Source organism: Bufo bufo, chromosome 6 (genome assembly GCF_905171765.1).
Source record: "Bufo bufo chromosome 6, aBufBuf1.1, whole genome shotgun sequence".
Classification (NCBI taxonomy): domain Eukaryota; kingdom Metazoa; phylum Chordata; class Amphibia; order Anura; family Bufonidae; genus Bufo; species Bufo bufo.
In genome coordinates this window covers 437,936,969-438,225,326 of record NC_053394.1, presented here as the reverse complement: position 1 = coordinate 438,225,326, position 288,358 = coordinate 437,936,969, and the positions used below count along the sequence as shown (strand labels likewise).

Below are 288,358 nucleotides of genomic sequence, written 5' to 3'. Positions count from 1 at the left end.
GCCCCCTCTGTCTGTAGTATAACATTCAATGTATCTTACTCACAGGGCTACTGATATCGTAATGCAGGCCGGCCGGGCAGACGAGCGGCAGCGTCACTGACTGACGTCACCTGCCTGCGCCTACTTCATTCATAAAGCAGGCAGCTCAGGCAGGTGACGTCAGTCAGTGACGCTGCCGCTCGTCTGCCCGGCCGGCCTGCATTACGATATCAGTAGCCGGCTGTGAGTACAAATACATTGAATGTTATACCACAGAGGGGGCAGCATGAATCATTATTAATCACAATTACACATTTTATAACTACTGGAGCGGCAATGGGGGGTCTGTGGATGACACTGTTAAGGGGTGAGGGGGTCTGTGGATGGCACTGTTATGGGGTGGGGGGGGGGGCTGTGGATGGCACTGTTATGAGGTGGGGGGGGTCTGTGGATGGCACTGTTATGAGGTGGGGGGGTCTGTGGATGGCACTGTTATGGGGTGGGGGGGTCTGTGGATGGCACTGTTATAGGATGGGGGGGGGTCTGTGGATGGCACTGTTATGGGGTGGGGGGGGTCTGTGGATGGCACTGTTATGAGGTGGGGGGGTCTGTGGATGGCACTGTTATGAGGTGGGGGGGTCTGTGGATGGCACTGTTATGGGGTGGGGGGGGGTCTGTGGATGGCACTGTTATGGGGTGGTGGGGTCTGTGGATGGCACTGTTATGGGGTGGGGGGGCCTGTGGATGGCACTGTTATGGGGTGGGGGGGTCTGTGGGTGGCACTGTTATGGGGTGGGGGGGTCTGTGGATGGCACTGTTATGAGGTGGGGGGGTCTGTGGATGCACTGTTATGGGGTGGTGGGTTCTGTGGATGGCACTGTTATAGGATGGGGGGGTCTGTGGATGGCACTGTTATGGGGTGGGGGGGTCTGTGGATGGCACTGTTATGGGGTGGGGGGGTCTGTGGATGGCACTGTTATGGGGTGGGTGGGGTCTGTGGGTGGCACTGTTATGGGGTGGGGGGGTCTGTGGATGGCACTGTTATGGGGTGGGTGGGGTCTGTGGGTGGCACTGTTATGGGGTGGGGGGGTCTGTGGATGGCACTGTTATGGGGTGGGGGGGTCTGTGGATGGCACTGTTATGGGGTGGGGGGTCTGTGGATGGCACTGTTATGGGGTGGGGGGTCTGTGGATGGCACTGTTATGGGGTGGGTGGGGGGGGGGTCTGTGGATGGCACTGTTATGGGGTGGGGGGGTCTGTGGATGGCACTGTTATAGGATGGGGGGGTCTGTGGATGGCACTGTTATGGGGTGGGGGGTCTGTGGATGGCACTGTTATGGGGTGGGGGGGCCTGTGGATGGCACTGTTATGGGGTGGGGGGGTCTGTGGGTGGCACTGTTATGGGGTGGGGGGGTCTGTGGATGGCACTGTTATGAGGTGGGGGGTCTGTGGATGCACTGTTATGGGGTGGGGGAGGTCTGTGGATGGCACTGTTATGGGATGGGGGGTCTGTGGATGGCACTGTTATGAGGTGGGGGGGGGGGTCTGTGGATGGCACTGTTATGGGGTGGGGGGGTCTGTGGATGGCACTGTTATGGGGTGGGGGGGTCTGTGGATGGCACTGTTATAGGGTGGGGGGTCTGTGGATGGCACTGTTATGAGGTGGGGGGGGGTCTGTGGATGGCACTGTTATAGGGTGGGGGGGGGGCTGTGGATGGCACTGTTATGAGGTGGGGGGGTCTGTGGATGGCACTGTTATGGGGTGGGGGTCTGTGGATGGCACTGTTATGGGGTGGGGGGGGTCTGTGGATGGCACTGTTATGAGGTGGGGGGGTCTGTGGATGGCACTGTTATGGGGTGGGGGGGGTCTGTGGATGGCACTGTTATGGGGTGGGGGGGTCTGTGGATGGCACTGTTATGGGGTGGGGGGGGTCTGTGGATGGCACTGTTATGAGGTGGGGAGGTCTGTGGATGGCACTGTTATGGGGTGGGGGGGTCTGTGGATGGCACTGTTATGGGGTGGGGGGGGGGCTGTGGATGGCACTGTTATAGGATGGGGGAAGTCTGTGGATGGCACTCTTATGGGGTGGGGGGGTCTGTGGATGGCACTGTTATGAGGTGGGGGGTCTGTGGATGGCACTGTTATGGGGTGGGGGGGTCTGTGGATGGCACTGTTATGAGGTGGGGAGGTCTGTGGATGGCACTGTTTTATGGGGTGGGGGGGTCTGTGGATGGCACTGTTATAGGATGGGGGGTCTGTGGATGGCACTGTTATGGGGTGGGGGGTCTGTGGATGGCACTGTTATGGGGTGGTGGGTCTGTGGATGGCACTGTTATGAGGTGGGGGGGTCTGTGGATGGCACTGTTATGAGGTGGGGGGGTCTGTGGATGGCACTGTTATGAGGTGGGGGGGGGGGGTCTGTGGATGGCACTGTTATGGGGTGGGGGGGGGGTCTGTGGATGGCACTGTTATGGGGTGGGGGGGTCTGTGGATGGCACTGTTATGGGGTGGGGGGTCTGTGGATGGCACTGTTATGGGGTGGGTGGGGATATCTGTGGATGGCACTGTTATGGGGTGGGGGGTTCTGTGGATGGCACTGTTATAGGATGGGGGGGTCTGTGGATGGCACTGTTATGGGGTGGGGGGTCTGTGGATGGCACTGTTATGGGGTGGTGGGTCTGTGGATGGCACTGTTATGAGGTGGGGGGGGTCTGTGGATGGCACTGTTATGAGGTGGGGGGGTCTGTGGATGGCACTGTTATGGGGTGGGGGGGTCTGTGGATGGCACTGTTATGGGGTGGGGGGGGGTCTGTGGATGGCACTGTTATGGGATGGGGGATCTGTGGATGCCAGGGGGAGAGGTGAGAGGCACTATGATACTACTGGCACATTGGGGGGAGATGGCACTATGATACTGGCACATTATGGTGGGAGGTGGCACTATGATACTGGCACATTATGGGGGAGATGGCACTATAATACTGGCACATTATGGGGGAGATGGCACTATAATACTGGCACATTCGGGGGGAGATGGCACTATGATACCGGCACATAGGGGGGAGGAGAGAGGCACTCCGCACTTGATACTGGCACATTATTAGGGGGGCATCTATGGGGACACTTACTGGCACATTATTGGGTGGCACTGTGGGGCCACTTCTTATTGGCACATTATTGGGGGGCACTATGGGGGCATTTACTGAGGCCACAAAGAAGGGGTATTTTATATGGGGGGCTCTGTGTGGTACTATTATTATCTGTTTCTGCAGTATAGTATTGGGGGGCACAGCGGCACAGTATTGGGGGTGTTAGGATGATTTGTCCAGAAGATGGGAGGATGATGGAAAAGTAGTAAACTAAGATTTTTTTTTGTCAAACTGCAGAGACGAAAAATGGCTGAAAAATGGAGGTCTGGTCTGAAGATCTGAAAGGAGAAGATGAGGAAAGAGAACATCTACATCAAAGGAGACGTCACTGAATGTAAGAGGTATGGGGCTGTATTACCCTGTATGTTCTGTAGTGATAGGAGCAGGGGTCATAGCAGGGGTCATCGCGGTCATAGAGGGTGCGACCGTGACTGGGAGGTGGAGGTTCAGACAAACTGACACGGTCTGACTTTGTTTCTTACACCGTTCACACAATTATGTACAGGATTCGTAGGATTCAAGATTCGAAAGATTCAATATATTCGAGAACCTTTTCGGATTCGGATTCGAAAAAAATTGGATTCGTCCCACCTCTAATATATATATATTTATATATATATGTAACAGTGGAATCAATTAAATAAGATAGATTACTCAAATCAAATTATTTATTGTTTATTTAAAAATCAAACAAAGGTGAACCAATGAAACATATACATGAAGTTAATTTAGATTAAAAAATAAATAAAATAAACACATTGAAATAAAAAATGTCCAATAGTGGTGTCCTGTAAAAAAATAAAGACAAAAGTTTTGTTAAAATACATTTCTTATTTCTATATTATTGTTGTGACAAATTAACAACACACTTACAAACATAACTGTTACTCTATTGGTCCCTGATACTGTTTGTTTTTATACAGTTGGGGTCGCTGTCAATCTGTATCGACTGATCTGTTGGTTTTTATGTCTTCCTTTGTTGGTGGAAAGTTTGGAGCTCTAGACTGCCATTCTGAACTTTGTGTTCCTTTGCATATTTTTAGCACATCCACCATAATGTCTTCCATAAAAGCAACAGATATTTTTTCGTAAACGTTGTGAATAATGCAAAGTGTATTCTTTTTTGGAAAAAGAATTCTAGTGCGCTTGGCACCTGTCATGGTCTTACCTGCTTGCTGCTCTCCTTCGTTTGACATGTGCTGGCGGCCATCTTGGTTTCTGGGTTTCTTGTAGCCTTCCACCCTGCGGCTCCTCCTTCCCCTGGGAGGAGCTGGATGCCTAGCTCATATATATAGGAGGTCTGTGGCTTCAGTTCCTTGCTTGGTCCTCTTGTGTTCACATGCTTCTAAGACTGCTGCTGCTTCTGGTTCCTGATCCTGGCTTCGTCTGACTACCCTGCTGGTTCCTGATCCTGGCTTCGTCTGACTACCCTGCTGGTTCCTGATCCTGGCTTCGTCTGACTACCCTGCTGGTTCCTGATCCTGGCTTCGTCTGACTACCCTTCTGGTTCCTGACCTCTGGCTTCGCAAAGACTCTGCTCGGTTTCACCATCCGTTTGGACTTTTGCTTTACAGCTTTATTTTCAATAAAGCCTTCTTATTTTCACTTATCTCTTGTTGTACGTCTGGTTCATGGTTCCGTGACATTAGGACCAAGCCATGAATTCTGACGGTACAGGGCCATCCTCGCTACCCACGCTGGTTGCCAGACTTGATCAGCAGGATCACCTGTTGGGTCGGTTCGCTGTGGCGTTGCAAACCCTGCTTGAACGCACGGCTCATTTCGCTCCCGTTGCCGATGGATCGGTTGTCGCTCCTGGGCTCGCTCCTACTGCCGCTCCGGTTGTTGCGCCAGAGTCTACCCCGACACCTGTTGTTGCGCCTGCGGTGTTTCGGGGTATGACCGGTTCTGCCCCTCTTCCACAGCGCTTTGGGGGAGAGCCAACTCAGTGCCGAGGTTTCCTTAACCAGGTGGGCATTTATTTCGAGTTGCTGCCACATGCCTTTCCTACTGAGAGATCAAAGGTGGGCTTCTTGATCTCGCTGCTCTCGGACAAGGCCTTGGCCTGGGCCAGCCCTTTATGGGAGAACAACAATCCGGTGGTTGCCGAGTTTTCCGGTTTTGTTGCTTCTCTTCGGAAGGTATTCGATGTGCCGGCTCGTGCTGCCTCTGCTGCGAAGCTCCTTATGTCCATCAGACAGGGTTCACGATCCGTAGCTGAATACGCCATTGAGTTTCGTACCCTGGCAGCAGAGGTGGGCTGGAATAATGAGGCTCTGGTCGCTGCTTTCTCTCATGGTCTCACGGATGCCTTGAAGGATGAGGTTGCAGCTAAGGACCTACCAGTTGAGCTCGAGTCTCTTATTTCTTTCCTGATTTTGATTGACACCAGACTCAGGGAGAGACCTTCCTTTAAGGAGAACCTGCGGAGGTCTTCTAACAGATTGGTGCCTACGTTTGCTGTCCCACCCGTGCCTCCCTCTCCTCCCACGCCTCCTGGGGATGACTTGTCTGGGGGTGAACCCATGCAGCTGGGGTTTGCTCGCCTGTCCGAGGGGGAGAGGGCACTCCGGAGACGTGAGGGCCGATGCATGTACTGTGGTCTCGGTGGGCATTTTCGGTTGGCATGTCCGAACCGTCCGGGAGACGCTCGTACCCTGAGATCCTGTCGGGGGCAGATCTTGGGTGGAGTCTCCTCGTCCCCGGTTTCCCGTGTTGACAAACCACTGATCACTGTTGTCCTCTCCTGGGTCGGGGGCTCGGTGACGACCCAGGCGTTGGTGGACTCTGGTGCTGGTGGTTTGTTCATTGATAGTGTGTTCGCTGCCGCCAATTCCATTCCTCTGCAGGCTCGAGGTTCCCCACTGGCTCTTGAGGCGATAGACGGCAGACCCCTTCTGCCGCCACACGTGACTCATGAGACCCTTCCAGTGGGGATAGCCATTGGTGCCGTTCACAGAGAGTCGGTCTGCCTCCAGGTTATTTCGTCTCCACACTACTCGGTGGTCTTGGGGTACCCCTGGCTCCAGAAGCATAATCCGACTTTCGATTGGAGATCGGTCGAGATCCTCTCGTGGTCACCGCAGTGTGGGGCTAGTTGCATCCATGGGTCTGTCAAGTTGCTGTGTACTTCCTCGGACTCTCTGTTGCCTCCTGAATATGAGGAGTACCGGGATGTATTCGATAAGGTGCGCGCGGTTGCCCTACCTCCGCACCGCCCATACGATTGTGCCATAGAGTTACAATCTGGTGCCGTTCCTCCTCGTGGCAAAGTCTATCCACTGTCGGTAGCGGAGAATGAGGCCATGGAGGAGTACGTGAGGGAGGCGCTTTCACGCGGACACATTCGCAAATCTTCGTCCCCGGCAGGGGCTGGATTTTTCTTTGTGAAAAAGAGGGGCGGTGAGTTGAGGCCTTGCATCGATTACAGGGGTCTCAATCGCATCACTATCAAGAACGCTTACCCGATACCCTTGATTTCCGAGCTGTTCGATCGCCTTAAAGGGGCCACGGTCTTTACCAAACTCGACCTGAGGGCGGCATATAACCTGGTAAGGATCAAGGCGGGCGATGAGTGGAAGACCGCGTTTAACACCAGGACCGGTCATTACGAATCCTTGGTTATGCCCTTTGGGTTGTGCAATGCGCCCGCAGTCTTTCAGGAATTCATCAACGATGTTTTCCGTGACCTGTTGCAGCAGTGTGTGGTAGTCTATTTGGATGACATCTTGGTATATTCTGAATCCATGGAGGCCCACATTCTGGATGTCAGACGAGTGTTGCAACGGTTACGAGAGAACAAGCTGTTCGGTAAGCTTGAGAAATGCGAATTTCACCGATCCCAGGTAACCTTCTTAGGTTACATCATTTCCGCTGAGGGGTTCTCCATGGATCCTGAGAAGGTTTCGGCTGTCTTACAGTGGCCCCAGCCCAGTGGTCTTCGTTCCCTGCAGCGCTTTTTGGGCTTCGCCAATTATTATCGGAAGTTCATCAGGGACTTTTCCATGCTGGCCAAGCCTCTCACGGATCTGACCAGGAAGGGCAGTAATTCCCAGGTCTGGCCGCTCGAGGCCATCCGAGCTTTTGAGGCCCTAAAGTCTGCCTTTGTGTCGGCTCCGATTCTGTCGCATCCCAACCCTGGGTTGCCCTTTGTCCTCGAGGTGGACGCGTCTGAGACGGGAGTAGGCGCCCTTCTGTCTCAGCGTAGAACACCAGAGGGTCCTCTGCTTCCTTGTGGGTTTTACTCCCGGAAACTGTCTTCCGCGGAGTGCAACTATCAGATTGGTGACAGGGAGTTATTGGCCATCGTGCAGGCCCTTAAAGAATGGAGGCACTTGCTCGAGGGTTCGGTGGTTCCGGTTCTCATCCTGACGGACCACAAGAATCTGACCTACCTTTCTGAGGCCAAGAGATTGACACCACGTCAGGCCAGATGGGCTCTGTTCTTGTCACGTTTTAATTACGTGGTCTCCTACCTACCCGGTTCCAAGAACATCAGGGCGGATGCCTTATCACGGCAGTACTCCGAGCTGTCCAGGGAGGAGTCGATTCCGACTTCGGTCATACCTCCGAATCAGATCCTGGCCGCCATTCGCACCAGCCTGACCTCTCCCCTGGGTGAGCAGATTTTGGTGGCTCAATCTGGTGCTCCCTCTGGGAGACCCAACGGCAGATGTTTTGTGCCTGAGGAGTTGCGCACTCGGTTGTTGCGAACCTACCATAACTCCAAGACCGCGGGGCATCCTGGAAAGAATCAGCTGTCCTGGGCTGTTTCACGTCTGTTCTGGTGGCCTTCCCTACGTTCCGACATCGCCGCATATGTAGCGGCATGCTCCGTTTGTGCCCAGAGTAAGTCCCCTCGGCACCTTCCGTTGGGCCTTCTGCAACCCATAGCCACCGGGGAGCGCCCATGGTCACACCTGGGGATGGATTTCATTGTGGACCTCCCTGCATCCCGTGGCCATACGGTCATTCTCATGATTGTGGATCGGTTTTCCAAAATGTGCCACTGTGTTCCTCTCAAGAAGTTACCCTCTGCACAAGAGTTGGCCACGATTTTTGCCAGGGAGGTCTTCCGGTTGCACGGTTTGCCTAAGGAGATTGTGTCGGATCGGGGGAGTCAGTTTGTGTCCAGGTTCTGGCGCGCCTTTTGCTCCCAGTTGGGGATTCATCTCTCCTTCTCCTCGGCCTACCACCCTCAGTCCAATGGGGCCGCAGAACGATCCAATCAGGCCTTGGAGCAATTCCTTCGTTGCTATGTCTCCGATCACCAAGACAATTGGGTTGACCTCCTGCCTTGGGCTGAGTTTGCCAGGAACACGGCGGTGAACTCTTCCTCTGGGACGTCTCCCTTCATGGCCAATTATGGGTTCCAACCTGCCGTGTTACCGGAGGTATTCTCTCCCCAGGATATTCCGGCTGTGGAGGATCACCTTTCCGTCCTACGTGCTTCTTGGGTACAGATCCAGAAGTCCCTTGAGGTCTCTGCGCAGCGCCAGAGACTCCAGGCTGATCGCAGACGAGCGCCTGCTCCTTCCTACCAGGTCGGAGACCGTGTATGGTTGTCCACCCGCAACCTCAACCTTCGAGTGCCCACTCCCAAGCTGGCGCCTCGCTTTGTTGGTCCCTTCCGAGTGCTTCGCAGGGTAAACCCGGTAGCCTATGCCCTTGCGCTTCCTCCTGGCATGCGGATCTCCAACGTGTTTCATGTCTCCCTGTTGAAGCCACTGGTGTGTAATCGTTTCACTTCCTCGGTTCCTCGGCCTCGTCCGGTCCAAGTGGGCAATCGTGAGGAATATGAGGTGAGCAATATCCTGGACTCACGCCTGGTCCGCGGTCGGTTGCAGTTTTTGGTCCATTGGCGTGGTTATGGTCCAGAGGAGCGTTCCTGGGTTCCCTCCGCAGATGTCCATGCTCCTGCCTTGCTCCGAGCCTTCCACGCACGCTTCCCTCAGAAACCGTTTTGTGCTCCGCGGAGGAGGGGCCCTTGAGGGGGAGGTACTGTCATGGTCTTACCTGCTTGCTGCTCTCCTTCGTTTGACATGTGCTGGCGGCCATCTTGGTTTCTGGGTTTCTTGTAGCCTTCCACCCTGCGGCTCCTCCTTCCCCTGGGAGGAGCTGGATGCCTAGCTCATATATATAGGAGGTCTGTGGCTTCAGTTCCTTGCTTGGTCCTCTTGTGTTCACATGCTTCTAAGACTGCTGCTGCTTCTGGTTCCTGATCCTGGCTTCGTCTGACTACCCTGCTGGTTCCTGATCCTGGCTTCGTCTGACTACCCTGCTGGTTCCTGATCCTGGCTTCGTCTGACTACCCTTCTGGTTCCTGACCTCTGGCTTCGCAAAGACTCTGCTCGGTTTCACCATCCGTTTGGACTTTTGCTTTACAGCTTTATTTTCAATAAAGCCTTCTTATTTTCACTTATCTCTTGTTGTACGTCTGGTTCATGGTTCCGTGACAGCACCCTTTTCTTCAGTATTTTTTTGGGCTACCTTGACAGTAGCTTGTGGTCTGCCAACATTGTGGTTGTGGGTTAGTGCAGCAAGTTTTGTTCTTGCCTCCATAGCATCTATACCAAAATGGATCCGTTTTGAACGAAATTTTAGTGCTAAACTATGAAATTTTTCTAATTGTCCTGTGTGGCAATTGTAAATCAAATGTGGCAAGTCTTTCTGTATTACATCACTGGTTACAATTTTCTCAATGTTTTTATAAGCGGGATTTTCTTTTGAAAGCCAAAATAATTTCTCCTCTTCATTTTCTTCTAGGGGACCGTGCCTGCGCTGAGTGTACACTGTTCCATGCCATTGGTGCTCGTCAACGATATGATGGAGCAATGAAAACCATTTTTCTTTGAGTAACTCCTGATCGTTTTGGCAGGTCTTGACACACCACCAAAAATGCAGGGCGATCTTATCCACCCACGGTGTTATTTCTTTCCAAAATTTCATTTTAGTTGCATTATAAAGTATTTTTTTTATAGATTTCGCATAGTGCCATACATCAAATTGGTGTTTAATAGTGGAATAGTCAGTACGCATTAGTTTTCGAATGCTTACATGTCGGTCAGAAGCAACAATTTTGATATTAGCACCATTGGCTAGTAACCGGTCCATTACAATTTTAAATCCAAATTTCTCCATAGCCACTGAAGACGTACACTGCGTTTTTTGTACAACCTCAAAATCGATAATTTTGTTATTGACCGTGTTCATCATAGTGTAGACACAGTACTTGGCACTATGACCTGGGCTACCGCACTGTCCATCCCCGGCAACACATAGTGGTCTTCCTCTGAAGGCAGATTGTAGACCCTTAGGTGCACCCACTCCGACCCTTAGGTGCACCCACTCCAACCCTTAGGTGCACTCTCCCTAGTCATTAGGTGCACCCACACCAACGATTAGGTGCACCCACCCCGACTCTTAGGTGCACCCACCCTGACTCTTAGGTGCACCCACCCCAACCCTTAGGTGCACCCACTCCGACCCTTAGGTGCACTCACCCTAGTCATTAGGTGCACCCACCCCGACTCTTAGGTGCACCCACCCCGACCCTTAGGTGCACCCTCTCCGACTCTTAGGTGCACCTACTCTGATCCTTAGGTGCATCCACCTCGATGGCTTTATATATATAAGAGTGCAAGAGGCCTTAACAGCAGCATGTCCCTTGCCTGTTTCTGGTGGTAATCACACTAGTTGTTTGAGTGTTTCATCTGGAAATCATTAACAAAACAGTGTTCTATAGTTAATGAATTCTTGATGATGCTGATGTACCATGACTCCCACAAGGGCTGATGTGAAAGGGCAAAAGATTGACCAATTGGCAAGCAGTTTGCTTGTTCATGTGCCAATCTGAAGGAATACGATCAATAAGGAGTCATAAGATAGCTCATTATTGATGGTGCTACATTAGATGTTTAACGTTTAGCCACCTTTAGCACTATGAATGTTTTGAAACAAAAACTACCAAGGGCATTCTAATAAATGCAGAATAGTGAGCCCATAGTAGTTTTAATGTCACAGCAGCTGGAGTTTCAAAGATTACTAATCCCCTGTATTTGACACAGAAATCACACACAGTAAATTATAATTGAAGATTTTCCTAGATTTTATGAAAGACAGGAGACAAACATTAGGCTATAAGATTTTTCTTTTTACTCCCAGAAGCAAAGAGTTAACATCATAAAACAGAAACAAAGTCTTTACAAGATATGTAAATCAATGTTTAGGAACAGCCAATCAGTATGCCCCACAGGTTATATAAGATGAATCCATCATAAAAACGTCCTTATTTCTTGATGAAATGGTGAAGGGTAACAGGAAGTATGAAACTTAAACCTCCATCATAATAAAACAGTGGTTGAAAGATGAAGTAGGGTTTGATGACTCTTTTGAAAAACTATCTTGAAAATAGTCAATGTTTTAAACTAATAGGAAAAGAGAAAAAATAAGCATAAGAGTCGGGTCAATAGGGTGCAATAATGTTCGTCTCCTATTTTTCATAGAATCTATATTTTCCTTTATTAAAATTAGGAAAATCTACACAATTTTAAATCAAGACAGGAGACTCAGTTATGCAAGTCCAAAGCTTATGTTCTTTGATATGACCATTGTGACGGTATCATCCGTGTCACCGTCTAGTATTTCCTTCTTCCCTTGAAATAGCACCGCCAAGTAATCCACAGAGCAATAAATCGCTATTATCGCTAGTATCGCTGGTATCGCCAAATAAGTCTATACATGAGCCCAAGCTGAATGCTAGAAATACTTTACTGGAAGGCCCCTACATTCAAAAATACAATTTCTTTTATCCCCTGCTCCCATGCAAGGGAGACACCCACAACAAACATACATTAACCCATAACACAAAGGTTACAACCCACATAACATCCTCCCCTCTGCCTGTGATATAATTATGGTACAATGGTTACCATAATTATCCCAGGCAGGACAATACACAATGTCCTCTGTCCTGGAGACAACCGAGGTGTAATTCCATTATCTCTCAGGACAAAGGGAAATCGCCAATACACACGGGGAGACAATAGGACAGACATCACTTACTCAAATATACAATGTCCCACCCTTTATAATACATATAGACACTTTTAACACATCCCAAAATGGCACGAATTAGACCAGGAATTCAAAAGTTAGTACAAGTCTCTTTGGCCTGGCTGTACTCATGGCTTTTCTGTCCAAAACCGGTTCTACTCAGTCTTTTCTCCTTGAGACAATTGAGAAGTGATCCACTTATCTTCCAAGGACAGGGGCAAGACTCCATTAGCCACATGGTAGCAAAAGACAGCAAAATACATGAACTTATATAACTATGCCGCTATTGCATAAAACCGGTGCATACAACATGGGACCGTAATCACATGGTAAGAGGCTGGCAAGTAGTCCTCTCCAAGTACTCGTGGCAACCTCAAAAGAGGGGAGTTTGTCACAACCATAAACAGAAAAATAACAATATTTAACTAATGGTTACTGAAATAATACCATGGCATTGTGTCATTCTGTTCAAAAATTAAAAGGTGTTAATAATTGATTCAGAGGACAAGTTGGCTGCTTTTAGAATGCCCCATAGGGATCCTCCGGCTTGTCTAAGTTTAGTGGACATAGCTCCTCTAGTGGAGTGTGCACTAAAAAGAGAAGTGTCCACCCCAGCTAAGGACATAGTTTGGGAGACCTTAGCTAGGGTTGCAGTTGACACTGGTAAGTGGGGTTTACAATATGAAATGAGGAGTTGAGATAATGATGGATTTCTGAGATATAAGGTTCTACGTTTGTACGATTGTCGTTATCTAACTACAAAAAGTTTTTCTTGTAGAGGGAAAGTAGGGTAGAAGCACTATACATATATAGCGGCTTTTAGGTTGCTGCGGATCCACTTGGGGCCTGAAACATCAAGTTGTATTCTGTCTTGAAGCAGTCCCAGAAAGACAGCCACCCAGTGGTAAAAATAAAGATAAAATTAGAATGATGTTAGATTAACAACACTATGAATGTGTTAAAAATACATATTGCTGTACTTACCACATTAGCTTTGAGCAGCCGCACTGAGATACCCTCAGGTGCTGAATAATTCTTCACTCATCTCCCTCCAGAGCCGCTGGGTGAAGTGATGGTCAGCATGGTGATGTCAGTGTGGTCCCATAGAGTGGGGCATGTCTCCACCTACACTAAAAGGAAGAGATAATCAAATGATTTTTGTATTCCTTAAAAAAAAAAAAATACCTTCTAAGCACCAGCGTCCGTCTTAGAATGCCCAAAGCTGTACTATACATTTATGTTGACTTTCAGGTTGCTGCAGATCCATTTGGGGCCTGAACCTCTAAGTTGTAGTCCCTTTTAAAGTGGTCCCGGATAGATCGCCATCGAGTGGTAACCTGTTTATCTGTGAAAAAAATATAAAATGTAAATGATATTAGGCTAACAACACTATGAATGTGTTAAAAATACATATTGCTCTACTTACCACATTGGCTCTGAGCTGGCACATGTAAGGGTCTGTCTGCGACAGAGGAGCTTTTGTCTCCCCTGTTTCGGGCAGGCCTCTTTGGTCAGAGGGACAACTTTTCTCTTCCTCAGACCATAGGGGGCTGCCCAAAACAGGGGAAAAAAACGCTCCTCTGTCTCAGACATCTCCTTATACTCAGAGGGAAAGAACTGTTGTCCCTTTGACCATAGGGGCTGCACAAAACAAGGGAAGCCAAACCCTCTTCTGTGTCAGACAGCCCCTTACACTCAGAGGGAAAGAACTGTTGTCCCTCGGAATGTAGTGGGCTGCCGAAAACAGGGGGGCTAAACCCTCCTCTGTCTCAGACAGCCCCTTACACTAAGAGGGAGAGAATAGTTGTGCCTCCGACCATAGGGGGATGCCCGAAACAGGGGAGCAAAACGCTCCTCTGTCTTAGACAGCCCCTTACATTAAGAGGGAGACGAAAGTACATGATTTTTCCATTCTTTAAAAAAAAATTACCTTCTTAGCGCCAGCATTCGTCTTAGGAACCCCAAAGCCACAATATATATATAGCAGCTCTAAGGTTGCTGCGGATCCACTCGGGGCCTGAACCACCAAGTTATAGTCCGTCACGAAGCAGTCCCAGAAAGACAGCCACTCAGTGGTAACCTTTGAAAAATAAAAATAAAATTAGAATGATGTTAGATTAACAACACTATGAATGTGTTAAAAATACATATTGCTCTCAGGTGCTGAAAAATTCTTCACTGATCTTCCTCCAGAGCCGCTGGGTGAAGTGATGCTCAGTGTGGTCCCATAGAGTGGGGCATGTCTCCACCTACACTAAAAGGAAGAGATAATCAAATGATTTTTCTATTCCTTAAAAAAAAAATTACCTTCTAAGCGCCAGCGTCCGTCTTAGAATGCCCAAAGCTGCAGTATACATTTATGGTGACTTTTAGGCTGCTGCAGATCCATTTGGGGCTTAAACCTCCAAGTTGTAGTCCCTTTTAAAGTGGTCCCAGATAGATCGCCATCGAGTGGTAACCTGTTTATCTGTGAAAACTATAGCAACTATAGGCCAGTAAGCCTGACATCAATAGTGGGGAAATTAATGGAAACCATACTTAAGGAGAGGATTGTGGACCATCTAAAATCCCATGGATTGAAAGATGAAAAACAGCATGGGTTTACTTCAGGGAGATCATGTCAAACTAATCTTATTGATTTTTTTGATTGAGTGACTAAAATAATAGATGGCGGAGGTGCAGTAGACATCGCTTATCTGGACTTTAGTAAGGCTTTTTATACTGTCCCACATAGAAGGCTTATCAATAAATTGCAGTCTTTGGGCTTGGACTCCCATATTGTTGAATGGATTAGGCAGTGGCTGAGGGACAGACAACAGAGGGTTGTAGTCAATGGAGTATATTCAGACCATGGTCTTGTTACCAGTGGGGTACCTCAGGGGTCTGTTCTGGGACCCATATTGTTTAATATCTTTATCAGCGAAGTTGCAGAAGGCCTCGATGGTAAGGTGTGTCTTTTTGCTGATGACACAAAGATTTGTAACAGGGTTGATGTTCCTGGAGGGAAACACAAAATGGAAAAGGATTTAGGAAAACTAGAGGAATGGTCAAAAATCTGGCAACTAAAATGTAATGTTGATAAGTGCAAGATAATGCACCTTGGGCGTAAAAACCCAAGAGCAGAATATACAATCAGTGATACAGTCCTAACCTCAGTATCTGAGGAAAGGGATTTAGGGGTCATTATTCCAGAAGACTTAAAGGTAGGCAGACCATGTCATAGAGCAGCAGGAGATGCTAGCAGAATGCTTGGGTGTATAGGGAGAGGCATTACCAGTAGACAGAGGGAGGTGCTCATGCCGCTCTACAGAGCACTAGTGAGACCTCATCTGGAGTATTGTGCTCAGTACTGGAGACCATATCTCCAGAAGGATATAGATACTCTAGAGAGAGTTCAGAGAAGAGCTACTAAACTGGTCCATGGATTGCAGGATAAAACTTACCAGGAAAGATTAAAGGACCTTAACATGTATAGCTTGGAAGAAAGACGAGACAGAGGGGATATGAGAGAAACTGCTAAATACATAAAGGGAATCAACAAGGTAAAAGAGGAGAGAAGATTTAAAAGAAGAAAAACTGCTACAAGAGGACATAGTTTTAAATTAGAGGGGCAAAGGTTTAAAGGTAATATCAGGAAGTATTACTTTACTGAGAGAGTAGTGGATGCCTGGAATAGCCTTCCTGCAGAAGTGGTAGCTGCAAATACAGTGGAGGAGTTTAAGCATGCATGGGATAGGCATAAGGCCATCCTTCATATAAGATAGGGCCGGGGGCTATCCATAGTATTCAGTATATTGGGCAGACTAGATGGGCCAAATGGTTCTTATCTGCCCACACATTCTATGTTTCTATGACACACATTCTATGTTTCTGTGACACACATTCTATGAAAAAAATAAAAAATTTGAATGATATTAGGCCAACAACACTATGAATGTGTTAAAATACTTATTGCTCTACTTACCACATTGTCTGTGAGCTGGCACATGTAAGGGCCTGTGTGCGACAGAGGAGCTTTTGTCTCTCCTGTTTTGGGCAGTCCTCTTTGGTCAGAGGGACAACTTTTCTCTCCTTCTGACCATAGGGGGCTGCCAAAAACAGGGGGGCTAAACCCTCCTCTGTCTCAGACATCTCCTTATACTCAGAGGGAAAGAACTGTTGTCCCTTTGACCGTAGGGGCTGCCAAAAACAGGGGGACTAAACGCTCCTCTGTCTCTAAAAGCCCCTTACACTAAGAGGGGGAGAATAGTTGTGCCTCTGACTGTAGGGGGATGCCCGAAACAGGGGAGCAAAATGCTCCTCTGTCTTAGATAGACCTTTACACTAAGAGGGAGAGAACTGTTGTCCCTCCTAATGTAGTGGGCTGCCCAAAACAGAGGAACCAAATGTTACTTTGTCTCAGACAGCCCCTTACACTTAGAGGGAGAGGAAAGCAAATAAGTTTAAGTTAACAAAACTATGAATGGGGAGTCAAATGCTTCTCTGTCTCAAACAGCTCCTTAAACACAAAAGGGAGAGGACAGTTGTCCCTCTGACTGTAGGGGGCTGGCCAAAGCAAGGGATCCAAAAGCTCCTCTGTCTCAGACAGCCCCTTAGGCCTGGTTTACACCTGAGTGTTTTACAGCGCGTTCGTACGCGCTGTAAAATGCTCAACAGGTGAAGTACCATGCTTCCCTACGGGCATGGTTCACACCTGAGCGTTTTACATTTAACGTACGCGCTGTAAAATGCTCTACGCCCCAAAGAAGTACAGGAGCTTCTTTGGGGCGTAGCGTCGTGCGTCCCCCATAAGGATATATAATGCAAACGCGCGCATGACGCGCTATTTTTACTTTCATTTTCGCAATGCGAAAATAAAAGTAAAGATAGAGCGTCGTACGCGCAAAGCGGGACGCGCAGGTGTGAACCCTGCCTTACACTTAGAGGGAGAGAACTGTTTTCCCTTAAACCATAGGGGACTGCCCAAAACAGGGGAGCCAAACGTTCCTCTGTGTCAGACAGCCCCTTAAACTAAGAGGGAAAGGAAATCAAATTATTTTTCTATTCCTTAAAAAAGAAAATACCTTCTTAGCGCCAGCGTCCGTCTTAGGAACCCCACAGCCGCACTATACATAAATGATGGCTTTGAAGTTGCTGTGAATCCACTCGGAGCCTGAACCTCCAAGTTGTAGTCCCTTTTAAAGTGGTCCCGGATAGATCGTCAATGAGTGGTAACCTGTTTAAGTGTGAAAAAATATTTGAATGCTATTAGGTTAACAACACTATGAATGTGTTAAAAATATATAATGCTCTATTTCACACATTGGCTCTGAGCCGCCACGTTGAGATACCCCCCGGGTGCTGAATAATACTTCACTCATCTCCCTCCAGAGACGCTGGGTGAGGTAATGGTCAGCATGGTGATGGTTAGTGTGGTCCCATAGGGTGGGACGTGCCTCCACCAATTGGGACAACAAATTTCTCATCTTCCCTGGTGGAGCCTCTGGAACTCTGAAAGAAAAAGAAAAACAAATTTAGTGAAAGTCCAAAAAACCAAATGCAAATTATAACTACTTACTCAAGACTACACGCTCCCAACCTTCACGGTCTCTCCCATGAACTCTGAAGGAGACTGGGGGATGCTGCCTGGCTGCCCTTGTTGTAAGTTGCTAAAAGAAAAAAAAATTGTTAAACCATAATTAGATATATTTTTTAAAAGATATATATATATATACACATACATACATACACAGTATATGCTTACTTCATGGTCCAGACTCGATCCACCTCTCGTTGGTGATGGAAAGGCTCCAGCAGATGAATCGGATGATGATAATGATGAAGACTAGAATAAAACAACATACTGATTAATGCAATGACTCAAACAGTATTACAAACTCCAAACATTGCTAGTTACGCTTACAGGCCACTGAATGTGACATCGCCTTTTGGGTGGGCGTCCCCTTTCCAAATCTGATATTAACGACATCTGTAAGAGACATAATACAAGACCAGCTGCAGATCAAAAACAACATCATTGACAGATATTTTATTTATAAAATATTCATTTTAGGAACTTACTTTCAGGTAGATAACTGCTGCTTGCCCGCCACAGAAAAGTCTCCCTCTTTCTTTAGTTTTGCAATATGTGGATGTAGAGCACGGATTTATGTGGATGTACGGCATGGTGGCACATGAGAGGTATGGCAGACAAAGTGACATTAGCCTCCCCTCAATGCTATCTGCCCCCCATTGAGACCTATCAGCCCCCCAAGTGCCAGAAGCATCCCACTCAGTGCAACCAGCCCAGCAAGTGCTAGCAGCCCACCCTTAGTGTCATCCCCAAGTGCTATCAGCCCCCTCTCAGCGCAATCGACCTCCCCTTCAGTGCAATCATCTCCCCAAGTAACAGAAGCCTCCGCAAGTGCCACCTGCCCCCCAAGTGCCAGCAACCCCCCTCTGTGCCATCAGCCCCCCTTTCCAAGTGCTATTAGCTTCCCCCAAGTGCCAGCAGCCCACCTCAGCACAATCTGCCCCCCAAATGCCTGCAGCTCCCATCTGTGCAATCAACCCCAAGTGCTATCAACCCCCCCTCCCCAGTGCATTTATCCCCAGGTGCCAGCAGCCCCCTCTGTGCCATCAGCCCCCGGTGCTTTCAAGCACCCTCAGTGCAATCACCCCCCCCCCCCCCCAAGTGTCAGCAGACCCCCACCCCCGTGCAATCATCCCTCCAAGTGCCAGTAGCCCACTGTTAGTGTTATCAGCCCACAGAAGTGGTATCAGCCTCCCCCTCCCCTCAGTGTTATCAGCCCACCATAAGTGCTATTAGCCGAAGTGCCAGCAGCCTCTCCCCATCTGTGCAATCACCCCCCTCCTCTGTGTAATCAGCCCCTCCTTTCCCCCTCAGATAGATAAACAGATAGAAAAAAAGTAAAGATAGATGACAGACAGACATTAAAACTTCCAATACTTGCCGCTTTGTTCACAAAGTTAAGCTTCCAAGATGGCTGCCGCTGCTGGGGGTCTCTGTCTACATTGGCTTCCATTGTGTTTCAAGGCAGATCTGTTTGGCTCTGCATCGTCATATGCGCACCAAAATGCTGCAAGCAGCCTCCAAAGCGGAATAATGGTATAATAGTATTTATTTATTTATTTGAAACTTTTGCAGTAAAGTAAGGTAAGGTACCTAAACATTTGCCTCCAACATGGAGGTGACATTAACAAGTATAGTGCATTATGGAACTACAGCTCCAGTTATCGCAATGTTCATACATAGGAAGCTGCCTACAGAACTAAGTACTAATTGTAAATCTTCCTCGGTTTTATAAGTGGACACTAGACTTCGATTTCAACATCAGACACAGTCACCCATTCATACATCTGAGCGATTCATAATGCCTGCCAAACCAGGTCCTAAACCGTGTGTTGTGTACACACCAAGGACCCTAAATTTTGGCAAAGCGATTAGGAGTTCCTGTTAACTTATACAATTGGAGGTCAGCCTTTACAAGTTGTATCCACTTTCAAGAGTGGGAGCCTTCGGCAGCCTCCAATTCAGTAGTATTGTCTTTCTTCCATAAAACATAAGTAACTTAAGGAGTTTTCTACCATATATAGTAGGGATCACGTCTGTCACCAAACCCAATAGACATAGTGTAGGAGAGTAAATTCCCGGAAGCTGCAATTTAGTGTCAATAAAGTAGCATATCTCTCTCCAGTACTGCTGCATGATGGGACATCTTGATATGATATAGGGAACCTCTTGAATGAAGGGTCAGGTAGTCTATGCATATGATACAGGCGCACTGGAGTGAGATACACCTTGTGGCGCCATTTAATCTGAATTAGCTGGTCCCTAGCGCTAATGACGGTTGACTTCCACACCGTGCTGAATTCCTCCAGGTGAGAGTCATCCAATTCAAGAATATCTACAGCCCAGTGGTCAAATGAACGGTGAATCCTGCATTTTTATTATTGTCTCATAAAATGATGAGACTGGTTTATATGGCTGCATCCACCTGGCAATGGACTCAAGAGGTCCACATTCCAAATTTAGGGATAAGGACTTAAACTGGGTGTTACAATCATGTCTGAACTGGAGGTATGGATAAAAACTTGTGCGTGGCAAATTGTATTCTCTTTGGAGGTTGTCAAATGTATGAAAAACTCAATCCTGGTACAATTAAGTGAGATATTTCACCCCTTTTTGAGGCCAGAATCCATAATCAGGTAAATGAAGGAATTCTTTGAGGAGGTTATTTCGCCATTTTGTGATATATGGGGACTAAGTTTCTCCCTCAGCAGTCACAGCATGTATCTCTACGATCCGTGTCTAGGCTGCTAGCACATTTGTCATTGTTTCCGTGAAGCAATGCACCGTAGTTGCCCCCCCCTTCCCCGATACACCAAGTTTGGGCCCACTAGTGCACACTGATGGATTCTTAGCATATCCTTATCCGTTCTGAATGCATTAGGGCAAAACCCACCAGTTTGGGGCCGCTTGTGGGTGCCCTGATCTTATTTCATAAATGGAAAGGCAAAAAGCCAGTGTAAAGTAGCCTTACAATGTAAATTACCACTTTTTATAATACACAGAAGACTGGATTGTGGTAGCTGTAATAAGAAACAAACTGGTAAGAAACAGTGGATCTAACAGGCTGTTTTTCTCTGTAGTGGCAGAGTTAATTATTTGCACATATCCTTTCTCATTAAATAACTCCAAAATAGGCTTTTTAGCAGAAGAGAGCTGATCTTCATTTAAGTCACCACAAACTACAATGGGTTTGTAGTCTATTATGTCTAAAGAGGTCAAAAGGGCATTAAGGTTAGGTAAGAACTCTGTTAGTTTGTAGTCTGGTGGTCTGTAGATGCATGCAATCAGAAACTTTTGAGGGGCTTCAATTTTTAAAGCATAATATTCTAAGTCAGTCACATTTTGTATGTACTGCACAGGATGAGCTTTAAGGTTTTTTCTGACATATATTGCTACTCCACCGCCATTCCTGCTTGATAGGTAAGAAACGTTTGTGTAGGACACATGTCTATTGCGAGAGAATAAGTTGTAACCATTGATGTTTAAATTGTCTGGGATAAATGATCCATGCAAATGTGTTTCGGTTAGGCACAGTACATCGGCTAAAAGAAGTTCATGGTGGTTCTTGATATCTTCAATATGATTCTGTAGCCCTTCTGTGTTGTGGTGAATAATAGTAAGTCATGACTGACTATTTGAAGCCTTTACAATCTGAAGTAGTGGCTGGATGTTTGAAAAGTCGACTCTTGGCATATTTTTTAAAGATTCAGTAATTTGGGGATCACTGAAGACCTTTTTTTCATCAAAGTCAATGATATGTAATCCCCATAGTGATGTTGTTCTACTAAGAGCGACATATGCCATTCCTGGTTCAGAAATATGCTTCAGAGACACAACAGCGGATGTAGTTGTCATTCCTTGGACTTTATGACAAGTGCAAGCAAATGCTAGCTTTAAAGGAAACTGCCTTCGAACGATTCCTTTTCTTTTTAGGGGTTCCTCTGCTCTCTCTATATAAACAATATTGCTAGTTTCAGTGTTGCTGTCTTTTTTTCTATATTTTTTCCCAGCATCAATATTATCCAGTTGTAATCCTATCATGGCAACAGAAAGTACATTATTTTGCGTTTTGGTAATGATTTCTGCTACTTTGCCAAATGTTCCATTAACCAGACCATCCTCTACATCGATATTTCTTGTAATCATTACTTTTGCACCAACTGCAAAATTTTCCTCCTTGAACAGTTGTTGCTTGTATTTTCATTTGACCAGTTTGTGGATCTTTTTTAAAATCTTCAGCTTCAATATTTATAATATCTGAATAATTTAAGGATAGCGATTTTGAGTTATGATCTTCCACCCCTTTATTAGTGGCATAAATATGTAGAACATCAGTGGGGCATTCTTCAGGAGACTTTATAGCAGTTGCCAGCTTTTTTCTATCTCCATCAGATAATGCTCAAGTTTTTGTTTAATTCTAAGCCTGTTCAGCAGTTCAGCATAGGCAAGATCATCTTTTTGCCGCATTATTTCCGTCAGTGTGATCATTTTGAAATAATCTCTCCAAAAATCTGGAACATGTTGCTCATATACACACAATGGTTTTGCTTTTCTGACTGGTGGTAGCTGCATGAAGTCACCTACTGCCAAAATAGAAATTCCTCCAAAGGGCTTTTTGTTTCCTTTTATTTGTTGCAATCTCCAGTTAACATATGAAAACAATGGCTTTGATACCATCGAAATTTCATCAATAATTAGAATTTGCGTTTTACATAGATTTGCTCGAATCTCATCGAGGGAGTTTCCAAGACCTTGATAAGGAGGCTTTAAGCTTCTAGGAAGTTTAAGATATGAGTGAAGAGTTTTGCCGTTAATATTGAAAGCTGCTTTACCAGTAAATGCTGCCAAGACTACTGTGGGCTGGGAAATGTCAATCTCTTAACTTACACATGTCATTTTAGATAGTACCTTTGATGCCTCTATATAAACACATCTAATAAGATGGCTTTTACCAGTGTCTGCTGTTCCTGAAACATACCAGAGGAACTGTTCTGGTGTTTTACCACAAACTCTTCTTTTGCACCAGTTACGCACTGCATAAAAAAAAGATGCCTGTGTTTCATTCAGACTTTGGTACATTTTTCTGATTTGTGCTTGAGTTATCTGTGGAACCTCTACTGCTGATGTAACAGAGCTTTTAACAGTAGCATCATTAATGCAATCTGCTAAGGCATCTTGCTTATTTAAATCATTAGGATCCGTTGGTTGGCGCTCCATAATGCTTTCCAAACTGATTAATTCGGTTTCTGGAGCTAATGTTGTCCAGGCATCTTCGATTGGGCCAAGCTGCTGAAAATCCTCAATGGCTTTTTCTATCGCTTGACTGTGTTTTTCATACCGTTTTCTGTTCTCCTTCACAATGCTATAAACAGTCTAAAGCATATCAGTGCCAGCCAGTTGTACACATTAAACGATTCATATGTTTTGCATGTTATAGAGTATAGCTGTGTATCTCTTCGATGAGGAAGATACAATTTGAGTAGTGTACAATAAAAAATTTCGGGACATTTTTGCTGGGAAAATCGTGCATATCGAATTATGGCAGGCTTGCCTTTGGATCGTTTTTGAATGTGTCCCATATTATTTTGCAATGACAAAACATTTTTGCCTTTTTTCTGTTCTCCATAAAGAATGCGATACTCACTGGCAAATTCCGCCATGCACATATTTTCAAACTCTGGAGTATTTGGTCTGGCCTGGTACTTTTCTTTCAGTCCAGTCATCCATACATTCTCATCATCAGGATCTTTTTTCTGGAGGGATTTCATTGGCAAACTCATCCGTACAGCATTGTTATCCGTTGGTATGAAAATTACAGCACGGGAACAAGATTTCAGTTTCAAACTGCATGTTCGAGCAACAGCCTCTTGGGCACTGACTTCTCTGTTTTTTGCATAGGCATGCATTACTTCCTTCATGCTTTCAAGTTCAGATGTGGTGTGAGATGATTCTTTAATAATTCTATTTAAATAGTCACTCATCTCATGCTCAGATTTTGAAATATAAGAGAGCATATACATTATACAACTATATGGGTCAAGAATAAACTGTATGTCCATGTTTGCATCCCATGCTTTTAAAAGGAGAGGGTTGTATCCATTTATCCAAGAGTCTTTTGTCTGGCGCTCCATCAGAATAACGCTGGAAGATGTAAGAGTCTGAACATATTCCTTCTACTCTTTATATGAGAGATTAGCCTTATTTAGCAGTTCTGTCATGCTTTCAAATATTTGAGAGGGGTCGTTTAACAAATCCCACACAATGTGAACCTTTTTCTTAGCATTTTCCATTCTGAAATGATGATCATTTTTTTTAGCTTCAAATTCCTCCTCATCGACTGCTTCAATAGAGTCTTTAGGCCGAGTTATAATTGTGGTCGGGCACTCACGAAGAAGGACTCCTACCTGCTGGCTAGCTAAAGCGGTTAGAGTTATGCCGAAACCGTGACGTTGAAGGGATAGCTGAAGGAGGCCATCCCCTTGGTGAGAAGCTGAGATTGAGGGTGGGTAGGGTGGGAGAGTTTGACACAACGTTCATTGAAGGAGGGGCAGAGGTGCCATGATATAGGCAACCGTGCCCCTCCCACAAATACAGGCCAATGAATCGGCCTTAACACTTGTGGTCGGGCACTCACGAAGAAGGACTCCTACCTGCTGGCTAGCTAAAGCGGTTAGAGTTATGCCGAAACCGTGACGTTGAAGGGATAGCTGAAGGAGGCCAAAAAGAACAACAATTACTATCATATCAGAATGCTACAAACATTTATTCATAACACCAAATTCTGACAAGCAAGATTTATTTCAGTGTACGGACAAGGAATGTAGCGGCTTAAACAGGACGAACGGCAGCGACCTAGTCTTTTGATTATGTGTGCTGGAACCCGATTCCTTGACGCGGCGGACGCCGCCCCTATGCGAAACAAATGCCCGGATATTGAGGATGGGTCTACTGCCAGATTAGTCAGTAAAACACGAAAATGAGTTATGAATTGGGGACAGGTAAGGTGAGTATTATTGAATGGTAGCAAAGGACTGCCAGGCGGCTTGTTTGGCAGAGAGGACAGAAGCTGTTGTAGCACGCGCACGGGACACCAATGATGAGAGGTCGGGAAGAAAAACACCTGGGTCGGGGGGCCTACCTGAGAGATCTTGGAGGTGAGTAGAGAGAGTATGAAACCATCTCTGGAAGCCGAGAGCTGACCGAGAGTGACATACCTGCTGCTGTTAGCCGGGGAAGTAAACTCGGCCGGTCTCAAAAACCCGTAAAAGGCCAGGTACATGGCAGCTTTTATTATCAAACTATGCAGGGCACCGAATGGTTTTTTGTCTAACAAGTCGGAAAGGTCGCGGAAAAGCTGGCCAGTGACGGGTAGCCGGCGAGTGCGTGACTCGCAGTCGCTTTTCTCGAGACCCCTCAGAGTAGCTTTAATGACATGAATAGAAAACAATGAACCTGGCTGGGTGAAACTCATGGCTCTAAAATGTTGCACCCCTGCGAGGTAGGACTTGACCGTGGCGTGGGATAGTTTCAGATTGGTGTGACAGTAACCTATGAACGCCAGGATGTATGGAACGAACTCGGTGTCACCTTGCGGATGAGAGTCCTGAAATCTCTGGAAGGCTCTCCAACCTGTCTGGTAGGCTCTGGCTGTATTAGGTGAGAGGGACTTGAGTAACCGTGACCTAGCGGTGGCGAGATGAGCGTCTATGGAAGGATTAGAGCAGCGTATGGAGGGACTGGGCCCCCGATGGCGTCTGCTTCTGGACAGATCTGTGAAAAGAGGGTAAAATTAAAACGAGATAACGCGCCGGCTGCTGCGTTGTGGTTACCAGCTATATGTGAAGCTATGTAACGAAACTGGTGTTGTAATGACAGAAGGACCAAGCGCCTAAGAAATAACATGACATATGGAGACTTAGAAGACCTACTATTGAGAATCTCGATGACGGCTGCATTATCGGACACGAAGGACACCGTTTGACCTGACCAACTTTGACCCCAGGTATAGGATGCTGCCACTAAGGGGTAGAGTTCAAAAACTGCTGAGGTACGGAAAAACCCAGGAATGGAACTAACTTTGGTTGGCCATCTGTCTGCTAACCAATGGTTGCCAAAAATAGCTGCGAAACCTGTATTGGCGGCGGCGTCGGACAAAATCACGGGGGAGTTGTCGGATATTGTGGGAACAAAGAGCGAGATGCCATTCCATTGCGTGAGAAATTGATCCCACATGTTTAAGTCAGCCATGACCATATCGTCCAGACCTATGCTGCTATCCTGGGAAGGGGCTGTAGGAAGGAGAGAAAGTAAACGAGATACAAATGCCCTACCTTGCGGAATTATGCGCATCGCAAAGTTCAGCATACCTAACAGGGACTGTAGCTGAACTTTTTTGACCACTCTAGTAGATGATTAGAGAGTTGATGCTAGGTGTAGGGGTACCATGCGGGGCGGACAGGTCGATAATCAACCTCTCCTTGTTACTAAATTTGCCAAACACGACTCCTATCGGGCTGATTCTCCACCTATCAAAGGGTGATGATGAAAAAGGGCTCCGCTGCTATTAACCTATCGGAGACATCAGGGTGTTGGTCAGCGGACTGTAGGTTCCTGCATTCGTGTGTGGAATCTGGAAGGGTCACCATCCCAGTGTGGAAACCGAACATGAACCCTGAACTAAGGAACTCCACGAAGCCCGGGTCAGGATACCTGCGTAGGAACTGCTGCAACCGAACTATATTAACAACACACATGTAATTATTATCTGCTTTTAATGAACAAACTACTTTAGGGTGGGCTCTGAAGCAGTTAGTACATATGTGTAGCAAGCGGCACTGACTGAAGTTACAGGAAGCATAGTTGAAATTGTTACAGATCTGTGACCCGCCGAGTAATTTGATGGGTCTGCCCAGCTTGTTAACTAAACCAGAGGATCTGAGTGAATCGGACGGGCCGGGAACAGGACCTGTAGAACTAGACCCCTCACTCTGAGCGGCCTTATGACACCACGCCGTGGAATGGTCAATTGATTGGCACAGGGAGCATGAAGGCGCCTTAAGCCCGGCGAAGTGCCTACAAAAAATCTCCGTATCAATGTTGGCCCAGTTAGTAAGAAACTGGAACTCACTTAAGGTGGCAGCTGCCTTGGCCGAGAAAGAACAATGGTAGTCGTAGAAGGAACTACCACCATACTTGTACCCCAACTCCGTTATTCTGAACAAGTCAAGTTCTTCCCTTCTCTCGGGACGAACTGAACAGATTACGTCTCTGTACAAACTAAATGCGAGCACAAATTCAGGTACCGTGACCTTGCGGTTCAGCCTATGGTCACGGCCTTTCAGGATCACTGACACATCCCCACAGGCAATTACCCTACTATCAGACAGATCCCGGGTAGCGACTAGTAAGGATGCTAGATTGACATCTCTACCTTCTAGGATGTCCTTCTTTAGATTGGCAGGAACAAAATGTGCCGGCATAATACTGGGCGCAGTCACAGGGATACCTGCCCCTGTCGCCGTAGAAGTGGATGGAACAGCGGCATCGATGGTATGCGGAGTAGTGGCAAAACAACGAGACTCAACCGCTTGCAACCTGGTTTGCACATCCGTGACGGACGAAGTCAAGTTATTCAGCAACAGATGGATTTGTGTCAGCGAGTTCTGAACAGTGACCGCGGAGACTTCTTCCTGCTGCTGAGGGCCTGAGTTAACGACCAATAACCGGTATAACTCAGCCTTCCTAGCAGCAGCGGGATATGCAATACCCCGTCTGGACAACTCCGACATCAGCCTAGGGACGGTCCAGGTGTGAAGAGACGACACACTGCCCCCTTCTGACATCCTGGCGGGGTTCTCGTCGACCGAAGCCTCCACTATGTCTGAAGCATGTGACATACCCTGTGGATACAGTATGCATAAATCAACTCCTGACTGTCAACAGACACTGGGACGATGTGACGTGGCTGTGAGTAGGCCGAGACCCATGCAACTGTGAAGAAAACGAGTGAAAAAAGGACGAGAGAACCTGAGCCAAGGAGAAGCGATAGCTGGACCTAGAACACCCCAGTGAATGGTGAGTCTGACCGTGGCACAACTGACCCATTACCAGAAGGAGAGAATGGAATAGTACCACGACATAGCTACTGCCATACTGTACCCTGATGGTTGAACAACGTGCAGAATGTGTATGAAGAAGGACGAGACAAATCCTGGAATAACATCACATGTAAGATCCTTGCGTACGTCATGGCACCAATCGTAGAGGCGTGCGACCAACAATACAGATATCCTCTAACTAGCACTGAACAAATATATCGCCCCTTCTCTAAAACTCCACCAATCAAGCATGAGTTACACTCTTATAATTATTTCCTTTTCTCTTTTTTTTTAAATATATATATTTTTTTTTTATTTATTTATTTATTTTTTCACCATTTTTTAACACTTTTTTTTTTTTGTGGTCATAACCCCTGGTGGCCACTAGATGGAGCCAACACGGGGCACAGAACCATGGACTGCACTGCCGGCAGTCACCACCGGAGGGAGCCTGTGACATCCAACACTGCTCCATGGACTGCATTGACTCCAGCAACCACCAGGGGGAGCCAACACCGTGCCGGCCACCTGCAGCACGGGCAGACAGCGGAGGAGACCGCAAGCAGGACGCTGAGGTGAGTGTGCGGTCGACATGACAAGGGCCAGTAGTGGCATGAGGGGCATGAGGGGAGAAGAACCAAACTACTGCTGCCATGAGCCCTACCTAGCTAATGGCACAGCGGCCCGTGCCAGACATTAAGGGAGGAGAGACGTACGAATCGGGATCGCGCTGATCCCTGCACCCTACGATTCATGCCACGTGGGAGTCGGAGCTCCTGGCAGACGCTCCGGTGCAGTGTGGCCCCCTCTTACCTAGGAAGCCGGCACTGCCGGCCGGACTTGTGAGCCGAGACTGCAATGTGGCAGTCACTTACCTGATCTAGTAGCTTGCTTTGCGTAGAAACGAACTTCTAGGACCAGACGCAACTTCACACACGGAACGAGGCCAGCGTTTGACACAACGTTCATTGAAGGAGGGGCAGAGGTGCCATGATATAGGCAACCGTGCCCCTCCCACAAATACAGGCCAATGAATCGGCCTTAACACTTGTTTTTGCCATCGGTGGTTTAGGAAATCCAAATCTGCAGTGTTTCTTGTTCTTTTTACAAGATTTTGAATGATTACGGCTATGAGTCTGTACTTCTGTTACAATCTGATGTAGCTCTGGATCACTGTTAGGATCGGGTAGCTTGCAGGATATATATATTGGTCAACGAAATAACAAATATCTTGATCTGAGTCATTTTCAAATACTGGTGAATCCTTCACCCAAAACAAAGCATGAATATGTGCTGACCCCCTTTGCTGAAATTCAACTCTGTAAAACCAGTCAATCACCTCTCCAATAGGTTGTGCAGGAGATAGTATTAAGTTTATGAGAGCTTCTACTCTTTTTTCAAACATTCACATAGCTGTTACAAGGTTAGATCGCAATATATCACATTTTTCTTGCCAGTCTAATGTTGAAAAGTCAATGGACTCTCCCTGCTGTGCTTTAATTGCCGTTATCACCTCTGGCCATCTCATCAGCACTGAATGTACAGAAAAAAGTGGGAGTTCCTAGTTGTCTAAGCATCGCAAACAAATCTCGTAAAGTTTTTTCCCAGTAGGCAGGTGTTCCTCTCAAGGGCTAAACTTGGTAATCTCATTATTTTGCACAAGCTTATCTAGCTCAGATTTTTCTTGCAGTAGTGAACTGTTGATTCTGCGGCCATCACTTGTTATTGATTTTGATTTTCTCAGCTGAATAGACATGCTTGAAAATGCTAAATGTATTTCTGTTACAAATTGGGCAAAAAATATATAGTTTGTGTCTCTTGCAAAGCGATTATCAACAGAGAATAGCTTTGCATTAAAGTATCTGCTAGGCGATAACACTACCTCTCTGTGGGGTTCATCCAATGTGTTTTTGCCATCAGGAAACTGCACAGGAAAAGCCATGGATTCTAGCTTAGGGACCTTAAACATGCTTACAGGTGTGTTTCCCTCTGCAGGTGCAATGCAGAAAATGCCATCATTAAAAGATAAAAGATCAGGTGGTTGAAGACACGTGTCCAAAATAAGACCGGAGTTTATACTTTCAGAGATTTGCTCACTTGATTCCTCAGGAATCTGTTCTGTTCCATTATGGTCCTCTTCAATGTCCATTTGGTTTCCAACAATGGGGTGTTATAAATTGTTAAACAGTTCTTCTTCGTCATTTATAGGATTAAGTACAATGTCTTTATATTCTGAATGAATTTCTTTTAATTTCAGAAGGGCAGACAAGACTTTATGCATGCTGATATGGTGAAACTGGTAATGACCTTGATAACAAAGTCTTCTTTTTAGTTTCACTGTAAGCAACTGCGATTCACTTAAAGGGCGAGGTAAAGAATTTACTGTAGTCTCCACTTCAGAGGGAACTGATACAACGGCACCCCTAATTGCTTTTTGTTGACCTTTAGGGAGTGATATAATTTTAGCAAAAGGGATGTATTTTGCTATTATGTGTCTCTCTGATATTCAGTTCACAGAGTTCTGATGGGATAGGAGTAAGTTCAAGTTTATTTGAAGCTGCTATAGGTGGTATCTTTCCTTTATTTAGGTTATCGTGGCAAGTGTGGCAGATCCATTCACTTTTTCTTTCCTCAATGTTACAGTCATTTGCACAGGTAGATAAACAAATATGAACATATTTTCCAGTTAGATAAGCAGAGATAACTTTAGGATTCTTTTGATAATTGTGAATACATAGACGAACTTGATTACGAAACAATGTTCTATGGCAAGTAGTGCAAATAAAAGTTGGGCCACATCTTATCACCTTATTAAAATGGACTAGTGGTTTCAAAACATTTGGATTTTTCATTTCTGCTTGAAAATTTATATTTCTTGATGGTTTATGCAGTGCTTGATAAAGCCTATACTTCATCAAAATCTTCTGGGCACTTTGCAAATTGTGAATTCTCTTAAGCATGTTCCGTTTGCATCTCATTCTGTATTGGCTTTTTTCTTTGACATTGGTCCTGAAAATATCATCAGTTTTATACCTTCTGTTAAAAAATGTTTTCCTTTGTTCATAGAAGCTTTTGTCACTTTGCACTTTATGAGTAAAATTATGCTTTTGTCTTTCCCTGTATATACAATCCTCAGAATATCTGTTAATAATATATTCTTCTTTCTGTGTCGCTCTGTATGCAGCATTATCTCTGTATTTTTTGGTGATATATTCTTTCTGTGTCGCTCTGTATGCAGCATTATCTCTGTATTTTTTGGTGATATATTCTTTCTGTGTCGCTCTGTATGCAGCATTATCTCTGTATTTATTGATTACATATTCTCTCTGCTTCTTTTTGTATGAATTATCATTTTTGTAATTATCTATCACAAATTGCCTTTTCATTTGTCTGACCATTGCATTTTTTTGATACGGCTGTCTTAATTTTTCTTTCAGATGATCTCTATTTTTCAAATAGCTTGAACGTTTGCGTATTTTCACCTTTTCTATGAATTCCAGATGTTTAGATTTTAATTTATTCTTCATATTGTCGCAGGCAGTTTGTTGTTCTGTTTGAAAGTTGCATGTATGTTTGTCAACCTGTGCCTTTTTTTGAAAATATGCTCTCCGTCGTTGTATCTTATTTAATTTATTTTGTTTCTGTGACTGGCTTAAATATTGGTCAAATCTCATCTTATTTGCGATTGAAGGTAAAACTTTGGTACTTGCTTTTGTTGTTATTTTTAAAGAATTATTTTCAGTAAATTCAGTTTGATTTTTGTTCAATAAGAGATTTCCTTGATAAATTTGGCCTATATTGGTATTTGAGATAAAATTTATGGTTGAAAATGAAACAGGCTGAAGTTCGTATTGTGTTTCATCACTGAGTGCCAGACCCTTGAGATATAAAAGAAGTAATCTTTCAGTCATATCCTCTACTGTGCAGAAAGCTAGCATTACAGCAGTGCCATTGCTCTCATCAGCCACTAATCCTAATTCTACAATGAGAATCAAAGAAGCCAAATCTTCCTGCTAAATCTCTGAATAAAGCTATGCATGTGCTACTGATCAAAAGCAATGCATCAGTTGTGCCAGGATCGGCTGGCTGAGAACTATGTACCTGTACCTACCTGAAGCAGTAGAGTTATGCCGGAACTGCTGTATAGAGGGTAGCCTGAAGGGGGCTACCCCAGTGTGGATTATGTGTTGAAAAAGGGGGGGTAGGGTGGGCAGACGGCAGACGGCTGGCTGCCTTTTAACCCTGTGTGGCCCTGCCTCCCCTAGCACAAACCCAGCAATGCCTTCATTGCTTAACACTTGTGCCAGGATCGGCTGGCTGAGAACTATGTACCTGTACCTACCTGAAGCAGTAGAGTTATGCCGGAACTGCTGTATAGAGGGTAGCCTGAAGGGGCCAAAAACCACACGGATGCAGGAAAGGTTAGGATCTGTGTATTCTAAGTGAAATTACAACAACAAATAATTGAAAGCAAGTGACATTTCCTGTTGAGGATCAGGAACATAACGAGCATAGCATGCAGATTTCCACCTGCCCAATTTCTGAATGACGTGTGCCGGTACATTATTTTTGGAGGCCGCGGAGGCGGCACCTATACGAAATGAATGCCCAGTGATGGCTAACGGGTTGCCCCCTGACGAGGAGACCAAAAGGCGAACGTATCTGAGGAAGGTCTGAATGTTCAAGGGAAACCCATCCAGCAGGAACAGGGGGGCCTCCGCGGGCATGTTCCCGGTATACCGCAACCACTCGCGTAGTACAGTCACTGGGCACCACTTGTTGTTAGTGACAAAGTACCTGACCTGCACGGATTCCCCCGGTCGGCCCGTCTTGCTGGAGTCCAAACTGAGGATGAGGTGCGTACCATCCCAAACCAGTTGGTTCCTCCGCAAGAATTTGTTTGATGATCGTACACAGGTGAACTCACCTGGCCTGAGGAACCCGTAGAAGGCCAGATACAATGCCGCCCTGACGAGTGAGCTAATATAACGGCCGAACGGTTCATTGACCAGAGCGTCCGAAACTGTCCTAACCATGTTGCCGGTGAAAGGTTGCCTGGCCGGCTTTTTCCTGATAGCCTGCTTCTGGATGCCCCTCAGCAAGGACTTGATTGGATGGGCCGTGAACAGTGATGGTTGATCCGGGAACTGTACATACCAATGATGCTGTATGCCCGCGAGGTACAGCTTAATGGTGCTATATGATAGATTTAGCTGTGAGTGGCAAAAAGCTATAAACGCCAGCAGGTAAGTGATAGGACCTTCCCCGGCCGGAGGGTAAGAGAATTTGAACCTGTTAAACAAACGCCAGGCCGTTCTGTACGCCTTTCGTGTGTTGCTAGACAGAGAATCGGACATGAGGTTCTTAGCCATCTGGAGGAAAGGTGCTACTCCAACAATAGCTGGCCATGAGGCGGGGTTGGTGTTTGGGAGAGATCTGCCTCTGGAAAGACCTGAAAGAAGAGGGGAAAGTTAAACCGAGATAGAGCATCGGCTGCAACATTAAGTTGGCCACTTATGTGTGTGCATATAAAATTGAAATTGTTTTGCAGAGCCAGCCACACCAGCTTCCGTACAAACGCCATGACGTGCCTGGAGGCTGACCTGCCCTTCATTAGGATGTCAGCGAGAGCCTCATTGTCAGTCAAAAACAGGACTGTTTGGTTGCTCCACTGTGCCCCCCAGGTGACGGCCGCTGCTACTATGGGATAAATCTCAAAGAGTGAGGAACTCCTTGAAAACCCTGGGATGCTGGAGACCTCTACCGGCCATGATTGGGCGAACCAGTGAGTGCCATGAATGGCTGCAAAGCCGGCAGCAGGCGAGGCGTCTGTATGGATCACTGGGGAATTACTGGAAGCCACCGGGATAAAGAGGGAAACCCCATTCCATTGGGAGAGTGTCATGGTCTTACCTGCTTGCTGCTCTCCTTTGTTTGACATGTGCTGGCGGCCATCTTGGGTCCTGGGTTTCTTGTAGCCTTCCACCCTGCGGCTCCTCCTTCCCCTGGGAGGAGCTGGATGCCTAGCTCATATATATAGGAGGTCTGTGGCTTCAGTTCCTTGCTTGGTCCTCTTGTGTTCACATGCTTCTAAGACTGCTGCTGCTTCTGGTTCCTGATCCTGGCTTCGTCTGACTACCCTGCTGGTTCCTGATCCTGGCTTCGTCTGACTACCCTTCTGGTTCCTGACCTCTGGCTTCGCAAAGACTCTGCTCGGTTTCACCATCCGTTTGGACTTTTGCTTTACAGCTTTATTTTCAATAAAGCCTTCTTATTTTCATTTATCTCTTGTTGTACGTCTGGTTCATGGTTCCGTGACATTAGGACCAAGCCATGAATTCTGACGGTACAGGGCCATCCTCGCTACCCACGCTGGTTGCCAGACTTGATCAGCAGGATCACCTGTTGGGTCGGTTCGCTGTGGCGTTGCAAACCCTGCTTGAACGCACGGCTCATTTCGCTCCCGTTGCCGATGGGTCGGTTGTCGCTCCTGGGCTCGCTCCTACTGCCGCTCCGGTTGTTGCGCCAGAGTCTACCCCGACACCTGTTGTTGCGCCTGCGGTGTTTCGGGGTATGACCGGTTCTGCCCCTCTTCCACAGCGCTTTGGGGGAGAGCCAACTCAGTGCCGAGGTTTCCTTAACCAGGTGGGCATTTATTTCGAGTTGCTGCCACATGCCTTTCCTACTGAGAGATCAAAGGTGGGCTTCTTGATCTCGCTGCTCTCGGACAAGGCCTTGGCCTGGGCCAGCCCTTTATGGGAGAACAACAATCCGGTGGTTGCCGAGTTTTCCGGTTTTGTTGCTTCTCTTCGGAAGGTATTCGATGTGCCGGCTCGTGCTGCCTCTGCTGCGAAGCTCCTTATGTCCATCAGACAGGGTTCACGATCCGTAGCTGAATACGCCATTGAGTTTCGTACCCTGGCAGCAGAGGTGGGCTGGAATAATGAGGCTCTGGTCGCTGCTTTCTCTCATGGTCTCTCGGATGCCTTGAAGGATGAGGTTGCAGCTAAGGACCTACCAGTTGAGCTCGAGTCTCTTATTTCTTTCCTGATTTTGATTGACACCAGACTCAGGGAGAGACCTTCCTTTAAGGAGAACCTGCGGAGGTCTTCTAACAGATTGGTGCCTACGTTTGCTGTCCCACCCGTGCCTCCCTCTCCTCCCACGCCTCCTGGGGATGACTTGTCTGGGGGTGAACCCATGCAGCTGGGGTTTGCTCGCCTGTCAGAGGGGGAGAGGGCACTCCGGAGACGCGAGGGCCGATGCATGTACTGTGGTCTCGGTGGGCATTTTCGGTTGGCATGTCCGAACCGTCCGGGAAACGCTCGTACCCTGAGATCCTGTCGGGGGCAGATCTTGGGTGGAGTCTCCTCGTCCCCGGTTTCCCGTGTTGACAAACCACTGATCACTGTTGTCCTCTCCTGGGTCGGGGGCTCGGTGACGACCCAGGCGTTGGTGGACTCTGGTGCTGGTGGTTTGTTCATTGATAGTGTGTTCGCTGCCGCCAATTCCATTCCTCTGCAGGCTCGAGGTTCCCCACTGGCTCTTGAGGCGATAGACGGCAGACCCCTTCTGCCGCCACACGTGACTCATGAGACCCTTCCAGTGGGGATAGCCATTGGTGCCGTTCACAGAGAGTCGGTCTGCCTCCAGGTTATTTCGTCTCCACACTACTCGGTGGTCTTGGGGTACCCCTGGCTCCAGAAGCATAATCCGACCTTCGATTGGAGATCGGTCGAGATCCTCTCGTGGTCACCGCAGTGTGGGGCTAGTTGCATCCATGGGTCTGTCAAGTTGCTGTGTACTTCCTCGGACTCTCTGTTGCCTCCTGAATACGAGGAGTACCGGGATGTATTCGATAAGGTGCGCGCGGTTGCCCTACCTCCGCACCGCCCATACGATTGTGCCATAGAGTTACAATCTGGTGCCGTTCCTCCTCGTGGCAAAGTCTATCCACTGTCGGTAGCGGAGAATGAGGCCATGGAGGAGTACGTGAGGGAGGCGCTTTCACGCGGACACATTCGCAAATCTTCGTCCCCGGCAGGGGCTGGATTTTTCTTTGTGAAAAAGAAGGGCGGTGAGTTGAGGCCTTGCATCGATTACAGGGGTCTCAATCGCATCACGATCAAGAACGCTTACCCGATACCCTTGATTTCCGAGCTGTTCGATCGCCTTAAAGGGGCCACGGTCTTTACCAAACTCGACCTGAGGGCGGCATATAACCTGGTAAGGATCAAGGCGGGCGATGAGTGGAAGACCGCGTTTAACACCAGGACCGGTCATTACGAATCCTTGGTTATGCCCTTTGGGTTGTGCAATGCGCCCGCAGTCTTTCAGGAATTCATCAACGATGTTTTCCGTGACCTGTTGCAGCAGTGTGTGGTAGTCTATTTGGATGACATCTTGGTATATTCTGAATCCATGGAGGCCCACATTCTGGATGTCAGACGAGTGTTGCAACGGTTACGAGAGAACAAGCTGTTCGGTAAGCTTGAGAAATGCGAATTTCACCGATCCCAGGTAACCTTCTTAGGTTACATCATTTCCGCTGAGGGGTTCTCCATGGATCCTGAGAAGGTTTCGGCTGTCTTACAGTGGCCCCAGCCCAGTGGTCTTCGTTCCCTGCAGCGCTTTTTGGGCTTCGCCAATTATTATCGGAAGTTCATCAGGGACTTTTCCATGCTGGCCAAGCCTCTCACGGATCTGACCAGGAAGGGCAGTAATTCCCAGGTCTGGCCGCTCGAGGCCATCCGAGCTTTTGAGGCCCTAAAGTCCGCCTTTGTGTCGGCTCCGATTCTGTCGCATCCCAACCCTGGGTTGCCCTTTGTCCTCGAGGTGGACGCGTCTGAGACGGGAGTAGGCGCCCTTCTGTCTCAGCGTAGAACACCAGAGGGTCCTCTGCTTCCTTGTGGGTTTTACTCCCGGAAACTGTCTTCCGCGGAGTGCAACTATCAGATTGGTGACAGGGAGTTATTGGCCATCGTGCAGGCCCTTAAAGAATGGAGGCACTTGCTCGAGGGTTCGGTGGTTCCGGTTCTCATCCTGACGGACCACAAGAATCTGACCTACCTTTCTGAGGCCAAGAGATTGACACCACGTCAGGCCAGATGGGCTCTGTTCTTGTCACGTTTTAATTACGTGGTCTCCTACCTACCCGGTTCCAAGAACATCAGGGCGGATGCCTTATCACGGCAGTACTCCGAGCTGTCCAGGGAGGAGTCGATTCCGACTTCGGTCATACCTCCGAATCAGATCCTGGCCGCCATTCGCACCAGCCTGACCTCTCCCCTGGGTGAGCAGATTTTGGCGGCTCAATCTGGTGCTCCCTCTGGGAGACCCAACGGCAGATGTTTTGTGCCTGAGGAGTTGCGCACTCGGTTGTTGCGAACCTACCATAACTCCAAGACCGCGGGGCATCCTGGAAAGAATCAGCTGTCCTGGGCTGTTTCACGTCTGTTCTGGTGGCCTTCCCTACGTTCCGACATCGCCGCATATGTAGCGGCATGCTCCATTTGTGCCCAGAGTAAGTCCCCTCGGCACCTTCCGTTGGGCCTTCTGCAACCCATAGCCACCGGGGAGCGCCCATGGTCACACCTGGGGATGGATTTCATTGTGGACCTCCCTGCATCCCGAGGCCATACGGTCATTCTCATGATTGTGGATCGGTTTTCCAAAATGTGCCACTGTGTTCCTCTCAAGAAGTTACCCTCTGCACAAGAGTTGGCCACGATTTTTGCCAGGGAGGTCTTCCGGTTGCACGGTTTGCCTAAGGAGATTGTGTCGGATCGGGGGAGTCAGTTTGTGTCCAGGTTCTGGCGCGCCTTTTGCTCCCAGTTGGGGATTCATCTCTCCTTCTCCTCGGCCTACCACCCTCAGTCCAATGGGGCCGCAGAACGATCCAATCAGGCCTTGGAGCAATTCCTTCGTTGCTATGTCTCCGATCACCAAGACAATTGGGTTGACCTCCTGCCTTGGGCTGAGTTTGCCAGGAACACGGCGGTGAACTCTTCCTCTGGGACGTCTCCCTTCATGGCCAATTATGGGTTCCAACCTGCCGTGTTACCGGAGGTATTCTCTCACCAGGATATTCCGGCTGTGGAGGATCACCTTTCCGTCCTACGTGCTTCTTGGGTACAGATCCAGAAGTCCCTTGAGGTCTCTGCGCAGCGCCAGAGATTCCAGGCTGATCGCAGACGAGCGCCTGCTCCTTCCTACCAGGTCGGAGACCGTGTATGGTTGTCCACCCGCAACCTCAACCTTCGAGTGCCCACTCCCAAGCTGGCGCCTCGCTTTGTTGGTCCCTTCCGAGTGCTTCGCAGGGTAAACCCGGTAGCCTATGCCCTTGCGCTTCCTCCTGGCATGCGGATCTCCAACGTGTTTCATGTCTCCCTGTTGAAGCCACTGGTGTGTAATCGTTTCACTTCCTCGGTTCCTCGGCCTCGTCCGGTCCAAGTGGGCAATCGTGAGGAATATGAGGTGAGCAATATCCTGGACTCACGCCTGGTCCGCGGTCGGTTGCAGTTTTTGGTCCATTGGCGTGGTTATGGTCCAGAGGAGCGTTCCTGGGTTCCCTCCGCAGATGTCCATGCTCCTGCCTTGCTCCGAGCCTTCCACGCACGCTTCCCTCAGAAACCGTTTTGTGCTCCGCGGAGGAGGGGCCCTTGAGGGGGAGGTACTGTCATGGTCTTACCTGCTTGCTGCTCTCCTTTGTTTGACATGTGCTGGCGGCCATCTTGGGTCCTGGGTTTCTTGTAGCCTTCCACCCTGCGGCTCCTCCTTCCCCTGGGAGGAGCTGGATGCCTAGCTCATATATATAGGAGGTCTGTGGCTTCAGTTCCTTGCTTGGTCCTCTTGTGTTCACATGCTTCTAAGACTGCTGCTGCTTCTGGTTCCTGATCCTGGCTTCGTCTGACTACCCTGCTGGTTCCTGATCCTGGCTTCGTCTGACTACCCTTCTGGTTCCTGACCTCTGGCTTCGCAAAGACTCTGCTCGGTTTCACCATCCGTTTGGACTTTTGCTTTACAGCTTTATTTTCAATAAAGCCTTCTTATTTTCATTTATCTCTTGTTGTACGTCTGGTTCATGGTTCCGTGACAGAGAGGAAGTTGTCCCACATTAACAAGTCAGCAATGGCGTCTTGGTCCAGCTGGACTGGACTGTCTTGGCAGGGTGAAAGCGGGAGGAGTGCCAGGAGCCTTGAAATGAAGGACCTGCCCTGCGGCATAATGCGCATTGCAAAATTCAACATTCCAAGGAGTGACTGCAGATCTGCCCTGGTGGTTACCCTCACTTGTGTTAGTCTATGAACGACAGCCTTGATCCTGTCCAGCTTATCCAGAGGAAGACTGGCTTTCATGTCCACTGTGTTCAAGCGGATGCCTAGAAAAGTGATCTCAGTGCTGGGTCCCTCCACCTTATGTGGGGCCAATGGAATACTCAGGTCTGAAAACGCAACTTATCAACCCCGAAAGGGCAGCTGCTGCCTTGGCTGAGAATGACCGGTGATATTCGAAGAATGCCGAGCCGCCATATTTGTAAGCTAATTCCACCACCTTATACATATACAGATCTAGCTCGGCCCTCCTATGCGGGTTGACTGAGCAAATCACGTCCCGATATAAACTGAACGCCAGAACGAATTCCATGGCGTTCAACTTCCTGTTAAGTCTAGCGTCCTTAGACTTCAGGATTACTGAAACTTCCCCACAGGCAATGGTTCTATTGTCCGGGGCCTCATGTGTCGCAATGAGCAGGGACGCCAGGTTGACGTCTTTGCCCTCCAAAATGTCCTGCCTGATACTGGCCGGAATAAAGTGGGATGGGGCGATAGAGGGAAAGTGGAATGACCCACCCGAAGCGCCGGATGGCCCTGCCACAGGTTCCGCCGGTGTTGGTGTCGGTGATGCTGCCGCCGCAGACCTGGCTTCCACCGATTCCATTCTGGCCTGAAGGTCTGACATGGATGACGCCATACTGTTGATCATAGCGTGTATTTTGGTGAGCGACGTCTGAATGGTACCCATGGAAACCTCATCCTGACTCACTGGAGGTACATCAGACATCAGAAGACGATACAACTCGGCTTTTCTTGATGATGCCGGAAAGGGGATGCCCCTTCGGCGCAGCTCGGCGGCCAATTTCGGAATGGTCCAGGAACGTAAAGAGGGTCCCACGCTTCGCTCCGACTGGGTGTCCCCACTATCCCGCGATGCGGAAGATCCTCCAGGTGTGAGTTCTTGCGACATCTTCCTATTGGTTATTAATTGAGAACTATTAGAACCCCCCTTTATTGCCAGCTTGTGTCCGTGTGCCTGGCCACTGAGGGGCCTGTCCGTCCCGCGGGTGCCGTGGCTGACAAGCGTGCTACTGCCACCTGTGTTATAGCACCCAGTGGTCTCTGGGCTGTGAGGCCCGAAGACGGGACAGGCCCTGGCCAGTGTCGGAATACCCCAGGTGGCACCTGTGGAGTGACCATGACTGAGAAGACGTCCTGGTACGTGTGCCTGTGGTCGTGACAGGACTTTGTGCTGATGTTTGAATAAGCGTGGTGTGCCTGTAGGCGTGACAGGACTTCGACCAGCCTGTGGACGTGCGCGTAGTGTATGACAAGGCTGCCTGTGGATGTGACAGGACTTTATAGCGAGTCTGTGGACGTGACAGACGTTGTGACACGAACTGTAGTCGTGACAGGGGTTTTTTTTTTTCTTTCTTTATCGAATGCCTGTAGTTGTGACAGGGTTGTTTTTTTCTTTTTTTTTCTTTATCGAATGCCTGTAGTCGTGACAGGGTTTTTTTTTTTTTTTTTTTTTCTTTCTTTCCCGAATGCCTGTAGTCGTGACAGGATTGTATCGCAAGTCTGAAGTCTGAAGACGTGACAGACTCGTTTGGCTGCCCGTGGTTGTGACAGGACTTGAGTGAGTCTGAGGTCGTGACAGACTTTTTTTTTTTTTTGTGGGTAAACCCTCCACCGTGGACCTAACGCCAAGGATGACTGACTGTTTGTGCTACGTCGGAACATGATACATACCTTGTCTTCTGTAAATGCCAATGGTGGCACACAAAGTTACCCGAACTGTGAAAAAAAGAACATGGGTTGTTTTATTTATATTTATTTTATCAAATATTTCCCTTTTTTTTTTTTTTTTTATTATACCCGCACCTGGACTTTGACCCCCCCCCCCCCCCCCCCCCCCCCGCCCAGCAGGAATGGTTGGTGACCGGGACTGCCAACGGAACTCACCCCAGGCCGTTGCCTAGTAAGGTCATGGTAATTGTATGTGCGCTGAGTGTGCAGTCGCCTGAAGACCTGGTGCGTGGATGCGACGGCCTGGGAATTATGAGGCTGCTGGATTTAATGGATGAACCTTTTCGTCTTTAAGAACCACCTACTGCAGAATCCCTCCTAAATGCCATCCATAGTGCACAGGTGCCGACAAAGTGCAGGAAAAACCAATGAACCGGGCTCAGCGCCTAACCTTTGTTATGCCAATGTCTCTTATGTACCATTTTTATTTATTTATTTATTTTATATGGCCCACCCACGTGATAAGATACAGCTCAGATGAGGGTGGGTAACCCAGTGTCGTTCTTTTGTGGTGCGGTCATGTGCTGATGTCAAAATACCATAGTAAGACTGATTATGCCGCCATACAGGGAGTGCAGAATTATTAGGCCAATGAGTATTTTGACCACATCATCCTCTTTATGCATGTTGTCTTACTCCAAGCTGTATAGGCTCGAAAGCCTACTACCAATTAAGCATATTAGGTGATGTGCATCTCTGTAATGAGAAGGGGTGTGGTCTAATGACATCAACACCCTATATCAGGTGTGCATAATTATTAGGCAACTTCCTTTCCTTTGGCAAAATGGGTCAAAAGAAGGACTTGACAGGCTCAGAAAAGTCAAAAATAGTGAGATATCTTGCAGAGGGATGCAGCACTCTTAAAATTGCAAAGCTTCTGAAGCGTGATCATCGAACAATCAAGCGTTTCATTCAAAATAGTCAACAGGGTCGCAAGAAGCGTGTGGAAAAACCAAGGCGCAAAATAACTGCCCATGAACTGAGAAAAGTCAAGCGTGCAGCCGCCAAGATGCCACTTGCCACCAGTTTGGCCATATTTCAGAGCTGCAACATCACTGGAGTGCCCAAAAGCACAAGGTGTGCAATACTCAGAGACATGGCCAAGGTAAGAAAGGCTGAAAGACGACCACCACTGAACAAGACACACAAGCTGAAACGTCAAGACTGGGCCAAGAAATATCTCAAGACTGATTTTTCTAAGGTTTTATGGACTGATGAAATGAGAGTGAGTCTTGATGGGCCAGATGGATGGGCCCGTGGCTGGATTGGTAAAGGGCAGAGAGCTCCAGTCCGACTCAGACGCCAGCAAGGTGGAGGTGGAGTACTGGTTTGGGCTGGTATCATCAAAGATGAGCTTGTGGGGCCTTTTCGGGTTGAGGATGGAGTCAAGCTCAACTCCCAGTCCTACTGCCAGTTTCTGGAAGACACCTTCTTCAAGCAGTGGTACAGGAAGAAGTCTGCATCCTTCAAGAAAAACATGATTTTCATGCAGGACAATGCTCCATCACACGCGTCCAAGTACTCCACAGCGTGGCTGGCAAGAAAGGGTATAAAAGAAGAAAATCTAATGACATTGCCTCCTTGTTCACCTGATCTGAACCCCATTGAGAACCTGTGGTCCATCATCAAATGTGAGATTTACAAGGAGGGAAAACAGTACACCTCTCTGAACAGTGTCTGGGAGGCTGTGGTTGCTGCTGCACGCAATGTTGATGGTGAACAGATCAAAACACTGACAGAATCCATGGATGGCAGGCTTTTGAGTGTCCTTGCAAAGAAAGGTGGCTATATTGGTCACTGATTTGTTTTTGTTTTGTTTTTGAATGTCAGAAATGTATATTTGTGAATGTTGAGATGTTATATTGGTTTCACTGGTAAAAATAAATAATTGAAATGGGTATATATTTGTTTTTTGTTAAGTTGCCTAATAATTATGCACAGTAATAGTCACCTGCACACACAGATATCCCCCTAAAATAGCTAAAACTAAAAACAAACTAAAAACTACTTCCAAAAATATTCAGCTTTGATATTAATGAGTTTTTTGGGTTCATTGAGAACATGGTTGTTGTTCAATAATAAAATTAATCCTCAAAAATACAACTTGCCTAATAATTCTGCACTCCCTGTAGGCTATAACAACTTTGTACGTAGTAATTTATTTTATTCTGAGCATGCCGCCCCACAGACCCAGCGGTGCCTATGGCGACATTCGCAAGCCACAGAGGGGGGTTAACTTGCAGCCGCCTGACCCAGATGCCATAGCTCCGGCTTGCCGCTGAACCCCCCCCCCCCTCGAGCGTAGCCGCCAGTGGCCACCAGGTGGCGCTGAGCAAATCATGACCAGCCGCTGAGCCGTGCGGCCAAGGAATGCGATCTGCGCCGCCCACCGTCCGCCAGCCAGCAGACCGGAGCGCGCCTCTGCCGGCGCCCGCCGGTCTCTGCCACCCCCACCCTACTGCGTCCCACCAGAGTGCCGCCGCCCTTGTCTTACTTGGAGTCGCGATGGCGCGACCTGCATGCACTGCCCGACCCGAACCTGAACGACCCGGAAGTGCTCTGCCTCAGACGTGCCGGTGAACGTGCGGCAGCAGGTATCTTCGGCTGCCTTTTAACCCTGTGTGGCCCCGCCTCCCCTAGCACAAAACCAGCAATGCCTTCATTGCTTAACACTTATTTCATGCTTTAGACAACATAATGCAGTCGGTAGATCGGTATATTCCTGCATTTCAGGATGGGTAGATTTTAGTAACCCAAATTTTTGCTCATATTTTATAACACTGTAGCAGTGTTTGTCTGTGCTAACTGTGGATGGTATCTCATCAAAATTTTGCAAGTTTGATATAAATTTGCCTTCTGCTTGCAATGCAAGTTTGACACTAGTATACAGGGAATCGCCTTTTTGTAAAATTTGATTTAAGTCCAGGTCCTGTAGGTCGTTTTTTTCTTGGTGTTCAGCAAGGAAAGTCAAAGCATTACAGGTACACTGGAACCCTCGTGAAAAACTGCTATACCTGACATCACCTTGCCAATGTGATGCCAGTGTTGACTCACTCATTACAGTATATTCAATCTGTAGAGAACTTTTATCTTCCTTTAAAGCTTTTTTCATTTTCTCACGTTCCTTTGCCATCTGAGACTTTTTATTTTGCCTCGGCATGTTGTTTAATCTCAATAAATCGAGTTTAGACGTATTAGTTATACAAAACTGTATATCGCTTACGCCTGAGTTGGTAACCTCTGTAATAATAAAAAAAAGATATAGATGTATGTTTCAAAAATGAAGATAAAGTGGGCATACAAAAGAATTATGTGTTTTGTAGGTATTGACATTATTTGTGTGCTACGTACATTATTATTTTTTTTCATTCTATGAAAATGATTTACTTGTTTTAATGTGAACAGTGTGAGTTTACGCATAACAGAATGCATGAACTATAAAATTAGCCACTGTGTTGCTCTAGGAAGAGCAGTGTTTATGCTCATGTGTGGGTGATATATATATATATATATATATATATATATATATATATAATATATACTCTCACCTAAAGAATTATTAGGAACACCTGTTCTATTTCTCATTAATGCAATTATCTAGTCAACCAATCACATGGCAGTTGCTTCGATGCATTTAGGGGGGTGCTCCTGGTCAAGACAATCTCCTGAACTCCAAACTGAATGTCAGAATGGGAAAGAAAGGTGATTTAAGCAATTTTGAGCGTGGCATGGTTGTTGGTGCCAGACGGGGCGGTCTGAGTATTTCACAATCTGCTCAGTTACTGGGATTTTCACGCACAACCTTTTCTAGGGTTTACAAAGAATGGTGTGAAAAGGGAAAAACATCCAGTATGCGGCCGTCCTGTGGGCAAAAATGCCTTGTGGATGCTGGAGGTCAGAGGAGAATGGGCCGACTGATTCAAGCTGATAGAAGAGCAACGTTGGCTGAAATAACCACTCGTTACAACCGAGGTCTGCAGCAAAGCATTTGTGAAGCCACAACACGCACAACCTTGAGGCGGATGGGCTACAACAGCAGAAGACCCCACCGGGTACCTCTCATCTCCACTACAAATAGGAAAAAGAGGCTACAATTTGCACGAGCTCACCAAAACTGGACTGTTGAAGACTGGAAAAATGTTGCCTGGTCTGATGAGTCTCGATTTCTGTTGAGACATTCAAATGGTAGAGTCCGAATTTGGGGTAAACAGAATGAGAACATGTATCCATCCTCTGATGGCTACTTCCAGCAGGATAATGCACCATGTCACAAAGCTCCAATCATTTCACATTGGTTTCTTGAACATGACAATGAGTTCACTGCACTAAAATGGCCCCACAGTCACCAGATCTCAACCCAATAGAGCATCTTTGGGATGTGGTGGAACGGGAGCTTCGTGCCCTGGATGTGCATCCCTCAAATCTCCATCAACTGCAAGATGCTATCCTATCAATATGGGCCAACATTTCTAAAGAATGCTATCAGCACCTTGTGGAATCAATGCCACGTAGAATTAAGGCAGTTCTGAAGGCAAAAGGGGGTCCAACACCGTATTAGTATGGGGGCACTAATAATTCTTTAGGTGAGTGTATATAGAGAAAATGGCAGCACCGACTAAGATAGTATGTGATGGGTGCTAAGTCCTAGGTAACTGCTTCTTACCCATAGCAATATGTGGAAAAAAACGGACAGCACTCCAGTCTTGCATCAACATCAGGTGGGTTTATTGCATGTGAGACAGCAACGTTTCAGCTCTAAGCATGAGCCTTTTTCAAGCATGCTTAGAGCTGAAACGTTGCTGTCTCACATGCAATAAACCCACCTGATGTTGATGCAAGACTGGAGTGCTGTCCGTTTTTTTCCATATATATATATATATATATTTGCAAAAAACGGGCAGCACTGCCATATAACATGAAATACATACCTTTATTCAACCATGTGGCAAGGGTAATGTTTTGGTTCAATACTAGAACCTTTCTCAAGCTTGAGACCAGCAGCACTAATCCTTTTTATTAATTAAACATTGCTCAAAACCATGTTGCCACATCCTTGGATCATATAAGACCCGGGTATGACATATCAGTGAGAAACATATTAAACCTGAGAAACTAAACAATCATGTACTGTAAAGGGTCCGGAAAGTATAGGCCCAGAGCCTCTGTGGGCACAATGGATCGTATCAACTCGCTGTGACGTAGAGCAGTCAGCGACCAGAGGGCCAATTCGGTGAATCAGAGGCTGATCATCGGGCGATTCGCGATTTTCCCGCCGAACGTCTCTCTGAGTGGCCCCTGTGCTGCCGACTAAATGGTCTGCCTTGAAAGCCAGTGACAGAGTCCTGAGGTGAAGAAGCAGGCTTGAAGGTCTTTCCAGAAAGGATGCGATCAATGGCTGCTTCAGCTTCTGCGGAGGAATCAAATGTAAGTGTTCCTTCCTCAGTGTGGAATACCTTTAGAGTGGCCGGATACAAAAGATGGAACCGGACATTGCTTTTAAATAGCCTGGTGCATATGGGACTAAAGGCCTTGCGTTGTTTTGTCACTTCCACCGAAAAGTCCTTGAACAGCATGACTGTGTGCCCCCTGATAGTAATCGGGCGACGTCTCTGTGTGAAACTGCGCATCATCTCAACTTTATCATTAAAGTCCAGGACGCGTAAAATGACCTGGCGCGGTCTCCCTTGTGAAGCATGAGATGCTGTGAGTAGGCTCTGATCTTGTGGTGCCATAGGATTTGGCCCAACCCTGTGTGCGCGTTCCACTCTACAATAGTGCGATAGGCCCAAGGCCTCTGGCAGCTCTTTTTCGCAAATATCCAGGAGCTCAGAGGGTCTGATGGATTCCGGAAGGCCCACAAGCCTTAGATTATTTCGACGGGACCTATTTTCAAGGTCTTCCAGCTTGTTATGTATGTGAGCCATGTCCCGCTGTTGAGCCTGCAGGGTGTTTGTCAGCTCCCGCCTATTGGTGTGTAGATTGTGTACCTCCTGCTCAAGCGCTTTTACTTTCTGGGTAGTGTGGCCTACCTCTTCCTGAAGCGTGTGTAAGGACGACATGATGGTAGTCTCCAGAGTCCTCTGTATGTCAGGGGAGATACGAAGGGCCACTTCAATTGCGAGGCGTTTATAGTCCAGCATCTCTTGGCTGTCCGTTGCTGTATGTAAGCCTTGGGAGCCATCATCCATCGGCAATGGTGAGGATGCCGCCATCTATTTTCTGTGTTTAAAGGGAATCTGTTACCTGGATAATCAATCAGTGACTTAGGTGGGGGATAGAGAAGAGACACAGCTGACTGATTGGTTGAAAAAAAGTGGGCGGAGTCACAGAAAACCAATCACAGTCTGATGTGTCTCTATCCTGGTAACAGCCATCTGATTGGATAAATGCCTTTACCTCACAGGCCACAGTATTTCACCTTCAATGTAAAACTTTCATATACTGTACTGCCATTCTCATAGTTTTAAGGCCCAAACCTGGCCCAGACCATTACTTAGTGATTTGGCTTAAAGTTTGGAAAAGTGGGCGGAGCTTAAAACAGCCAAATATTAGCTATTGCTAATCAAAGGGAATATTCAAATTGCTGCCATTCTTACACTGTTAATGGCAGGGTCTTCAAGCTTGGCACAGCTGGTCACTGGGTGAATGTAAGGGCATTAGGTGCACCCACCCTGGCACTTAGGTGCATCAATTTAGATTATTAGCATATGGATTAAAATTATATTTTCTCCACAATAAAGCAACAAATCACTAAGTAAAAGGTATCATTATATTCATTAACTGTCACAAAAGTGCTATTGCATATATGGGATTGCTTGTATGTGAATCTGACAGAACTTGTGCTATTAGGTTCGTAAAAAAAGAAAACTGCACACATTGGAAGTACAGATACGTTTTTTTGCTCTCACACAATACATGGTAAGAGAATATACAGATAAGGCCTTGTTCACACATCAGTTTTTTGATCAGTTATTTCCATCAGTTATTGGGAGCCAAAACCAGGTGTGGGTCAAAAACACAGAATAGGTCCAGATCTTTCCATTACACTGTATCCCTGTGTAGCCTCCACTCCTGGTTTTGGCTCCCAATAACTGATAGAAATAACTGATCAAAAAACTGATGTGTGAACAAGGCCTGACCCTTAGGTGCACCCACTCCGAACCTTGGGTGGAGCCACCAACAGCCAATCAGATTTCAAGCCAACATCCTGTGGTTTCTTTAGAAACGAACCTGAAAATTTATGTCACATTTTGGGGACATTACAAAGTGGGCGGAGCTACAAACAACCAATCAGAAAGGGACCAGTCAGGGACCGCGGGGATCAGAAACTTTAGTATCCCTCAAATATAGATTTTCCACCCCCCCTGCACCCCTGCATGATTTTTTGCCGGCAGGTGGTGCAGGGGGGGAGTTGTGCGCGGTGGGGGCGGTGCGGGAGGCAGGCGGGATCGCGATCCCCCGCTCGCCTCCTCTTGAAAATTCGTTGGTGGCCAGTGGGTATACCAGGGTGTCAGCACATTGCTGACACCCTGGTATAAACGGCTGACATCTGTGCAGATGTCAGCCGTTTAACCCTTTCCATACCGCGGTCCGTACGGACCGCTGTATGGAAAAAGTTAACAGTAGTAAGAGGGAGCTCCCTCCCTCTCCCATCGGGGGCCTGCAGTGCCTTTGCAGCCCCCCGATGGAGAGGGAGAGAGCTCCCAGACAGCCCCCCGACAGCCCCGTCCTTAACCTTCCCCGTCTGCGAAGTTCTGACCACTACTGAGCAGACGGGGAAGGTTCCCATGGCAACAGGACGCCGTCTCAGGCATCCTGCTGTCCATGGTGCTGAACAGATCTGTGCTAAAGGCAGAGATCTGTTCAGACAAAGTGTAAGTAAAATACAGTACAAAACACTATATAGTGTACTGTATTATACAGACATCAGACCCACTGGATCTTCAAGAACCAAGTGGGTCTGGGTAAAAAGAAAAAGTGAAAAAAAGTAAAAATCAAAAAACACATTTATCACTGATTAAAAATGAAAAAAATAAAATTCCCTACACATGTAAAATAGTACCAATCAAACCGTCATCTCATCCCGCAAAAATCATACCCTACCCAAGATAATCGCCCAAAAACTGAAAAAACTATGGCTCTCAGACTATGGAAACACTAAAACATGATTTTTTTTGTTTCAAAAATGAAATCATTGTGTAAAACTTAAATAAAAAAAAAAAAAGTATACATATTCGGTATCGCCGCGTCCGTATCGACCGGCTCTATAAAAATATCACATGACCTAACCCCTCAGATCACCACCGTAAAAAAATAAAAATAAAAAAGGTGTAAAAAAAGCAATTTTTTGTCATCTTACGTCACAAAAAGTGTAATAGCAAGCGATCAAAAAGTCATATGCACCCCAAAATAGTGCCAATCAAACCGTCATCTCATCCCGCAAAAAATGAGACCCTACTTAAGATAATAGCCCAAAAACTTAAAAACTATGGCTCTTAGACTATGGAGACACTAAAACTTTTTTTTTGTTTTAAAAATGAAATCATTGTGTAAAACTTACATAAATAAAAAAAATGGTATACATATTAGGTATCGCCGCGTCCGTGACAACCTGCTCTATAAAATTACCACATGATCTAACCTGTCAAATGAATGTTGTAAATAACAAAAAATAAAACGTGCCAAAAAATCAATTTCTTGTTACCTTGCCGCACAAAAAAGTGTAATATAGAGCAACCAAAAATCATATGTACCCTAAACTAGTACCAACAAAACTGCCACCCTATCCCGTAGTTTCTAAAATGGGGTCACTTTTTTGGAGTTTCTACTCTAGGGGTGCATCAGGGGGGCTTCAAATGGGACATGGTGTCAAAAAAAACAGTCCAGCAAAATCTGCCTTCCAAAAACCGTATGGCATTCTTTTCCTTCTGCGCCCTGCTGTGTTCCCGTACAGCTGTTTACGACCACATATGGGGTGTTTCTGTAAACTACAGAATCAGGGCCATAAATAATGAGTTTTGTTTGGCTGTTAACCCTTGCTTTGTAACTGGAAAAAAATATTAAAATGGAAAATCTGCCAAAAAAGTGAAATTTTGAAATTGTATCTCTATTTTCCATTAATTCTTGTGCAACACCTAAAGGGTTAACAAAGTTAGTAAAATCTGTTTTGAATACCTTGAGGGGTGTAGTTTCTTAGATGGGGTCACTTTTATGGAGTTTCTACTCTAGGGGTGCATCAGGGGGGCTTCAAATGGGACATGGTGTAAAAAAAACAGTCCAGCAAAACCTGCCTTCCAAAAACCAAACGGCGCACCTTTCCCTCTACGCCCCGCTGTGTGCCCGTACAGTAGTTTACGGCCACATATAGGGTGTTTCTGTAAACGGCAGAGTCAGGGCAATAAAGATACAGTCTTGTTTGGCTGTTAACCCTTGCTTTGTTAGTGGAAAAAATGGGTTAAAATGGAAAATTAGGCAAAAAAATGAAATTCTCAAATTTCATCCCCATTTGCCAATAACTCTTGTGCAACACCTAAAGGGTTAACGACGTATGTAAAATCAGTTTTGAATACCTTGAGGGGTGTAGTTTATAGAATGGGGTCATTTTTGGGCGGTTTCTATTATGTAAGCCTCACAAAGTGACTTCAGACCTGAACTGGTCCCTAAAAATTGGGTTTTTGTAAATTTCTGAAAAATTTCAAGATTTGCTTCTAAACTTCTAAAGCCCCTTTCACACGGGCGAGTATTCCGCGCGGATGCGATGTGTGAGTTGAACGCATTGCACCCGCACTGAATACCGACCCATTCATTTCTATGGGGCCGTTCACATGAGCGGTGATTTTCACGCATCACTTGTGCGTTGCTTGAAAATCGCAGCATGCTCTATATTCTGCGTTTTTCACGCAACGCAGGCCCCATAGAAGTGAATGGGGTAGAGTGAAAATCGCAAGCATCTGCAAGCAAGTGCGGATGCGGTGCAATTTTCACGCACGGTTGCTAGGAGACGATCGGGATGGAGACCCAATCATTATTATTTTCCCTTATAACATGGTTATAAGGGAAAATAATAGCATTCTGAATACAGAATGCATAGTACAATAGGGCTGGAGGGGTTAAAAAAAATATAAAAAACAATTTAACTCACCATGGTAAAAGATCATGTGACGTACCATGTGATGACCGGAGTGACGTCATCAAAGGTCCTGTTACAGTAATTAATGCTCACCACAGGTCCTATTCAACAAAGGAGAAAGAAGCAGATGCCGGACTACGCGATCAACTGGACTAAGGTGAGTTAAATTATTATTTATTTATTTTTTAACCCCTCCAGCGCTAGTTTACTATGTATTCTGTATTCAGAATGCTATTATTTTCCCTTATAACTATGTTATAAGGGAAAATAATATAATCTACAGAACACCGATCCCAAGCCCGAACTTCTGTGAAGAAGTTCGGGTTTGGGTACCAAACATGCACGATTTTTCTCACGCGAGTGCAAAACGCATTACAATGTTTTGCACTCGCGCGGAAAAATCGCGGGTATTCCCGCAACGCACCCGCACATTATCCCGCAACGCCCGCGTGAAAGAGGTCTAAGCCTTGTAACATCCCCAAAAAATAAAATATCATTCCCAAAATGCTACAAACATGAAGTAGACATATGGGGTATGTAAAGTCATCACAATTTTTGGGGGTATTACTATGTATTACAGAAGTAGAGAAACTGAAACTTTGAAATTTGCAAATTTTGCAAAATTTTTGGTAAATCTGGTATTTTTTTATGCAAAAAAATTAACTTTTTTGACCCAATTTTAGCAGTGTCATGAAGTACAATATGTGACGAAAAAACAATCTCAGAACGGCCTGGATAAGTCAAAGCGTTTTACAGTTATCACCACATAAAGTGACACAGGTCAGATTTGCAAAAAATGGTCCTTAAGGTGAAATAGGGCTGAGTCCTTAAGGGGTTAATATATTCGGTTAATAGGTGACTAGAATTCAAATGTTTAAAAGTGGGCAGAGTCTACAACGGCCAATCAAATTTCAGCCATATGTTTTAATGGGAAAATTTAAAACTGCCGCTGCTCTTAGAGGGTCAATGGCAAAGTCACTAAACTTGGAACAGTTGGTCAATGGGTGACTGGGATTCAAATTTTAACCCCATAGGGACACAGCCTTATTTCACCTTAAGGACCAGGCCATTTTTTGCAAATTTGACCACTGTCAATTTAAGTGCTGTTAACTTTAAAACGCTTTGACTTATCCAGGCCGTTCTGAGATAGTTTTTTCGTCACATATTGTACTTCATGTACTTCATGACACTGGTAAAACTGGTAAAATGAAGTAAAAAAAAAAATTTGCAAATTTCAAAGTTTCAGTTTCTCTACTTCTGTAATACATAGTAATACCCCTAAAAATTGTGATGACTTTACATTCCCCATATGTCTACTTCATGTTTGAATTATTTTGGGAATGATATTTTATTTTTTGGGGATGTTACAAGGCTTAGAAGTTTAGAAGCAAATCTTGAAATTTTTCAGAAATTTACAAAAACCCAATTTTTAGGGACCACTACAGGTCTGAAGTCACTTTGCGAGGCTTACATAATAGAAACTGAAAGGAATCCATGTTCTTTATTATGTCAAAATCAATTCTGCTTTTTGCTGAACTTTTGTTTCTATGTTAGGTACTAACTCTGATTGCTGTGAAACTAATATACTGTAAGGTTTCTATTCTCTGTAACCCTGAATCTTATCTCTTTGGCACTACTCCCGGACAATGTTCCTAATATGGAAGTTCCGTTTTTGTTTCTATTTCTCTGACTGTAGAAGGATACGTGTTAATATGATAGGTTAAATACATAACATACGATGATGCTAATAAAGAGGGTAAAGCCCCCTCTATATAACCTGTGTGCATTAAAAATAAGCCTCAGAGTGTTCATTCAGTACATGACTGTTGTGTCTTTCGTTACCTACTGAGTGAAGCGCTCTCCTGACGTCAGAAAGGACTCAAACCAAGAAACCGATACTAGAAGTTTGGTGCCAGGGGTACCAAGTGGGACTCAGAGATTCCTATCAGAAACCACCCAAAAATGACCCCATTCGATAAACTACACCCCTCAAGGTATTCAAAACTGATTTTACATACTTCGTTAACCCTTTAGGTGTTGCACAAGAGTTATTGGCAAATGGGGATGAAATTTGAGAATTTCATTTTTTTGCCTAATTTTCCATTTTAACCCATTTTTTCCACTAACAAAGCAAGGGTTAACAGCCAAACAAGACTGTATCTTTATTGCCCTGACTCTGCTGTTTACAGAAACACCCCATATGTGGCCGTAAACTACTGTACGGCCACACAGCGGGGCGTAGAGGGAAAGGTGCGCTGTATGGTTTTTGGAAGGCAGGTTTTGCTGGACTGGTTTTTTGACACCATGTCCCATTTGAAGCCCCCCTGATGCACCCCTAGAGTAGAAACTCCATAAAAGTGTCCCCATCTAAAAAACTACACCCCTCAAGGTATTCAAAACTGATTTTACTAACTTTGTTAACCCTTTAGGTGTTGCACAAGATTTAATGGAAAATAGAGATACAATTTCAAAATTTCACTTTTTTGGCAGATTTTCCATTTTAATATTTTTTTTCCAGTTACAAAGCAAGGGTTAACAGCCAAACAAAACTCATTATTTATGGCCCTGATTCTGTAGTTTACAGAAACACCCCATATGTGGTCATAAACCGCTGTACGGGCACACGGCAGGGCGCAGAAGGAAAGGAATGCCATATGGTTTTTGGAAGGCAGATTTTGCTGGACTGTTTTTTTGGACACCATGTCCCATTTGAAGCCCCCCTGATGCACCCACAGAGTAGAAACTCCAAAAAAGTGACCCCATTTTAGAAACTACGGGATAGGGTGGCAGTTTTGTTGGTACTAGTTTAGGGTACATATGATTTTTGGTTGCTCTATATTACACTTTTTGTGAGGCAAGGTAACAAGAAATAGCTTTTTTGGCACCGTTTTTTTTTTGTTATTTACAACATTCATCTGACAGGTTAGATCATGTGGTAATTTTATAGAGCAGGTTGTCACGGACGCGGTGATACCTAATATGTATATTTTTTTTTATTTATGTAAGTTTTACACAATGAATTAATTTTTAAAACAAAAAAAAGTTTTAGTGTCTCCATAGTCTAAGAGCCATAGTTTTTTCAGTTTTTGGGCGATTATCTTAAGTAGGGTCTCATTTTTTGCGGGATAAGATGACGGTTTTATTGGCACTATTTTGCGTTTCATATGACTTTTTGATCGCTTGCTATTACACTTTTTGTCACGTAAGATGACAAAAAATTGCTTTTTTTACACTTTTTTTTTTTTTTTTACGGTGGTCACCTGAGGGGTTAGGTCATGTGATATTTGTATAGAGCCGGTCGATACGGACGCGGCGATACCTAATATGTATACTTTTTTTTTTATTTATGTAAGTTTTACACAATGATTTCATTTTTGAAACAAAAAAAAATCATGTTTTAGTGTCTCCATAGTCTAAGAGCCATAGTTTTTTCAGTTTTTGGGCGATTATCTTAAGTAGGGTCTAATTTTTTGCGGGATAAGATGACGGTTTTATTGGCACTATTTTGCGGTTGGTATGACTTTTTGATCGCTTGCTATTACACTTTTTGTGACGTAAGATGACAAAAAAATAGCTTTTTTTATACCGTTTTTTTTTTTTTACGATGGTCACCTGAGGGGTTAGGTCATGTGATATTTTTATAGAGCCGGTCGATACGGACGCGGCGATACCTAATATGTATACTTTTTTTTATTTATGTAAGTTTTACACAATGATTTCATTTTTGAAACAAAAAAAAACATGTTTTAGTGTTTCCATAGTCTAAGAGCCATAGTTTTTTCCGTTTTGGGGCGATTATCTTGGGTAGGGTATGATTTTTGCGGGATGAGATGACGGTTTGATTGTTACAATTTTGGCGTACATACGACTTTTTTGATCACTTTTATTACCTTTTTGGGGAAGTAAGGTGGGCAAAATTTCAATTTCATCATAGTTTTTTATTTTTTATTTTTATGGCGTTCACCGTTCGGGTAAAGTAACATGACCGTTTTATAGATCAGGTCATTACGGACGCGGCGATACCAAACATGTGTAGGGAATTTTATTTTTTTCATTTTTAATCAGTGATAAATGTGTTTTTTGATTTTTACTTTATTTTCACTTTTTTTCACTTTCTTTTTGACCCAGACCCACTTGGTTCTTGAAGATCCAGTGGGTCTGATGTCTGTATAATACAGTACAATACAATATATATTGTACTGTACTGTATTTTACACTTTGTCTGAACAGATCTATGCCTTTTAGCACAGATCTGTTCAGCACCATGGACAGCAGGATACCTGAGACGGCGTCCTGTTGCCATGGGAACCTTCCCCGTCTGCTCAGTACTGGCCAGAACTGCGCAGACGGGGAAGGGTAAGGACGGGGCTGTAGGGGGGCTCTCTCCCTCTCCCATCGGGGGGCTGCAAAGGCACTGCAGCCCCCCGATGGGAGAGGGAGGGAGCTCCCTCTTACTGTTAACCTTTTCCATACAGCGGTCCGTACGGACCGCGGTATGGAAAGGGTTAAACGGCTGACATCGCAGCACAGATGTCAGCCGTTTATACCACGGTGCCAGCAATGTGCTGGCACCCTGGTATACCCACTAGACGCCAATGATTATTCAAGGGGAGGCGGGCGGGGGATCGCGATCCCGCCTGCCGCACCGCCCGCCTCCCGCACCGCCCGCAACCCTCCCCCTGCACCTCCCACCGGGCTAAAATCACCCGGGGGTGCGGGGGGGGGGGGGGGGGGATACAGATCTATTTTAGGAATACTAAAGTTTCTGATCCCCGCGCATTTAGCCTTGGTGCCTGCTCAATGATTTGAGCAGGCACCGGGTTCCGATCACCGCCCGCCCGGCGGCAGTGATCGGAACCATACATGACGTACCGGTACGTCATGTGTCCTTAAGAGGTTAAAAAGTGGGCGGGGCCTAAAAAAGCCAATCAAATTTCAGTCATTTAACTTAGACCACCAGGTGAATCCCCCCCCCCTGGACCACCAGGTGACCCCCCCCCCGGACCCTTAGGTGCACCCACCCTGACCCTTAGGTGCACCCACTCTGACCCTTAGGTGCACCCACTCCGACCCTTAGGTGCACTCACCCTATTCATTAGGTGCACCCACCCCAACGATTAGGTGCACCCACCCCGACCCTTAGGTGCACCCACTCCGAACCTTAGGTGCACTCACCCTAGTCATTAGGTGCCCCCACCCCAACCATTAGGTGCCCCCATCCCAACCATTAGGTGCACCCACCCGACTCTTAGGTGCACCCACCCTGACCCTTATGTCCACCCACTCCGACCCTTAGGTGCACCCACTCCGACCCTTAGGTGCACCCACCCTAGTCATTAGGTGCACCCACCCTGACCCTTAGGTGCACCCACCCCGACCCTTAGGTGCACCCACCCCGACCCTTAGGTGCACCCACTCCGACCCTTAGGTGCACCCACTCCGACCCCTAGGTGCACCCACTCCGACCCTTAGGTGCACCCACTCCGACCCTTAGGTGCACCCACTCCGACCCTTAGGTGCACCCACTCCGACCCTTAGGAGCACCCACTCCGACCCTTAGGTGCACCCACTCTGACCCTTAGGAGCACCCACTCCGACCCTTAGGAGCACCCACTCCGACCCTTAGGTGCACCCACTCTGACCCTTAGGTGCACTCACCCTAGTCATTAGGTGCACCCACCCCAACGATTAGGTGCACCCACCCCGACTCTTAGGTGCACCCAATTATTAAATTTATTAAATTATTAAAATTCAAAAAAGTGGGTGGAGCCACCAACAGTCAATCAGATTTCAAGCCAACATCCTGTGGTTTCTTCAGAAACGACACTTTCTAGTTCCAATTTGCAATCTCCATTCATTTTTTTTTCAATGCGAAATATTGACAATATAATTTTCGCATACGCGCATGAGCAAATGCACTATAAAGTACCCAAATGCACTATAAAGAAAGTATATTGGTATATAACACCCCGGGGGGCGACTGGTATATCACACCAGTAGAAATTACTTGTTCCAATAACGCTTGTCCCTCTATATACCTGCAGTATCGCAGCAGAACCGCACACAACTGCCGCACAATACAAATGTACTATAATGTACCGTCTGACATAGAAAGTATATTATAACATTGTACGGCAATCCATTAGAATATACATAAAGATAAAACGTAACCTTTAATAATGTTACTATGAGGGTCCATTCACACATCCGTAAGTGTTTGGCGGATCCGCAAAACACGGACATCAGCAATGTGCACTCCGCGATTTGTGGACCGCACATCGCCGGCACTATAATAGAAAATGCCTAATCTTGTCTGCAATTGTGGACAAGAATAGGACATTAGGGCTGCAATGATTAATCAACGTTATCGATAATATTCGATAACGGGATTCGTTGTCAACGAATCCCGTTATCGAATAATGGGCCGATTCGTTGCTATGCGGGCGGTCAGGCGCTATGCCTGCGGGTCCTTGAACTTTAGATCACTGCATCTTTATTACCTTACAATGACGCTCCAGTAACAGGCAGAGCGGGCGGCGGAGCATTCGCGTCACGTGAGTAAGTGACGTTACACCGCCGCCCGCTCTGCCTGTTACTGGAGCTTCATTGTAAGGTAAAAGAAGATGCAGTGATAAAGTTACTGCCGGTTAAGAAATACCGCTGTGAGCGGCGGGGCCGGGGCTGTTATGGGGAGGGGGATCCGTGTATGGCACTGTTATGGGGAGGGGGATCTGTGGATGGCACTGTTATGGGGAGGGGGATCTGTGGATGGCACTGTTATGGGGAGGGGGATCTGTGGATGGCACTGTTATGGGGAGGGGGATCTGTGGATGGCACTGTTATGGGGAGGGGGATCTGTGGATGGCGCTGTTATGGGGGATCTGTGGATGGCACTGTTATGGGAGGGGGATCTGTGGATGGCACTGTCATGGGGAGGGGGATCTGTGGATGACTATGCTATGGGGGGATCTATGGATGACACTATATAGCATCTTATGCTATATGTGCCATCCACAGATCTCCCCTATAGCAGTGCCATTCACAGATCCCCCATAACACTGCCATCCACAGATCCCCCTCCCCATAACAGTGCCATCCACAGATCCCCCTCCCATAACAGTGCCATCCACAGATCCCCCATAACAGTGCCATCCACAGAACCCCTCCATAACAGTGCCAAGATGCTATATAGTGTCATCCATAGATCCCCCCATAGCATAGTCATCCACAGATCCCCCTCCCCATGACAGTGCCATCCACAGATCCCCCTCCCATAACAGTGCCATCCACAGATCCCCCATAACAGTGCCATCCACAGAACCCCTCCATAACAGTGCCATCCACAGATCCCCCTCCATAACAGTGCCATCCAAAGATCCCCCTCCCCATAACAGTGCCATCCATAGATCCCCCATAACATTGTCATCCACAGATCCCCCTCCCCATAAAAGTGCCATCCACAGATCCCCCATAACAGTGCCATCCACAGAACCCCTCCATAACAGTGCCATCCACAGATCCCCCATAGCACTGCCATCCACAGATCCCCCATAACACTGCCATCCACAGATCCCCCATAACAGTGCCATCCACAGATCCCCCATAACAGTGCCATCCACAGATCCCCCATAACAGTGCCATCCACAGATCCCCCATAACACTGCCATCCACAGATCCCCCATAACACTGCCATCCACAGATCCCCCATAACAGTGCCATCCACAGATCCCCCATAGCACTGCCATCCACAGATCCCCCATAACACTGCCATCCACAGATCCCCCATAACACTGCCATCCATAGATCCCCCATAACAGTGCCATCCACAGATCCCCCATAACAGTGCCATCCACAGATCCCCCATAACAGTGCCATCCACAGATCCCCCATAACAGTACCATCCACAGATCCCCCATAACAGTGCCATCCACAGATCCCCCATAACAGTGCCATCCACAGATCCCCCATAACAGTGCCATCCACAGATCCCCCATAACACTGCCATCCACAGATCCCCCATAACAGTGCCATCCACAGATCCCCCATAACAGTGCCATCCACAGATCCCCCTCCCATAACAGTGCCATCCACAGATCCCCCATAACAGTGCCATCCACAGATCCCCCTCCCATAACAGTGCTATACACAGATCCCCCATAACAGTGCCATCCACAGATCCCCCATAACAGTGCCATCCACAGATCCCCCTCCCATAACAGTGCTATACACAGATCCCCCATAACAGTGCCATCCACAGATCCCCCATAACAGTGCCATCCACAGATCCCCCTCCCATAACAGTGCTATACACAGATCCCCCATAACAGTGCCATCCACAGATCCCCCATAACAGTGCCATCCACAGATCCCCCTCCCATAACAGTGCTATACACAGATCCCCCATAACAGTGCCATCCACAGATCCCCCATAACAGTGCCATCCACAGATCCCCCTCCCATAACAGTGCCATCCACAGATCCCCCATAACAGTGCCATCCACAGATCCCCCTCCCATAACAGTGCTATACACAGATCCCCCATAACAGTGCCATCCACAGATCCCCCATAACAGTGCCATCCACAGATCCCCCTCCCATAACAGTGCCATCCACAGATCCCCCTCCCATAACAGTGCCATCCACAGATCCCCCATAACAGTGCCATTCACAGATCCCCCATAACAGTGCCATCCACAGATCCCCCTCCCATAACAGTGTCATCCACAGATCCCCCATAACAGTGCCATCCACAGATCCCCCATAACAGTGCCATCCACAGATCCCCCATAACAGTGCCATCCACAGATCCCCCATAACAGTGCTATACACAGATCCCCCATAACAGTGCCATCCACAGATCCCCCATAACAGTGCCATCCACAGATCCCCCTCCCATAACAGTGCTATACACAGATCCCCCATAACAGTGCCATCCACAGATCCCCCATAACAATGCCATCCACAGATCCCCCTCCCATAACAGTGCCATCCACAGATCCCCCTCCCATAACAGTGCCATCCACAGATCCCCCATAACAGTGCCATCCACAGATCCCCCATAACAGTGCCATACACAGATCCCCCTCCCATAACAGTGCCATCCACAGATCCCCCATAACAGTGCCATTCACAGATCCCCCATAACAGTGCCATCCACAGATCCCCCTCCCATAACAGTGCCATCCACAGATCCCCCATAACAGTGCCATTCACAGATCCCCCATAACAGTGCCATCCACAGATCCCCCTCCCATAACAGTGCCATCCACAGATCCCCCATAACAGTGCCATTCACAGATCCCCCATAACAGTGCCATCCACAGATCCCCCTCCCATAACAGTGCCATCCACAGATCCCCCATAACACTGCCATTCACAGATCCCCCATAACAGTGCCATCCACAGATCCCCCCTCCCATAACAGTGCTATTCACAATTTGTTTTAATATGGCCTTTGAACATAATTTTTCAAGTAAAATCATATAAACCCCTTTTTTTGTCATTTTGGTGTTTTTTTCCGATTAATAGATGAAATTATCGACAACTAATCGATTATTCAATTAATCGTTAGCTGCAGCCCTATAGGACATGTTCTATTTTTTGGTGGAAACGGAAGCATGGATGTGGATACGCAAATGCGGTTGCGGACAGCACATTCCGGCCCCATTAAAAATGAATGGGTCTGCACCCGTTCCACAAAATTGCGTAACGGATGCCGACCCATTTTGCAGACGTGTGAATGGAAAAGATATCCCTCAAAATGAAAATAAATTTAATTATTAAAGTTAAGCCAAAAGCATAGATGTGGTCGGCAATAACAAGTGCTCGGCGGCACCAAATCAGAAACCATATGTCCTACCACAATCCGGGGGTTCCAGTGCACATCCATGAATCCCGGAGGGAAAGCAAAAAACATCCATCCCTGGGCTAGATGATGATGTGGTATTGAAGGACAGGGTGGGCAAAGAACTGTCCCTGATATTGCCCTACAGGGGGTGCTATTCTGGCCCCGATAGCCTAACCACAGACCACCCACCCTGATAAGAGCGACCCCGTCCGGAGCCTTACCCTATATAAAAATGGCCCTAATAAGCCCCTAGCCCCTGACTTCCAGGTGATCACTATATAGATCTATGTGTTTTTGACTCATTATAAAAGTATATTACAAGTATATCGCACCCCTCTGTGTATCACACCTATCGATAGCACACCTATACCAGTCCTTAAAGAGGACCTTTCACCGATTATTACACTGTGAACTAACTATACAGACATGTAGAGCGGCGCCCGGGGATCTCACTGCACTTACTATTATCCCCGGGCCCCGCTCCGTTCTCCCGCTATGCCCTCCGGTATCTCCGCTCACTAAGTTATGGGAGGCGGAGTCTGCCCTTGTTCTTCTGTAGCGCTGGCCAATCGCATTGCAGAGCTCACAGCCTAGGAGAAAATAACCTCCCAGACTGAGCTCTGCGATTGGCCAGCACTAGAGCAGAACAGGGGGAGACTCCGCCTACCATAACTTAGTGACTGGTATCTCCGCCTACTATAACTTAGTGACTGGAATCTCCGCCTACTATAACTTAGTGACTGGAATCTCCGCCTACCATAACTTAGTGACTGGAATCTCCGCCTACTATAACTTAGTGACTGGAATCTCCGCCTACTATAACTTAGTGACTGGAATCTCCGCCTACTATAACTTAGTGACTGGAATCTCCGCCTACTATAACTTAGTGACTGGAATCTCCGCCTACTATAACTTAGTGACTGGAATCTCCGCCTACTATAACTTAGTGACTGGAATCTCCGCCTACTATAACTTAGTGACTGGAATCTCCGCCTACTATAACTTAGTGACTGGAATCTCCGCCTACTATAACTTAGTGAGCGGAGATACCGGAGGGCATAGCGGGAGAACAGAGCGGGGCCCAGGGATAATAGTAAGTGCAGGGAGATCCCCGGGCGCCGCTCTATATGTCTGTATAGTTACCGTAGTTCAGTGTCATAATAGGTGAAAGGTCCTCTTTAAAAGGACTTTTGTGGCCCTATTATCCAGTGTTTGGTGTCCCTAACAGCCTGTCCCCGCTCCACACAGCAACCTCTCCCCACACGGCAAAACACTGAATGTAAAATGGCGGCCAGATCGGGTTTATTTATAAGGTAGGGGGTGTGTCCATGTGCTGAAACGTCTCCATTGGCTGTCCTCTACCACCTGATGGATATGTCATGGGTCAAAGTTCTTCACAATGTAAAAGAATATGGCGGACGCGAATATCTCCATATGTTCGGCGAATCAGGAACACGCAAAGTTCGCCGCAAAACGACCGCCGGACACAATTAGTACACACAATTAGAGATGGCCTTGCGGTTCAATTATGTCACTAATTGTCACTGTGTGTACTAATTGTATGTACTAATTATGTCACTAATTGTATCACTCATTGTGTGTACTAATTGTCACTGTGTCACTCATTGTGTGTATTGTGTGCACTAATTGTCACTGTGTCACTCATTGTGTGTACTAATTGTCACTGTGTCACTCATTGTGTGTATTGTGTGCACTAATTGTCACTGTGTCACTCATTGTGTGTATTGTGTGTACTAATTGTCACTGTGTCACTCATTGTGTGTATTGTGTGCACTAATTGTCACTGTGTCACTCATTGTGTGTATTGTGTGCACTAATTGTCACTGTGTCACTCATTGTGTGTATTGTGTGTACTAATTGTATGTACTAATTATGTCACTAATTGTATCACTCATTGTGTGTACTAATTGTCACTGTGTCACTCATTGTGTGTATTGTGTGTACTAATTGTCACTGTGTCACTCATTGTGTGTATTGTGTGCACTAATTGTCACTGTGTCACTCATTGTGTGTATTGTGTGCACTAATTGTCACTGTGTCACTCATTGTGTGTATTGTGTGCACTAATTGTCACTGTGTCACTCATTGTGTGTATTGTGTGTACTAATTGTCACTGTGTCACTCATTGTGTGTATTGTGTGTACTAATTGTCACTGTGTCACTCATTGTGTGTATTGTGTGTACTAATTGTCACTGTGTCACTAATTGTGTGTATTGTGTGCACTAATTGTCACTGTGTCACTCATTGTGTGTATTGTGTGTACTAATTGTCACTGTGTCACTAATTGTGTGTATTGTGTGCACTAATTGTCACTGTGTCACTCATTGTGTGTATTGTGTGTACTAATTGTCACTGTGTCACTCATCGTGTGTATTGTGTGCACTAATTGTCACTGTGTCACTCATCGTGTGTATTGTGTGTACTAATTGTCACTGTGTCACTCATTGTGTGTATTGTGTGTACTAATTGTCACTGTGTCACTCATTGTGTGTATTGTGTGCACTAATTGTCACTGTGTCACTCATTGTGTGTATTGTGTGCACTAATTGTCACTGTGTCACTCATTGTGTGTATTGTGTGCACTAATTGTCACTGTGTCACTCATTGTGTGTTTAGATCACGCGTGGTCTCTAACAAAGGAGGTACACTCCCACAATATATGAAACTACACAACACAAGTGGAGTGCAACCACACTATTTATCAATAAAAAATCAATTTTATTCATATAACAATTAAAATCATAACATATTATACACAATATGAGTATAACTAAGCAGGGACAAACACAGTCCTACATCACCCTGTCAGCACACCCCTCAGAAAACTACTCAGTGGTATACCCCCCTTTGATCAGTGATCAGGGAAAGAAATTTCCTGGTGGATGTTCAGAAATGGGGATGTACAGTATGGGAACCTATCTAAGTTGAAGGCATGCCTCCCTTACAACTAATTACCGCATGACCACGGCTCAGACCACATGGGTCAAGGACAAAAACCGAGGGTGCATGAAGTAAGGATGAAACATACCGATATAGCGGGGGCTGCTGGCAGGGTCGAAGCGCTCCTCAACGCGCGTTTCGCGTAATTAGCTTCCTCAGGAGGAGTTGATGATCGGGGAAATGAGGGAGATTTAAAAAGAGGCCGCTCACCTATCAAATGCTCTGATTAAGATCACGTGACCTGTTCCATGACTCCACGTCAGTACAACGGCGCATGACCAGTCGGCGTCGGCGACGTCCTGGAACTTCCGCCCTTCCCCTGAGGCCGATGGAGGAGAGGGCGGTCACACGTCAATGACGTTGATCGCCGTCGCCACCACCTGCGCCTTCACAAGAGAGGAACAGCCGAAGCCGGCGCGCGGACCGGCCGGACATGCGCACACATGACGCAGGTGAATCGCAATAGTAGCGGTTACTGCAAATATTCACATGTATCCATTCAGTGCATCAAAGAAGATTTGGAACAAAGTCCTGTATATTACAAAAAAGTGCGGATAGTATATAATATCAATCACAAGAAATAATTGACATAATATAATGTGAAAGTGCAAGTGCAATATAAGGTAACAACGATAAATGACAGCCATGCCGCCATACAGTGCATATATCATTATTGACAATTTATAAATGTCACTATTGCCAATTGTTATATATTAATTCAATGACATAACAATAAATTAAAGTGCTAAATATATGAAACAGTCAAAAGTGCATAATAGTACAGTTCATAATATCAGAATTCTACCGGATAATAATTCTAAAAACCTGTGCATACATAATCACCATAGTAGTCCATTACTGATAGAATAAATACATATTGAAAAAGGCCACAGCTTAAAAAACTCCAAGACATGGATCATCAGTTGTATGCAGTTCAAAAAGGAGATGCGTCATGGAAAAATATCAGCATTCACAGTGAGTCGGCGAACTAGAACAACGTAAAACAAATATTAGTATACATATAAATTCATCCAAACATAACAAATATGTGTATAATAAAAAATGGGTATAAACCCCATTCCCCCCCTGTACTAATTGTCACTGTGTCACTCATTGTGTGTATTGTGTGTACTAATTGTCACTGTGTCACTCATTGTGTGTATTGTGTGTACTAATTGTCACTGTGTCACTCATTGTGTGTATTGTGTGTACTAATTGTCACTGTGTCACTCATTGTGTGTACTAATTGTCACTGTGTCACTCATTGTGTGTATTGTGTGTACTAATTGTCACTGTGTCACTCATTGTGTGTATTGTGTGTACTAATTGTCACTGTGTCACTCATTGTGTGTATTGTGTGTACTAAGGAGTGTGGGAAGCAGTGTGTGTATATATAGAGATAGACTCATTAGCTGGCCTAATTCATTAGCTGAAAGTACTAGCTTCAAGTACTACATTAAGTATTAGTAAAGAGATATTGCAGGAGATAGTCAGGAGGTAGGCTGGAAGGTGGAAACAATACAAAAAAAAAAAAGGTAAGATTTGTTTGATTTAAAGTTACAAATTTATTTTTTTCTCCTCTTTAAAATGGCAGACTTGGTTCAGTGCAGGAATTGTTGTGCATTTATTTCATGTTCCACTCTTTGGAGATTCGGATGCTGTCAGATCTGTAGACAGTTCTCCTTACTGCAGCAGGAAATTGCATTTTTGAAAGCTGAAATATTTAAATTATCTGTTAAACAAACTCCAGCTAGGACTGCTGCAATGCCACTGCCACAGAGGACCCCCAGAAATGGCAGATGGGTTAATGTAGGTTCTAGAAGTCTTAGAGTGGTGGATAGAAGACATGTCCCACAGTCGGTGGTTCTCCATAATTCATTTGCAGCACTCTCAGAATGTAAGGACAACATGGATATGGACTCAAGCACAGAGGGTGAGAAACCATCGACTCCTATGTCTAATGTATGCAACAAAAAAGATAAAGTGAAGTCTCAAAGGAAGCAGCTGTTGCTGGGTGATTCAATCATAAGAAGTGTGGAGCTTAAAGAAAATGGTTTTGTGAGATGTCTCCCTGGGGCTACTGCTAGAAGAGATAGAAGACGTATTATTAATATTGTTAAGCAAGCAAAGCAGGAAGGGGACGTGGATGTTCTTGTCCATCTAGGGACAAATGACCTGGCTTGCAATGAAGTGTCAGAGGTGAAAAAATCTTTTATCACACTTGGTAATGACGTACAGGATTTTGCATCCACCATTTCATTTTCTGAAGTTCTGCCTGTGCATAATGTTCAGAATGATAGGCAGAGGCGCATAAAGGAGTTCAACATATGGCTTGGTAAATGGTGTCAAGAGCAAGGATTTGGCTTTGTTTCTCATGATAGCTCTACTTGGAATAGAAAGGAACTGTACAAAAAAGATGGTTTGCATCTTTCTCTCAAAGGAACAAATGTACTTAGTGAACAACTCCAAGAATTTGCGAAAGAGTATTTAAACTAGGAAGGGGGGGCAAAAGAGTGAAAATAAAAGAGTCCAATTGCCCCCCGAAACAATGCCAGAACAGGCCAGAAGCACTGAGGTTAAGAAATGATAAGCTCAGAGTCCTGTCTACAAATGCTCGCAGTTTAGGTAAAAAAATCAATGAACTTGGGTCAATAATGGCATCTGAGAATGTAGATTTAGTGGCTGTTACGGAGACATGGTTTAATGAAAGAAATGACTGGGACATAACCATACCAGGGTACTCTTTATACAGAAGAGACAGAGAAGGCAAGAAAGGAGGAGGAGTGGCCCTGTATGTGAAAGATAGCATTAAATCTAACCTAATACAAGTTGGTGAGGCCAACATAGAGTCAGTTTGGGTTACGTTGCAGTTTGCTAACCATGCAGTAACTCATGTAGGTGTGATGTATAGACCACCTGGTCAAGTTAAAGAACTAGATGATCTACTAGTTGAAGAAATAGCTAAAATGACAATGAAAGGAGAAGTTATCATTATGGGAGATTTCAATCTTCCAGATATAAACTGGAAAACCAAAATAGCAAGTTCTACCAGGAGTACAGATATTCTAAATTCCCTACTGGGGTTATCTCTACAACAAGTGGTTGAGGAGCCAACCCGGAGGGAGGCCATTTTGGATTTGGTATTCACAAACGGGGATTCGGTATATGATGTCATTGTAGGCGAAACCTTGGGATCTAGTGATCACCAGTCAGTGTGGTTTAATATAAGAACTGTGAAAGAGTCCCACCACACAAAAACAAAAGTTTTAGATTTTAGAAAAACAGACTTTTCAAAAATGAAATTAGTCATAAATGAGTCCTTATCAGACTGGAACGGATTACATGTAGTCCAGGAGAAATGGGACTACTTAAAAGGTGCATTATTGAAGGCAACAGAAAATTGCATTAGACTCGTCAGTAAAAGCAAAAAAAGGAGGAGACCACTGTGGTACTCAGCAGAAGTGGCCCAAATCATTAAAAATAAAAAGCTAGCATTTTGTAATTATAAAAAAACCCAGAGCAATGAAGATAAGGAAATCTACAAGATTAGGCAGAGAGAGGCCAAGCAAGTTATAAGAACTTCTAAAGCGCAGGCAGAAGAAAAACGAGCTCAGTCTATGAAAAAAGGGGATAAGACATTCTTCAGATATATAAATGAAAAAAGGAAATTAAAACAAGGAATAACTAAATTAAAAACAAAGGACGGAAGGTATGTAGAAGAGAATAAAGGGCTAGCCGACTGCCTTAATGAATACTTCTGTTCAGTTTTTACAAAAGAAAAAGGAGAAGGACCTCCACTAGAAAGGATGACTATTAAATCGTTTGATGCATGTATCTTTACAGAGGAAGATGTTCTAAGTTTGCTGTCTAAGGTGAAGACAGATAAGTCACAGGGGCCTGATGAGATACACCCAAAATTATTAAAAGAGCTTAGTGGTGAGCTGGCAAAACCGTTAACAGATTTATTTAACCAATCATTAGTAACAGGAGTCGTCCCGGAAGATTGGAAATTGGCAAATGTCGTGCCCATTCACAAGAAAGGTAGTAGGGAGGAATCGAGCAACTATAGACCAGTGAGTCTGACATCAATAGTAGGCAAATTAATGGAAACCCTATTAAAGGATAGGATTGTGGAACATCTAAAATCCCATGGATTGCAAGATGAAAAACAACATGGGTTTACTTCAGGGAGATCATGTCAAACAAATCTTATAGATTTTTTTGACTGGGTGAATAAAATAATAGACGGTGGAGGTGCAGTAGACATCGCATATCTAGATTTTAGTAAGGCTTTTGACACTGTCCCACATAGAAGACTTATCAATAAACTGCAGTCATTGAGCATGGACTCCCATATTGTTGAGTGGATTAGGCAGTGGCTGAGTGACAGACAACAGAGGGTTGTAGTCAATGGAGAACATTCAAAACAAGGTCATGTTACCAGTGGGGTTCCACAGGGATCTGTACTGGGACCAATTTTGTTTAATATCTTCATAAGTGATATTGCAAAAGGCCTCGCTGGTAAGGTTTGTCTTTTTGCTGATGACACAAAGATATGTAACAGGGTTGATGTTCCTGGAGGGAAACGCCAAATGGAAAAGGATTTAGGAAAACTAGAAGAATGGTCAGAACTCTGGAAACTGAAATTTAATGTGGATAAGTGCAAGATAATGCACCTGGGGCGTAAAAACCCAAGAGCAGAATATAGAATATTTGACACAGTCCTGACCTCAGTATCTGAGGAAAGGGATTTAGGAGTAATTATTTCAGAAGACTTAAAGGTGGGAAGACAATGTAATAGAGCAGCACGAAATGCCAGCAGAATGCTTGGATGTATAGGGAGAGGTATAAGCAGTAGAAAGAGTGAAGTGCTTATGCCGCTGTACAGAACACTGGTGAGACCTCACTTGGAGTATTGTGCGCAGTACTGGAGGCCATATCTCCAGAAGGATATAGATACTCTAGAGAGAGTTCAGAGAAGAGCTACTAAACTAGTACATGAATTGCAGGATAAAACTTACCAGGAAAGGTTAAAGGACCTTAACATGTATAGCTTGGAAGAAAGAAGAGACAGAGGGGATATGAGAGAAACTTTTAAATACATAAAGGGAATCAACTCGGTAAAGGAAGAGAGCATATTTAAAAGAAGAAAAACTACCACAAGAGGACACAGTTTTAAATTAGAGGGGCAAAGGTTTAAAAGTAATATCAGGAAGTATTACTTTACTGAGAGAGTAGTGGATGCATGGAATAGCCTTCCTGCAGAAGTGGTAGCTGCAAATACAGTGAAGGGGTTTAAGCATGCATGGGATAGGCATAAGGCCATCCTTCATATAAGATAGGGCCAGAGGCTATCCATAGTACTCAGTATATTGGGCAGACTAGATGGGCCAAATGGGTCTTATCTGCCGACACATTCTATGTTTCTATGTTTAATTGTCACTGTGTCACTCATTGTGTGTACTGTGTGCACTAATTGTCACTGTGTCACTCATTGTGTGTATTGTGTGTACTAATTGTCACTGTGTCACTCATTGTGTGTATTGTGTGTACTAATTGTCACTGTGTCACTCATTGTGTGTATTGTGTGTACTAATTGTCACTGTGTCACTCATTGTGTGTACTAATTGTCACTGTGTCACTCATTGTGTGTATTGTGTGTACTAATTGTCACTGTGTCACTCATTGTGTGTATTGTGTGTACTAATTGTCACTGTGTCACTCATTGTGTGTACTAATTGTCACTGTGTCACTCATTGTGTGCACTAATTGTCACTGTGTCACTCATTGTGTACTCTTGTGCAGTCCTCTCTACACTACAGCTCCGTATTCCGAGGCCCTTTCACACCTTTGTTCTCGCTTCACACAGACAAGCTCAGCGTACAGCGGACCTTCTAGTACAGTCACATCCCCATGAAAATGGGAAAGAAAGAAATAAACCAGTTCACATGGTGCGCTTTTTGCATTCCATGTAGGAACCGCACCACACACGTCTAAGAAGGGGTTAGAGGAGCAATGACCTGGGAACAGATGGGGTCGTGTGCCCGTGCGGGTAGGACTGTGTGCGAGCTAAACCCAGGGTACAGAGCACATTACAGACATGATCATAGTGCGGCCAAGGACTGATGTTTACAGGTATTGAAATGGTTAAGGTGGACTGGCGCTGAGTGGGTACCTGCAGCCACACGAGCTGGGTATCGGAGCAGATGAATAGGGAGTAGTGTACCTGTACTACAGGAGTCCTGCCTGGAGCGGGGATTTTTAGTGACAAATGATTTAATTGGCTGAAAGACACCATGTGACCAAACCGAGAATGAAGAGAAATTGAAGGTAGTAGAGGCGGGGCTAGGGCGGAGGACTAGATTATTGGTGAGGAGTGGACATGTGACCATTTTATGAATGAAGACCTAGCGCTCCGGGATAGCGCTCCATCTTAGGCCTCATGCACACGGCCGTTGTTTTGGTCCGCATCCGAGCCACGTTTTTTGTGGCTCGGATGTGGCCCCATTCACTTCAATGGGGCCGCAAAAGATGCGGACAGCACTGTCCGTATCCGTTGCTCCGTTCCGTGGCCCCGCAAAAAAAATATAGCATGTCCTATTCTTGTCCGTTTTGCGGACAAGAATAGGCATTTCTAAAATGGGCTGCCCGTTCCGCAAATTGCGGAAGGCAGATGGGCGGCTTCCGTTTTTTGCGGAGCCGCAGTTTGTGGACCGGTCGTGTGCATGAGGCCTTATAATGTGTATGTTTAGATTGTAGTGCGGACGAAGTGGTTCGGGAAAAAGGAAACCTTTTATATTTTACAATGTTGAGTATATGTTTTAGTGGAAAAACTGGGGGGAGGGTTCTCTGTGTAACCCTTTCCCACATAAATAGCCGGCCCCCCGAGTGTGTGACCATTGCCCCCGAGGAAGCAGATTAGGCGAAACCTGGCTCGGGCGGATCCGTGAATGTGAACGTTTGTTCCTCTCCTTGGTGGATCTTCACTGTGTGCACGGTGCTCGAACCTCCGCAGAGGGATCGTCGTGATGAGGCTATCCCTGCTGGGACCCCCACACGAGTGGAGCAGGCGGGACCCCCACACGAGTGGAGCAGGCGGGACCCCCACACGAGTGGAGCAGGCGGGACCCCCACACGAGTGGCGCAGGCGGGACCCCCACACGAGTGGCACAGGCAGGGCCCCCACACTAGTGGCGCAGGCGGGGCCCCCACACGAGTGGCGCAGGCGGGGCCCCCACACGAGTGGCGCAGGCGGGACCCCCACACGAGTGGCATGGCGCGGGGGGGACCCCCTCAAGAGTGGCATGGCACAGGGGGGACCCCCTCAAGAGTGGCGCAGGGGGGACCCCCACACGAGTGGCGCAGGCGGGACCCCCACACGAGTGGCGCAGGGGGGACCCCCTCAAGAGTGGCGCAGGGGGGACCCCCTCAAGAGTGGCGCAGGGGGGACCCCCTCAAGAGTGGCGCAGGGGGGACCCCCTCAAGAGTGGAGCAGACGGTACCCCCACACGAGTGGCGCAGGCGGGACCCCCACACGAGTGGAGCAGGCGGGACCCCCACACGAGTGGCACAGGGGGGGACCCCCTCAAGAGTGGAGCAGGCGGGACCCCCACACGAGTGGCACAGGGGGGACCCCCTCAAGAGTGGCACAGGCGGGACCCCCACACGAGTGGCACAGGGGGGGACCCCCTCAAGAGTGGCACAGGCGGGACCCCCTCAAGAGTGGAGCAGACGGTACCCCCACACGAGTGGCGCAGGCGGGACCCCCACACGAGTGGCGCAGGCGGGACCCCCACACGAGTGGCGCAGGCAGGTGTCCCATCTAGCAGAAGCGCCTGGTGTTCATGTACTGAGCACTGCGCCCCCTAGCGTCCATAGACTCCAAATACACGGTACAAATGCAGCAGAGCTGAGCTCCAGGGACAGAATATAACCTTACAGAGGGAGCAACAATCGGGAAACTGTCTAATGCACATTCTGCCCGGCAGGGCCACACGGGGCGAGTGACCCGACAGACACCGGGCGAGGGGCGAGTGGCGAGTGGTGAGTGGTGACCCGCCGGCGCCGCCGACTGCGAGTGGATCTGTTTTGGCGCCAGGTCCTCTCAGTTCGTTTCTTTACCTCTTCAGCGGGTGACGCGAGACGCTGATTGGACGTCCACCAATAGGAAACAAGTGTGTTCGCAGATCCACCAATCAGGAGCAAGTAGCAGGTGGCCTCAGCCAATGGGAAGTGGAGGCTGCAGGGCGGGCTGAGGCTGCGCTTTGGTCACGTGACTTTGGCCTTCGCGCGGGAAGTTTTGTACCGGAGAGACTGAGATGAGGTGACCGGAGCTGATCCCCCCCCCCCCTCACCGCTATGGTCGGGGTGCTCGCCGTGTCCGCCCCGCTGGAGGACTACACCGTGCAGGTGAGCGCGCCGCTTATGACAGCTACCGTCCTCCGTCATAGCCCCCTCTATTATTCCTCCTGTCCACCCGGTCATAGCCCCTCTATTATTCCTCCTGTCCCCGGTCATAGCCCCCTCTATTATACCTCCTGTCCCCCCTGTCATAGCCCCCTCTATTATACCTCCTGTCCCCCCTGTCATAGCCCCTCTATTATACCTCCTGTCCCCCCTGTCATAGCCCCTCTATTATACCTTCTGTCCCCGGTCATAGCCCCCTCTATTATACCTCCTGTCCCCCCTGTCATAGCTCCTCTATTATACCTCCTGTCCCCCCGGTCATAGCCCCCTCTATTATACCTCCTGTCCCCCCTGTCATAGCCCCTCTATTATACCTCCTGTCCCCCTGGTCATAGCCCCCTCTATTATACCTCCTGTCCCCCCTGTCATAGCTCCTCTATTATACCTCCTGTCCCCCCGGTCATAGCCCCCTCTATTATACCTCCTGTCCCCCCCGGTCATAGCCCCTCTATTATACCTCCTGTCCCCCCGGTCATAGCCCCTCTATTATACCTCCTGTCCCCCCGGTCATAGCTCCTCTATTATTCCTCCTGTCCACTCGGTCATAGCCCCTCTATTATACCTCCTGTCCCCCCCGGTCATAGCCCCTCTATTATACCTCCTGTCCCCCCCCCCGATCATAGCCCCTCTATTATACCTCCTGTCCCCCCCGGTCATAGCCCCCTCTATTATACCTCCTGTCCCCCCGGTCATAGCCCCCTCTATTATACCTCCTGTCCCCCCGGTCATAGCTCCTCTATTATTCCTCCTGTCCACTCGGTCATAGCCCCTCTATTATACCTCCTGTCCCCCCTGTCATAGCCCCTCTATTATACCTCCTGTCCCCCCTGTCATAGCTCCTCTATTATACCTCCTGTCCCCCCGGTCATAGCCCCCTCTATTATACCTCCTGTCCCCCCGGTCATAGCTCCTCTATTATTCCTCCTGTCCACTCGGTCATAGCCCCTCTATTATACCTCCTGTCCCCCCCGGTCATAGCCCCTCTATTATACCTCCTGTCCCCCCCGATCATAGCCCCTCTATTATACCTCCTGTCCCCCCCGGTCATAGCCCCCTCTATTATACCTCCTGTCCCCCCGGTCATAGCCCCCTCTATTATACCTCCTGTCCCCCCGGTCATAGCTCCTCTATTATTCCTCCTGTCCACTCGGTCATAGCCCCTCTATTATACCTCCTGTCCCCCCGGTCATAGCCCCTCTATTATACCTCCTGTCCCCCCGGTCATAGCCCCTCTATTATACCTCCTGTCCCCCCGGTCATAGCCCCCTCTATTATTCCTCCTGTCCACCCGGTCATAGCCCCCTCTATTATACCTCCTGTCCCCCCGGTCATAGCCCCCTCTATTATACCTCCTGTCCCCGGGCATAGCCCCCTCTATTATACCTCCTGTCCCCCCTGTCATAGCCCCTCTATTATACCTCCTGTCCCCCCTGTCATAGCCCCTCTATTATACCTCCTGTCCCCCCCTGTCATAGCCCCTCTATTATACCTCCTGTCCCCCCCGATCATAGCCCCTCTATTATACCTCCTGTCCCCCCCGGTCATAGCCCCTCTATTATACCTCCTGTCCCCCCCGATCATAGCCCCTCTATTATACCTCCTGTCCCCCCGATCATAGCCCCTCTATTATACCTCCTGTCCCCCCCGGTCATAGCCCCTCTATTATACCTCCTGTCCCCCCCGATCATAGCCCCTCTATTATACCTCCTGTCCCCCCAGTCATAGCCCCCTCTATTATACCTCCTGTCCCCGGTCATAGCCCCCTCTATTATACCTCCTGTCCCCCCCCGATCATAGCCCCTCTATTATACCTCCTGTCCCCCCCGATCATAGCCCCTCTATTATACCTCCTGTCCCCCCCGATCATAGCCCCTCTATTATACGTCATAACCCCTCTATTATACCTCCTGTCCCCCCGGTCATAGCCCCCTCTATTATACCTCCTGTCCCCCCCCGGTCATAACCCCTCTATTATACCTCCTGTCCCCCCCCCGGTCATAACCCCTCTATTATACCTCCTGTCCCCCCGGTCATAGCCCCCTCTATTATACCTCCTGTCCCCCCGATCATAGCCCCTCTATTATACCTCCTGTCCCCCCCGATCATAGCCCCTCTATTATACCTCCTGTCCCCCCCGGTCATAACCCCTCTATTATACCTCCTGTCCCCCCGGTCATAGCCCCCTCTATTATACCTCCAGTCACAGCCCCTCAGTTATAATGGTTGCTCTCTTATTACAGCCTTGTAAGAAACAACGGAAGGATGACGATCCCCTGAGTAAACCCATCACTAACTACTTCTCGCCTGTGTCCAGGAGCGGTGAGAAGGGGCTGACCTCTCCGAAGAGCAGCAGCATAGCCGACTACTTCATCAGAAGCTCCCCGACTCCCAGTGACAAGACCGCCGTCATCACCAAGGACACGCCCTCAACCCCGCCGACAGGCTCTTCTAAACCGGCCAGCAGGATAGGGAAGCGCACCAAACTGGTCAAGAGGCTGAGTGATGTGGCGCCCCCTGCTGGCGGTAGACACAGCGGCATTATGGGTAGTGACACTGCCGCTCTACTAGCGGATATCTGTGGTCGGACCGCAGACCTGGCCGGTGATGATGTCATGTTTCAGTCAGAAACCTCCGATGGGGGAGGCATGTCTAAACCTCGAAGGGGGCAAAGCCTGAAGAGGAGGGACATGGGGGAGGGGCAGGTTATTGGGGAGCCACCAAATCAACAACCACTGCCCATAAGATCTAGTGTTTCATCAGAAGTGGACTCCAGCCTTGAGGTCCACGCCGACAACACCTCCGACAACCCTGCCACTTTAACCATATCGTTTGAGGATTTCATGAAAAGCCAAGAAGAGAAAGATCAGTCTGAATGCAGTTCGGTGGATTCCTCAGGCGGTGACCCCAAGATGGCGCAGCTGCCCTCTCCTAAGATGGTGATCGTCCAGGCGCAGGTTCACCTCTCGCCACCTCTGCCGGAACAAAAATCTACAAACATTGCTTCCATCTTTAAGAAGCAGAAAGTCGGCATTAAGAAGGCGAGCACGCCGCCCCCCGAGTGTCAGCAGGTCGGCCATCTTCTCCCCAAGAGGAGGTCCAACGTGGTCATACAAGAGGAAGATCTGGAATTAGCCGTGATCGATGTGGAGCACAGAAAACCCACCAAAAAGAAGTCCACCCCGGCCGAAAGGCAGCAGTTCATGAACGCCTTCCGACAAGCAGCCGAACCATCGAAACCCAACGCTAAGAAGAATCCCGCCAGAAAGAAAGATCTCAAGGAAGCAACGGAGAACCAGCAAGAACTGGAAGCCGAGGAGCAGGCGCCCGACAAAGTGGTCACTGAGAACAAGGCTGAGGAGACAGACAAGCCCTCGAAATTAAAGAGGAAGAAGAAGAAGCCTCCTCCAAGCCCAGAATCGTCTGGGCCGGCACCCCCGCTTCACTGCAGTCCTGTCTTAAGGAGGAGTTTAAGGAGTCAGAAGTCGACTCCCGCCAGAAAGTCCCCAGAGAGGCCATCAGCAGAGAGTCCCATACTGATGTCCACCCCAAAAGTGAGAGCTCCCTGCCAAAGAAGTGATGATGTCTACAAATCTGAGGTCCTGACCATGCCGTCTGACACAGAGTCCCCCATCAGGTACCGTGGAGCTTGTGCCCGAGTGCGGGGGTGGCGGGTTCAGTGCCGCCCCCTCCTGAGGACGTACGTGTGCAGGGGAAGCGTAGCCTGGCGACGTACATGTATAATATCCTCAGTCTGACAACTGCTTAGGTGTCAGCCTCTTGTCTGCTGAGGGGTGGTGCAGCCCCCTGCAGCGGATCCTGTAAGGATCAGAGTGCTGTCTGATTCGTACATTATAAGCCCCCCCTCCTCACGGGCCCCCTATGTATAACAGCGCAGGCAGCCCCCAGATCAGCCGTCGCTGCCGCCTTCATTCCACTGTTTCTGATTTTTAGAATGAGATTTACACGAGTGACGAGGAGAAATAACAGGAGGCGACCCGGATCATGCTCTGGCGAAGAAGCGTTCCTGCCGGGATGTAATAAGGTTCGTGTCATACAAGTGGTACCGGTGCTCGAACGCGCTGACGGCTGGCGCTCGAACGCGCTGACGGCTGGCGCTCGTTTCTATAAACAGGTTTCTGAAATCTCCAAGAAAATCAGCAGAGCCAAGCAGCTTCTCGAGAAAGCAAAAGCCATCCAGCAGAACCTGGGAAAAGCAGAGACCCCTCAGAGGAGGTCCACACGGCAGAAGAGCCGTGGCACACAGGTATCCCGCACCCTCAGGCGTGACATTGGCCACATGTGATGTAGGATTACGCAGAAGTGTCATGGTCACTTTCTTCCTTGCAGGAACCCATAGACGATATCAGCCGCCAGAAAATCGTGCAAAAGACGGCAAATCTCAGAAGTCTAAACGATGTTTTGGGAAAGAAAGCGAAAACCAAGAGTCTTCCTTCTGGTAATGAGCAGTGGCATGTTCCTAAGCAAACTCCAGCTGCTGCAGAACCTCCTTATAAAGGGTTTAGTAGAAGTAATTGTAATGCCTGGGGTTGGCCTAGTGCGGCGACTCCTGCGAGGCACTGGAGTAGCATAGGTCTTCATATCACAAGACTCCTTGGAGCAGTGAGGCGTCCGCGGCACTTGGAGGTTCTGCAGCAGCTCCTGGGGTTTCGCTGTGGCAGAGCCGGAGTGTTGTAGGGTACAGGCTGCTGATGGGGGTCACCAGTGGAAGTTATGTTATGGAAACTATGGTGAATTTTACTTGACTTTTTTTTTTTTTTTTTTTTTTTTTTTTTTTTAAGCTCATAAGAAAGAAGTGAAGAAGAAAGAGGTTAAAGGTGGAGTCATCACTATTGAGGATGGGTACGTGAGGATGGGCAGTAGTCTCCGGTCGTAGCTCTACCACGGGTGGGATATGAGGACCCCCCACCCTGCATTGTGTTTCTGAATTCTGGGTTCCAGTCTTTAAATAGATTGTGCTGTGCTTTGATGTTGACGACCTTTGCTCAATCTCAGATTGGGGGAGGTCTGGAGACGCTGAGCGCCGCATCCTCTTCACTGTTAACCGTCTCGATGGCAGCGGCGACACAGTGTAATTACACCTTCCGATTACGTGAATTACACAGTGCCACCGCTACAACCCCGACACCAAGCCGGTTAAACGTGAAGAGGATGCGACACTCGACCTTTACTAACAGCTGATCGGCAGGTTGTCGGACCCCCGCAGATTTGATATTGACGACTTATCCTAACAGTAGGTCATTAACATCTGAGCACTGCACAGCCCCTTTAGGGTGCATGCTGTGTGTGGAGGGAATGTCGCTGTAACCACGTTTATGTTTCAGTTCTGAGGCCTCTGAAAACTCTCAAGATGATGAGCAGTTTAAAGCCAAGAGAGAATTCCTTATGAGCGGCTTACCAGATTCTCTGAAGAGACAGATCGCAAGAACCTCTGCCATGATGGAGGCTTATTCTGTGTCTGGGTCCGCTTTCCAGAGGGTCCTCCATGTGCAGCAGAGGGACGGTAAGTGACACCATTACGTGGTTAGAAACGCAGCTTAACCTGTTTGCTACCAGCGCCGTACGCTGCTGGAGCGATGTGTAAACATGGCGCCAGCTCGCACGTACAGCGGGCGCCATGGCCGGCAGGTCTTTGCTGTTTTTATACAACCTATTAGACCAACAAGATGTTGGTAAGATGCATGACATCACATAAAAAAACCTAAAGACCCGTAGGGACACACATACAAAAAATATGAAACTTTATTAGGTAATTAAAGACAAATAATTACAACAACACATGATTAGAGACAAATATCTAAAAGGTAAAGCAGCAGCAATACAGGTAGTGGCTCACCTGCTGACTGACAAGGTATAAGCACAAGGGCAAATGAGCAATAACAAATAGTATACCAATGATCTCCTGGAAACTATCTCATAATCCCAAATGCCTTATGTGCAAAACTCCATACAAGGTACCAGTAGGAAACCATCAATGGATGAAAGGGACAGAAAATACCTGGGATATGGTAAAGTACAGGGATCCAACCTTGAGTCAGCTGTGAGAACACTCCGACGCACGTTTCGCTCCACTTCTTCAAGGGACGTATCTGATTTGAACACTCAGCCACATTATATACACAGACGTGTCCACATAGGTATAGTATTTTAAATACATTGTAATAGAGAGTGGAGTTAACAAAACCAGCATGTGATATATCTTAAATAGTAAAATACTTTATAAATCGTGCTAAATACACAGCATACTAGCCAATCTATTTACATGGGTGACCAACAATCAAAGGACATCAGCATTCATACATGATTACTTCTTTTGACACATTATGCACTATGAGGTGCTCCAGTGTAATATGTACATATATAAATACATTTTCTGCTGTTTTTATACAGCAGAGACCTGCGGCTAATTACCGTGACCGGCAATAATGCCTATCACTGTAATTAAAGGCTTTAGATGCCGTGATAAAGCAAGATCACGGCATCTAAATGCGCAAAAACCCAGGATTCGGGCATTGGTAGTTGTGCTGAACACTGTAAGCCTTGCTGAACAGGCTTATAGTGTTCATGCTGCAATTCTTATTTTGGCCACCAGATGGCAGGCCAGGATAAGAAATGAGCAACTTCTAGTTCTAAATGCCATTTTAAAAATCCAAAATTAAAAAAACATTATTTATAGGCTCATATATTAGCTTCAAAATCATCACAAAAAATGTAAAATATAAAAGTTTAAATCGCCCCCCCTTTCCGTATAATTAAAAAATAAATACCTAAATAACAATAAATATAAACATCATGGGTATCATCGCGACCAAAAACGCCCAAACTGATGATCTATCCATCTGATCGGCGGAGGTCTGACACCCGGGAACCCTGCCGATCAGCTGTTTGAGAAGGCAGAGGTGCTGACAGTAGCGCCGCTGCCTTCTCACTGTTTACCGCAGGCCCAGTGACGTCACGACTAGTATTAATGTCCTGGGCGGGGCTAAGCTCTGTTCACTTGAATGGAGCTTAGCCCCGCCAGGCCATTAATAGATCATCAGTTTAAAAAAACTGCAGAACCCCTTTAAATTTATTTTTACACTATTTAGACATAAAACCCCTACACATATGGGGTATCGTTGTAATCGTACTGACCCAGAGAATGAAGGTCATGGGTCAGTTTTGCCCAAAATAAAAAACGCTGTCGGAACAAAACCCGTAAAATGCTGGAGGAATTGCGTTGTTTTTTTTTCCAATTCCACCCCATTTGGAATTTTATTTTATTTTTTTACTGCTACCCACTACATTTTATGCCATAATTAATGGTGGCATTACAAAGTACAACTAGTCCCGCAAAAAATAAGTCCTCATACAGCTATGTGACCGGAAATATAAAAAAGTTATGGCTCAAGGAAATAGGGAAGAAAAAGGAAAACGAAAAAATCGCCGGTAGCCTAAGGGTTAAGAGTAGTAGACCTCTACCTGGTCTTGTGCACCCAGGATGAAATATATGGGGGGTGCAAGGTATTTTGTTATATGGGTCCTGTTTGTGCCGAGTTCAGCTTCGTATTTTGATACGATGGCGAGGCCACGTAATTCTCATGATATTTGCAGGAACTCTGAGCCTATATTAACGTAGTTTATAAAAGAATCGGGTTCGGATGCGATCCAAACCAGATTCACTCAAATATGAAAATATTTATCCCATACGGCGAATGGCGTAACAGGAAAAAAAATGAGTCTCAGATTCACCATATTTTCATGGCTTCTCTCGCTGATTCTGCAGGTTGTCCCATGTGGAGCTTGGCCATGCCTTGCTGCCGTCTGCTGACTACTTTCTCGCCGTCGCGCGGCAGTGTGCTGGATATTCTGCGCGTCCCGCTCTCTCTCGGTGATGTCACCTGTGTAAAATCGAAGTCTGCCGTCCAGACGCTCCCTGCACTGGTTAGTATGCCCCAAAGCATGGCGAACGAGTGATGTCACAGGAGTGCCAGCTGCTGCTGCCTGCTGTCATTACACACACGAAATATACAGGAACGCTGCGGAGCTATGGTGATGGGATCACGGGTCTTGTGCTATCGGGCCCCCAGAGCCTGTGACACTCCACAGCCATGGATTTACCTCCTAACATTAAAACTGGAAAAACCTTCCCAAAAATGTCACTTTTTTTATTGTAGATTTTTAGTGTGTCTGCAGTAAATCTTGTTGGCGCACAACTGCAAGGTTTAACCCCTTAAGGACCACTGTGTTCCAGCAGTCATAACTTTTTTTTCTTTTTTTTTCTTTATTTTACGTGATTAGTTGTAGGTTTTTAGGGACCATTTTGGGGAATATAGAGTATAGTCAATAACCATTTTATTTTTAGGGGGGGAGCAATGACATTTGTGACGTTCACTGTGTAAATAACATAACTTTATTATGTGGTCAGTACATCGATGCCACATTTCTATAAATTTTTTATGATTTTCTTTCCTCCTGCAGACTGTCAGCTCCTCCTCCAGATTGAAGGGCGGCTGGTGTAGCTGCTCCTATCTCTGGATCGGTAGCAGCTAGATACATGGGCATTGTATTGTTTGAAAGCTGGCATTCCAAGCTTTCAAACAATACCAGAACCACAGTATTTTTTTCATGACATGGGAAGATATCGCTGTTAGACCTCGGGATGCAGTGAATGCACCTTCTTTCTAACAGTGATATCTCCTGCTCATGTTGTGCTAATGTTGTCTTTTGTTGAAAAGCCTGGAATGTCAGCTTTTCAGGAGATAGCTGCTACCAATCAGGAGATATGAGCGGCTAAAACAGACCCCCCCCCCCTCCCCCCACCTCACCTCTCAGCTCGGGCAGAACATTTAAGTGCTTTCCCCACAGCCCGAAATGAGCTCAAGGAAGACTTCGGTGGTTAAAGAGGTTGTCCAGAATTAGTTTTTCTTTCAGAAACAGTGCCACATCTGTCCACAGGTGGCTTCAGACTCCATGGACAGGAGTGGCGGTATTCCTGGAAGAAACCCTGGCCTACCTAAAACTAGGCAGTAAGTCCTTTAGATGGAGAACCTCTGCCTGTCCTAGAATAGGGGGGTGACCCAACGTGGAGGACCAGTGAGAAGGGCCGGACCTGCATCTATCAGAGGTTTCTGGGGGTTATGCCTTGCAGGTCACCAGGAGACGGCTCTTCTCCGAGGTCATCCGTGACTGTCTGCTTGAAGAGATTCGATGGTACAATCCACAATTCCCAGTCAGACGATTCTTGAAGCAATTCCTCACAAGGCAGAATGATTACCTTTCCCTCCAGGAAGCACACAAGCCAGGTGAGTGGCTTCTGGCGATGGTCGCTCATGAACCAGCTAGATGGAAGTTATTAAAGTTTGTTTTATATTTTCAGCAGCAGCAAAGCAAATCGAAAAGTCTCTGAAACTGACAGATGGCGACATATCCTCTACCGACTCTGCCGTACAGGAGACTGGCAGCGGGGCAAAGCGGAAGCGAAATGATTCTCTTGGCAAAAAGTCTAAGAGGAGGAAAGCTTCTAGGAGTACAGGTGATGAGGACGAGGCACAGACTGACAGGGCTCCGGCTTCTAAGGGGCAGCTACCAAGATCTGCTCGGAGGAAGAGTAGCGGTCCGCCCACAGAGCCCGACGTGGTGATTATAAAGGAGGAGGACCACCCAACGCCGGTAGCTGAAGGTAGGTCTAGTTCTATCTTAACGGCCCCAGTGGTGATATTGAGGGATACCACAGCGGCTGAGTGCAAATAATTCCTAATATTGTCCATCTCAGATGCGGTCGGGGAGGACGTTTTGTGGACAGAAAAATATCAGCCTCAGAATTCCAGTGAATTAATAGGAAACTCTGCAGCAGTCGGACGGCTACACAGGTGATGTCATGTATCCCATTGCCGGCGCCAGGCTTCTCCTCACGCACTTCAAGGTCTCATGGTTATGGTCTATATTCCAGCTGGCTGAGGGAGTGGAAGATCAGAGCAGAGAAGGAGGAGAAGAAGAAGAATCGGATGCAGAAGACGGGAAAGGACAAGGATGGTAATGCGTGGTGCACTGGGTGGTCCCTGGTCGCACCTGTGCCTGGCAGTGATCTTCATTATTTATTCATGCTGTACAGATACCTGGAACGCCGGGGACTTCCATGACAGTGAGGAGAGTGACGAGGACTCCCTGTGTAACACTCTGCTCATCACCGGGCCCCCGGGAGTAGGTAAAACGGCCGCTGTCTACGCCTGTGCTCAGGAGCTGGGATTTAAGGTGTGTGTTCTGCACTCGTCTCTCCTCTCGTGGCCGGCTGTAAGGCTAGGGCTACACGACTACTTTTGTCGCGCAACATTTTGTTGCACCAATGTCGCGTGACAAGTTTTATAATGATAGTCTATGGTGTTGCACTGCGACATAATGCAACACGACAGTCGCAAAAAAATCTATTCAAATGGATTTTTTGCGACACCATAGACTATCATTATAAAATTTGTCGCGCGACACATGTTGCAGTGTAGTTGTGTCCTATGTGTCGCGTGACACATGTCGTCTTGTAGCCCTAGACTAATACCCAACGTGTCCTGCAGGTGTTTGAGGTGAACGCTTCTTGTCAGCGCAGTGGGCGTCAGATACTGGCACAGCTTAAAGAAGCCACACAGTCCCACCAAGTGGAGCAGCAGGGGGTGAACGCACACAAGCCCTGCTTCTTCAACAGCTCCAGCAGCACCAGGTCTCCCAGTAAGTGTATGTAGGGCGTCTGACAACCACTGGCTCCGCACTAAGCTGCGGGACTGGTCATTTCTCCTCCTGTGCTACCTTTCGTTTTATGAAAGATGTGTCTTCATAGGAAAACTGAACTCCCCGAAGAGAGTAGTCTCCTCTCCACGTAAGCCGCCTGTCTCGCCCAGAGGACCCGGCTTAAAGAAAGAACTGGCACCCAAATCCTTGGCAAACTTCTTTAAAGCGGCACTCAAGCAGAAACAAGAAGGCAAGAAAACAACCTCCGAGCTTGTCAGAGGTAAGTTTCCCCCCCCCCCCCCCCAAGACAAAGGGTCTTAGGCACTCAGTCACCAGCAGTGGTATCCACTGATACTCTGTGTATGATACTAAAGGACTTGTAGAAATCTACTGCCCCCTGTTATCAGCCATTTCAGGGGAGAGGATGACTGTAGGACAGGAGAATACAGTCTATTGCTCCCTGTTATCAGACATTTCAGGGGAGAGGATGACTGTAGGACAGGAGAATACAATCTATTGCCCCTGTTATCAGCCATTTCAGGGGAGAGGATGACTGTAGGACAGAAGAATACAGTCTATTGCCCCCTGTTATCAGACATTTCAGGGGAGAGGATGACTGTAGGACAGGAGAATACACTCTATTGCCCCCTGTTATCAGCCATTTCAGGGGAGAGGATGACTGTAGGACAGGAGAATACAGTCTATTGCTTCCTGTTATCAGCCATTTCAGGGGAGAGGATGACTGTAGGACAGGAGAATACAGTCTATTGCTTCCTGTTATCAGCCATTTCAGGGGAGAGGATGACTGTAGGACAGGAGAATACAGTCTATTGCTCCCTGTTATCAGCCATTTCAGGGGAGAGGATGACTGTAGGACAGGAGAATACAGTCTATTGCTCCCTGTTATCAGCCATTTCAGGGTAGAGGATGACTGTAGGACAGGAGAATACAGTCTATTGCTCCCTGTTATCTGCCATTTCAGGGGAGAGGATGACTGTAGGACAGGAGAATACAGTCTATTGCCCCCTGTTATCAGCCATTTCAGGGGAGAGGATGACTGTAGGACAGGAGAATACAGTCTATTGCTTCCTGTTATCAGCCATTTCAGGGGAGAGGACGACTGTAGGACAGGAGAATACAGTCTATTGTCCCCTGTTATCAGCCATTTCAGGGGAGAGGATGGCTGTAGGACAGGAGAATACAGTCTATTGCTTCCTGTTATCAGCCATTTCAGGGGAGAGGATGACTGTAGGACAGGAGAATACAGTCTATTGCCCCCTGTTATCAGCCATTTCAGGGGAGAGGATGACTGTAGGACAGGAGAATACAGTCTATTGCCCCCTGTTATCAGCCATTTCAGGGGAGAGGATGACTGTAGGACAGGAGAATACAGTCTATTGCCCCCTGTTATCAGCCATTTCAGATGAGAGGATGACTGTAGGACAGGAGAATACAATCTATTGCCCCCTGTTATCAGCCATTTCAGGGGAGAGGATGACTGTAGGACAGGAGAATACAGTCTATTGCCCCCTGTTATCAGCCATTTCAGGGGAGAGGATGACTGTAGGACAGGAGAATACAGTCTATTGCCCCCTGTTATCAGCCATTTCAGGGGAGAGGATGACTGTAGGACAGGAGAATACAGTTTATTGCCCCCTGTTATCATCCATTTTAGGGGAGAGGATGACTGTAGGACAGGAGAATACAGTCTATTGCCCCGTTATCAGCCATTTCAGGGAAGAGGATGACTGTAGGACAGGAGAATACAGTCTATTGCTCCCTGTAATCAGCCATTTCAGGGGATAGGATGACTGTAGGACAGGAGAATACAGTCTATTGCTCCCTGTTATCAGCCATTTCAGGGGAGAGGATGACTGTAGGACAGGAGAATACAGTCTATTGCCCCCTGTTATCAGCCATTTCAGGGGAGAGGATGACTGTAGGACAGGAGAATACAGTCTATTGCCCCCTGTTATCAGCCATTTCAGGGGAGAGGATGACTGTAGGACAGGAGAATACAGTCTATTGCCCCCTGTTATCAGCCATTTCAGAGGAGAGGATGACTGTAGGACAGGAGAATACAGTCTATTGCCCCTGTTATCAGCCATTTCAGAGGAGAGGATGACTGTAGGACAGGAGAATACAATCTATTGCCCCCTGTTATCAGCCATTTCAGGGGAGAGGATGACTGTAGGACAGGAGAATACAATCTATTACCCCTGTTATCAGCCATTTCAGAGGAGAGGATGACTGTAGGACAGGAGAATACAATCTATTGCCCCCTGTTATCAGCCATTTCAGGGGAGAGGATGACTGTAGGACAGGAGAATACAGTCTATTGCCCCCTGTTATCAGCCATTTCAGGGGAGAGTATGACTGTAGGACAGGAGAATACAGTTTATTGCCCCCTGTTATCATCCATTTTAGGGGAGAGGATGACTGTAGGACAGGAGAATACAGTCTATTGCCCCGTTATCAGCCATTTCAGGGAAGAGGATGACTGTAGGACAGGAGAATACAGTCTATTGCCCCGTTATCAGCCATTTCAGGGAAGAGGATGACTGTAGGACAGGAGAATACAGTCTATTGCCCCGTTATCAGCCATTTCAGAGGAGAGGATGACTGTAGGACAGGAGAATACAGTCTATTGCCCCGTTATCAGCCATTTCAGGGAAGAGGATGACTGTAGGACAGGAGAATACAGTCTATTGCTCCCTGTAATCAGCCATTTCAGGGGATAGGATGACTGTAGGACAGGAGAATACAGTCTATTGCCCCCTGTTATCAGCCATTTCAGGGGGAGGATGACTGTAGGACAGGAGAATACAGTCTATTGCCCCCTGTTATCAGCCATTTCAGAGAAGAGGGTGACTGTAGGACAGGAGAATACAGTCTATTGCCCCCTGTTATCAGCCATTTCAGGGGAGAGGGTGACTGTAGGACAGGAGAATATAATCTATTGCCCCCTGTTATCAGCCATTTCAGGGGATAGGATGACTGTAGGACAGGAGAATACAGTCTATTGCTCCCTGTTATCAGCCATTTCAGGGGAGAGGATGACTGTAGGACAGGAGAATACAGTCTATTGCCCCCTGTTATCAGCCATTTCAGGGGAGAGGATGACTGTAGGACAGGAGAATACAGTCTATTGCCCCTGTTATCAGCCATTTCAGGGGAGAGGATGACTGTAGGACAGGAGAATACAGTCTATTGCCTCCTGTTATCAGCCATTTCAGAGGAGAGGATGACTGTAGGACAGGAGAATACAGTCTATTGCTCCCTGTTATCAGCCATTTCAGGGGAGAGGATGACTGTAGGACAGGAGAATACAGTCTATTGCTCCCTGTTATCAGCCATTTCAGGGGAGAGGATGACTGTAGGACAGGAGAATACAATCTATTGCTCCCTGTTATCAGCCATTTCAGAGGAGAGGATGACTGTAGGACAGGAGAATACAGTCTATTGCTCCCTGTTATCAGCCATTTCAGAGGAGAGGATGACTGTAGGACAGGAGAATACAGTCTATTGCTTCCTGTTATCAGCCATTTCAGAGGAGAGGATGACTGTAGGACAGGAGAATACAGTCTATTGCTCCCTGTTATCAGCCATTTCAGGGGAGAGGATGACTGTAGGACAGGAGAATACAGTCTATTGCTCCCTGTTATCAGCCATTTCAGAGGAGAGGATGACTGTAGGACAGGAGAATACAGTCTATTGCCCCCTGTTATCAGCCATTTCAGGGGAGAGGATGACTGTAGGACAGGAGAATACAATCTATTGCCCCCTGTTATCAGCCATTTCAGGGGAGAGGATGACTGTAGGACAGGAGAATACAGTCGATTGCTCCCTGTTATCAGCCATTTCAGGGGAGAGGATGACTGTAGGACAGGAGAATACAGTCTATTGCCCCCTGTTATCAGCCATTTCAGGGGAGAGGATGACTGTAGGACAGGAGAATACAGTCTATTGTTCCCTGTTATCAGCCATTTCAGGGGAGAGGATGACTGTAGGACAGGAGAATACAGTCTATTGCCCCCTGTTATCAGCCATTTCAGGGGAGAGGATGACTGTAGGACAGGAGAATACAATATATTGCTCCTGTTATCAGCCATTTCAGGGGAGAGGATGACTGTAGGACAGGAGAATACAGTCTATTGCCCCCTGTTATCAGCCATTTCAGGGGAGAGGATGACTGTAGGACAGGAGAATACAGTCTATTGCCCCCTGTTATCAGCCATTTCAGGGGAGAGGATGACTGTAGGACAGGAGAATACAGTCTATTGCCCCCTGTTATCAGCCATTTCAGGGGAGAGGATGACTGTATTCTCCTGTCCTACAGTCATCCTCTCCTCTGAAATGGCTGATAACAGGGGGCAATAGACTGTATTCTCCTGTCCTACAGTCATCCTCTCCCCTGAAATGGCTGATAACAGGGGGCAATAGACTGTATTCTCCTGTCCTACAGTCATCCTCTCCCCTGAAATGGCTGATAACAGGGGGCAATAGACTGTATTCTCCTGTCCTACAGTCTATTGCTCCCTGTTATCAGCCATTTCAGGGGAGAGGATGACTGTAGGACAGGAGAATACAGTCTATTGCTCCCTGTTATCAGCCATTTCAGGGGAGAGGATGACTGTAGGACAGGAGAATACAGTCTATTGCTCCCTGTTATCAGCCATTTCAGGGGAGAGGATGACTGTAGGACAGGAGAATACAGTTTATTGCCCCCTGTTATCATCCATTTTAGGGGAGAGGATGACTGTAGGACAGGAGAATACAGTCTATTGCCCCCTGTTATCAGCCATTTCAGGGGAGAGGATGACTGTAGGACAGGAGAATACAGTCTATTGCCCCCTGTTATCAGCCATTTCAGGGGATAGGATGACTGTAGGACAGGAGAATACAGTCTATTGCTCCCTGTTATCAGCCATTTCAGGGGAGAGGATGACTGTAGGACAGGAGAATACAGTCTATTGCCCCCTGTTATCAGCCATTTCAGGGGAGAGGATGACTGTAGGACAGGAGAATACAATCTATTGCCTCCTGTTATCGGCCATTTCAGGGGAGAGGATGACTGTAGGACAGGAGAATACAGTCTATTGCTCCCTGTTATCAGCCATTTCAGGGGAGAGGATGACTGTAGGACAGGAGAATACAATCTTTTGCTCCCTGTTATCAGCCATTTCAGGGGGAGGATGACTGTAGGACAGGAGAATACAGTCTATTGCCCCCTGTTATCAGCCATTTCAGGGGAGAGGATGACTGTAGGACAGGAGAATACAATCTATTGCCCCCTGTTATCAGCCATTTCAGGGGAGAGGATGACTGTAGGACAGGAGAATACAGTCTATTGCTCCCTGTTATCAGCCATTTCAGAGGAGAGGATGACTGTAGGACAGGAGAATACAATCTATTGCTCCCTGTTATCAGCCATTTCAGGGGAGAGGATGACTGTAGGACAGGAGAATACAATATATTGCTCCTGTTATCAGCCATTTCAGGGGAGAGGATGACTGTAGGACAGGAGAATACAATATATTGCTCCTGTTATCAGCCATTTCAGGGGAGAGGATGACTGTAGGACAGGAGAATACAGTCTATTGCTCCCTGTTATCAGCCATTTCAGGGGAGAGGATGACTGTAGGACAGGAGAATACAATATATTGCCCCCTGTTATCAGCCATTTCAGGGGAGAGGATGACTGTAGGACAGGAGAATACAATATATTGCCCCCTGTTATCAGCCATTTCAGGGGAAAGGATGACTGTAGGACAGGAGAATACAGTCTATTGCTCCTGTTATCAGCCATTTCAGGGGAGAGGATGACTGTAGGACAGGAGAATACAGTCTATTGCTCCCTGTTATCAGCCATTTCAGGGGAGATGATGACTGTAGGACAGGAGAATACAGTTTATTGCCCCCTGTTATCATCCATTTTAGGGGAGAGGATGACTGTAGGACAGGAGAATACAATCTATTGCCCCGTTATCAGCCATTTCAGGGAAGAGGATGACTGTAGGACAGGAGAATACAGTCTATTGCTCCCTGTTATCAGCCATTTCAGGGGAGAGGATGACTGTAGGACAGGAGAATACAATATATTGCTCCCTGTTATCAGCCATTTCAGGGGAGAGGATGACTGTAGGACAGGAGAATACAATCTATTGCTCCCTGTTATCAGACATTTCAGGGGAGAGGATGACTGTAGGACAGGAGAATACAGTCTATTGCCCCCTGTTATCAGCCATTTCAGGGGAGAGGATGACTGTAGGACAGGAGAATACAGTCTATTGCCCCCTGTTATCAGCCATTTCAGAGGAGAGGATGACTGTAGGACAGGAGAATACAGTCTATTGCTCCCTGTTATGGGAGAGAATGACTGTAGGACAGGAGAATACAGTCTATTACTCCCTGTTATCAGCCATTTCAGAGGAGAGGATGACTGTAGGACAGGAGAATACAGTCTATTGCTCCCTGTTATCAGCCATTTCAGGGGAGAGGATGACTGTAGGACAGGAGAATACAGTCTATTGCTTCCTGTTATCAGCCATTTCAGGGGAGAGGATGACTGTAGGACAGGGGAATACAGTCTATTACTCCGTTATCAGCCATTTCAGGGGAGAGGATGACTGTAGGACAGGAGAATACAGTCTATTGCTCCTGTTATCAGCCATTTCAGATGAGAGGATGACTGTAGGACAGGAGAATACAGTCTATTGCTCCCTGTTATCAGACATTTCAGGGGAGAGGATGACTGTAGGACAGGAGAACACAATCTATTGCTCCCTGTTATCAGCCATTTCAGGGGAGAGTATGACTGTAGGACAGGAGAATACAGTTTATTGCCCCCTGTTATCATCCATTTTAGGGGAGAGGATGACTGTAGGACAGGAGAATACAGTCTATTGCCCCGTTATCAGCCATTTCAGGGAAGAGGATGACTGTAGGACAGGAGAATACAGTCTATTGCTCCCTGTAATCAGCCATTTCAGGGGATAGGATGACTGTAGGACAGGAGAATACAGTCTATTGCCCCCTGTTATCAGCCATTTCAGGGGATAGGATGACTGTAGGACAGGAGAATACAGTCTATTGCCCCCTGTTATCAGCCATTTCAGGGGAGAGGATGACTGTAGGACAGGAGAATACAGTCTATTGCTCCCTGTAATCAGCCATTTCAGAGGAGAGGATGACTGTAGGACAGGAGAATACAGTCTATTGCTCCCTGTTATCAGCCATTTCAGGGGAGAGGATGACTGTAGGACAGGAGAATACAATCTATTGCTCCCTGTTATCAGACATTTCAGGGGAGAGGATGACTGTAGGACAGGAGAATACAGTCTATTGCCCCCTGTTATCAGCCATTTCAGGGGAGAGGATGACTGTAGGACAGGAGAATACAGTCTATTGCCCCCTGTTATCAGCCATTTCAGGGGAGAGGATGACTGTAGGACAGGAGAATACAGTCTATTGCCCCCTGTTATCGGCCATTTCAGGGGAGAGGATGACTGTAGGACAGGAGAATGCAATCTATTGCTCCCTGTTATCAGCCATTTCAGAGGAGAGGATGACTGTAGGACAGGAGAATACAGTCTATTGCCCCCTGTTATCAGCCATTTCAGGAGAGAGGATGACTGTAGGACAGGAGAATACAGTCTATTGCCCCCTGTTATCAGCCATTTCAGGGGAGAGGATGACTGTAGGACAGGAGAATACAGTCTATTGCCCCCTGTTATCAGCCATTTCAGGGGAGAGGATGACTGTAGGACAGGAGAATACAATCTATTGCCTCCTCCTGTTATCAGCCATTTCAGAGGAGAGGATGACTGTAGGACAGGAGAATACAGTCTATTGCCCCCTGTTATCAGCCATTTCAGGGGGAAGGATGACTGTAGGACAGGAGAATACAATCTATTGCCCCCTGTTATCAGCCATTTCAGGGGAGAGGATGACTGTAGGACAGGAGAATACAGTCGATTGCTCCCTGTTATCAGCCATTTCAGGGGAGAGGATGACTGTAGGACAGGAGAATACAGTCTATTGCTCCCTGTAATCAGCCATTTCAGGGGAGAGGATGACTGTAGGACAGGAGAATACAGTCTATTGTTCCCTGTTATCAGCCATTTCAGGGGAGAGGATGACTGTAGGACAGGAGAATACAGTCTATTGCCCCCTGTTATCAGCCATTTCAGGGGAGAGGATGACTGTAGGACAGGAGAATACAATATATTGCTCCTGTTATCAGCCATTTCAGGGGAGAGGATGACTGTAGGACAGGAGAATACAATATATTGCTCCTGTTATCAGCCATTTCAGGGGAGAGGATGACTGTAGGACAGGAGAATACAGTCTATTGCCCCCTGTTATCAGCCATTTCAGGGGAGAGGATGACTGTAGGACAGGAGAATACAGTCTATTGCCCCCTGTTATCAGCCATTTCAGGGGAGAGGATGACTGTAGGACAGGAGAATACAGTCTATTGCCCCCTGTTATCAGCCATTTCAGGGGAGAGGATGACTGTATTCTCCTGTCCTACAGTCATCCTCTCCTCTGAAATGGCTGATAACAGGGGGCAATAGACTGTATTCTCCTGTCCTACAGTCATCCTCTCCCCTGAAATGGCTGATAACAGGGGGCAATAGACTGTATTCTCCTGTCCTACAGTCATCCTCTCCCCTGAAATGGCTGATAACAGGGGGCAATAGACTGTATTCTCCTGTCCTACAGTCTATTGCTCCCTGTTATCAGCCATTTCAGGGGAGAGGATGACTGTAGGACAGGAGAATACAGTCTATTGCTCCCTGTTATCAGCCATTTCAGGGGAGAGGATGACTGTAGGACAGGAGAATACAGTCTATTGCTCCCTGTTATCAGCCATTTCAGGGGAGAGTATGACTGTAGGACAGGAGAATACAGTTTATTGCCCCCTGTTATCATCCATTTTAGGGGAGAGGATGACTGTAGGACAGGAGAATACAGTCTATTGCCCCCTGTTATCAGCCATTTCAGGGGAGAGGATGACTGTAGGACAGGAGAATACAGTCTATTGCCCCCTGTTATCAGCCATTTCAGGGGATAGGATGACTGTAGGACAGGAGAATACAGTCTATTGCTCCCTGTTATCAGCCATTTCAGGGGAGAGGATGACTGTAGGACAGGAGAATACAGTCTATTGCTCCCTGTTATCAGCCATTTCAGGGGAGAGGATGACTGTAGGACAGGAGAATACAATCTATTGCCTCCTGTTATCGGCCATTTCAGGGGAGAGGATGACTGTAGGACAGGAGAATACAGTCTATTGCTCCCTGTTATCAGCCATTTCAGGGGAGAGGATGACTGTAGGACAGGAGAATACAGTCTATTGCTCCCTGTTATCAGCCATTTCAGGGGGAGGATGACTGTATTCTCCTGTCCTACAGTCTATTGCCCCCTGTTATCAGCCATTTCAGGGGAGAGGATGACTGTAGGACAGGAGAATACAATCTATTGCCCCCTGTTATCAGCCATTTCAGGGGAGAGGATGACTGTAGGACAGGAGAATACAGTCTATTGCTCCCTGTTATCAGCCATTTCAGAGGAGAGGATGACTGTAGGACAGGAGAATACAATCTATTGCTCCCTGTTATCAGCCATTTCAGGGGAGAGGATGACTGTAGGACAGGAGAATACAATATATTGCTCCTGTTATCAGCCATTTCAGGGGAGAGGATGACTGTAGGACAGGAGAATACAATATATTGCTCCTGTTATCAGCCATTTCAGGGGAGAGGATGACTGTAGGACAGGAGAATACAGTCTATTGCTCCCTGTTATCAGCCATTTCAGGGGAGAGGATGACTGTAGGACAGGAGAATACAATATATTGCCCCCTGTTATCAGCCATTTCAGGGGAGAGGATGACTGTAGGACAGGAGAATACAGTCTATTGCTCCTGTTATCAGCCATTTCAGGGGAGAGGATGACTGTAGGACAGGAGAATACAGTCTATTGCTCCCTGTTATCAGCCATTTCAGGGGAGATGATGACTGTAGGACAGGAGAATACAGTTTATTGCCCCCTGTTATCATCCATTTTAGGGGAGAGGATGACTGTAGGACAGGAGAATACAATCTATTGCCCCGTTATCAGCCATTTCAGGGAAGAGGATGACTGTAGGACAGGAGAATACAGTCTATTGCCCCTGTTATCAGCCATGTCAGTGGAGAGGATGACTGTAGGACAGGAGAATACAGTCTATTGCCCCCTGTTATCAGCCATTTCAGGGGAGAGGATGACTGTAGGACAGGAGAATACAGTCTATTGCCCCCTGTTATCAGCCATTTCAGAGGAGAGGATGACTGTAGGACAGGAGAATACAGTCTATTACTCCCTGTTATCAGCCAATTCAGAGGAGAGGATGACTGTAGGACAGGAGAATACAGTCTATTGCTCCCTGTTATCAGCCATTTCAGGGGAGAGGATGACTGTAGGACAGGAGAATACAGTCTATTGCTTCCTGTTATCAGCCATTTCAGGGGAGAGGATGACTGTAGGACAGGGGAATACAGTCTATTACTCCGTTATCAGCCATTTCAGGGGAGAGGATGACTGTAGGACAGGAGAATACAGTCTATTGCTCCTGTTATCAGCCATTTCAGAGGAGAGGATGACTGTAGGACAGGAGAATACAGTCTATTGCTCCCTGTTATCAGACATTTCAGGGGAGAGGATGACTGTAGGACAGGAGAATACAATCTATTGCTCCCTGTTATCAGCCATTTCAGGGGAGAGTATGACTGTAGGACAGGAGAATACAGTTTATTGCCCCCTGTTATCATCCATTTTAGGGGAGAGGATGACTGTAGGACAGGAGAATACAGTCTATTGCCCCGTTATCAGCCATTTCAGGGAAGAGGATGACTGTAGGACAGGAGAATACAGTCTATTGCTCCCTGTAATCAGCCATTTCAGGGGATAGGATGACTGTAGGACAGGAGAATACAGTCTATTGCCCCCTGTTATCAGCCATTTCAGGGGATAGGATGACTGTAGGACAGGAGAATACAGTCTATTGCCCCCTGTTATCAACCATTTCAGGGGAGAGGATGACTGTAGGACAGGAGAATACAGTCTATTGCTCCCTGTAATCAGCCATTTCAGAGGAGAGGATGACTGTAGGACAGGAGAATACAGTCTATTGCTCCCTGTTATCAGCCATTTCAGGGGAGAGGATGACTGTAGGACAGGAGAATACAATCTATTGCTCCCTGTTATCAGACATTTCAGGGGAGAGGATGACTGTAGGACAGGAGAATACAGTCTATTGCCCCCTGTTATCAGCCATTTCAGGGGAGAGGATGACTGTAGGACAGGAGAATACAGTCTATTGCCCCCTGTTATCAGCCATTTCAGGGGAGAGGATGACTGTAGGACAGGAGAATACAGTCTATTGCCCCCTGTTATCAGCCATTTCAGGGGAGAGGATGACTGTAGGACAGGAGAATACAGTCTATTGCCCCCTGTTATCAGCCATTTCAGGAGAGGATGACTGTAGGACAGGAGAATACAGTCTATTGCCCCCTGTTATCAGCCATTTCAGGGGAGAGGATGACTGTAGGACAGGAGAATACAGTCTATTGCCCCCTGTTATCGGCCATTTCAGGGGAGAGGATGACTGTAGGACAGGAGAATGCAATCTATTGCTCCCTGTTATCAGCCATTTCAGAGGAGAGGATGACTGTAGGACAGGAGAATACAGTCTATTGCCCCCTGTTATCAGCCATTTCAGGAGAGAGGATGACTGTAGGACAGGAGAATACAGTCTATTGCCCCCTGTTATCAGCCATTTCAGGGGAGAGGATGACTGTAGGACAGGAGAATACAGTCTATTGCCCCCTGTTATCAGCCATTTCAGGGGAGAGGATGACTGTAGGACAGGAGAATACAGTCTATTGCCCCCTGTTATCAGCCATTTCAGAGGAGAGGATGACTGTAGGACAGGAGAATACAGTCTATTGCTCCCTGTTATGGGAGAGAATGACTGTAGGACAGGAGAATACAGTCTATTACTCCCTGTTATCAGCCATTTCAGAGGAGAGGATGACTGTAGGACAGGAGAATACAGTCTATTGCTCCCTGTTATCAGCCATTTCAGGGGAGAGGATGACTGTAGGACAGGAGAATACAGTCTATTGCTTCCTGTTATCAGCCATTTCAGGGGAGAGGATGACTGTAGGACAGGGGAATACAGTCTATTACTCCGTTATCAGCCATTTCAGGGGAGAGGATGACTGTAGGACAGGAGAATACAGTCTATTGCTCCTGTTATCAGCCATTTCAGATGAGAGGATGACTGTAGGACAGGAGAATACAGTCTATTGCTCCCTGTTATCAGACATTTCAGGGGAGAGGATGACTGTAGGACAGGAGAATACAATCTATTGCTCCCTGTTATCAGCCATTTCAGGGGAGAGTATGACTGTAGGACAGGAGAATACAGTTTATTGCCCCCTGTTATCATCCATTTTAGGGGAGAGGATGACTGTAGGACAGGAGAATACAGTCTATTGCCCCGTTATCAGCCATTTCAGGGGAGAGGATGACTGTAGGACAGGAGAATACAGTCTATTGCTCCCTGTAATCAGCCATTTCAGGGGATAGGATGACTGTAGGACAGGAGAATACAGTCTATTGCCCCCTGTTATCAGCCATTTCAGGGGATAGGATGACTGTAGGACAGGAGAATACAGTCTATTGCCCCCTGTTATCAACCATTTCAGGGGAGAGGATGACTGTAGGACAGGAGAATACAGTCTATTGCTCCCTGTTATCAGCCATTTCAGGGGAGAGGATGACTGTAGGACAGGAGAATACAATCTATTGCTCCCTGTTATCAGACATTTCAGGGGAGAGGATGACTGTAGGACAGGAGAATACAGTCTATTGCCCCCTGTTATCAGCCATTTCAGGGGAGAGGATGACTGTAGGACAGGAGAATACAGTCTATTGCCCCCTGTTATCAGCCATTTCAGGGGAGAGGATGACTGTAGGACAGGAGAATACAGTCTATTGCCCCCTGTTATCAGCCATTTCAGGGGAGAGGATGACTGTAGGACAGGAGAATACAGTCTATTGCCCCCTGTTATCAGCCATTTCAGGAGAGGATGACTGTAGGACAGGAGAATACAGTCTATTGCCCCCTGTTATCAGCCATTTCAGGGGAGAGGATGACTGTAGGACAGGAGAATACAGTCTATTGCCCCCTGTTATCGGCCATTTCAGGGGAGAGGATGACTGTAGGACAGGAGAATGCAATCTATTGCTCCCTGTTATCAGCCATTTCAGAGGAGAGGATGACTGTAGGACAGGAGAATACAGTCTATTGCCCCCTGTTATCAGCCATTTCAGGAGAGAGGATGACTGTAGGACAGGAGAATACAGTCTATTGCCCCCTGTTATCAGCCATTTCAGGGGAGAGGATGACTGTAGGACAGGAGAATACAGTCTATTGCCCCCTGTTATCAGCCATTTCAGGGGAGAGGATGACTGTAGGACAGGAGAATACAGTCTATTGCCTCCTGTTATCAGACATTTCAGAGGAGAGGATGACTGTAGGACAGGAGAATACAGTCTATTGCCCCCTGTTATCAGCCATTTCAGGGGGAAGGATGACTGTAGGACAGGAGAATACAATCTATTGCCCCCTGTTATCAGCCATTTCAGAGGAGAGGATGACTGTAGGACAGGAGAATACAGTCTATTGCTCCCTGTTATCAGCCATTTCAGAGGAGAGGATGACTGTAGGACAGGAGAATACAGTCTATTGCCCCTGTTATCAGCCATTTCAGGGGGGAGGATGACTGTAGGACAGGAGAATACAGTCTATTGCTCCCTGTTATCAGACATTTCAGGGGAGAGGATGACTGTAGGACACTAGAATACAGTCTATTGCTCCCTGTTATCAGCCATTTCAGGGGAGAGGGTGACTGTAGGACAGGAGAATACAGGCTATTGCTCCCTGTTATCAGCCATTTCAGAGGAGAGGATGACTGTAGGACACTAGAATACAGTCTATTGCTCCCTGTTATCAGCCATTTCAGGGGAGAGGGTGACTGTAGGACAGGAGAATACAGTCTATTGCCCCCTGTTATCAGCCATTTCAGGGGAGAGGATGACTGTAGGACAGGAGAATACAGTCTATTGCCCCCTGTTATCGGCCATTTCAGGGGAGAGGATGACTGTAGGACAGGAGAATGCAATCTATTGCTCCCTGTTATCAGCCATTTCAGAGGAGAGGATGACTGTAGGACAGGAGAATACAGTCTATTGCCCCCTGTTATCAGCCATTTCAGGGGATAGGATGACTGTAGGACAGGAGAATACAGTCTTGCCCCCTGTTATCAGCCATTTCAGGGGAGAGGATGACTGTAGGACAGGAGAATACAGTCTATTGCTCCCTGTAATCAGCCATTTCAGAGGAGAGGATGACTGTAGGACAGGAGAATACAGTCTATTGCTCCCTGTTATCAGCCATTTCAGGGGAGAGGATGACTGTAGGACAGGAGAATACAATCTATTGCTCCCTGTTATCAGACATTTCAGGGGAGAGGATGACTGTAGGACAGGAGAATACAGTCTATTGCCCCCTGTTATCAGCCATTTCAGGGGAGAGGATGACTGTAGGACAGGAGAATACAGTCTATTGCCCCCTGTTATCAGCCATTTCAGGGGAGAGGATGACTGTAGGACAGGAGAATACAGTCTATTGCCCCCTGTTATCAGCCATTTCAGGAGAGGATGACTGTAGGACAGGAGAATACAATCTATTGCCCCCTGTTATCAGCCATTTCAGGGGAGAGGATGACTGTAGGACAGGAGAATACAGTCTATTGCTTCCTGTTATCAGCCATTTCAGAGGAGAGGATGACTGTAGGACAGGAGAATACAATCTATTGCCTCCTCCTGTTATCAGCCATTTCAGAGGAGAGGATGACTGTAGGACAGGAGAATACAGTCTATTGCCCCCTGTTATCAGCCATTTCAGGGGGAAGGATGACTGTAGGACAGGAGAATACAATCTATTGCCCCCTGTTATCAGCCATTTCAGAGGAGAGGATGACTGTAGGACAGGAGAATACAGGCTATTGCTCCCTGTTATCAGCCATTTCAGGAGAGAGGATGACTGTAGTGTAGTTCAGTATGAGGGCTGACAGATGCCCCATCACCACTGATGTCCCCTGCACAGGTAGTTCTGTATTTCTTCTGAAGCTTTAGATGTGTGCGGTGTCGGTAGAGATAAGCGGTGCCTCCTGGGTGGATGTTAAGATTCTCCTCTTTAGCTCCACAGCCCGGCCAAGATGGAAAAGCTTCCAGACCGCATCCTTTTGTAACAGATAAAGAGTCCGGATCAGAGGAATCTCAACGGAAATCTGCCACGTCCCTCATTCTTTTTGAGGAGGTATATATTATGGGGTGCACATGTATGAGTCCCTGCCTCCTGTGTGGATTGTGGGGTGCACATGTATGAGCCCCTGCCTCCTGTGTGGATTGTGGGGTGCACATGTATGAGCCCCTGCCTCCTGTGTGGATTGTGGGGTGCACATGTATGAGCCCCTGCCTCCTGTGTGGGGTGCACATGTATGAGCCCCTGCCTCCTGTGTGGATTGTGGGGTGCACATGTATGAGCCCCTGCCTCCTGTGTGGGGTGCACATGTATGAGCCCCTGCCTCCTGTGTGGGGTGCACATGTATGAGCCCCTGCCTCCTGTGTGGGGTGCACATGTATGAGCCCCTGCCTCCTGTGTGGGGTGCACATGTATGAGCCCCTGCCTCCTGTGTTTTGCAGGTTGACATCATATTTGATGATGATGTTGGATTTTTAAGCGCCATCAAGACGTTTATGAGCACAACCAAGCGGCCTGTGGTTCTTACGAGCAGTGGTGAGTACAGGGCAGAACATACACCTGCTGTGTCCATGTGGATGGTAGTCAGATAGGTCTGGATCTTAGGTTGTCAGGCTGTTTAGTGACTGTGTATTTATCTTGTGTCTCAGATCCTCTGTTTGGGATGATGTTTGATGGAGCATTTGAGGAGGTCTCCTTCCATACTCCTTCTGTGGTAAGTAGCAGTCCCCGAGGTCTCCTTCCATACCCCTTCTGTGGTAAGTAGCAGACCCTGAGGTCTCCTTCCATAGTAAGTAGCAGACCCCGATGTCTGCTTCCATACTCCTTCTGTGGTAAGTAGCAGACCCCGAGGTCTCCTTCCATACCCCTTCTGTGGTAAGTAGTAGTCCCCGAGGTCTCCTTCCATACCCCTTCTGTGGTAAGTAGCAATCCCCGAGGTCTCCATCCATACCCCTTCTGTGGTAAGTAGCAATCCCTGAGGTCTCCTTCCATACTCCTTCTGTGGTAAGTAGCAGTCCCTGAGGTCTCCTTCCATACTCCTTCTGTGGTAAGTAGCAGACCCCGAGGTCTCCTTCCATACCCCTTCTGTGGTAAGTAGCAGACCCCTGAGGTCTCCTTCCATACTCCTTCTGTGGTAAGTAGCAGTCCCCGAGGTCTCCTTCCATACTCCTTCTGTGGTAAGTAGCAGTCCCCGAGGTCTCCTTCCATACTCCTTCTGTGGTAAGTAGCAGACCCCGAGGTCTCCTTCCATACCCCTTCTGTGGTAAGTAGCAGACCCCTGAGGTCTCCTTCCATACTCCTTCTGTGGTAAGTAGCAGTCCCCGAGGTCTCCTTCCATACTCCTTCTGTGGTAAGTAGCAGTCCCAGAGGTCTCCTTCCATACTCCTTCTGTGGTAAGTAGCAGACCCCGAGGTCTCCTTCCATACTCCTTCTGTGGTAAGTAGCAGTCCCTGAGGTCTCCTTCCATACTCCTTCTGTGGTAAGTAGCAGACCCCGAGGTCTCCTTCCATACCCCTTCTGTGGTAAGTAGCAATCCCCGAGGTCTCCTTCCATACCCCTTCTGTGGTAAGTAGCAGACCCCTGAGGTCTCCTTCCATACTCCTTCTGTGGTAAGTAGCAGTCCCCGAGGTCTCCTTCCATACTCCTTCTGTGGTAAGTAGCAGTCCCCGAGGTCTCCTTCCATACTCCTTCTGTGGTAAGTAGCAATCCCCGAGGTCTCCTTCCATACCCCTTCTGTGGTAAGTAGCAGACCCCTGAGGTCTCCTTCCATACTCCTTCTGTGGTAAGTAGCAGTCCCCGAGGTCTCCTTCCATACTCCTTCTGTGGTAAGTAGCAGTCCCCGAGGTCTCCTTCCATACTCCTTCTGTGGTAAGTAGCAGACCCCGAGGTCTCCTTCCATACTCCTTCTGTGGTAAGTAGCAGTCCCCGAGGTCTCCTTCCATACTCTTTCTTCTGTGGTAAGTAGCAGACCCCGGTGAGGTCTGCAGCAGGACTGACTGCCATGAGGGACACTGACCCTTCTCTTCTGTGTTTCAGGTAAATGTTGCCAGTTTCCTTCAGGTTCTTTGTTTGGCCGAGAACCTCAGGACGGACCCCAAGGATGTCAGGAGGTTTGTGGCTGCCAGTAGATGTGACGTCAGGCAGAGTGTCCTGCAGCTGCAGTTCTGGGCTCGCAGCGGAGGTGGAGGATTGAGGGAGAAGCCGCTGCTGCCTCCTGGTGAGTTCTCCGTGGAATCCTTCAGGCATCGCCCCTACATACAGGCCCTGCTCTTATTTCTGCGGGCGAGTCCTCCAGCTCGCTGCTAGTTTCATCTCCCCGATATGTTTGACTTACCGGATTGTTACCTCCATGTCACACTGGGAAAACATTTCTTCCTTCTGCAGATCATTCTGCTCGGCTGCGGCAGATTCTTGGGAAATCATCTGTTATCCTGAGCTTTTCAGATTTTTGAATAGAACTCAGTACAGTGAACACTGACACACTGAGTAGTACTAGTAGTAGCCTCGTAGCTCTGCAGGAGAAGATAATGATAACTGAGAATGATAGCTGTGGGTGACTGGAAACGTTCATGCGCTCAGTAATCCGTGTGTTACAGATAACCAGAAGCTGAGCGAGGCCAGTGATGTGCCGGGGTGCAGTGTGGGGTGTGCCGAGAACCTGCTGGGTGTAAATAACATCATCGCCCCGACTGACAGCGTCATCTCCTTTCTGAAGGTGAGTGCTTCACACCATCCTCATCCCCTGCATATAACCGGGGGAGCGGATGGCGCTTCACTTCCAAGATCCGAAGTCGATTGGTTTTTGGTTTGATGCTGCACGGACACCTGTCTCCGTATAAAATGCTTCAGAGACTAAATTCCTTAAAGGGACACTGACAGGCCCCATAAACATATTTAGTTATTCCTATGCAGTCATAGGTCTATTAAAGTGTATTCCAATGGTATAAGAGAACCCCCTGTCCGCATTGTAAACCAACTTTATATTCATCTGTCAATCACATTTCTTTATGCCCAAGGGGTGTTTTTTCTCCTACCTTCGTGCCCAGCTCATTATTATTCACTGCGCTGGGCGGCTCTTACATTCCCCGATCCTGTCACCCGAGAGAAGAGCGCTGGATTCAATTACAAGGTTGGGAGGGTGCCGGCGCATGCGCAGATGGTCCGATTGAGGCCGATGCCCATAAGTATCTATCGGGCATGCGCGGGAACTGACAGGATCGGGGAATGTAAGAGCCGCCCAGCGCAGTGAATAATAATGAGCTGGGCACGAAGGTAGGAGAAAAAACGCCCCTTGGGCATAAAGAAATGTGATTGACAGATGAATATAAAGTTGGTTTACATGGTGTACAATGCGGACAGGGGGCACTCTTATACCATTGGAATACACTTTAATAGACCTATGACTGCATAGGAATAACTAAATATGTTTATAGGGCCTGTCAGTGTCCCTTTTAAGTTGCGCAGTGAATAACATCGGGCTTCGATCCTACGACTCTGGAGTTGGCTTCGGTACTGGCTGGTACCTCCAGTGTCAGCCAACTTCCGATTCCTGTTTGTAAAGTGGTAGCATCTAAGGCTGATGATGATCACGTCGATCTGACCCTGATCTCCAATCTTGTGCTGCAGGAGAAGATCCAGGAGGCGGCGGAGTGGGACAAGATCCTGCTGCTGTTGGCAGAGTTTCACACCAGGAAGGTTTATTTTACATCCAGTAATTTGGCGTTCCTTTTGCCATTACCTGTGCACGTGGGGTCACCAGTGGCCCCTCCTGTCTGCGAGTACCAGGAGCGGGCCCCGCTGCCTGACGATGACGGCAGTGTGAAGCAGTCTGCAGCCATGAAACGCAGGAGGAAACTGGTGCTGCTGCTGAATGACAGTGATTTGTTTGAGAGCGACTCCAACTCTCTGGATGAGGTCCTCGCTGTGAGCACGAAGCAGCCCGAAGAGAAGGCCCCACCGGTCAGTGCGGTCAGGGTTGTGAAGAGGACGCTCTCCTCAGCAGAGCTGCAGGCTTCCCTCCTGGTCTCTCAGTGTCTGGACTCCATGGCAGAATTTGCAGACCACATGTCCTCTCTGGACTGCTCCACTTCTGACACTGCGGATCCCGCTCACATCTGTGGTCCTAACTGGACAGAGAGCAGATTAAAGCATGGCCTGTGTGACGGGCTGCGGACAGACAGCAGGGACTGGTGGAGCGCGCAGAGCTGTGCCGAGATCCGGGCCCTCATGGAGGCGCTCGCCTTCCAGAAGTGCTCAGCCAAGCTTTCTAAAGCCCTGGACTCTAATCTGGACTTGTGCAAGCAGTCTGGTAGAGACCCGACGGAGGAGCTCACCCTGCACGTCCCCCAGGCCCGGGAGCAGCTGTACTTTGGCCAGCCGGCCGCCACTACTGGGTAAGTGTCCTGTGCGGAGTGTGAGCGCTGCCTCTGTGCTCGGTGGCTGATGAAGTGTCTGTATTCACGTTGTAGCAGCGCAGAGAGGCGGTTGTCGGTGGTGAAGGATGTGCTGTCCCATCGAGCCTTCATCAGCCTGGGGAACAGAGAGGTAAATGTGACGGAGTATCTCCCGGCCCTCCGCAGTATCTGCCGCTTACAGAAGGCGAAAGAGGAAGGCAAGACCAAAAGGAGGTGAGGAAACCATCAGCATGGAGGACTGCCTGGGCACCAGTCACAGGGTCAGCATTGCTCTTCATGTGACATCTTGTCTCCTCAGGTTCCTTCACTATCTGGAGGGAATCCATCTGGAGTTACCCAAAGCAACACTAAGCAGTCTGGCGGTGGACTTTCCCTGACCGTGCACTATGTGGCGGTGGAATCATGCACTTCCTTCAGACCTTTCTGTTTTGTACAAAGGACAACTTTATAATTTATCTCCCTGAATCTTGTTATTTTGATGATTATGTTCACCCCGTCTCGGGCGGCTCTGCTCCTGAGTGACCTTTTAGATTGTTTGGTTTTTATTGTTCCCAGAATTTATGTATTTACAAATTTGAATATTTTTTGTTTTTATATTCTGGAATATTAAAAGAGGCTTTAAATAAAGTCCCATCTACCTCTGTGCCGCCAACCACACCTGATGCTGCCCCCACAGCCCTGCTGCACTTGTCACACCCAGGACAGTGTGGGGTTAACAACTACTCCCCAGACCAGTCATGTGACTGAACCCCCGCTGCGGTCAGACTGACCTGTAGGAAACACCAGAACGTCTGCTTTCCACATTTAAAGGGAGTGTGTCCTCGGAAAGTGACCTGTTTAACATATTTGTAAATCATTTTTGATGCTTTTACTATTCCGTGTCAATATCTATAATTAAACAAAAGCCGTAACATCCTGCAGTTATCGGTCTGTACAGATCCCTCTACTGCAGTTATCTGCCATTGTAATCCTCTGTGTATAGATAAGACATGATCTGTCAGAGCTTGTCTACTCCACCTCCCTGCACAAGTGACACTGAGGGCCGCCCCGTATTCTGGAACTAGAAAGAAGACTCTGTCCAGTTTGGCAGGTAACATTTTTGGTGACACATTCCCTTTAATTCTAGGAGGCGGTGCACCTTGCCCCAATGGAATTCAGGGATGCAAATGAGCTCTTAAAGGGCCTAAGCCCTTCTTCCTCCACTCAGCTCTGACGCTGAATCGCGCAGGACAAAGGCTTATTCTGGAGATGCAATGAGGTACCAGACACTCCATGGGTAAGCTAGGCCGAGGCTTCCACCTAGCAGTGAGGTCACTAATGGGCGGGCTTTAGTGCTGCCCCGGCCTGTAAAACAGCTAGGGCAGCAATAAAGCCTGCCCCTCAGAGCTGGTGACATCACCAGGAACACTGCTAGGAGGAAGCCACTGCCTAGCAGAGTGATAAATGTAAGCAAAAAAGCCCTTGCCCTGCATCAGGACCATGATAGCTCTGATGCTCATGTCAGGGGGGGGGCTGCTTGGATGAAAATGGGGATACATCTGGTTCCAGCTCTAAACAACCCCTTTAATAAGCTCCGCCTCTGATGCCACCATATGTAAGGCAGCGATCTTATAAGTCAATGTCCAACCTTTTAAACAGGCCTTGAGATGTGACTGGGATACTAAATAAGTCAGCACCCCATCTGCAGACAGCGGTTTCAGATGATTGCCCCTCATCAGAGCAGAGAGAACTGGGTGCTGTCTGCAGATGAGGTGCTGGCTAGTCATATCTCAAGGCCTGTTTGTTGAATCACTGCCATCTGGTGGCACCAGAGCTCATCTGCATCCCTATCCCTGAGGCCATGCTGATAGTCTCCTACACACGTACCCAGCATGGTAAAAGCGCCATCTGATCGTCCAGCAGCAGCACAAAGGAGGTCAGCTGAGGGGATTTGCTACGCCCTCAGACGGTAGAGTCGTTCCTGATGAGCTCATAGAAGGCGATGGCCTGCAGCAGAGCATCGCACAGCTCCTCGTTCCGGTTCTGTCCTCGGGACAGGCACTTGTGCTTGTACTGGAGAAGGAGGTCCGGTGTGAAGCGGAGCCGCGGCTGCTCCAGGGTCCCGGCCTCTTCCACCAGCTGCTGCACTAAGTCCACGCCGCTCGTTTTACACCCACCCACCATGATGTCAAAATGCTTTCCCACTGTGGTCCTGGCCATGCTGAAGACCCTGTGCTCCCGCGCCACCACATAAGCAGGGTTCAGCAGCGCGTACAACATGGCTTCCACTATCCGCAGGTGCAACATCACAGGAAACAGGGAGGTGTTCTGGGCAGACAGCGAGCTTCTCTCAAGGATGTAGATGTCTGCTGCTGGGAGCTTAGAGACGGCTGAAGACACCTGTGGAGAGGAACCAGGAGCAGCGCTCAGCTACAGAACCGGCACCAGCAGACCCATGTAAAAGGCCAGACTTACATCTTCCAGGTAGAGATCAGTGGGCTGTCTCCCCTTCGCCATCAGGTACCATTCATGTTGCTGCCAGTCTCTCAGAGTCAGGGTGCGGTCCACATGAGCCCAGGCCAGTCTCTTCAGTCCAAACACAATGGAGACGATACTGTCCGCGGCCTAAGAAGACAGGAGGCGCTGTTACCTGCACAGGAGCAAGGGGGGTCCACACCTGCACAGGAGCGAGGGGGGTCCTCACCTGCAGGCGCTGTTACCTGCACAGGAGCGAGGGGGGGTCCTCACCTGCAGGCGCTGTTACCTGCACAGGAGCGAGGGGGGGTCCTCACCTGCAGGCGCTGTTACCTGCACAGGAGCGAGGAGGGTCTTCACGAGCAGGCGCTGTTACCTGCACAGGAGCGAGGGGGGTCCTCACCTGCAGGCGCTGTTACCTGCACAGGAGCGAGGGGGGTCCTCACCTGCAGGCGCTGTTACCTGCACAGGAGCGAGGGGGGTCCTCACCTGCAGGCGCTGTTACCTGCACAGGAGCGAGGGGGGTCCTCACCTGCAGGCGCTGTTACCTGCACAGGAGCGAGGGGGGTCCTCACCTGCACAGGAGCGAGGGGGGTCCTCACCTGCACAGGAGCGAGGGGGGTCCTCACCTGCACAGGAGCGAGGGGGGTCCTCACCTGCACAGGAGCGAGGGGGGTCCTCACCTGCACAGGAGCGAGGGGGGTCCTCACCTGCACAGGAGCGAGGGGGGTCCTCACCTGCACAGGAGCGAGGGGGGTCCTCACCTGCACAGGAGCGAGGGGGGTCCTCACCTGCACAGGAGCGAGGGGGGTCCTCACCTGCACAGGAGCGAGGGGGGTCCTCACCTGCACAGGAGCGAGGGGGGTCCTCACCTGCACAGGAGCGAGGGGGGTCCTCACCTGCACAGGAGCGAGGGGGGTCCTCACCTGCACAGGAGCGAGGGGGGGTCCTCACCTGCACAGGAGCGAGGGGGGGTCCTCACCTGCAGGCGCTGTTACCTGCACAGGAGCGAGGGGGGGTCCTCACCTGCAGGCGCTGTTACCTGCACAGGAGCGAGGGGGGGTCCTCACCTGCAGGCGCTGTTACCTGCACAGGAGCGAGGGGGGGTCCTCACCTGCAGGCGCTGTTACCTGCACAGGAGCGAGGGGGGGTCCTCACCTGCAGGCGCTGTTACCTGCACAGGAGCGAGGGGGGGTCCTCACCTGCAGGCGCTGTTACCTGCACAGGAGCGAGGGGGGGTCCTCACCTGCAGGCGCTGTTACCTGCACAGGAGCGAGGGGGGGTCCTCACCTGCAGGCGCTGTTACCTGCACAGGAGCGAGGGGGGGTCCTCACCTGCAGGCGCTGTTACCTGCACAGGAGCGAGGGGGGGTCCTCACCTGCAGGCGCTGTTACCTGCACAGGAGCGAGGGGGGGTCCTCACCTGCAGGCGCTGTTACCTGCACAGGAGCGAGGGGGGGTCCTCACCTGCAGGCGCTGTTACCTGCACAGGAGCGAGGGGGGGTCCTCACCTGCAGGCGCTGTTACCTGCACAGGAGCGAGGGGGGGTCCTCACCTGCAGGCGCTGTTACCTGCACAGGAGCGAGGGGGGGTCCTCACCTGCAGGCGCTGTTACCTGCACAGGAGCGAGGGGGGGTCCTCACCTGCAGGCGCTGTTACCTGCACAGGAGCGAGGGGGGGTCCTCACCTGCAGGCGCTGTTACCTGCACAGGAGCGAGGGGGGGTCCTCACCTGCAGGCGCTGTTACCTGCACAGGAGCGAGGGGGGGTCCTCACCTGCAGGCGCTGTTACCTGCACAGGAGCGAGGGGGGGTCCTCACCTGCAGGCGCTGTTACCTGCACAGGAGCGAGGGGGGGTCCTCACCTGCAGGCGCTGTTACCTGCACAGGAGCGAGGGGGGGTCCTCACCTGCAGGCGCTGTTACCTGCACAGGAGCGAGGGGGGGTCCTCACCTGCAGGCGCTGTTACCTGCACAGGAGCGAGGGGGGGTCCTCACCTGCAGGCGCTGTTACCTGCACAGGAGCGAGGGGGGGTCCTCACCTGCAGGCGCTGTTACCTGCACAGGAGCGAGGGGGGGTCCTCACCTGCAGGCGCTGTTACCTGCACAGGAGCGAGGGGGGGGTCCTCACCTGCAGGCGCTGTTACCTGCACAGGAGCGAGGGGGGGTCCTCACCTGCAGGCGCTGTTACCTGCACAGGAGCGAGGGGGGGTCCTCACCTGCAGGCGCTGTTACCTGCACAGGAGCGAGGGGGGCCCTCACCTGCAGGCGCTGATACCTGCACAGGCGCGAGGGGGGTCCTCACCTGCAGGCGCTGTTACCTGTACAGGAGCGAGGGGGGGTCCTCACCTGCAGGCGCTGTTACCTGCACAGGAGCGAGGGGGGGTCCTCACCTGCAGGCGCTGTTACCTGCACAGGAGCGAGGGGGGTCCTCACCTGCAGGCGCTGTTACCTGTACAGGAGCGAGGGGGGGTCCTCACCTGCAGGCGCTGTTACCTGCACAGGAGCGAGGGGGGGTCCTCACCTGCAGGCGCTGTTACCTGCACAGGAGCGAGGGGGGGTCCTCACCTGCAGGCGCTGTTACCTGCACAGGAGCGAGGGGGGGTCCTCACCTGCAGGCGCTGTTACCTGCACAGGAGCGAGGGGGGGTCCTCACCTGCAGGCGCTGTTACCTGCACAGGAGCGAGGGGGGGTCCTCACCTGCAGGCGCTGTTACCTGCACAGGAGCGAGGGGGGGTCCTCACCTGCAGGCGCTGTTACCTGCACAGGAGCGAGGGGGGGTCCTCACCTGCAGGCGCTGTTACCTGCACAGGAGCGAGGGGGGGTCCTCACCTGCAGGCGCTGTTACCTGCACAGGAGCGAGGGGGGGTCCTCACCTGCAGGCGCTGTTACCTGCACAGGAGCGAGGGGGGGTCCTCACCTGCAGGCGCTGTTACCTGCACAGGAGCGAGGGGGGGTCCTCACCTGCAGGCGCTGTTACCTGCACAGGAGCGAGGGGGGGTCCTCACCTGCAGGCGCTGTTACCTGCACAGGAGCGAGGGGGGGTCCTCACCTGCAGGCGCTGTTACCTGCACAGGAGCGAGGGGGGGTCCTCACCTGCAGGCGCTGTTACCTGCACAGGAGCGAGGGGGGTCCTCACCTGCAGGCGCTGATACCTGCACAGGAGCGAGGGGGGTCCTCACCTGCAGGCGCTGTTACCTGTACAGGAGCGAGGGGGGTCCTCACCTGCAGGCGCTCCACAGCAACTTCAGGCTTTAAGAAGTTTGCACTGTCTCGTCGGCCCCTCTTCTTGGCGTCACTGGGTGTGCAGCTCGGCGCAGGGGCATGGCTGGCATCAGGCTGCTCTGGGGTGGTGAACGCTCCATGGCTGCCCTCCTGGGGTGAGCTCCTCACTGCTCTGGTGCAGTACAGAGGCCGCAGGAAGATCTTCATACCTAAAAAAAGCAACAATCGGAGTATATAGGAAAGTATAACGGGGGCTGGGCAGAAGAAACTATAAGGAGGGGGGGGTGGAGATGGACAAGAGGGGGAGCACAAAGAGAGGCCGGACAATGGAAGTGCAGGAGCACAAGAAAGGTCCAGAATCATTGGGGAGCACAAGGAGCGGCTGAATAAAAGGAGGAGTACAAAGAGGGAGCACATGGAGGGGCACAAGCAGGAGCCCGGCAATGGGGAGGAGGGGTTCACAGTAAAGGTACAAGGGGGTGGAGAGAGAGGGTTATATAGGGGGTCCGGCGCAGTACAGAGTTGAGGTGAATAGAGGAAGCAGTATAGTTGGGTCTATAGAGAGTAGGGAGGTGCGGGGTGTATACAGGGAGGTACGGGCAGGATATGTGGAGAGCAGTACCAGGAGATATGGGGGGGGGTGGAGAGCAGTACCGGGAGATATGGGGGGGGGGGTGGAGAGCAGTACCGGGAGATATGGGGGGGGGGGGTGGAGAGCAGTATCGGGAGATATGGGGGTGGGGGGTGGAGAGCAGTGCCGGGAGATATGGGGGGGGGGGTGGAGAGCAGTACCGGGAGATATGGGGGGGGGGGGTGGAGAGCAGTACCGGGAGATATGGGGGGGGGGTGGAGAGAAGTACCGGGAGATATGGGGGGGGGGGTGGAGAGCAGTACCGGGAGATATGGGGGTGGAGAGCAGTGCCGGGAGATATGGGGGGGGGGGTGGAGAGCAGTACCGGGAGATATGGGGGGGGGGTGGAGAGAAGTACCGGGAGATATGGGGGGGGGGGGGAGAGCAGTACCGGGAGATATGGGGGTGGAGAGCAGTGCCGGGAGATATGGGGGGGGGGGGTGGAGAGCAGTGCCGGGAGATATGGGGGGGGGGGGGTGGAGAGCAGTACCGGGAGATATGGGGGGGGGGGTGGAGAGCAGTACCGGGAGATATGGGGGGGGGGGGGGGAGAGCAGTACCGGGAGATATGGGGGGGGGGGGTGGAGAGCAGTACCGGGAGATATGGGGGGGGGTGGAGAGCAGTACCGGGAGATATGGGGGGGGGGGGGAGAGCAGTACCGGGAGATATGGGGGGGGGGTGGAGAGCAGTACCGGGAGATATGGGGGGGGGGGGGAGAGCAGTACCGGGAGATATGGGGGGGGGGTGGAGAGCAGTACCGGGAGATATGGGGGGGGGTGTGTTGAGCAGTACCGGGAGATATGGGGGAGGGGAGAGCAGTACCGGCAGATATGGGGGGATGTATAGGAAGTGCTGCAGGACTTAACAGATGCACTTACCTCCATTTATCAGAGTTTTCAAGGTTCCGGACATCGGTGTCACGTGGGTCACTCGAATATGTCGCGATCTACTGACGTCAATGACACGTGACTGTACGCGGTGGGGAGGAGCCTACAGAACACGTCATACAAAGCCCTAGAGATGGCGCATGCTCATACTGCCCGTCAGATGCACACAGTGTTCCCCCTAGTGGTGACGACGAGCGGCGCGTCCCAGGCTGTAGATGTAGAACACCCGAGGGACGGCGGATCCCTGTGTGCGAGAGACCAATCATCAGTGACTATATACTGCGTATACGTGCAGTTATACCGCTATATGGAGGATACGTGCAGTTATACCGCTATATGGAGGATACGTGCAGTTATACCGCTATATGGAGGATATGTGTAGTTATACCGCTATATGGAGGATACGTGTAGTTATACCGCTATATGGAGGATACGTGTAGTTATACCGTTATATGGAGGATACGTGTAGTTATACCGTTATATGGAGGATACGTGTAGTTATACCGCTATATGGAGGATACGTGCAGTTATACCGCTATATGGAGGATACGTGTAGTTATACCGCTATATGGAGGATACGTGTAGTTATACCGTTATATGGAGGATACGTGTAGTTATACCGCTATATGGAGGATACGTGCAGTTATACCGCTATATGGAGGATACGTGCAGTTATACCGCTATATGGAGGATACGTGCAGTTATACCGCTATATGGAGGATACGTGCAGTTATACCGCTATATGGAGGATACGTGCAGTTATACCGTTATATGGAGGATACGTGCAGTTATACCGTTATATGGAGGATACGTGCAGTTATACCGTTATATGGAGGATACGTGCAGTTATACCGCTATATGGAGGATACGTGCAGTTATACCGTTATATGGAGGATACGTGCAGTTATACCGCTATATGGAGGATACGTGCAGTTATACCGCTATATGGAGGATACGTGTAGTTATACCGTTATATGGAGGATACGTGCAGTTATACCGTTATATGGAGGATACGTGCAGTTATACCGCTATATGGAGGATACGTGCAGTTATACCGCTATATGGAGGATACGTGTAGTTATACCGTTATATGGAGGATACGTGCAGTTATACCGTTATATGGAGGATACGTGCAGTTATACCGCTATATGGAGGATACGTGCAGTTATACCGCTATATGGAGGATACGTGCAGTTATACCGCTATATGGAGGATACGTGCAGTTATACCGCTATATGGAGGATACGTGCAGTTATACCGCTATATGGAGGATACGTGCAGTTATACCGTTATATGGAGGATACGTGCAGTTATACCGTTATATGGAGGATACGTGTAGTTATACCGTTATATGGAGGATACGTGCAGTTATACCGTTATATGGAGGATACGTGTAGTTATACCGTTATATGGAGGATACGTGCAGTTATACCGTTATATGGAGGATATGTGCAGTTATACCGCTATATGGAGGATACGTGCAGTTATACCGTTATATGGAGGATACGTGCAGTTATACCGTTATATGGAGGATACGTGCAGTTATACCGCTATATGGAGGATACATGTAGTTATACCGCTATATGGAGGATATGTGTATATTCAGTATCTGACAGAAGTGAGTACACCCCTGACATTTCTGTCAATCTTTTATTAGATCTTTTCCTTGGACAACACTTGTAAATTACTCAACACACCGTCATTGAAGGCGTCCTCTCACTTCGGCAAATGGCAGTTATCATGTAGATGCAGTTTATACCAGGCCCTTCCTAATGTATTGTTACTTTCCGTATTCCTTCCTTTGCTGGTTAGACTCATTATTCCATCACATTTTACATGGCTTGTTTCCATGGTTACAGACCACCCTGTAATCCAGAATTGGTTAATGAGCTTTTACACTATAAGAAAAATCTCCGGCCTATGTGCGTTCCTATGGTAAAGCCAGATTTTTTATCTAGCGTACAAGCACGACCACAGATGCTGGATTACAGGGTGGTCGTACCCATGGAAACGAGCAATGTATAATGTGATGGAAAAATGGGTTCTGCCACCAAAGGAAGCAACATGGAGAATGACAAGACATTAGTAAGGGCCTGCTATTAACTTTCTCTATGTGATACATTTCTGAACTGAGAGGACCCCTTTAATGTCTAAACCGCTGGCAACAAAAGTGAGTACACCCCTAAGTGTCCAAATTGTGCCCAAACTGTCAGTATATTGTGTGGCCACTATTATTATCCAGCACTGCCTTAAAGGGGTTGTCCAGGTTCAGAAAACAAAAAAAACATACAGTGGTATCACTGTAATCGTACTGACCCGGAGAATGAAGAGAACAGGTCAGTTTTATCTCATAGGGAACACTGTAAAAACAAAACCCATAAAACTATATAAATGTGGTATCACTGTAATCGTACTGACCCGGAGAATGAAGGGAACAGGTCAGTTTTATCTCATAGGGAACACTGTAAAAACAAAACCCATAAAACTATATAAATGTGGTATCACTGTAATCGTACTGACCCGGAGAATGAAGGGAACAGGTCAGTTTTATCTAATAGGAAACGCTGTAAAAACAAAACCCATAAAACTATATAAATGTGGTATCACTGTAATCGTACTGACCCAGAGGATGAAGAGAACAGGTCAGTTTTATCTCATAGTGAACGCTGTAATAACAAAACCCATAAAACTATATAAATGTGGTATCACTGTAATCGTACTGACCGGAGAATGAAGGGAACAGGTCAGTTTTATCTCATAGGGAACATCATAAAAACAAAACCCATAAAACTATATAAATGTGGTATCACTGTAATCGTACTGACCCGGAGAATGAAGAGAACAGGTCAGTTTTATCTCATAGTGAACGCTGTAAAAACAAAACCCATAAAACTATATAAATGTGGTATCTCTGTAATCGTACTGACCCGGAGAATGAAGAGAACAGGACAGTTTTATCTCATAGGGAACACTGTAAAAACAAAACCCATAAAACGATATAAATGTGGTATCACTGTAATCGTACTGACCCGGAGAATGAAGAGAACAGGACAGTTTTATCTCATAGGGAACGCTGTAAAAACAAAACCCATAAAACTATATAAATGTGGTATCACTGTAATCGTACTGACCTGGAGAATGAAGAGAACAGGTCAGTTTTATCTCATAGGGAACATCATAAAAACAAAACCCATAAAACTATATAAATGTGGTATCACTGTAATCGTACTGACCGGAGAATGAAGAGAACAGGTCAGTTTTATCTCATAGGGAACGCTGTAAGAACAAAACCCATAAAACTATATAAATGTGGTATCACTGTAATCGTACTGACCTGGAGAATAAAGGGAACAGGACAGTTTTATCTCATAGTGAACACTGTAAAAACAAAACTCATAAAACTATATAAATGTGGTATCGCTGTAATCGTACTGACCCGGAGAATGAAGAGAACAGGTCAGTTTTATCTCATAGGGAACGCTGTAAAAACAAAACCCATAAAACTATATAAATGTGGTATCTCTGTAATCGTACTGACCCGGAGAATGAAGAGAACAGGTCAGTTTTATCTCATAGAGAACACTGTAAAAACAAAACTCATAAAACTATATAAATGTGGTATCTCTGTAATCGTACTGACCCAGAGAATGAAGAGAACAGGACAGTTTTATCTCATAGGGAACACTGTAAATACAAAACCCATAAAACTATATAAATGTGGTATCCCTGTAATCGTACTGACCCGGAGAATGAAGGGAACAGGTCAGTTTTATCTCATAGGGAACGCTGTAATAACAAAACCCATAAAACTATATAAATGTGGTATCACTGTAATCGTACTGACCCGGAGAATGAAGAGAACAGGTCAGTTTTATCTCATAGTGAACGCTGTAATAACAAAACCCATAAAACTATATAAATGTGGTATCACTGTAATCGTACTGACCCAGAGAATGAAGAGAACAGGTCAGTTTTATCTCATAGGGAACACTGTAATAACAAAACCCATAAAACTATATAAATGTGGTATCACTGTAATCGTACTGACCCGGAGAATGAAGAGAACAGGTCAGTTTTATCTCATAGGGAACACTGTAATAACAAAACCCATAAAACTATATAAATGTGGTATCACTGTAATCGTACTGACCCGGAGAATGAAGAGAACAGGTCAGTTTTATCTCATAGGGAACGCTGTAAAAACAAAACCCATAAAACTATATAAATGTGGTATCACTGTAATCGTACTGACCCGGAGAATGAAGGGAACAGGTCAGTTTTATCTCATAGGGAACACTGTAAAAACAAAACCCATAAAACTATATAAATGTGGTATCACTGTAATCGTACTGACCCGGAGAATGAAGAGAACAGATCAGTTTTATCTCATAGTGAACGCTGTAATAACAAAACCCATAAAACTATATAAATGTGGTATCACTGTAATCGTACTGACCCGGAGAATGAAGAGAACAGGTCAGTTTTATCTCATAGGGAACGCTGTAAAAACAAAACCCATAAAACGATATAAATGTGGTATCACTGTAATCGTACTGACCCAGAGAATGAAGAGAACAGGTCAGTTTTATCTCATAGGGAACGCTGTAAAAACAAAACCCATAAAACGATATAAATGTGGTATCACTGTAATCGTACTGACCCGGAGAATGAAGAGAACAGGTCAGTTTTATCTCATAGTGAACGCTGTAATAACAAAACCCATAAAACTATATAAATGTGGTATCACTGTAATCGTACTGACCCGGAGAATCAGGAGAACAGGTCAGTTTTATCTCATAGTGAACGCTGTAATAACAAAACCCATAAAACTATATATAGCTGGTATCACTGTAATCGTACTGACCCGGAGAATGAAGGAAACAGGTCAGTTTTATCTCATAGGGAACACTGTAAAAACAAAACCCATAAAACTATATAAATGTGGTATCGCTGTAATCGTACTGACCCGGAGAATGAAGAGAACAGGACAGTTTTATCTCATAGGGAACATCATAAATACAAAACCCATAAAACGATATAAATGTGGTATCACTGTAATCGTACTGACCCAGAGAATGAAGGAAACAAGTCACTTGCATATAATTGGGAACGCTGTAATATCGAAACCTATAAAACTACTGTATATGATGACAGGTAGGTAAGGTAGTTATTTGATGACAGGTGAGGTAGATAGTAGAGATGACAGGTAGGTGATACTGATATTTCTTGTAGGTGAGGTAAATTTTTGATGACGGGTAGGTTAGGTAGATATTTGACAGGTTGGTGAAATTGATATTTGATAACAGATGAAGTTGATAATTGACGACAGGTAGGTGAACCTGATATTAGAGATGACAGGTAGGTGGGCTTCATATTTGATGACTGGTAGGTGGGGTAGATATTAGAGATGACAGGTAGGTGAGCCTGATATTTGACAGTGTTACCGCAGTGTGTGTCAGCAGGTAGGTGATATCTAGCAGCTTGCAGATGGGTCTCCAAATCTTAGAGATGATCTGTACTCCCAGGTCCGCCACTATGTGCAGGGCAATCCATGTAACGGATGTTCTCCGCAAACAGCTTAGTGAGGAGAATCAAGAATCAATCCGCCACCATCCGATCACTGTGCACCCTGAGGAAGAAGGCAGGTAGGTGATAAAATCCATGGCAATTTGCTGCCCTGGGACGTCAGGCATAAGCAAGGGGTGTAGAAGACGCCACAACAGACCGGCACAAAGTCCTGAACGTCCTTAGAAATTGTAGGCCACCAATGATGTCGAGTAATCAAGATAACTGTCTTGTGGAGACTGGGGTGAAGCAGCTGAACTGGCAGGATGGTTGATGTGCTGGGCCCCCTCTGCCCGATCAGCAGGAGGAGAGACATCCGCCATGGTATTCCTGTCAGCCAAATGAAAATGTAAGATGAAATTGAAGTGTGCAAAGAACAACGACCACCAAGCTTGGTGAGGGTTGAGACGTTGAGCTGACTGAAGATATGTTCTTGTAGTCTGTGTAAATGATGGCACCCTCTAGCACTTGAGTCCATTCTTCTGGAGCCAATTGTGAGCAATAAAATAATTATTTTCTGCCGAGGAGAAGGCCTTCCAGAAGAAGCCTCAGGTGAGCATCTTGCCAGAGGTGCCCTTCTGAGTAAGAACAGCTCCTGCTTCCAAGGAAGATGTGTCCACCTACAGAACGAGCTGCTTTCAGATATCTGGATGATAAAGAATTAGTGCATTGGTAAAGGCTTGCTGGAGAAACTGGAAGGCTTCCACCTCTGGAGACCAGTCCTTAGCATTCATCCCCTTCCAGGTAAGAGCAGAAGTATGGCCAGTGAGGGTGGAAAAGTGAGGAATGAATTGTCTGTAATAAGTGGCAAAACTTGTCCTCACCTTTTTTTAATCTGTATGAGATTGTAAGCTTCTTGGAGATCCAACTTTATGAAATGTAATGGCTCCACGGAGCCTATGAAAGATCTCAGGAATGAGTGTAGTGTCCCACTAGGTAAATGTGGGCACTACACAAGGGTTAATATGATCATTATAATTGATATGATGTGTTATGTGTATTTTTCCTGTGTTATCTGGGTATCAGGCCTGTTATGGTGCAGTTCCTCCTCCTAGACGTTAGAGGGAGCTAGAGAACCCTATATATATATATATATATATATATACACTGCTCAAAAAAATAAAGGGAACACTTAAACAACACAATGTAACTCCAAGTCAATCACACTTCTGTGAAATCAAACTGTCCACTTAGGAAGCAACACTGAGTGACAATCAATTTCACATGCTGTTGTGCAAATGGGATAGACAACAGGTGGAAATTATAGGCAAGTAGCAAGACACCCCCAATAAAGGAGTGGTTCTGCAGGTGGTGACCACAGACCACTTCTCAGTTCCTATGCTTCCTGGCTGATGTTTTGGTCACTTTTGAATGCTGGCGGTGCTTTCACTCTAGTGGTAGCATGAGACGGAGTCTACAACCCACACAAGTGGCTCAGGTAGTGCAGCTTATCCAGGATGGCACATCAATGCGAGCTGTGGCAAGAAGGTTTGCTGTGTCTGTCAGCGTAGTGTTCAGAGCATGGAGGCGCTACCAGGAGACAGGACAGTACATCAGGAGACGTGGAGGAGGGCGTAGGAGGGCAACAACCCAGCAGCAGGACCGCTACCTCCGCCTTTGTGCAAGGAGGAACAGGAGGAGCACTGCCAGAGCCCTGCAAAATGACCTCCAGCAGGCCACAAATGTGCATGTGTCTGCTCAAACGGTCAGAAACAGACTCCATGAGGATGATATGAGGGCCCGACGTCCACAGGTGGGGGTTGTGCTTACAGTCCAACACCGTGCAGGACGTTTGGCATTTGCCAGAGAACACAAAGATTGGCAAATTCACCACTGGCGCCCTGTGCTCTTCACAGATGAAAGCAGGTTCACACTGAGCACATGTGACAGACGTGACAGAGTCTGGAGACGCCGTGGAGAACGTTCTGCTGCCTGCAACATCCTCCAGCATGACCGGTTTGGCATTGGGTCAGTAATGGTGTGGGGTGGCATTTCTTTGGAGGGCCGCACAGTCCTCCATGTGCTCACCAGAGGTAGCCTGACTGCTATTAGGTACCGAGATGAGATCCTCAGACCCCTTGTGAGACCAAATGCTGGTGCGGTTGGCCCTGGGTTCCTCCTAATGCAAGACAATGCTAGACCTCATGTGGCTGGAGTGTGTCAGCAGTTCCTGCAAGACGAAGGCATTGATGCTATGGACTGGCTCGCCCGTTCCCCAGACCTAAATCCAATTGAGCACATCTGGGACATCATGTCTCGCTCTATCCACCAATGTCACGTTGCACCACAGACTGTCCAGGAGTTGGCAGATGCTTTAGTCCAGGTCTGGGAGGAGATCCCTCAGGAGACCGTCCGCCACCTCATCAGGAGCATGCACAGGCGTTGTAGGGAGGTCATACAGGCACGTGGAGGCCACACACACTACTGAGCCTCATTTTGACTTGTTTTAAGGACATTACATCAAAGTTGGATCAGCCTGTAGTGTGTTTTTCCACTTTAATTTTGAGTGTGACTCCAAATCCAGACCTCCATGGGTTGAAAAATTTGATTTCCATTTTTAATTTTTGTGTGATTTTGTTGTCAGCACATTCAACTATGTAAAGAACAAAGTATTTCAGAAGAATATTTAATTAACTCAGATCTAGGATGTGTTATTTTTGTGTTCCCTTTATTTTTTTGAGCAGTGTATATATATATATAATATTTAGGCCCAGACAGGAAAGGGTAGTGCAGTCCAGGAGGCTAGTGAGTGCAGATTAGCCAGCCTGTAGTTCCTGAGCCTCTGTTAGCTCAGAAGATTCACCCCAAGAGAAGAGTTTGCCTCCTGGGAGAAACCTGCAGTTCCCTAACCAGAGCAGAGCCAGTGTTCCAGCTAGTCAACTGAATTCAAACTGTATGAAGTTGAACTGTTTCCAGTAAAGAAAGTTTGGTTCACCACAACAACGTGTTCCTCACTTATTACCACTACCAACCGGTGTGCCACCGTTACAGGCACTGGCGTCACAAACCTTAAAGGGACCTTGCCCTAGGCACATTAAACATCTGCAACATCCATGGCACCTCACCCACCATCAGGCCTGGTCCCTATATACAGAGAGTGCCCCAGAGGAACTAGTGTCTGCCTCTCCATCACTGCTGTACGCTGCCCAGGGTCATCCTACAAACTGTGAGTAACCCATAGCAACCCTCGTTTGCCTAAGTAACCGTGACCTCACATATACCCTGCAGGTCTGTGTACTGCATATTTTGGCGTCACGAACAGTATCCGATCATTCCTGCGCCGATGTGGAAAATAAACTGTGTGCCGTTATTTGCCCATAAAGTGACTAAGCCCTACTTGTTTATTTGAAAAATTGCTGGGTCAAAGAACTGTAATAATCGCGGTGTGAAGATTTTATTGCATGGACTGTTTGCCGTTTATTTAAGTCACCGCTTGCTGTCAGTGAATAGACAGCGATGTGCTCAAAGATGGCCGCTTAACCTGACTGGATTATTTGTGTGCCTTGTTGTGTCCGTTTGGTGCGAAAAAAAAGACAAAGAGAAGGTACCGCCCAGCCTGCAAGAAAGAAACGCTGCCCTGTCTGTAAAGAGGATACCGCCTACCTTGAATCCCGGAGCTCCAAGAGGCTGCGCCTACCTTCTGACGCCACGCGTGGGACTCCCGTCTGACATAATCACGCATCTCGCCAGATTTGGAGCGAGCACCGCCGGAGTAAGTACAAACTTTCATATTCACCGGCCCCTTCATATATCCGTACCGGGAAGGTCCCGATCCTTGGCAGGAGACTGGGGAAGGTTCCCCACTAGCATTTTTCCTGGGGGGAAAAATACGTCCACCTTAGCTCCGGTCAGCTCCGGAGCTAATGGAGATCCTCCTAGCTCAGTTAGAAGGGGCCGCCCGCAGGGAAGTCATGTCATGGCCCCATTCTGAAAAAAATAGCCTAGAACAAATCTTTGATCGCCTCGGTACCACGTTTGAGGCCAGAACGGTGTACGAAGTTAAGATGCGATTTTTCAGCAGGAAGCAACAGCCTGGGGAGTCGCTCCGTGATTTTGCTCTGTCCTTACAAGAGACCCTGAGAGCTGTGGTCCAGGTGGATCCCAAGGAGGCCGAGGACCAGGACAGGACTGTAAGATAACAGTTAATTGCGGGTATAAATACTGAGCACTTAAAGGGACAGCTGAGGATGCTGTCGGCTCAACACCCCAATTGTGCTTTTTGGACTTTAAAGAGCTGGCCATCAGTATCCTAGGCCAACACCCGGCCACGGGGCCGGCAGTCCCCCTGGAACCTCAGGCCTGTTGGCCGAAAACCGTTAATGTAAGTCCGTCTGGTGTCAGTCAAGCCACGCAGGCTCCAGTGACAGATGTGGTGGCGGCACTAATGGAGCACGTAAACCATCTCATTAAGAGCCTGGAGAAGGTGTGCAGGAAAATAGAGGAATGGGAGAGACCATTGTTACTGAAAGATGAAAGCCCCCTGCCTTCAAGGCTCCCACCTGCATATAAGGATGTATACCCCAAAGAACCGCATGGGCGACCGAGTTACCGGTCCAGGAGTCGCAAGCAGCCTGTCTGCCACTATTGTAAAAGTATGGACACACTGAATCAACGTGTTGGCAGTTAAATGGGCCACCCCCGAGGCCGAGGACCGCCCCTCGGGAGGTAGAACAATAGGTCCAAAGGATCCAGGTTGGATGCCTAAATACGTAGGATCCCGTCCAAAAATTAACATATGCATCAACGGGATCCCTTTTGAAGCCCTGCTGGATATTGGGTCTCAGGTCACCACCATCCAACGACCCGCCTTTGACAAGTTCTGGGATCCAAGTCTCCTCACCCAGCCGCCAGAATCCTGGCTGGATATCATTGCCAGCAACGGTAAGCCAGTGAAAGTTCATGGGTACTGGGAACCTACCCTTCAGGTGGGAGAAGCCACCTTACCACAGCAAGGTGTGATTGTTGTACAAGCCGGAGATAAAGGGGGATATCCTGTGATCCTAGGGACTAACATCTTTAAAAATTGTTACTCTGAAGTGCTTGAAGCATTGAATCAAACTATACTCTCAGCCTCACCTGCTTCTAAAAGAGCCATTCAAAAGACTATCAGTGTGCTGTGTGCTCAGCAAAGGTTCGCAAATGGAAAAGGAGAAATCTGCACTGTCCGGATGCGGGACAACCGGCCGGTAATTCAGCCTCCAAATTCCCAGATTATCCTATGGTGTCGTGCTGTACTAGGGATCCAGGACTATCAAGCCCTAGTGGAACCTATTCAAATTGAGAATCATCTCTTCGTACGAACAGCCAAGAGCCTGGTGACCGTGTCTCAAGGTAAAGTGCCTGTCCGTCTGATTAATTTTGGTGATCACCCTGTTCTACTCTTTTTAAGCACTGCCCCGTTGATCAGCTTTTCCAGGTATCCTTCCAGGATGTGATCCGTCTGCCTGCCACGGAGACGTTCCAGACCGCACAGAGCAGCAGCACCCCTGCCAGCGCCTCTTCAGTATCCTGGTGGGAGGAACTTCATGTGGGGAACGAATCTACCCCGAAAGACCAAATAGAAGGAGTCCTGAATCTGGTGAAAGAGCATCACCAGGCCTTTAGCAAGCACTCCACGGACTATGGAGAGGTCAGTGTAATCAAACACACCATACCCATTGGCTCTCATCCTCCTATCAAGGAGAGATACAGACCCATACCACCTACTACCTATCAGTCTGTGAAAGAGATGATACAGGGGATGAAAGACTCTAATATAATCCGGGACAGTCATAGTCCCTGGGCTGCGCCCCTAGTTCTTGTCCGAAAAAAAGATGGCAGCATAAGGTTCTGCGTGGATTATAGAAAAATCTATCAAATCACTCACAAAGATGCTTATCCACTACCACGCATTGAGGAGTCCTTAACTGCCCTGGGGTCATCAGCCTACTTCTCCAATCTGGACTTAACTAGTGAGTACTGGCAGGTACCTATGGCCCCAGAAGATATTGAGAGAAGACCGCTTTCACTACGCCTATGGGCCTGTTCGAATTTAATTATATGCCTTTCGGACTGTGTAACGCTCCAGGGACATTCCAGCAGCTGATGGAGCAATGTTTAGGCCATAGGAACTTTGAGACTGTACTACTATACCTGGATGACGTCATTATCTACTCAAAGACGTATGAGGATCATTTAAAACACCTGGCTGAAGTGTTTCAAGTCCTTGTTAAATATGGCCTTAAAATTTAAGCCGTCCAAGTGCCACCTGCTGAAACCAGCAGTAAAGTATCTAGGGCACGTTGTTAGTGCCGAAGGAGTCCAGCCCGATCCCAATAAACTTGCTGCTGTTCGTAATTGGCCTATTCCCACCACCGTGAAAGAGGTGAGAAGTTTCCTCGGCTTTGCAGGATACTATAGACGCTTCATCCCGCATTTTGCACAAATTGCGGATCCGATCCAGGAACTCCTAAGGGGGCATCCCAAGAAGAGTCCAAAGACTCCTATCCCTGTTGAATGGAATGAAGAACGGGAGATTGCCTTCCAGCTCCTAAAGAAGAAGCTGACTGAACCGCCTGTCCTGGGTTACCCGGATTATCAGAAGCCGTTCCACCTCTACACAGATGCCAGTAAAAGAGGCCTGGGAGCCGTGTTGGCCCAGGTGCAGGACAACAAAGAGAGGGTGATTGCCTACGCCAGCAGATCCCTGAGGGGAGCTGAGGAAAACGATCAGAATTATAGTTCCTTCAAGCTGGAGTTCCTTGCCTTAGTGTGGGCTGTAACTGTAAAGTTCAAAGACTATCTTGCTGCCACTCCGTTTGTCGCCTTCACGGACAACAACCCCCTGGCGCATCTGAACACAGCCAAATTAGGGGCGCTGGAACAAAGATGGGCCTCCCGCCTTGCCGACTATGACTTCACTGTGAAATACCGAGCAGGCCGCTCCAATGATAATGCTGATGCCGTGTCTCTGCTCCCCACTACAGAAGCACCAGATGAACCAAAGGATGCCTGGGAAGAAGTGGAGATGCCGGCGTTTTACAACAAATTTGCTCAGCAAGATAATGTTCGCACTGAAAATCACTCTGCTGCTGATCCCTCTTCATCAAACATTCCTGAGTCCAGGGGCGAACAAGAAAGGTGGATTAAGCTCCAGTCAGAAAGTAGAGTCCTCGGTGATCTGCTCGACTTCCTTACCAGTGGGAGAACTCCTGAGAGAGTCCGCAGGAAGAGTGCAGACCCAGAACTAGTGAGACTGTGGAGACATCGCCACCAACTCTTCCTTCAAAAAGGCCTGTTGCTTAGAAGGAGCCTGGATCCAGTGTCCTGCGATAGGGTATACCAGATCCTCATACCACGTTGAGACGCCAGAGATGTTAGAGATGTATCATAACCAGTCCGGACACTTCGGCGTGCAGGAAACTGAGGCCACCATTCGCAGGAGGTTCTATTGGATCGGGATGAGAGAAAACATTGAGAAATGGTGCCGGGAGTGCACTGCCTGTGCCGTGGGGAGAAGTGAACGCCATGACCAGAGGGCGCCTCTCCATCCTATCGTAAGTAAAACTCCCTTAGAACTTGTTGCCATTGATCATGTGAAGTTGGAGCCAAGTCGCTCAGGGTATACTTATGCCATGACCATTATTGATCACTTCACTAAGTTTGTCGTAGCAGTGCCTGTGAAAGACCTGACAGCCAAGACTACAGCGGAGGCGTTCTGGAAGCATTTCCTCCTGCCCTACGGCTGCCCAGAGAGGATCCTCACCGACCAGGGGTCCGTGTTTGAATCACGGCTGTTCCAGGAGATGTGCCTGCTACATAATTGCCAGAAAGTCCGGACCACCGCCTATCATCCGCAAGGTAACGGACTCTGTGAAAAGATTAATCAAACTTTCATCGAAATGCTGAGAGCAGTGCCCCCAGAGACAAGGGGTAATTGGCCTACTCTGCTGCCACAACTCATGTATACCTATAACAATACAATTCACTGCTCCACCGGGTACATGCATGAGCTGTAGAGGGTACTCAATACATGGCCAGAGGGAGCAGTCCTTCATCCTTCTATCGGTGAAGGATGTTCTTAATAGAATCAGACTTGTGTTGCTGCAGAGATAATGGATGGACACGTCCACATGGTAGAGTAGGTCCCTGCACCAGGTTGATGGTAGAGTTAACGGGATGAGGTTGTGACAGTCTCCTCCTTATCGAAGACATTCTGTATAGCTGGCCTAGGCAGGAGATAGGCTTTGAACTTGCTGAGGAACTTGCAGAGCTCAGGTAGGAGCAAGATGCCAGGCAGTGAGATCCCCAATGCAGAACTTGCCTTCGTCCAAGGTCGTCTATCCAAGTGCTGCCTTGTAAAGAGAGGTACGCCCATAGGGGGAGATTTATCAAACTGGTGTAAAGTAGAACTGGCTTAGTTGCCCATTGGAAAATGAAAGGTGGAATCTGGTTGCTATGGGCAACTAAGCCAGTTCTACTTTACTCCAGTTTGATCAACCCCCCCCCCCCCCCCATCCTTAGTGTCCCTTGGCTCAGCTAAACATGCACAAGTCTCTACTGCATCTATGCTGATGCTCCTCCTCAGATAATTGGACCTTATCCAGTTGTATAGGCTTTGGAGCAGAGATGCCAACCTGGGAACCCTCCGCTCACATTCAGATTCCTTTAGGTGCTCCATAAAGCAGAGCTCAATCCAGGTAGCTTAGGTAATGAGATTATCCAGGTCAGACAGGACACCGATCCTGCCAATTTGTCTTTTAGGTGGCCCCTTTCTTCCATGAAAGTGTGTGACTGTATAGTATACTGCCTGGCAGCTGAGGCAGTACGGCCAGGCCCTGCAAAGACCTTGTGGAAGATGGAGAAGAACTCCTGAGATGGCAGGTCAGAGGGTCGGTGCATTCCAGAGAGGAGTCACCCAGGCAAGTGCTTCTCAGAAAACATGCAAGCTCTCTTGGACTGGTCAGTAGAAATGTGGTGGGCCTGTATCTCACAGTGGATAGTGCACTGGTTCAAAAATAGCTTGGGTTCCCCTTCATAACATGGAGGAAGTGGAAGGTGCAGTCTGGAGGTCCTAGAAATGGTGAGTTGCGGAGTCGTGGTTGTGGTCCCAGAGTAGTAGTGGATAAGCGGCCAGACATGGTATGCAGGTTAGGCAGGAGTTGCTCTGAGTAGTCAGTTCCTTATATACTTCAGGCAGACCCATCTCGGGTGGGCCAGTGGGTTCCATTGCCTGAGCAATTTGTTACAGCAGTGGTTGTGAAACCACTGTGGCAATCAACAGATTCGGCTGTGGGCTAAGCCTAGGGGCCTTATCCTGGCATTCCCTGCTTCTTACCCTATAACTTCTGTGCAGGGAGCTGGCGTTTGCTGCAGGGGAACCAACAGGCCGCTACTGCTTGGAGTAGTCTCTGTGTGGTTAGCAGTTGACCCATGGGGGTCATAGACATCAACACAGGGCACTAAGGGGTCAGACAAAACCCTAATCAGGAGACAGGCTGAGGTTAGGGCAGGCACAGTACGTGTGAATCTGTGAAATAGGCCCAAGGTCAGGGCAGGCAGTGAATGGTCAATATGGGTAAACAGGAAGGAGCCTAACTGGCTGTCACTACCAGAGCTTTGAGACGTTCTCACAGCTCTGTTTCTCCACCCCTGTGATGATGTCACTACTAGAGCTTGGAGGAGTTCTCTCTGCTCTGTTTCTCCGCCCCTGTGATGAGGTCTTTACTTTCTGTTTCCTTCCTCCCAGCTGTTCCTCCTGTGTTTGATTTCTCTGCCTTTAAATCACCCCTCCTCCTTTGTAGGGTGCGGATTATATTTCTCATTTGAGTTGTATCTCTTGCTTGAGTATCTTCACTTGTGTTCTATCATTTCACTGGACCTGTGTTCTGCTGCAGCAAGTACTCTGGATATTGCCAGCTGTCTTTGGATCTGTCTTCACTGCTCCTGCAGCTCCTTCAGTTAAGTGTGCAGACATTGTAGTGTTTCTGTTTGTTTTCTGACTGGATCCGAGGCGACCCCGGTTCCGTCCATATACTGAGCAGGGCACCAGTGGCCGTGCCCCTTCCACTATTGTAGGGGTTACAGTGGTCATCAGTCTTAGGTACGCGGGCATGCCTCGTTCCACCATTTGGATCCGGGCATGTGCTTAGCAGCATAGGGAGAGCTTTGAGGGTCTGACAGGGGTCACCCTTTATCCTCCCTAGTTTGGGTCCGGTCAGTAGCTCTATTTACTGTGTATGCTCTTGTTGCTCACATACAGCCGTGACACTGGCAAGCAGGCCGCAAGCTGCTAGGAGGAAAAGAGTGAGCCCGGCGGTCAGACTAGCCAGAAAGGGGACAGCTGGAGGTGGGTCTGCACTGCCAGGAACAGTACGTTAAACAGCAGCAGGTAGGTGAGCCTGATATTAGAGATGACAGGTAGGTGATCCTAATATTAGAGATGACGGGTAGGTGATCATGATATTAGAGATGACGGATAGGTGATCCTGATATTAGAGATGACGGGTAGGTGATCCTGATATCAGAGATGACGGGTAGGTGATCCTGATATCAGAGATGACGGGTAGGTGATCCTGATATCAGAGATGACGGGTAGGTGATCCTGATATCAGAGATGACGGGTAGGTGATCCTGATATCAGAGATGACGGGTAGGTGATCCTGATATCAGAGATGACGGGTAGGTGATCCTGATATCAGAGATGACGGGTAGGTGATCCTGATATCAGAGATGACGGGTAGGTGATCCTGATATCAGAGATGACGGGTAGGTGATCCTGATATCAGAGATGACGGGTAGGTGATCCTGATATCAGAGATGACGGGTAGGTGATCCTGATATCAGAGATGACGGGTAGGTGATCCTGATATCAGAGATGACGGGTAGGTGATCCTGATATCAGAGATGACGGGTAGGTGAGCCTGATATCAGAGATGACGGGTAGGTGAGCCTGATATTAGAGATGACGGGTAGGTGATCCTGATATCAGAGATGACGGGTAGGTGATCCTGATATTAGAGATGGCGGGTAGGTGAGCCCGATATTTGATGACGGGTAGGTGGCTCCGGATTTTGATAGTGACTGCTGTTCAGCCCTCATTCTGTGTGTGGATTGTGAATCAGCTGGGACTGACCTACAAAAAGGGAAGCTGGGCGCAGGAGGAGGCGTGCGGTCTGGGGCAGGAGGAGGCGTGCGGTCTGGGGCAGGGAGTGGCTTCCCCTGGATCTCGCACACACACATCTCTGCACGGAGCCCGGCACAGCCATGTCCCGTCATTAACCCCTCAGTGACTCAGGATGTCAGTGCAGGAACTGCTGCAGCTCCCGGAGAACTCGCGATGTGCAGACTGTGGACAGCCAGGTAAGTGCTCCCCCACACCAGAGATCCCCGGAGTATAGCGCCATCTAGCAGTCATGGAGCTTATATAGAGGAATAAGTAGACAGCCAGGTAAGTGCTCCCCCACACCAGAGATCCCCGGAGTATAGCGCCATCTAGCAGTCATGGAGCTTATATAGAGGAATAAGTAGACAGCCAGGTAAGTGCTCCCCCACACCAGAGATCCCCGGAGCATAGCGCCATCTAGCAGTCATGGAGCTTATATAGAGGAATAAGTAGACGGTCAGGTAAGTGCTCCCCCTCACCAGAGATCACCGGGGTATAGCGCCACCTAGTAGCCATGGAGTTGATATAAAGGAATAAGTAGACAGCCAGGTAAGTGCTCCCCCTCACCAGAGATCCCCAGAGTATAGCGCCATCTAGTAGTCAGGGAGCTTATATAGAGGAATAAGTAGACATTTAGGTAAGTTCTCCCCCTCACCAGAGATCCCCGGAGTATAGCGCCATCTAGCAGTCATGGAGCTTATATACAGGGAGTGCAGAATTATTAGGCAAGTTGTATTTTTGAGGATTAATTTTATTATTGAACAACAACCATGTTCTCAATGAACCCAAAAAACTCATTAATATCAAAGCTGAATATTTTTGGAAGTAGTTTTTAGTTTGTTTTTAGTTTTAGCTATTTTAGGGGGATATCTGTGTGTGCAGGTGACTATTACTGTGCATAATTATTAGGCAACTTAACAAAAAACAAATATATACCCATTTCAATTATTTATTTTTACCAGTGAAACCAATATAACATCTCAACATTCACAAATATACATTTCTGACATTCAAAAACAAAACAAAAACAAATCAGTGACCAATATAGCCACCTTTCTTTGCAAGGACACTCAAAAGCCTGCCATCCATGGATTCTGTCAGTGTTTTGATCTGTTCACCATCAACATTGCGTGCAGCAGCAACCACAGCCTCCCAGACACTGTTCAGAGAGGTGTACTGTTTTTCCTCCTTGTAAATCTCACATTTGATGATGGACCACAGGTTCTCAATGGGGTTCAGATCAGGTGAACAAGGAGGCCATGTCATTAGATTTTCTTCTTTTATACCCTTTCTTGCCAGCCACGCTGTGGAGTACTTGGACGCGTGTGATGGAGCATTGTCCTGCATGAAAATCATGTTTTTCTTGAAGGATGCAGACTTCTTCCTGTACCACTGCTTGAAGAAGGTGTCTTCCAGAAACTGGCAGTAGGACTGGGAGTTGAGCTTGACTCCATCCTCAACCCGAAAAGGCCCCACAAGCTCATCTTTGATGATACCAGCCCAAACCAGTACTCCACCTCCACCTTGCTGGCGTCTGAGTCGGACTGGAGCTCTCTGCCCTTTACCAATCCAGCCACGGGCCCATCCATCTGGCCCATCAAGACTCACTCTCATTTCATCAGTCCATAAAACCTTAGAAAAATCAGTCTTGAGATATTTCTTGGCCCAGTCTTGACGTTTCAGCTTGTGTGTCTTGTTCAGTGGTGGTCGTCTTTCAGCCTTTCTTACCTTGGCCATGTCTCTGAGTATTGCACACCTTGTGCTTTTGGGCACTCCAGTGATGTTGCAGCTCTGAAATATGGCCAAACTGGTGGCAAGTGGCATCTTGGCAGCTGCACGCTTGACTTTTCTCAGTTCATGGGCAGTTATTTTGCACCTTGGTTTTTCCACACGCTTCTTGCGACCCTGTTGACTATTTTGAATGAAACGCTTGATTGTTCGATGATCACGCTTCAGAAGCTTTGCAATTTTAAGAGTGCTGCATCCCTCTGCAAGATATCTCACTATTTTTGACTTTTCTGAGCCTGTCCTTCTTTTGACCCATTTTGCCAAAGGAAAGGAAGTTGCCTAATAATTATGCACACCTGATATAGGGTGTTGATGTCATTAGACCACACCCCTTCTCATTACAGAGATGCACATCACCTAATATGCTTAATTGGTAGTAGGCTTTCGAGCCTATACAGCTTGGAGTAAGACAACATGCATAAAGAGGATGATGTGGTCAAAATACTCATTTGCCTAATAATTCTGCGCACAGTGTAGAGGAATAAGTAGACAGCCAGGTAAGTGCTCCCCCTCACCAGAGATCCCCAGAGTATAGCGCCATCTAGCAGTCATGGAGTTTATATAGAGGAATAAGTAGACAGCAGGTAAGTGCTCCCCCTCACCAGAGATCCCCAGAGTATAGCGCCATCTAGCAGTCATGGAGTTTATATAGAGGAATAAGTAGACAGCAGGTAAGTGCTCCCCCACACCAGAGATCCCTAGAGTATAGCGCCATCTAGCAGTCATGGAGCTTATATAGAGGAATAAGTAGACAGCCAGGTAAGTGCTCCCCCTCACCAGAGATCCCCGGAGTATAGCGCCATCTAGTAGTCATGGAGCTTATATAGAGGAATAAGTAGACAGCCAGGTAAGTGCTCCCCCACACCAGAGATCCCCGGAGTATAGTACCATCTAGCAGTCATGGAGTTTATATAGAGGAATAAGTAGACAGCAGGTAAGTGCTCCCCCACACCAGAGATCCCCAGAGTATAGCGCCATCTAGCAGTCATGGAGCTTATATAGAGGAATAAGTAGACAGCCAGGTAAGTGCTCCCCCACACCAGAGATCCCCAGAGTATAGCGCCATCTAGTAGTCATGGAGCTTATATAGAGGAATAAGTAGACAGCCAGGTAAGTGCTCCCCCTCACCAGAGATCCCCGGAGTATAGCGCCACCTAGTAGCCATGGAGTTGATATAGAGGAATAAGTAGACAGTCAGGTAAGTGCTCCCCCTCACCAGAGATCCCCGGAGTATAGTACCATCTATCTGGTCTCCGCACTGTGACCATTGAATGTAGAGGAATACGTGGACATTGAACGTTTATGGTCTTTAACGTCCGTGTCCCAGCAGAACGTGTGCGGTGACCCCGCCGGTCACATGACGTTATCCGGATCCAGGGACATGTTGCTATCAGGGATGTCGCCAGATGCTTGGTGCGCAGACGGGTAACAGGTGGTCAGCAGACTGGTCATAAGATGGACCTTAGGTTCTAGAGGGTATTGTCCTGGACCTTGTGTGTGCTGGATTACAGGGTTAAGTCTTGGATGTACATTTAGATCCGTATGGTGTCATCCAGGTGTCTTCTAATATGTCCTGTTTTTTATAGATTAGAGGGCCCCGTCCTGGATATTATAGAATAGAGGGCCCCGTCCTGGATATTGTAGAATAGAGGGCCCCGTCCTGGATATTGTAGAATAGAGGGCCCCGTCCTGGATATTGTAGAATAGAGGGCCCCGTCCTGGATATTGTAGATGAGAGGGCCCCGTCCTGGATATTGTAGATGAGAGGGCCCCGTCCTGGATATTGTAGATGAGAGGGCCCCGTCCTGGATATTGTAGATGAGAGGGCCCCGTCCTGGATATTGTAGATGAGAGGGCCCCGTCCTGGATATTGTAGATGAGAGGGCCCCGTCCTGGATATTGTAGATGAGAGGGCCCCGTCCTGGATATTGTAGATGAGAGGGCCCCGTCCTGGATATTGTAGATGAGAGGGCCCCGTCCTGGATATTGTAGATGAGAGGGCCCCGTCCTAGATTTTGTAGATGAGAGGGCCCCGTCCTGGATATTGTAGATGAGAGGGCCCCGTCCTGGATATTGTAGATGAGAGGGCCCCGTCCTGGATATTGTAGATGAGAGGGCCACGTCCCAGATAATATAGGTACTAGATCATTATGAGGCTTCTGCCTGGGTCACTGTGTGTTTTAGATCAGAGATTTGTGCCCTGATGTTACAGGTTCTAGACTAGCTGTGTGTTATACGTGGGTCGTACACTGATTATAGCTCTGTGTCATTCTGGGAAATCCTGGCAGAAGAAATGGTGCAATTTCCTAGCTGGTCACGTGGCTGCCTCTCCCGTGTCCTTCTGCAGGAAGCCGAGTACGAGGAGCTGCTGACAGCTTCGTTCACATCTCGTATTTCCCTTTTCTAGTCATCGTTTAATTGACTCCATCATTCACCGATCTACGTCAGCATAAAGGTGCTGCCACCAGAACGCCACATCCTTCGGTGTCATCTCAGGCCGTGTTCACACATTGTGTTCATCCGCTAAATCATGGCAAAACCCTGCGGACCAACCGCAGCAAAGCCCGCGATACAATACAGGGTCGTGTGGACAGCGGCCATACTGGAACAACTTCATGTAGTCTCAGCAGTATTGCCAGGACCATGAGGCGGTCACATAAATGTCCACTGCAACAACCTATACAGATCCAGTGCCAGAATGGCTGATAACAGGGATAAACATCTGTGCTGCTGATAGGACGTAAGGCTATTGACTGTATTCCCCTGTCCTACAGTCATCCTATCCCCTGAAATGGCTGATAACAGGGGGCAATAGACTGTATTCTCCTGTCCTACAGTCATCCTCTCCCCTGAAATGGCTGATAACAGGGGGCAATAGACTGTATTCTCCTGTCCTACATTCATCCTCTCCCCTGAAATGGCTGATAACAGGGGGCAATAGACTGTATTCTCCTGTCCTACAGTCATCCTCTCCCCTGAAATGGCTGATAACAGGGGGCAATAGACTGTATTCTCCTGTCCTACAGTCATCCTCTCCCCTGAAATGGCTGATAACAGGGGGCAATAGATTGTATTCTCCTGTCCTACAGTCATCCTCTCCTCTGACATGGCTGATAACAGGGAGCAATAGACTGTATTCTCCTGTCCTACAGTCATCCTCTCCCCTGAAATGGCTGATAACAGGGGGCAATAGACTGTATTCTCCTGTCCTACAGTCATCCTCTCCCCTGAAATGGCTGATAACAGGAGGCAATAGACTGTATTCTCCTGTCCTACAGTCATCCTCTCCTCTGAAATGGCTGATAACAGGGAGCAATAGACTGTATTCTCCTGTCCTACAGTGATCCTCTCCCCTGAAATGGCTGATAACAGGAGGCAATAGACTGTATTCTCCTGTCCTACAGTCATCCTATCCCCTGAAATGGCTGATAACAGGGGACAATAGACTGTATTCTCCTGTCCTACAGTCATCCTCTCCCCTGAAATGGCTGATAACAGGAGGCAATAGACTGTATTCCCTGTCCTACAGTCATCCTCTCCTGAAATGTCTGATAACAGGGGGCAATAGATTGTATTCTCCTGTCCTACAGTCATCCTCTCCTCTGAAATGGCTGATAACAGGGAGCAATAGACTGTATTCTCCTGTCCTACAGTCATCTTCTCCCCTGAAATGGCTGATAACAGGGAGCAATAGATTGTATTCTCCTGTCCTACAGTCATCCTCTCCCCTGAAATGGCTGATAACAGGGGGCAATAGACTGTATTCTCCTGTCCTACAGTCATCCTCTCCCCTGAAATGGCTGATAACAGGGGGCAATAGACTGTATTCTCCTGTCCTACAGTCATCCTCCCCCTGAAATGGCTGATAACAGGGGGCAATAGACTGTATTCTCCTGTCCTACAGTCATCCTCTCCCCTGAAATGGCTGATAACAGGGGGCAATAGACTGTATTCTCCTGTCCTACAGTCATCCTCTCCCCTGAAATGGCTGATAACAGGGGGCAATAGACTGTATTCTCCTGTCCTACAGTCATCCTCTCCTCTGAAATGGCTGATAACAGGGGGCAATAGATTGTATTCTCCTGTCCTACAGTCATCTTCTCCCCTGAAATGGCTGATAACAGGGAGCAATAGATTGTATTCTCCTGTCCTACAGTCATCCTCTCCCCTGAAATGGCTGATAACAGGGGGCAATAGACTGTATTCTCCTGTCCTACAGTCATCCTCTCCCTGAAATGGCTGATAACAGGGAGCAATAGACTGTATTCTCCTGTCCTACAGTCATCCTCTCCCCTGAAATGGCTGATAACAGGGAGCAATAGACTGTATTCTCCTGTCCTACAGTCATCCTCTCCCCTGAAATGGCTGATAACAGGGGGCAATAGACTGTATTCTCCTGTCCTACAGTCATCCTCTCCCCTGAAATGGCTGATAACAGGGGGCAATAGACTGTATTCTCCTGTCCTACAGTCATCTTCTCCCCTGAAATGGCTGATAACAAGGGCAATAGATTGTGTTCTCCTGTCCTACAGTCATCCTCTCCCCTGAAATGGCTGATAACAGGGGGCAATAGACTGTATTCTCCTGTCCTACAGTCATCCTCTCCCCTGAAATGGCTGATAACAGGGGGGCAATAGACTGTATTCTCCTGTCCTACAGTCATCCTCTCCCCTGTAATGGCTGATAACAGGGGGCAATAGACTGTATTCTCCTGTCCTACAGTCATCCTCTCCCCTGAAATGGCTGATAACAGGGGGCAATAGACTGTATTCTCCTGTCCTACAGTCATCCTCTCCCCTGAAATGGCTGATAACAGGGGGCAATAGACTGTATTCTCCTGTCCTACAGTCATCCTCTCCCCTGAAATGGCTGATAACAGGGAGCAATAGACTGTATTCTTCTGTCCTACAGTCATCCTCTCCCCTGAAATGGCTGATAACAGGGGGCAATAGACTGTATTCTCCTGTCCTACAGTCATCCTCTCCCCTGAAATGGCTGATAACAGGGGGCAATAGACTGTATTCTCCTGTCCTACAGTCATCCTCTCCCCTGAAATGGCTGATAACAGGGGGGCAATAGACTGTATTCTCCTGTCCTACAGTCATCCTCTCCCCTGTAATGGCTGATAACAGGGGGCAATAGACTGTATTCTCCTGTCCTACAGTCATCCTCTCCCTGAAATGGCTGATAACAGGGGGCAATAGACTGTATTCTCCTGTCCTACAGTCATCCTCTCCCCTGAAATGGCTGATAACAGGGGGCAATAGACTGTATTCTCCTGTCCTACAGTCATCCTCTTCCCTGAAATGGCGGATAACAGGGAGCAATAGACTGTATTCTCCTGTCCTACAGTCATCCTCCCCCTGAAATGGCTGATAACAGGGGGCAATAGACTGTATTCTCCTGTCCTACAGTCATCCTCTCCCCTGAAATGGCTGATAACAGGGAGCAATAGACTGTATTCTCCTGTCCTACAGTCATCCTCTCCCCTGAAATGGCTGATAACAGGGGGCAATAGACTGTATTCTCCTGTCCTACAGTCATCCTCTCCCCTGAAATGGCTGATAACAGGGGGCAATAGACTGTATTCTCCTGTCCTACAGTCATCCTCTCCTCTGAAATGGCTGATAACAGAAGGCAATAGACTGTATTCTCCTGTCCTACAGTCATCCTCTCCCCTGAAATGGCTGATAACAGAAGGCAATAGACTGTATTCTCCTGTCCTACAGTCATCCTCTCTTCTGAAATGGCTGATAACAGGGAGCAATAGAATGTATTCTCCTGTCCTACAGTCATCCTCTCCCCTGAAATGTCTGATAACAGGGAGCAATAGACTGTATTCTCCTGTCCTACAGTCATCCTCTCCTCTGAAATGGCTGATAACAGGGGGCAATAGATTGTATTCTCCTGTCCTACAGTCATCCTCTCCTCTGAAATGGCTGATAACAGGGAGCAATAGACTGTATTCTCCTGTCCTACAGTCATCCTCTCCCCTGAAATGGCTGATAACAGGGGGCAATAGACTGTATTCTCCTGTCCTACAGTCATCCTCTCCCCTGAAATGGCTAATAACAGGGAGCAATAGATTGTATTCTCCTGTCCTACAGTCATCCTCTCCCCTGAAATGGCTGATAACAGGGGGCAATAGATTGTATTCTCCTGTCCTACAGTCATCCTCTCCCTGAAATGGCTGATAACAGGGAGCAATAGACTGTATTCTCCTGTCCTACAGTCATCCTCTCCTCTGAAATGGCTGATAACAGGGGGCAATAGACTGTATTCTCCTGTCCTACAGTCATCCTCTCCCCTGAAATGGCTGATAACAGGGAGCAGTAGACTGTATTCTCCTGTCCTACAGTCATCCTCTCCCCTGAAATGGCTGATAACAGGAGGCAATAGACTGTATTCTCCTGTCCTACAGTCATCCTATCCCCTGAAATGGCTGATAACAGGGGACAATAGACTGTATTCTCCTGTCCTACAGTCATCCTCTCCCCTGAAATGGCTGATAACAGGAGGCAATAGACTGTATTCCCCTGTCCTACAGTCATCCTCTCCTGAAATGTCTGATAACAGGGGGCAATAGATTGTATTCTCCTGTCCTACAGTCATCCTCTCCTCTGAAATGGCTGATAACAGGGAGCAATAGACTGTATTCTCCTGTCCTACAGTCATCTTCTCCCCTGAAATGGCTGATAACAGGGAGCAATAGATTGTATTCTCCTGTCCTACAGTCATCCTCTCCCCTGAAATGGCTGATAACAGGGGGCAATAGACTGTATTCTCCTGTCCTACAGTCATCCTCTCCCCTGAAATGGCTGATAACAGGGGGCAATAGACTGTATTCTCCTGTCCTACAGTCATCCTCCCCCCTGAAATGGCTGATAACAGGGGGCAATAGACTGTATTCTCCTGTCCTACAGTCATCCTCTCCCTGAAATGGCTGATAACAGGGGGCAATAGACTGTATTCTCCTGTCCTACAGTCATCCTCTCCCCTGAAATGGCTGATAACAGGGGGCAATAGACTGTATTCTCCTGTCCTACAGTCATCCTCTCCTCTGAAATGGCTGATAACAGGGGGCAATAGATTGTATTCTCCTGTCCTACAGTCATCTTCTCCCTGAAATGGCTGATAACAGGGAGCAATAGATTGTATTCTCCTGTCCTACAGTCATCCTCTCCCCTGAAATGGCTGATAACAGGGGGCAATAGACTGTATTCTCCTGTCCTACAGTCATCCTCTCCCCTGAAATGGCTGATAACAGGGAGCAATAGACTGTATTCTCCTGTCCTACAGTCATCCTCTCCCCTGAAATGGCTGATAACAGGGAGCAATAGACTGTATTCTCCTGTCCTACAGTCATCCTCTCCCCTGAAATGGCTGATAACAGGGGGCAATAGACTGTATTCTCCTGTCCTACAGTCATCCTCTCCCCTGAAATGGCTGATAACAGGGGGCAATAGACTGTATTCTCCTGTCCTACAGTCATCCTTCTCCCCTGAAATGGCTGATAACAAGGGGCAATAGACTGTAGTTCTCCTGTCCTACAGTCATCCTCTCCCCTGAAATGGCTGATAACAGGGAGCAATAGACTGTATTCTCCTGTCCTACAGTCATCCTCTCCCCTGAAAGGCTGATAACAGGGGGGCAATAGACTGTATTCTCCTGTCCTACAGTCTCCTCTCCCCTGAAATGGCTGATAACAGGGGGCAATAGACTGTATTCTCCTGTCCTACAGTCATCCTCTCCCTGAAATGGCTGATAACAGGGGCAATAGACTGTATTCTCCTGTCCTACAGTCATCCTCTCCCTGAAATGGCTGATAACAGGGGGCAATAGACTGTATTCTCCTGTCCTACAGTCATCCTCCCCTGAAATGGCTGATAACAGGGGGCAATAGACTGTATTCTCCTGTCCTACAGTCATCCTCTCCCCTGAAATGGCTGATAACAGGGGCAATAGACTGTATTCTCCTGTCCTACAGTCATCCTCTCCCCTGAAATGGCTGATAACAGGGGGCAATAGACTGTATTCTCCTGTCCTACAGTCATCCTCTCCCTGAAATGGCTGATAACAGGGGCAATAGACTGTATTCTCCTGTCCTACAGTCATCCTCTCCCCTGAAATGGCTGATAACAGGGGGCAATAGACTGTATTCTCCTGTCCTACAGTCATCCTCTCCCTGAAATGGCTGATAACAGGGGGCAATAGACTGTATTCTCCTGTCCTACAGTCATCCTCTCCCTGAAATGGCTGATAACAGGGGGCAATAGACTGTATTCTCCTGTCCTACAGTCATCCTCTCCCTGAAATGGCTGATAACAGGGGCAATAGACTGTATTCTCCTGTCCTACAGTCATCCTCTCCCCTGAAATGGCTGATAACAGGGGGCAATAGACTGTATTCTCCTGTCCTACAGTCATCCTCTCCCTGAAATGGCTGATAACAGGGTCAATAGACTGTATTCTCCTGTCCTACAGTCATCCTCTCCCCCTGAAATGGCCTGATAACAGGAGGCAATAGACTGTATTCTCCTGTCCTACAGTCATCCTCTCCCTGAAATGCGTGATTAACAGGGGCAATAGACTGTATTCTCCTGTCCTACAGTCATCCTCTCCCCTGAAATGGCTGATAACAGGGGCAATAGACTGTATTCTCCTGTCCTACAGTCATCCTCTCTCCCCTGAAATGGCTGATAACAGGAGCATAGACTGTATTCTCCTGTCCTACAGTCATCCTCTCCCCTGAAATGGCTGATAACAGGGGCAATAGACTGTATTCTCCTGTCCTACAGTCATCCTCTCCCCTGAAATGGCTGTTAACAGGGGGCAATAGACTGTATTCTCCTGTCCTACAGTCATCCTCTCCCCTGAAATGTCTGATAACAGGGCAATAGACTGTATTCTCCTGTCCTACAGTCATCCTCTCCCTGAAATGGCTGATAACAGGGGCAATAGATTGTATTCTCCTGTCCTACAGTCATCCTCTCCCCTGAAATGGCTGATAACAGGGGGCAATAGACTGTATTCTCCTGTCCTACAGTCATCCTCTCCCCTGAAATGGCTGATAACAGGGAGCAATAGACTGTATTCCCTGTCCTACAGTCATCCTCTCCCCTGAAATGGCTGATAACAGGGGGCAATAGACTGTATTCTCCTGTCCTACAGTCATCCTCTCCCCTGAAATGGCTGATAACAGGGAGCAATAGACTGTATTCTCCTGTCCTACAGTCATCCTCTCCCTGAAATGGCTGATAACAGGGAGCAATAGACTGTATTCTCCTGTCCTACAGTCATCCTCTCCCCTGAAATGGCTGATAACAGGGGCAATAGATTGTATTCTCCTGTCCTACAGTCATCCTCTCCCCTGAAATGGCTGATAACAGGGGGCAATAGACTGTATTCTCCTGTCCTACAGTCATCCTCTCCCTGAAATGGCTGATAACAGGGGGCAATAGATTGTATTCTCCTGTCCTACAGTCATCCTCCCCTGAAATGGCTGATAACAGGGGGTAATAGACTGTATTCTCCTGTCCTACAGTCATCCTCTCCCCTGAAATGGCTGATAACAGGGGGCAATAGATTGTATTCTCCTGTCCTACAGTCATCCTCTCCCCTGAAATGGCTGATAACAGGGCAATAGATTGTATTCTCCTGTCCTACAGTCATCCTCTCCCCTGAAATGGCTGATAACAGGGAGCAATAGACTGTATTCTCCTGTCCTACAGTCATCCTCTCCCCTGAAATGGCTGATAACAGGAGGCAATAGACTGTATTCTCCTGTCCTACAGTCATCCTCTCCCTGAAATGGCTGATAACAGGGGGTAATAGACTGTATTCTCCTGTCCTACAGTCATCCTCTCCCCTGAAATGGCTGATAACAGGGGGCAATAGATTGTATTCTCCTGTCCTACAGTCATCCTCTCCCCTGAAATGGCTGATAACAGGGAGCAATAGATTGTATTCTCCTGTCCTACAGTCATCCTCTCCCCTGAAATGGCTGATAACAGGGAGCAATAGACTGTATTCTCCTGTCCTACAGTCATCCTCTCCCCTGAAATGGCTGATAACAGGGGGCAATAGACTGTATTCCTCCTGTCCTACAGTCATACCTCCCCTGAAATGGCTGATAACAGGGGGCAATAGACTGTATTCTCCTGTCCTACAGTCATCCTCTCCCCTGAAATGGCTGATAACAGGGGGGCACTAGACTGTATTCTCCTGTCCTACAGTCATCCCTCTCCCCTGAAATGGCTGATAACAGGAGGCAATAGACTGTATTCTCCTGTTCTACAGTCATCCTCTCCCCTGAAATGGCTGATAACAGGGGGCAATAGACTGTATTCCTCCTGTCCTACAGTCATCCTCTCCCCTGAAATGGCTGATAACAGGGGGCAATAGACTGTATTCTCCTGTCCTACAGTGATCCACTCCCCTGAATGGCTGATAACAGGGGGCAATAGACTGTATTCTCCTGTCCTACAGTCATCCTCTCCCCTGAAATGGCTGATAACAGGGAGCAATAGACTGTATTCTCCTGTCCTACAGTCATCCTCTCCCCTGAAATGGCTGATAACAGGGGGCAATAGACTGTATTCTCCTGTCCTACAGTCATCCTCTCCCCTGAAATGGCTGATAACAGGGGGCAATAGACTGTATTCTCCTGTCCTACAGTCATCCTCTCCTGAAATGGCTGATAACAGGGAGCAATAGACTGTATTCTCCTGTCCTACAGTCATCCTCTCCCCTGAAATGGCTGATAACAGGGGGGAATAGATTGTATTCTCCTGTCCTACAGTCATCCTCTCCCCTGAAATGGCTGATAATAGGAGGCAATAGACTGTATTCTCCTGTCCTACAGTCATCCTCTCCCCTGAAATGGCTGATAACATAGAGCAATAGACTGTATTCTCCTGTCCTACAGTCATCCTCCTCCCTGAAATGGCTGATAACAGGGAGCAATAGACTGTATTCTCCTGTCCTACAGTCATCCTCTCCCCTGAAATGGCTGATAACAGGTAGCAATAGACTGTATTCTCCTGTCCTACAGTCATCCTCTCCCCTGAAATGGCTGATAACAGGGGGCAATAGACTGTATTCTCCTGTCCTACAGTCATCCTCCTCCCTGAAATGGCTGATAACAGGGAGCAATAGACTGTATTCTCCTGTCCAACAGTCATCCTCTCCCCTGAAATGGCTGATAACAGGAGGCAATAGATAGTATTCTCCTGTCCTACAGTCATCCTCTCCCCTGACATGGCTGATAACAGGGGGCAATAGACTGTATTCTCCTGTCCTACAGTCATCCTCTCCCCTGAAATGGCTGATAACAGGGAGCAATAGACTGTATTCTCCTGTCCTACAGTCATCCTCTCCCCTGAAATGGCCGATAACAGGGAGCAATAGACTGTATTCTCCTGTCCTACAGTCATCCTCTCCCCTGAAATGGCTGATAACAGGGGGCAATAGACTGTATTCTCCTGTCCTACAGTCATCCTCTCTCCTGAAATGGCTGATAACAGAGGGCAATAGACTGTATTCTCCTGTCCTACAGTCATCCTCTTCCCTGAAATGGCTGATAACAGGGAGCAATAGACTGTATTCTCCTGTCCTACAGTCATCCTCTTCCTAAAATGGCTGATAACAGGGAGCAATAGACTGTATTCTCCTGTCCTACAGTCATCCTCTCCCCTGAAATGTCTGATAACAGGGGGCAATAGACTGTATTCTCCTGTCCTACAGTCATCCTCTCCCCTGAATGGCTGATAAACAGGGAGCAATAGACTGTATTCTCCTTGTCCTACAGTCATCCTCTACCCTGAAATGGCTGATAACAGGGAGCAATAGACTGTATTCTCCTGTCCTACAGTCATCCTCTCCCCTGAAATGGCTGATAACAGGGAGCAATAGACTGTATTCTCCTATCCTACAGTCATCCTCTACCCTGAAATGGCTGATAACAGGGAGCAATAGACTGTATTCTCCTGTCCTACAGTCATCCTCTAACCTGAAATGTCTGATAACAGGGGGCAATAGACTGTATTCTCCTGTCCTACAGTCATCCTCTGCCCTGAAATGGCTGATAACAGGGGGCAATAGATTGTATTCTCCTGTCCTACAGTCATCCTCTCCCCTGAAATGGCTGATAACAGGGGGCAATAGACTGTATTCTCCTATCCTACAGTCATCCTCTACCCTGAAATGGCTGATAACAGGGATCAATAGACTGTATTCTCCTGTCCTACAGTCATCCTCTCCCCTGAAATGGCTGATAACAGGAGGCAATAGACTGTATTCTCCTGTCCTACAGTCATCCTCTCCCCTGAAATGGCTGATTACAGGGGGCAATAGATTGTATTCTCCTGTCCTACAGTCATCCTCTCCCCTGAAATGGCTGATAACAGGGGGCAATAGACTGTATTCTCCTGTCCTACAGTCATCCTCTCCCCTGAAATGGCTGATAACAGGAGCAATAGACTGTATTCTCCTGTCCTACAGTCATCCTCTCCCCTGAAATGGCTGATAACAGAGGGCAATAGACTGTATTCTCCTGTCCTACAGTCATCCTCTCCCCTGAAATGGCTGATAACAGGGGGCAATAGACTGTATTCTCCTGTCCTACAGTCATCCTCTCCCCTGAAATGGCTGATAACAGGGGGCAATAGACTGTATTCTCCTGTCCTACAGTCATCCTCTTCCCTGAAATGGCGGATAACAGGGAGCAATAGACTGTATTCTCCTGTCCTACAGTCATCCTCCCCCCCTGAAATGGCTGATAACAGGGGGCAATAGACTGTATTCTCCTGTCCTACAGTCATCCTCTCCCCTGAAATGGCTGATAACAGGGAGCAATAGACTGTATTCTCCTGTCCTTACAGTCATCCCTCTCCCCTGAAATGGCTGATAACAGGGGGCAATAGACTGTATTCTCCTGTCCTACAGTCATCCTCTCCCTGAAATGGCTGATAACAGGGGGCATTAGACTGTATTCTCCTGTCCTACAGTCATCCTCTCCTCTGAAATGGCTGATAACAGAAGGCAATAGACTGTATTCTCCTGTCCTACAGTCATCCTCTCCCTGAAATGGCTGATAACAGAAGGCAATAGACTGTATTCTCCTGTCCTACAGTCATCCTCTCCCCTGAAATGGCTGATAACAGGGAGCAATAGAATGTATTCTCCTGTCCTACAGTCACCCTCTCCCCTGAAATGTCTGATAACAGGGAGCAATAGACTGTATTCTCCTGTCCTACAGTCATCCTCTCCTCTGAATGGCTGATAACAGGAGGCAATAGATTGTATTCTCCTGTCCTACAGTCATCCTCTCCTCTGAAATGGCTGATAACAGGGAGCAATAGACTGTATTCTCCTGTCCTACAGTCATCCTCTCCCCTGAAATGGCTGATAACAGGGGGCAATAGACTGTTATTCTCCTGTCCTACAGTCATCCTCTCCCCTGAAAATGGCTAATAACAGGGAGCAATAGATTGTATTCTCCTGTCCTACAGTCATCCTCTCCCCTGAAATGCTGATAACAGGGAGTAATAGATTGTATTCTCCTGTCCTACAGTCATCCTCTCCCCTGAAATGGCTGATAAACAGGGGGCATAGATTGTATTCTCCTGTCCTACAGTCATCCTCTCCCCTGAAATGGCTGATAACAGGGAGAAATAGAACTGTATTCTCATCTGTCCTACAGTCTTCCTCTCCTCTGAAATGGCTGATAACAGGGGGCAATAGACTGTATTCTCCTGTCCTTACAGTCATCCTCTCCCCTGAAATGTCTGATAACAGGGAGCAATAGACTGTATTCTCCTGTCCTACAGTCATCCTCTCCTCTGAAATGGCTGATAACAGGAGGCAATAGACTGTATTCTCCTGTCCTACAGTCATCCTCTCCCCTGAAATGGCTGATAACAGGGGGCAATAGGACTGTATTCTCCTGTCCTACAGTCATCCTCTCCTCTGAAATGGCTGATAACAGGAGGCAATAGACTGTATTCTCCTGTCCTACAGTCATCCTCTCCCTGAAATGGCTGATAACAGGGGGCAATAGACTGTATTATCCTGTCCTACAGTCATCCTCTCCTCTGAAATGGCTGATAACAAGAGCAATAGACAGTATTCTCCTGTCCCACAGTCATCCTCTCCCCTGAAATGGCTGATAACAGGGGCAATAGATTGTATTCTCCTGTCCTACAGTCATCCTCTCCCCTGAAATGGCTGATAACAGGGGGCAATAGACTGTATTCTCCTGTCCTACAGTCATCCTCTCCCCTGAAATGGCTGATAACAGGAGGCAATAGATTGTATTCTTCTGTCCTACAGTCATCCTCTCCCCTGAAATGGCTGATAACAGGGAGCAATAGACTGTATTCCTCCTGTCCTACAGTCATCCTCTCCCCTGAAATGGCTGATAACAGGGGGCAATAGACTGTATTCCTCCTGTCCTACAGTCATCCTCTCCTCTGAAATGGCTGATAACAGGAGGCAATAGACTGTTTTCCTCCTGTCCTACAGTCATCCTCTCCCTGAAATGGCTGATAACAGGGGGCAATAGACTGTATTCTCCTGTCCTACAGTCATCCTCTCCTCTGAAATGGCTGATAACAGGGGGCAATAGACTGTATTCTCCTGTCCTACAGTCATCCTCTACCCTGAAATGTCTGATAACAGGGAGCAATAGACTGTATTCTCCTGTCCTACAGTCATCCTCTCCCCTGAAATGGCTGATAACAGGGGGCAATAGATTGTATTCTCCTGTCCTACAGTCATCCTCTCCCCCTGAAATGGCTGATAACAGGGGGCAATAGACTGTATTCTCCTGTCCTACAGTCATCCTCTCCCCTGAAATGGCTGATAACAGGGAGCAATAGACTGTATTCTCCTGTCCTACAGTCATCCTCTCCCCTGAAATGGCTGATAACAGGGGGCAATAGACTGTATTCTCCTGTCCTACAGTCATCCTCTCCCCTGAAATGGCTGATAACAGGGAGCAATAGACTGTATTCTCCTGTCCTACAGTCATCCTCTCCCCTGAAATGGCTGATAACAGGGGGCAATAGACTGTATTCTCCTGTCCTACAGTCATCCTCTCCCCTGAAATGGCTGATAACAGGGAGCAATAGACTGTATTCTCCTGTCCTACAGTCATCCTCTCCCCTGAAATGGCTGATAACAGGAGGCAATAGACTGTATTCTCCTGTCCTACAGTCATCCTCTCCCCTGAAATGGCTGATAACAGGGGGTAATAGACTGTATTCTCCTGTCCTACAGTCATCCTCTCCCCTGAAATGGCTGATAACAGGGGGCAATAGATTGTATTCTCCTGTCCTACAGTCATCCTCTCCCCTGAAATGGCTGATAACAGGGAGCAATAGATTGTATTCTCCTGTCCTACAGTCATCCTCTCCCCTGAAATGGCTGATAACAGGGAGCAATAGACTGTATTCTCCTGTCCTACAGTCATCCTCTCCCCTGAAATGGCTGATAACAGGGGGCAATAGACTGTATTCTCCTGTCCTACAGTCATACTCTCCCCTGAAATGGCTGATAACAGGGGGCAATAGACTGTATTCTCCTGTCCTACAGTCATCCTCTCCCCTGAAATGGCTGATAACAGGGGGGCACTAGACTGTATTCTCCTGTCCTACAGTCATCCTCTCCCCTGAAATGGCTGATAACAGGAGGCAATAGACTGTATTCTCCTGTTCTACAGTCATCCTCTCCCCTGAAATGGCTGATAACAGGGGGCAATAGACTGTATTCTCCTGTCCTACAGTCATCCTCTCCCCTGAAATGGCTGATAACAGGGGGCAATAGACTGTATTCTCCTGTCCTACAGTGATCCTCTCCCCTGAAATGGCTGATAACAGGGGGCAATAGACTGTATTCTCCTGTCCTACAGTCATCCTCTCCCCTGAAATGGCTGATAACAGGGGGCAATAGACTGTATTCTCCTGTCCTACAGTCATCCTCTCCCCTGAAATGGCTGATAACAGGGGGCAATAGACTGTATTCTCCTGTCCTACAGTCATCCTCTCCCCTGAAATGGCTGATAACAGGGGGCAATAGACTGTATTCTCCTGTCCTACAGTCATCCTCTCCCTGAAATGGCTGATAACAGGGAGCAATAGACTGTATTCTCCTGTCCTACAGTCATCCTCTCCCCTGAAATGGCTGATAACAGGGGGAATAGATTGTATTCTCCTGTCCTACAGTCATCCTCTCCCCTGAAATGGCTGATAACAGGAGGCAATAGACTGTATTCTCCTGTCCTACAGTCATCCTCTCCCCTGAAATGGCTGATAACATAGAGCAATAGACTGTATTCTCCTGTCCTACAGTCATCCTCCTCCCTGAAATGGCTGATAACAGGGAGCAATAGACTGTATTCTCCTGTCCTACAGTCATCCTCTCCCCTGAAATGGCTGATAACAGGGAGCAATAGACTGTATTCTCCTGTCCTACAGTCATCCTCTCCCTGAAATGGCTGATAACAGGGGGCAATAGACTGTATCTCCTGTCCTACAGTCATCCTCCTCCCTGAAATGGCTGATAACAGGGAGCAATAGACTGTATTCTCCTGTCCAACAGTCATCCTCTCCCTGAAATGGCTGATAACAGGAGGCAATAGATAGTATTCTCCTGTCCTACAGTCATCCTCTCCCCTGACATGGCTGATAACAGGGGCTATAGACTGTATTCTCCTGTCCTATAGTCATCCTCTCCCCTGAAATGGCTGATAACAGGGAGCAATAGACTGTATTCTCCTGTCCTACAGTCATCCTCTCCCCTGAAATGGCCGATAACAGGGAGCAATAGACTGTATTCTCCTGTCCTACAGTCATCCTCTCCCCTGAAATGGCTGATAACAGGGGGCAATAGACTGTATTCTCTGTCCTACAGTCATCCTCTCTCCTGAAATGGCTGATAACAGAGGGCAATAGACTGTATTCTCCTGTCCTACAGTCATCCTCTTCCCTGAAATGGCTGATAACAGGGAGCAATAGACTGTATTCTCCTGTCCTACAGTCATCCTCTTCCCTAAAATGGCTGATAACAGGGAGCAATAGACTGTATTCTCCTGTCCTACAGTCATCCTCTCCCCTGAAATGTCTGATAACAGGGGGCAATAGACTGTATTCTCCTGTCCTACAGTCATCCTCTCCCCTGAAATGGCAGATAACAGGGAGCAATAGACTGTATTCTCCTGTCCTACAGTCATCCTCTACCCTGAAATGGCTGATAACAGGGAGCAATAGACTGTATTCTCCTGTCCTACAGTCATCCTCTCCCCTGAAATGGCTGATAACAGGGAGCAATAGACTGTATTCTCCTATCCTACAGTCATCCTCTACCCTGAAATGGCTGATAACAGGGAGCATAGACTGTATTCTCCTGTCCTACAGTCATCCTCTAACCTGAAATGTCTGATAACAGGGGGCAATAGACTGTATTCTCCTGTCCTACAGTCATCCTCTGCCCTGAAATGGCTGATAACAGGGGGCAATAGATTGTATTCTCCTGTCCTACAGTCATCCTCTCCCTGAAATGGCTGATAACAGGGGGCAATAGACTGTATTCTCCTATCCTACAGTCATCCTCTACCCTGAAATGGCTGATAACAGGGATCAATAGACTGTATTCTCCTGTCCTACAGTCATCCTCTCCCCTGAAATGGCTGATAACAGGAGGCAATAGACTGTATTCTCCTGTCCTACAGTCATCCTCTCCCTGAAAAGGCTGATTACAGGGGGGAATAGATTGTATTCTCCTGTCCTACAGTCTTCCTCTCCCCTGAAATGGCTGATAACAGGGGGCAAAGACTGTATTCTCCTGTCCTACAGTCATCCTCTCCCCTGAAATGGCTGATAACAGGAGCAATAGACTGTATTCTCCTGTCCTACACGTCATCCTCTCCCTGAAATGGCTGATAACAGAGGGCAATAGACTGTTTCTCCTGTCCTACAGTCATCCTCTCCCCTGAAATGGCTGATAACAGGGGGCAATAGACTGTATTCTCCTGTCCTACAGTCATCCTCTCCCCTGAAATGGCTGATAACAGGAGGCAATAGACTGTATTCTCCTGTCCTACAGTCATCCTCTCCTCTGAAATGGCTGATAACAGGGGCAATAGACTGTATTCCTCCTGTCCTACAGTCATCCTCTCCCCTGAAATGGGCTGATAACAGGGAGCAATAAACTGTATTCTCCTGTCCTACAGTCATCCTCTCCCCTGTAATGGCTGATAACAGGGGGCAATAGACTGTATTCTCCTGTCCTACAGTCATCCTCTCCCCTGAAATGGCTGATAACAGGGAGCAATAGACTGTATTCTCCTGTCCTACAGTCATCCTCTCCCCTGAAATGGCTGATAACAGGAGGCAATAGACTGTATTCTCCTGTCCTACAGTCATCCTCTCCTCTGAAATGGCTGATAACAGGGAGCAATATACTGTATTCTCCTGTCCTACAGTCATCCTCTCCCCTGAAATGGCTGATAACAGGGGGCAATAGATTGTATTCTCCTGTCCTACAGTCATCCTCTCTCCCCTGAAATGGCTGATAACAGAGGGCAATAGACTGTATTCTCCTGTCCTACAGTCATCCTCTCCCCTGAAATGGCTGATAACAGGAGGCAATAGACTGTATTCTCCTGTCCTACAGTCATCCTCTCCTCTGAAATGGCTGATAACAGGGGGCAATAGACTGTATTCTCCTGTCCTACAGTCATCCTCTCCCCTGAAATGGCTGATAACAGGGGCAATAAGACTGTATTCTCCTGTCCTACAGTCATCCTCTCCCCTGTAATGGCTGATAACAGGGGGCAATAGACTGTATTCTCCTGTCCTACAGTCATCCTCTCCCCTGAAATGGCTGATAACAGGGAGCAATAGACTGTATTCTCCTGTCCTACAGTCATCCTCTCCCCTGAAATGGCTGATAACAGGATGCAATAGACTGTATTCTCCTGTCCTACAGTCATCCTCTCCTCTGAAATGGCTGATAACAGGGGAGCAATAGACTGTATTCTCCTGTCCTACCAGTCATCCTCTCCCCTGAAATGGCTGATAACAGGGGGCAATAGATTGTATTCTCCTGTCCTACAGTCATCCTCTCCCCTGAAATGGCTGATAACAGGGGGGCAATAGACTGTATTCTCCTGTCCTACAGTCATCCTCTCCCCTGAAATAGCTGATAACAGGCAGCAATAGACTGTATTCTCCTGTCCTACAGTCATCCTCTCCTCTGAAATGGCTGATAACAGGGGGCAATAGATTGTATTCTCCTGTCCTCCAGTCATCCTCTCCCCTGACATGGCTGATAACAGGGGGCAATAGACTGTATTCTCCTGTCCTACAGTCATCCTCTCCCCTGAAATGGCTGATAACAGGAAGGCAATAGACTGTATTCTCCTGTCCTACAGTCATCCTCTCCCCTGAAATAGCTGATAACAGGGGGCAATAGACTGTATTCTCCTGTCCTACAGTCATCCTCTCCCCTGAAATGGCTGATAACAGGGGGCAATAGACTGTATTCTCCTGTCCTACAGTCATCCTCTCCCCTGAAATGGCTGATAACAGGGAGCAATAGACTGTATTCTCCTGTCCTACAGTCATCTCTCCCCCCCCTGAAATGGCTGATAACAGGGAGCAATAGACTGTATTCTCCTGTCCTACAGTCATCCTCTACCCTGAAATGGCTGATAACAGGGGCAATAGACTGTATTCTCCTGTCCTACAGTCATCCTCTCCCCTGAAATGGCTGATAACAGGGGGCAATAGACTGTATTATCCTGTCCTACAGTCATCCTCTCCTCTGAAATGGCTGATAACAGGGAGCAATAGACTGTATTCTCCTGTCCTACAGTCATCCTCTCCCCTGAAATGGCTGATAACAGGGGGCAATAGATTGTATTCTCCTGTCCTACAGTCATCCTCTCCCCTGAAATGGCTGATAACAGGGGGCAATAGACTGTATTCTCCTGTCCTACAGTCATCCTCTCCCTGAAATGGCTGATAACAGGGAGCAATAGACTGTATTCTCCTGTCCTACAGTCATCCTCTCCCCTGAAATGGCTGATAACAGGGGCAATAGACTGTATTCTCCTGTCCTACAGTCATCCTCTCCCCTGAAATGGCTGATAACAGGGGAGCAATAGACTGTATTCTCCTGTCCTACAGTCATCCTCTCCCCTGAAATGGCTGATAACAGGGGGCAATAGACTGTATTCTCCTGTTCCTACAGTCATCCTCTCCCCTGAAATGGCTGATAACAGGGAGCAATAGACTGTATTCTCCTGTCCTACAGTCATCCTCTCCCTGAAATGGCTGATAACAGGGGGCAATAGATTGTATTCTCTGTCCTACAGTCATCCTCTCCCTCTGAAATGGCTGATAACAGGGAGCAATAGACTGTATTCTCCTGTACAGTCATCCTCTCCCCTGAAATGGCTGATAACAGGGGGCAATAGACTTTATTCTCCTGTCCTACAGTCATCCTCTCCCCTGAAATGGCTGATAACAGGGGGCAATAGACTGTATTCTCCTGTCCTACAGTCATCCTCTCCCTGAAATGGCTGATAACAGGGAGCAATAGACTGTATTTCTCCTGTCCTACAGTCATCCTCTCCCTGAAATGGCTGATTAACAGTGGGCAATAGATTGTATTCTCCTGTCCTACAGTCATCCTCTCCCCTGAAATGGCTGATAACAGGAGGCAATAGACTGAATTCTCCTGTCCTACAGTCATCCTCTCCCCTGAAATGGCTGATAACAGGGAGCAATAGACTGTATTCTCCTGTCCTACAGTCATCCTCTCCCCTGAAATGGCTGATAACAGGGGGCAATAGACTGTATTCTCCTGTCCTACAGTCATCCTCTCCCCTGAAATGGCTGATAACAGGAGAGGAATAGACTGTATTCTCCTGTCCTACAGTCATCCTCTCCCTGAAATGGCTGATAACAGGGGGCAATAGATTGTATTCTCCTGTCCTACAGTCATCCTCTCCCTGAAATGGCTGATAACAGGGGGCAATAGATTGTATTCTCCTGTCCTACAGTCATCCTCTCCTCTGAAATGGCTGATAACAGGGGGCAATAGATTGTATTCTCCTGTACTACAGTCATCCTCTCCTCTGAAATGGCTGATAACAGGGAGCAATAGACTGTATTCTCCTGTCCTACAGTCATCCTCTCCTCTGAAATGGCTGATAACAGGGGGCAATAGACTGTATTCTCCTGTCCTACAGTCATCCTCTCCCCTGAATTGTCTGATAAGAGGGGCAATAGTTGTATTTCTCCTGTCCTACAGTCATCCTCTCCATGAAATGGCTGATAACAGGGAGCAATAGACTGTATTCTCCTGTCCTAACAGTCATCCTCTCCCCTGAAATGGCTGATAACAGGGGCAATAGACTGTATTCTCCTGTCCTACAGTCATCCTCTCCCTGAAATGGCTGATAACAGGGGGCAATAGATTGTATTCTCCTGTCCTACAGTCATCCTCTCTCCTGAAACGTCTGATAACAGGGGGCAATAGATTGTATTCTCTGTCCTACAGTCATCCTCTCCTCTGAAATGGCTGATAACAGGGAGCAATAGATTGTATTCTCCTGTCCTACAGTCATCCTCTCTCTGAAACGTCTGATAACAGGGGGCAATAGATTGTATTCTCCTGTCCTACATTCATCCTCTCCCCTGAAATGGCTGATAACAGGGGCAATAGACCTGTATTCTCCTGTCCTACAGTCATCCTCTCCTCTGAAATGGCTGATAACAGGGGGCAATAGATTGTATTCTCCTGTCCTACAGTCATCCTCTCCCCTGAAAGGCTGATAACAGGGGGCAATAGACTGTATTCTCCTGTCCTACAGTCATCCTCTCCCCTGAAATGGCTGATAACAGGGGGCAATAGATTGTATTCTCCTGTCCTACAGTCATCCTCTCTCCTGAAACGTCTGATAACAGGGGGCAATAGATTGTATTCTCCTGTCCTACAGTCATCCTCTCCTCTGAAATGGCTGATAACAGGGAGCAATAGATTGTATTCTCCTGTCCTACAGTCATCCTCTCTCCTGAAATGCTGATAACAGGGGGCAATAGACTGTATTCTCGGTCCTACAGTCATCCTCTCCTCTGAAATGGCTGATAACAGGGGGCAATAGACTGTATTCTCCTGTCCTACAGTCATCCTCTCCCTGAAATGGCTGATAACAGGGGGCAATAGATTGTATTCTCCTGTCCTACAGTCATCCTCTCTCCTGAAACGTCTGATAACAGGGGGCAATAGATTGTATTCTCCTGTCCTACAGTCATCCTCTCCTCTGAAATGGCTGATAACAGGGAGCAATAGACTGTATTCTCCTGTCCTACAGTCATCCTCTCTCCTGAAATGGCTGATAACAGGGGGCAATAGACTGTATTCTCCGGTCCTACAGTCATCCTCTCCTCTGAAATGGCTGATAACAGGGAGCAATAGATTGTATTCTCCTGTCCTACAGTCATCCTCTCTCCTGAAACGTCTGATAACAGGGGGGCAATAGATTGTATTCTCCTGTCCTACAGTCATCCTCTCCCCTGAAATGGCTGATAACAGGGGGCAATAGATTGTATTCTCCTGTCCTACAGTCATCCTCTCCTCTGAAAGGCTGATAACAGGGGGCAATAGATTGTATTCTCCTGTCCTACAGTCATCCTCTCCCTGAAATGGCTGATAACAGGGGGGCAATAGACTGTATTCCCTGTCCTACAGTCGTCCTCTCCCTGAAATGGCTGATAACAGGGGCAATAGACTGTATTCTCCTGTCCTACAGTCATCCTCTCCTCTGAAATGGCTGATAACAGGGGGCAATAGATTGTATTCTCCTGTCCTACAGTCATCCTCTCCCCTGAAATGGCTGATAACAGGGGGCAATAGACTGTATTCTCCTGTCCTACAGTCATCTCTCCTCTGAAATGGCTGATAACAGGCAGCAATAGATTGTATTCTCCTGTCCTACAGTCATCCTCTCCCCCTGAAATGGCTGATAACAGGGGGCAATAGATTGTATTCTCCTGTCCTACAGTCATCCTCTCCCCTGAAATCGCTGATAACAGGGAGCAATAGACTGTATTCTCCTGTCCTACAGTCATCCTCTCCTCTGAAATGGCTGATAACAGGGAGCAATAGACTGTATTCTCCTGTCCTACAGTCATCCTCTCCCCTGAAATGTCTGATAACAGGGGGCAATAGACTGTATTCTCCTGTACTACAGTCATCCTCTCCCCTGAAATGGCTGATAACAGGGAGCAATAGACTGTATTCTCCTGTCCTACAGTCATCCTCTCCCCTGTAATTGCTGATAACAGAGTATAGCATAGCGTCAAACTGTCGCACTTATATTGCGATGTTTGGCGTGTTGACCGATGATGTCCGGTCCTGTGGTCGACGCTTCCTTTTCTTCTCCTGTCAGTTGTGAAATCTGTAGAAAAGGGATGAAAATAATCCTACTGACGGTGCTTGGGGGTGGCTTGTCCTGTGCGGATGAATGTGCTGCCGCTCAGTATATCCTGATGTATATGGTCTGCTCCCTAAAGCTGCCCATATGTATCAGTCACATGTCATGCGATATAAAGATATAGATCACGTTTTGTGCGGATATAAATCACATGTTGTAAGATATAGTTAATATCTTGTGCAGATACACATTACATGTTGTGTGATATGGGTCATGTGTTGTGTGATATGGGTCATGTTGAGGGAAGTGTCATATTCAAGTATATATGTATATATGCCCTGACCTACAGTACAGACCAAAAGTTTGGACACACCTTCTCATTCAAAGAGTTTTCTTTATTTTCATGACTATGAAGGCATCAAAACTATGAATTAACACATGTGGAATTATATACATAACAAACAAGTGTGAAACAACTGAAAATATGTCATATTCTAGGTTCTTCAAAGTAGCCACCTTTTGCTTTGATTACTGCTTTGCACACTCTTGGCATTCTCTTGATGATCTTCAAGAGGTAGTCCCCTGAAATGGTCTTCCAACAGTCTTGAAGGAGTTCCCAGAGATGCTTAGCACTTGTTGGCCCTTTTGCCTTCACTCTGCGGTCCAGCTCACCCCAAACCATCTCGATTGGGTTCAGGTCCGGTGACTGTGGAGGCCAGGTCATCTGGCACAGCACCCCATCACTCTCCTTCATGGTCAAATAGCCCTTACTTTCAAAGTTTTCCCAATTTTTCGTCTGACTGACTGACCTTCATTTCTTATAGTAATGATGGCCACTCGTTTTTCTTTACTTAGCTGCTTTTTTCTTGCCATAATACAAATTCTAACAGTCTATTCAGTAGGACTATCAGCTGTGTATCCACCTGACTTCTCCTCAACGCCACTGATGGTCCCAACCCCATTTATAAGGCAAGAAATCCCACTTATTAAACCTGACAGGGCTCACCTGTGAAGTGAAGACCATTTCAGGGGACTACCTCTTGAAGCTCATCAAGAGAATGCCAAGAGTGTGCAAAGCAGTAATCAAAGCAAAAGGTGGCTACTTTGAAGAACCTAGAATATGACATATTTTCAGTTGTTTCACACTTGTTTGTTATGTATATAATTCCACATGTGTTAATTCATAGTTTTGATGCCTTCATAGTCATGAAAATAAAGAAAACTCTTTGAATGAGAAGGTGTGTCCAAACTTTTGGTCTGTACTGTATATGCATATATATGGGCCCTTTTTCTGGGCCCGTCCAGGTAGGATGTGTATGCATACATGGAGATGTATGTATGCCCCCTTGGCAGCATACATCTCTATGTATATAGGGTATATTATATGGGTGGGTTTCATGGGTTTGGGTACATATATGTCTATTGATGTGTCCCAGACATCTGTGGACATATATGTACCCCTATATATATATGATACATGTATTATTATATAGGTGGGCTTATTCCTGCCCCCTATACTTATGTAATGTCCATTTAAATATGTTTATAGATGTGCCTCAAGCATCTATAAACATATATGGCCGTAATCCTGGTGCCCAATATGCCCGCTCAAATGCGCCTGCTGAGGGGGGGTGGAGGAGACCGACAGTTGGACAATTATGTCCAGCGTCGGCCTCTTCAAAGGACAGAGGATCAATAAGATCCTCTGGCTTTTGTCACCATCTCCGGCCGCGCCTGAGATGGTGCGCCTAACAGAGACATGGGAACAAAGAGTTCCCATGCCCCTGTGGGTGGCTGACCTCCGGCGCTGTAATTACAGCGCCGGAGGTGTGCGTCCGCTCCACAGGCGGGAGGATCAAAGGATCCCCCTGCCTAGAAGCGCGCTCCGAGATGCACGGGCCGGCGCGGTGACGTCAGTGTTCAGGCTGGCGGTGCGTATGCGCGCGGCGGCAATGGTGGGACTGAGAGCGGGCTCCGCCAAGCTTAAATAGGCCGGCAGCGCTCCGCTCAGTAGTCAGGTAAGACCACCAGCAGGAAGAGGCATCCCCTGGACAACGAGCATTACCACCGCTGAGTATCTTTTATTACCCTCCCTATACCACCAACGATATATATATATATATTATCCCCCTGTCCTATACCATCAACGATCCCCTGCCATATCTACCTTCCCCTGCATTCCCTGATTTCCCTGCATTAACCCTTACACCACCAACGGACCCTAATTCCCCTGTGTTCCCCTATAGCCCCTGCTTCCCTTGGTTTCCCCCTATAACCCTTGGTAACCCTTACCTTCCCCTGCAGCTCATTAACCCTACCCCCCTGAACCCTTGGTAACCCTTACCTTCCCCTGCAGCTCATTAACCCTACCCCCCTATAACCCTTGGTAACCCTTACCTTCCCCTGCAGCTCATTAACCCTACCCCCCTGAACCCTTGGTAACCCTTACCTTCCCCTGCAGCTCATTAACCCTACCCCCCTATAACCCTTGGTAACCCTTACCTTCCCCTGCAGCTCATTAACCCTACCCCCCTGAACCCTTGGTAACCCTTACCTTCCCCTGCAGCTCATTAACCCTACCCCCCTGAACCCTTGGTAACCCTTACCTTCCCCTGCCCTGAGCCTAATCCCCCTGTGTTCCCCCAGGATCCCTCATATCCCCCGCTACCCTGGTATTGCCCCTGTAACGCAACCCTTATACCTATCCTGGTATTGCCTCTACCCCTGATACCCCTTCCCGGCTGCCCTGCTTACCCCAGCAGCAGCAGTGTCTGTATTTACCCCTTGTTATTTCCCGTAGGGAGAGTATATTGACAGGATTGGGTGGGCTTCTGGTAAAGTGTATGTATGTGTATTATTGTAATTGTAATTAGATTCTGGGGAGGACTTGGGACTGTGTTAGCGCAGTTAGGACCGTATTAGTGTGTTGTTATAGTGTGTATACTTATATTGCTGTGTGCTGCTATAAATATATATTTCTATTCCATTGATATAGATATATATAGTTATAAACAAATGTATTCTTTTGTAGTAGTAAGGCGTAAGTAGTAAGTAATATGTTATGTTCTGTAAGGGTTAATAAATACAGTGTGTTATTTATACCTATTGTGTGACGTGTGGTTACTAGCGGTAGTTAGTAAGGCGCATGCAGCTAGTTTAGTGATTAGCGTAAGGCAATCAGTAGTGATTTGTTGTCGATATGAGCATAAATAAGCAGAGTCATCACTAGACGACTCACGCCTATTTATGAATATTAATTATTGAGATTTGCATAAATATCAATAATTAATATCCCCTTTAACAGGTCACGTATTTTGTGATATATGTTACGTGTTGTGTGATATAGATTGCATGCTGTGTGATATGGGTCACGTATTTTGTGATATAGGTTACGTGTTGTGTGATATAGATCACATGTTAAGTGATATAAGGTTACATGTTCAGTGATATAGGTTACGTGTTGTGTGATATAGGTTACGTGTTGTGTGATATAGGTCACGTGTTGTGTGATATAGGTTACGTGTTGTGTGATATAGGTTACGTGTTGTGTGATATAGGTTACGTGTTGAGTGATATAGGTTACGTGTTGTGTGATATAGGTTACGTGTTGTGTGATATAGGTTACGTGTTGTGTGATATAGGTTACGTGTTGTGTGATATAGGTTACGTGTTGAGTGATATAGGTTACGTGTTGAGTGATATAGGTTACGTGTTGTGTGATATAGGTCACGTGTTGTGTGATATAGGTTACGTGTTGTGTGATATAGGTCACGTGTTGTGTGATATAGGTTACGTGTTGTGTGATATAGGTCACGTGTTGTGTGATATAGGTTACGTGTTGTGTGATATAGGTCACGTGTTGAGTGATATAGGTTACGTGTTGAGTGATATAGGTCACGTGTTGTGTGATATAGGTTACGTGTTGAGTGATATAGGTTACGTGTTGAGTGATATAGGTCACGTGTTGTGTGATATAGGTTACGTGTTGAGTGATATAGGTTACGTGTTGTGTGATATAGGTCACGTGTTGAGTGATATAGGTTACGTGTTGAGTGATATAGGTCACGTGTTGTGTGATATAGGTCACGTGTTGAGTGATATAGGTTACGTGTTGAGTGATATAGGTTACGTGTTGAGTGATATAGTTCAACTCTTGTGCGAATATAGAATATGTCTCTCAAGTGACATGTCATGTGTTGAACGGGCACCTCCCAGTCTGACACCAGAACACGCAATCTCTCCACAGAACCAGTCTGGGCCTCTTGTAATGTTGGGGTTTTCATCTGTCTGGAGTGCTCGGGGGTTCACAGGATCTCCGCTATAGGCAAAGTGAAATCTACACAACTGGACTACATGGAACACGACCTGATACAGGTGAGGGCGACACCACGACACCTGGAACCCACGGAACCAAGAATATACTGGACCGCTCCTCTATATCCTCCTGTCATACTATATACACTCCATGTACTGTTATATACTGGACCCCTCCTCTATATCCTCCTGTCATACTATATACACTCCATGTACTGTTATATACTGGACCCCTCCTCTATATCCTCCTGTCATACTATATACACTCCTGTATACTCCATGTACTGTTATATACTGGACCCCTCCTCTATATCCTCCTGTCATACTATATACACTCCATGTACTGTTATATACTGGACCCCTTCCTCTATATCCTCCTGTCATACTATATACACTCCTGTATACTCCATGTACTGTTATATACTGGACCCCTCCTCTATATCCTCCTGTCATACTATATACACTCCTGTATACTCCATGTACTGTTATATACTGGACCCCTCCTCTATATCCTCCTGTCATACTATATACACTCCTGTATACTCCATGTACTGTTATATACTGGACCCCTCCTCTATATCCTCCTGTCATACTATATACACTCCTGTATACTCCATGTACTGTTATATACTGGACCCCTCCTCTATATCCTCCTGTCATACTATATACACTCCTGTATATTCCATGTACTGTTATATACTAGACCCCTCCTCTATATCCTCCTGTCATACTATATACACTCCTGTATACTCCATGTACTGTTATATACTGGACCCCTCCTCTATATCCTCCTGTCATACTATATACACTCCTGTATACTCCATGTACTGTTATATACTGGACCCCTCCTCTATATCCTCCTGTCATACTATATACACTCCTGTATACTCCATGTACTGTTATATACTGGACCCCTCCTCTATATCCTCCTGTCATACTATATACACTCCTGTATATTCCATGTACTGTTATATACTAGACCCCTCCTCTATATCCTCCTGTCATACTATATACACTCCTGTATACTCCATGTACTGTTATATACTGGACCCCTCCTCTATATCCTCCTGTCATACTCTATACACTCCTGTATACTCCATGTACTGTTATATACTGGACCCCTCCTCTATATCCTCCTGTCATACTCTATACACTCCTGTATACTCCATGTACTGTTATATACTGGACCCCTCCTCTATAGCCTCCTGTCATACTATATACACTCCATGTACTGTTATATACTGGACCCCTCCTCTATATCCTCCTGTCATACTATATACACTCCTGTATACTCCATGTACTGTTATATACTGGACCCCTCCTCTATATCCTCCTGTCATACTATATACACTCCTGTATATTCCATGTACTGTTATATACTGGACCCCTCCTCTATATCCTCCTGTCATACTATATACACGCCTGTATACTCCATGTACTGTTATATACTGGACCCCTCCTCTATATCCTCCTGTCATACTATATACACTCCTGTATACTCCATGTACTGTTATATACTGGACCGCTCCTCTATATCCTCCTGTCATACTATATACACTCCTGTATACTCCATGTACTGTTATATACTGGACCCCTCCTCTATATCCTCCTGTCATACTATATACACTCCTGTATACTCCATGTACTGTTATATACTGGACCTCTCCTCTATATCCTCCTGTCATACTATATACACTCCTGTATACTCCATGTACTGTTATATACTGGACCCCTCCTCTATATCCTCCTGTCATACTATATACACTCCTGTATATTCCATGTACTGTTATATACTGGACCCCTCCTCTATATCCTCCTGTCATACTATATACACTCCTGTATATTTCATGTACTGTTATATACTGGACCCCTCCTCTATATCCTCCTGTCATACTATATACACTCCATGTACTGTTATATACTGGACCCTTCCTCTATATCCTCCTGTTATACTATATACACTCCTGTATACTCCATGTACTGTTATATACTGGACCCCTCCTCTATATCCTCCTGTCATACTATATACACTCCATGTACTGTTATATACTGGATCCCTCCTCTATATCCTCCTGTCATACTATATACACTCCTGTATACTCCATGTACTGTTATATACTGGACCCCTCCTCTATATCCTCCTGTCATACTATATACACTCCATGTACTGTTATATACTGGACCTCTCCTCTATATCCTCCTGTTATACTATATACACTCCTGTATACTCCATGTACTGTTATATACTGGACCCCTCCTCTATATCCTCCTGTCATACTATATACACTCCATGTACTGTTATATACTGGATCCCTCCTCTATATCCTCCTGTCATACTGTATACACTCCTGTATACTCCATGTACTGTTATATACTGGACCCCTCCTCTATATCCTCCTGTCATACTATATACACTCCATGTACTGTTATATACTGGACCCCTCCTCTATATCCTCCTGTCATACTATATACACTCCTGTATATTCCATGTACTGTTATATACTGGACCCCTCCTCTATATCCTCCTGTTATACTATATACACTCCTGTATATTTCATGTACTGTTATATACTGGACCCCTCCTCTATATCCTCCTGTCATACTATATACACTCCTGTATACTCCATGTACTGTTATATACTGGACCTCTCCTCTATATCCTCCTGTCATACTCTATACACTCCTGTATACTCTATGTACTGTTATATACTGGACCCCTCCTCTATATCCTCCTGTCATACTATATACACTCCTGTATACTCCATGTACTGTTATATACTGGACCCCTCCTCTATATCCTCCTGTCATACTATATACACTCCTGTATACTCCATGTACTGTTATATACTGGACCCCTCCTCTATATCCTCCTGTCATACTGTATACACTCCTGTATACTCCATGTACTGTTATATACTGGACCCCTCCTCTATATCCTCCTGTCATACTATATATACGCCTGTATACTCCATGTACTGTTATATACTGGACCCCTCCTCTATATCCTCCTGTTATACTATATACACTCCATGTACTGTTATATACTGGACCTCTCCTCTATATCCTCCTGTCATACTCTATACACTCCTGTATACTCTATGTACTGTTATATACTGGACCCCTCCTCTATATCCTCCTGTCATACTATATACACTCCTGTATACTCCATGTACTGTTATATACTGGACCCCTCCTCTATATCCTCCTGTCATACTATATACACTCCTGTATACTCCATGTACTGTTATATACTGGACCCCTCCTCTATATCCTCCTGTCATACTGTATACACTCCTGTATACTCCATGTACTGTTATATACTGGACCCCTCCTCTATATCCTCCTGTCATACTATATACACTCCTGTATACTCCATGTACTGTTATATACTGGACCCCTCCTCTATATCCTCCTGTCATACTGTATACACTCCTGTATACTCCATGTACTGTTATATACTGGACCCCTCCTCTATATCCTCCTGTCATACTATATATACGCCTGTATACTCCATGTACTGTTATATACTGGACCCCTCCTCTATATCCTCCTGTTATACTATATACACTCCATGTACTGTTATATACTGGACCCTTCCTCTATATCCTCCTGTCATACTATATACACTCCATGTACTGTTATATACTGGACCCCTCCTCTATATCCTCCTGTCATACTATATACACTCCATGTACTGTTATATACTGGACCCTTCCTCTATATCCTCCTGTCATACTGTATACACTCCTGTATACTCCATGTACTGTTATATACTGGACCCCTCCTCTATATCCTCCTGTCATACTATATACACTCCATGTACTGTTATATACTGGACCCTTCCTCTATATCCTCCTGTCATACTATATACACTCCATGTACTGTTATATACTGGACCCTTCCTCTATATCCTCCTGTCATACTGTATACACTCCTGTATACTCCATGTACTGTTATATACTGGACCCCTCCTCTATATCCTCCTGTCATACTATATACACTCCTGTATACTCCATGTACTGTTATATACTGGACCCCTCCTCTATATCCTCCTGTCATACTATATACACTCCTGTATACTCCATGTACTGTTATATACTGGACCCCTCCTCTATATCCTCCTGTCATACTATATACACTCCTGTATACTCCATGTACTGTTATATACTGGACCCCTCCTCTATATCCTCCTGTCATACTATATACACTCCTGTATACTCCATGTACTGTTATATACTGGACCCCTCCTCTATATCCTCCTGTCATACTCTATACACTCCTGTATACTCCATGTACTGTTATATACTGGACCCCTCCTCTATATCCTCCTGTCATACTATATACACTCCTGTATACTCCATGTACTGTTATATACTGGACCCCTCCTCTATATCCTCCTGTCATACTGTATACACTCCTGTATACTCCATGTACTGTTATATACTGGACCCCTCCTCTATATCCTCCTGTCATACTATATATACGCCTGTATACTCCATGTACTGTTATATACTGGACCCCTCCTCTATATCCTCCTGTTATACTATATACACTCCATGTACTGTTATATACTGGACCCTTCCTCTATATCCTCCTGTCATACTATATACACTCCTGTATACTCCATGTACTGTTATATACTGGACCCCTCCTCTATATCCTCCTGTCATACTATATACACTCCATGTATTGTTATATACTGGACCCCTCCTCTATATCCTCCTGTCATACTATATACACTCCTGTATACTCCATGTACTGTTATATACTGGACCCCTCCTCTATATCCTCCTGTCATACTATATACACTCCTGTATACTCCATGTACTGTTATATACTGGACCCCTCCTCTATATCCTCCTGTCATACTATATACACTCCATGTATTGTTATATACTGGACCCCTCCTCTATATCCTCCTGTCATACTATATACACTCCTGTATACTCCATGTACTGTTATATACTGGACCCCTCCTCTATATCCTCCTGTCATACTATATACACTCCATGTATTGTTATATACTGGACCCCTCCTCTATATCCTCCTGTCATACTATATACACTCCTGTATACTCCATGTACTGTTATATACTGGACCCCTCCTCTATATCCTCCTGTCATACTATATACACTCCTGTATACTCCATGTACTGTTATATACTGGACCCCTCCTCTATATCCTCCTGTCATACTATATACACTCCATGTACTGTTATATACTGGACCCCTCCTCTATATCCTCCTGTCATACTATATACACTCCATGTATTGTTATATACTGGACCCCTCCTCTATATCCTCCTGTCATACTATATACACTCCATGTATTGTTATATACTGGACCCCTCCTCTATATCCTCCTGTCATACTATATACACTCCATGTACTGTTTTTTGTTTTTTTTTTTAAACAAAATTTTTTATTATGATCTGGCATTTGGCAATTGTGTACAAGCATTCATATACAATGGTTAGTACAATGCATCTAAGTAGAGTTAAAAAAAAAAGCAATAAAATGACAATTTAACATTACGCAATGCATGTTGAAGAAGAATATGCCTAGATCACTTTTTTTTATTTTTAAAACCCTCCCCCCCCCCCCCCCCCCTCCCCTCAGAAACAAACAAGTCAAGTCGAGATCTGTAACGTCCTGCGAATGTTGGAATCTCTCTAATGTAATTCTAAAAGATCTCAAGCATAAAGACAAGTGGCTTTATTGTACTTGACTTCCATTTTCCCGTTCCTATTATACCCTTAGCATTACAAATAAGCTAACACACCTCAGATTAGATCAGTAGATCTCCCAAGCTACCTGCTACTCTAGCTTTCCTGTACCATGATGTGTCTACAAATGGTCTCATAACCTCCTTTTTCTCATATAAGGTGAGTGACCTATCAATAAATGGTCTCCATTTACTAATAAAGGACTGTATGGATGATTCCTTGTTGCGCTCCGCCTCCAATCTATCCATGTACATGAGTACTTTTACTGTACCTATGACTTCATCCAAAGTGGGCAACTGGGGTTGTAGCCATTTCCTCAATATGCATTTTTTTGCCGCCAGCAATACCACATGTGGCCCCTTGGTGCCCACTATGGGTGAGTCAACGTCTTCCTGGACCCTAGGAATGAATTGGAACACACATTGTTGGGGAACATCTTTAACTTCAATCTTCCAAGTATCTTTAACATATGAACAAATTTGTTCCCAGTACGATCTCAGCTTACTACATCCCCAAATCCCGTGTAAAAGATCAGCTTTAAACATGTCACATTTGGGGCAATGTCTCAAGTAATGTGCAGGCGCATTGTCATAGGACAGGTTATAGGCATAAGTTGCCCTGTGTATAATCCTGAAGTGTGTTTCTCTCCAATGCTCGCTGCTAATGGCACACCTTACCTTATCCATCCCCTCACGTATTTTAAATGTAAGTTTGTCGTCGGTTACCTGTTTCTCCCATTCTTTAAAGACTGTCTGCGCCACCCCTTCCAATTTAACATTCATTAGCTTCCTATATAGTATAGAAATAGAGTCCCCGTTGCTCGTCTGGTTCATCAGATAGGCAAATCTAGTTATAGCTGCCTCCGTACCCAGCGTATTTGATTGGGCTGTGCAGAATGTCCTTATCTGTAAAAACTGCAAGTATTGGTTTGCGGATATAGAGTATTTGGACTGTATTTCGTCCCAAGATAGCAGCTTTAATCCATTAACAGTCAACAAATCTCCCAGGGTCTTAACATTTTTCCTACGCCAGTTTTGAAACAGACTATTAGATCTCCCCTGGGGGAAGGATGGAAGGGACCACATCGGCATATAAGCTGATATATAGATAGGTAATCTATATAATTTTCTAACATGTTTCCAAGCCGCTATTGTGTCCCTGATTATCAGGGCTTGTTTGGCCCTCTCTGGAAGTAGCGGAGTTTTGGTATGTAGCAGAGCATGTAGGTCAAAGGGCGCCATTAATTCTTGTTCTAACGCCCTATCAGCGTAATGTGATGTTCCCCATACCCAATCTCGGATGTATCGCCATAATGCTGCCAAGTTGTAGCCCCATATATCTGGCAATTGTAGGCCCCCCTCCCATTTTAGTAGGCAGAGTTTCCTATATGCTATCCGCGGTCTCTTTTTCTTCCACAAGAAAGCTACAAATGCTGACTGCAGCTTATTAATGTCTGTGTGTTTCAATAGCAGCGGTATCGTTTGCAGCGGATATAAGAGCCTGGCAAAACTTGTCATTTTAATGAGGCTTGCCCTTCCTAATAGGGTCAGCGGGAGTTCCTGCCATCTCTGCAATTCTTGAATAATTTTAGCTATGAGCGGGTCATAGTTCAACTTATACATCATAGCCGGGGATTTACTTATTTTAATTCCTAGATATTTTATATAATCTCGTGCCACCGTGATCAGACCTTCCTCCTGCCTTTCTCTTAAACCCTTCCCCACCTGCAGCAACTGACATTTCGTTACATTGATCTTATACCCCGTAAAAGTATGCACTTTGTTTAGGGTATCGAGGACTTTTGACAAATCCTTAGTAGGGTCACGCAAAAACAACAACATATCGTCCGCGAAACACGTCAGTTTAATTTCCCTATTCCCCACCTTTATTCCTTCATAAACATCCGAACTTATCAGGTATCTAGCAAGTGGTTCAAGAGCTATGTTGAATAAAAGTGGGGAAAGAGGGCATCCTTGTCTCGTGCCCTTCTGGAGTTGGAATTTATCTGACAAGAAACCCGGAAGACAAATCCTAGCTTGCGGGGCGGTATAAATTGCCTTGACAAACGCTCTAAAGGGGCCTTGAATTCCTATCTTGTCCAGGACTAGATCTAGCCATTGCCAGTTAACGTTGTCGAAGGCCTTTTCAGCATCTAAGGCCAAAAGGCCTCTCTTCCCGCCTCATCCGTCTGCCGCCTCCCGAGGAGCCAATCTTGAACCGCCAAGACTATTCGTATGTTGATTGTGGCTGAACGGCCTTTCACAAATCCAACTTGGTGAGAGCCAATGAATTTGGGGAGGATACTAGCAAGTCTGTTGGCCATTATCTTTGCTAGAATTTTTAGATCCTGATTTATCAAAGATATTGGTCTATAAGACCCCGGAAGGGTAGGATCCTTCTCCTGTTTGGGTATCAGTTTAATATGTGCCAGGTTACCTGAGGGCATTACCGTATGTGTTTGGATAATGGACTGAAATAACAATAGCAGACTAGGAACCACCTCTGGGCCCAGGGATTTATAAAATTCCGCTGGGAAACCATCGGGTCCCGGGGCCTTCCCATTTTGCAAAGACTTTATCACCAAGTGTATTTCTTGCTCCGTAATAGGGGCATTGAGCATTGACAGATCAGGCTCCTCAATAGACGGCAAAGGGACCGAGTCCAGGAAGGAACGACCCTCAGTAATGTCGTAAGGGTCCTGGGTATATAGCTGTTCGTAGTAGCGTTTAAATATCTCTAGTGTGACCTTTGGATCACTAGACAATTCTCCCTCACCTGTTTGGAGTCTAGGAGGTGGCAATTGTGTTCTTTTCCCTTGTGCAAGTCTAGCCAGTAACCTACCCGATTTGTTCCCAAATTTGAAAAAGCATGCTGAGGAGTGGTCTGCATGGATCCTTTCTAATTTTTCTGAATAGTGGTCATAATTATGTTTAGCCGTAACCCATTTTATTTTATGGGCCTCTGTGGGGTTCTGTTGGAACTCTGTGTATAGCTCCCTAAGGTTATTAGTAGCTTCTAAAAATTTGGACCGTATGTCTTTTTTTTGAGCTATCGTGTAGGAGATGATTTTTCCTCTTATCACAGCTTTTGCTGTATCCCAAAAAAGAGAGGGGTTGTCCTGGTGCTGCCCATTTGTATCTTTGTATTCCCACCACCATCCTAACAGCTTAGATTTAAAGGTTTCATCCATAGCTAAGTATCCTGAGAGTCGCCAAATAATATCCTGGCCCTTTGCGGTGACTTCTCTCAATCTCAATGATACCGGTGAATGGTCAGAAATCACCATCTCCTCTATCTTTACCTTGCTTACTTTGGTGGACAATAAGCTGGACCCCAAAAAATAGTCTATCCTAGACCAAGCACATTGAGAGTGAGAGAAGTGTGTATATTCCCGTTCCATGGGGTTACAATGTCGCCAGATATCCGTTAACTTGGTCGCGTCCATCATACTAGGAAGCATGGACGTGACCTTTTGCTTGTCTGCTTTGTTAACCCTAGTCCGTTTTCTATCTTCTAGGACTGAATGTACCATATTAAGATCTCCTCCAAGTAACACTAGGTCATTGGGATCTTGCAAGATTCTCCTTTCTAGATTCCCAATGAAGGGACCTGCTTGTACATTTGGTGCATAGACATTATAAATTGATAACGTCCCAGGCGGGGTTTCAATGGTAAAGGTTATCAATCTCCCATTGTCAACTGCTTCTGTTGTCAGTAACTTGTAATTTAGTTTTTTTTGCAGCAATACTAATACCCCTGCCTTTTTCCCATCAGATGAGGACCCTATTACTTCTCCCACCCATAACTTCTGCATTCTTTTAAATTCCGCCTCTTCTAGATGTGTTTCTTGTAACAAGGCGATATCCACATGTAATTTTTTCAGGTGACGTAAGACCATCATTCTCTTGTGAGGAGAGCGTAGCCCTTTGACATTCCAGGTCACTATATTGACCATCTTATTACTGTACTAATTCCTATCACAAGGTACGGATAGAATATCTGCAATGCTATAAAAAACTTTTCCCCTCCCTTCCCAACTTGTAAAACAAAACAACCCCTTTATCACCTAGGGTGATGGCGAACTTGTAACTTTCTGACTTCACTTTTTTCTCGTCTATCTAGAGACTTCGCTATCCCTAGTTCTCTTGTGTTCAATTCCAACAACAGGTATACCGTTTCTAACCGTTATCCGTAAAAACCTTTGCTCAGTATACATAACAAACTCTCTGAGATTATGTAATTTCCCGACTATGCAGGCGATCAATATACGTTTCCATGTCAAACATCTGGCGGCGGTTTAACAGGGTAGCCTAATACCAACCACCAATGAGGGCCATGGAAGTCGTCAGTACCATAGAAAAAACAACATTTGCCATAAATGTGATAACTCACTAACATGACTACCATTTACAGGTACGATCAATTCTTCTCAGAACAGGTGCCTATCATTTTAGTCCCTTCTGGAACGACGGTTTTCAAAGTTCCGATTTCCTCGTCGGCGTGGTGATCTCGGCCTTTGTGATGTTGGCCTGTCTCGCTGTGACGATGGTGGTCTTCCAGATGGTGTAAGCGAGTCAGGAGTCCATTCTGCTGCATCTTCTAGCGTAGGTAAATTTACACTTTTCTCGGCCTCCTCTGGTGTCATGAAAGTTTCCGTGGAGCCATCATCCGCAAATACCTTCAAGATCGCCGGGTATAGTAAGGCGAACTTTCTCTTTTTCCTTGCCAGACTTGAGCAGATAACTGAGAAAGCCCTTCTTCTTTTGGAAACCTCTGCACTGTAATCACCAAACAGTAAGACTTTGTACCCTCTAACATCAATCGGTTTCCCTCTCTTCTTGAAATGTCCCAAAATGTCGGCTTTTTCTGCGTAGTTCAGATATTTGACAATAGTGGGACGAGGTCGTACAATGTTATCCCCGTCATTGCGATCGCCATTTTGATCTGAACGCATCGGGCCTACACGATGTGCCCTTTCCACAACACATGGGCTGCGGATGCCGAGGGCCTTTGGTATGTCCACCGCACATATCGACGCAAGCTGGCCGGAAGGTATCGACTCTGGTAAGCCAATGATTCTTATATTGCTGCGTCGTGACCGATTTTCCAGGTCTTCTAATTTTTCCCGGAGGCCCGAGGTGGACTGTAGTACCTCCTGTAGTTGCTTCTGGGACTGGCCCAGGTCATTTACCAGCGAGCTGACCCTGTCTTCCAGCTCAGAAATCTGGGATGTGTGTCTAGATACGTCGGTCTGGAGCTGCGTCAGCGTGGCTTCCACTGCAGCTTCAAGCGCAGCTTTAATGTCTGGGGCTAAAAGCTTTGCAACTTCCACTGCCAAAGCTTTACATCCTACCCCTAGTCCTTGCAATACCTCGTTCTCCTGGTCGGATTTCTCCACGTCCCCCTCCGTTTCGATGACCCTCACGGTGATGGGGGGAGGCTGGGATGAGGATCTGGCTGAACGCATGAGGCGATCTGCAGCGCCCGCCATCTTGTCTTCCCCTGCTTCGCCCTTGGTGTGCTTGCGGTATGCCGGGCTTCCCACACTGGCACCACTTCTGGTCAGGTATTTCTCCATCAACTTCGTAGGAGATCTAAAGCAAGTGAGCGGGGTTTGCACCCCTTTGATAGGTGTTAGTGGCTTTGTAGTCGGTTCTCCGGCACGGAGCTCTCTTCACCTGCTGCTTCACATACGAGCGCCGGAACCGGAAGTCCACTCCATGTACTGTTATATACTGGACCCCTCCTCTATATCCTCCTGTCATACTATATACACTCCTGTATACTCCATGTACTGTTATATACTGGACCTCTCCTCTATATCCTCCTGTCATACTATATACACTCCATGTACTGTTATATACTGGACCCCTCCTCTATATCCTCCTGTCATACTATATACACTCCTGTATACTCCATGTACTGTTATATACTGGACCCCTCCTCTATATCCTCCTGTCATACTATATACACTCCTGTATACTCTATGTACTGTTATATACTGGACCCCTCCTCTATATCCTCCTGTCATACTATATACACTCCTGTATACTCCATGTACTGTTATATACTGGACCCCTCCTCTATATCCTCCTGTCATACTATATACACTCCTGTATACTCCATGTACTGTTATATACTGGACCCCTCCTCTATATCCTCCTGTCATACTATATACACTCCATGTACTGTTATATACTGGACCCCTCCTCTATATCCTCCTGTCATACTATATACACTCCTGTATACTCCATGTACTGTTATATACTGGACCCCTCCTCTATATCCTCCTGTCATACTATATACACTCCTGTATACTCCATGTACTGTTATATACTGGACCCCTCCTCTATATCCTCCTGTCATACTCTATACACTCCTGTATACTCCATGTACTGTTATATACTGGACCCCTCCTCTATATCCTCCTGTCATACTCTATACACTCCTGTATATTCCATGTACTGTTATATACTGGACCCCTCCTCTATATCCTCCTGTCATACTATATACACTCCATGTACTGTTATATACTGGACCCCTCCTCTATATCCTCCTGTCATACTCTATACACTCCATGTACTGTTATATACTGGACCCCTCCTCTATATCCTCCTGTCATACTATATACACTCCTGTATACTCCATGTACTGTTATATACTGGACCCCTCCTCTATATCCTCCTGTCATACTATATACACTCCTGTATACTCCATGTACTGTTATATACTGGACCCCTCCTCTATATCCTCCTGTCATACTCTATACACTCCTGTATACTCCATGTACTGTTATATACTGGACCCCTCCTCTATATCCTCCTGTCATACTATATACACTCCTGTATACTCCATGTACTGTTATATACTGGACCCCTCCTCTATATCCTCCTGTCATACTATATACACTCCATGTACTGTTATATACTGGACCCCTCCTCTATATCCTCCTGTCATACTATATACACTCCTGTATACTCCATGTACTGTTATATACTGGACCCCTCCTCTATATCCTCCTGTCATACTATATACACTCCTGTATACTCCATGTACTGTTATATACTGGACCCCTCCTCTATATCCTCCTGTCATACTATATACACTCCTGTATACTCCATGTACTGTTATATACTGGACCTCTCCTCTATATCCTCCTGTCATACTATATACACTCCTGTATACTCCATGTACTGTTATATACTGGACCCCTCCTCTATATCCTCCTGTCATACTATATACACTCCTGTATACTCCATGTACTGTTATATACTGGACCTCTCCTCTATATCCTCCTGTCATACTATATACACTCCATGTACTGTTATATACTGGACCCCTCCTCTATATCCTCCTGTCATACTATATACACTCCTGTATACTCCATGTACTGTTATATACTGGACCCCTCCTCTATATCCTCCTGTCATACTATATACACTCCATGTACTGTTATATACTGGACCCCTCCTCTATATCCTCCTGTCATACTCTATACACTCCTGTATACTCCATGTACTGTTATATACTGGACCCTTCTCTATATCCTCCTGTCATACTATATACACTCCTGTATACTCCATGTACTGTTATATACTGGACCCCTCCTCTATATCCTCCTGTCATACTATATACACTCCTGTATACTCCATGTACTGTTATATACTGGACCCCTCCTCTATATCCTCCTGTCATACTATATACACTCCTGTATACTCCATGTACTGTTATATACTGGACCCCTCCTCTATATCCTCCTGTCATACTCTATACACTCCTGTATACTCCATGTACTGTTATATACTGGACCCCTCCTCTATATCCTCCTGTCATACTATATACACTCCATGTACTGTTATATACTGGACCCCTCCTCTATATCCTCCTGTCATACTATATACACTCCTGTATACTCCATGTACTGTTATATACTGGACCCCTCCTCTATATCCTCCTGTCATACTATATACACTCCATGTACTGTTATATACTGGACCCCTCCTCTATATCCTCCTGTCATACTATATACACTCCTGTATACTCCATGTACTGTTATATACTGGACCCCTCCTCTATATCCTCCTGTCATACTATATACACTCCTGTATACTCCATGTACTGTTATATACTGGACCCCTCCTCTATATCCTCCTGTCATACTATATACACTCCTGTATACTCCATGTATTGTTATATACTGGACCCCTTCTCTATATCCTCCTGTCATACTATATACACGCCTGTATACTCCATGTACTGTTATATACTGGACCCCTCCTCTATATCCTCCTGTCATACTATATATACGCCTGTATACTCCATGTACTGTTATATACTGGACCCCTCCTCTATATCCTCCTGTCATACTCTATACACTCCTGTATACTCCATGTACTGTTATATACTAGACCCTTCCTCTATATCCTCCTGTCATACTATATACACTCCTGAATATTCCATGTACTGTTATATACTGGACCCCTCCTCTATATCCTCCTGTCATACTATATACACTCCATGTACTGTTATATACTGGACCCCTCCTCTATATCCTCCTGTCATACTATATACACTCCTGTATACTCCATGTACTGTTATATACTGGACCCTTCCTCTATATCCTCCTGTCATACTATATACACTCCTGTATACTCCATGTACTGTTATATACTGGACCCCTCCTCTATATCCTCCTGTCATACTATATACACTCCTGTATACTCCATGTACTGTTATATACTGGACCCCTCCTCTATATCCTCCTGTCATACTATATACACTCCTGTATACTCCATGTACTGTTATATACTGGACCCCTCCTCTATATCCTCCTGTCATACTATATACACTCCATGTACTGTTATATACTGGACCCCTCCTCTATATCCTCCTGTCATACTATATACACTCCATGTACTGTTATATACTGGACCCTTCCTCTATATCCTCCTGTCATACTATATACACTCCTGTATATTCCATGTACTGTTATATACTGGACCCCTCCTCTATATCCTCCTGTCATACTATATACACTCCTGTATACTCCATGTACTGTTATATACTGGACCCCTCCTCTATATCCTCCTGTCATACTATATACACTCCTGTATACTCTATGTACTGTTATATACTGGACCCCTCCTCTATATCCTCCTGTCATACTATATACACTCCTGTATACTCCATGTACTGTTATATACTGGACCCTTCCTCTATATCCTCCTGTCATACTCTATACACTCCTGTATATTCCATGTACTGTTATATACTGGACCCCTCCTCTATATCCTCCTGTCATACTATATACACTCCATGTACTGTTATATACTGGACCGCTCCTCTATATCCTCCTGTCATACTATATACACTCCTGTATACTCCATGTACTGTTATATACTGGACCCCTCCTCTATATCCTCCTGTCATACTATATACACTCCTGTATACTCCATGTACTGTTATATACTGGACCCCTCCTCTATATCCTCCTGTCATACTATATACACTCCTGTATACTCCATGTATTGTTATATACTGGACCCCTTCTCTATATCCTCCTGTCATACTATATACACGCCTGTATACTCCATGTACTGTTATATACTGGACCCCTCCTCTATATCCTCCTGTCATACTATATATACGCCTGTATACTCCATGTACTGTTATATACTGGACCCCTCCTCTATATCCTCCTATCATACTCTATACACTCCTGTATACTCCATGTACTGTTATATACTAGACCCTTCCTCTATATCCTCCTGTCATACTATATACACTCCTGTATATTCCATGTACTGTTATATACTGGACCCCTCCTCTATATCCTCCTGTCATACTATATACACTCCATGTACTGTTATATACTGGACCCCTCCTCTATATCCTCCTGTCATACTATATACACTCCTGTATACTCCATGTACTGTTATATACTGGACCCTTCCTCTATATCCTCCTGTCATACTATATACACTCCTGTATACTCCATGTACTGTTATATACTGGACCCCTCCTCTATATCCTCCTGTCATACTATATACACTCCATGTACTGTTATATACTGGACCCTTCCTCTATATCCTCCTGTCATACTATATACACTCCTGTATACTCCATGTACTGTTATATACTGGACCCCTCCTCTATATCCTCCTGTCATACTATATACACTCCTGTATACTCCATGTACTGTTATATACTGGACCCCTCCTCTATATCCTCCTGTCATACTATATACACTCCTGTATACTCCATGTACTGTTATATACTGGACCCCTCCTCTATATCCTCCTGTCATACTATATACACTCCTGTATACTCCATGTACTGTTATATACTGGACCCCTCCTCTATATCCTCCTGTCATACTATATACACTCCATGTACTGTTATATACTGGACCCCTCCTCTATATCCTCCTGTCATACTATATACACTCCTGTATACTCCATGTACTGTTATATACTGGACCCCTCCTCTATATCCTCCTGTCATACTATATACACTCCATGTACTGTTATATACTGGACCCCTCCTCTATATCCTCCTGTCATACTCTATACACTCCTGTATACTCCATGTACTGTTATATACTGGACCCCTCCTCTATATCCTCCTGTCATACTATATACACTCCATGTACTGTTATATACTGGACCCCTCCTCTATATCCTCCTGTCATACTATATACACTCCTGTATACTCCATGTACTGTTATATACTGGACCCCTCCTCTATATCCTCCTGTCATACTATATACACTCCATGTACTGTTATATACTGGACCCCTCCTCTATATCCTCCTGTCATACTATATACACTCCTGTATACTCCATGTACTGTTATATACTGGACCCCTCCTCTATATCCTCCTGTCATACTATATACACTCCTGTATACTCCATGTACTGTTATATACTGGACCCCTCCTCTATATCCTCCTGTCATACTATATACACTCCTGTATACTCCATGTACTGTTATATACTGGACCCCTCCTCTATATCCTCCTGTCATACTATATACACTCCTGTATACTCCATGTACTGTTATATACTGGACCCCTCCTCTATATCCTCCTGTCATACTCTATACACTCCTGTATACTCCATGTACTGTTATATACTGGACCCCTCCTCTATATCCTCCTGTCATACTCTATACACTCCTGTATACTCCATGTACTGTTATATACTGGACCCCTCCTCTATATCCTCCTGTCATACTCTATACACTCCTGTATACTCCATGTACTGTTATATACTGGACCCCTCCTCTATATCCTCCTGTCATACTCTATACACTCCTGTATACTCCATGTACTGTTATATACTGGACCCCTCCTCTATATCCTCCTGTCATACTATATACACTCCTGTATACTCCATGTACTGTTATATACTGGACCCCTCCTCTATATCCTCCTGTCATACTATATACACTCCTGTATACTCCATGTACTGTTATATACTGGACCCCTCCTCTATATCCTCCTGTCATACTCTATACACTCCTGTATACTCCATGTACTGTTATATACTGGACCCCTCCTCTATATCCTCCTGTCATACTATATACACTCCTGTATACTCCATGTACTGTTATATACTGGACCCCTCCTCTATATCCTCCTGTCATACTATATACACTCCATGTACTGTTATATACTGGACCCCTCCTCTATATCCTCCTGTCATACTATATACACTCCTGTATACTCCATGTACTGTTATATACTGGACCCTCCTCTATATCCTCCTGTCATACTATATACACTCCTGTATACTCCATGTACTGTTATATACTGGACCCCTCCTCTATATCCTCCTGTCATACTATATACACTCCATGTACTGTTATATACTGGACCCCTCCTCTATATCCTCCTGTCATACTATATACACTCCTGTATACTCCATGTACTGTTATATACTGGACCCCTCCTCTATATCCTCCTGTCATACTATATACACTCCTGTATACTCCATGTACTGTTATATACTGGACCCCTCCTCTATATCCTCCTGTCATACTATATACACTCCTGTATACTCCATGTACTGTTATATACTGGACCCCTCCTCTATATCCTCCTGTCATACTATATACACTCCATGTACTGTTATATACTGGACCCCTCCTCTATATCCTCCTGTCATACTATATACACTCCATGTACTGTTATATACTGGACCCCTCCTCTATATCCTCCTGTCATACTCTATACACTCCTGTATACTCCATGTACTGTTATATACTGGACCCCTCCTCTATATCCTCCTGTCATACTATATACACTCCTGTATACTCCATGTACTGTTATATACTGGACCCCTCCTCTATATCCTCCTGTCATACTATATACACTCCTGTATACTCCATGTACTGTTATATACTGGACCCCTCCTCTATATCCTCCTGTCATACTATATACACTCCTGTATACTCCATGTACTGTTATATACTGGACCCCTCCTCTATATCCTCCTGTCATACTATATACACTCCTGTATACTCCATGTACTGTTATATACTGGACCCTTCCTCTATATCCTCCTGTCATACTATATACACTCCTGTATACTCCATGTACTGTTATATACTGGACCCCTCCTCTATATCCTCCTGTCATACTATATACACTCCATGTACTGTTATATACTGGACCCCTCCTCTATATCCTCCTGTCATACTATATACACTCCTGTATACTCCATGTACTGTTATATACTGGACCCCTCCTCTATATCCTCCTGTCATACTATATACACTCCTGTATACTCCATGTACTGTTATATACTGGACCCCTCCTCTATATCCTCCTGTCATACTATATACACTCCTGTATACTCCATGTACTGTTATATACTGGACCCCTCCTCTATATCCTCCTGTCATACTATATACACTCCTGTATACTCCATGTACTGTTATATACTGGACCCCTCCTCTATATCCTCCTGTCATACTATATACACTCCTGTATCATGTACTGTTATATACTGGACCCCTCCTCTATATCCTCCTGTCATACTATATACACTCCTGTATACTCCATGTACTGTTATATACTGGACCCCTCCTCTATATCCTCCTGTCATACTATATACACTCCTGTATACTCCATGTACTGTTATATACTGGACCCCTCCTCTATATCCTCCTGTCATACTATATACACTCCATGTACTGTTATATACTGGACCCTCCTCTATATCCTCCTGTCATACTATATACACTCCTGTATACTCCATGTACTGTTATATACTGGACCCCTCCTCTATATCCTCCTGTCATACTATATACACTCCTGTATACTCCATGTACTGTTATATACTGGACCCTCCTCTATATCCTCCTGTCATACTATATACACTCCATGTACTGTTATATACTGGACCCCTCCTCTATATCCTCCTGTCATACTATATACACTCCTGTATACTCCATGTACTGTTATATACTGGACCCCTCCTCTATATCCTCCTGTCATACTATATACACTCCTGTATACTCCATGTACTGTTATATACTGGACCCCTCCTCTATATCCTCCTGTCATACTATATACACTCCTGTATACTCCATGTACTGTTATATACTGGACCCCTCCTCTATATCCTCCTGTCATACTATATACACTCCATGTACTGTTATATACTGGACCCCTCCTCTATATCCTCCTGTCATACTATATACACTCCATGTACTGTTATATACTGGACCCCTCCTCTATATCCTCCTGTCATACTATATACACTCCTGTATACTCCATGTACTGTTATATACTGGACCCCTCCTCTATATCCTCCTGTCATACTATATACACTCCATGTACTGTTATATACTGGACCCCTCCTCTATATCCTCCTGTCATACTCTATACACTCCTGTATACTCCATGTACTGTTATATACTGGACCCCTCCTCTATATCCTCCTGTCATACTATATACACTCCTGTATACTCCATGTACTGTTATATACTGGACCCCTCCTCTATATCCTCCTGTCATACTATATACACTCCTGTATACTCCATGTACTGTTATATACTGGACCCCTCCTCTATATCCTCCTGTCATACTATATACACTCCTGTATACTCCATGTACTGTTATATACTGGACCCCTCCTCTATATCCTCCTGTCATACTATATACACTCCTGTATACTCCATGTACTGTTATATACTGGACCCCTCCTCTATATCCTCCTGTCATACTCTATACACTCCTGTATACTCCATGTACTGTTATATACTGGACCCCTCCTCTATATCCTCCTGTCATACTATATACACTCCTGTATACTCCATGTACTGTTATATACTGGACCCCTCCTCTATATCCTCCTGTCATACTATATACACTCCTGTATACTCCATGTACTGTTATATACTGGACCCCTCCTCTATATCCTCCTGTCATACTATATACACTCCTGTATACTCCATGTACTGTTATATACTGGACCCCTCCTCTATATCCTCCTGTCATACTATATACACTCCTGTATACTCCATGTACTGTTATATACTGGACCCCTCCTCTATATCCTCCTGTCATACTATATACACTCCATGTACTGTTATATACTGGACCCCTCCTCTATATCCTCCTGTCATACTATATACACTCCTGTATACTCCATGTACTGTTATATACTGGACCCCTCCTCTATATCCTCCTGTCATACTATATACACTCCATGTACTGTTATATACTGGACCCCTCCTCTATATCCTCCTGTCATACTATATACACTCCTGTATACTCCATGTACTGTTATATACTGGACCCCTCCTCTATATCCTCCTGTCATACTATATACACTCCTGTATACTCCATGTACTGTTATATACTGGACCCCTCCTCTATATCCTCCTGTCATACTATATACACTCCTGTATACTCCATGTACTGTTATATACTGGACCCCTCCTCTATATCCTCCTGTCATACTATATACACTCCTGTATACTCCATGTACTGTTATATACTGGACCCCTCCTCTATATCCTCCTGTCATACTCTATACACTCCTGTATACTCCATGTACTGTTATATACTGGACCCCTCCTCTATATCCTCCTGTCATACTATATACACTCCTGTATACTCCATGTACTGTTATATACTGGACCCCTCCTCTATATCCTCCTGTCATACTCTATACACTCCTGTATACTCCATGTACTGTTATATACTGGACCCCTCCTCTATATCCTCCTGTCATACTATATACACTCCTGTATACTCCATGTACTGTTATATACTGGACCCCTCCTCTATATCCTCCTGTCATACTATATACACTCCTGTATACTCCATGTACTGTTATATACTGGACCCCTCCTCTATATCCTCCTGTCATACTATATACACTCCTGTATACTCCATGTACTGTTATATACTGGACCCCTCCTCTATATCCTCCTGTCATACTATATACACTCCTGTATACTCCATGTACTGTTATATACTGGACCCCTCCTCTATATCCTCCTGTCATACTATATACACTCCTGTATACTCCATGTACTGTTATATACTGGACCCCTCCTCTATATCCTCCTGTCATACTATATACACTCCTGTATACTCCATGTACTGTTATATACTGGACCCCTCCTCTATATCCTCCTGTCATACTATATACACTCCTGTATACTCCATGTACTGTTATATACTGGACCCCTCCTCTATATCCTCCTGTCATACTATATACACTCCTGTATACTCCATGTACTGTTATATACTGGACCCCTCCTCTATATCCTCCTGTCATACTATATACACTCCTGTATACTCCATGTACTGTTATATACTGGACCCCTCCTCTATATCCTCCTGTCATACTATATACACTCCTGTATACTCCATGTACTGTTATATACTGGACCCCTCCTCTATATCCTCCTGTCATACTATATACACTCCTGTATACTCCATGTACTGTTATATACTGGACCCCTCCTCTATATCCTCCTGTCATACTATATACACTCCTGTATACTCCATGTACTGTTATATACTGGACCCCTCCTCTATATCCTCCTGTCATACTATATACACTCCTGTATACTCCATGTACTGTTATATACTGGACCCCTCCTCTATATCCTCCTGTCATACTATATACACTCCTGTATACTCCATGTACTGTTATATACTGGACCCCTCCTCTATATCCTCCTGTCATACTCTATACACTCCTGTATACTCCATGTACTGTTATATACTGGACCCCTCCTCTATATCCTCCTGTCATACTATATACACTCCTGTATACTCCATGTACTGTTATATACTGGACCCCTCCTCTATATCCTCCTGTCATACTATATACACTCCTGTATACTCCATGTACTGTTATATACTGGACCCCTCCTCTATATCCTCCTGTCATACTATATACACTCCTGTATACTCCATGTACTGTTATATACTGGACCCCTCCTCTATATCCTCCTGTCATACTATATACACTCCTGTATACTCCATGTACTGTTATATACTGGACCCCTCCTCTATATCCTCCTGTCATACTATATACACTCCTGTATACTCCATGTACTGTTATATACTGGACCCCTCCTCTATATCCTCCTGTCATACTATATACACTCCTGTATACTCCATGTACTGTTATATACTGGACCCCTCCTCTATATCCTCCTGTCATACTATATACACTCCTGTATACTCCATGTACTGTTATATACTGGACCCCTCCTCTATATCCTCCTGTCATACTATACACTCCTGTACTCATGTACTTACTGGACCCCTCCTCTATATCCTCCTGTCATACTATATACACTCCTGTATACTCCATGTACTGTTATATACTGGACCCCTCCTCTATATCCTCCTGTCATACTATATACACTCCTGTATACTCCATGTACTGTTATATACTGGACCCCTCCTCTATATCCTCCTGTCATACTATATACACTCCTGTATACTCCATGTACTGTTATATACTGGACCCCTCCTCTATATCCTCCTGTCATACTATATACACTCCTGTATACTCCATGTACTGTTATATACTGGACCCCTCCTCTATATCCTCCTGTCATACTATATACACTCCTGTATACTCCATGTACTGTTATATACTGGACCCCTCCTCTATATCCTCCTGTCATACTATATACACTCCATGTACTGTTATATACTGGACCTCTCCTCTATATCCTCCTGTCATACTATATACACTCCTGTATACTCCATGTACTGTTATATACTGGACCTCTCCTCTATATCCTCCTGTCATACTATATACACTCCTGTATACTCCATGTACTGTTATATACTGGACCCCTCCTCTATATCCTCCTGTCATACTATATACACTCCATGTACTGTTATATACTGGACCCCTCCTCTATATCCTCCTGTCATACTATATACACTCCTGTATACTCCATGTACTGTTATATACTGGACCCCTCCTCTATATCCTCCTGTCATACTATATACACTCCATGTACTGTTATATACTGGACCCCTCCTCTATATCCTCCTGTCATACTATATACACTCCTGTATACTCCATGTACTGTTATATACTGGACCCTCCTCTATATCCTCCTGTCATACTATATACACTCCTGTATACTCCATGTACTGTTATATACTGGACCCCTCCTCTATATCCTCCTGTCATACTATATACACTCCTGTATACTCCATGTACTGTTATATACTGGACCCCTCCTCTATATCCTCCTGTCATACTATATACACTCCTGTATACTCCATGTACTGTTATATACTGGACCCCTCCTCTATATCCTCCTGTCATACTATATACACTCCTGTATACTCCATGTACTGTTATATACTGGACCCCTCCTCTATATCCTCCTGTCATACTATATACACTCCTGTATACTCCATGTACTGTTATATACTGGACCCCTCCTCTATATCCTCCTGTCATACTATATACACTCCTGTATACTCATGTACTGTTATATACTGGACCCCTCCTCTATATCCTCCTGTCATACTATATACACTCCTGTATACTCCATGTACTGTTATATACTGGACCCCTCCTCTATATCCTCCTGTCATACTATATACACTCCTGTATACTCCATGTACTGTTATATACTGGACCCCTCCTCTATATCCTCCTGTCATACTATATACACTCCTGTATACTCCATGTACTGTTATATACTGGACCCCTCCTCTATATCCTCCTGTCATACTATATACACTCCTGTATACTCCATGTACTGTTATATACTGGACCCCTCCTCTATATCCTCCTGTCATACTCTATACACTCCTGTATACTCCATGTACTGTTATATACTGGACCCCTCCTCTATATCCTCCTGTCATACTATATACACTCCATGTACTGTTATATACTGGACCCCTCCTCTATATCCTCCTGTCATACTCTATACACTCCTGTATACTCCATGTACTGTTATATACTGGACCCCTCCTCTATATCCTCCTGTCATACTATATACACTCCTGTATACTCCATGTACTGTTATATACTGGACCCCTCCTCTATATCCTCCTGTCATACTATATACACTCCTGTATACTCCATGTACTGTTATATACTGGACCCCTCCTCTATATCCTCCTGTCATACTATATACACTCCTGTATACTCCATGTACTGTTATATACTGGACCCCTCCTCTATATCCTCCTGTCATACTATATACACTCCTGTATACTCCATGTACTGTTATATACTGGACCCCTCCTCTATATCCTCCTGTCATACTATATACACTCCATGTACTGTTATATACTGGACCCTTCTCTATATCCTCCTGTCATACCATATACACTCCTGTATACTCCATGTACTGTTATATACTGGACCCCTCCTCTATATCCTCCTGTCATACTATATACACTCCTGTATACTCCATGTACTGTTATATACTGGACCCCTCCTCTATATCCTCCTGTCATACTATATACACTCCTGTATACTCCATGTACTGTTATATACTGGACCCCTCCTCTATATCCTCCTGTCATACTATATACACTCCTGTATACTCCATGTACTGTTATATACTGGACCCCTCCTCTATATCCTCCTGTCATACTATATACACTCCTGTATACTCCATGTACTGTTATATACTGGACCCCTCCTCTATATCCTCCTGTCATACTATATACACTCCATGTACTGTTATATACTGGACCCCTCCTCTATATCCTCCTGTCATACTATATACACTCCTGTATACTCCATGTACTGTTATATACTGGACCCCTCCTCTATATCCTCCTGTCATACTATATACACTCCTGTATACTCCATGTACTGTTATATACTGGACCTCTCCTCTATATCCTCCTGTCATACTATATACACTCCATGTACTGTTATATACTGGACCCCTCCTCTATATCCTCCTGTCATACTATATACACTCCTGTATACTCCATGTACTGTTATATACTGGACCCCTCCTCTATATCCTCCTGTCATACTATATACACTCCTGTATACTCCATGTACTGTTATATACTGGACCCTCCTCTATATCCTCCTGTCATACTATATACACTCCTGTATACTCCATGTACTGTTATATACTGGACCCCTCCTCTATATCCTCCTGTCATACTATATACACTCCTGTATACTCCATGTACTGTTATATACTGGACCCCTCCTCTATATCCTCCTGTCATACTATATACACTCCATGTACTGTTATATACTGGACCCCTCCTCTATATCCTCCTGTCATACTATATACACTCCTGTATACTCCATGTACTGTTATATACTGGACCCTTCCTCTATATCCTCCTGTCATACTCTATACACTCCTGTACACTCCATGTACTGTTATATACTGGACCCTTCCTCTATATCCTCCTGTCATACTCTATACACTCCTGTATACTCCATGTACTGTTATATACTGGACCCCTCCTCTATATCCTCCTGTCATACTATATACACTCCATGTACTGTTATATACTGGACCCCTCCTCTATATCCTCCTGTCATACTCTATACACTCCTGTATACTCCATGTACTGTTATATACTGGACCCCTCCTCTATATCCTCCTGTCATACTATATACACTCCATGTACTGTTATATACTGGACCCCTCCTCTATATCCTCCTGTCATACTATATACACTCCTGTATACTCCATGTACTGTTATATACTGGACCTCTCCTCTATATCCTCCTGTCATACTATATACACTCCTGTATACTCCATGTACTGTTATATACTGGACCCCTCCTCTATATCCTCCTGTCATACTCTATACACTCCTGTATACTCCATGTACTGTTATATACTGGACCCCTCCTCTATATCCTCCTGTCATACTATATACACTCCTGTATACTCCATGTACTGTTATATACTGGACCCCTCCTCTATATCCTCCTGTCATACTATATACACTCCATGTACTGTTATATACTGGACCCCTCCTCTATATCCTCCTGTCATACCATATACACTCCTGTATACTCCATGTACTGTTATATACTGGACCCCTCCTCTATATCCTCCTGTCATACTCTATACACTCCATGTACTGTTATATACTGGACCCCTCCTCTATATCCTCCTGTCATACCATATACACTCCTGTATACTCCATGTACTGTTATATACTGGACCCCTCCTCTATATCCTCCTGTCATACTCTATACACTCCTGTATACTCCATGTACTGTTATATACTGGACCCCTCCTCTATATCCTCCTGTCATACTATATACACTCCTGTATACTCCATGTACTGTTATATACTGGACCCCTCCTCTATATCCTCCTGTCATACTATATACACTCCTGTATACTCCATGTACTGTTATATACTGGACCCTTCTCTATATCCTCCTGTCATACTATATACACTCCTGTATACTCCATGTACTGTTATATACTGGACCCTTCCTCTATATCCTCCTGTCATACTCTATACACTCCTGTATACTCCATGTACTGTTATATACTGGACCCCTCCTCTATATCCTCCTGTCATACTATATACACTCCTGTATATTCCATGTACTGTTATATACTGGACCCCTCCTCTATATCCTCCTGTCATACTATATACACTCCTGTATACTCCATGTACTGTTATATACTGGACCCTTCTCTATATCCTCCTGTCATACTATATACACTCCATGTACTGTTATATACTGGACCCCTCCTCTATATCCTCCTGTCATACTGTATACACTCCTGTATACTCCATGTACTGTTATATACTGGACCCCTCCTCTATATCCTCCTGTCATACTATATACACTCCATGTACTGTTATATACTGGACCCCTCCTCTATATCCTCCTGTCATACTCTATACACTCCTGTATACTCCATGTACTGTTATATACTGGACCCCTCCTCTATATCCTCCTGTCATACTATATACACTCCTGTATACTCCATGTACTGTTATATACTGGACCCTTCCTCTATATCCTCCTGTCATACTCTATACACTCCTGTATATTCCATGTACTGTTATATACTGGACCCCTCCTCTATATCCTCCTGTCATACTATATACACTCCTGTATACTCCATGTACTGTTATATACTGGACCCTTCCTCTATATCCTCCTGTCATACTCTATACACTCCATGTACTGTTATATACTGGACCCCTCCTCTATATCCTCCTGTCATACTATATACACTCCTGTATACTCCATGTACTGTTATATACTGGACCCTTCCTCTATATCCTCCTGTCATACTCTATACACTCCTGTATACTCCATGTACTGTTATATACTGGACCCCTCCTCTATATCCTCCTGTCATACTATATACACTCCTGTATACTCCATGTACTGTTATATACTGGACCCTTCCTCTATATCCTCCTGTCATACTGTATACACTCCTGTATACTCCATGTACTGTTATATACTGGACCCCTCCTCTATATCCTCCTGTCATACTATATACACTCCTGTATACTCCATGTACTGTTATATACTGGACCCCTCCTCTATATCCTCCTGTCATACCATATACACTCCTGTATACTCCATGTACTGTTATATACTGGACCCCTCCTCTATATCCTCCTGTCATACTCTATACACTCCTGTATACTCCATGTACTGTTATATACTGGACCCCTCCTCTATATCCTCCTGTCATACTATATACACTCCTGTATACTCCATGTACTGTTATATACTGGACCCCTCCTCTATATCCTCCTGTCATACTATATACACTCCTGTATACTCCATGTACTGTTATATACTGGACCCTCCTCTATATCCTCCTGTCATACTATATACACTCCTGTATACTCCATGTACTGTTATATACTGGACCCCTCCTCTATATCCTCCTGTCATACTATATACACTCCTGTATACTCCATGTACTGTTATATACTGGACCCCTCCTCTATATCCTCCTGTCATACTATATACACTCCATGTACTGTTATATACTGGACCCCTCCTCTATATCCTCCTGTCATACTCTATACACTCCTGTATACTCCATGTACTGTTATATACTGGACCCCTCCTCTATATCCTCCTGTCATACTATATACACTCCTGTATACTCCATATACTGTTATATACTGGACCCCTCCTCTATATCCTCCTGTCATACTCTATACACTCCTGTATATTCCATGTACTGTTATATACTGGACCCCTCCTCTATATCCTCCTGTCATACTATATACACTCCTGTATACTCCATGTACTGTTATATACTGGACACCTCCTCTATATCCTCCTGTCATACTATATACACTCCTGTATACTCCATGTACTGTTATATACTGGACCCCTCCTCTATATCCTCCTGTCATACTATATACACTCCTGTATACTCCATGTACTGTTATATACTGGACCCTTCCCCTATATCCTCCTGTCATACTCTATACACTCCATGTACTGTTATATACTGGACCCCTCCTCTATATCCTCCTGTCATACTATATACACTCCTGTATACTCCATGTACTGTTATATACTGGACCCTTCCTCTATATCCTCCTGTCATACTATATACACTCCTTTATACTCCATGTACTGTTATATACTGGACCCTTCCTCTATATCCTCCTGTCATACTCTATACACTCCTGTATACTCCATGTACTGTTATATACTGGACCCCTCCTCTATATCCTCCTGTCATACTATATACACTCCTGTATACTCCATGTACTGTTATATACTGGACCCTTCCTCTATATCCTCCTGTCATACTGTATACACTCCTGTATACTCCATGTACTGTTATATACTGGACCCCTCCTCTATATCCTCCTGTCATACTATATACACTCCTGTATACTCCATGTACTGTTATATACTGGACCCTTCCTCTATATCCTCCTGTCATACCATATACACTCCTGTATACTCCATGTACTGTTATATACTGGACCCCTCCTCTATATCCTCCTGTTATACTCTATACACTCCTGTATACTCCATGTACTGTTATATACTGGACCCCTCCTCTATATCCTCCTGTCATACTGTATACACTCCTGTATACTCCATGTACTGTTATATACTGGACCCCTCCTCTATATCCTCCTGTCATACTATATACACTCCTGTATACTCCATGTACTGTTATATACTGGACCCTCCTCTATATCCTCCTGTCATACTATATACACTCCTGTATACTCCATGTACTGTTATATACTGGACCCCTCCTCTATATCCTCCTGTCATACTATATACACTCCTGTATACTCCATGTACTGTTATATACTGGACCCCTCCTCTATATCCTCCTGTCATACTATATACACTCCATGTACTGTTATATACTGGACCCCTCCTCTATATCCTCCTGTCATACTATATACACTCCTGTATACTCCATGTACTGTTATATACTGGACCCCTCCTCTATATCCTCCTGTCATACTATATACACTCCTGTATATTCCATGTACTGTTATATACTGGACCCCTCCTCTATATCCTCCTGTCATACTATATACACTCCATGTACTGTTATATACTGGACCCCTCCTCTATATCCTCCTGTCATACTCTATACACTCCTGTATACTCCATGTACTGTTATATACTGGACCCCTCCTCTATATCCTCCTGTCATACTATATACACTCCATGTACTGTTATATACTGGACCCCTCCTCTATATCCTCCTGTCATACTATATACACTCCTGTATACTCCATGTACTGTTATATACTGGACCCCTCCTCTATATCCTCCTGTCATACTCTATACACTCCTGTATACTCCATGTACTGTTATATACTGGACCCCTCCTCTATATCCTCCTGTCATACTATATACACTCCTGTATACTCCATGTACTGTTATATACTGGACCCCTCCTCTATATCCTCCTGTCATACTATATACACTCCTGTATACTCCATGTACTGTTATATACTGGACCCCTCCTCTATATCCTCCTGTCATACTATATACACTCCTGTATACTCCATGTACTGTTATATACTGGACCCTTCTCTATATCCTCCTGTCATACTATATACTCCATGTACTGTTATATACTGGACCCCTTCCTCTATATCCTCCTGTCATACTCTATACACTCCTGTATACTCCATGTACTGTTATATACTGGACCCCTCCTCTATATCCTCCTGTCATACTATATACACTCCTGTATATTCCATGTACTGTTATATACTGGACCCCTCCTCTATATCCTCCTGTCATACTATATACACTCCTGTATACTCCATGTACTGTTATATACTGGACCCTCCTCTATATCCTCCTGTCATACTATATACACTCCTGTATACTCCATGTACTGTTATATACTGGACCCCTCCTCTATATCCTCCTGTCATACTATATACACTCCTGTATACTCCATGTACTGTTATATACTGGACCCCTCCTCTATATCCTCCTGTCATACTATATACACTCCTGTATACTTCTTATATACTGGACCCCTCCTCTATATCCTCCTGTCATACTATATACACTCCTGTATACTCCATGTACTGTTATATACTGGACCCCTCCTCTATATCCTCCTGTCATACTATATACACTCCTGTATACTCCATGTACTGTTATATACTGGACCCCTCCTCTATATCCTCCTGTCATACTATATACACTCCTGTATACTCCATGTACTGTTATATACTGGACCCCTCCTCTATATCCTCCTGTCATACTATATACACTCCTGTATACTCCATGTACTGTTATATACTGGACCCCTCCTCTATATCCTCCTGTCATACTATATACACTCCTGTATACTCCATGTACTGTTATATACTGGACCCCTCCTCTATATCCTCCTGTCATACTATATACACTCCTGTATACTCCATGTACTGTTATATACTGGACCCCTCCTCTATATCCTCCTGTCATACTATATACACTCCTGTATACTCCATGTACTGTTATATACTGGACCCCTCCTCTATATCCTCCTGTCATACTATATACACTCCATGTACTGTTATATACTGGACCCCTCCTCTATATCCTCCTGTCATACTATATACACTCCTGTATACTCCATGTACTGTTATATACTGGACCCCTCCTCTATATCCTCCTGTCATACTATATACACTCCTGTATACTCCATGTACTGTTATATACTGGACCCTCCTCTATATCCTCCTGTCATACTCTATACACTCCTGTATACTCCATGTACTGTTATATACTGGACCCCTCCTCTATATCCTCCTGTCATACTATATACACTCCTGTATACTCCATGTACTGTTATATACTGGACCCCTCCTCTATATCCTCCTGTCATACTATATACACTCCTGTATACTCCATGTACTGTTATATACTGGACCCTTCCTCTATATCCTCCTGTCATACTGTATACACTCCTGTATACTCCATGTACTGTTATATACTGGACCCCTCCTCTATATCCTCCTGTCATACTATATACACTCCTGTATACTCCATGTACTGTTATATACTGGACCCTTCCTCTATATCCTCCTGTCATACCATATACACTCCTGTATACTCCATGTACTGTTATATACTGGACCCCTCCTCTATATCCTCCTGTATACTCTATACACTCCTGTATACTCCATGTACTGTTATATACTGGACCCCTCCTCTATATCCTCCTGTCATACTATATACACTCCATGTACTGTTATATACTGGACCCCTCCTCTATATCCTCCTGTCATACCATATACACTCCTGTATACTCCATGTACTGTTATATACTGGACCCTTCCTCTATATCCTCCTGTCATACTATATACACTCCTGTATACTCCATATACTGTTATATACTGGACCCCTCCTCTATATCCTCCTGTCATACTATATACACTCCTGTATACTCCATGTACTGTTATATACTGGACCCCTCCTCTATATCCTCCTGTCATACTATATACACTCCTGTATACTCCATGTACTGTTATATACTGGACCCTTCCTCTATATCCTACTGTCATACTATATACACTCCATGTACTGTTATATAATGGACCCCTCCTCTATATCCTCCTGTCATACTATATACACTCCTGTATATTCCATGTACTGTTATATACTGGACCCCTCCTCTATATCCTCCTGTCATACTATATACACTCCTGTATACTCCATGTACTGTTATATACTGGACCCCTCCTCTATATCCTCCTGTCATACTGTATACACTCCATGTACTGTTATATACTGGACCCTTCCTCTATATCCTACTGTCATACTATATACACTCCATGTACTGTTATATACTGGACCCCTCCTCTATATCCTCCTGTCATACTGTATACACTCCTGTATACTCCATGTACTGTTATATACTGGACCCCTCCTCTATATCCTCCTGTCATACTGTATACACTCCTGTATACTCCATGTACTGTTATATACTGGACCCTTCCTCTATATCCTCCTGTCATACTATATACACTCCTGTATACTCCATGTACTGTTATATACTGGACCCCTCCTCTATATCCTCCTGTCATACTATATACACTCCATGTACTGTTATATACTGGACCCCTCCTCTATATCCTCCTGTCATACTATATACACTCCTGTATACTCCATGTACTGTTATATACTGGACCCCTTCCTCTATATCCTCCTGTCATACTATATACACTCCATGTACTGTTATATACTGGACCCTTCCTCTATATCCTCCTGTCATACTATATATACGCCTGTATACTCCATGTACTGTTATATACTGGACCCCTCCTCTATATCCTCCTGTCATACTATATACACTCCTGTATATTCCATGTACTGTTATATACTGGACCCCTCCTCTATATCCTCCTGTCATACTCTATACACTCCTGTATACTCCATGTACTGTTATATACTGGACCCCTCCTCTATATCCTCCTGTCATACTATATACACTCCTGTATATTCCATGTACTGTTATATACTGGACCTCTCCTCTATATCCTCCTGTCATACTCTATACACTCCTGTATACTCCATGTACTGTTATATACTGGACCCCTCCTCTATATCCTCCTGTCATACTGTATACACTCCTGTATACTCCATGTACTGTTATATACTGGACCCCTCCTCTATATCCTCCTGTCATACTCTATACACTCCTGTATATTCCATGTACTGTTATATACTGGACCCCTCCTCTATATCCTCCTGTCATACTATATACACTCCTGTATACTCCATGTACTGTTATATACTGGACCCCTCCTCTATATCCTCCTGTCATACTATATACACTCCTGTATACTCCATGTACTGTTATATACTGGACCGCTCCTCTATATCCTCCTGTCATACTCTATACACTCCTGTATATTCCATGTTCTGTTATTTAATTGCATTCTTTATTTTTTGTGTGTTTTTTGCCCTCAGTTCATGCGATGTCACGGGAATAAGAAGGCCAGAGATGAATATGAAGCCTTTGTGCCTCCATTTTATTACAAACCTACTGAAAAGGACTGCAGGTGTGTGTAGCACACGTATGTGATCTTGTGTGACGTGTACTGGTGCAGGAGATATTGTCCATAGAGATCACAACAAGCGTTGGGCGACAGTGGAAGTTACTGAAGGTCCCTGAAACATTGCACTGGCTGTTTCCCCCCTCACTGGATTCCCCCCCTCCCTCACTGGCTGCCCCTCCCCTCACTGGATTCCCCCCCTCCCTCACTGGACACCCCCCGTCCCCCTCCCCGGATTCCCCCCCTCCCCGACCACTTTATCCTGCTCATGGGATCGAGCTATTATGGTGACCATTGTTGTTTTCTCCCTTTAGGGTGTTGAGGGAACAATGGATCCGAGCAAAATACGAGCGGCGAGAGTTCATATCCAATAAAAAGTCCCCGTACGCAGTCGGTAAGTGCCTTTTATTGTTACAGCCACCTTTTAGTGTTAGAGTACCCCGCGTCTCCTGTGTGTGCACAACGGTAACATGCCCTCCATATTGTGTCCGACAGACTATAAAGAAGGCTTCCTGTGGAAGAAAGGGCGAGACAATGGACAGTTTTTAAAGAGACTGTTCATCTTCTCCGAGAGCGAGGGCTTGCTGAAGTATTACACTAAAGAGAAAGTGAGTGTGTTACCGGCGCCGCTTATCTCCCAGGACAACCACCGGTCTCTGTCGCCACAGTAACATGCATTTCTAATGGTGAGAGAGAGAAGGCATTCGTATGGTTAGTGGCTTCTCAATCCCTGGAGCGATGTGCATGCACTCACCTGAATTTAAGTGGTGAGCGCGTTTGAGATGTAGGGTTCGTGGGTGGAGATGATGAGGATGATGAGGTCGCTGCAGCCAGTGCCAATACGTTTGGATGGAATCCCCCAGGCAAAGTTGCCAAACCCCCAGAGAATAGAATCTGAAGAATAGAAGGGTGAGTAGGGGAGGTGTACTCAGTGGTTTCAGCCCAACTCAGCTGGGGCCGACGTAGGGGACGACCAGCAGATGAGAAAAGGAGCTTTATAGGTGGGTAGAAAACAGACTCATTGAGTCAGACCTTCCATCTAGCTTAGACCTTTCCACTGACTGTGTCGGGAGTCGTCGTTACTGAACCTGGTTTTGGGTCCATCACTTTGGGCTGTAAAATCCTCCAGATCAGTACAGTACTTCTTATTCGCTTGAGCCCTGGCTAAAGGGTATATTCTTTTTCAATTTCTAGTAATGCGAACTCTGGTAGTCTAGGTAGCTGTTTCCATCAACAGGTGTTCAGGTCACCAAAGCCATCCGTTTCGCGTTCGAAGGAGGCTAGATAGAAAAAAGAAAGGGACCGCAATGGGAACGTGTTTCGTGCCTTGCTTCACACACCTGTTTACGGGCCTCTTTGAGAACAATAACATCTATGAAAACTACCCATGGTGAGAGAAGATCATCGTCTAGAAGCGCTATATAGATGACCTTCTACTGATTTGGAACGGCACTGCACAAGATGCATCACAATTTGTGTCCCACTTCAATAACGATTGTGGCCTATCATTCCCATGCATCCATCCATTTCCTGGACTTGATCCGTTTTCACAACTAATCTGAGATGAAGATGAGAACATTTTTTAAGAAGGTTGATGGAAACAGCTACCTAGACTACTGGAGTTCACATTACAAGAAATGGAAGAAGAATTTACCCTTCAGCCAGGGTTCAAGCGAATAAGAAGGAACTGTACTGATCTGGAGGGTTTTACTGCCCAAAGTGATGGACCCAAGACCAAGTTCAGTAAAAACGGCTCCCAACACAGTCAGTGGAAAGGTCTAAGCCAGATGGAAGGTCTGTGTCACGGCCTATGTTGTGTGTGCCGTGACACGGTTGCCATGCATGCTGTTTCCTCCTGCAATGTGTTATTGTTGCATGTGTGCGCTTTCCCTACCCTTCTGGTGGGCTCGGGGTTAAGTTGTGTGCGTGGGTGAGCTGTGTGTGGTCTCTTTATATATCCTTGCTTTGAGACTGAGATGAGTTGGATGCTTGCCTTTGTTGGAGTAGGAGCTTGCTCCTAGCTCTTTGTCATCTAAGGGGCCATCCTAGTTGTCATCAATGTCATCCCAGTGTCTCCTTCTCTTCCTATCCCTATTTGTCTGGAATGGATTATGTTCTGGGTGTTTGTATGTCTAGTTTGGTGTTACATGTCTGGTGGTGTTTGGTGTCCAGCATGTTTGCTAGACATTCCCCTGTCTAACGTTGTATTCTCCGGAAGAGGGTCTCTGGTTCCCCGGAGGGGGCACCAATTGTCCGTACGCAGCTATGTGTGTTCTGGTTACCTGTGTGGTTGTTGTATGTGCTGTGTCCTTTATGTGTGTGGACATCAGCACTTGTGCACGAGTTCCAGTCGGTGTGCCTGTGGCAGGTAAGTGTGTTGTATTTGTCGCTTACCTGCCAATTCCATATGCTGTATTCGGTTTCTTTTCAGCTTGGCCGGTGGAGACTCCTGTTCGTCCGTGTTTTGGAGGAACAGGTCGTCTTTACCCTGCTCCTAGTCCAGGGATTTCCTAAGGGTTAGTAGGGCCCCGAGGTTCCAGAGTATGAGCCCTCCTACCATCTGGGTTGGCTAATACGGTTAGGAGTCAGGGTCAGAATTAGGGATGCTGTAGGAGGTGACCTGCTCCCTTATTCCTCCTCCTGGAACACTTTGGGTTAATGGCCGGCCGACTGCTTCTATGACCAGATCAATGTGACGCCGAGCTGAGGGGTCCGGCTACCGTACATTATGCCACCCCACACCATAATTCTGAGAGTAGAACTGGTGTGACGTTTCCTTGGTAAGGACCTCTTCATGACGTTGCACACATGATCTTCAGACCAATCTCCTGTCATCATTACAACCGAGACAAAAGTGGGACCTCCACTCCAGCCTCCATGATAGGCTTTGAGAGCGGCTTTGTGAGGTCAGTGGAACTGGTAGCTGGACGCCTGGCATGTGACCTAATTTCCTGCAGGTGCCTTCTGATGGTTTGTGTAGACGCTGTTTTCCGCCCTAGACCAGTGCTGACATCTTGGCCTAGGAGAGCAGTGATCTGCCGGAGTGATAAACCGAGGCCTCTCAGCTGGAGGATTCTGTCCTCTGTTTGTGAGAAGTGGTGGTAACTGACACATCGATGAACAGAAGGCATCGCACGATCATCCCACACCTGGTGTCTGAGGTTTCATGTTGCTTTCAGCCTGGCTGTTATGCCCCTCCCACATGTCACAAATTGGAGCTAGGTGCTGAAAAGTTCAGTGTCAAGATGTGAGATCAGGGGTGCCAGTGAGGATGGACCAGGGGGACACGTCATGCCTGAATCTTGGGGTGTGTAGTCTGGTATTTTGGGGCGTCAGCTCCTGTTTTCTCTTCCTCAGCGTTTTGGACCAAAGGGGACGTTTGCTATTAAGAGTCTGAATGCCATGTTCCAATGTGAGAAGATGAAGCTTGAGCATGGGCTGGAGATCACGTGTGTGCACGGCGGGCGGACCAGAAGTGTATACGTGTATCACAAGGACGGGGCGGTGAGTGCCGATCCCTCCCCCGCTCGCCCCTCACCACTTCATGTCTTCTAATGCTTGTCTTGTGATGGCAGGAGATTGTCACCTGGTATAATGTCCTCCGCTCAGCACGCTTCCGCTACCTGAAGAAGGCATTTCCAGATGTTCCGGAGCAGGAGGTGAGAGGGATGCGTCTGTTTGCCGGTGGCCCCCCCCCCCCCATCCCCTCGCTTGTGGCGTTTGTGTTGTGTATTGTTCTGCTCCTGTCGTCCAGCGCTGGGGAGAATGGTATGTGCGACCCCTCGGCGCTGTCACCGTCAGCGAGGATCATCTGCTGGTGAACCGGCCCGACCACATTCCTCACAACTCCGGAGGGAAGAAGCGGGTGCTCCTTGCAGCAGAGGGTGCTGGGAAGTGTCGGGGAGTCCCCGAGGACTGAGGGGGAAGCAAATTACTGAAAGCTTCTTTATTAACTGCTCCTAGGAGACTCGGCCCTGGCACATGACGAGGCCTGACAGTACACGTGGCACATGACGAGGCCTGACAGTACACGTGGCACATGACGAGGCCTAACAGTACACGTGGCACATGACGAGGCCTAACAGTACACGTGGCACATGACGAGGCCTGACAGTACACGTGGCACATGACGAGGCCTGACAGTACACGTGGCACATGACGAGGCCTGACAGTACACGTGGCACATGACGAGGCCTGACAGTACACGTGGCACATGACGAGGCCTGACCTTACACGTGGAACATGACGAGGCTTGACATTACACGTGGAACATGACGAGGCCTGACAGTACACGTGGCACATGACGAGGCCTGACAGTACACGTGGCACATGACGAGGCCTGACCTTACATGTGGCACATGACGAGGCCTGACCTTACACGTGGCACATGACGAGGCCTGACATTACACGTGGCACATGACGAGGCCTGACAGTACACGTGGCACATGACGAGGCCTGACAGTACACGTGGAACATGACGAGGCCTGACATTACACGTGGAACATGACGAGGCCTGACATTACACGTGGAACATGACGAGGCCTGACATTACACGTGGAACATGACGAGGCTTGACATTACACGTGGAACATGACGAGGCTTGACATTACACGTGGAACATGACGAGGCTTGACATTACACGTGGAACATGACGAGGCTTGACATTACATGTGGAACATGACGAGGCTTGACATTATACGTGGAACATGACGAGGCCTGACCTTACACGTGGAACATGGAGGCCTGACATTACACGTGGAACATGACGAGTTTTGAAATTACACGTGGAACATGATGAGGCCTGACCTTACACGTGGAACATGACGAGGCCTGACCTTACACGTGGAACATGACGAGGCCTGACCTTACACGTGGAACATGACGAGGCCTGACCTTACACGTGGAACATGACGAGGCCTGGCCCTACACTTGGAACATGAGGAGGCCTGGCCTTACACGTGGCACACGGTGGGGCCTGACATTACACATGATGATGCCTGACATTACACGTGGCCCACAGTGGGGCCTGACATTACACATGGCACATGATAATGCCTGACATTACACATGGCACATGATGATGCCTGACATTACACATGGCACATGATGATGCCTGACATTACACGTGGTACATGACTAGGCCTGACATTACACGTGGTACATGACAAGGCCTGACATTACACGTGGCATACGGTGGGGCCTGACATTACACATGGCACATGATGATGCCTGACATTACACGTGGCACACAGTGGGGCCTGACATTCCACGTGGCACACAGTGGGGCCTGATATTACACATGATAATGCCTGACATTACACGTGGCACACAGTGGGGCCTGACATTACACATGGCACATGACGATGCCTGACATTACACGTGGTACATGACAAGGCCTGACATTACACGTGGTACATGACAAGGCCTGACATTACACGTGGCACACAGTGGGACCTGGCATTACACATGGCACACAGTGGGGCCTGACATTACACATGGCACATGACGAGGAGGATGAGAATATGTGCAGCGCAGAGGGCACGGGCGGTCTCGGTGGGCGCCTCATACTCCCCATCTGAAGATTTGAGGCGTCTTAGTGTTGTCCAAAGTGTTCAGGGATCGGACACATCAACCCCCCCCATTACTGTCATGTGACCCTGCGTTCTGTTTTCTAGTTAATACCGAAGATCAGCCGCAGTTACACCAAATGTGGATACATGGAGAAGACCGGACCCACTGTGAGTGCCCCCCATCTTCTGTACTGTGGGCTCTGCTGTGTCCGACAGGTCAGAGGTCACACAGCGGACCGCACGGTTATCAGTTATTACGCTCCCGGTAACCCGCCTCTCACCCCTTCCTCTGCAGCAGAAAGAACCCTTCAAGAAACGGTGGTTCAACCTGGACTCCGAGGAGAGGAAGCTGCTGTACTACAAGAAACCGCTGGTGAGTCCTGGACTGCTCTAGAACCAGGAGATTTTGTGTATGGAAACTACCTGCTGCTCTAGAACCATGAGAGGTGACCTGTGTATATCAACTACCTACTGCTCTAGAACCAAGAGATATTGTGTATGTAAATGACCTACTGCTCTAGAACCAGGAGATATCGTGTGTGTGTGTGTATATACTACCTACTGTTCTAGAACCATGAGAGGTGACCTTGCACATATTAGCTCCTGAGATTTTACCTGTGTATATCGGCTCCTGAGTGCTCTAGAACCATGAGAGGTGATATGTGTCAGTTCCTAATTACTCTAGAACCATGCAATTTGACCTATGTGTCAGCTCTAGAACCATGAGATGTGACATGTGTGTGTGTGCCTGGCATGTATCCAGACTGCTCTAGAACAATGAGATATGACCCGTGTGTCAGCTCCAGAACCATGAGTTGTGTGTGTCGGCTCCAGACTGCTCTAGAACCATAAGATGTGACCGGTGTGTGTGTCAGCTCCTAACTGCTCTAGGACCATGGGATGTGACCTGTGTGTCAGCTCCAGACTGCTCTAGAACCATGAGCTGGCATGTATCATCTCAACTGCTCTAGAACCATGAGATGTGACCTGTGTGTCAGCTCTAGAACCATGAGATGTGACCTGTGTGTCAGCTCTAGAACCATGAGATGTGACCTGTGTGAGCTCCAGACTGCTCTAGAACAATGGGATGTGATCTGTGTGTCAGCTCCAGACTGCTCTAGAACCATGGGATGTGACCTGTGTGTCAGCTCCAGACTGCTCTAGAACCATGGGATGTGACCTGTGTGTCAGCTCCAGACTGCTCTAGAACCATGAGATGTGACCTGTGTGTCAGCTCCAGACTGCTCTAGAACCATGAGATGTGACCTGTGTGTCAGCTCCAGACTGCTCTAGAACAATGGGATGTGATCTGTGTGTCAGCTCCAGACTGCTCTAGAACCATGGGATGTGACCTGTGTATAACTATGTTTGCAGGACCCTTATGAACAGGGCGGGGTCTTCATTGGGAGCAGCGAGGCCGGGTACCAGGTAACGGGGGATTTGCCAAGTGGAATGAGAGGGAAGAAGTGGGAGGCGGGAATCACCATCCGGACACCGCAGCGGGAATTCATCTTCACCTGTGAGAACATCAAGGAGCAGAAAGAGTGGCTGCAGGAGCTGCGAGAGGTCGCATCCCGACCAATGAGCGCTCACGACACAGCAGGTACCAAACAGCGCTGCACACATCATCTCCAGTCCCACCCAGAGCTGCACACTTCATCTCCAGTCACAGCCAGAGCTGCACACTTCATCTCCAGTCACAGCCAGAGCTGCAAGCACATCATGTCTTGTACTCCAGTCACAGCCAGAGCTGCAATCGCATCCTGTTTTATACCCCAGTCACAGCCAGAGCTGCAATCGCATCCTGTCTTATACTCCAGTCACAGCCAGAGCTGCAATCGCATCCTGTTTTATACCCCAGTCACAGACAGAGCTGCAATCGCATCCTGTCTTATACTCCAGTCACAGACAGAGCTGCAATCACATCCTGTCTTATACTCCAGTCACAGCCAGAGCTGCAATCACATCCTGTCTTATACTCCAGTCACAGACAGAGCTGCAATCACATCCTGTCTTATACTCCAGTCACAGACAGAGCTGCAATCACATCCTATCTTATACTCCAGTCACAGCCAGAGCTGCAGTCACACCATCTCATACTCGGCACTGTCAGTGTAGTGGGGTAGCCCTCACCCTCCATGAAAGCAGAGGAAGGCTGGAGGCAGATGGGGGCCCTCTGATTTCGGGGGGCATCTGTAATTGTCATTTTGTTTTGCTTCATCCTCAGAGGAGGCCGCATTCCGGAAAGCAGCTCAGGACTGAGGGACAGGCCCCCGGACCCACAGAGGAAAGCGCTGGCAGGTGAAGCAGGATGGGCCGTCGCCTGCAGCCGATGGGAGGAGACGCCGAGAACAAGACCCCGCGACTGCCCCCCACAGCAGCGGACAACAACCCCCATCTTCTAATAAAGATGATGACACCGAGAGCAGATGGCATAAGGTGCGGCGTTCAGCCTCCCTCAGACAGAAACACTCTACCTGTGTTCAGAATAGGGGAAAAAACCCTGTCGGGCCCCCTGCCCCCCGGAGCGGGCCCCACAGCTGAACAAAAGGATAGGACGTGCAATGGAACATGCCGGTCCTCCGAGGGGAGAGTCGGGGGGCCCCATACCCAGAAGTCAGCGGTGTGTCCAGCCGGGATTCAGGTCAGGACGTGACCCGTGACCCCCGGGGGTCATCATCCTGCGCCCTGAGCTTTATTTCATGAAGTCAGGGGTGGACATTCTTCTCCAGAACGTTCCATCAATGATGACATGTTGTCCAGATCCTTCTCCAGAAATCACCCGACCACCAGGCGAACGAACGTCACCTTCCTGCAATAAATGAGATCTTCATACAGAAACAGCTGAGATTACTGGTGTGAACTGCGACAAAGACCTCACATATAGAAGGGAGAAATAACTGCACAATGCGGGTCACCTGCAGTCCTATGTAACACCACAGATAACACAGTGACAGCTCTCTGAGTACAGATAATGTAGTAGATGTCACCTGCAGTCCTATGTAACACCACAGATAACACAGTGGTAACTCTCTGAGTACAGATAATGCAGTAGATGTCACCTGCAGTCCTATGTAACACCACAGATAACACAGTGATAATTCTCTAAGTACAGATAATGTAGTAGATGTCACCTGCAGTCCTATGTAACACCACAGATAACACAGTGGTAACTCTCTGAGGGCAGATGATGTAGTAGATGTCACCTGCAGTCCTATGTAACACCACAGATAACACAGTGATAACTCTCTGAGTACAGATAATGTAGTAGATGTCACCTGCAGTCCTATGTAACACCACAGATAACACAGTGAGAACTCTGAGTACAGATAATGTAGCAGATGTCACCTGCAGTCCTATGTAACACCACAGATAACATAGTGATAACTCTCTGAGTACAGATGATGTAGTAGATGTCACCTGCAGTCCTATGTAACACCACAGATAACACAGTGATAATTCTCTGAGTACAGATAATGTAGCAGATGTCACCTGCAGTCCTATGTAACACCACAGATAACACAGTGATAACTCTCTGAGTACAGATGATGTAGCAGATGTCACCTGCAGTCCTATGTAACACCACAGATAACACAGTGAGAACTCTCTGAGTACAGATAATGCAGTAGATGTCACCTGCAGTCCTATGTAACACCACAGATAACACAGTGAGAACTCTCTGAGTACAGATAATGCAGTAGATGTCACCTGCAGTCCTATGTAACACCACAGATAACACATTGATAACTCTCTGAGTACAGATAATGGAGTAGATGTCACCTGCAGTCCTATGTAATACCACAGATAACACAGTGATAACTCTCTGAGTACAGATAATGCAGTAGATGTCACCTGCAGTCCTATGTAACACCACAGATAACACAGTGATAACTCTCTAAGTACAGTTAATGGAGTAGATGTCACCTGCAGTCCTATGTAACACCACAGATAACACATTGATAACTCTCTGAGTACAGATAATGCAGTAGATGTCACCTGCAGTCCTATGTAACACAGTGAGAACTCTCTGAGTAAGATAATGTAGTAGATGTCACCTGCAGTCCTATGTAACACCACAGATAACACTGTGATAAGTCTCTGAGTACAGGTAATGGAGTAGATGTCACCTACAGTCCTATGTAACACCACAGATGACACTGCGATAACTCTCTGAGTACAGATAATGTAGTAGATGTCACCTGCAGTCCTATGTAACACCACAGATGACACTGCGATAACTCTCTGAGTACAGATAATGCAGTAGATGTCACCTGCAGTCCTATGTAACACCACAGATAACACATTGATAACTCTCTGAGTACAGATAATGCAGTAGATGTCACCTGCAGTCCTATGTAACACCACAGATAACACATTGAGAACTCTCTGAGTACAGATAATGCAGTAGATGTCACCTGCAGTCCTATGTAACACCACAGATAACACATTGATAACTCTCTGAGTACAGATAATGCAGTAGATGTCACCTGCAGTCCTATGTAACACCACAGATAACACAGTGAGAACTCTCTGAGTACAGATAATGCAGTAGATGTCACCTGCAGTCCTATGTAACACCACAGATAACACAGTGAGAACTCTCTGAGTACAGATAATGTAGTAGATGTCTCCTGCAGTCCTATGTAACACCACAGATAACACATTGATAACTCTCTGAGTACAGATAATGCAGTAGATGTCACCTGCAGTCCTATGTAACACCACAGATAACACATTGATAACGCTCTGAGTACAGATAATGGAGTAGATGTCACCTGCAGTCCTATGTAACACCACAGATAACACAGTGATAACTCTCTGAGTACAGATAATGCAGTAGATGTCACCTGCAGTCCTATGTAACACCACAGATAACACAGTGATAACTCTCTAAGTACAGTTAATGGAGTAGATGTCACCTGCAGTCCTATGTAACACCACAGATAACACATTGATAACTCTCTGAGTACAGATAATGGAGTAGATGTCACCTGCAGTCCTATGTAACACCACAGATAACACAGTGATATCTCTCTGAGTACAGATAATGTAGTAGATGTCACCTGCAGTCCTATGTAACACCACAGATAACACAGTGATAACTCTCTGAGTACAGATGATGTAGTAGATGTCACCTGCAGTCCTATGTAACACCACAGAGAACACAGTGATAACTCTCTGAGTACAGATAATGCAGTAGATGTCACCTGCAGTCCTATGTAACACCACAGATAACACAGTGATAACTCTCTGAGTACAGATAATGTAGTAGATGTCACCTGCAGTCCTATGTAACACCACAGATAAGTGATAACTCTCTGAATACAGATAATGCAATAGATGGCACCTGCAGTCCTATGTAACAGCACAGATAACACAGTTACAGCTCTTCGAGTACAGATAATGGAGTAGATGTCACCTGCAGTCCTATGTAACACCACAAATAACACAGTGACAGCTCTTCGAGTACAGGTAACGGAGTAGATGTCACCTGCAGTCCTATGTAACACCACAGATAACACAGTGATATCTCTGAGTACAGATGATGTAGTAGATGTCACCTGCAGTCCTATGTAACAGTACAGATAACACATTGATAATTCTCTGAGTACAGATAATGTAGTAGATGTCACCTGCAGTCCTATGTAACACTACAGATAACACATTGATAACTCTCTGAGTACAGATAATGGAGTAGATGTCACCTGCAGTCCTATGTAACACCACATATTACACAGTGATAACTCTCTGAGTACAGATAATGGAGTAGATGTCACCTGCAGTCCTATGTAACACCACAGATAACAGTGATAACTCTCTGAATACAGATAATGTAGTAGATGTCACCTGCAGTCCTATGTAACACCACAGATAACACATTGATAACTCTCTGAGTACAGATAATGTAGTAGATGTCACCTGCAGTCCTATGTAACACCACATATAACACATTGATAACTCTCTGAGTACAGATAATGTAGTAGATGTCACCTGCAGTCCTATGTAACAGCACAGATAACACTGTGATAAGTCTCTGAGTACAGGTAATGGAGTAGATGTCACCTGCAGTCCTATGTAACACCACATATAACACATTGATAACTCTCTGAGTACAGATAATGTAGTAGATGTCACCTGCAGTCCTATGTAACACCAGAGATAACAGTGATAACTCTCTGAGTACAGATAATGTAGTAGATGTCACCTGCAGTCCTATGTAACAACACAGATAACACGGTGATAACTCTCTGAGTACAGGTAATGGAGTAGATGTCACTTGAAGTCCTATGTAACAGCACAGATAACACAGTGATAACTCTCTGAGTACAGATAATGTAGTAGATGTCACTTGCAGTCCTATGTAACACCACATATAACACATTGATAACTCTCTGAGTACAGATAATGTAGTAGATGTCACCTGCAGTCCTATGTAACACCAGAGATAACACAGTGACAGCTCTCTGAGTACAGGTAATGGAGTAGATGTCACTTGCAGTCCTATGTAACACCACAGATAACAGTGATAACTCTGAGTACAGGTAATGTAGTAGATGTCACCTGCAGTCCTATGTAATACCACAGATAACACGGTGATAACTCTCTGAGTACAGATAATGTAGTAGATGTCACCTGCAGTCCTATGTAACACCAGAGATAACACAGTGACAGCTCTCTGAGTACAGATAATGTAGTAGATGTCACCTGCAGTCCTATGTAACACCAGAGATAACACAGTGATATCTCTCTGAGTACAGATAATGTAGTAGATGTCACCTGCAGTCCTATGTAACAGCACAGATAACACAGTGATAACTCTCTGAGTACAGATAATGGAGTAGATGTCATCTGCAGTCCTATGTAACACCAGAGATAACACAGTGATAACTCTCTGAGTACAGATAATGTAGTAGATGTCACCTGCAGTCCTATGTAACACCACAGATAACACAGTGATAAGTCTCTGAGTACAGATAAGACAGTAGATGTCACCTGCAGTCCTATGTAACACCAGAGATAACACCGTGATAACTCTCTGAATAAAGATAATGTAGTAGATGTCACCTGCAGTCCTATGTAACACCACAGATAACACAGTGAGAACTCTCTGAGTACAGATAATGGAGTAGATGTCATCTGCAGTCCTATGTAACACCACAGATAAATCTCTCAGAGGGCGGGTAATGGAGTAGATGTCACCTGCAGTCCTATGTAACACCACAGCTAACACAGTGATAACTCTCTGAGTACAGATAATGTAGTAGATGTCACCTGCAGTCCTATGTAACACCACAGATAACAGTGATAACTCTCTGAGTACAGATAATGGAGTAGATGTCACCTGCAGTCCTATGTAACACCACAGATAACACTGTGATAAGTCTCTGAGTACAGATAATGTAGTAGATGTCACCTGCAGTCCTATGTAACAGCACAGATAACACTGTGATAAGTCTCTGAGTACAGATAATGTAGTAGATGTCACCTGCAGTCCTATGTAACACCAGAGATAACAGTGATAACTCTCTGAGTACAGATAATGTAGTAGATGTCACCTGCAGTCCTATGTAACACCACAGATAACACATTGATAACTCTCTGAGTACAGATAATGCAGTAGATGTCACCTGCAGTCCTATGTAACACCACAGATAACACAGTGATAACTCTCTGAGTACAGATAATGTAGTAGATGTCACCTGCAGTCCTATGTAACACCACAGATAACACAGTGATGACTCTGAGTACAGATAATGTAGTAGATGTCACCTGCAGTCCTATGTAACACCACAGATAACACAGTGATAGCTCTCTAAGTACAGATGATGTAGTAGATGTCACCTGCAGTCCTATGTAACACCAGAGATAACAGTGATAACTCTCTGAGTACAGATAATGTAGTAGATGTCACCTGCAGTCCTATGTAACACCAGAGATAACACAGTGACAGCTCTCTGAGTACAGGTAATGGAGTAGATGTCACTTGCAGTCCTATGTAACACCACAGATAACAGTGATAACTCTGAGTACAGGTAATGTAGTAGATGTCACCTGCAGTCCTATGTAACACCACAGATAAAACGGTGATAACTCTCTGAGTACAGATAATGTAGTAGATGTCACCTGCAGTCCTATGTAACACCACAGATAACACAGTGATAACTCTCTGAGTACAGATAATGTAGTAGATGTCACTTGCAGTCCTATGTAACACCACATATAACACATTGATAACTCTCTGAGTACAGATAATGTAGTAGATGTCACCTGCAGTCCTATGTAACACCAGAGATAACACAGTGACAGCTCTCTGAGTACAGGTAATGGAGTAGATGTCACTTGCAGTCCTATGTAACACCACAGATAACAGTGATAACTCTGAGTACAGGTAATGTAGTAGATGTCACCTGCAGTCCTATGTAATACCACAGATAACACGGTGATAACTCTCTGAGTACAGATAATGTAGTAGATGTCACCTGCAGTCCTATGTAACACCAGAGATAACACAGTGACAGCTCTCTGAGTACAGATAATGTAGTAGATGTCACCTGCAGTCCTATGTAACACCAGAGATAACACAGTGATAGCTCTCTGAGTACAGATAATGTAGTAGATGTCACCTGCAGTCCTATGTAACAGCACAGATAACACTGTGATAAGTCTCTGAGTACAGGTAATGGAGTAGATGTCACCTGCAGTCCTATGTAACACCACATATAACACATTGATAACTCTCTGAGTACAGATAATGTAGTAGATGTCACCTGCAGTCCTATGTAACACCAGAGATAACAGTGATAACTCTCTGAGTACAGATAATGTAGTAGATGTCACCTGCAGTCCTATGTAACAACACAGATAACACGGTGATAACTCTCTGAGTACAGGTAATGGAGTAGATGTCACTTGAAGTCCTATGTAACAGCACAGATAACACAGTGATAACTCTCTGAGTACAGATAATGTAGTAGATGTCACTTGCAGTCCTATGTAACACCACATATAACACATTGATAACTCTCTGAGTACAGATAATGTAGTAGATGTCACCTGCAGTCCTATGTAACACCAGAGATAACACAGTGACAGCTCTCTGAGTACAGGTAATGGAGTAGATGTCACTTGCAGTCCTATGTAACACCACAGATAACAGTGATAACTCTGAGTACAGGTAATGTAGTAGATGTCACCTGCAGTCCTATGTAATACCACAGATAACACGGTGATAACTCTCTGAGTACAGATAATGTAGTAGATGTCACCTGCAGTCCTATGTAACACCAGAGATAACACAGTGACAGCTCTCTGAGTACAGATAATGTAGTAGATGTCACCTGCAGTCCTATGTAACACCAGAGATAACACAGTGATATCTCTCTGAGTACAGATAATGTAGTAGATGTCACCTGCAGTCCTATGTAACAGCACAGATAACACAGTGATAACTCTCTGAGTACAGATAATGGAGTAGATGTCATCTGCAGTCCTATGTAACACCAGAGATAACACAGTGATAACTCTCTGAGTACAGATAATGTAGTAGATGTCACCTGCAGTCCTATGTAACACCACAGATAACACAGTGATAAGTCTCTGAGTACAGATAAGACAGTAGATGTCACCTGCAGTCCTATGTAACACCAGAGATAACACCGTGATAACTCTCTGAATAAAGATAATGTAGTAGATGTCACCTGCAGTCCTATGTAACACCACAGATAACACAGTGAGAACTCTCTGAGTACAGATAATGGAGTAGATGTCATCTGCAGTCCTATGTAACACCACAGATAAATCTCTCAGAGGGCGGGTAATGGAGTAGATGTCACCTGCAGTCCTATGTAACACCACAGCTAACACAGTGATAACTCTCTGAGTACAGATAATGTAGTAGATGTCACCTGCAGTCCTATGTAACACCACAGATAACAGTGATAACTCTCTGAGTACAGATAATGGAGTAGATGTCACCTGCAGTCCTATGTAACACCACAGATAACACTGTGATAAGTCTCTGAGTACAGATAATGTAGTAGATGTCACCTGCAGTCCTATGTAACAGCACAGATAACACTGTGATAAGTCTCTGAGTACAGATAATGTAGTAGATGTCACCTGCAGTCCTATGTAACACCAGAGATAACAGTGATAACTCTCTGAGTACAGATAATGCAGTAGATGTCACCTGCAGTCCTATGTAACACCACAGATAACACAGTGATAACTCTCTGAGTACAGATAATGTAGTAGATGTCACCTGCAGTCCTATGTAACACCACAGATAACACAGTGATGACTCTGAGTACAGATAATGTAGTAGATGTCACCTGCAGTCCTATGTAACACCACAGATAACACAGTGATAGCTCTCTAAGTACAGATGATGTAGTAGATGTCACCTGCAGTCCTATGTAACACCAGAGATAACAGTGATAACTCTCTGAGTACAGATAATGTAGTAGATGTCACCTGCAGTCCTATGTAACACCAGAGATAACACAGTGACAGCTCTCTGAGTACAGGTAATGGAGTAGATGTCACTTGCAGTCCTATGTAACACCACAGATAACAGTGATAACTCTGAGTACAGGTAATGTAGTAGATGTCACCTGCAGTCCTATGTAACACCACAGATAAAACGGTGATAACTCTCTGAGTACAGATAATGTAGTAGATGTCACCTGCAGTCCTATGTAACACCACAGATAACACAGTGATAACTCTCTGAGTACAGATAATGTAGTAGATGTCACTTGCAGTCCTATGTAACACCACATATAACACATTGATAACTCTCTGAGTACAGATAATGTAGTAGATGTCACCTGCAGTCCTATGTAACACCAGAGATAACACAGTGACAGCTCTCTGAGTACAGGTAATGGAGTAGATGTCACTTGCAGTCCTATGTAACACCACAGATAACAGTGATAACTCTGAGTACAGGTAATGTAGTAGATGTCACCTGCAGTCCTATGTAATACCACAGATAACACGGTGATAACTCTCTGAGTACAGATAATGTAGTAGATGTCACCTGCAGTCCTATGTAACACCAGAGATAACACAGTGACAGCTCTCTGAGTACAGATAATGTAGTAGATGTCACCTGCAGTCCTATGTAACACCAGAGATAACACAGTGATAGCTCTCTGAGTACAGATAATGTAGTAGATGTCATCTGCAGTCCTATGTAACACCACAGATAACACAGTGATAACTCTCTGAGTACAGATAATGTAGTAGATGTCACCTGCAGTCCTATGTAACACCACAGAGAACACGGTGATAACTCTCTGAATACAGATAATGTAGTAGATGTCACCTGCAGTCCTATGTAACAGCACAGATAACACAGTGATAACTCTCTGAGTACAGATAATGGAGTAGATGTCATCTGCAGTCCTATGTAACACCACAGATATATCTCTCTGAGGGCGGGTAATGGAGTAGATGTCACCTGCAGTCCTATGTAACACCACAGCTAACACAGTGATAACTCTCTGAGTACAGATAATGTAGTAGATGTCACCTGCAGTCCTATGTAACACCACAGATAACAGTGATAACTCTCTGAGTACAGATAATGGAGTAGATGTCACCTGCAGTCCTATGTAACACCACAGATAACACAGTGACAGCTCTCTGAGTACAGATAATAGAGTAGATGTCACCTGCAGTCCTATGTAACAGCACAGATAACACCGTGATAACTCTCTGAGTACAGATAATGTAGTAGATGTCATCTGCAGTCCTATGTAACACCACAGATATATCTCTCTGAGGGCAGGTAATGGAGTAGATGTCACCTGCAGTCCTATGTAACACCACAGATAACACAGTGACAGCTCTCTGAGTACAGATAATAGAGTAGATGTCACCTGCAGTCCTATGTAACACCACAGATAACACAGTGATAGCTCTCTAAGTACAGATAATGTAGTAGATGTCACCTGCAGTCCTATGTAACACCGCAGATAACACAGTGATAACTCTCTGAGTACAGATAATGTAGTAGATGTCATCTGCAGTCCTATGTAACAGCACAGATAACACAGTGATAACTCTCTGAGTACAGATAATGGAGTAGATGTCATCTGCAGTCCTATGTAACACCACAGATATATCTCTCTGAGGGCGGGTAATGGAGTAGATGTCACCTGCAGTCCTATGTAACACCACAGATAACAGTGATAACTCTCTGAGTACAGATAATGGAGTAGATGTCACCTGCAGTCCTATGTAACACCACAGATAACACAGTGACAGCTCTCTGAGTACAGATAATAGAGTAGATGTCACCTGCAGTCCTATGTAACACCACAGATAACACAGTGATAGCTCTCTGAGTACAGATAATGTAGTAGATGTCACCTGCAGTCCTATGTAACAGCACAAATAACACAGTGATAACTCTCTGAGTACAGATAATGTAGTAGATGTCATCTGCAGTCCTATGTAACACCACAGATATATCTCTCTGAGGGCAGGTAATGGAGTAGATGTCACCTGCAGTCCTATGTAACACAGTGCTAAGTGTCTGGGAAGGCGGGTGAAGCATGTGACCCTGGAGCCGCACTTACACCACTCCTCCAGCAGGTGGCGGCAGAGGACGCTCCCCCCGCAGTTATGGAGGAGGAGAAGCTGCTGGTGCTCCGGCTGCAGCCCCAGGACCTGGTGTGCACCGTCTGCTTCAGCTACTATGCGCACCCCAGCACCCTGCCCTGCGGCCACACCTTCTGCAGGGGCTGCCTAGAGAAGTACTGGGCGGAGAACGCCCGCTGCAACTGCCCCTTGTGTCAGAAGAACTTCAAGGAGCGGCCGGAGCTGAACAAGAACACCGACCTGTCCGCTCTGCTGGACGCGCTGCAGGCCCAGGACAGCAGAGCCCATGAGCGCTGCCCCTCCTGTACCGGGGCAGGGGCCCTAAGGCTGTGCCTACCCTGCGGGGCCCCACTCTGCCAAGAGCACCTTGTGCTGCACCAAGATCCCACTGGACGCCAGCGCCACCTGCTGGTCAACCTCATCACTGCATCCTGGCCCTGCATGCAGCACGACAGAGGCCTGGAGTATTTCTGTGTTTCACACAGCTCCCCCTTGTGCCCAGAGTGTGCAGTGCAGCATGAGGAGTGTCACCCTGTGCATCTTCTGGAGCTATACAGGAAGAAGCAGGTGAGTGGAGTGAGGGCGGGGTTCCCTCAGACCCAATCAGGAGGAAGGCTGAGGATCCCCCCAGACCCAATCAGGAGGAAGGCTGAGGATCCCCCCCCCCCAGATCCATTGAGCAGGGAGGCTGAGGATCCCCCCCAAAGCCATTGAGCATGGAGGCTGAGGATCCCCCCCCAGAGCCATTGAGCAGGGAGGCTGAGGATCCCCCCCCAGAGCCATTGAGCAGGGAGGCTGAGGATCCCCCCCAGATCCATTGAGCAGGGAGGCTGAGGATCCCCCCCAGAGCCATTGAGCAGGGAGGCTGAGGATCCCCCCCCCCCCAGAGCCATTGAGCATGGAGGCTGAGGACCCCCCCCCCCCCAGAGCCATTGAGCAGGGAGGCTGAGGATCCCCCCCAGAGCCATTGAGCAGGGAGGCTGAGGATCCCCCCAGAGCCATTGAGCAGGGAGGCTGAGGATCCCCCCCCCCCCAGAGCCATTGAGCAGGGAGGCTGAGGATCCCCCCCCCCCCCCGAGCCATTGAGCAGGGAGGCTGAGGATCCCCCCCCCCCCCCGAGCCATTGAGCAGGGAGGCTGAGGATCCCCCCCCCCCGAGCCATTGAGCAGGGAGGCTGAGGATCCCCCCCCCCCAGAGCCATTGAGCAGGGAGGCTGAGGATCCCCCCCAGAGCCATTGAGCAGGGAGGCTGAGGATCCCCCCCCAGAGCCATTGAGCAGGGAGGCTGAGGATCCCCCCCCCAGAGCCATTGAGCAGGGAGGCTGAGGATCCCCCCCCAGATCCATTGAGCAGGGAGGCTGAGGATCCCCCCCAGAGCCATTGAGCAGGGAGGCTGAGGATCCCCCCCCAGAGCCATTGAGCAGGGAGGCTGAGGATCCCCCCCCCAGAGCCATTGAGCAGGGAGGCTGAGGATCCCCCCCCCCCAGAGCCATTGAGCAGGGAGGCTGAGGATTCCCCCCCCCCCAGAGCCATTGAGCAGGGAGGCTGAGGATCCCCCCCCAGATCCATTGAGCAGGGAGGCTGAGGATCCTCCAGACCTATTCAGTTTTGCATCACTCAGGAGGTCTATGGGTTAGTGACTGCACTATACTGCTGACAGTCTACACCAGCAAGGATGCGGTTAACGGGGTATTCCCATCCTGGATCATATTGCTATGGTAGAGTTGGGGTTCCACCGCTGGGACCCGCACCTATACTTAGACCGGAGCTCACAAAGTCCCGGCGGGTGGGCTTGCCTGCGCAGCTGCACTCTTCATTCGTATAGGAGCGCTGCTCGACTATTTTTGGACGTCCTGTTGAAATGAATGGTAGCGCACTGCGCAGGTGCGGCCACCGCTCCATTCACTTCTATGGGGCTGGTGGAAACAGCTGAGCGCGCAGAGCTTCTATAGGTATGAATGGAGGGTGACTGCGCATGTGAAGTGCACCCTCCGGCACCTTGTGGGCTCCGTTGTAAGTATAGGTGTGGGTCCCAGCGGTGTGCCTCCAACGTTCAAGAGGGGAACACCCCTTTAAGGGCTTATGTACACAACTGTAGTCGTTTTGTGGTTCGCAAATTGCGGATCTGTAAACACGGATCTCGGTCGTGTGTATTCTGGAATAGCCGTCCTGAATAGAGCAGTCCTGTCCTTGTCCGTAATGCGGATAATTGGACATGTATTTTTCTGCAGAACAGCCATGCGGACACAGAACGCACATGGAGTCACTTCTGTTTTTTGCGGCCCCATTGAAGAGAATGGTTCTGCATACAGGCCGCAAAGAAAAACGGAACGGACGCTGAAGAAACCACATTTGCGTGCATGAGCCGCGGCGGTTACCCCTCTGGACGTACGAGGGCTGCGAACTTGTACTGAAGGACCTTAAAAACATTCTCTGGGGGCACTGCGCCATTGTTTTTTTATTTAGTGTTTACGGTGTCCATTGACACGACGATCATCTTCTGGGGGTCAGTACGATTACGGCGACCCTGGATTTATATCCTTTATTATGTCTCCCCACGCTTAAAACTATCTACAGTTCCCGTTCTGACCTTTGTGTCTGAGGGGTGTACTGGCCATTTGGACCCCACGGGCTTTTCGTAGAATTTAGAAACCCTTAGCTGGGAAAATAAAAATTTTTCTTTCTTCCTATAAAATGTTGCATAAGCCCCAGTTTTCATTTTCAGAAGGGGTAACAGGAAAACAAACACCCCCAGTTTTGTTAAGCATTTCCCCCTGAACGCAGCATCGGCCCACATGTGGTGGTTAATTGCTGTTTGGGCACCCGGCCGGCATCAGAAGGGAAGGAGCGCCATATGGTTTTTGTAGGGCAGATTTTGGTGCAACGGTTTATGGGCGCCAGTGCAGCCATTTTCTAACCGTACATTTTAATTTTCTATTTTGGTCACATACGACTTTTTATTTAGCTTTTTGGGAAGCAGGATAAAGATAAGGCGGCGCCTCTGCCATTGCTTTTTGGGTTTTGTTATTGCAGCGAACATCGTGCGGTTAAAGTGACGTTACCTTTATTCTGCTGGTCAGGACGATTACAGAGAAACCAATTTTATAATTTTTTTAATTTTTTTTAATGTTTTAACACTTTTACACAAAGCACCTTTGATTAAAAAAAAAAGTTTTTGTGTCTCCATTTTCTGAGAGCCATATTTTTGTATTTTTCGGCTGATCATCTTGTGTGGGGGCTCATTTTTTGACGAGGTGACATTTTCACTGGGGCCATTGTGGGGTACATTTTACTTTTTGGTCACTTGGTAGTAAACGTTTTGTAAGACTGACCGAAAAATGGCTATTTTGGTGCGGGTTTTTTTTGTTGTTTTTTTTCCGGGGTAGATCATGTGATATTTTTACAGTCGGTGATTCCTAATATGTGTATGTTTTTGTTTTGTTTTTTTATTGTATATGGCTTGATGAGGAGAGAGGGTGTTTTTTTTTTTTGTTTTTTTTTCTTGAAACTTTTTTTTTAATAAAAAACACATTTTTTTTCCCTTTTATATTTTTGTCCCACTGTGGGGGTCTGATGCCCTCTATAATATACACGTGTAATGCATTGCCTGCCCCCTGGGTCTCAGAAGGCCATTGGGTCCCCTCCACACAGCCCGTACATGCCGCGCTGACCACAGCATACAAAGAGTTAAAGTGCCGACATTGGTGTATTCACCGATGCTGGAATATACAGCCGGAGCCCTGCTGCTGATCGGGCATCTCCTGGTCCCCCCCCCCCGATCAGTGCATCCGATCAGTAAGGGGTTAATATGTGCCTTTTCCGTTGCTGTCTGACAACCAAGCTAGGAGATGTATGAGAGTGGAGATTCTGATGACATCACCTGTGGATTGCATTAGCCCCTCCCCCTGCTGTGTATTAGAAGCCGTGGAGAAGCGGTGACATCAGAATGACACCCACTGATGGAACAGCCACGATTGTCTCCCACCAATCCTATGGGGGCCAATGCACTGAACTGGCGGGTGAGGGATATAAAAGGGCGGCTGCCCTGACGTCCACCACGCCCCCGGTCATCTGCGGCTGCTTTCCCCAACCCCCCGCCCCTCAATCGGTGGCTGCCCCAATGTCCGCCCCCCCCAGTCATCGGCGGCTGCCCCGACGTCCTTCCCCCCGTCATTGGCGGCTGCCCCAGTCATGCTTGGCTTCTCCCTCCTCCTGTCGCCCTGTCGGTGTTATTCATTTCCGGATATATCCGCCCCCCGATAGATGGTTTTAATGCTACGGCTGATAGGTCACTGGCTGGTGAGCTCAGCGGGGTCATTGGGGGGTCTGGGGCGCATCCTCATCATCGTTCTCTAATTCTGATTTTCTATTTGTGTTTTCTGAAGGAGATTATGAGGAAGAGGATCAGTCACCTGGAGGAGAGCATCACAAGTAAGGAGCACATCATCAGCCGCCACAAGGACGCCTACCGGGAGATTCAGGTGACGCCCCCACAGATCAGGCCTCTCTCTGTGTTGTTAGCGCCAGGTCTCAGTGTAGGACGGTTCTATCACACAACGCCAGGAAGGTACAAATTTTAATTTCCTGTAGTTTTTAGGCAGCACTAGCATGAATGGGTTAAAGCCCCCAGGTACAACCAGACAGCAACAGGTTAATAAGCAACAATGATCACTTAACCCTGTAAAGCTCAGCAGGAGGAAGGAGCCGGTGGATTTCTGTACAGCAATATTACATTTAGAAAAAGGAGGGAAAGTTCCTTCGGATTACAGGAAATTTCCGTAATCAAATTGTCATTTTCCTGGACGTCCTACGGCAGCTCGGTCAGTGTCCAGGAGGGTGGGACAGAAGACGACATGTCCACCACTGAGCATGTTCAGCCTCTACGTAGGATTCTTCCAGTTCGGTCGGGGAGGTGGCAGTGGAGCAGGTAGAGGGCGGTCTTGCATGAAGAGGACTCTGCTCGTGGCGCAGCTGATGGCATTACTTGTCCTCTGGCTCTTATTGGGCCTTGAGGTTGAGGCCTCCAATCTTCTGAAGGCATCTCCTCTTCTGGATGCATGTTTACAGTCCTTCTGACATCGGTACAATTCTCCAGATCAATAAAAATAAGATCTTAGCCGGATCAGATCCTTCACAGCGGGCGTGCGGATGGGGATTGTACTGGGATCAAACGCTTCTCAGGTCTCTCCATGAATGACTGTGATTGGTTATCAGTCGACCTCTTAATTCCAGCGACGACTCATTTCCATTTCTGGACACAACTAGCTGCGCGAGCTAAAAGGAAGTGCTCGAGGTGCAATACTTTCCACAAACTCAGTCATCTTGAAATTGTGAAATGTCCTTGAATCCTTCTATTATGGAACACAGGATTGTAAGGAGTTAATTCTCCAGAACAGCCGCACTTCCATCTCAGAAAGTTGGGTGACTTCGTACAAGTGCTCATCACCTGGAACATGTCTGTCATTGCATGGTGCACCCGTCCGTCCTGCAGTTCTAGCTGCGTCCCTCTGTAGTGGAGTCCATTGCGGCGTCCTCTCCGGCCGCTCAGACGCCAATCGAATGCAACACTGGGAGTGCACTCACATGGATGGACAGGGAGAACGCGCGTTCACGGGCGGTGCTCGGCCCATTCATAGCTCCAACTCTAGAAGTGGTGCCGGCTCCGGATCGTGGCGGTGATAGGAGTCGCTGGATTAGGGCTCATTCACACGACCGTGGTTTTGGTTCCGCATCCGAGCCGCATTTTTTGTGGCTCGGGTGCGGACCCATTCACTTCAGTGGGACCGCAAAAGATGCGGATAGCACTCCGTGTGCTATTGCATATTATTGCATATGTATCAAATCGTTTTTTTTTTACACAATAAAGGCACACAGAGCTATGGGGACTGGGTATAGCGGATGTGCTAGAGGCCATCTAGCAACCCATGTCCTCAGCTCTATACCCAAAATCCCGGTGACAGGTTCCCTTTATGGATCATCTGAGTCGGAGTAGCCAGAAATCTATTCTTCAAAGACCTGATGAGACCCCTTCTAACTGCAGGCATAGCCCTACTGTCCAGAACCCAGCTCAGATCTCAGCTTCCCTCCATTGGTGAACGGACTGGGCCCCACAGCAAATGTGTGAACAGTCACCCACAACAACTTTACAACCCCCAGTTCTGAGGCTAGTCAAGATCGAGTTCTCAGACGAGGCCGGCGTAATGTACACAGTGACTGCACCAGCAGAATAGTGAGTGCAGCTCTGGAGTATAATACAGGATGTACAGTCAGTTCCATAAATATTGGGACATGGACACAATTGTAACATTTTTGGCTCTATACACCACCACAATGGATGTGAAATGAAACAAACAAGATGTGCTTTACCTGCAGACTGTCAGCTGTAATCTGAGGGGATTTACATCCAAATCCGGTGAACGGTGCAGGAATTACAGCAGTTTCCATATGTGCCTCGTACTTGTTAAGGGACCAAAAGTAATGGGACAGAATAATAATCAAACTCTCACTTTTTAATACTTGGTTGCAAATCCTTTGCAGTCAATTACAGCCTGAAGTCTGGAACGCATAGACATCACCAGACGCTGGTTTCATCCCTGGTGATGCTCGGCCAGGCCTCTACTGCAACTGTCGTCAGTTCCTGCTTGTTCTTGGGACATTTTCCCTTCAGTTTTGTCTTCAGCAAGTGAAATGCTCAATCGGATTCAGGTCCGGTGATTGACTCGGCCATTGCAGAACATTCCACTTCTTTCCCTTAAACTCTTTGGTTGCTTTTGCAGTATGCTTTGGGTCATTGTCCATCTGCACTGTGAAGCGCCGTCCAATGAGTTCTGAAGCATTTGGCTGAATATGAGCAGATAATATTGCCCGAAACACTTCAGAATTCATCCTGCTGCTTTTGTCAGCAGTCACATCATCAATAAATACAAGAGAAGCAGTTCCATTGGCAGACATACATGCCCACGCCATGACACTACCACCACCATGCTTCACTGAAGAGGTGGTATGCTTAGGATCATGAGCAGCTCCTTTCCTTCTCCATACTCTTCTCTTCCCATCACTCTGGTACAAGTTGATCTTGGTCTCATCTGTCCATAGGATGTTGTTCCAGAACTGTGAAGGCTTTTTTAGATGTCGTTTGGCAAACTCTAATCTGGCCTTCCTGTTTGAGGCTCACCAATGGTTTACATCTTGTGGTGAACCCTCTGTATTCACTCTGGTGAAGTCTTCTCCTGATTGTTGACTTTGACACACATACACCTACCTCCTGGAGAGTGGTCTTCATCTGGCCAACTGGTGTGAAGGGTGTTTTCTTCACCAGGGAAAGAATTCTTCGGTCATCCACTACAGTTGTTTTCCGTGGTCTTCCGGGTCTTTTGGTGTTGCTGAGCTCACCGATGCGTTCCTTCTTTTTAAGAATGTTCCAAGCAGTTGTTTTGGCCGCGCCTAATGTTTTTGCTATCTCTCTGATGGGTTTGTTGTGTTTTTTCAGCCTAATGATGGCTTCACTGATAGTGACAGCTCTTTGGATCTCATATTGAGAGTTGACAGCAACAGATTCCAAATGCAGATAGCCGACTGGAAATGACCTCTGACCTTTTATCTGCTCATTGTAATTGGGATAATGAGGGAATAACACACACCTGGCCATGGAACAGCTGAGAAGACAATTGTCCCATTACTTTTGGTCCCTTAACAAGTAGGAGGCACATATGCAAACTTTTGTAATTCCTGCACCGGTCACCTGATTTGGATGTAAATACCCTCAAATTACAGCTGACAGTCTGCAGGTAAAGCACATCTTGTTCGTTTCATTTCACATCCATTGTGGTGGTCTATAGAGCCAAAAATGTCAGAATTGTGTCCATGTCCCAATATTTATGGACCTGACTAACTCAGGATCAGTACAGGGTAAATAATGTATGTACACAGTGACTCCACCAGCAGAATAGTGAGTGCAGCTCTGGAGTAGAATACAGGATGTAATTTAGGATAATGGAGATATGTGTGACCAGTACTTTGACAATCTGTTCCAGAATCTCTGGTTCGATGTCCACCACGTACACCCATGCTTTATTTGATCTGCTGTCTTTAATCTTTCTCCTGTCCTTCCAGATACTTATCTCTGACATTAAGGATAACTTGACCCGGGACTTCCGGGAAATGCGGGACTATTTGGAGAAGCAGGAGCGGGCTGCGTTCTGGAGGATGAAGCAGGAGCAGGACAGTGCACAGAGAGAGACATCACAGCTGGTGCAAAAGCTGATTGCTGATCTTGATGACATGAAGAGGCAGAAGGCACAACTGGAGGAGCAGCTGGAGTATGACTGGATATCGATGCTGAAGGTGCAGCAGACCTTCCATAAGATGTCACAAGTGGTGGTCCACATATGGGGAAGGCTTCAGTCTGGGGCTACTCTGCAGGACATTGCTTGCTGAATTTCTTAAGGTTTTGATCCAGGAATGTTTTGAAGAAGAGCATTTTGTGATTGAGGCCAGAACTAGAAATATATGATGGTGTGAGGGTATTAGTGTTTTACTAACTGCATACTAGAATAACGTGCTGTAAGGAGGACCACCCTGTGGTCACGCACTAGGCAGACCTACATACTAAGGACTTGGAGGATTTCAGGACTGTTGACCTCATTACGGGATGTACTTTCTGTCCATGAGCTGTAGCTGTGCAGTGTAAAGTCCTTCTCCATCATCCATGACTTCCTGGAGTTCCTCAGTAGTAATTAGTATTTATGCAGTCACCTGGTGATTTGTCTGAATATTTTCTTCTCATGGCCTCCAGGATGTCAAATCTGAGGAGATCTTCACAACATCAGCATCCCATAGCCCATACACCTTTGATGAGAACCGGATTGTGGACACCACCGATGCAGTGACCCAAATGAAGCGGAGTCTTCTGTCTCACGCACTCCTGGAATCCACCCCGTGCCCACCCAAACAAGGTGAGAATCCCTCAGACCATGAAGAAATCCAAACCTTCTGCCTGAATACACTCCAGAAAATGTATTGTACCATCAGAGGTCATATAAGTCCACCAACATCCACCCCCTTCTATTCTACTACCTGCTGACAAAGGGCATAAAATATACACAAAGTATATATTCAGCAATGATCCCAGTAGCATATGGCTCACGTTTCCCAAGGTGCTTGACTTGAGGTCTCATGGACCATGATGGTTGATGTGACTTGGGGTGCAGCAGCAGTAATGTGGATTAAGCACTGACCAAATTCTTGATTTTCCAGAAGGTTTACCTGTCCTGTGATCTGCACAGGGTTGTCTCCCTCTGGTTAGACATGGAATCACAGGAGGATGACGTGATCATTACATTTCTGTCCATCTTATTACAGTGCTGGAGGACTCCTTTGAGTTATCTCCCGGATCGTCCCAGCCTCGAGAGCAGGAGATCAGTGCCAGTCTTCAGGTGAAACCGCCCAGCCAACTTCTGCAGTGTGAGTATAGTGTCCTCTGCCCCAGTGACCTGGCCGATTACTGATGTGTTAGATCTTCGTCCAAGAGTCTGTGCGGCTGTTATATATTCTGTTAAAATGCTCGTTAGTTATATCTGTTGATGGAGAAGTTGGGTGACAAGAAAGTTTGGCCTCTGGCAGATTTCCATCATGGAGTTCACCCAGCTCTCTGCAGATCAGTAGTGATTCTTCCCATGCCTCACTTTCCAGTGAAGCATGGACAACCTTTGTGAAGGTGATGGTCACGATGGCCGTTACCCCAGTAATGGCAGTAATCCATACACGCCGTATACACACTAACCTGTTTCCTTATTTTAGGGGCGACTCTTGTCTCTTTTGACCGTGATACTGTCAGCTGTCGTCTGTCTCTTTCCTCCGACTTGAAGACTGTGACTGTGGCCGATAAGAATTATTCCTACCCCAAAAACGAGCGCAGGTTCCTCAGCTGTCAGGCTCTCTGCTCTGAAGGTTTCTCCGTAGGGTGCACCTACTGGGAGGTCAGCACCGCAGACAGCAATGGATGGGGCATTGGTGTGGCAGCCTCAGAAATCGGCAAAAGCCAACAACTCGGAGACAGCGACTTGTCCTGGTGTGTAAAGTGGAACAAGGAGCGTCTGAGCGCCTGGCACAAGAACGAGGAGATCCGGATCCCCCTGCCGCGGCCCTCCATTGTGGGTGTGCTCCTTGACTGCACAGAAAAGCTTCTCTCCTTCTATTCGGTCTCCCCAGAGACAGAGATCCAGATCCACACCTTCAGAGTCCATTTCCAGACCTGCCTGTTTCCAGCTGTTTGGTTGTATGGTCTAAACAAAGGGAAGTCGCTGACAATACGAGACATCAAGAGAACAAATGCATGAGCTGAACGCCGCTGCGTTGGACATCCTGGACCAAAGACACACATCTGTTGATGCACCTTAAAGAAGTTACCTCCCACAAGAGTGGGAGATTACTGTGCACAGCGTCCTCCTCTGGTTATCTGCTGCACACTCCTCCCTGCCAGGCCTCTGATCTTGTGGAGTCTCTAGTGTGGGCAGTCAGGAGGCACTCCGCCTGGGATAGCGGAGTCTGAAAGGTCAGAGAACATTTGTACAGATCTGATTGTATGGCTGGATTGCACAGATCGAATTGTATGGTTGGGTTGTACAGTTGGATTGCACAGATCATGTTGTATGGTTGCATTGTAATAAAAATGGATGAACGGTCTGGTTACGTTATATTCACCAGGAGGACGTTGTAAAACTGCAGATAACATCACGTGCCATCCCAGGAGTGTGGGGTACAAGGGGCTTGGTCGGATGAGTAGTAGCAGGCACCACCGGCCTCCTGTACACAATCACTTTGGAAATGATATCCAAGCACCTTTCCGATAGAGACTACACAGACGTGTAACCTATTAGACCTATAGATTTAAAAGGCTTTTCCGAATTTTTTTACCGATGACCCTATCCTCTTGATAGATAATCAGTATCTGATCAGTAGGGGACCAACGCCCGGGACCCTGCTGATCAGCTGTTTGAGAAGGCACCGGTACTCCTGTGAGCGCCACGGCCTTCTCTCTGCTCACTAAGCACAGCGCCATACATTGTATCGTGGACCCGCTTGGTATTGCGCTCTGCTCCCTTCACTTCAATGGGGCTGAGCTGCTCACGTGATCAAACGTGACATCACTGGCCTAGGAAAAAGCCTTCTCAAACAGCTGATGGCAGGGGTCCCAGGTGTCAGACCGCCGCCCCCCCCCCCCCCCCCGATCAGATACTGCTCCCTTATCCTGAGGATAGATTAGTCTAAAAGTCTTGGAAACCCCCTTTAAGACCACTGTACCCTAAGGACCCCCCCAGATTCATTTTCATAGCACTTAATTTGGATCTCAGTGTAACCTCATGATCCTCGTACACATGGCACCTCTAGTCCATCCAACCCGTTTTCTCATTATTTATCATACATTTTACCCCTAGAGTCTCATTCCATTTATTTACTTTAGTTTTTTTTATTTTTACAATTTCTACCCTGTGTTCTATTCTCCACAAATCTCCTATGATATCTACTTATCATTCCAATTTCCAGCTCTTATTCCCACCCAAGGGTTTCCCTGATTACATTTCTCCCTCTTACACTTCCTCAGTATCCCTCAGAGCACAGCGTTCCTTCTCATTACATTCCCTTCCTCAGTATCCCTCAGAGCACAGCGTTCCTTCTCATTACATTCCCTTCCTCAGTATCCCTCAGAGCACAGAGTTCCTTCTCATTACATTCCCTTCCTCAGTATCCCTCAGAGCACAGAGTTCCTTCTCATTACATTCCCTTCCTCAGTATCCCTCAGAGCACAGAGTTCCTTCTCATTACATTCCCTTCCTCAGTATCCCTCAGAGCACAGCGTTCCTTCTCATTACATTCCCTTCCTCAGTATCCCTCAGAGCACAGAGTTCCTTCTCATTACATTCCCTTCCTCAGTATCCCTCAGAGCACAGAGTTCCTTCTCATTACATTCCCTTCCTCAGTATCCCTCAGAGCACAGAGTTCCTTCTCATTACATTCCCTTCCTCAGTATCCCTCAGAGCACAGAGTTCCTTCTCATTGCATTCCCTTCCTCAGTATCCCTCAGAGCACAGAGTTCCTTCTCATTACATTCCCTTCCTCAGTATCCCTCAGAGCACAGAGTTCCTTCTCATTACATTCCCTTCCTCAGTATCCCTCAGAGCACAGAGTTCCTTCTCATTGCATTCCCTTTCTTCCGTATGAATTCCTCAGAGCACAGAGTTCCTTCTCATTACATTCCCTTCCTCAGTATCCCTCAGAGCACAGAGTTCCTTCTCATTACATTCCCTTCCGTAGTATCCCTCAGAGCACAGAGTTCCTTCTCATTGCATTCCCTTTCTTCCGTATGAATTCCTCAGAGCACAGAGTTCCTTCTCATTACATTCCCTTCCTCAGTATCCCTCAGAGCACAGAGTTCCTTCTCATTACATTCCCTTCCTCAGTATCCCTCAGAGCACAGAGTTCCTTCTCATTACATTCCCTTCCTCAGTATCCCTCAGAGCACAGAGTTCCTTCTCATTACATTCCCTTCCTCAGTATCCCTCAGAGCACAGAGTTCCTTCTCATTGCATTCCCTTCCTCAGTATCCCTCAGAGCACAGAGTTCCTTCTCATTACATTCCCTTCCTCAGTATCCCTCAGAGCACAGAGTTCCTTCTCATTACATTCCCTTCCTCAGTATCCCTCAGAGCACAGAGTTCCTTCTCATTGCATTCCCTTCCTCAGTATCCCTCAGAGCACAGAGTTCCTTCTCATTACATTCCCTTCCTCAGTATCCCTCAGAGCACAGAGTTCCTTCTCATTACATTCCCTTCCTCAGTATCCCTCAGAGCACAGAGTTCCTTCTCATTGCATTCCCTTTCTTCCGTATGAATTCCTCAGAGCACAGAGTTCCTTCTCATTACATTCCCTTCCTCAGTATCCCTCAGAGCACAGAGTTCCTTCTCATTACATTCCCTTCCTCAGTATCCCTCAGAGCACAGAGTTCCTTCTCATTGCATTCCCTTCCTCAGTATCCCTCAGAGCACAGAGTTCCTTCTCATTACATTCCCTTCCTCAGTATCCCTCAGAGCACAGAGTTCCTTCTCATTACATTCCCTTCCTCAGTATCCCTCAGAGCACAGAGTTCCTTCTCACTAGTGATGGATGAACATCGGATGGGACGGTTCACAAACACGCGTTCGCAGCGGGCCCCATTGACTTTATTTGCAGGGAACTGCAGCCACCAAATACTTACTAGAAGTGCACAAATTGTCCCAAAACATGGACAGCAACATACCAGAGGGGGATTAATGGCAAAAATTCCCACAATAAATATCTATTTTAATCATGGGCTATTTTTATGCGTCTTAAAGGGAAATTCTCAAAAATGTGCCCTGCTGGAGCCTAGAAAAATTTAATTTTAAGCCACGGGAGTACAGGCCCCAAAAATTAGGCATTCACCGGACAGAAAAGAACTTGTGATGATATGGCTGGAGGTACATTAGACGGTCGCTGGATACAAATTTTACTGCCGGCCAGTACAGGCCCCAAAAATTAGGCATTCACCTGACAGAAAAGGCCTTTTATGCTGCTGTATATACATAAGACAAGGACCATTCTTTGTTCTGGGTTGTGGCAGATATGTGTGGGCTGGCATGAGTTAATTCAATTACACGTGGTCGTCACAGGTGTTAAATTCCTCAGAGATCCACACTAGTGTTGAGCACGAATATTCGAATAGCTAATTTTATTGTGAATATCGGCACTTTGAGAATTCGATAATATTTAGAATATAGTGCTATAATTTCGTAATGAATATATGAATAGTGCTATATATTCATTTTTTAGAATATTCGTCATTTATTTCCATCTGACGTCATGATTCCTCTCTGCTTAAGTTGCTTGTGGGCCAAAGACGCAAAAAAATTAATATATAGCACTATATTCTATAGTGCTATATACAGTACAGACCAAAAGTTTGGACACACCTTCTCATTCAAAGAGTTTTCTTTATTTTCATGACTATGAAGGCATCAAAACTATGAATTAACACATGTGGAATTATATACATAACAAACAAGTGTGAAACAACTGAAAATATGTCATATTCTAGGTTCTTCAAAGTAGCCACCTTTTGCTTTGATTACTGCTTTGCACACTCTTGGCATTCTCTTGATGAGCTTCAAGAGGTAGTCCCCTGAAATGGTCTTCCAACAGTCTTGAAGGAGTTCCCAGAGATGCTTAGCACTTGTTGGCCCTTTTGCCTTCACTCTGCGGTCCAGCTCACCCCAAACCATCTCGATTAGGTTCAGGTCCGGTGACTGTGGAGGCCAGGTCATCTGGCGCAGCACCCCATCACTCTCCTTCATGGTCAAATAGCCCTTACTATCAAAGTTTTCCCAATTTTTCGTCTGACTGACTGACCTTCATTTCTTATAGTAATGATGGCCACTCGTTTTTCTTTACTTAGCTGCTTTTTTCTTGCCATAATACAAATTCTAACAGTCTATTCAGTAGGACTATCAGCTGTGTATCCACCTGACTTCTCCTCAACGCAACTGATGGTCCCAACCCCATTTATAAGGCAAGAAATCCCACTTATTAAACCTGACAGGGCACACCTGTGAAGTGAAGACCATTTCAGGGGACTACCTCTTGAAGCTCATCAAGAGAATGCCAAGAGTGTGCAAAGCAGTAATCAAAGCAAAAGGTGGCTACTTTAAAGAACCTAGAATATGACATATTTTCATTTGTTTGACACTTGTTTGTAATGTATATAATTCCACATGTGTTAATTCATAGTTTTGATGCCTTCAGTGTGAATCTACAATTTTCATAATCATGAAAATAAAGAAAACTCTTTGAATGAGAAGGTGTGTCCAAACTTTTGGTCTGTACTGTATGTTTTTGACCCACGCCTGTATTGAGCGCGCAATATTCGCATATTACACGATCATCACCTTGCCGATTTTTGTGTTAAAAAAGTAGAATATCCGAATTCGCGAATATATGACGAATATTCTACCAAATATTTGCGAAATATCACGAATTTGAATAGGATAACTGCCGCTCATCACTAGTCCACACTGTCGTGAGCTAGGCGAGTGCGCTTATCGGTCATGATCCCCCCCTGCTGCGCTGAATGTCCTTTCGGACAGGACACTCAACGAGGGGCAAGCTAAGAGTTCCATGGCAAATTGTGCCAGCTCTGGACATAGGTCAAGCCTGCACACCCAGTAGTCCAGGGGTTCCTTCTCAGAGCGTCCACATCGGCCATTAACTCTATGTAGTCGGACACCTGTCGGTCTAGGCGTTCCTTGAGGCTGGATGCGGAGGGCGGCTGTTGATTGGTTGGCTGCAAGAATGATCTCATATCCGAAGTGACCAACACATCTTCAAACCGCCCTCTTCTTGCAGGCGCGGTAGGAATGGTACCAGCACCTGTTTCTCTGTGGGTGGAAATTCCTCTGCCAGTGCTCGCAACAGCAGAATGCAGCATCTCTCGAAGCAAGGCCTGGAAGTGCTGCATTCTGACAGCCCTCTGTGATGGTGGTAACATGTCCGCCATTTTGTGTTTGTACCGGGGGTCTAAGTACGTTGCCACCCATTACTGGTCCTTGCCCTTTATGCTTTTTATATGGGGGTCCCTCTTCAAACACTGGAGTATGAAGGCCCACATTTGCACTAAATTGGAAGCGGTGTAGTGGCCTGGCTCCTGCTCATCACCCAGGAGAATGTCATCTTCGTTCTCCTCCCCCCAGCCATGGACAACACCAGGGATCCCCGAAAAGTTTAAAGCATGCTCTTCTTGCTCCTCCTCCTCCCCCCAGCTACCATCCTCCTCTGACTCCTCTTCAGACTCCTGCTGACTTGTCTCAGATGGAGTGGCCCTGGGAATTCATTCATCATTGCGACTTCCTCATCTTCTTGCTCCTCGACGGCTTGATCAATAACACAACGCAATGCACGCTCCAGAAAGAAGGCGTAAGGTACGATGTCACTGATGGCGCCCTGGCTGCGACTGACCAGTTTGGTGATCGCATCAAATGGCCGCAGAAGTCTGCATGCTTCGTGCATGAGCAGCCACTGGCGCAGTGAAAAGAAACCAAGCTCTCCAGAACCTGCCCTGCTGCAGAGTTTGTACAGGTAGTCGTTAACGGCACGTTGCTGCTGGAGCAGCCTATCAAGCATATACAAGGTGGAGTTCCAGCACGTCGGGCAGTTACAAATCTGACGGGCAAGTGGTGTCGCCGCTAAACGTCAGCAAGGCGAGCCATGGCTGTGTAAGATCTTCTAAAATGGTCAGATATTTTCCTGGCCTGCCGCAAGACGTCCTGGACCCCGGGGTATTTGGCAACGAATCGCTGCACGACTAAGTTCAGGACATGTGCCATGCACGGCACGTGTTTCATTTTGGCCTGTTTCAGCGCGCTCAGCAGATTGGCACCGTTGTCGCACACACCACTTTACCAACTGTCAAATTGAGCGGGGTTAGCCACTGATCTGCCTGTGACTGCAGAGCTGAAATCAGTGCAGGACCGGTGTGGCTCTTGGCTTCCAGGCGCAACAGCCGCAGCACAGCATGGCAACGTCTCACCTGGCATGTCAAATAGGTTCTGGGGATCTTGGGAGGCGCAGCGGAAAAGGAGGAGTCAGCCAAGGAGGAGAGGGATGATGGAGTAGGAGGAGGAGAAGAAGAGGCAGGCCTGCATGCAATCCTGGGCGGTAAAACCAAATATACACGGGTTACATGCTTGACGGCCGTCAGAAGGTTCACCCAGTGGGCAGTAAAAGTTATGTACCTTCCTTGCCTGTGTCTGCTAGACGACGTGTCTGTGGTCAGATGTATCTTGGCACCGACACTGTGTGCCAGAGAAATATTCACTTGCCGCTGAAAGTGGCCTTATAGCTCCGGGATGCCCTTCTGGGAGAAATATTTCCTTCCGGGGACCCTCCATTGCGGTGTGCCAATGGCCACAAATTTTCTAAAGGCCTCCGAGTCCACCAGTTTATATGGCAGCAGTTGGCGGACTAGCAGTTCCGACAAGCCAGCGGTCAGCCGTTGGGCAAGAGGGTTATCCAGAGTCATCAACTGTTTACGCTCGAACATTTGGGCCACGGAAGCCTGCCTTCTGCCAGATGAATGTGACGACCGCACAGTGGAAGGTGGAGGACAAATCAAAGGAGAGAGAAGAAGAGGCAGGACGTGGAGCGCCAGGAGTGTGGCTTTGTGGGTTCTGACGGTGTTGCTCCCACTCGGCTCAGTGATGGGAGGCCAGGTTGCCTTCTTAAATAGGTCGTCCCTAGGTGAGTGTTGGGCTTACCGCAACTTATGTGTTGACGGCACAGGCTGCAGGTGGCAACACTATTGTCAGCAGCTGACACGTTAAAAAAAGCCCATACTGCGGAGCCATGTGCCGGTGTCCTGGGAGCGCCAGATGTGACCGTGCATGGTTTATGGCTCACTCCAGATTTTTGCCTCCTGTGCACTGCGAGTTCTGCCTGCTTCTCCTCCCTATCTGCTGCTCTGTCTCTTCCTCTCTTGTGGACACCCACGTGACGTCCATCGACACATCATCGTCACCTTCACCACCATGGTATATCGCAGGCCTTAATCAATATTTGGTGAAAGCAGGTATATCAAACCCCTTAATCAGTATTTTGTGGAAGAAGGTATATCACACCCATTGCAAATAATTGTTCCAATAGCGTTTGTCCCTCTAGCTGCAGAATCGCAGGAGAACCGCACACAACTGCTGCACAGTACCAATACACTATAATATACTTTCTATGTTAGAAAGTAACATAGTACATAAGGCCGAAAAAAGACATTTGTCCATCCAGTTCGACCTGTCATCCTGCAAGTTGATCCAGAGGAAGGCAAAAAAAAAAAAAAAAAAACCCTGTGAGGTAGAAGCCAATTTTCCTCACTTTAGGGGAATAAAAAATTCCTTCCCGACTCCAATCAGAATAATTCCCTGGATCAACGACCCCTCTCTAGTAGCTATAGCCTGTAATATTATTACACTCCAGAAATACATCCAGGCCCCTCTTGAATTCCTTTATTGTACTCACCATCACCACCTCCTCAGGCAGAGAGCTCCATAGTCTCACTGCTCTTACAGTAAAGAGTCCATAGTCTCACTGCTCTTACAGTAAAGAGTCCATAGTCTCACTGCTCTTACAGTAAAGAGTCCATAGTCTCACTGCTCTTACATTATAGAGTCCATAGTCTCACTGCTCTTACCGTAAAGAGTCCATAGTCTCACTGCTCTTACAGTAAAGAGTCCATAGTCTCACTGCTCTTACAGTAAAGAGTCCATAGTCTCACTGCTCTTACAGTACAGAGTCCATAGTCTCACTGCTCTTACAGTAAAGAGTCCATAGTCTCACTGCTCTTACAGTATAGAGTCCATAGTCTCACTGCTCTTACAGTATAGAGTCCATAGTCTCACTGCTCTTACAGTATAGAGTCCATAGTCTCACTGCTCTTACAGTATAGAGTCCATAGTCTCACTGCTCTTACAGTATAGAGTCCATAGTCTCACTGCTCTTACATTATAGAGTCCATAGTCTCACTGCTCTTACAGTACAGAGTCCATAGTCTCACTGCTCTTACAGTAAAGAGTCCATAGTCTCACTGCTCTTACAGTAAAGAGTCCATAGTCTCACTGCTCTTACAGTATAGAGTCCATAGTCTCACTGCTCTTACAGTAAAGAGTCCATAGTCTCACTGCTCTTACAGTAAAGAGTCCATAGTCTCACTGCTCTTACATTATAGAGTCCATAGTCTCACTGCTCTTACCGTAAAGAGTCCATAGTCTCACTGCTCTTACAGTAAAGAGTCCATAGTCTCACTGCTCTTACAGTAAAGAGTCCATAGTCTCACTGCTCTTACAGTACAGAGTCCATAGTCTCACTGCTCTTACAGTAAAGAGTCCATAGTCTCACTGCTCTTACAGTATAGAGTCCATAGTCTCACTGCTCTTACAGTATAGAGTCCATAGTCTCACTGCTCTTACAGTATAGAGTCCATAGTCTCACTGCTCTTACAGTATAGAGTCCATAGTCTCACTGCTCTTACAGTATAGAGTCCATAGTCTCACTGCTCTTACATTATAGAGTCCATAGTCTCACTGCTCTTACAGTACAGAGTCCATAGTCTCACTGCTCTTACAGTAAAGAGTCCATAGTCTCACTGCTCTTACAGTATAGAGTCCATAGTCTCACTGCTCTTACAGTAAAGAGTCCATAGTCTCACTGATCTTACAGTAAAGAGTCCATAGTCTCACTGCTCTTACAGTATAGAGTCCATAGTCTCACTGCTCTTACAGTATAGAGTCCATAGTCTCACTGCTCTTACCGTAAAGAGTCCATAGTCTCACTGCTCTTACAGTACAGAGTCCATAGTCTCACTGCTCTTACAGTATAGAATCCATAGTCTCACTGCTCTTACAGTAAAGAGTCCATAGTCTCACTGCTCTTACAGTAAAGAGTCTATAGTCTCACTGCTCTTACAGTAAAGAGTCCATAGTCTCACTGCTCTTACAGTATAGAGTCCATAGTCTCACTGCTCTTACAGTAAAGAGTCCATAGTCTCACTGCTCTTACAGTACAGAGTCCATAGTCTCACTGCTCTTACAGTATAGAATCCATAGTCTCACTGCTCTTACAGTAAAGAGTCCATAGTCTCACTGCTCTTACAGTATAGAGTCCATAGTCTCACTGCTCTTACAGTAAAGAGTCCATAGTCTCACTGCTCTTACAGTATAGAGTCCATAGTCTCACTGCTCTTACAGTAAAGAGTCCATAGTCTCACTGCTCTTACAGTATAGAGTCCATAGTCTCACTGCTCTTACAGTATAGAGTCCATAGTCTCACTGTTCTTACAGTAAAGAGTCCATAGTCTCACTGCTCTTACAGTAAAGAGTCCATAGTCTCACTGCTCTTACAGTACAGAATCCATAGTCTCACTGCTCTTACAGTAAAGAGTCCACAGTCTCACTGCTCTTACAGTAAAGAGTCCATAGTCTCACTGCTCTTACAGTACAGAGTCCATAGTCTCACTGCTCTTACAGTAAAGAGTCCATAGTCTCACTGCTCTTACAGTACAGAGTCCATAGTCTCACTGCTCTTACAGTATAGAGTCCATAGTCTCACTGCTCTTACAGTATAGAGTCCATAGTCTCACTGCTCTTACAGTATAGAGTCCATAGTCTCACTGCTCTTACAGTAAAGAGTCCATAGTCTCACTGCTCTTACCGTAAAGAATCCTCTTCTATGTTTGTGTACAAACCTTCTTTCCTCCAGACGCAGAGGATGTCCCCTCGTCACAGTCACAGTCCTGGGGATAAATAGATGATGGGAGAGATCTCTGTACTGACCCCTGATATATTTATACATAGCAATTAGATCTCCCCTCAATCGTCTTTTTTCTAAAGTGAATAACCCTAATTTTGATAATCTTTCAGGGTACTTTAGTTGCCCTCCCCTGGACCCTCTCCAGCTCTGCTATGTCTGCCTTGTTCACAGGAGCCCAGAACTGTACACAGTACTCCATGTGTGGTCTGACTAATGATTTGTAAAGTGGTAGGACTATGTTCTCATCACGGGCATCTATGCCCCTTCTGATGCAACCCATTATCTTATTGGCCTTGGCAGCAGCTGCCTGACACTGGTTTCTACAGTTTAATTTGCCGTTTATTAAAATTCCTAGGTCCTTTTCCATGTCAGTGTTACCGAGTGTTTTACCATTTAGTATGTACGGGTGACTTGTATTATTCCTTCCCATGTGCATAACCTTACATTTGTCAGTGTTAAACCTCATCTGCCACTTCTCTGCCCGCCTCCAATCTACCCAGATCGCTCTGTAGCTGTATACTGTCCTCTGTAGTGTGTATACAGTATACTGTCCTCTGTAGTATATATACCGTATACTGTCCTCTGTAGTATATATACAGTATACTGTCCTCTGTAGTATATATACAGTATACTGTCCTCTGTAGTATATATACAGTATACTGTCCTCTGTAGTATATATACAGTATACTGTCCTCTGTAATGTGTATATACAGTATACTGTCCTCTGTAATGTGTGTATATACAGTATACTGTCCTCTGTAGTATATATACAGTATACTGTCCTCTTCCATGTTAATTACTTTACACAGTTTAGTGTCATCTGCGAAAATTTAAATTTTACTATGCAAGCCTTCTACAAGATCATTAATAAATATATTGGAGAATAGGGCCCAATACTGACCCCTGAGGTACCCCACTAGTGACAGTGACCTCTCCAGTACTGACCCCTGAGGTACTCCACTAGTGACAGTAACTCAATCTGAGTGTGTACCACTAATAACCACCCTCTGTTTTCTATCACTCAGCCAGTTACTTACCCACATACAGACGTTTTCTCCCAGTCCGAGCATTCTCATTTTATATACTAACTTTTTATGCGGTACAGTGTCAAATGCTTTGGAGAAGTCCAGATATACGACATCCATTGATTCGCCGCTGTCAAGTCTAGAACTTTCCTCCTCATAAAAACTGATTAAATTAGTTTGGCATGACCGATCCCTCACAAAGCCATGCTGATATGGCGTTATTTGCTTATTTCCTTTGAGATGCTCTCACATAGCATCTCTCAGAAAACCTTCAGTTTACCCACAACAGATGTTAAACTTACCGGCCTATAGTTTCCAGGCTTTGTTTTTGGACCCTTTTTGAATATTGGCACCACCTTTGCTATGCGCCAATTCAGTGGGACATTCCCTGTTAGTATAGAGTCTGCAAATATCAGAAATAAGGGTCTGACTATGACATTACTTAATTCCCTTAGGATACGGGGGTGTATGCCATCTGGTTCCGGAGATTTGTCTATTTTAATCTTTTTAAGTCGCTGTTGTACTTCTTCCTGGGTCAGACACGACACTTTTAATGGGTAATTTATTTTTACATTCAGCATATCATGTGACAGTTTATTTTCCTCAGTGAATACATTGGAGAAAAAAATATTTAACAGCTTTGCTTTCTCCTCGTTGCTCTCTGCGACTCCCCCCTCATTACTCTTTAAAGGGCCGACACCTTCAGATTTATACTTTTTAACATTTATATAATTGAAGAACATTTTAGGGTTAGTTTTACTCTTTGGCAATTAATCTCTCGGTCTCTAGTTTGGCCACTTTTATTTGTTTTTTACATGTTTTATTTTTTTCCTTATAGTTTTTCAGTGCTTCTGTGCTACCCTCCTGTTTTAGTGTTTTATATGCTTTCTTTACAGTTCTGTTTATCCACATTGGTTTCTTTTTGTTCCTTAACCTTTTATTCCCATACGGTATGTACCTCTCACAATGAGATTTTAGGATGCTTTTAAAGATATCCCATTTTGTGGCTGTATTTTTATTTTTGAGGACTTTGTCCCAGTTGGTTAGGCCTATGGCCTCTCTTAGCTTTTTTTGAAGTTTGGTATTTTTGTTCCTCCCTGTAGAAGCGCTCTTTTGAATGATAATTGGAAGGTTATTACTTTATGGTCAGTATTTCCCAGGTGTCCCCTAACTTGCACTTCTGTTGTTCTGTCAGGCCTATTGGTTAATACTAAGTCCAGTATGGCCGTCCCTCTAGTCGGGTCCTGAACCAGTTGGGAGAGGTAATTGTCTTTGGTTATTGCCAAGAACCTGTTTCCCTTATGAGATTTACAGGTTTCAGTTTCCCAGTCTATATCTGGGTAGTTGAAGTCCCCCATAATAACCACCTCATTATGATTTGCCGCCTCGTCTATCTCATTTAGTAGTAGATTTTCTGTGGACTCTGGTATATTAGGTGGTTTATAGTTGTGGCAAACCCAGCCACTGTATATTGTCATTCCTGTATGTACGATGTTATTGCATATGTGTATGCCACTTTAAAGAACCAAGCGTATATATGTTTTGTGTAAATATGGTTCAGGTGGGCTGTAACGTTCCTATGCTGGCTGCATGAAAACCGCCAGCATTCATGCAATTGTATGTTATGTGAGGGGACCCAGATAGCTAATTGTATTGTATTTGTGTATTCTGAGCGGCATTCACCTAATGATATGCCCTCAGACTGGAGCTATCTGGGATATGTTAATGTCTGTGTTTGCTGGGAGGGTGTGACATTGTGTCCCACATGTGTATTGGCAATTTCCCTTTGTCCTGAGAGATAATTGGATTACTCCTCGGGTGTCTCCAGGGCAGAGAGGAGGAAACCATGATGCACTGTGGGGATGTGTTGTAATATATTGATTGGTTGTATTTCAAAACCCTGTGGGCAGTACTATGTTTTTGATTTGTGAATAAAAGACGCTGTACGTGAAGTACAGTCAGTTCCTGTTTTAACCCTCAAAGTGAAGTGTTGTCTCATTCTTGGGGGGAGGATTTATGGTATGCTGTTCCAGTTTGACTGCTAGGATCGTAAACCTATTCGTATGGTTTCCTATTCCACTGTCTACAGCATTCATATATTTGAAGTGGATTTATCTGCTTCTTCAGTTCGGTGATGGTGGTGTCTGCCAGAGTGCTTGGAGACCTCAGCAAAACGCTAGGCGCATCCGTCAACGGAGGTACTCAGTCGGGGTGCCAGGTGATCCGTTACAATAGTAAACTCCTGTTAGTAATTTATTATTGTTTTTAGCTCCATGTATCTCTACCCAGTGACTCCACATGTTCATGTCCCTCACTTATATCTTCTCGGACTGTGGGCTTTAGACAGGACTTTACATAAAGGCAGACCCCTCCCCCTCTCTGGTTTTGACGATCCTTTCTAAACAGACTGTAATCTTGTACATTAACTGCCCAGTCATAGCTATCATCCAGCCATGTCTCAGTTATTCCCACTGTCATAGCTATCATCCAGCCATGTCTCAGTTATTCCCACTGTCATAGTTCTCCTCACACATCACTAATTCTAGTTCCCCAGTTTTATTAGTCAGGCTTCTGGCATTAGTATACATACATTTGAGAGGTTTATGTATATTTTTTACCCTACACCTTTCCTTCTGAACTGTTCTAGTCCCTCCTTACATTCCTCCCCCAGTCCCACTACCTCGGCCCCCGGTCTCTATCTGCACTATCTTCCCCTCCTATAATGTAATTTCCCTCCCCCCGATCCCAGTTTAAGCACTCCTCCAACCTTCTAGCCATCTTCTTCCCCAGCACAGCTGCGCCTTCCCCATTGAGGTGCAGCCCGTCCCTACGATAGAGCTTGTAGCCGATAGAGAAGTCGGCCCAGTTCTCCAGGAACCCAAACCCCTCCTTCCTACACCAGTTCTTGAGCCACTTGTTAATTTCCCTAATCTCTCGCTTCCTTTCTTGTGTGGCCCGTGGTACAGGTAGTATTTCAGAAAAAACTACCTTTGAGGTCCTTGCCCTAAGCTTTTGACCTAAATCCCTGAAATCAGTTTTAGGGACTCTCCACCTACCTCTAACTTTGTCATTGGTTCCGCTATGGACCATGACCGCTGGATCTTCTCCAGCCCCTCCCAGTAATCGGTCAACACGATTCGCGATGTGTCGAACTCTAGCGCCAGGAAGACAGCACACTGTTCGGCGATCACGGTCTTTGTGACAGATTTCCCTATCTGTTCCCCTAATAATTGAGTCTCCCACTACCAGCACCTGTCTGGCCTGCCCTGCTCTCCTGGTCCCCTGCTTACCGGAGCTGACATTCCCCTGACTGGCAGAGGAAGTGTCCGGCTGCAGCAGTGCCGTCCCCGGACTGACATCCCCCTCATCTGCCAAATGTGCAAACTTGTTGGGGTGTGTCAGATCAGGGCTAGCCTCCCTGGCACTCTTCCCTCTACCCCGCTTTCTAACTGTTACCCAGCTAGCTACCTCACTTTCCTCAGCCTCCTCTCTGTCACCCTCCCCCTCATCTACCCCAAAGAGTGCTTGCTCGGTGAGAAGCAAACTTTTTTGCAAATTGTCAATGCCTCTCAGTGTTGCAACTTGCCCATTGTAGGAAGGCGCAAGGGTCCGTCATTGACGGAAGGTACGTGTCACCGAGGTTCCTGGCCTCGGTGAGATAAGAACCGGTTATTTTATGTGTCAGCCGCAGCTAGTGCTTGCTGACACTGTTTATTCTTAGTGTGGCTGAAAAGCCGATCCGGGCCGGTTCTTATTGGGAGCAGCCAAAGAGCAGGGTGGGTGGCTGTTCCCCACGTCCAGGCCAGGTTTTGGGCTGGGGTTTAAAAACCCAGCCAGCAGCTCAGCTGGGTGTGGATTATCCTCCATGGCAGAGGAGCTGAGGAGTCGGTGGTTTGAGACACTGAGGCATTTATTTGTGAGAGCCATAGGCTGGGGAAACAGGCCTCTAAAGCCTGCTGCGGACTGTGGGTGAAAATCATCTGCTGACCAGGTGAAGTCTTTTTGCACTGTGAACTTTGTGTGGTGTAAACAGGCACCAAAAAATGAACACTTACTTTTGGCTTGTTTTCTTTCTGTGTGAGAATAAACACTGAACTTTGATTTACAACCCTGTTTTTGCCTCTGTACTGCGTCCGCTTACCCTGCCTACCAGAGCAAATCCCCACAATTGGTGGAGGATGCGGGCAAGCGCAGTGAGGCTGGCGTGAACGCCAAAATTTTATTTTTTCTCTCACGGTTGTATGTCATTTATCAAACCGGCTAGATTCAAACCGGTGTCAAGAGACGAAATGGAGGCTGTTATGAAGGCCCTCGTGGAGGCTAACCTGCAACAACGCAAGGCTAATAAGCAGCAGCAGGAGACCAACCAGTTGCTGCTACAACATGTAATGGCGTTACAGTTAGCAGGAGCAACCCCAAGCGTACACGATGCCCGGAAAGCAGTACGTGCAGCGATCCCTAAAATGACCCCCGCAGACGACATCGAGACCTACCTGGCGATGTATGAAAAAGTGGCCACCAGAGAAAAGCTGCCCCAAGACCAGTGGGCTGAGATCGTCGCTCCTTTTCTGACATCAGAGTCCCAGCGGGTGTTTTTCGACTTGCCTGATGATCAAGCGGCCGACTACCCAAAGGTAAAGGGGGAGATTTTGGCAAGACTGGGGGTGAATGTGCTGGTCCGGGCCCAGCGGGTGCATCAGTGGGGGTTCAACCCGGCGGAGCCCGTGAGACCCCAGTATTATGACCTGCTTAACCTGTTACAAAAGTGGCTACAACCTGACGTGTTGAGCCCCACGGCTATGTTGGACCGGTTATTAGCAGACAGGTTCTGGAGGGCTCTGCCACCCCCTCTCCAGCAATGGATTGGCCAGGTCTCCCCAGGGAATGCGCTGGAGATGGTCGACCTGGTGGAGCGCTATGAGGCTACCCGGAACTTACAGGGGGGTTCTGTTGGGAGGGGGGCAGTCAGATCCCGTAACTCTCCACCCTGGACCCAACAACCGGTGCCCATCAAACCTGCCCGGGATATAACCCCTGTGGACCCCGCTCCAATAATCTGCTGGCGGTGTCGAGAGCCAGGCCATGTTCGAGCGGACTGTCCACGTCAGGGGGAACCCATGGACACAAACTGTGGCTTCCGTCAGTCATTATATGCCAGGAAACTGTGTGCAGTGGGTGCTCCGGAGTCACTGAACCACCTGTGCCAGGTTGAGGTGGGAGACACTCCAGCGGAGGCTCTGTTGGACTCAGGAAGTCTGGTGACCCTGGTAATGGCTTCCCTAGTACGCTCCACTGAGTACACCGGCCGTAAGGTTGGAGTCATGTGTATCCATGGGGACTTGAAAGACTATCCTACTGCTATAGTGTCTCTGTCTACGGTTTCCGGCAGGTGGATCCACGAGGTGGCTGTTGCAACCCACCTCCACTATGAACTTATAGTAGGGAGAGACTTCCCGGGTTTCACTGCACTGTGACCGGTTCCGAGAGTGACTGATACGCATGATACAGGTGTAACCCTAGCAGAATGGCCCGGCTCAGGGGGGAGACCAGAACCCTGGGAACCTGAGTCCGAAGGTCCCGCGGTAGGGGTGACCGCCACTTCGGTGGAAGAGGGGGAAACAACCCCGCTAAGTGTAATGGTGGGAGACATGGAAGACTCGCCACCGGGGCCTGAGCTGGCAGACCTCAATGTCTCAGGGGATAATTTTGGTACCGCACAACACCGGGATCCAACCTTATCCCGAGCCTGGGAAAATGTACTAATAATAGATGGTGAACCACAACAACCAGGGGCAGAATCAGTGTTTCCCCGTTTTGTGGTTCATCAGGATATGTTGTATCGGGTAAATCAGCTGCGAGGTGAATCCGTTGAACAGTTGGTGGTGCCCCAGGCTTATCACAAACTCGTGTTAGAGTTAGCCCACCAGCATGTTCTTGGGGGTCATCTGGGAATGCAGAAAACACAGGACCGGATACTACAACGGTTTTACTGGCCCAGTGTGTTTAAAGAGGTGGACGAGTTCTGTAAGTCTTGCCCGACCTGCCAGGCAACTAGCCCCCAGCACCTTTTCCGCAGTCCCTTGGTACCCCTCCCGATCATTGAGGTACCGTTTGAGCGAATCGCTATGGACCTAGTTGGTCCTGTACCAAAGTCCGCTAGGGGACACCAACACATCTTGGTTGTCCTTGATTACGCTACTCGGTACCCGGAGGCAGTGCCACTGCGACATACTTCAGCAAAACTTATACCTAAAGAGCTAATGGAGATGTTCGCCCGAGTGGGGCTACCTAAAGAGGTCCTGACTGATCAGGGGACCCCTTTTATGTCAAAGGTCATGAGGGAACTCTGCAAGTTGCTGTGTATAAAACAGTTACGGACGTCCGTGTATCATCCACAAACGGACGGACGGACTGGTGGAAAGGTTTAATAAAACTCTAAAAACCATGTTAAAAAGGGTGGTGACCAAAGATGGGAAGGATTGGGACCTTCTTCTGCCCTATCTCATGTTCGCAGTGCGAGAGGTGCCCCAGGCCTCTACTGGGTTCTCGCCCTTCGAATTGCTATATGGCAGACATCCTCGTGGCTTGTTGGATGTAGCCAAAGAGGCGTGGGAACAACAACCCACTCCGCATAAAAGCGTCCTGGAATATGTTACTAAGATGCAACAGCGGATAGAGACCGTTTTGCCTCTTGTCAAGGAACATATGGAGGCCGCTCAGCGAGCCCAGAGTCGGATCTATAATCGGCAGGCTCGGGTCCGGAACTTTAACCCGAGTGATCGGGTTTTGGTTCTGGTGCCGACAGTGGACAGTAAGTTCCTAGCCAGGTGGCAGGGGCCCTACGAGGTACGTGAAAAAATAGGAGAAGTAAATTACAAAGTACACCAGCCGGGGAGGCGAAAACCGGAGCAGGTTTACCATGTTAATTTGCTAAAACCTTGGAAGGATAGGGAAACCTGTACGGAAGACAGTCCGCGGCCGGGCTTTCTTGGACAAGAGATTCCGGCTCCTAGGTCTGATGCGAGGGAAGCGGTTGCCAACATAAAAATTGCTGACAGCCTCTCCTCTAAACAGGCTCAGGAAACCAGGGAGTTCGTTAGTCGGAACACGGATGTGTTCTCAGACCTCCCTGGACGCACTTCCGTAATCCAACATGACATTGTCACTGAGCCTCAGGCAAAAATCCGGTTAAAGCCATACCGAGTACCCGAGGCTCGGCGAAAAGCCATCTCGGAGGAAGTGCAACTCATGTTGCGGCTGGATGTCATTGAGGAGTCTAAAAGTGAGTGGGCTAGTCCTATAGTCTTAATTCCCAAGCCAGACGGGTCGTTACGATTTTGTAACGATTTTCGGAAATTAAACGAGATATCAAAGTTCGATGCATATCCAATGCCTCGGGTGGATGAACTAATTGAGAAATTAGGTCAAGCCAGGTATTTTTCTGTTCTGGACCTCACCAAAGGGTACTGGCAGGTACCCTTGACGGAGGCTGCCAAAGAGAAAACTGCCTTCATTACACCAGAGGGGCTGTACCAGTATAAAGTGTTACCCTTTGGCCTGCATGGCGCCCCCGCCACTTTCCAACGTCTAATGGACATTGTACTTCGTCCACATCGGCGGTACGCCTCGGCTTACCTGGACGATATTATCATTCACAGTACAGACTGGGAAAGTCACCTGCCCAAAGTACAGGCCATAGTGGACTCCCTTCGAAAGGCGGGGCTAACGGCTAACCCAAAGAAATGTGCGATAGGGTTAGAGGAGACTAAATACCTTGGGTATGTCATTGGGCGCGGAGTCATCAAACCCCAAGTGAGCAAGATAGAGGCGATACGGAATTGGCCCCGACCTGCCACCTCTAGACAAATAAAGTCGTTCCTGGGAATGGTGGGCTATTACATGAGGTTTGTCCCCCATTTTGCCACTTTAGCGGCTCCGTTGACAGGGCTCTTAAAGGGACGGAAGTCCGTGATAGTCCGCTGGAATGACCAGGCAGAAGAGGCTTTCTCCGCTTTGAAGTCGGCACTGTGTGGGAATTTGTGGTACAGACTGATGCCTCCGAAGTGGGCCTCGGTGTGGTACTGTCTCAGGAAGTCAACGGGGAGGAGCATCCCGTTGTCTTCCTCAGCCGTAAGCTCACTCCAGCGGAGACCCGGTACAGTATAGTGGAGAGAGAGTGCCTGGCCATCAAGTGGGCACTCGAGTCTCTCCGCTATTATCTGTTGGGGAGGAAATTCCGTTTGGTGACCGATCACTCCCCTCTCAAGTGGATGAGCCAGGCCAAAGAGAGGAATGCTCGGGTCACCAGGTGGTTCTTATCGCTGCAAAACTTTAAGTTCACAGTAGAACACAGGGCAGGCCGGTTACAGGGAAACGCGGATGCCCTGTCCCGAGTACACTGTCTGGCGTGTGTTCACGTCCAGGCCAGGTTTTGGGCTGGGGTTTAAAAACCCAGCCAGCAGCTCAGCTGGGTGTGGATTATCCTCCATGGCAGAGGAGCTGAGGAGTCGGTGGTTTGAGACACTGAGGCATTTATTTGTGAGAGCCATAGGCTGGGGAAACAGGCCTCTAAAGCCTGCTGCGGACTGTGGGTGAAAATCATCTGCTGACCAGGTGAAGTCTTTTTGCACTGTGAACTTTGTGTGGTGTGAACAGGCACCAAAAAATGAACACTTACTTTTGGCTTGTTTTCTTTCTGTGTGAGAATAAACACTGAACTTTGATTTACAACCTTGTTTTTGCCTCTGTACTGCGTCCGCTTACCCTGCCTACCAGAGTGAATCCCCACACCATTTAGAGACTCGATTAGCGATTCCAAACGGGTAATTTGCTCACATCTTGAACAAAGATATACACCCTTGAACGGCTGTTCCAGGACTGCATACATCATGCAAGATGTGCACTGGACTGCGTTGTCAATTGTGCAACTCATACTAAATGGGGATTACACCACAAAAGCGAAAAATACAATATTGGATTACACTGAAGTCCCTGAATCTAAAGTCACTTAATCTTAAGTCACACACTTACGCAACCACACTTAACCCCTTAAGGACATAGGACGTACCGGTACGCCCTATTTCCCGAGTCCTTAAGGACACAGGACGTACCGGTACGTCCTGACTTAAAATCGGCATTCCGGCGCCGCGGGGGTTAATCGGAACGGGATGCCGGCTGAAATCATTCAGCCGGCATCCCGTAACAATGCAGGGGGGGGTCATTTGACCCCCCCGTATCGACGATCGCAGAAAACCGCAGGTCAATTCAGACCTGCGGTTTTCTGCGTTTCCGGTCCATTCGGGTGTCCTGTGACCCGATGAACCGGAAAAAGACTGCGATCGGTGGCGTAATTATACACCACCTATCGCAGTCCGAGGATTTGGAGAGGCGGTGCTGGCCCTGGTGCTGAACGCCGCTGTCCAGGGTGCTGATTGGAGCAGGGGAGAGAGGCGCGAGATTCAAACTTCCTGCGCTCCTCTCTCCCCTCCTCTTCCTGTGCAGCACCCTGACCGTGCAGCACCGTTCGGCACCAGCTCCTGCGTCCCCCTATTCGCCATCCATCACCCTCCTGCACCCATCGCCACCCAGGTAGGTTAGGGTCAGTGAGGGAGAGGCACCGTTTGGCAGGGAAAGAAGGGAAAAGTTAGTTAGAAAAAAAAAAAAAGTTCTTTTATTTCAAAACTTTTTTTGATCCATCCATCAGACCCCAGACCCCCCCCTGCCATTTTTGGCTAGACCCGGTGGCTGGACACCGGTCAGTGCAGCCGAGATGAGGACATTTTGGGGCCTCGTGCTGCATATGGGTCTAGTCCAAAAACCCAGTGTCAGGCAATACTGGAGTCCTATACCAGACCCCACTGTACAGTATGGTCATGACACGCTCCCGGTTTGAGGCCGTCCGGAAATGTCTGCATTATTCCGATAATGCAGCATGTCCACCCCGAGGTGATCCTGCCTATGACCGGCTGTATAAGATACGGCCGGTCATCGATCACTTTGGGGCCAAATTCATGGAGGCCTACGTACCTGGAAGGGAGGTCGCGGTTTATGAGTCTCTCGTTGCGTTCAAGGGGAGACTCAGTTTCCGCCAATACATTCCCACAAAGCGGGCGAGGTATGGCGTGAAGCTATACAAAATTTGTGAGAGTACCTCAGGGTACACTTACAAATTTCGTGTGTACGAGGGGCGAGATTCCCGTATTCAACCCCCAGAATGTCCCCCCCACTCTGGGTGTTACCGGGAAACTCGTGTGGGACCTTATGTACCCACTGCTGGATAACGGTTACCACTTGTACGTGGACAACTTTTATACCAGTATCCCCTTGTTCAGGTCCTTTGCCGCCAGATCCACGTTCGCTTGTGGGACCGTCCCTGCCTACCCCCTCCCTGCCTCCCTGCCTACCCCCTCCAGGTACCTATCCCCAGGGGTGAGACCTGTGCCCTTACCAGTGGAAACCTGTTGCTGGTCAGGTATAAGGACAAGAGGGATGTCCTTATGCTGTCCACAATCCACGGTAACAGCACCACCCCAGTCCCTGTGCGAGGTACCGCGGCAACGGTCCTCAAGCCCGATTGTATCGTCGACTACAATTGGTATATGGGAGGAGTTGATCTCTCTGATCAAGTCCTCACGCCATATAACGCCATGCGCAAAACCCGGGCATGGTACAAAAAAGTTGCGGTCTACTTGGTGCAGGTTGCCATGTACAACTCTTTTGTACTATCCCGAAGCGCTGGCAGCACAGGGACATTCCTCCAATTCTATGAGGCAGTCCTCAAGGCCCTGATCTTTTCGGACCGGGAAAGAGCAGGCCGGAGTACCTCGGGAATTGGAGGCGCCCGGATCGTCCCTGGCCAACACTTTCCAGGTGTGGTCCCCCATACTGGAAAGAAGGGACGAACCCAAAAAAAGTGCAGAGTGTGTCACAAGAGGGGGATACGGAAGGACACCACCACTCAGTGTGACACGTGCCCCGATCATCCGGGCCTCTGCGTTATCGATTGCTTCAGGGAGTATCACACTTCCATGGAGTACAAAATTTTTATAATCCCCAACAGTCCACTAGAGAACATAAAAAACTATGGCTCTCAGACTTTGGAGACACGGAAACATTTTTTTTTTTCCCAAAAAATATTAGTTTTAGTGCAGGCATCCTCAAACTGCGGCCCTCCAGATGTTGTAAAACTATAACTCCCAGCATGCCCAGACAACCTACAGCCATCAGCAGGGCATGGTGGGAATTGTAGTTTTACAACATCTGGAGGGCCGCAGTTTTTAGGATGCCTGCTTAGTGTCTCCAAAGTCTGAGAGCCATACATATTGGGCATCGTCGCGTGCGTAAAAGTCGTCGCTATAAAAATAACTTTTGCCCAAACGCCTCGGATGAACGGTGTTAAAAATATAAAATAAAAACGGTGCCAAAACACCCATTTTTGGGCAAAATTTCCATTTGAATCCTTTTTGCCGGTAATAAAGCAAGGGTTAACAGCCAAACAAAACTCAATATTTATGGCCCTGATTCTGTAGTTTGCAGAAACATCCCATATGTGGTCGTAAATGGCTATATAGCCGCACGGCAGGGCATAGAACGAAGGGAACTCCATATGGTTTCTGGAAGGCAGATTTTGATGGACAGTTTTTTTTTTTGACACCATGTCCCATTAGAAGCCCCCCCCTGATGTAGCCTAGACTAGAAACTCCAAAAAAGTGACCCCATCTAAGAAACTACACCCCTCAAGGTATTCAAAAGTTACTTTACAAACTATGTTAACCCTTTAGGTGTTCCACAAAACTAAATAGCGAATGTAGAAACAATTTTAGAATTTAATTTATTTGTTACATTGCCTCAAAAAGAGTAATATAGAGCAACCAAAAATCATATTTACCCCTAAAATAGTCCCAAAACAACAACCACCTTATCCCGTAGTTTCCTAGATGGGGTCACTTTTATGGAGTTTCTACTCTAGGGGTGCATCAGGGGGCTTGAAAGGGTACATGGTGTCAATAAACCAGTCCAGCAAAATCTGCCTTCCAAAAACCATATGACATTCCCCTTCTTCTATGTCCTGCCGTTTAGCCAAACAGTAGTTTACGACCACATATGGGGTGTTTTTGCAAACTACAGAATCAGGGCAACCCATTTTGAGTGTTGTTTGGCAGTTAACCCTTGTTTTACTCCTGGAAAAAATTGATTATATTGGAAAATTTTCCAAAAAATAGAAATTTCAAAATTGTTTCTCCATCTGCCATTAACTCTTGTGGAACACCTAAAGGGTTAACAAAGTTTGTAAACCCAGTTTTGAATACCTTGAGGGGTGTACTTTCTTAGATGGAGTCACTTTTTTGAAATTTCTATTCTAGGGGTGCAACAGGGGGCTTCAAATGGGACATGGTATAAACAAAACCAGTCCTGCCAAATCTGCCTTCCAAAACCCATATGGTGTTCCCCTCCTTCTATGTGCTACCGTTCGGCCAAACAGTAGTTTACGACCACATATGGGGTGTTTTTGCAAACTACAGAATCAGGGCAACCCATTTTGAGTGTTGTTTGGCAGTTAACCATTGTTTTACTCCTGGAAAAAATTGATTATATTGGAAACTTTTCCAAAAAATAGAAATTTCTAAATTGTTTCTCCATCTGCCATTAACTCTTGTGGAAGACCTTTTGGGAGGTTTCTATTATCTAAGCCTCACAAAGTGACTTCAAACCTGAACTGGTCCATAAAAAGTGGGATTTTGAAGATTTCTGAAAATTTCAAAATTTGCTTCTAAACTTCTAAGCCTTGTAACATCCCCAAAAAATAAAATATCATTCCCAAAATGCTACAAACATGAAGTAGACATATGGGTAATGTAAAATCATCACAATTTTTGGGGGTATTACTATGTATTACAGAAGTAGAGAAACTGAAAGTTTGAAATTTGCTAATTTTTCAAAATTTTTGGAAAAAATTGTATTTTTTTATGCAAAAAAATTTACTTTTTTGACCCAATTTTAGCAGTGACATGAAGTACAATATGTGACGAAAAAACAATCTCAGAACGGCCTGGGTAAGTCAAAGCGTTTTAAAGTTATGAGCACTTAAAGTGACACTGGTCAGATTTCCAAAAAATGGCCTGGTCCTTAAGGTGAAAATGAGCCCGGTCCTTAAGGGGTTAATCAACCACGCATCTCGGTCAAACTCGCGTTATATATGTCCTTATATAAATATAAATGCAGCTCACTACACCAGCCTGGTATGTTTCCCCTCTGCATTCAAAAATGAGTGATGAAACAACGTAGGTACTGCTCGAGGGTCTGGTTTGTTCTCTCTGTCTGCCCATTAGACTGGGGATGGAAAGCAGAGGACAGGTTTACCGTGATCCCAAGGGCCAGGCAGAAGTCTTTCCAGAATTTAGAGGTAAATTGCACTCCTCGGTCAGAGACCACATCATCCGGAACCCCGTGTAACCTAAAGATTTCACGGAATACTAGGTCAGCCGTCTGTTTGGCGGTGGATAGGCCCTTGCAGGGGATGAAATGGGCCATCTTGGTAAGGCGGTCCACAACGACCAGGATGGTGTTCATCCCTTTTGAAGGGGGTAGGTCAACCACAAAGTCCATAGAAATTGAACCCCAAGGGCGGGAGGGGATGGGGAGTGGTCGCAGCAGCCCCACGGGTGAATTGCGGGGAGTCTTGTTGCGGGCACAGACCGTGCATGAGGAGACAAACCTTTTAGTATCTTTCTTATACGTCGGCCACCAGAAGGAGCGGGACAGGAGTTCCTGGGTCTTTCTTGTACCTGGATGGCCAGCCAACTTGGTATCGTGGTTATATTTTAGTACATCGAGCCGTGCCATTTCTGATACGTACAGTTGTCGACCCAGGTATACCCAGAAGCCACCCTTGAGGGTGAGGTTGACGTCTTCTGCTGGGTGGGTGAGGAAGGGGTCCTTTTCATAAGCCTTCTTGATTGACCCCAGGAGTTCCTTTGGGTAAGTAGCTCCTAAGACCTTTTTCTCGGGTAGAATGCTGGCTTGGCCCTTGTTGTCCTGTGAAGGTTCAGAGAACATCCTGGAAAGGGCATCTGCTTTGCCATTCTTCGACCCAGGGCGATATGTGATAATGAAATTGAATCGAGGAAAAAAAAAGGCTCCATCTGGCTTGTCTGGCGGAAAGCATCTTGGCAGAACGGATGAATTCGAGGTTTCGGTGGTCAGTGAACACAGTTATGGGATTGATGGCCCCCTCCAATAGATGTCTCCACTCCGAGAAGGCATCTTTGATTGCCAGTAACTCCTTATTCCCGTTGTCATAGTTCCTCTCTGCGTGGGACATTTGGCGAGAGAAGAAGGCGCAAAGGTGTAAAAGCATCTTTTCTCCCGTACGTTGTGATAGGACAGCGCCTACTGCGGTGTCGGAAGCGTCCACTTCGATTGTGAATGGCAGTTCGGGATTAGGATGGATCAGAATTGGAGCAGACGTGAAGAGGGATTTAAGCTTGGTGAAGGCTTCCTGTGCTTCGGGTGTCCAGGAAAAGGGCACAGTCTTTTTGGTTAACTGGGTAATTGGAGTAATGATTTTTGAGAAGTTCCGAATGAATTTTCGGTAAAAGTTGGCGAAGCCGACAAACCTCTGTATTTCTTTTTTGTTCTTAGGGGGAGGCCATAATATTACAGCCTGAATTTTCCGAGGATCCATACTCAGCCCTTCCGGGGAGATGATGTAACCGAGAAACTGGGTGGTGGTCTGTTCGAACTCGCATTTCTCGAGCTTGATGTAAAGGGACTGCTCGCGAAGTCTTTGTAACACCCTGCGGACATGTTCGCGATGTTGATCGAGATTTTCCGAGAAAATTTAAATATCGTCCAGGTATACCAATACGAACAGATCCAGCATGTCCCTAAGGACGTCATTAATGAAATGTTGGAAAGTGGCTGGGGCATTGCAAAGTCCGAAGGGCATAACTAAGTATTCAAAATGTCCATATCGTGTGCGAAAGGCGGTCTTCCATTCATCCCCGGGGCGAATGCAAACCAAATTATAGGCCCCTCGAAGATCGAGTTTCGTAAAGACTTTCGCCGCCCGGAGTCTCTCGAGAAGTTCAGAAATCAGGGGGAGAGGGTAACGTTTTTTTACCGTAACATCATTCAGCTTGCAGTAGTCAATGCAAGGGCGTAGAGAGGAGTCTTTTTTCTCCACGAAGAAGAAGGGTGCTACCGCGGGGGAGGTGGAGGGTCGAATGAAGCCCTTCTTTAGGTCCTCATCCAAGTAGTCCTTCAGGGCCTTGAGTTCAGGCTCCGAGAGGGAGTAGATGCTGCCGAAGGGTATTTCAGCCCCAGGTAATAATTCGATTGGGCAGTCGTATGGTCGATGCGGGGGCAGCTTGTCTGCGTTTATTTTTTTCGCAGACATCCTGAAACTCGTTATATTGTGGAGGCAACAGCTCCTTGACCGTTGGTTCCGAGATGATAGATACTTTGGGTGTTGGGGGAGCAGGTTCATGCAGACAGTTCGAAGAGCAGAACTCGGATGTGAACCGTAGACAGCGGGTTTCCCAGTCCACCGAAGGGTTGTGAGTGGCTAACCACGGGATGCCCAAGATCACCGGAAACTTGGGGGAGGCAATCAAAGAGAAGTGGATCGTCTCGTGGTGGTCGGTTTTAATGTGGAGCTGTAAATCTGTGGTCTGATGTGTAACGGGTCCCGAGGAGAGTGGGGACCCATCCACCGTTTCCAGATCGATGGGGGCTGTCTTGGTTACAAGCGGAATGTTGTTCTCGTGAGCAAAAGTTTGATCCATAATATTGTCGCCAGCCCCGGAGTCGAGCATTGCAGAACCGAGAAGTTGTCGATCCCCGATGGTAATGACAATTGGAATGGTGAAGTGGGACCCGGTGGCTGCTAACTCAGTTGTCTCTGCCGTCACCGGTGGGATTGCGGCCTGCCGCTGCTCTCGCAGTTTAGTGACGGCAATGGTTCTGCGTGATTTGTTCGGGCATTTGATGGCAATGTGCCCTGGCTCCCCACAGTAGAGGCAGAGGCCTTCGGCCAGTCATCGTTCTTTTTCTGCTACGGACAGAGTCTTGCGCACTGCGTCAACCAGCATCGGCTCGATGGGAGGTTGGGCGACCTGCTGGGTAGTAGAGTAAGTGGGTCTGTCGCCTTGGAACCAGAGCCTTTCTTTCCTTCTCTCGGTGAGCCTCTGATCAATACGGACACACACCTGAATGAAGTCGTCCAAATCATCCGGGGCTTCAAGTCTGGCAAGTTCATCTTTGATCGCCTCCGATAGACCTCGCCGAAATTGGCTCCTTTGAGCAGCTGGGTTCCAGTTGGTGTCTGAGACCCAGCGGCGGAACTCGGCAGCGTACTCGGCGACAGAGCGTCTTCCCTGTCGAAGACTGTGTAGTCTTGCCTCAGCTGTCGCACAGCGATTGGGGTCATCAAAGACCTGGCTCATAGCTGTGATGAAAACATCCAGATCGTGCAGCAGACTGCTATTGATTTCCACGTATGGAGACGCCCATGTGTCATGGTCTTACCTGCTTGCTGCTCTCCTTCGTTTGACATGTGCTGGCGGCCATCTTGGTTTCTGGGTTTCTTGTAGCCTTCCACCCTGCGGCTCCTCCTTCCCCTGGGAGGAGCTGGATGCCTAGCTCATATATATAGGAGGTCTGTGGCTTCAGTTCCTTGCTTGGTCCTCTTGTGTTCACATGCTTCTAAGACTGCTGCTGCTTCTGGTTCCTGATCCTGGCTTCGTCTGACTACCCTGCTGGTTCCTGATCCTGGCTTCGTCTGACTACCCTGCTGGTTCCTGATCCTGGCTTCGTCTGACTACCCTGCTGGTTCCTGATCCTGGCTTCGTCTGACTACCCTGCTGGTTCCTGACCTCTGGCTTCGCAAAGACTCTGCTCGGTTTCACCATCCGTTTGGACTTTTGCTTTACAGCTTTATTTTCAATAAAGCCTTCTATTTTCACTTATCTCTTGTTGTACGTCTGGTTCATGGTTCCGTGACATTAGGACCAAGCCATGAATTCTGACGGTACAGGGCCATCCTCGCTACCCACGCTGGTTGCCAGACTTGATCAGCAGGATCACCTGTTGGGTCGGTTCGCTGTGGCGTTGCAAACCCTGCTTGAACGCACGGCTCATTTCGCTCCCGTTGCCGATGGGTCGGTTGTCGCTCCTGGGCTCGCTCCTACTGCCGCTCCGGTTGTTGCGCCAGAGTCTACCCCGACACCTGTTGTTGCGCCTGCGGTGTTTCGGGGTATGACCGGTTCTGCCCCTCTTCCACAGCGCTTTGGGGGAGAGCCAACTCAGTGCCGAGGTTTCCTTAACCAGGTGGGCATTTATTTCGAGTTGCTGCCACATGCCTTTCCTACTGAGAGATCAAAGGTGGGCTTCTTGATCTCGCTGCTCTCGGACAAGGCCTTGGCCTGGGCCAGCCCTTTATGGGAGAACAACAATCCGGTGGTTGCCGAGTTTTCCGGTTTTGTTGCTTCTCTTCGGAAGGTATTCGATGTGCCGGCTCGTGCTGCCTCTGCTGCGAAGCTCCTTATGTCCATCAGACAGGGTTCACGATCCGTAGCTGAATACGCCATTGAGTTTCGTACCCTGGCAGCAGAGGTGGGCTGGAATAATGAGGCTCTGGTCGCTGCTTTCTCTCATGGTCTCTCGGATGCCTTGAAGGATGAGGTTGCAGCTAAGGACCTACCAGTTGAGCTCGAGTCTCTTATTTCTTTCCTGATTTTGATTGACACCAGACTCAGGGAGAGACCTTCCTTTAAGGAGAACCTGCGGAGGTCTTCTAACAGATTGGTGCCTACGTTTGCTGTCCCACCCGTGCCTCCCTCTCCTCCCACGCCTCCTGGGGATGACTTGTCTGGGGGTGAACCCATGCAGCTGGGGTTTGCTCGCCTGTCCGAGGGGGAGAGGGCACTCCGGAGACGTGAGGGCCGATGCATGTACTGTGGTCTCGGTGGGCATTTTCGGTTGGCATGTCCGAACCATCCGGGAAACGCTCGTACCCTGAGATCCTGTCGGGGGCAGATCTTGGGTGGAGTCTCCTCGTCCCCGGTTTCCCGTGTTGACAAACCACTGATCACTGTTGTCCTCTCCTGGGTCGGGGGCTCGGTGACGACCCAGGCGTTGGTGGACTCTGGTGCTGGTGGTTTGTTCATTGATAGTGTGTTCGCTGCCGCCAATTCCATTCCTCTGCAGGCTCGAGGTTCCCCACTGGCTCTTGAGGCGATAGACGGCAGACCCCTTCTGCCGCCACACGTGACTCATGAGACCCTTCCAGTGGGGATAGCCATTGGTGCCGTTCACAGAGAGTCGGTCTGCCTCCAGGTTATTTCGTCTCCACACTACTCGGTGGTCTTGGGGTACCCCTGGCTCCAGAAGCATAATCCGACTTTCGATTGGAGATCGGTCGAGATCCTCTCGTGGTCACCGCAGTGTGGGGCTAGTTGCATCCATGGGTCTGTCAAGTTGCTGTGTACTTCCTCGGACTCTCTGTTGCCTCCTGAATATGAGGAGTACCGGGATGTATTCGATAAGGTGCGCGCGGTTGCCCTACCTCCGCACCGCCCATACGATTGTGCCATAGAGTTACAATCTGGTGCCGTTCCTCCTCGTGGCAAAGTCTATCCACTGTCGGTAGCGGAGAATGAGGCCATGGAGGAGTACGTGAGGGAGGCGCTTTCACGCGGACACATTCGCAAATCTTCGTCCCCGGCAGGGGCTGGATTTTTCTTTGTGAAAAAGAAGGGCGGTGAGTTGAGGCCTTGCATCGATTACAGGGGTCTCAATCGCATCACGATCAAGAACGCTTACCCGATACCCTTGATTTCCGAGCTGTTCGATCGCCTTAAAGGGGCCACGGTCTTTACCAAACTCGACCTGAGGGCGGCATATAACCTGGTAAGGATCAAGGCGGGCGATGAGTGGAAGACCGCGTTTAACACCAGGACCGGTCATTACGAATCCTTGGTTATGCCCTTTGGGTTGTGCAATGCGCCCGCAGTCTTTCAGGAATTCATCAACGATGTTTTCCGTGACCTGTTGCAGCAGTGTGTGGTAGTCTATTTGGATGACATCTTGGTATATTCTGAATCCATGGAGGCCCACATTCTGGATGTCAGACGAGTGTTGCAACGGTTACGAGAGAACAAGCTGTTCGGTAAGCTTGAGAAATGCGAATTTCACCGATCCCAGGTAACCTTCTTAGGTTACATCATTTCCGCTGAGGGGTTCTCCATGGATCCTGAGAAGGTTTCGGCTGTCTTACAGTGGCCCCAGCCCAGTGGTCTTCGTTTCCTGCAGCGCTTTTTGGGCTTCGCCAATTATTATCGGAAGTTCATCAGGGACTTTTCCATGCTGGCCAAGCCTCTCACGGATCTGACCAGGAAGGGCAGTAATTCCCAGGTCTGGCCGCTCGAGGCCATCCGAGCTTTTGAGGCCCTAAAGTCCGCCTTTGTGTCGGCTCCGATTCTGTCGCATCCCAACCCTGGGTTGCCCTTTGTCCTCGAGGTGGACGCGTCTGAGACGGGAGTAGGCGCCCTTCTGTCTCAGCGTAGAACACCAGAGGGTCCTCTGCTTCCTTGTGGGTTTTACTCCCGGAAACTGTCTTCCGCGGAGTGCAACTATCAGATTGGTGACAGGGAGTTATTGGCCATCGTGCAGGCCCTTAAAGAATGGAGGCACTTGCTCGAGGGTTCGGTGGTTCCGGTTCTCATCCTGACGGACCACAAGAATCTGACCTACCTTTCTGAGGCCAAGAGATTGACACCACGTCAGGCCAGATGGGCTCTGTTCTTGTCACGTTTTAATTACGTGGTCTCCTACCTACCCGGTTCCAAGAACATCAGGGCGGATGCCTTATCACGGCAGTACTCCGAGCTGTCCAGGGAGGAGTCGATTCCGACTTCGGTCATACCTCCGAATCAGATCCTGGCCGCCATTCGCACCAGCCTGACCTCTCCCCTGGGTGAGCAGATTTTGGCGGCTCAATCTGGTGCTCCCTCTGGGAGACCCAACGGCAGATGTTTTGTGCCTGAGGAGTTGCGCACTCGGTTGTTGCGAACCTACCATAACTCCAAGACCGCGGGGCATCCTGGAAAGAATCAGCTGTCCTGGGCTGTTTCACGTCTGTTCTGGTGGCCTTCCCTACGTTCCGACATCGCCGCATATGTAGCGGCATGCTCCGTTTGTGCCCAGAGTAAGTCCCCTCGGCACCTTCCGTTGGGCCTTCTGCAACCCATAGCCACCGGGGAGCGCCCATGGTCACACCTGGGGATGGATTTCATTGTGGACCTCCCTGCATCCCGAGGCCATACGGTCATTCTCATGATTGTGGATCGGTTTTCCAAAATGTGCCACTGTGTTCCTCTCAAGAAGTTACCCTCTGCACAAGAGTTGGCCACGATTTTTGCCAGGGAGGTCTTCCGGTTGCACGGTTTGCCTAAGGAGATTGTGTCGGATCGGGGGAGTCAGTTTGTGTCCAGGTTCTGGCGCGCCTTTTGCTCCCAGTTGGGGATTCATCTCTCCTTCTCCTCGGCCTACCACCCTCAGTCCAATGGGGCCGCAGAACGATCCAATCAGGCCTTGGAGCAATTCCTTCGTTGCTATGTCTCCGATCACCAAGACAATTTGGTTGACCTCCTGCCTTGGGCTGAGTTTGCCAGGAACACGGCGGTGAACTCTTCCTCTGGGACGTCTCCCTTCATGGCCAATTATGGGTTCCAACCTGCCGTGTTACCGGAGGTATTCTCTCCCCAGGATATTCCGGCTGTGGAGGATCACCTTTCCGTCCTACGTGCTTCTTGGGTACAGATCCAGAAGTCCCTTGAGGTCTCTGCGCAGCGCCAGAGACTCCAGGCCGATCGCAGACGAGCGCCTGCTCCATCCTACCAGGTCGGTGACCGTGTATGGTTGTCCACCCGCAACCTCAACCTTCGAGTGCCCACTCCCAAGCTGGCGCCTCGCTTTGTTGGTCCCTTCCGAGTGCTTCGCAGGGTAAACCCGGTAGCCTATGCCCTTGCGCTTCCTCCTGGCATGCGGATCTCCAACGTGTTTCATGTCTCCCTGTTGAAGCCACTGGTGTGTAATCGTTTCACTTCCTCGGTTCCTCGGCCTCGTCCGGTCCAAGTGGGCAATCGTGAGGAATATGAGGTGAGCAATATCCTGGACTCACGCCTGGTCCGCGGTCGGTTGCAGTTTTTGGTCCATTGGCGTGGTTATGGTCCAGAGGAGCGTTCCTGGGTTCCCTCCGCAGATGTCCATGCTCCTGCCTTGCTCCGAGCCTTCCACGCACGCTTCCCTCAGAAACCGTTTTGTGCTCCGCGGAGGAGGGGCCCTTGAGGGGGAGGTACTGTCATGGTCTTACCTGCTTGCTGCTCTCCTTCGTTTGACATGTGCTGGCGGCCATCTTGGTTTCTGGGTTTCTTGTAGCCTTCCACCCTGCGGCTCCTCCTTCCCCTGGGAGGAGCTGGATGCCTAGCTCATATATATAGGAGGTCTGTGGCTTCAGTTCCTTGCTTGGTCCTCTTGTGTTCACATGCTTCTAAGACTGCTGCTGCTTCTGGTTCCTGATCCTGGCTTCGTCTGACTACCCTGCTGGTTCCTGATCCTGGCTTCGTCTGACTACCCTGCTGGTTCCTGATCCTGGCTTCGTCTGACTACCCTGCTGGTTCCTGATCCTGGCTTCGTCTGACTACCCTTCTGGTTCCTGACCTCTGGCTTCGCAAAGACTCTGCTCGGTTTCACCATCCGTTTGGACTTTTGCTTTACAGCTTTATTTTCAATAAAGCCTTCTATTTTCACTTATCTCTTGTTGTACGTCTGGTTCATGGTTCCGTGACACCATGCCAGGGCCTCGTCCGTCAGGAGGTTAACAATGAACAATACTTTCTTCTCGTCAGTGGAAAAGGGGGCCGGATGCATCCGGAAGTAGATACGGCACTGATTGAGAAAGCCCCGGTACTGGCGACGATCTCCATTGAATTTCGAGGGTAGTGGCATGCGGGTGTCTGCAGCCGCGCCGCGTATGTCCAGGAGTTGCCGTTGGAGCTCAATGATCTCCCCCTGTTGACTCTGTACCAGGCCTTGGATTTGCGAAAATTTCTCCTGGTAGGTGGTGCCGAACTCTTGCAGCTCAGACACCTGCTTGCGCAGGGATGGCCATTGCGGACTCCATTTTTTTTTTAGGCTGGTTATTCTGTTAGGGAGTAGTGTCAATCGAGGCTCACCTGAGTCTGAGGACACCAGAGCTGGAAGTATGGAGTCCAGTGGCAGAGGCCTACAGAAGCAGGAGGCAGGTAGCATGGTCGATCAATCCGGGTCGGCAGCAGAGATGGCAGAGAGATAACAGCAGGAGTAGACGGAGGCGTGGTCGGTGGTAAGCAGTGAGTCAATGCAGGCGGCAATTCAGCGAGGTCAAAACGGTCCGGGTTGGCAACGATGGTAAATCAGCAATAGCGGTGGAAGAGCAGAGAGGTAGCTTGCTACAGGCTTGGAGGCACAATAACCAGCAAAGGGCTGGGTTCAAGGGCTGGGTTTTTATAGGGAAGTAGCAGGAGCAAGAGATTGGAATAATCAGCAGGTCAAGGCAAGGACAAGAGAGGTAGTTAGAAGTTAGCAGTTAGCTAGAGAACAGTCCAAGAAGAGACAATAGCCTAGTGGGTAGAGCTACCGCCTGGGACATGACTGGCCACAGGTTCAAGTCCTGACAACTATATGAGGACACTAAAATGGGCAATCTAATGTAAGGGGGCAATAATGGGGCATTTTATTGTGTAGAGTCGATAAAGGAATTCTACTGTGTGGTAGTAGTAAGGGAGCAAAACAATTGTAAGGGGGCACTAAGGCATTCTACTGTGTGGGTGCACTAAGGGGCAAATCTACTATGTGGGGGCACTATGGGGATATTATACTATGTGGGGGCAGTAATGGGGCATTCTATTGTGTGGGGTAACTAAGGGGGCATTCTACTGTGTGGGGGCACTAAGGGGACATTATACTATCTGGGTCTAAAGATAGACATTAACCCCTTAGGGACCGGGCTCATTTTCACCTTAAGGGCCAGGTCATTGTTTGCAAATCTGACCAGTGTCACTTAATGTGTGACCAGTGTCACTTAAAACGCTTTGACTTATCCAGGCCATTCTGAGATTGCTTTTTCGTCACATATTGCACTTCATGACACTGGTAAACTAGAGTAAAAAAAAAATCATTTTTATTTATTAAAAAATACAAAATTTGCAAAAAATTTGGAAAAATTAGCAAATTTCCAAGTTTCCATTTCTCTACTTCTATAATACATAGTAATACCTAAAAAACTAGTTATTACTTTACATTCCCCATATGTCTACTTCATGTTTGGATCATTTTGGGAATGACATTTTATTTTTTGGGGATGTTACAAGGCTTAGAAGTTTAGAAGCAAATCTTGAAATTTTTCAGAAATTTTCAAAAACCCAATTTTTAAGGACCAGTTCAGGTCTGAAGTCACTTTGTGAGGCTTACATAATAGAAACCACCCAAAAATTACCCCATTCTATAAACTACACCCCTCATGGTATTCAAAACTGATTTTACAAACTTTGTTAACCCTTTAGGTGTTCCACAAGAATTAATGGAAAATAGAGATACAATTTCAAAATTTCACTTTTTTGGCAGATTTTCAATTTTAATAATTTTTTTCCAGTTACAAAGCAAGGGTTAACAGCCAAACAAAACTCAATATTTATGGCTCTGATTCTGTAGTTTACAGAAACACCCCATATGTAGTGATGTTGCGAACATAAAATTTTCCGTTCGCGAACGCTGAACGCGAATTTCTGCAAATGTTCGCGAACCGCCATAGACTTCAATAGGCAGGCGAATTTTAAAACCCACAGGGACTTTTTCTAGCCACAGTAGTGATGGAAAAGTTGTTTCAAGGGGACTAACACCTGGACTGTGGCATGCCGGAGGGGGATCCATGGCAAAACTCCCATGGAAAATTATGTAGTTGACGCAGAGTTGGATTTTAATCCATAAAGGGCATAAATCACCTAACAATCCAATTTTTTTTTGAACAACGTTTAAAACATCCAGTGTGTGTATACGATCAGGTATGATGTTGTATCGATCAGGTAGTATAAGGGTTACGCCCGCTTCACAGACATTGACAGACCAAACTCCCCTTTTAATGCACCGCAAACAGTCCATTTGCCCAACCGCAAACTCCCCATTTGTTCAAGTTTGGATACCAAGCTAGCCATGTCCCGTTGATGTCATTGAAGGTTTCTTCCTCCACCCAGCCACGTACAACACCAAGGGTCCCCGAAAGGTGAATTGAATTGATTTTTCGAACGGGGAGATGGTTAAAAAAACGCTGGCTCCTTCCCCTTTGTTTGAATCCACGGTCACTGCGTCTGCGCCGTGCAATTTACTGCCCCACCGGATAGGAGTGGTATTTTCTGTAGTTCTCTCTTCTCATCAGTTTAATCCCTGTTACGTCCCCAAACTGGGGTCAATTTATTAAATAGATTTTTCGAACGGGAAGATGGTTAAAAAAAATGCTGGCTCCCTCCCCTTTGTTTGAATCCACGCCACGGTCACTGCATCTGCGCCGTGCAATTTACTGCCCCACCCGATATGAGTGGTATTTTCGATATGAGTGGTATTCTCATCAGTTTAATCCCTGTTACGTCCCATATCAGGGTGGGATTGCCTTTTGTGAAAAAAAATTTAGGCCGGGTACCTTCGACTGCCTTCACAGTGACAGACCAAACTCTGATACACCAAAATGAATTGATTTTAGGAATCGGGAGATGGAAAAAGCAGCTGGGTTGGTCCTCTTACTCAGTCCCAAGTTGGGGCACTGCGCGTGCACGGAGCAATGTGCTGTGACACCCTATATGAGTGGTGTCTTAACTAGTACTATTCCTATCAGTTTAATCCCTGTTACGTCTCCTATCCGGGGACATGTGTCGAATTGATTAACCATTGTCGAATTAACGAACCATTACGACATCCTGGAATAATTTAGTTCTGAGCTTTGTACTTGCTTTGTATTGGAATTGATGGGGATTTTTTAAATTGTCTGCATTATTTCTAATAAACTATTGAGACTTTATTATGATTTTTTTATTTTATGTATTAAAAACCCACCCATACAACTTAAAAAAAAAATAATAAAAAAATGTATGTTTTTTCTATGAAAAATTATCCAGCCGATCGCTTTTGGTCTGATCATAATAAAGCAACGGCCTTATCATCTGGGGTGTGGCAACATTGCCAACACACTCATAGAGGTGATGATCGCTTCATTGTGATATGCAAGCCCCTTCACCACAACAAGGTAACGATCACGAAGGGGAATTGACACTTGTATGTGCCTTTTTTTTTTGTTTTGTTTTTGCAGCCACAGTGCAGCACAAGAGGCCAGAAAAATTAGGCATGTACACATGCCTGAGAAAATAATGTTATTGTTGCAGCCGCTGTCGTAGCAGCGGCCGGAAAAATTGATGTTTTCAAGGCAGAAAGGTGACTAAAACATTGCGGCTTGAACCATAGTTGGTGGCGGAGAATTCACGAAAGTCATCCGGTATGCAGACATTAAATACAGCAGTGTGGGGACCATTTTGAGGCCAAGGCATGTCATCAGGCCTTTTGTTAGTCAAACGTATCCCCCACTGTCAGTTCCTTCGGGATCCATGCCTCATTCATCTTAATGAAGGTGAGGTAATCAACACTTTTTTGACCGAGGCGACTTCTTTTGTCAGTGACAATGCCTCCTGCTGCACTGAAGGTCCTTTCTGACAGGACACTTGAAGCGGGGCAGGCCAGAAGTTCTATCGCAAACTGGGATAGCTCAGGCCACAGGTCAAGCCTGCACACCCAGTAGTCAAGGGGTTCATCGCTCCTCAGAGTGTCGATATCTGCAGTTAAGGCGAGGTAGTCTGCTACCTGTCGGTCGAGTCGTTCTCTAAGGCTGGATCCCGAAGGGCTGTGGCGATGTGTAGGACTGAAAAAGCTCTTGAGGTCCTCCATCAACAACACATCTGTAAAGCGTCCTGTCCTTGCCGCCGTGGTCGTGGTAGGAGGAGGATTACTTTCACCTCTTCCCCTGTTAGATTCCCGTTGTGCTGTGGCATCCCCCTTATACGCTGTGTAAAGCATATTTTTTAGTTTTGTTTTGAACTGCTGCATCCTTTCTGACTTTCGGTAAGTTGGTAACATTTCCACCACTTTCTGCTTATACCGGGGGTCTAGTAGCGTGGCCACCCAGTACAGGTCGTTCTCCTTCATCCTTTTTATACGAGGGTCCCTCAACAGACATGACAGCATGAAAGACCCAATTTGCACAAGGTTGGATGCCGAGCTACTCATTTCCCGTTCCTCGTCCTCACTGATGTCATTGACGGTCTGTTCTTCACCCCAGCCACGTACAACACCACGGGTCCCAGATAGGTGACAACAACGAGCACCCTGGGATGCCTGCTGTGGTTGGCCTTCCTCCTCCTCAAAGCCACATTCCTCACACTCCTCTTCCAGTGTTGCCGCAGGTCCAGCAAGCGATGATGACAAGGCTGTTTCTGGTGGTGATGGTGACCACAACTCTTCCTCTTCACGCTCATCTACAGCCTGATCCAGCACTCTTCGCAGGGCACGCTCCAGGAAGAAAAAAAATGGGATGAGGTCGCTGATGGTGCCTTCGGTGCGACTGACTAGGTTTGTCACCTCCTCAAAAGGACGCATGAGCCTACAGGCATTGCGCATGAGCGTCCAGTAACGTGGCAAAAAAATTCTCGGCTCCGCAGAGGCTGTCCTAGCACCCCGGTCATACAAATACTCGTTGACTGCTTTTTCTTGTTGGAGCAGGCGGTCGAACATTAGGAGTGTTGAATTCCAACGTGTCGGGCTGTCGCAAATCAAGCGCCTCACTGGCATGTTGTTTCGGCGCTGAATGTCTGAAAAGTGCGCCATGGCCGTGTAGGAACGCCTGAAATGGCCACACACCTTCCTGGCCTGCTTGAGGACGTCCTGTAAGCCTGGGTACTAATGAACAAAGCGTTGTACGATCAGATTACACACATGTGCCATGCACGGCACATGTGACAACTTGCCCAAATTCAATGCTGCCAACAAATTGCTTCCATTGTCACACACCACTTTGCCGATCTCCAGTTGGTGCGGGGTCAGCCACTGTTCCACCTGTACGTTCAGGGCGGACAGGAGTGCTGGTCCGGTGTGGCTCTCTGCTTTCAGGCAAGTCAACCCCAAGACAGCGTGACACTGTCATATCCGGGATGTGGAATAGCCCCTGGGGAGCTGGGGGGTATTCAGTTGATGTGCAGCCAGACGCCGCAGCAGAAGAGGACTTAGCCGAGGAGGTTATGGAAGAGGATCGAGTAGGAGGAGTAGAGGAGGTGGCAGTAGGCCTGCCTGCAAGTCGTGGCGGTGTCACCAACTCCGCTGCAGAGACACGCATTCCATGCTTGTCAGCCGTCAGCAGGTTGACCCAATGCGCAGTGTAGGTGATATACCTGCCCTGACCGTGCTTTGAAGACCAGGTATCAGTGGTCAGATGGACCATTGCCCCAACACTGTATGCCAGAGATGCCATGACTTCCTTTTCAATCACTGAGTAGAGGTTTGGGATTGCCTTTTTTGAAAAAAAAAAATTGTCCGGGTACCTTCCACTGTGGTGTCCCAATAGCGACAAATTTTTTGAAGGCCTCAGACTCCACCAGCTGGAATGGTAAAAGCTGGCGGGCTAAGAGTTCCATCAAGCCAGCTGTCAGACGCCGGGCAAGGGGGTGACTCTGGGACATTGGCTTCCTACGCTCAAACATTTCCTTTACAGACACCTGACTGTGGGCAGATGAAATAGAACTGCTGAAGGTGAGAGGCGGAGTGGCGGGTGGTTGAGAGGGGGCAAGGAGGACAGCAGTGGTTGACGTGCTGGACCAGGAGGAGGATGGTGGCTTTGAGGTTGTGTGCTGCTTCTACTCGTCATCATGTGTTGATCCCATAGGCGTTTGTGATGTGCGATCATGTGCCTTCGCAAAGCAGTTGTACCTAGGTGGGTGTTGGATTTCCCACGACTCAGTTTCTTTTGGCACAGGTTGCAAATAGCATCGCTGTTGTCAGAGGCAGACACACAAAAAAAATGCCACACTGCTGAGCTTTGCAATGACGGCATTCTGGTGGTGGCAGCAGCATGTGTTGATTGGCGTGCTGTCTGGCTGACCCCGGGTGCCGATACATGCTGTCTGACTGTGCCACTAGCTCCTTGCGACGACCTCCCCCTGCTTCCAACTAGTCTCCTCCTTCTCTCTGTCTCGCCTTCTGAACTAAATGCCTGGTCATGCAGGTTGTGCTATGGTTGAAAACGTTTATGCCTCGCTTCAGGCTCTGATTGCACAGCGTGAAAACCACTCGTGTCTTGTCGTCAGCACATTGTCTGAAGAACTGCCACACCAGGGAACTCCTTCGAGCTGGCTTTGGTGTGCTCGGTCCCTTGCTGCGGTAGGCAGTAGGAGGCGTACTGTCTACAGGACGGCCGCTCCGCTTTTGAACCCTGCTCCCTCTTCTGCTGTGCTGGTGGCTCTGTGCGACCACCGCCTCTTCCTCCAAACTACATAGGTCACTCGCATGACCTTGATTCCATGTGGGGTCGAGGACCTCATCGTCCTCCACATCATCTTTCACCCAGTCTTCACCCCTGCCTTCCTTGTCGGTCTGCACACTTTTGAAAGCCCCAGCAGTTGGGACCTGTGTTTCGTCATCATCCGAGACGTGCTGCGATGGTCCTCCCATGTACTCATCTTGAAAAATAAGTGGTTGGGCATCGGTGCACTCAATTTCTTCCACTTCTGGGGCTGGGCTAGGTGGATGGCCCTGGGAAACCCTGCTAACAGAGTCATCAAAAAGCAGAAGAGACTGCTGCATGACTTGGGGCTCAGACTGCTTGGCTGATTTGCAAGGGGGTGAGGTGAAAGACTGATGGACATCGGCTGCAGGTGCCAACTGTGGTCTTTCAGCAGGAGACTGGGTGGGAGACAATGTGAAGGAACTGGATCCACTGTCAGCAACCCAATCTGCTATCGCCTGTACTTGTTCAGGCCTCACCATTCATAGAGCAGCATTAGGCCCGACCGAATACCTCTGCAGGTTCTGTCACCTACTCGCCCCTGAGGAAGGGGTTTCACTTGTGCCTATAGCTGGCACAGATCGACCACGTCCTCTCCCTGCAACAGGAACTCCACCAGCAGCACCACGACCTGTGCCATGTCCCTTATTTGACGCTCTCCTCATAATTTTCAAATTTAGAATCTTGCCCTAAATGGGTGTTTAATTAATAGTAGAATAGAACGACAGTATGTAAAGGGTGTATCTCACAGGGCCTTAACCAGACTAGGCCTCAATTAAAGATTTCTTTGCCCAAAATGGTTGTATTTCAAATGCCTGAATCAAACCCCTGTATGTAGAGGGGATTATCTCACAGGGCCTGAACCAGTGTAGGCCTAAATTATAGATTTCTATGCCCAAAATGGCTGTATTTCAAATGGCTGTATTTCAAATGCCTGAATTAAACCCCTGTATGTAAAGGGTGTATCTCACAGGGCCTCAACCAATGTAGGCCTAAATTATAGATTTCTTTGCCCAAAATGGCTGTATTTCAAATGGCTGTATTTCAAATGCCTGAATCAAACCCCTGTATGTAGAGGGAGTATCTCACAGGACATGAACCAGTGTAGGCCTAAATGATAGATTTCTTTGCACAAAATGGCTGTATTTCAAATGGCTGTATTCTAAATGCCTGAATCCAACCCCTGTATGTAGAGGGTGTATCTCACACGGCCTGAACCAGTGTAGGCCTAAATTAAATATTTCTTTGCCCAAAATGGCTGTATTTCAAATGCCTGAATCCAACCCCTGTATGTAGAGGGTGTATCTCACACGGCCTGAACCAGTGTAGGCCTGAATTCAATATTGGTGCACCAAATGGCGGTATTTAAAATCTCTGAATATATCCAAAATGTATTAATGGTGTATCTCACAATGACATCTGCATCAAAGGCTGCCAACTAAATGTTTTGTGCCCAAATGAGTGTTTGTTTAACCACCTCCGGACCGCTGTACGCAGATTTGCGTTCCGGAGGTGGCAGCGCTGCGCACAATCACGCATATACGCGTCATCTCGCGAGACGCAAGATTTCGCTCAAAGCCGGCCGCATCGCGGGCCGGCAAAATTCAAAGAACAATTTCGTCACCAGCCTGCCAGCAACGATCATTGGCTGGCAGGCTGGCGATTTTCAAAAAATCCAATCACAAGCCATATAACAGATCATATTAGTAAATATGATCTGTTATATGGCTTCTCTGCTCCTCTGCTGGTCCTTTTCGTCGGTTGGATCCAGCAGAGAAGCAGACTGAACTGTGAGTACACCAAACACTTCACTGTAGCCCCTGATCACCCCCCTGCACCCCAATTAACCCTTTGATCGCCCCCTGTCAATCACTAGTGAAAGGAAAAAAAGTGATCAGTGTAAACGGTCACTTTTTTTTTTTCACTGGTATTGGGTGTTAGGTTTTAGGGATAGTTTAGGCCCCTTGGTTAGGTAGTTAGCGTCAGTTAGCGCCCACCCCACCGCAGTCACTTTTATTTGCTGAATAGCGTATCGCTAATCAGCATTTGTACTTTTATAGTATATGTAAGTGATCAAAACTGATCACGGTCAGATCTATAATAGTATTAGTGTCACTTTAGTTCGCCCTCCACCCAAAACGCAGTGTTTGCCCGATCAGGCCTGATCGGTCGCCCACACGTGCGTTCACCCACGCCCGCCCCACCGCAGTGACAAAAAATATATATTTTTTGATCACTGCACATTCATTTTACACGCACTGCGGCGATAAAAAAATCAGTTTTGATATTTTTTATCAACCGCAGCGGCCTCCGGTACTTCGCTAGCCTCCCCTTTGTAAGACAGGCTTGCTTTTTTTCTTGGGTAGTCTCAGGGAATACCCCTAAATTTAGTAGTCCAAAATGTCAAACAGGGGGTATTCTTCTGAAGAGGCCTACAGGATTCTGACCCAGTCGGATGAGGAGTGAGAACCCTCATCTGATGAATCTAGCGGGTCAGAATATGAACCTGTAGAAAGCAGTGGCTCTCTGACCCAAAGTTCGGACGAGGAGGTGGAGGTCCCTGGCAGCACCAGGCGTACCCGGCCCCGTGTCGCTAGACCACAGGTTGCGCAGGATCCGCTTCAAGAGCAGCAGAGTGGGGCTGTCGCTGCCGGATCACGTGGTGAGGCATACACCAGCAGCGCAGCCCTTCCTGGACCTAGTACCAGCACTGCCGTACAACATGGTGACGTGGCGAGCACCAGAAGGGCAGTTGAAGCTGGTACGGTGGCACGTGCACTAGTTACCCCGTCGCAGCCACCGCACAGACAGGCCCGTAGAGCCCCTAGAATCCCTGAGGTGCTGGCAAACCCTGATTGGCAGTCACCAACTTCAGCCGCACCTGTAGTTCCCCCTTTCACCGCCCAGTCTGGAGTTCGGGTTGAGACGGCTCAAATCGGTTCGGCCCTGGGATTTTTTGAGCTGTTCTTGACTGCGGAGCTCTTGGACTTAGTCGTGGCAGAGACAAACCGGTATGCCACACAATTTATATCCGCCAACCCGGGAAGCTTTTATGCCCAGCCTTTCCGGTGGAAACCAGTCCAAGTTTCCGAACTTAAATTTTTTTTGGGCCTTCTCCTCAACATGGGCCTGACAAAAAAGCATGAATTGCGGTCATATTGGTCAACGCACCCGATTCATCACATGCCCATGTTCTCTGCTGCTATGTCCAGGGCACAATTTGAGGCCACCCTCCGTTTCCTGCATTTTAGCGACAACACCACCTCCCGTCCCAGAGGCCACCCAGCTTTTGACCGGCTCCACAAAATTCGGCCCCTCATTGACCATTTCAACCAGAAATTTGCAGATTTGTATACCCCCGAGCAAAACATCTGCGTAGACGAGTCCCTAATACATTTTACCGGGCGCCTTGGCTTCAAACAGTACATCCCAAGCAAGCGTGCCCGGTATGGGGTCAAATTGTATAAGCTCTGTGAAAGGGCCACAGGCTATACCCACAAATTTCGGATCTATGAGGGAAAAGATCAGACCCTGGAGCCGGTCGGTTGCCCTGACTACCTGGGGAGCAGTGGGAAGACAGTCTGGGACTTGGTGTCACCCTTATTCGGCAAGGGGTACCATCTTTATGTGGACAATTTTTACACAAGTGTGGCCCTCTTTAGGCATTTGTTTCTAGAACGGATTTGCGCCTGTGGCACTGCGCGAACTAGTCGCGTGGGCTTCCCCCAACGGCTTGTAACCACCCGTCTTGCAAGGGGGGAGAGGGCTGCCTTGTGTAACGAAGAACTGCTCGCGGTGAAATGGAGAGACAAGCGTGACGTTTACATGCTCTCCTCCATTCACGCAGACACGACAATCCAAATTGAGCGAGCAACCCGTGTCATTGAAAAGCCCCTCTGTGTCCACGACTATAATGCGCTCATGGGAGGGGTGGACTTCAATGACCAGATGTTGTCTCCGTATTTAGTTTCCCGCAGAACCAGACGCTGGTATAAGAAGGTGTCTGTATATTTAATTCAATTGGCGCTGTACAATAGTTTTGTTCTCTACAGTAAGGCTGGGAGAACAGGATCCTTCCTCAAATTCCAGGAAGAGATCATCGAGAACCTCCTTTACCCAGGAGGTTCCGTGGCCCCATCCACCAGTGTAGTTAGCCGTCTACACAAGCGACATTTCCCCAGTGTCGTTCCTGGTACCTCAACCCAACCGTCACCCCGAAAAAGATGTCGTGTCTGTAGCAGGAGTGGAATAAGGCGTGACACCCGCTATTTCTGTCCTGACTGTCCTGACCACCCTGCCCTATGCTTTGGTGAGTGTTTCCGGAAGTACCAGACACAGGTACACCTAGCATAGGGATTGCATCTCACAGGACAGGCACACAGGGCTATTAGGGCCCTTTTACTCTCAGCTGCTGCAAACCTCTCCTTTCACCTGGGATAAAGTGCATAACGTACTTCGCCACATCTTTGGGCGATTTGCGCTTTGCACATTGTCCCATGGGGAAGGAGAGGTTTGTTCTATAAAGGTAAAAAAAACTAAACAAAAAAAAAATTACCGGTAAGAAAAAAAGTTAATATGTTCTGTTCTAAAGTTAATAAAGTTATTGCTTTGCGGCCTGTTTTTTTCTTTTTTGTTTTGTTTTTTTTACCTTCTAGGTGGACCAACCGATCGACCAGCTGCAGCACTGATGTGCATTCGAACAGAAGCATTGCGCTGCTGTCAGATTACACGCAAGTCGGTGTATGCGGCGCTGCAAGACGAGATTTCTCCTCTGCAGTAAAAGATATGTTTGCCGAGGCATATGAGCTGAGGAGGCGGCGGTGTTCATATACTTTGGCAAACACTTTGTATATATAAAAAAAAAAATCCCGGCAATGATTTATTCATCCACATCGATTGATGTGAATGGATAAATCTGGTTTGCCAGGGCATACGAGCTGAAGTGGGTATGGATGTTGGGCGGAGCTCCTATGTCCTGGCAGACGCCTTTCCCCTCCTTTTTCTTTTTTTGGCAGAGATTTTTTCATCCACATTGATCGATGCGAATGAAGAAATCTGTGCCGTTCATTTTTTTTCTTTCAGCCCAGAGGCTGAACGGAAAAAAAATATCTCATTACCTGTATGCTCAATATAAGGAGAATAGCAGAAACTCCTAATGCTGGCCATACATGTAATGATTGCGGAGACCCTCAATTGCCAGGGCAGTACAAACACCCTACAAATAACACCATTTTGGAAAGAAGACACCCCAAAAATGTGTTTTGGGGTGTCTTTTTACATATACCCATGCTGGGTGAGAGAAATATCTTGGTCAAATGCCAACTTTGTATAAAAAAATGGGAAAAGTTGTCTTTTGCCAAGATATTTCTCTCACCCAGCATGGGTATATATAAAAAGACACCCCAAAACACATTCCCCACCTTCTCCTGAGTACGGAGATACCAGATGTGTGACACTTTTTTGCAGCCTAGGTGGGCAAAGGGGCCCATATTCCAAAGAGCACCTTTCGGATTTCACAGGTCATTTTTTACAGAATTTGATTTCAAACTCCTTACCACACATTTGGGCCCCTAGATTTCCAGGGCAGTATAACTACCCCACAAGTGACCCCATTTTGGAAAGAAGAGACCCCAAGGTATTCGCTGATGGGCATAGTGAGTTCATAGAACTTTTTATTTTTTGTCACAAGTTAGTGGAATATGAGACTTTGTAAGAAAAAAAAAAAAAAAAAAAAAACATCATTTTCCGCTAACTTGTGACAAAAAATAAAAAGTTCTATGAACTCACTATGCCCATCAGCGAATACCTTAGGGTGTGTACTTTCCGAAATGGGGTCATTTGTGGGGTGTTTGTACTGTCTGGCCATTGTAGAACCTCAGGAAACATGACAGGTGCTCAGAAAGTCAGAGCTGCTTCAAAAAGCAGAAATTCACATTTTTGTACCATAGTTTGTAAACGCTATAACTTTTACCCAAACCATTTTTTTTTTACCCAAACATTTTTTTTTTATCAAAGACATGTAGAACAATACATTTAGAGCAAAATTTATATATGGATCTCGTTTTTTCTGCAAAATTTGACAACTGAAAGTGAAAAATGTCATTTTTTTGCAAAAAAATCGTTAAATTTCGATTAATAACAAAAAAAGTAAAAATGTCAGCAGCAATGAAAGACCACCAAATGAAAGCTCTATTAGTGAGAAGAAAAGGAGGTAAAATTCATTTGGGTGGTAAGTTGCATGACCGAGCAATAAACGGTGAAAGTAGTGTAGGTCAGAAGTGTAAAAAGTGGTCTGGTCTTTCAGGGTGTTTAAGCACTGGGGGCTGAGGTGGTTAACAACTGAATTTGACAGCAGTATATAAGCCTGTAATTTCACACGTGCTGATGCTGCAAGGCCTGAAAATAGTGTTTTTTGTCAAAAAGTGTGTTTTTCGAAACCCCAGAAAATGATGGGTGTATTTCTAGCTTAAATTGCACACTGACTAATCCAGATGTAGATTGGCAAAAAAGTTGTTGTTTTTTGTAACAGAATATGAAAGCTGTATATATTAAACTTGAATTTAACACTTGCAGATCAGGAAAATACTGTTTTTTTGAGAAAAAAAAAGTGTTTTTTTCAAACCCCAGAAAATGATGGGTGTATTTCTACCTTAAATTGCACACTGACTAATCCAGATGTTGTAGTTTGCCCAAAAAAATGGTGATTTGCAATGTCCCAAAAGCTCAGACGCAGTGCTGGTGCACTGAGCTTGCATGAAATGGTTGCCGTCCACCTAACTAACAGAATTATGAAAGTAATTTTTTTTTGGTCAATGGCCTCAGGGCAGGGTAAAATGTTTGTCCCCTGCACCCACACAACTATTTCTAGGTAGATCGCTGAGTTAGATTCCTTCCTATTCTCTCCCTGAGATCACCAGTCCAGCAGCATCCTCTCCCTACACTTGTATCAGCAGAGTGACGTGCAGCGCTACGTGACTCCACCTTATATCGAGGCCGGGTCACATGCTGCTCTGGCCAATCACAGCCATGCCAATAGTAGGCATGGCTGTGATGGCTTCAAAGGTCAGACAGTTAATCGCTTGTTGATTGGCTGCTCTGCAGCCTTTCAAAAAGCGCCAAGAAAGCGCTGAACACCGAACCCAAACTTTTACGGAAATGTCCGGGTCCGGGTCCAAAAATCCTAAAGTTCGGTACGAACCCAAACTTTACAGTTCGGGTTCGCTCAACCTTATTTATAAGGTCAGAGATCAGAGATAAGGAGCCCATCAGCTCCCTGCCTGACAGAGCAGAGAGTAAGTAAAGATCCTGCTGGGAGTAGAACTCAAAGCTGTGCAAGGAAAATGGCTCATCATTTTTATTAAAGACCAATTGGAAAAATTATTTTTAGCTCAAAATGAGCACAATACAATAATACAAAAGTGTACACAGCCATTAACCTGTAAATATGGGATATGACTAATACTAGGACTATAACTGTAGCGATGCATGATACATAGTTACCAACTGTCCTAAAATTTGACTGGACTGTCCCTGAAGTCCTGGCATATTGTGCTGACCCAGGCCATAAATGGATGGGTAAGTATGGTGATATGACAGCTGCTATAGTTGTATATACATGAGAATTGTCAGTAAATATGATATGACTGGTACTAGAAGAAATGTATACAGTATGGCCATTTCTGCCATTACAGGCCTCGACTGCTGCTAGTAGACTTTCTAGCCTGCCCCTGCTGTATCCAGCCCACCACTGTTTTACTCTATGCCTTGCAGGGGATGCCAGGCAACCCAGCGCTCAGTGATATCCTCCCTTCTCCTTCTCTTTCCCATGCAGGTATCACCCTAGAATGTACTAAATGGAAGGCCACCTATTCCCCAAGTGCAGCGGGCTCCTCCTGCTCAAACAATTTTAGATTTTGATGCCCCTTTGCTGGCATTTGAATTATCAAGCAGTTGAAGGATGAAGCAGCTGCCAAAGAGGATCTCTAGTCCTCCAGAAGTAGGAGGAGGGAAGGAGAAGATGGCAGTACCAGAAGGACAGGACAGAGCAAGAGTGAAAAATGGAGAGATAGCAAACCCATGGCACAAAGTAACCACCAAGTAAGTAGTGCCCGTCACACAGCAGTGTTTATAAAAACTCATGCCAAAGAATTTGGAAGAGAGGGTAAGTAATGGGCCCAGGAGCTGAGCATGGTTCATACATGGTGGTGTCAGCCAATCTGAATGGTTAGACAGAAGATGGGGGGCTCCACCTTTCTCCACCAGCAAAGGTCACACCCTAGGCCCTTCAATCTAAAAGGGTCCAAAAGGTCCACATGTCCCATATGAGTAGACGAGTGCTGTACACCACACATGATAGTTCAAGGCCCTGTTAAGTATTTTACATTGGAGCCCAGGAGCTTGAAGTTAGTCATCTAGATTTAGGGCTCATGCACACGATTGTATATATTTTGTGATCTGCAAAAAAAACGGATGCACCCTGGGTGATATCCGTGTGACATCCGTATTTTTTGAGAATCCATTGTAATAATACATGCCCTTGTCCGCCATTGTAACAAAGCCTGTCCTTGCGGAATGGACTTGCGGACATTTAGATACTGAATGCACACAGAGTAATTTTTTTTTTTTTTTGCGGGCCCATTGAAATGAATGGTTCTACATTACGGCCACAAAAAAAATAAGGAACCGACACGGACAAAAAATACGTTCATGTCCATGAGCCCTTAGAGAGGTTTTCTAATAAAGACATGTTTCCGCTCAGTCAAACCATAAGTTTTATGACTATAGATCTTGAAACTGGCGCTGGTGACAAGGATAACAAGAAGAGACTCCATCATCCTGGTCTTACTCCGATATAGTCTCTGTAGTTCTTATGTGATATAGGCAGGTAAGGAATGGGGAATGAAATGCTGCAGTCAAGATTTCTTGTATATTTTTATTTTATTTTTTTTAGGGAAAAAGGGGAGGGAAGAAAAGGGGAAGGGAAGATAATTATTTATTTTTTGGGAAACATTTTAATTTTTTTTATTTTTTTTATGGAGGAGGATTAGGGAGAGAAAGGGAAGGGAGAAATAGGGATGGGAAGTTTTTTTAAAAGTTTTTTTGTTTTTGGGGAAGGGTTAAAACTTTCAGGTATTTTTTTCCTGGCGGGTGGCAGTACAGGATGGTGCTTGACGGTTCGCCTTCACACTGGCTCTTTTTCCAGAGGCTCTCTAGATTTCATTTTCCTCCAGAACATGCAGATGCTGAAAAAAGAAAATCTATCAGTTATTTGATATTTGCTACTTACATGTCAGCTCTGAGTGAAATGTCTGCACAGATCCTCCAATGTTTTTTCTTACATTAGCTGCTTATCAGTCCACTGACATTATAACATGTCTGCCCTTGTAATGAAGCGTTCAGTATTGTGATAAATCTGGAGCATCCAGTGACTGCCTGGACTAAGTCTACACTGTGTAATGTGTAATATTTATCTAAAATACTACGCCTGTTCCACAGAGTATCTTATAGATGCTACCTACCATATGCCAGCGATCAGCATGATGGTGACGGAGCCGGCCACAGATATTGCTATGAGGGAAGCATTGTTGTTCCGTAGCTCCTCTAGAAGTGGCGGCTCAGGCGCTGGGATGTCAAGCACATCAGGAAGTGTAGGGCGAGGATGGTATTTTTTTGTCACCTGTTCCGATTCGCTGATAACTAAATGAAGAAAACAATGACATTAATAGTTAATTCCATGAAGAGAACGATAATGACATTGTAGTCTATCTTATACATGAAAGACCATGAAAAATATATGTCTGCATCATGGAGGCTCAGAAGCACTGTCAAAACCAAAAGTGGCTCCAAAATAAGGCTAAAATCTTTCCATTATATTTTTTTCCTTACAAATACTAATGTAAAATAGCCCCACATTATAGGTGACAATTCAGATTCTCAGAACTAGATCCTTTCTCACTAATTATCACCCACAAGTAGATATGAATCCCGCGTATCTAAGAATTACCGCTCAGCATAGTGCCAGTAATAATATGTCCTTACCTGCCACGTTATAGGTGATCTTACTCACTGGCACCTCAGAGTCCAGGATGGTGGTACACGTGTAGCGTCCGGAGTCCCCCATCTGTACGCCCTTGATCACTAGATAGGGCTCCCGGGTGATTTTGGGATTGTGTTCACGAGGCTATAGAAAAATTATGGAGAATTATTAGAGCCTCAGATATCACAACTATTTATAATATAATATTTGTAATTTACATAGTCATATCATTAGGACAAAAATTTTGAAAATTGTTGATGATAATTTGCTGACATGACAGAAAGTCTTATTTTAGACCATATTGAGCAGCCTGGTGATGATACTGGGTGAAAGGACTTTCTGCTAAGTGGTTTTTGAGTAATGAAAGGAATAGGTTTGGGAAGCGCTGCCTTAACATTCTGGTCGTATAACTCAAACTGAACAATCTCCCAATTTTACCCTGCATTGTACTTACCAGGGTGAACACGTTGTTATAGGTGTCCTCCAGCCTCGCGTACCATTCAAAAGTACAGTCCAGAATTAGTTCTTCATATTCTGGGATTTTTATATTTATCTCTAGAAAAACAGGAAAATGAAAGAAGATATTATAGAAGTAATTGTGTAGATCTTCTGTCCTACATTTAGGGGTTGTCTCAATAACACGTCTCCTTCTATAAGACCTAATAGGAAATACGGCCATCATAGAGGAGACCGATAGTAACTGGTTATATTCTGCTATCTCCTCACCTCCACAGTTTACAGTCTCTGCCAGGTGAGACTTGTGATCTTTACATGGAGAGCAGGACCGTCCAGTTTTCAGATCTGAGAAAAGAAGAAAGAAATGAAATGTGAGCCGAGCATTAAAGACACTTATAATATTAGAATAAATATGATAATCATGTGCTGGTATCTATCACCCCTCTGTCACCTGCACATGGACAGGATACTGTACAGGCTGCCACAAATCACCCTTCTAGCCTGCTTATGGACTGAATCATATTCATGTAAATATCCTCCTGCTTTGGGAAGTCTGGTGTATACCAGTGAATGGTATATTTAGTGTACGGTGAGGATTTGGGGTCCTATATATTTACTAATGTACTATATGAATGTAGATGTAAGAAAATAGACTTCTACTTTACCAAAACATCTGTTGGAGGTGCATAGGCAGCTGCATCTCTCCAAGTAGTCTGTGAAAAGAGAAGAAGTCATATAATAGTCAGCGAGTGCTGTGTAAAGTGACTATGTAGTGCTGCTCACCTCTGTATAATAGGCACACTACCCACAGTTTACACACACTAGTGGGAAAGGTCCATTGGCATGCATTATATAGTGTAATTCTAGTTATGATAGAAATCTTATACTGTACCTTGATTTTTTGGAGGGCCCCCGGCGCAGACAACCTTCTCCTCGGCGCAGGTCTGACAGTTGATGTAGGTTTGCACCATTAATCCTGGGGAAATGCACTTGTGTTATAACCGTCCAATCTTATAGATGATAATAATAATAATGACAAGAAGCTGAATCTGGTATAAAATGTACTTACCACAGCTGTCTGCACCTGAGGAATGGAGAAGAAAGAAGACATTACTGACCGTTCTCATTGTCAGACTCAGAAACCTCTCATCTCTGGGTCTCCTTATTATTACATGATGTCAGTGCCTCTGTGTTCATCACTTTGTTTTCTAGATTTCCATTGACAGAAATCTCCGGGCCTCTATAGAGCGCAGCAGCTCCTAGTGCAAACATCCCTGGCAGCCAATCAGATGTCGGCTTTCATATGTCCAGTACAGGGTAGGAGATAACAGCAGTGATCTGATTGGTGGCTGTGGGGATCTCTAGTTTGGGTCTACATTACTATTACTACAAGAGGCCTGTGTGTGATGCACTTATATGTCATATTATAGCAGGTGTTATATCTAGAAGAACTCACCTGGTTTATTTGGACACCTCCCTAAAGGTGAGAAATGAAGAAAAGCAGAATTACTAATAGAGAACAATAGAGAACAGAAATCCCCTGTATATGAGGGCTCTATCTATAACCCTGCAATAATACAAAAGAAAACTGCACGCATAGCAATTCCCAGTATAGAACATTTTATTCCAATCGCTCCCTCCTGTCACTAGGCTGTAGGGAAAGGAAAACAAGCTGAAAACCTCCTCTCTGACAACCTACCAGACACGGAGAAGATAAGTACAATGGTAGACAGAAGAAGATTCCACTTACGTTGGTTTGAGTCCTGGACGATAACCTTGAGCTTTTCTTTGAGTCGCTGGAAATGGAGTCCAATGATGTGAAGAAGCTGGATCTCTAAGATATATGAAGAGGAGAAGAATGAGAGTCCGATCCCCTCATCTATCAGTCTGAGCCCCCAACACACTAATTCCTATTAATAAGAGAAGTAGAATTTCCACCTACGTATAAAATATTGTACTTACCCTTAAAATCTATATCCTGGATGACGTCCACAGATTTTTTATATTCAGACGCAATTTCGGATATAGCATATTTATCTGGAAGGAAAATAATGGTACAATAATTATCTATCTATAGATTATATGAAATAGAGATAATAGTAATAATATAAGTACCCAGTATGCCGACTTCATCCTCAAGGTAGTTCAGGACTTTTTTCTCGGTGACTTTGGCAAACCGCTTGATGTTGACATAGGCTTCTATCGAGTCAATGTCATCGACTTGGCTTTTGATAAAGGTGTTGAATTCTTCCATAGCCATTTTCCCTCTGGAGTCGCATGGTATGCAACAGAGAGACTGTCCGATGAAGACAGATGTTACCTGTGCTGTTCCTTTCATATTGAATTTCTGCACTGTATTATTTCTTGTTTTACCTATGTTGTTTAAATCTATTGTTCTCTGCTGCCATCTGCTGGCCGGAATTTGTATGCTGCACGCTTCGTTCGTTGTCTATAAAGTTTTATGTCTGGGCGTGGTTTTAGCAGCCTTGGGCCTGGTCACTTCCTGTAGCCTTTTTTAGTGCTGCATTCTTTGTGACTGGAGACACACACCTCGGCTTGTGAAGGCATCAGTTTTTGACCAGCAGTTGCCTCAGCAGTTGCCTCAGCAGTTAGCCTCAGAAAAGACATCCACATCACAGCATCTACTGCATTCCTGTATTGTATCACTGTATGTCACTGCTCTGGATCAAATAAACCCATGTTTGATTGCATCCTCGTGTCTACGTCTGGATCCATCTAACCTGAGCATCTGCCGGTCCGGTCTGCTCCACTGCTTGGATACGAAGGTAGGCCAGTCACAAAGTCATTATCAGTTACACCTTCATTCGCCTTCATGTGGGGACAGAACAGTCAAAAACTGCCTTAAAGCCTTATACCCCAGTAAATACCCGTCTGAATGTCCAATGCCCGGCTACAGGTTCCCTCAGAGCCCAGCGCCACACTCAGGAACCTCCCCTGCAACAGGCCCACTCCCAGCAAATCTGCCCAGCAACAGTGCACGTCCCATAAGCCCAAGGGGAAGCACGGCGTGTCCGCAGTAGATATACTCTCGGCTGGAAGTCCTCCACTACTCGCCAAGCCACTTTCTACATCCTATATTAACCCTTGCTCGCACGATATAAGGACTGTTCACACACGCGGGGCCTCCCTCAAACCAAAACCCCGCTATTCACTTAAAACACCTTGGGAAACTCATCGGGGTGCCTCATCTGAGCCGCACAGCAATTTTCAGCCCCCAATTCAAAAGTTCATTTTCTTAAAGAGACAGCGCACCTTAAATAAAAATGGCCGAAAAGGACCTCGTACAGTTCCCCAGTGATGAAACAAAACAAATGCTACCTGATACCGATCATTATGAAGAGCTGGAGGTAGAACCCACACTTCCAGCAGACCAAGTCACGCGACCAAGGCGCTCTCTCAAACCAACAATAAAGATCACAGAAAATTATCACACCAGGAAAGATGAGCTATGTGACGACCTGGAAGAGCTATGGGAACGAGTTTCCTCCCTCATATCAGGACTTAAGTCCTCCTCAGGCGATGCCACCAGTTTACAAGTTGCCGTCGGGCGGCTGAACGCAGCCCATGAAAGATACAAGAGACTGTCCACAAGGTATATAACCTTTCTAAAAGACTCTAATATTGAAGAAGCCCCGTCAGAATTGTGCAAGGCAGAATCAATAGACAGACAAAGAGACGCCATGGTGCTGGATGCTAAAGATAAAGTGGAACTCCGTATCTCTCATTTGCAAGAAACTAGATCACACAGATCACATTCGTCCAAACATTCCTCACGGTCCTACAGATCATCATGCTCTAGAAGCTCCACCCTGAGCGACAGATTACTAGAGGCCCGCATAAATGCAGAGCAATCCAAAGTGAGGCGTTCCTTCACCGAAAAAGAAGTCCTTGCGAGGGCAGAAGCACAGACGGCGGCGGCCAAGAGGGCAGAAGCGGAGGCAGAAGCCAAGAGGGCAGAAGCAGAAGCGGAGGCAAAAGCCAAGAGGGCAGAAGCAGAAGCAGAGGCTCGAATAAAGATCCTTGAATCAGAGAGGGAAGAGGAAATCGCATTAGCAAGAGTAAGACTACTTGAGCAAGCATTGAGCCAAGGCCCTGATTCAGTCTGCTTACCACCAGAGGAGATAGACGATCCAGCTGATCGCACCAGCGACTACGTACTGAAACAGTTATCTGCACCACCCCCAGTGTGCAGTACTGTCCAAGCCAACAACACTGAAACCTCCAAGTCAGCTCTACCTGCAGTGGCAGTGACACCCACAGCACCTGAGCAATCCAATAACAGTCGCCCAGACGCACCCTCTCAAGGACAGTTATTACAGCAAGATGGCTACCAGGTGTTTCCTGGCCTACCTCCACAGCTCAAGCAGCAGTCATCAGAATCTACAGAGGCTAGACCACAGCTCAACCCTGCAGCAACATCATTCTACCCGGAAGCATCTCACCCTTTCACGCCACGCAGCCTATACGCCCCAGGGGCATCACAAGTTGTCATGGCAACAAGCAGTGAGAAATCAGATATGTCTGAGTTTGCCAGGTTTATGGTGAGCAGAGAGCTAATTAACACCAGTCTCTCAAAATTTGATGACCGTGCGGAGAGCTATAGAGCCTGGAAGGCAACCTTCATAGCCGCCATCGCCAACCTCAACCTAACTGCAGAGCAGGAGCTCGACCTCTTGATCAACTGGCTGGGCCCAGGCTCCACAAATCGCATCAAGAGCCTTAGAACTGTCTATGTGGGACAAGCAGAAGCAGGTCTCGCTGCAGCCTGGCAGAGACTCGAACGCACCTTTGGCAGCGCAGAAGCAATAGAGAAGGCACTATTCAGGAGACTGCAGAACGTCCCCAAGATCAGTCTCAAGGATGTCCATAAGCTTCAGGATTTAAGTGATTTGCTCATGGAACTGGAGCTTGCCAAAAGAGACCCTCGTCTGTCCGGGCTGTGCTACCTGGATACAGCCCATGGGGTGAACCCAATTGTCGTGAAGTTACCATACAGCCTGCAAGAGAAGTGGGCGGCATCAGTCTCAAGGTACAAAAGAGTGCACAACGTCACTTTTCCCCCATTTATTCATTTCTGTAGATTCATCGATGAACAGTCCCAGATGAGGAATGACCCCAGCCTCGACTTCCTGGAGTTCAATACTACAGCTTCAGTGACACCATCATCAAGGTATGAAAGTATTGTGCATAAACACAGAGACTTTAAGAGCAGCGTGAATGTTAGAAAGACTAACCTACCATCATCTGCAGTACCCACTGGTAGACAGTACACTACCTCATCAGGAGACAAGGCCTTCAATCGTGAATGTCCCATTCATAAAAAACCACACTCACTGAACAAATGCAGAGGATTTAGATCCAAAACAATACAGGAGCGCAGGAAAGTCCTGACCGAGCTTGGGGTATGTTTCAAGTGCTGCGCTTCATTGGAGCACATGGCTAAGGACTGCAAATCCATTATCAAGTGTGAGGAGTGTCATAGTGATAGACATGCCTCAGCTATGCACCCAACTCCACTCACAAGGGATTCACCTGCTGCCGTCACCACCAGTCCTGCTCCAAGTCATGGCGGGGAGCCCCAGAACCACGCTAACACAGCCACCGCTGTTTCCTGCTCATGCTTGGACGTATGTGGGGAGGGCCAGAGTGAGAAATGTTGTGCCCGCATATGCCTAATCAAGGTCTACCCGGAGGGGCTACCAGAAAAGGCAGTAAAAATGTATGCCATCATTGACGACCAAAGCAACCGCTCCCTAGCAGGACCTAAATTCTTTGAAGCCTTTGGAATAAAGGGACCGTCAGAACCCTACATCTTAAACACCTGCTCGGGTCGCATAGAGACTAGCGGCAGGAGGGCACAAGGATTCATCGCTTGTTCCGTCAGTGGAAATACAGAAATACCTCTACCGACGCTGATCGAATGCGATCAAATACCCAACCATAGGGATGAAATTCCTACCCCGGAAGCTGCATTTCACCATCCACACCTAAGGCACCTAGCCAACGTTATCCCACCTATGGACAACAACGCTGAGATTCTACTCCTGCTTGGCAGAGACAATCTAAGGGTACACAAGGTGCGTCAACAGTGTAATAGTCCCGACTATGCACCATATGCCCAGAGACTGGACTTGGGATGGGTAGTCATAGGAAATGTATGCTTGGATCAACCAAAAATCCGCTCATTCAAAACGTATGTGCGTGGAGATGGATGCACGACTTGCATTAAGCCTTGCCCTCATCACTATGAGGTGAAAGAGAAGCCTCCAGACCTCATACAACCACCTGACGACATTCCTCCCTTTGCTGACAACTTGGGAAGATTAGTCTTTCATACCAGCAAGGACGATGATAAAGTAGCTTTGTCAGTAGAGGACAGAGAATTTATCAAGATAATGGACAATGAGTTCCTTAAAGACGAAACCAATCACTGGGTTTCTCCATTACCCTTCCGAGCTACCAGGGTGAGACTCCCGAACAATAGGGAACAAGCTCTGTCTAGATTTAACTCTCTTCAGCGTACCATGAACAGTAAGCCTGAGATGAGAGAACACATCGTTGCCTTTATCGACAAAATATTCCGCAACAACCATGCAGAACCAGCTCCATCCTTAGGGAAGAACGACGAGTGCTGGTACTTGCCTTCATTTGGAGTGTATCACCCACGGAAACCTAATCAAATTAGGGTTGTTTTCGACTCAAGTGCCAAACATCAAGGTGTATCTCTTAATGATGTCCTTCTCACAGGTCCTAATCTGACGAATAACCTAGTTGGAGTGCTGATGAGGTTCAGAAAAGAGCTCGTTGCCATCACCGCCGACATTGAACAGATGTTCCACTGTTTCGTAGTCAGAGAGGACCACCGGAATTTCCTCAGGTTTCTGTGGTACAAGAATAACGACACCAACGCAGAGATGGCAGAATATCGTATGAGGGTACACGTATTTGGAAACAGCCCTTCACCTGCCGTGGCAACTTACGGCCTTCGGCGAACTGCATTAGAGGGAGAATCCAAGTACGGTAAAGATGCCAGAGACTTTGTAGAAAAGGACTTCTACGTAGACGATGGACTCAAATCACTACCGACTGAAGAAGCGGCTATCGATCTGCTCAAAAGGACTCAAAGTATGTTGTACCAAGCTAAACTTAGACTACACAAAATTGCTTCAAACAGCCTGGCCGTTATGAGGGCCTTCGAATCAGGCGATCATGCACCAGGATTCAAGGACATTAACTTGGGACTGGACAGTCCACCTGTGCAGAGGAGCTTGGGCCTCAGATGGGATCTCTCGGCTGACTCCTTCGGTTTTCAGATAAGTTGTGCAGACAAGCCATTCACAAAGCGAGGCGTCCTATCAGTGGTAAACAGCCTATTTGATCCGCTGGGATTTGTAGCGCCCATCACCATACAAGGTAAATCTCTACTGAGACAGTTTTCTGAAACAATCAAGGATTGGGATACCCCACTTCCCTCCGAGAAAGAGCAAAAATGGGAAGCCTGGAAGCGATCTTTGTGTGCCTTGGATGAGATCCACATCCCGAGATGCTATATTAAAACCTCACTTTCCTCTAGCATAAAGAAAGAACTCCACGTGTTCTCAGACGCTTCCACGGAGGCCATTGCAGCGGTTGCCTATCTGAAGGTGACAGAACCCAACAACCAAAACCACGTTGGATTCGTCTTTGGTAAGGCTAAGTTAGCCCCCAAGCCCGATCATACTATTCCCAGACTCGAACTTTGTGGGACCGTGTTGGCAGTGGAGATTGCGGATTTCATACAACAAGAACTGGCTGTCGACATAGCTGAAGTCCAGTATTACACCGACAGTAAGGTCGTTTTAGGTTACATCCACAATCGGACCAAGCGATTTTATGTGTACGTTAGTAACCGCATAGAGAGAATCAGGAGGTCCTCCAAACCTGAACAATGGCACTACGTACCATCCGAACTTAATCCGGCAGATCATGCCACTAGGCCTATGTCTATAGGTTCCTTTATTAACTCTACTTGGCTTACAGGTCCAGAGTTTCTGCTTGAAGAGGCGGACGAATGTGTACAGGAAGTTTTCAGCATCCAGGACCCGGATAATGATCCAGAAATCCGCGCTAAAGTTAGTGCATTAGTCACTGGAACAAAGCAAACCGCCAGCTTCGGTTGTCAGCGCTTTGAACGTTTCTCCAGCTGGATGAGACTCGTCAGAACTATTGCAAGGTTAGTGCACATTGCAAGATGTTATCATAATACTCACCAAGATAAAGATTGTCATGGTTGGCATGCTTGTCATAAACCCTTCTCTGCTGAGAACATCTCTCATAGTGAGTACCTCATAATACGTCACGTCCAGCAGGAAAATTTCAACATAGAATGGAAGTGCTTGCACAACAAACAGCAGATTCCTTTAAAAAGTCCTCTTGCCAACTTAAATCCAGTTATCGACAGTTTTGGCCTGCTGAGAGTTGGTGGTCGTTTGAATCAAGCCCACCTGGGAATTGCAGAACAAAATCCTCTCATCATTCCCAGCAAACATCATATCACCGTCTTGCTAATCCGACACTACCACGAAAGGGCCGAACACCAAGGCAGGCAAATTACTGAGGGCAAATTACGGTCTGCAGGCCTTTGGATTATAGGTATGAAAAAACGTGTGGCCCAAGTACTGCATGAATGTGTGCACTGTCGTAAAGCAAGAGGAAAACAACTACACCAACAAATGGCCGACTTGCCTGCGGATAGACTATGTACAGAGCCGCCTTTCACCTATGTTGGCCTAGATGTCTTTGGGCCATGGATGGTGTCCACACGCAGGACCCGTGGCGGTCACGCAAACAGTAAGCGTTGGGCTGTACTATTTACTTGCATGAGCGTGCGAGCAGTTCACATAGAGGTGATAGAATCTATGGACACATCCAGCCTTATCAATGCCTTAAGACGGTTCTTCGCAATCAGAGGACCAGTTAAACAATTGAGGTCTGACCAGGGAAGCAACTTCATCGGAGCTTGTAGAGAACTTAACATCGACACCAAGTCCATTCAAGATCAGTTGGCGGAAAAAGGTTGCACCTGGATTTTCAATCCTCCTCATAGTTCCCACATGGGAGGCTCCTGGGAGAGAATGATCGGCATCTCACGCAACATCTTAAATTCTATGCTGATGGATGTAAATTCGTCAAGACTCACACATGAGACTCTTGTCACCCTTCTTGCCGAAGTTTCAGCCATTATCAACTCAAGACCCCTTGTGCCAGTGTCTATGGATCCTGAAACACCAGCCATACTGACTCCGGCTATTCTACTTACCCAAAAAACTGAGAGTACGCTAATACCTAGTGGAGAATTTACTCATGCCAACATCTATCAAAAACACTGGAAACGTGTACAATACCTAGCAGATTACTTCTGGAACAGGTGGCGAAAGGAGTACCTCAGTATTCTTCAAGGAAGAAGAAAATGGCAACACAACAAACCAAACTTGAAGGAAGGAGACCTTGTATTGATGAAAGAGCAACAAACCGAAAGGATTGACTGGCCTATCGGACTAATTTCAAAGGTTTTCCCTAGCAAGGATGGCAAGGTCCGGAAGGTGGAGTTGAAGATCTTCAGGAAAGGCGAGCTTAAAACGTTCTCAAGACCAATCAACGAACTCATTTTAATATTACCCGTCGAGAACGTCCCTGCAGGGTGAACAGGACTAATCTATGTTTGCATTCTAACATGTTATTTTTACAGGTTGTTTATATTTTATGGACATTCGTCATAGTGAAATCCCCAAAGTGAATTTCAGACGGGGAGTGTGCTGTTCCTTTCATATTGAATTTCTGCACTGTATTATTTCTTGTTTTACCTATGTTGTTTAAATCTATTGTTCTCTGCTGCCATCTGCTGGCCGGAATTTGTATGCTGCACGCTTCGTTCGTTGTCTATAAAGTTTTATGTCTGGGCGTGGTTTTAGCAGCCTTGGGCCTGGTCACTTCCTGTAGCCTTTTTTAGTGCTGCATTCTTTGTGACTGGAGACACACACCTCGGCTTGTGAAGGCATCAGTTTTTGACCAGCAGTTGCCTCAGCAGTTGCCTCAGCAGTTAGCCTCAGAAAAGACATCCACATCACAGCATCTACTGCATTCCTGTATTGTATCACTGTATGTCACTGCTCTGGATCAAATAAACCCATGTTTGATTGCATCCTCGTGTCTACGTCTGGATCCATCTAACCTGAGCATCTGCCGGTCCGGTCTGCTCCACTGCTTGGATACGAAGGTAGGCCAGTCACAAAGTCATTATCAGTTACACCTTCATTCGCCTTCATGTGGGGACAGAACATTACCAGCAGTAGAAGCCACATGGTCTGGAAAGAACCAGACATCTTTAGTAAAATCGCTTCCTGTAGCAAATAATCACTAAGGACGCAAGAGAGCAGAACTATGTCCCACTGAGAAGACAACAGCACTGCACAGGTTACAGCATCAGGCGCCGGTTAAGGGACAAGGTCTTTATGACATCATCAGAATATGCAGATGAGGCTCTGAAACAAGCAATTGGATTGGTGGAAAATGGGATTATGACATCACCGGAATATGCAAATGAGGCTCTTGAACACATAAGCTATTGGATTGGTGGAAAATGTAATTGTGATAATATCATATGAATATGCAAATTAGGCTCCAAAACAAATAAGCCATTGCATTGGTGGAAAATTTAATTATGACATCATCATATGCAAATGATTCTCTGGAACATGAGTTGTTAGAAGGAGTAAATAAGTATGTTCACAAAAAAAAAACTTTTTTTTAAATATCACAAATAATACATATGACATTCTTTACAGGATATACATATCAAACATGGTTCACAGAATGATGTACCCAGGGGCATAGCGGGGGAAGAGGGGGGTGGGGCTGTTGCAAGTGGGTGCATATGCCCTGGGTGCTGAGGATGGAGGAGGCACCTGGGCGGGCACAGTCTTCTGAACATGTCTCGCATGACATCACAACAAAGAGGTTTCAGACGGTGGAAGCGGAGCACAGGAGCTGCCTGCTGCAGTGAGTCAGTCTATACGGGAGCTGCGCCTCTACCTCTTCTCCTCTGATGTGTTTTATCCTAATGAGAAAGATTTCATAGTAAGGATTTGGAGAAGGGGCAGAGGGATAGCAGAGCGGGGAGAGGCTGGTGCTGCTACTAGGGGGTCATACCATGGGGGAGTAATAAAGCCATAATGCCCCCCCAGTAGTAATAATTCTCCTTATAATGTGACAGTGCAAAAAATACCCCCTTGTAATGCCTCCAGTTGAGCTAATGTTCCCATAGTGCCCCCATAATGTGCAAGTAAATGCCCCCATAGTGCTCCTCTCCCCCCTCCTAGTGCCCCCCATAATGTACCAGTATAAAATGCCCCATATATAGTGCCCCAGTAGATGCCCTCAGCTAGTAGCCATAGGACCCCTCCCTATCATGTGCCAGTAGCCAGAGCCCCCCATCATGTGCCAGTAGCCACCAGTATTGACAAAAAAAAAAAACACTTATACTTACCTCCTTGGAAGCGATGACGTCATTGTGCCGCCTGCGCCTGCAGCCTATCAGAGGAAGGGGAAGGGCCACACCTCTCCCTGCCCTGCTGCACAGCCATCTGTATCGCTGTCCTGAGGACGGCGATACAGATGACTGGAGATGAACGCTTCTACAATGGAAGCGCTCATCTCCGTGTGACTGTAACTGTCCTGCCTATAGTTAGTTGCGGGCCGGCGCGGGGGGGGGGGGGGCCCTAAGGACTCGGGGGCCCAGGGGCAATTGCCCCCCTTGCCTCTATGGAAGCGCCGGCCCTGCGCTCACTAAAATCACATCTATGGACAGAAACTGCTCTACAGGACAGGAGGTACTAGTCTGCGGCTACCCCAATGAATGGTTTATGGCTCCAAGACTATGAAGCCTGCCCAGGCTGCCCTGAGACAGTATTCACACTATTGCTGGCTCTGGGCCTCCTCTTCCTTTTCTGTGGCCCTCAGGCACTGGCACCTTGCCCCTGTAGTCCCAGTGTTATCTGTGGTGTAACAGGACTGCAGGTAAATATTACATTATCTGTGCAGACAATGATGACTGTGGTTTTACATGGGACTACAGGTCATGATACTATATTATCTACAGTCTGCTCATGAAGCTGCATGATTGACAAATATGATATGTCATGTTGCTTCATGAACAGAGTGCAGATAATGTAGTATCATGTACCTGCAGTCCTATGTAAAGGCACAGATGATACAGTGATCATTCTCCTTACAGAGCCATTACAGTCTATGGGGCTATTCACATAGCTTTTTTTTTCTCTTATAAACAGCCTACCTACAACATGGGGCCACTTTTAGTTTTATTTTCCAGGGCCACTTTAAGTTCCCAGTCCACCCTTGGGGCTGACGATAATCCCCAGCCCTTTCCTCTGTGCCAGCTGGAGAGATCAGGATGTGGTCTGTTCACTGGGACTAGGTGAGTATTACTGATTGGGTTTTTATTTACACTGGGGGCCTTCCCTTATATTAGCTAGAGTACTACTGTGTGGGGGCATTAAGGGGGATCACTACTGTGAGGATGGAGTAAGTGGGCATAATTACTGTTTGGGGGCACTAAGAAGGCATAACTACTGAGTTGGTGGAGGGTTTTTTGTTAAGTGTTGCGGTCTTGATTAGCCGTGGGACGTTGGCTGCAAGGAAGTTGCTTGGGTGGGGGGGGGGGGGGGGGGGGGGGTCACATTTAGCCATTATGCTCTGGAATTGATTCTTGTGCAGAAGGAGGTGGGCCAGGATCTCTAAGTGTGATCCTCATTAGTCTTGGCTCTCCTGGCTCACCTCCTTCTGCAATCTTACACAATCCGGTTTATTACCGTGAGCATCTTCCGTGGGGCAGCGACCACAGATGTGTTAAGACACTTGTTATTGACATCAGAAAAGCATCCAATCGCATTTAAGTGGTGCACTAAGCACAAGAGGGAACACCAGGTGGTGACGGTTAGTGAAGCTTTAGTAGCCATTTTGCTGTAGCCTGATTATGCTCATTCTGTCAGGACACCCAGATCTAGTGTCTGATCTAAAGCGTGATCTAGGGTGGGGTGCTGAGTGGGGTGTTTGCAGCACGCCAGACCTGCAGGGTATAGCGACAGTGAGGTCATGGTATGGGCAATCGTGGGTTACTCACTTTTCTGAGGAGAACCCTGGGCAGGCATGCAACAGTGAAGGAGAGGCAGACACTAGTTCCTCTGGGGCACACTCTGTAGATAGGGACCAGGCCTGATGGTGTGTGAGGTGCCCTGGATGTTGTAGGTGTTTTGAGTGCCTTAGGTAAGGTCCCTTTAAGATTCGTGACGCCAGTGCCTGTAACGGTGGCACACCGATTTGTAGGAGGATTAAATGAGTACACAGTTGGTGAACCAAACGTTGCTTTACTTTGGAACAACAGTCCAACTTTGTACAGACAGTTTACAGTTGATAATGATGATGCAATCCCTTGAACAATACTCCACAAGCAGGTTTTCTTTCAATAATGGCAGGTATTAATCATGCAAGATACTTGGAGGGCAAACAGTTAATGCTTTGCAGTGCAATGCTGCTCTATCCCCTTCAGCTATTCTAGCTGGCTGGATCCCAAGGCCCGGATGCCTAATTGCAGGCTTTAATCCTTGGTATATAAATCCTTCCTCCAGTATTGACCCTTGCTCTTTACTTTATAGTACTTCTGCCCATCAGGTTACTTATCTGAACTTGCTGTATTGTCCTTACTGTGAGGGATGCTGCAGGTTTCTCCCAGGAGGTACATCTCTTCTACTGGGGTAATCTTCTGAGCTAACTGAGGCTCACTTGATCTACAGGCAGGCTAGAGTTCTTCACTAGCCTCCTGGTCGTAGCTAGCAGCCTGGACTATCAAGCTGCATGTCAGGAGGAGGCCCTCAGCATATCTCTGGCTGGTGCCTTCTCACTTCTGTCTCCACAGACTCCTGACTATGACCTACCTCCTCCCTGTCTGGGCCTGGACATTTATACTAGGGGCTCCCTATCTCCCTCTAGTGTCTAGGATGCCTAACTACACCCTAATAAGCCTGCTATGCATAACACAGGGGAAAACATTGCATGTAAAAACACATAGAAAAATACATTAAATGGATGGTTAGATATAATATTACTGTCCCATGTGAGTAGAAGTAACACGCAACCCAATTGACCCTTGTGTAGTGCCCACGCCTACCTAGTGGGACACTACATGTTAATGGGGCATTTTAATGTGTGGAGGCACAACTACTTTTGGGGACACTAAGGGGGCATTCTACTGTTAGGGGGCACTAAAAGAGGCATTCTACTATACGAGGACACTAAAATGGGCAATCTAATGTAAGGGGGCAATAATGGGGCATTCTATTGTGTAGAGTCGATAAAGGAATTCTACTGTGTGGTAGTAGTAAGGGAGCAAAACAATTGTAAGGGGGCACTAAGGCATTCTACTGTGTGGGTGCACTAAGGGGCGAATCTACTATGTGGGGGCACTATGGGGATATTATACTATGTGGGGGCAGTAATGGGGCATTCTATTGAGTGGGGTAACTAAGGGGGCATTCTACTGTGTGGGGGCACTAAGGGGCGAATCTACTATGTGGGGGCACTAAGGGGACATTATACTATCTGGGTCTAAAGATAGACATTAACCCCTTAGGGACCGGGCTCATTTTCACCTTAAGGGCCAGGCCATTTTTTGCAAATCTGACCAGTGTCACTTAATGTGTGACCAGTGTCACTTAAAACGCTTTGACTTATCCAGGCCATTCTGAGATTGTTTTTTCGTCACATATTGCACTTCATGACACTGGTAAACTAGAGTAAAAAAAATTCATTTTTATTTATAATAAAATACAAAATTTGCCAAAAATTTGGAAAAATTAGCAAATTTCCAAGTTTCCATTTCTCTACTTCTATAATACATAGTAATACCTAAAAAACTAGTTATTACTTTACATTCCCCATATGTCTACTTCATGTTTGGATCATTTTGGGAATGACATTTTATTTTTTGGGGATGTTACAAGGCTTAGAAGTTTAAAAGCAAATCTTAAAATTTTTCAGAAATTTTCAAAAACCCAATTTTTAAGGACCAGTTCAGGTCTGAAGTCACTTTGTGAGGCTTACATAATAGAAACCACCCAAAAATTACCCCATTCTATAAACTAAACCCCTCATGGTATTCAAAACTGATTTTACAAACTTTGTTAACCCTTTAGGTGTTCCACAAGAATTAATGGAAAATAGAGATACAATTTCAAAATTTCACTTTTTTGGCAGATTTTCCATTTTAATAATTTTTTTTCCAGTTACAAAGCAAGGGTTAACAGCCAAACAAAACTCAATATTTATGGCTCTGATTCTGTAGTTTACAGAAACACCCCATATGCGAACGCCGAACGCGAATTTCTGCAAATGTTCGCGAACCGCCATAGACTTCAATAGGCAGGCGAATTTTAAAACCCACAGGGACTCTTTCTAGCCACAGTAGTGATGGAAAAGTTGTTTCAAGGGGACTAACACCTGGACTGTGGCATGCCGGAGGGGGATCCATGGCAAAACTCCCATGGAAAATTATGTAGTTGACGCAGAGTTGGATTTTAATCCATAAAGGGCATAAATCACCTAACAATCCAATTTTTTTTTGAACAACGTTTAAAACATCCAGTGTGTGTATACGATCAGGTATGATGTTGTATCGATCAGGTAGTGTAAGGGTTACGCCCGCTTCACAGACATTGACAGACCAAACTCCCCTTTTAATGCACCGCAAACAACCGCAAACAGTCCATTTGCCCAACCGCAAACTCCCCATTTGCACAAGGTTGGATACCAAGCTAGCCATGTCCCGTTGATGTCATTGAAGGTTTCTTCCTCCACCCAGCCACGTACAACACCAAGGGTCCCCGAAAGGTGAATTGAATTGATTTTTCGAACAGGGAGATGGTTAAAAAAACGCTGGCTCCCTCCCCTTTGTTTGAATCCACGGTCACTGCGTCTGCACCGTGCAATTTACTGCCCCACCCGATATGAGTGGTATTTTCTGTAGTTCTCTCTTCTCATCAGTTTAATCCCTGTTACGTCCCCAAACTGGGGTCAATTTATTAAATAGATTTTTCGAACGGGGAGATGGTTAAAAAAAATGCTGGCTCCCTCCCCTTTGTTTGAATCCACGCCACGGTCACTGTGTCTGCGCAGTGCAATATACTGCCCCACCGGATATGAGTGGTATTCTCATCAGTTTAATCCCTGTTACGTCCCACATACACTAGGTGCACTGTTCTGTACACCGCCTACTACCTACAGAGGGCGGGCCCCTGAGGCAGAGGTGGGCCTCATCCCCTGACATAAGTGATGTATGGCACAGAGAACATACTGTACAAGTGTACTACCTACAGAGGGCGGGCCCCTGAGGCAGAGGTGGGCCTCATCCCCTGACATAAGTGGTGTATGGCACAGAGATCATACTGTACAAGTGTACTACCTACAGAGGGCGGGCCCCTGAGGCAGAGGTGGGCCCTCATCCCCTGACATAAGTGATGTATGGCACAGAGATCATACTGTACAAGTGTACTACCTACAGAGGGCGGGCCCCTGAGGCAGAGGTGGGCCTCATCCCCTGACATAAGTGATGTATGGCACAGAGATCATACTGTACAAGTGTACTACCTACAGAGGGCGGGCCCCTGAGGCAGAGGTGGGCCTCATCCCCTGACATAAGTGATGTATGGCACAGAGAACATACTGTACAAGTGTACTACCTACAGAGGACGGGCCCTTGAGGCAGAGGTGGGCCCTCATCCCCTGACATAAGTGGTGTATGGCACAGAGAACATACTGTACAAGTGTACTACCTACAGAGGGCGGGCCCCTGAGGCAGAGGTGGGCCCTCATCCCCTGACATAAGTGATGTATGGCACAGAGAACATACTGTACAAGTGTACTACCTACAGAGGGCGGGCCCCTGATGCAGAGGTGGGCCCTCATCCCCTGACATAAGTGGTTATGGCACAGAGAACATGCTGTACTACCTACAGAGGGCGGGCCCCTGAGGCAGAGGTGGGCCCTCATCCCCTGACATAAGTGATGTATGGCACAGAGAACATACTGTACAAGTGTACTACCTACAGAGGGCGGGCCCCTGAGGCAGAGGTGGGCCCTCATCCCCTGACATAAGTGATGTATGGCACAGAGAACATACTGTACAAGTGTACTACCTACAGAGGGCGGGCCCCTGAGGCAGAGGTGGGCCTCATCCCCTGACATAAGTGGTGTATGGCACAGAGATCATACTGTACAAGTGTACTACCTACAGAGGGCGGGCCCCTGAGGCAGAGGTGGGCCTCATCCCCTGACATAAGTGGTGTATGGCACAGAGATCATACTGTACAAGTGTACTACCTACAGAGGGCGGGCCCCTGAGGCAGAGGTGGGGCCTCATCCCCTACAGAGGTTGGCCCCTCATCCCGACATAAGTGGTGTATGGCACAAAGAACATACTATAGTACATACACCATGGGCCTCAGACAGGGGTGGGGGTTGGGGTGTATATTCACCCACCCACATAGGCAGTGTACCACACAGTGCACTTAAAGTTTTAATATTGATTGCAATTCCACATTCATAAAGGGACCACTTCTTGAAATGGGAGTACTGTAAAATTCTATATTTACAAAGAAAAAACTTTTTTTTTTTTTTTTTTGAATTCTTGGCTGTTCTTTCTATACGGCAGGACTGTGCCACCGAAGGTGACATGCGAAGTCTCCTCCAGGCTGTGTATAACATTACTACACAGCAGGAGGTGACACCAGGGTCCTGTACACCATTATTACTACACAGCCTGAAGGAGATACAGCGAGAGGTGACACCAGGGTCCTGTACACCATTATTACTACACAGCCTGGAGGAGACACAGCGGGAGGTGACACCAGGGTCCTGTACACCATTATTACTACACAGAAGGAGGTGACACCAGGGTACTGTACACCATTATTACTACACAGCGGGAGGTGACACCAGGGTCCTGTACACCATTATTACTACACAGAAGGAGGTGACACCAGGGTACTGTACACCATTATTACTACACAGCGGGAGGTGACACCAGGGTCCTGTACACCATTATTACTACACAGCGGGAGGTGACACCAGGGTCCTGTACACCATTATTACTACACAGCCTGGAGGAGACACAGCGAGAGGTGACACCAGGGTCCTGTACACCATTATTACTACACAGCCTGGAGGTGACACCAGGGTCCTGTACACCATTATTACTACACAGCCTGGAGGAGACACAGCAGGAGGTGACACCAGGGTCCTGTACACCATTATTACTACACAGCCTGGAGGAGACACAGCGAGAGGTGACACCAGGGTCCTGTACACCATTATTACTACACAGCCTGGAGGAGACAGCGGGAGGTGACACCAGGGTCCTGTACACCATTATTACTACACAGCCTGGAGGAGACACAGCGAGAGGTGACACCAGGGTCCTGTACACCATTATTACTACACAGCCTGGAGGTGACACCAGGGTCCTGTACACCATTATTACTACACAGCCTGGAGGAGACACAGCAGGAGGTGACACCAGGGTCCTGTACACCATTATTACTACACAGAAGGAGGTGACACCAGGGTACTGTACACCATTATTACTACACAGCGGGAGGTGACACCAGGGTCCTGTACACCATTATTACTACACAGCGGGAGGTGACACCAGGGTCCTGTACACCATTATTACTACACAGCCTGGAGGAGACACAGCGGGAGGTGACACCAGGGTCCTGTACACCATTATTACTACACAGCGGGAGGTGACACCAGGGTCCTGTACACCATTATTACTACACAGCGGGAGGTGACACCAGGGTCCTGTACACCATTATTACTACACAGCGGGAGTTGACACCAGGGTCCTGTACACCATTATTACTACACAGCCTGGAGGAGACACAGCGAGAGGTGACACCAGGGTCCTGTACACCATTATTACTACACAGCCTGGAGGTGACACCAGGGTCCTGTACACCATTATTACTACACAGCCTGGAGGAGACACAGCAGGAGGTGACACCAGGGTCCTGTACACCATTATTACTACACAGAAGGAGGTGACACCAGGGTACTGTACACCATTATTACTACACAGCGGGAGGTGACACCAGGGTCCTGTACACCATTATTACTACACAGCGGGAGGTGACACCAGGGTCCTGTACACCATTATTACTACACAGCGGGAGGTGACACCAGGGTCCTGTACACCATTATTACTACACAGCGGGAGGTGACACCAGGGTCCTGTACACCATTATTACTACACAGCGGGAGTTGACACCAGGGTCCTGTACACCATTATTACTACACAGCCTGGAGGAGACACAGCGGGAGGTGACACCAGGGTCCTGTACACCATTATTACTACACAGCAGGAGGTGACACCAGGGTCCTGTACACCATTATTACTACACAGCCTGGAGGAGACACAGCAGGAGGTGACACCAGGGTCCTGTACACCATTATTACTACACAGCAGGAGGTGACACCAGGGTCCTGTACACCATTATTACTACACAGCCTGGAGGAGACACAGCGAG

General features: G+C 46.9%; 4 protein-coding genes and 1 long non-coding RNA gene across 8 annotated transcripts; 3 read left to right on the top strand and 2 right to left on the bottom strand.

Moving 5' to 3' along the window:
- The first annotated feature begins 72,164 nt into the window (after window positions 1-72,164).
- Window positions 72,165-103,496, top strand: ATAD5 (ATPase family AAA domain containing 5). Of its 2 annotated transcripts, none has more exons than XM_040435869.1 (23): window positions 72,165-72,284; window positions 74,582-75,975; window positions 76,293-76,383; window positions 76,474-76,605; window positions 76,689-76,797; window positions 77,141-77,201; window positions 77,684-77,862; window positions 80,125-80,282; window positions 81,490-81,643; window positions 81,721-82,020; window positions 82,114-82,210; window positions 82,291-82,373; window positions 82,453-82,592; window positions 82,907-83,057; window positions 83,167-83,337; window positions 98,375-98,493; window positions 98,880-98,973; window positions 99,087-99,151; window positions 100,474-100,654; window positions 101,034-101,152; window positions 102,064-102,830; window positions 102,906-103,064; window positions 103,150-103,496. In XM_040435869.1, the coding sequence occupies exons 1-23, from the start codon at window positions 72,234-72,236 to the stop codon at window positions 103,226-103,228; spliced, it is 4,854 nt and encodes a 1,617-aa protein (XP_040291803.1). In that variant the 5' UTR covers window positions 72,165-72,233; the 3' UTR covers window positions 103,229-103,496. The 2 variants fall into 2 exon arrangements, with proteins under 2 accessions (XP_040291803.1, XP_040291802.1); XM_040435868.1 differs by having other exon boundaries at window positions 81,718-82,020.
- An 83-nt stretch (window positions 103,497-103,579) lies between these two features.
- On the bottom strand, window positions 103,580-110,090 carry TEFM (transcription elongation factor, mitochondrial). Its single transcript, XM_040435870.1, has 5 exons — window positions 110,036-110,090; window positions 108,527-108,735; window positions 105,306-105,455; window positions 104,736-105,230; window positions 103,580-104,705 (listed from the first exon to the last, which is right to left on the bottom strand). Exons 1-4 carry the CDS (start codon window positions 110,067-110,069, stop codon window positions 104,793-104,795), a joined length of 831 nt encoding a protein of 276 aa, XP_040291804.1. The 5' UTR covers window positions 110,070-110,090; the 3' UTR covers window positions 103,580-104,705; window positions 104,736-104,792.
- A 16,724-nt stretch (window positions 110,091-126,814) lies between these two features.
- On the top strand, window positions 126,815-198,087 carry ADAP2 (ArfGAP with dual PH domains 2). 2 transcript variants are annotated; one of them, XM_040437328.1, is made up of 11 exons: window positions 126,815-126,949; window positions 156,229-156,356; window positions 189,936-190,027; window positions 190,336-190,415; window positions 190,517-190,629; window positions 193,379-193,525; window positions 193,597-193,680; window positions 195,697-195,759; window positions 195,890-195,964; window positions 196,966-197,194; window positions 197,819-198,087. In XM_040437328.1, exons 1-11 carry the CDS (start codon window positions 126,886-126,888, stop codon window positions 197,851-197,853), a joined length of 1,110 nt encoding a protein of 369 aa, XP_040293262.1. In that variant the 5' UTR covers window positions 126,815-126,885; the 3' UTR covers window positions 197,854-198,087. The 2 variants fall into 2 exon arrangements, with proteins under 2 accessions (XP_040293262.1, XP_040293261.1); XM_040437327.1 differs by having other exon boundaries at window positions 195,887-195,964.
- A 10,117-nt stretch (window positions 198,088-208,204) lies between these two features.
- Window positions 208,205-218,757, top strand: LOC121004795 (E3 ubiquitin-protein ligase RNF135-like). 2 transcript variants are annotated; one of them, XM_040437154.1, is made up of 6 exons: window positions 208,205-208,767; window positions 212,585-212,680; window positions 216,312-216,542; window positions 216,994-217,153; window positions 217,560-217,661; window positions 217,998-218,753. In XM_040437154.1, exons 1-6 carry the CDS (start codon window positions 208,225-208,227, stop codon window positions 218,534-218,536), a joined length of 1,671 nt encoding a protein of 556 aa, XP_040293088.1. In that variant the 5' UTR covers window positions 208,205-208,224; the 3' UTR covers window positions 218,537-218,753. The 2 variants fall into 2 exon arrangements, with proteins under 2 accessions (XP_040293088.1, XP_040293089.1); XM_040437155.1 differs by lacking the exon at window positions 212,585-212,680 and having other exon boundaries at window positions 217,998-218,757.
- Window positions 218,758-270,452: 51,695 nt separating this feature from the next.
- Window positions 270,453-270,949, bottom strand: LOC121004008. The gene is made up of 3 exons (XR_005779640.1): window positions 270,819-270,949; window positions 270,666-270,740; window positions 270,453-270,537 (listed from the first exon to the last, which is right to left on the bottom strand). It is a non-coding gene; the product is annotated as an uncharacterized LOC121004008 (long non-coding RNA).
- Window positions 270,950-288,358: the final 17,409 nt, after the last annotated feature.

Excerpts from the sequence above, each read along its gene's own strand:
- ATAD5 (XM_040435868.1), top strand. The coding sequence starts at position 72,234 with ATGGTCGGGGTGCTCGCCGTGTCCGCCCCGCTGGAGGACTACACCGTG. Across the intron at positions 77,863-80,124 it reads CCATGTGCAGCAGAGGGACG|GTTGTCCCATGTGGAGCTTG; the intron begins GTAAGTGACACC and ends CTGATTCTGCAG. Across the intron at positions 83,338-98,374 it reads AACCTCCGAGCTTGTCAGAG|CTCCACAGCCCGGCCAAGAT; the intron begins GTAAGTTTCCCC and ends TCTCCTCTTTAG.
- LOC121004795 (XM_040437154.1), top strand. The coding sequence starts at position 208,225 with ATGGAGGAGGAGAAGCTGCTGGTGCTCCGGCTGCAGCCCCAGGACCTG. Across the intron at positions 208,768-212,584 it reads AGCTATACAGGAAGAAGCAG|GAGATTATGAGGAAGAGGAT; the intron begins GTGAGTGGAGTG and ends TGTTTTCTGAAG. Across the intron at positions 212,681-216,311 it reads ACGCCTACCGGGAGATTCAG|ATACTTATCTCTGACATTAA; the intron begins GTGACGCCCCCA and ends CTGTCCTTCCAG.
- ADAP2 (XM_040437327.1), top strand. The coding sequence starts at position 126,886 with ATGTCAGTGCAGGAACTGCTGCAGCTCCCGGAGAACTCGCGATGTGCA. Across the intron at positions 126,950-156,228 it reads TGCAGACTGTGGACAGCCAG|AACCAGTCTGGGCCTCTTGT; the intron begins GTAAGTGCTCCC and ends ATCTCTCCACAG. Across the intron at positions 193,526-193,596 it reads TGTATCACAAGGACGGGGCG|GAGATTGTCACCTGGTATAA; the intron begins GTGAGTGCCGAT and ends TTGTGATGGCAG.
- TEFM (XM_040435870.1), bottom strand. The coding sequence starts at position 110,069 with ATGTCCGGAACCTTGAAAACTCTGATAAATGGAG. Across the intron at positions 108,736-110,035 it reads GAAAACTCTGATAAATGGAG|GTATGAAGATCTTCCTGCGG; the intron begins GTAAGTGCATCT and ends TGCTTTTTTTAG. Across the intron at positions 105,231-105,305 it reads CTGATCTCTACCTGGAAGAT|GTGTCTTCAGCCGTCTCTAA; the intron begins GTAAGTCTGGCC and ends TCCTCTCCACAG.